Source organism: Astatotilapia calliptera, chromosome 18 (genome assembly GCF_900246225.1).
Source record: "Astatotilapia calliptera chromosome 18, fAstCal1.2, whole genome shotgun sequence".
NCBI lineage: Eukaryota > Metazoa > Chordata > Actinopteri > Cichliformes > Cichlidae > Astatotilapia > Astatotilapia calliptera.
The window spans coordinates 1,513,355-1,726,542 of NC_039319.1; the positions used below are offsets into that span (position 1 = coordinate 1,513,355).

Below are 213,188 nucleotides of genomic sequence, written 5' to 3' on the forward strand. Positions count from 1 at the left end.
CCACTGACACACCTGCACCAGGGTAAACCTCCGCCTACCCCACTCCTGCTTTACAGGTGAAAATAGAGCAACAGGACCGCTGAGTCTTTGACTTTATTTATTTTCTGCTGTGTTTTACTTGCATCTATTTGAAAGACTGAGTGTAAACACAACAAATATTTTATTTTATGAGCTGGAATGTGCAGAAAATAGGTTTAAATGTTAAACTAATTTATTCAACTAAGAGAATGTTGCATATAATTAAATCTTTGCTTGAATTCATAAAGTTAAAAGATTAAAACTAATAAAACAAGTTTTAAAAAAAGAGACTTTTCCATTTGATTACATTTTGTATGATGGATTATGTAGAAAAAGTAGAATTGGGCTGAAAGATCTATCGCTTTATCACCTCTTCAGGTTGTAAATCGTGTTTTTAAAAAGTAACTAAGTAATTAATTACTTTTGAAAATAAGTAATCAGTAAAGTAACGGGATTACTTTTTTGAGGAAGTAATCAGTAATTAGTTACTGATTACTTTTTTCAAGTAACTTGACCAACACTGCTCATAATACAAGTCAGAGCTTTATATATATATAAAAGAAAGTTGTGTTTTAAAAATTGGAGTTCAAGTTATTTTTCCTTCCAATAGTGTTAACATGCTACACAGGTCATGAACAAGATTTTTTTTAAATTTTCATTGTAAGTGTGATAAAGCAGTTAATTAAAAGTAGTCTAACATAAATGCTGTAATCTGATTATTTTAATAAACATGTAACTTGGATGGATTCGATGCTGGCGTGACCACACACGTCTGCTGTTGCTCACAGTGGTGCAAGGGACGCTCAGGGAGTTTGTGTGTTCGCTCAGACACGTGAAACATTAGAGGGAGCATTGGTCAGAAGTTTATATAATCTCATCATGAGCATGAAAGTCATGGTAATTCTGGGTTTTAATGATTTGTTTGAAGTGTTCCAGGGTGGAATGACTGTTCAACATTCACCTTTAACATCTTTAAAAAACAATAATTGGCTTCACAAGTTTGACTTTATTTTGGATTTTCTCTAATTCACATAGATTCTAAAGTATACAGACAGGCTTAAATAAATAGATACACATAATAAAGGTCCTGAATGTTCTACAGTGTCTTTCACTTTCACTTTTGACAAGGTCACAGTTCTCATGACTGAAACTGGTAGTTTCTCTTTGCAGCATAAGAAGGATTTGTCAGACAGACCTCATTGGATCCAGAGCTTGAACTTTAAACCTCTTAAACAAGACTGAGACCCTCCTGTGTGCTAACAAACCAGAGGCTTAACAGTGTTTGGCTCCCTCTAGTGGATGTTGTGGAGTATTCTGTTGTCTTTGCTCTGTTGTTAAGACTAAACACTGAGTAATGAATCCTTCAAGCATAAAATGCTCCTAACTCAACACATAATAATGGATTGGATTTATATAGCGCTTTTCAAGGCACCCAAAGCGCTTTACAATACCACTATTCATTCACTCTCACATTCACACACTGGTGGAGGCAGCTACGGTTGTAGCCACAGCTGCCCTGGGGCAGACTGACAGAAGCGAGGCTGCCATATCGCGCCATCGGCCCCTCTGGCCATCACCAGTAGGCAAGTAGGGTAAAGTGTCTTGCCCAAGGACACAACGACCAGGACAGAGAGCCCAGGGATCGAACCGGCGACCTTCCGGTTACAGATGCGATTCCCAACCCCTTGAGCCACGGTCGCCCACATGAACCAGTGTTTTCTACACAGAAAAGAAAACTAGCAAATAACCAGTTTTATGTTGTATATTCGGAATCTTATTTATTCGACTGTGTTACAAAAAAGACAAATATTCACATTTTGTTGGTTGAATCTCTAAAAAATGCAAAAGATAACAGTTTGACATAATAAAATATTTCTACATCAGTAAGGTGATTCTCAAACAGCTGTTAGCTTGAAATTTGAATTTTATTTAAATATGAGAACAAAGAGTTTTCACTGTTTTTATTTTATACAACATAAATTCTGCAAAAGAATAAAAACTGAGCTGAAGACTTTTAGCTTCATGTGAGAGATTTTACCTTAAAGAGATAAACCTCTGTTACTCTGTTTATTTAGCTTCTGCTGCATTTCTGCATGTCCTCATCCACTAAATATAAAATAGTGTAAATGAGCAGCTTTTGATGTTTGACAGTTTTTATTGTGTCTGAACGTTCCTGCAGTTGGTTTGTGGTTGATGTGGATTTGCTGCTCATGTGAATCCTCCCACAGTGTTTCATTAGCAGCTGTAACCACAGTGACTCTGATAAAACAGGAATTAGCAGAATCCATCTGATATGAAGCTGTGCTTTGAATACCACTTCCCTCCTCTTTGAAGAGTAGTCAGATATCTGTGTTCAGGTTTTTGTACAGCCTCTTCTACACTTTGTATCACTGTGTTTCTAGAGCACAGTAGTAGAGAGCTGTGTCTGCCAGGGTTAGGGCTGCTATGGTCAGATTAGTTGTTGTAGGTGATGTTTTTGATTCATATCGATTATCAGGAATATATTCATCACTCCATGATCTTGCTTCTTTCCACAATATAAACTGAGGAGCCTGAAGGTCAGAATCATGTCTGTACCAGTGAAGGCGTACATACTCTGATGTTGTCTCATAGCTACATGTGAGTTTGACAGATTCTCCTTCTGTTTCAGTGACTTCAGGTTGTTGAGGAGTGATTGAGTCTCCAGCTGTTAGTCCTGGAAAAAGAAAGAAGAAAAGTAGTGAAATGCAGTCTGTATATCTGCTTAATGCAGCAGCTTCAACTAAACTTTAATCCCTGTTCTTAAACTCACCTATAATGTGAGATAGAAGCAAAAAGAGGTGCAGCAACATGTCTTTGGAGTTATTAAAGCCAGACAGACAGCACATGAACAATGTTCTTCCACTGCAGCACAATGACCAACAAATAATGTCATTGGATGAGCTCAACTTCAGTGGGCGGGGCCAGTTTAATAGCTCAGCCAATCAAATAGTTTTGTGCTTCCACAGCAGCTCTGTCTCTGTCTCTGATCTTTACTGCTTCATTTCTCTGTTGTCTTTGTCATCAGTCCAATGACACAAGAATCAGAGGTTTAACAGTGTGTGGCTCCCTCTAGTGGATGTTGTGGAGTATTCTGTTGTCTTTGCTCCAAAGGTTTTTGTACAGAGTTTTGCTGTTTCCTGTCACTGTGGGCTGCAGAGCACAGTAGTACACAGCAGAGTCAGACACTGCAGCAGAGGAGATCTCCAGATGAAACTGCTGTTTTTCTTTGTCATGTATAAACTTCAGCTTTTCTGTTTGCTCTGAATGTTCTGCCATAACAAGCTGTGGATGTGAACCAGACTTCTGATGGTACCAGAAAAGGTTCTGAACATAACCTGAATAGTTGCAGGAGAGAGTCACAGTGCCTCCTTCCAAACTCGTCACTACATTTTTAGATGGTGTCAGTAAATCCTCAGAGGATCCTGAAAACAACAAAGACATATTTCACCATCATGTTTCTGCATCTTTAAACTTAGTTTATAAAAAGTGAATCAATTCAAACAACATCCAGATATTTTCATGTCCATCATCTCCTTTTACATCTCACTCCATCTTTTGATGACTCACCAGTCTGAAAGGAGACTATCATCATCCAAATGAAAAGCAGCAACATGATTTCCTCTTGGACTGAATGAACAATAGAGAGAACACAGCAGCTCTTCAGCTCCTAAATGAAGCCGTTCATGTTCACTGCTGTAGCTCCTCCTCCAAAGGCTGCTTCTTCTGGATAGGCTTGGCCCTGGTTTCTGTGGAGCCTGTAAATAAAGAGCTTTGAATATTTGAAATATTTAGCAGAATGTAGAATAATCTCACTCATGTATTAAACAGCAGAAGTACACGTGTAAACCAGCCAGCATCAACACTGGACTTTAAAGAAATCCATTACTGACCTGTGATGGACCGAACAGTGAAGGAAACTCAGGCACAGGTTAAAGTCCAAAAAAGGTTTTTTGTTTGTTTGTTTGTTTTTTCATTTAACCCAAAATCAAAGTTGGTTAAATTTATACAAAAGATCATCAAAATCTTAGGCCCATAAAACAGGTCAAAGTAACAGAACTCTACTCAATGTGTAAAACAAACATTATGACTCAAACAGACCTGCCCGCATCACCGTCTTCTTCTACATTTTAATGGCGGTTGGCAAAACAACTTTAGGTGCATTACTGCCACCTTCTGGACTGGAGTGTGGGTTGGCGCGGTTTCTCCACCTACAAATCCATTTATACGTCCTCCCTTTAATACCGATCTGATGCAACCTGATCAGGAGTCCTTCTTTCCACATCACATCGTACGCCTTCTCGACATCTACAATCACGGCTGCTACACTCTCACTGTTCACTTGGGCACGCCTTATTTCATGCTCTAGACGCACAGCTGGATCTATCGTGCTTCTTCCTTTTCTAAACTTTGGTAATACTTGATCTTACTATTAGTTTCCAAAAAGTCAATTAATCTTTCATTCACCATTTTTTCCATTACTTTCCCCAAATGTGATGTCAAAGCTATCGGTCTATAACTTTCCGCCAAGGCTGGATCCTTTCCTGGCTTACATACGGGAACAATGATCGTTTCTACCTTCTTCCCATACTTTGAACATTTTACTAATATAGTCTTACGAGGGTTGCTTAAGTTTTTAATCATACAATAACTATCTGATCTCTACCTGGAGTCGTATTTCTTACTTCCATTAATGAATTATTTAACTCTGCTACTGAAAACATGATATTTATCAGACCTTCGTGTTTCTTCTCTTCCGCTGATTTCTGCAGTAATTTTCTGTGCTGTGAACTTTTGCAAATGCTCTTTCCAATAATTCAGCTTTACTCCTATTATCTACTAATAATCTGTCATTATCTTTCATTACTGGATAACCATACTCGTTCCTCTTCCCAGACATTTTCTTTATAGTTGTCCAGACTCTCCAAAGGGGTCGATCTCCCCAAAGTATTACAGTACTTCCTCCAATATTCCCTCTCAGCTGATTTAACTACCGTTCTTACTTCTGCCCGTTTCCTTTTGTAGCATATGAGATTTTTAAACACACAGTGCTCTTTTCAGCATTTTAAATGCTTTGTTCTTGGCTTTGATTATGGCTGTACGTTCTTGCGTCCACCATGGCACTACCTTTATCCTTTTACTGCCACCTTTCTTTGGGATGGATGCTGTTGCTGCATAAGTCATAATCTGACTAACTGTAGAATTTAACTGATGCTTAATGTTTTACACAAACACCAGTTTGCTTCGTCAAACCTCCATTTCCTCTTTTTCTGTTGCATCAGCGTCTACACAAATATCAATAACTATCGGATAATGATCACTACCAATCGTACTCTCTTTTAACACTTTCCATGTGCTCCTACCTGACAAACATTGTGAAACCATTGTGACATCAGGACACGACTCTGTACCTCTTACCAAATCCACCCTTGTGCCAGAGCCATCATTTAGAACCACTAAATCCTTCTCCTCAACTACATCCTCTACCACCTTCCCACTGGTGTCATTACACTGCCCTTATAAAGTGCTTGGTGTAGTTTCCCTCTCCAATCCCTAAGAAGCATTTGCATTTCTTTCCTCTCCAACTTTTTAAACGGACTCTAAAAATTAATTATTTTGATATTTCCTTTCTGAGACCATACTTCTACAACTATCACCTCTAACTCTGCTGTAGCCGACTATACTTAATTTCATTCTTAACAAACGTTGCACATCCTCCACTTTTACCCACCTGAATGCTCGAGTATCCTTGAATAACAAAGTCTAGACTTGGTTTAAATCTGTTTCTTGTACACATATAATACCCGGCTTCAAATTTAATGCACAAATAGCTCCCTTCAGTTCCTGGCCAATTTGCAATACGCTCCTAGCTTTCCATTGAAGAATTAGCATTAAGTTATAGCTTGTGGGTCTGATGTACATTCTCCATGACTAAGATCTCAATGTATTTTTCCCCAAGACAAATCTTCACTTTGAAAAACTTTGCTGCTGCTTTTACTACTATCTTGATCTTTTCTGTTTTGACTTGCGCCAAGAACAAGACACGTTTATCCATTTGGACTTCAGGCTGATTCCTGCCCTTCTCCTCCATCCCTCTCCCATCACCTATTCCTTGTTCCTCATCAGGTTTTCTGCCCTTGTTATTTACTCTCCTCAAAGCTTCTGCATAAGATATCCTCTCCTCTGTTCCAACTTGTTGAATCTCTGCTGCCTGCTTCCTTACTGTGCACCTGTCATGCGCTGCTGCATGTGGCCACCCACAGTTGCAACACTTAACCTGACTCCTGCCACAGTCACCATACATATGTTCTCCCCCGCATCTTCCACACCTCACTCTTCCTTTACACACTATGGGACCAAAGCTCTGACATTTGTAGCACCTGAGTGGAGGAAGCACATAAACACGGACACTAAAACTCATGTACTCCACCATGACTTTCTCTGGCAGCTATTCCCTTGGAACTCAAGCAGTACTGACGGACTATTTTTCTCCATTTCTAACAGCTTGCAGTCTTTTTATTCCAGTGATTTCTCCTCCGTTGATCACTTTCCTCATCTCCTCCAGATTTTCCCCACTGGGAATACCTGAAATCACTCCTCTACACCCTCTCCTCTCACTAACCACCTTCCTGTCCATAATCTCCTTTTTTACAAAGCATTTTCAACTTGAGCGCTGTGAAATGCACTTCACACACAGGCACAGTTCTTTGTCGCCAGATGCCACGTTTATTTTTAGTTTTCATTTGTTATGACTGTGCACAGTCTGACAGCTCCGGTCTCAGCTGATTCCCAGCTTCCTCTCCGCTCCTCTCCCATCTCACTAAAAAAGGGGAAGGAAACCATCATCAGTCCGAATGCCATCAGCTGTTCTCACCTGCGTCTCCAGCACCGCCCCGTTGAGCTCACTGCACCACTCCTCCCCTGCAGCCGTGCCCGGTGTTCCGACAAACCATCCTACTTTGGCAATTTTAGCTGTTAAAGTACGTTTCTAGCTCATGTTGACAAAGGTAGGATGGTTCGCCACTGAATTTTAGCAGTTTAAGTATGCTTGCAGGTGACATTAACAAAGGTAGGATGGTTTGGCAGTTAATTTCATGTTGTGCGCATGCGCAGAAACAACGGGTAGGATGGTTTGCCAAGTAGGATGGATTCCCAGAACACCTGGACCACACCTCCGCCACAAGCGCTTTAGACTTTTGTTCTGCATTTTTACATTTCACAAACAATCACCCGTCTCGGAGCACCTTAGCCAGCTCAGAGCTCAGTCAGAGCAATTGGACTCAGTCCCATTATTTCATTCCCAGGTTTGAATTTCAATATCACTTTAAATTCTTCCATCATTACTTCATGCCTACCATCTTCCTCTTCAAGTGCTCGCTTCCGTGTTGGCGCAGATTTCAACCTGTCCTTCCTAACCCCCACGTTTCTACTATGTCCAATTTATTTCAATCAATGTCCATTTCCTCATCGTCAGAAAGCCCTCCACTACTACTTGCCATTCTGACCCAGTCACAGTCCAGATTATGCCAATCCACCGGCGATCGAGTGTTATTCCAAACAGCAAGCCTCTAACCGAACAACTCCTGCCCGAGCCAGCTGTCAAAGCGGCGGCGCGTCGAGCTCCCTCTGTCAGGTAAGTGAGACAAAGGAGAAACTTAATAGTGGCTGATCATCCCACAAAAACACATAAAAGGGGTAAAATACACAAAAAAACTAACTAAAAAAAATCCAATTCCCCCCATGATCCAGAGTTATGGTATGAGCCAGTTTGCAGTTCTCCATACAGACTTGCTCCGCCCCTTTTCCACCTCTTGGCTCATCAATCAAGAGACTGGAGCAGCTGCAGCTGAGGTAACTCAGAAAACAAAAAGATTAAATCATACATAACAGTGTCAACTAAAATGTGCGCACTTATTTTAGAATACAGTGTTATATGAGTATTTAAATTAATTCTAAACCAAACCCAGTTATTTATTATCCTGTAAATGAAATTCTATGTTCAAAGAAAGAAAAGTGTGAATGTTGTTGGATTGTGTGTCCACAGGTGTTTGTATTTTGCGCCGTAATAAAATGACGGTAAAAGGCTCCGCCCACTTCCCATCCAGGTCTTACCATGCAACGACTCTGTGAATGCACTGGAGAAGTGTAGTGGTAGAGTCCTCCGTCAGGAATGAGATATGTGTGTCGACTTTTTATTCTCCCTTAAGATTATCGTGCCATAACGCTGCACAGAGCAGCTCTGCTAACAGGTTATGGGCCCAGAGCAGCAGTAAAGAGATCCTGTAACTGCCAAAGGAAGGGCAGCGTTTCCTGGAAAGCCGCAGGTTACCGGCAGGTGTTAAAAGTTTGGCACGATTGAGTGAGTAAGCGTTTTTGTGCATCATGAGCAGACGCACGGCAGAGTCGGGCAGTCGATATTCCCGTTTGCAGTTTGATGGAGATGAAAGGAAATATGAGATATGGGAAACGAAGTTCCTTGGTCATCTCAGACTACAAGGTTTGAAAGATGTCATCTTAAAGGCTGAGGGTGATGAAGAAGCCGATGGTGAAGATGATGACAAAAATGCAGAAGCATATGCAGAGTTGATACAATTTCTGGATGACAAAAGTTTATCGTTAGTTATGAGAGATGCAGTTGATGACGGACGGAAAGCCCTAAATATTTTGAGAGGTCATTATGCAGGAGTGGGCAAGCCAAGGATCATAAGTCTGTACACCGAACTTACTTCTCTCACAAATGAAAAGAATGAAAGTGTGACGGACTATATTATCCGAGCAGAAGCAATTATCACAGCGTTAAAAAATGCGGGTGAGTCATTAACTGATGGACTTCTGATCGCAATGATAATGAAAGGTCTACCAGAGACGTTTAAACCCCTGATTGTGCACGTTACACAGAGCGAAGCAAAAATCACATTTTCAGAGTTTAAAGTAAAACTCAGAAGTTATGAAGAAACCGAGAGAATGCGTGCGGCTGTAACTGATGACAACGTAATGAGGACAAAAGTGCAATTAGACCAGGATTCTACTTCATGGCGAGCAGATGACCGAAGATCAAAGAATAATGAGATTGTGTGTTTTAAATGTGGACTAAAGGGACACACTGCAAGAACGTGCCGATCCAGAGTATGGTGCAGTTTTTGCCGGAGTAGTACACACAAAGATGCGACCTGTAGAAGGAAGCTAAGACGGGATGAAGCGAGAGGGGTTGTGGAGAAGGACTACGCGTTCAGGACGGGCTCCGAACCCCAGAGGGTCCCGGACGGCGGCCAAGAGATGCTGAATAACCAGCTACTGGTGGATACGGGAGCGACGTCACATATCTTTACGAAGATCGAGAGTTTTAAGACTTTTGATGACACATTTCGACCCGAGGCTCATTGTGTAGAGTTGGCTGACGGAAGGCGGAGCAGAGGAGCTGCAAAGCGGCGAGGAGATGCTGAGATAAGTATGATTGACAGTAAAGGACGCAGTCACAAGGTAACATTGAAACAAGCACTCTACATTCCATCGTTTCCACAGGACATTTTGTCAGTAAAAGCAGCTACTAGTAACGGAGCCACTGTGGTTTTCAAACACGGGGACAGTTTTCTTAAACATGTTGATGGAACAAAATTCCCTATATATGAACACGAGAGACTGTTCTTTATAAACACTGTGCAAGAGTTTGAAGAGAAATGTAATGGATGTTTTGATATGCAAACGTGGCATGAAATTCTAGGACACTGTAATTATGAGGATGTTCAAAATCTGCAAAATGTCGTTGATGGAATGGAAATTAAGGGTAAAATCAACAAAAACATGCAATGTGAAGCCTGTATACAAGGGAAGTTTATCCAAACTAGGAACCGAGAACCGGATGAAAAGGCCAGGGCAGCATTAGAGTTGGTACATACGGATTTAGCTGGTCCGATTACGCCAAACTCTAAAGAAGGGTTTAAGTATGTTTTGTCGTTTGTTGATGATTATTCAGGTGCAACATTTGTATATAATCTGAAACACAAAAGTGATACAACTCAAGCAACTGAAAGATTTATTGCAGAGGTGGCGTCATATGGGAAAATCAAGTGCATTCGTTCTGATAATGGAACTGAATTTACAAGCAGACAGTTCAGAGATTTATTAAGTAGACACGGCATTAGGCAGGAAACTTCGGCGCCATATTCGCCTCATCAAAACGGAACAGCAGAGAGGAACTGGCGTACACTTTTTGACATGGCGAGATGCATGTTAGTTGAGAGCGAATTGCCAAAGTCTTTATGGCCATATGCAGTACAAACCGCGGGAGTGATTCGGAACCGATGTTTTAACAAACGCACAGGTCAGACAGCGTATAAGATGTTAACTGGAAAAAGACCTGATCTTTCTAGAATGAAAAAATTCGGATCATTGTGCTATGCTTAGTAACAAAATAGGGGAAAGCTGGATCCAAGATGCGACAAAGGTGTTTTCTTGGGATATGACAAAAATAGTCCAGCATATTTGATCTATTTCCCAAAAACCGGGAAAGTTGAAAAGCACAGATTGATAAAAATACTAAATCCCGCGACAATGGATCAACAAACACAGAGTGATCAGATGTATGAAGATGAGGTTTATGAATCCAGAAAAGATGGTGAACCCAAACAGACGAAGGATGAGGATATTCCAGATGGTAGTGAAAGCAGTCAAACTGAGTCCGAGGTTAAAACTGAGGATAAAGTAGATGCTGGAGCTACACGTTATCCATCCAGAATCAGAAAGAGACCTGATTATTTGAGTGATTATATCACGGATGTGAAAGAGTGTGAAAATGAACAGATGCAAACCAGTGTTGATTATTGCTACAGATTGTTGTGTGAAATACCCACATCATTTAGCGAAGCTATTGTGTCAAGTGAGTCAAAAGAATGGGAAAAAGCGATGAATGAAGAAATCCAATCCCTTAAGGAGAATGACACATTTACTTTAACCACTTTACCAGAGGGTAAGAAAGCAGTGGGGGGTAAATGGGTTTATGCCGTTAAAAAGAACTCAGACGGATCAGACAGATATAAAGCTCGATTTGTGGCTAAAGGTTTTAGTCAAACAAAAGGAGTTGATTATGAGGAGACTTTTTCACCGACTGCTAACTTATCGTGTGTGAGAGTTTTGATGCAGAAAGTGGTTCAGGATGATATGTTGGTTCACCAGATGGATGTAAAAACCGCCTATCTACACGCACCAATAAATGAAGAAATATATATACAACAACCAGAAGGTTTTGAGACAGAATCAAGTGAGACTAATAAACTGGTGTATAGACTAAAGAAATCACTTTATGGGCTGAAGCAATCGGGTCGTAACTGGAACCAAACCTTACATGACTATTTAAGCAGTTGTGGATTTAGACAAAATATTGCTGATCATTGTGTGTATTCAAAAGAAACTGAAAGTGAAAAAGTAATCATCATAGTGTGGGTGGATGATTTACTCATTGCAGCTAACAATGAAAATGTGCTTTCAGGCGTGAAAGAAATGCTCTCTTCTAAATTCCAAATGAAAGATCTGGTGAAACTTAACCATTTTCTAGGAATAGATTTTCTTCAAGAAAAAGAATGTGTCAGAATGTCACAGAAAATATATATTGAGAACATTTTAAAGAGATTTAACATGCAAAACTGTAAGCCAAGGTTAACACCCTGTGAACAGAAATGGACTCATTCTGATAAATCCGAGACATTACCAGATGTGAGGAGATATCGTGAAGCGGTAGGATGTCTTATTTATCTGAGCTATTGTACGCGACCTGATTTAAGCTATGTTGTCAGCAAACTGTCACAACATTTCAATGCGCCAACTGTTGATGATTGGACAGCAGTGAAACATGTTCTGAGGTATCTAAAAGGTAGTCGAGGAAAAGAACTGTGTTTTAGGAAACGTTCAAGTGGAAAACTAGGTCTACAAGCATACAGTGATGCAGACTGGGCATCCGATGTTTCTGATAGACGCAGTATGACAGGTTATTGTGTAAGCCTAAATGAAAATGGTCCTTTGATATCATGGAAAACCAAAAAGCAAACAACTACAGCACTATCAACATGTGAAGCCGAATACATGGCATTAGCAGCAACAGTTCAGGAATGTATGTATTTGACTTATTTGATTCAAGATCTTGATGAGTTTGAGTATGAAATACCTATGATATTGGAGGACAATCAGGGAACAATCGCTTTGTCAAAAGATCCAGTGAACAGACAAAGATGTAAACACATTGATGTGAAATATCATTTTATAAGGTCAGCTGTACATGAAAGGAAAGTGCTCATTGATTACTGTCCAACTGAGTCAATGGTAGCAGATATGATGACGAAACCAGTTTCAAAGTCTAAGTTAGAAAAATTCTCTGTATTTGTGTTTGGAATGTAAGATGTTTTTTCCGGAGGATTGTTTTTCCCCAACCTGTGTACAAGTGGGGGTCTTGGATTGTGTGTCCACAGGTGTTTGTACTTTGCGCCGTAATAAAATGACGGTAAAAGGCTCCGCCCACTTCCCATCCAGGTCTTACCATGCAACGACTCTGTGAATGCACTGGAGAAGTGTAGTGGTAGAGTCCTCCGTCAGGAATGAGATATGTGTGTCGACTTTTTATTCTCCCTTAAGATTATCGTGCCATAACGCTGCACAGAGCAGCTCTGCTAGTTAGCAGTGTTACATATAAGCCTCTACACTAATATTTGGTGGATATTACCACTGTGTGGCTGTAACTGCAGCCATCACGTCCTCAGATCAGAGGATACTGACCTAAGGCTGATCTCCAAAAGTTGATTCTGTTCATCTGGACGTCTTCAGCTGGAGAAACGTTTCGTCACTCATCCAGGTGACTTCTTCAGTCTCAGCTGACTGCAGGTTTCCCCAACCTTATAAACAGCACATTTGCATTGAAATTAGCTACTGAAGGGGAGGTCAGCTCCATCATGATTATGCAAATTCTCCAACTTTTGGAGATTTACTTAGGTGGATGAGAATGCATCAAGACTAAGACCCTGTACACCATGAGAAATGACAGCTGGACAAGAGAAAACACAAAGGAGCTTCTTCATTAGTTAAACCTGACAGTAAATATAATGATTTCCTGGTTCTTTGTGTGGTTATATTTGCTACTTCCAAGTGAGAGATGAAGAACTCTGGTTGTTTTCTTGGATATTGTTAAAACGAGAAGAATTGTTGCTCTCAGCTTGTCTGGAGAGTAACAGTGCTGCCTCTAAACTGGACTCTTCTTTGTTTCGTCACAGCTGACAAACTCTGTAACTTCATGATCTAGGATGATCATGAAGGTACAGCGCAGTCAGAAACACACTGACAGCATCTCTCAAACAAAGAGAACCTGATCAAAGATCACTCACAGCTCGAGTTTCATTCATTCATTATTGTTTGTATAGTTTTTTGTTTGTTTATCAAATCTTACTGGGCATCCTTACCCTTAATCTCACCTCTCTTCTTCCTCTGCTATCCTTCTTACATCTTTCTCTCAGTCACATCACACAGCAGCTGGACCTTTATCTGGCAGACACAAACATGAGTGTTTGCTGACATTCGTTGAGCAGAAACGTTAGAAAATGTTCTTCCCTTCATGCTCATTCCTCGTCAAGATGCTGAAGTCCTGACTCAAACTTTATATCAAATTTATGCTGTAAATAACACACATTTTTAACATATAATTTAATATTTACCTGTTTCATGTTTTTGTGTGATAAGCAATCTTGGTCAAGTTACTTGAAAAAAGTAATCAGTAACTAATTACTGATTACTTCCCCAAAAAGGTAATCCTGTTACTTTACAGATTACTTATTTTCAAAAGTAATTAATTACTTAGTTACTTTTTAAAAACACGATTTACAGCCTGAAGAGGTGATAAAGTGATAGATCTTTCACACAGTGAACAGCAGACGCTAATGTTTTTGTCACTTTTTACAGAATCTAACTCAAAGTAAGGTCAGTACTTCCACGCTTTAAACGCTTTTACTAGTCCCTAACGACCCCAAAGCGCTTTACACATCCACCTTACTTAAAAAAAGTAATCGGATTACAGTAACGCATTACTGCCCATCTTTGATGATAAGTGATTACACCAATAGGATTTTCATTATCTGTTATTGTTTCCTTTATTTGGGTTCAGATCAGTGTGAAGTTTGAAGACACACTCTTTATTTTCTTGTTTGTTTTGTTTTTGAGTCATAAAGAAATAACAAAAAAGCTGTATAACAATGACCCCAGGAAGTGTTTCAGTGGGAGAAAAGTTTTGTCACTAATTCAGGTAACTCGTTCAGTCTTAGCTGACTGCAGGCTTCCAGCCAATAAACTGTACCTTTGCACAGTGACTGACACCAGCAGCGTCAGGAAAGCGATTCCGCTCCCTGAAGACCAACACAGAGAGACTGAGGAGGAGCTTCTTCCTGCAGGCGATACGGTCTCTCAATCACACCACCACACAGTACTGACCCACACATATGGTTCTTACACACACACTGGACATTCTGGACATTGTTTTCACTTCATCACTTAAATCACTTTAAGCATATTTGCACTGCACAAGACATAATGTGGATTGCACAACACTGGTCACTATATTCTTCATTTCCAGTTAATACTTGTACAGCTGCTGTTATTGTGTATATATTTATTTATATTTCTTCATACATTCTTATATAGTTCTATATTGTGTATTTTGTTGTACAGTTATTTTATTTAACTTTAATTTATATATTTTATCTTATTCTTTCCCAGTTAAATTTACCCTTCATTCTAATTTGTGTTGTACAGTTATTTCATTTTTAACCTTAATTTATATTTTATTCCTTCCTAGTTAAATTTACCCTTTAATTTTTCATATTTATTTCCTATCTTATTCATAGCCTTTTCCTTTTTTTTTCTTTAGGTCACGATCAGTTGTCTAAGCATTTCACTGCATATCGTACTGTGTATGACTGTGTACGTGACAAATAAAATTTGAATTTAAATTTAAATTTGAATTTGACCAGCAACGAGCTGTGAGGTCAGTTTCATGATCATTAATATGCAAACAGTCTTCACCATTGATCAGTGGTGATGGCAGGGAGAATGCATCAAGACATGTACAATAATGTCATTATTATTATTATTATTATTATTATTATTATTATTATTATTATTATTATTATTATTATTACTACTACTACTACTAAGCAAAGAAAGCAAGCAGACAGATGTATTTATATGTGAGTGTTGTCACTGATTGGAGTCGTGCAAAAACCAGTATTAGTGAATTATAACATTATTTCAGCCAAACAGACCCAAAAATAATTTAATGCCAAACTTTAAAATAGAGGGCTGGACATCTATTCATGGTAGTCATGGTAACGGTTTGTGTTGTGGGTAAAACGGTCACTGAACCCGGAGGAACCACGAAGGCAGACCTGCTGGTGAGATTTGTGGGTCCGTCTGCTGTGTCGTCACTTTGTGATTGAAATCACTGTTCAGATCAAACATGAAGTTTTCTGTGAGAGCGATGTGACAACAGCGGAACGAAAGTTAGCCGCCCTCCACCGCCGGAACTTCCCTATGTGACACCAGGCGGAAGTAAACAGGAAAAAGCTGAAGTAGCCTTAACTTTCCACAGGTGTCGGGGTCAGTAAAGTTCGAAGGTAGCAGAGTGTATAGTTGTGTGTGAGCTGCGGCAGCAACGATGCCTTCAGTTCAGTATCTGAGAGAGTTCATCAACGAGCGACTAACTGCTGCTGCTGAACAAATATTCTTGGAGTTTGAAAAAACGATCGTCCAGTACGAGGAAGAGATCGACCGTCAGCGCAGACTGCTGGATATCACCTGGAAACCCCAAATCAAGCTGCACAGGACAGGTGAGTGTCCCTCTGGTGGGCTGGATTCAGTCACACAAACCGATGTTCTTCCGTGGACCACAAACAGCGCACTTTGACCTTCAGTGGGCCGGTGTTCCAGATCTACTGGCGTTTAGATCAACTGGCGTTGGTCGAACAGATGTGTGGCAGTCTTGCGTTTCAGGAGCTGCTACCGACAAACCAGCAAAAAAACACCAAATGTGTCACCTGTGACACTTGTGAGGTTGTCTCAAACACACTCCGTCAGTCTTGATGCTGTTGAACAACAAAATGTTTAAAAATGTGGCGAGTTTAACTGGTGATGTCCTCACGCGCGACGCGATCGCGAAAACAGCAAACAAGTAACACCACGCCGATGTTGTTCACAGGACAGCAAGAGTAAACGATCGGGAGACTCTTGTCGTCGTTATCGTTCCCCTCGCACGGTTTGTTTCTCCGGTTTCAGCGTTTTTGCTTCACAACTACAGCGAGCAGTTTACTTTGTGCACTAACATGGACTCGAGTCAACCAGCGTGGCGCTGTAGTGCCACAGCCTACAGCCAGATCAGCCTGTGACACACATCTGCACCACGTTTGAATTCGTGTCATGCACATTTGTACCTTTCAATTGTGTCTGTTTGTGCGTCATGCAAATAAACCTTTGAAAAGAATGAAATGATATCATATATTCCTTATTGGCCTACATTTGTACAAAATTCCAAATTATATACACAAAGTCATAGAAATCACCACTCCAATTGGTCATCATGATTTTAATATTCTCTTTTTCCATAACAATGAAATACGCCTTGGACAAATATGACACATCAATATTTCATTAGTGTTGTCACATCACATCCTGTAAGCATCGTCTGCCTGTGTCTTTTACCTGGAAATGAATATTTCCAGCCAATATAGGCAACCCATCGACATGGCTGGAGTTATATACAGTCTGTATAAGTGTGGTCAAGCTAATGAAGATTTGTAAGGAGACGGCAGTTACTGTGAATTCACAGCAGTTACACAGTGGTTAGTAATAAACAGCCAGTGAGAGTGAGTGGATTTAAGAAAGTCAGTGACTCAGGTGTGTCGCTTGGTTTGTCATCTGTTTGTGAGACTGGAGGAGACGTAGAAATCTTTTGTTTTAAATCTTAGTTAGGAAGATTCCTGTTTTAAAACAAGCACGTATTGTGAGAAATGCAAGAAGCACATCTGCAGAAAGCACACAGTTACATTCTGTCCATCATGTGGACAAAACTGAAAATGTTGAGCATTGAAAAACTGAGAACGTCGGGCAAGTTCAACAGAAATGTGTTTGTAAGAACGAAGAACCAAATTGTTCCTAAAATAGTTATGGAAAGTCTAACTGTTGTATGTCTGTGTTCTACATGTTTATCTGATGGGAAATAAAGTTGCTATTGTTTTATTGCAGTTTTTGGATAATTCTGAGTGGATTTACACAGTACGGATCTAAATGACCCGCAACAAAATCAATGTCATTTTTTTGTTCTTCAACATAATTCAAGGGTTAATTTCCAAAACTTGCTTATGATCTTCAATTTGTAGCAGATCCACTATCACACAGCAGCTGGAGCAGTTTCAAATGGAGGTCAGTCCACTGCTACCATAGCCTACTACTAGATTAACTTGTGACACATCTGCACCTGCTGCTATGATGAGTAGAGGCTGAGTGGCTGCACTTACCCCTGGTACATCCAGATCTACCCACAAACATGTTGAAAGATGCAATGGCAGCAATGTGGATTGTCAACACTGAAAACAATCAGTAAGCAAAGACAACAGGGATCATTTGTTTCTGTTTATTTAGCACCCACAACATTTGTAGTCGCCTTCTGCACAGGGGACGTCCACACACACTGTGTGGTACCACTTTCCACAGAAGGTGCATTCAGTCTGCAAGATTGAATGAGATTGTCAGAGTCATTGTCTGACTGTTTATTACTAATCACCTGCTGTACATTCACAGTAACTGCCATCTCCTTACACATGATCATTAGATTGACCACACTTATACAGACTGTATATAACAACCAACTCTAACATGTTTGTTCGCAGAGAAAAGACGCAGACAGACTACGCTAACGACATGTGATGTTACAACACTAGTGAAATATTAGTGTCATTTCATTCATTTCAAAGGTTTATTTGCATGACGCACAAACAGACACAATTGAAAGGTACAAATGTGCATGACACGAATTCAAACGTGGTGCAGATGTGTGTCACAGGCTGATCTGGCTGTAGGCTGTGGCACTACAGCGCCACGCTGGTTGACTCGAGTCCATGTTAGTGCACAAAGTAAACTGCTCGCTGTAGTTGTGAAGCAAAAACGCTGAAACCGGAGAAATAAACCGTGCGAGGGGAACGATGACGACGACTAGAGTCTCCCGATCGTTTACTCTTGCTGTCCTGTGAACAACATCGGCGTGGTGTTACTTGTTTGCTGTTTTCGTGATCGCGTCGCGCGTGAGGATATCACCAGGTAAACTCGCCACATTTTTATACATTTTGTTGTTCAACAGTATCAAGACTGACGGAGTGTGTGTGAGGTTGTCTCAAACACACTCACAAGTGTCACAGGTGACACATTTGGTGTTTTTTTGCTGGTTTGTCGGTAGCAGCTCCTGAAACGCAAGACTGCCACACATCTGTTCGACCAACGCCAGTTGATCTAAACGCCAGTAGATCTGGAACACCGGACCTGTGAGCGTCCTCCTGCCCCTGGAAAGTTTAACTACGCATTTAATCCGCATATGAGAGAAAAAACAAAGAAGCCCAGTTTTAACCGCGTGTCTGCTTTTCTGCTGAGGTCTGTCCGCTCAACTCTTTGTCGTGTAAAGTTGTAGAAAAGCTTCTGGTTGCTCTTTGTCCGGACTGTGTCGTCATTATGAAGCAGGAGAGTTTCATTCATTTCATTCGTATCCCAGCTACCACAGGAGAGGTACACCCTGGGCAGGCCGTTTAGCATCACCAGTTAACCTAACCCCACTAAGTGCACGTGTTTGGACTGGGAGGGATCCAGAGAACCCACTCAAACACGGGGAGAACATGCTAACTCCACACAGGGCCGTGAGCAGGGGGTGGATTCAAACTCAGGAGCGTCTTGCTGTGAGGCAACAGTGCTACCCACCACAGCACCGTGCTGCCCTGGATCACAGTCAGTGTGTTTCTGCTGTGGATTGTTGGATGCACTCAAAGTGTCCAATCACAGTTTGTGTCTGTGACGTAAATGCTGACCAATCAGAAGGAGTTTCTCTGTTCTGTGTTGTACATCAGTGGCTGTGTTTTGGGGTTTGTTTTAAAGACATTGGTGCTTAAGTTTTAATCGTATGTACTGACACACTCACTCATTTAGCTGAGACAACAACAGCGCCTCCTTCCTGCTCCGTCCACACAGGAGAACACATGACCTTTTCGCTCTCTTTTCCAAAACACTTTCTGGTATGACGGAATATTTGCTCCAGGAGAAATTTTCCCTCTTTCCAGCAAACCTCCTCCTTCTCTCTCCTCTGTACAGATACACAATATGTACTATACACAAACCCTTCCTGAGAGTTTCCCTCAGCATGTCAGCTGTGCTTTCCAGTCGTCTGGGAACTCTTCCCTGCCACTCGGAGTCCGTCTCAGCTCCTCCTGAGCTCGGAGCAGCTTCCACCATTTATTCCCTTCCTCTGTCTTCTCTCACTTCCTCTTATTGATTTCCAAAGTTATCTTGCAGACCTCCATCTGATGCCCCCAGCTATGTCTCCTTCAGATTTCACCTTCTGTATAAGATGGAGTTCACCTGTGTGCACCTTCCTGCAGTCTCATACATCCCTCTGTGTTCCTCCCTCTTGTTAAAGTTCAACACAACCTTTTCTATCCTTTCTTTAAAGGCACTCCTACCCAGCGCCTCCTCATCACCTCTCCTCCCTTCACTTACATGTTTGTTGAACTCTCTCTCCCCCTGCAGACACTCAGTACTGCTTCATCCAACTTACTCCAGAATTCCTCTTCTTCTTCTACATAACCGACCCGTGTTATCAACATGTGTACATTGTGCAGTATAGACACACTATAAGCGACTCAGAGGCCTTTTTTCAGCACGCGTGTATTCTCTGTTTTGGCTTTTCTCCGTGTAGTAACTTTGAAAGCTTGTGTGTGTGTGTCGGAGTATTTGCCTTTTTATAATATTATTTATTTCTTTTTTGTGTCCTTTTCTACTTCCAGACCTCCCACTGCGACTCCTCTGCAGAGAGGAGGAGGTTCTCCCTGAGCAGCAGCTCTGGGACCAGGAGAGGAGCTCCAGTGTGGAGCAGGAGGAACCAGAACCTCCACAGATTAAAGAGCAACAGGAGGAACTGTGCAGCAGTCAGGAGGGAGAGCAGCTGGGACTGGAGGAGGAGACGGATACCTTTACGGTGACTGCTACTTACGAGGAAAGCGACCTCAGTAACGCCACTCACTCTGACTCCAGTGTGTTTGTTGGGACTGAATCCAGAGAAGCATTCAAAGTTTTAAATAATTCTACCCAGATCGAGAAAGACATCAACCATCAGCCCAGAGAGCTGGACGTCACCACCAGTGCTGAGACAGATGTGCACAGAACAGGTGAGTCTCACTCTGATGGTCTGGTCCTAATCAGAGCCCTGTTACACAATTTATGATGCAGCTGCAGTTATTTTTCAGAGAGAAATACCATGAAGTATTGTTATAATTAAAGAGTTTCAGCATTAGACTCAAAGTATGTATAAAACGAGTGGATCCATGTCAGCTGCAAACTAGAGCTGGGCGATATGAGATTTTTTCATATCACGATATGTTTTTTTCATTTCAGGCGATAACGATATCTATCACGATATAAGCCAAATAACTATATTTGTAAGATTTAAATGTGCCGTTGCTCACAAGTAAAATGTGAAATAATCAGCAGCTTGTTTTTATTTAAATATTTATTTCCCATAATAAGTTCAACAGGGTAGATGTACTTAAGGAACATGAGACTTTTTCAGATAAATAAAGGCAAATATTGCAAACTACACAAAAGGCAGCCGCTAAAGCGTTTAAGTTTCAAAAGAGAACAAACGAAACAGACTAAACTGTCAATTCCACTTAGAAACAAAATATTAATTCTAAAAATAATCTTAGTTTGTTTTACAGAAGAACAGACAAAACTGACTAACTTTTGTCAATATCAAATAAACTGAGAACTAAAAGGAAATTCTCAATCTCTCCTTGTTGTATAGCTTAGCTTTTCAAACAGTTTTAACAGTTACTTTAGTCTGACAAAAGCCGAATGACGAATTAGCGCTTCCAGTCAGAGACTGAGGCTACGTCCACACGTACACGGGTATTTTTGAAAACGGAGATTTTCCGTTTTCGTTTTAAAAAATAATCCCGTCCACACATAAAGGCAGAAATGAAGGAAAACGCTGCTATGAACATGCCAAAGCAGCAGGTGGCGCTAGATTCCTAACCGTGCAGAAATGTTGGCCAATCAGAAGTCTAGAAGCCTCGGTGGGAAAAAGTAAACAAAGCTGGGGCATAGAAGCAGAACCGAGTCGTATGTGTGGAGGGACAGTAACTGTGTGTATATGTAAGCATTTAAACACTGCAGAGAGTAGAATTAACAGTATTGTAGAAATTCATTTCACCGAAACAATAACGTGGCGCACAGTGTGACGCATGCACCAGTTTATTGTATTTCCAGACTTGTTTTCGGCACAATTTACAGTGCACGCTACTCTGTTTTTTGTCAGACTTGAAATAGCCGAAATACCTTCAAACTACGGAACTTCTATGGCTCTTCCGTTCGACAATCTCTCCGGCGTTGGAACCATCATCTGTTTTCTCTTCGGTCACGCTCGGTTGATTTTTCTAGTCGGCACACTCATTTCCTCCATTACGCGCTGGCTGCTTCCCAAACAAACACATGCGGCTTGGCACTTGTGCTGTACGTAACAAGTCACGTGACGTGACGCTGCGGCTGTGATTGGTTCGGCTCTGCGCTACTTAGTTTGGATTGGCTGACCTTTTTTTTTTTTTTTTTTTTTTTTTTTTTTTTAAAGAGGACAAGAGCGGCGAGGTCTATCGCGATAGCTTAATTTCTCTATCGAGTAAAAGTTATATCGCGATACATATCGTTATCGTTCTATCGCCCAGCTCTACTGCAAACCTACGAGTGTTGTTTGGTTAATGTTGTTGGCTTGGTGCTTAAAGACATGCTTTTGTTGTCATTCAGTGTACAGCAAGTGTACAAGGCACACAGTTTCATTACAGTTGGCGCGACACAGGATGAAAATATAGAAAAGCTCTAGTACATATAGTAAGATGTGTATATATGACGTCAGTGAGAGTTACAATCGGTCTAAAGACTTTAGACCGTTTGTAACTCTCAGTGATCGTTTGATTTATGGACCTGCAGCGCAGTTTGAGCGCAGACACGGCTGGTGACGTCAGACTTAAAGACCGGATTACATTTGCACTCAGTAACCTTCCTGTTCTTTCAGAATATAAACAGAATAAATCCACCAACAAAGCCTCATTTAAACTGGTGGAGACGTGTTAGCTGTTAGTCTGCATTGATAAAATAGACAGCAGTTATTTGAGACCTTCAACAATCTCTTGTAGAGTGATTCCAGTCAGACTGTAGCTGTCTTCCGGGTCAAACGATCACTGCGGCGTCACAGAGTTACAAACTGTCTAAATCCTTTAATCTTTAATAAAATAATCAGTGTGGCTGCTCTATCAGCTGTAACAGTTAAGTTTAACATTCAGGCATCCACGAAAACAGAATTTATGAAGTTTAACCAAGTTCGAAGTTAGCAGGGAGTTAGCTCGCTAGTTTCCACCTAAAGATGATACAGCATGTTCATTACCCCGAACATGATTAAAGGAACAATGTATTTCACTGCTTTTCTTTTTCTGGGCTCCTATTGTCCCTGCAGACCTCCCACAGCAGCAGCTCAGGAACCAGGACAGGAGCTCCAGATTGGACCAGGGGGAACCAGAACCTCCACAGATTAAAGAGCAACAGGAGGAACTGTGCAGCAGTCAGGAGGGAGAGCAGCTGGGACTGGAGGAGGAGACGGATACCTTTACGGTGACTGCTACTTACGAGGAAAGCGACCTCAGTAACGCCACTCACTCTGACTCCAGTGTGTTTGTTGGGACTGAATCCAGAGAAGCATTCAAAGTTTTAAATAATTCTACCCAGATCGAGAAAGACATCAACCATCAGCCCAGAGAGCTGGACGTCACCACCAGTGCTGAGACAGATGTGCACAGAACAGGTGAGTCTCACTCTGATGGTCTGGTCCTAATCAGAGCCCTGTTACACAATTTATGATGCAGCTGCAGTTATTTTTCAGAGAGAAATACCATGAAGTATTGTTATAATTAAAGAGTTTCAGCATTAGACTCAAAGTATGTATAAAACGAGTGGATCCATGTCAGCTGCAAACCTACGAGTGTTGTTTGGTTAATGTTGTTGGCTTGGTGCTTAAAGACATGCTTTTGTTGTCATTCAGTGTACAGCAAGTGTACAAGGCACACAGTTTCATTACAGTTGGCTCGACACAGGATGAATATATAGAAAATCTCTAGTACATTTTAGTTGAGTGCGCATGCGCCATTAGCGTGCTGCCTGCTGTAACCCCTAATTTCCCTCGGGATGAATAAAGTATTCTGATTCTGATTCTGATACATATAGTAAGATGTGTATATATGACGTCAGTGAGAGTTACAAACGGTCTAAAGACTTTAGACCGTTTGTAACTCTCAGTGATCGTTTGATTTATGGACCTGCAGCGCAGTTTGAGCGCAGACACGGCTGGTGACGTCAGACTTAAAGACCGGATTACATTTGCACTCAGTAACCTTCCTGTTCTTTCAGAATATAAACAGAATAAATCCACCAACAAAGCCTCATTTAAACTGGTGGAGACGTGTTAGCTGTTAGTCTGCATTGATAAAATAGACAGCAGTTATTTGAGACCTTCAACAATCTCTTGTAGAGTGATTCCAGTCAGACTGTAGCTGTCTTCCGGGTCAAACGATCACTGCGGCGTCACAGAGTTACAAACTGTCTAAATCCTTTAATCTTTAATAAAACTGTTACAGCTGCTCTATCAGCTGTAACAGTTAAGTTTAACATTCAGGCATCCACGAAAACAGAATTTATGAAGTTTAACCAAGTTCGAAGTTAGCAGGGAGTTAGCTCGCTAGTTTCCACCTAAAGATGATACAGCATGTTCATTACCCCGAACATGATTAAAGGAACAATGTATTTCACTGCTTTTCTTTTTCTGGGCTCCTATTGTCCCTGCAGACCTCCCACAGCAGCAGCTCAGGAACCAGGACAGGAGCTCCAGATTGGACCAGGGGGAACCAGAACCTCCACAGCGCACAGAGGAACAGAACAAACTCTGCAGCAGTCAGGAGGGAGAGCAGTCCGTAGTGACAGAGACGAAAACTTCTACGGTGACTCCTGCTCACAGCAAAAGTGACCACAGTGAATCAGAAGCAAACCGTGACCAGCTCCTCACTCACGGCTCTGCTGCAGCTGAGAGCCGAGATCAGGAAGGAGGGAAGAAGGGCGATTCAGACTCTGGAAATCCAGAGTCAAAACTTCATGTAAACAGAAGTCAGAGCAACAATTCTGAAGAATTCCCACCATCAGCGAGTCGGTGTAACACTGACACGGGTCGAAAATCTCTCCAGTGTGACATTTGTGGAAAGTCTTTTAAGAAAAAGTGCCAAATGAAGGAGCATTACAAAATCCACACAGGTGAGAAACCATTCACCTGTAATACATGTGAGAAAAGTTTTGCTCAGAAGAGCACTTTGCTGCGCCACATGACTGTCCACACAGAAGAGAGGTTGTTTTCCTGCCACATATGTGGCAAAACTTTTAGGCAACGCGGGAATCTGATGATCCACCTGAGAATCCACACCGGTGAGAGGCCGTATTCCTGCACAATGTGTGAAAAGACTTTCAGTCAGAGTAGTCATTTGTTGGGCCACATGCGAAGCCACAGAGGAGAGAAGCCGCACCAGTGCGATCACTGTGGGAAATGTTTTTCCGAATCATCGTCACTTAAATTACACAAAGTGATCCACACAGGAGAGAGGCCTCATTCTTGCCAGTTATGTGGGAAAACGTTCATTAAACGCAGTAACCTGCTGCGCCACATGAGAACGCACACAGGAGAGAAACCGTATGTTTGCGAGACCTGCGGGGAAAGATTTACTCTGTCAACATCGCTAAAAAGCCACAACGCGATCCACACGGGAGAGAAGCCGTATCACTGTAAAACCTGTGGGAAAATGTTCCGCCAGAGTCATCATTTGTTGTTTCACATGAAAACACACAACCAGCAGAAGCTGCAGTGCTGAAAGTTTTGTGGAGAAAACAAGTATCTACCAACAACTATTTTGATGTTGTCACGTGTAAAACTGTGTTCTTCATTTGATTTTGATTTTCCGTTCTGCGATGAAGCTTTGTTTCTCTAATGCAGGGTTTCTTTTCACAGTGAGTACCACCACATAAAATATATGGCTCTTAAATTACCAGCCTTTGACCAACATTAGAGTACAGTAGTATACACCTATTAAACACCACATGCAGTTTCTTATATGAATGTTATTTATTAGAACTGTCATAAACAGGATGTGACAGGTGACAATAACAACTGTACTGCATTAAAACATTCTCAGCAGGTGGGATATCCAACCTTTAAGTGATGACGTATGAACAAACTACTCTGCATTTATTAAGGCTGTTGTGTTTTTAACATGTGTCACCAGTGGTACGCATACCACATTTTAAGAACCACTGCCCTAATGAAAACATAACGCGTCTTTTAGAATATATTACATGTTAGATTCCTTTTCCTTTTGGAGAAAGCCATGTTTAAAGTCTTCTTGCTGTGGTTGGTTGGATGCACTGAGAACCTGTCTGACTGACCAGCAGGACTGAGTTCATCCATCTTCTGCTGCTGGGTTTGGGACAGTAGCCTGAGCAGAGAAGCTCAGACCTCCTTCGGGGGAACACTCAGGTATTCCCAAGTCAGGCGAGAGGTGTAATTGTTCTGGATCTGCCTCGGTGCGCATCCTGTGATTTTGTTCTTTCATTTTTTTTATCCTAATTTCTTGTTTTGGGAGATTTCTTTGACACTCTGGAAAAGGACTTTAACTTTTCTAATAGCATTATATCGACCTCTCAGAGATTCCAGTTATTTGTACGTTCAACACGTTTTCAGTGATTTTCTCCAGCAGCTTTTGGATCATTTTCTGACATTTTAAATTTATAATGGTGGTGTAAATATTGAAGTGGAGAAGTAGTTTTTCACCTGGTGTCATCCATCTGCAGTTTTCGAACAGCAGCTGTAACAGTCACACAAACCTTTTCATCGTTACTTTGGTTTCTGTGTGCGTCTGAGTGTCATTTAAACCAGCAGGTATGAGACAATCTCTCACTGATAGAAATGTGTGTTCTTGTTTTTCCGTCTCGTGGTTATTTGTGAATTGTGGGTTCAGATTTTGGAGCGTTGAAAGTGTCAAAGAATTTAATTTCTTTAAAACAGCTTTAATTTTTCCTTTTTCTTCTTTTTTTTTTTAACTGTTTGAGTTTTAAAGGAGACATGAACAAACTGTAGATGTTCAAAGCTGTTAGAAACATTTTGTTATAAATAAAGGGTTTTTTATTCGAATAGTTTTGTGCTTCCACAGCAGCTCTGTCTCTGTCTCTGATCTTTACTGCTTCATTTCTCTGTTGTCTTTGTCATCAGTCCAATGACACAAGAATCAGAGGTTTAACAGTGTGTGGCTCCCTCTAGTGGATGTTGTGGAGTATTCTGTTGTCTTTGCTCCAAAGGTTTTTGTACAGAGTTTTGCTGTTTCCTGTCACTGTGGGCTGCAGAGCACAGTAGTACACAGCAGAGTCAGACAGCTGAAGCTTCTGGATCTTCAGAGAAACTGATGTCTTGTTGAGTTCAGCATCAAATCTGTCCTTCGGGAACTCTTGAGCGTTTTCAGTTCCAGAAGCATCTCGCCGTAAAACATATTTCGGATAGTCGTTCACGTCCTGTTTGTACCAGAACAAATATGGAAATGTAGAAGTTGTTTCGTATTTGCAGTAAAGTGTAACTGTGTCTCCTTCAGCAGCAATGACATCTCCTTGTTCCTGGATCACTTTGTCTTCTCCTTTACACTCTGAGGAAGAACAGAACATGCAGAGGAAGAGATGGATCAATAAACATGATTAAAAACTCACCATTAATCAGACTCACACATTTATTTAAGCAGAGGAAACATGTTGATGTTTGTATCTCACCAAAGAAAAGAGCAGCAAGAATAATCCACAGCCAATGTTCCATCTGTACAACAAGGTTTAAATCAACAGGAGAAACTAGCTGATGTTCAACATTCAGTCTGAGAATTGTTCTCTTCACAGCAGCACTTATTATTGACACAATGGTTGAACACAGTGCAGAAGGAGAGCACCGCCTACTGGATGATGTCGCCCTCTGTCTCCTCTTTGAGTCTCACTTCTCTCACTTCCTCTTCCTCCTGGTTCACAGACTGTTAGCAGCATTTGAATCACTGTGAGGAGGGAGGATGGAGCACTTTGCACTGTGTGCAAGGACAACGAGCCAAATGTTCTCCATCACTCAGCTAAAAGTGAGACTCAGAGTCAGATATGTTTCCAGATTAGATGAGCTATAAATGTGGAGACACCAGAAGAATTTCCAGAACCTGACTCCTGGTGTTTATATATATATATATGTATGTGTGTGTGTGTGTGTGTGTGTGTGTGTATATATACACACACACACACACACACACACACACACACACACACACACATATATATGGTTTATTGTTTAGCATGCCTTTAACATTATGAATCCATGTTTCACAAAGCCAGTACACAGGAATTACAACACAATACATGAAGAGAGACTTAAAAACTAGCAATAAAAAGTAAAATAAGTTATTTGTGTGTGTGGAGCAGCAGATTTGCAAACAAGCTGGTAGATTTGAATTGACTGAAGGATTAAACTCTGTGGTGAAACAGCGTGTGACGCCTGTCGGTTCAAATGTCCATCAAAGAAATTTTTTAAAAAAAATCTTCCTAATTTGTCTTTTTAATCATAAAAGAAAAATAGAAAATGGAACCAGCTGGGCCAAATGGACAATGACTTCTAATATGCACTTAAATATTGTAACCAAGTTACCAAGTCTGATCACCAAACCAAGCAATGATACAAAACAGTAAAACAGATTCAATCAAACCTTTATTTAAAAAAAGGTTCATCATTTCACATGAAACATTAAAAACTTTCAATCTCCTTAAAACGTGCAGCTGTTGTTGGATCTTTTTCACTGTAGCATCAAGATGTGACTCAAAGGACAGAGCATGATCGAGAACAAACTTACTTCCAACTGTCCACCAGTTCAATGGCTGCACTGTTTACTACTGTTAGTGCAGGATGGGGGGATGTCCTCCTGGAGTCAGTTACCAGGTCCTCAGTTTTCAAGGTGTTGATCTTTAAGAATGACCGATCGCACCAAGAAACAAACTCATCCACAACAGGCCTATGGGAATATTCTTCACCATGACTGTGTCATCCACATATTTAATGAAATGCCTGTTAGGCTGTGTACTCCGACAGTCATTGGTGTACAAAATATACAGTAGGGGAGAGAGACAACATCCCTGTGGTGAACCAGAAGAATTCAGCTGATTGGAAAAACAGCCGTTTACTCTCACACGCTGACATCTGTTAGTTAAAAAGTCTGAACCTACACAATGGGATGTTTCTGCCTCGCGCCATACCTGGTTCCATAACATTCTTTGTGTTTCATTTTCATTCATGTTTCATTTACTGAAGCTCAGCTCTTCTATGTTGTTTGTTTTATTAAATGTGAAGGACTTTAACCTCCTAAGACCCGAACTCTTCCACAGCAGCGTTTTTAATTTCTCTTTGATATTTGGGCTGATTGGGACCTGATGAATGTAAAAACAAAGAATTACCAGATTTTTTTAAACCTGATTTTTGTTTCTAAGAAAAATCAGAGCCACATATGAGGATATTTGTTTAAAATGTCGATAGAACAGTGGCAGTATAACGTCCTCGTAAGTGGATATCAGGCCCTTGTAGAGCAAAATTGAGTATTTTGGTTTAAATAACCCAAAATGTGATGTCCACATATGTGGACGCCAGGTCCTAGGACTTTAAAGATGTGGTCATCACAAACTTATCATTTTCATTTTTCAAAGGCTAAAAATCACATCATCAGCTCCTTTAATCAGCAGCTCACTGATAAGGTTTTTAGAAACCTGGATGGAAACAATAGTACCATCTGTGACCCACTTAATGAACAAATATAATGAACAACTGGATAATTAATTCAGGCAGAGTTTATTTCAAAACTTTAATTTCCAACAAATGAAAACAGCAAGGTGATGGAGATCATCTGGGACCCTCAGAAAACCTCAGTCCACCCAGTCAGAGAAGCACAGCAGTCATAGATCCTGCTGCTGCCTCTGAAGTAAAAAACACAGATAAAAGCAAAATACAATAAACAGGCTGACTTTTATTTTTTTTACTTTTCTCCTTTATAATGAGCAGAAATAACTCGTTCAGTACCAGTGGAATTTTAGCTAATTTGATTGTGGTCTCTAACTCTCTGCTGGTTTATTTATTTATTTCTGATTTTGGTGGAAATTTGACCGGATACACTCTGCATGGACCCTCACAGCAACGGAGAAAAACAGAAACTGAAAACTTATGGTGGTTATAAAAGTGTTTGGGGATCAAGAGAAACAGACACGTTCGAGCATTACGAAGCGGAACGAAAAGGCAACTCTCCTCTTCTGCCGGAACTTCACCGTGTGGCACCAGGCGGAAGTAAACGGGGGAGAGACGCTAATCTTTTTTTCAGCAGGAGGTCGGTTGTGTTGTGTGTGAGCTGAGTGTGTGAGCTGCGGCAGCAACGATGCCTTCAGTTCAGTATCTGAGAGAGTTCATCAACGAGCGACTAACTGCTGCTGCTGAACAAATATTCTTGGAGTTTGAAAAAACGATCGTCCAGTACGAGGAAGAGATCGACCGTCAGCGCAGACTGCTGGATATCACCTGGAAACCCCAAATCAAGCTGCACAGGACAGGTGAGTCTGTGACGTTTGTTCTGTAGCGATTTTTCGGGCAAAATAAATCCACAGTGTGAGTTACAGTGGTATCAATATAATCAACCAGCGCCAAAATGGACACATAAGACGATCAAAAGAGCAATTTTTAATTTCAGTTCAATGTATATGGCGCTAAATAACAGCAACCGCATCAAGACACTTTATACTGTAAGGCAAAGACTCTACACTAGTGCAGAAAAAACTCCAGCAATCAGATGACGCCCTGTGACCATGCTGGTGAATGAATGTTAGGGGCCTCCAAGTTCTTAAATCTTTTTAGAGCCCTTCTTCAATTCAATTTAATTCCCTTTTATTTATATAGCGCCAAATCACAACAAAAGTTGCCTCAAGGCGCTTTATATTGTACAGTAGATACAGAGAAAAACCCAACAATCATATGACCCCCTGAGCAAGCACTTTGGCGACAGTGGGAAGGAAAAACTCCCTTTTAACAGGAAGAAAGCTCCAGCAGAACCAGGCTCAGGGAGGGGCGGGGCCATCTGCAGACCAGTGAGGAGTGAGGAGAGAAAGACAGGACAAAGACATGCTGTGGAAGAGAGGCAGAGATTAATAACTAATGATTCAATGCAGAGAGGTCTGTTAACACACAGTGAGTGAAGAAGAAACACCCAGTGCATCATGGGAATCCCCCGGCAGCCTACGTCTATTGCAGCATAACTAAGGGAGGATTCAGGGTCACCTGGTCCAGCCCTAACTATATGCTTTAGCAAAAAGGAAAGTTTGAAGCCTAATCTTGAAAGTAGAGATAGTGTCTGTCTCCTGAATCCAAACTGGAAGCTGGTTCCACAGAAGAGGGGCCTGAAAACTGAAGGCTCTGCCTCCCATTCTACTTTTAAATACTCTAGGAACAACAAGTAGGCCTGCAGAGCGAGAGCGAAGTGCTCTAATAGGGTGATATGGTACTACAAGGTCATTAAGATAAGATGGGGCCTGATTATTTAAGACCTTGGATGTGAGGAGCAGGATTTTGAATTCAATTCTGGACTTAACAGGAAGCCAATGAAGGGAAGCCAAAACAGGAGAAATATGCTCTCTCTTTCTAGTCCCTGTCAGGACTCTTGCTGCAGCATTTTGGATTAGCTGAAGGCTTTTCAGTGAGATTGTTGGACATCCTGATAATAATGAATTGCAGTCGTCCAGCCTGAATTAAGAAGCAGAAAGTTAGCGGCCATCCAGGTCTTTATGTCTTTAAGACATTCCTGCAGTTTAACTCATTGGTGTGTGTTATCTGGCTTCATGGACAGATAGAGCTGGGTGTCATCAGCATAGCAGTGTAAATGTATGCTATGTCTTCTAATGATGCTGCCTAAGGGAAGCATGTATAATGTAAACAGAATTGGTCCTAGCACTGAACCCTGTGGAACTCCATAATTAACCTCAGTGTGTGAAGAGGACTCTCCATTTACATGCACAAACTGGAGTCTATTAGATAGATATGATACAAACCACTGCAGCACAGTACCTGTAATGGGTACAGACATACATACCTTTGCTTTGATGCTTCGTTTAATGCACGGCTCTGTTGCACGCCGATGTGTTAAATGATGTAAACACGAGCATTTCATCCACTTTAGCAACTAAACACAGACCTGCAATACAAACAGATTCAGGAGCAGCGTGTGAATAAACAACATTAAGTCCTCACAGCCTCCAGATTTAAGTCTGCAGGGGGGCGTGGGGTGTAATCCACCGTATTCATTTCTAGGCTTTCATAACATTTTTCAAATTAAAAGTGAAATAATATAAAATATTGTATCAATTAAATTGCATTAATATTTTTAAAATATGCAAATAAAAGCTTTTTTGACAAGTCAGTAAAATTGTACATGAACCAATAAACTCTGAGCCACGGGCCCGAGGGTTGTTAGTTTGACACTGAATTATTATTAATATTAATTCATGTTTGTGCTCTTCTCAGCAGCACAAAAACTTAATGTCAGAAACTTTTCCAAGAAAACAGAGTAAAGGTACATTTTTTGCCTTAATTTAGATTCCATATAAATCTTAATTTTATTTGACTTTGACCTTCGACTGTACTCAAAAAAGTTTGATATTTTTTGTGTTTAAGAATTTTTTTTCTTTAAAAGTTACATTTTGATTAGATCAAGACAAAACACAAAGATTACATGAAGAGGAGATGCTTACATAAGGCCAGTGACTCAAGAGTGGAGGCAGAAAGCTGTTCCAAAGTTTTGCAGTTCAGCATTTGGAAGGTTTACAACGGTGCGGAAATCCTTTAAGACTTTGAAGTCGGACTGGGATTTTCCGTCAGGGCTTTCTGGTCGTCACCCAGAAGCAAAGCAGCCCCACAGCATCACACTGCCACCACCATGTTTGACTGTTGCTATGACGTTCTTTTTTGAAATGTTGTGTTAGTTTTACATCACTTAAAACGGGACTCAAACCTTCCAGAAAGTTCAACTTTAGTCTCGTCTGGTCTCCCAGATTCTGTCTTGCTGTTGAATATTGAGCTAAGTTCTTTATGTGTTCTGTTTTTCTGTGACATCCTGGATGAGTTGTTGCTGTGCTCTTGAAGAGATTTTGGTAGGCCGGCTCCTCTGAGGAAGGTTCACGTTGGCTCTTGCTGTGGTTCGCTGGAATCACTTTGTCAGATGGCTTCTTCTTTTTTTTTCATTCAGCAGGTCTGGCAGTAACGAGGCCTGCATGTTGGCAGTGGAAAAAAACCTGGTTAATCACAGTGCATTTATTTCACAGCACTGCACTGGTGGTTTGTAATGAACCAGGAAAATAATTTACATTTGAGTACTACTAAACGAGTCGGTGGTCAGTTAGTTTCATCATTGGGAGGGGGGCATCTTGGTTTTGTTAGTCCAAAATACTGAATTAGTGTAGACATCCATTAATTTGGAGCCATTTTTACAAAGTGAAAGAAACCTTGCTTCTCAGTACTCTGCACTGCCACAACAGCTGGGATTGAAACCCTAACTTGCTACAATGAACGGTGATTGACACGCTGACTAAGTAATAGGAATATATGGTGATGTCCTATTGTCATAACCGTGTTTGTTTATTTTTCTTGTCTCTTTCTGTCCTTCCAGACCTTGCACAGCAGCATATCTGTAAGGAGGAGGTTCTTCCTGAGCAGCAGCTTTGTAACCAGGAGAGGAGCTCCAGACTGGACCGGGAGGAACCAGAACCTCCTCAGAGTACAGAGGAACAGCAGGAACTGTGCAGCAGTCAGGAGGACGAGCAGGTTGTAGTGAAGGAAGAGAATGATACCATTTTTAAGGTGACTGTTACTTGGGGGGAAAGCAACCAGAGTGAAGCAGAACCAGACAGTGACCAGCTCGCTGCTCACAGCTCTGCTGTAGCTGAGAGCCAAGATCGGGAAGGAAGCAGGAATGTCAATTCAGGTTCGACTGGAAATAGAAGCAGAAGTCAGAGCAATGATACAGAAAGCTCTCCCATGCCAGCTGATAAGTGTAACACTGATACAGGTAAACAGCCTTTGAAAGGAGATGGTTTTCCCTTAAGAAAATGTAAAAAAGCCTTCAAGAAAAAGTCTCAAAAGAGGACACGTCACAGAATGCAAACAAGCGAGAAGCATCATACCTGCAAAACGTGTGAGAAAACCTTTAGTGAAAAGAGCGTTTTGTTGCGTCACACAAAAACTCACACGGGAGAGAAGATTCATTCTTGCAAAACGTGTGAGAAAACCTTTATTCAACGCAGTGATTTGATGAACCACATGAGAATCCACACCGGCGAGAGGCCATACTCTTGTAAAACATGCGGGAAGTCTTTCAATCAAAGTGGTAATTTGATGGCCCACCAGCGAATCCACACCGGTGAGAGGCCATATTCTTGCACAACGTGTGGAAAAACCTTTAGTCAAGGTAGTAATTTGTTGAGCCACATGCGATGCCATACAGGAGAAAAGCCTCACGTTTGTGAGACCTGCGGGGAAAGATTTACAACGTCAGGGTCGCTTAAAATCCACACCACGAGCCACACAGGAGAGAGGCCTCATCCTTGCCAAGCATGTGGGAAAACCTTCACTACACGCTGTAACCTTCTGCGCCACATGAGAATGCACACAGGAGAGAAGCCATATGTTTGTGAGACCTGCGGGGAAAGATTTACTCTGTCAACGTCACTTAAAAGCCACAAAACTATCCACACGGGAGAGAAACCGTATCACTGTAAAACCTGTGGGAAAATGTTCCGCCAGAGTCATCATTTGTCGTTGCACATGAAGACCCACAAACAGCAGAAGTCGTAGTGCTGAAAGTTTTGTGGGGAAAACCGTATTTCAAACACCTTTACACTACTCCAACAACTATTCTGATTGGCAGCATTTGTTCTGATAATATCTGTTCATTTTTCTTTTTTTTGTAAGAAGTCCCTCATGAACAGTTGACCTCCTCACCCGATCACTAAGGAAGGCCAGCACCACCCTTCAGAGGATGCTCATTTCTGCTGCTATATCTGTGATAACGTTCTTTTGACCTTTTGAATTTCAGGGAGTTTCTAGTTTTGGGAGATTGCTTTGCGATTCTGGAAGAAGGGTTTTGTAACTTTTCTAATAACGCTATAATCAACCTTTTGAGTTCAGCATGTTTTCAGTGATTTTCTACAGCAGTTTCTTTGTCATATTATTACAACTGTGTAAATTTATAACAATACATTCAAATATTAAAAAATTGGAGGAGCATTTTGTCAGCTGATGGTCTTCATCTGCAGCCTTTGAGATTTTCTCCTGTGACGGAGTCGCACAAACTTTACCTCCATCACTTTGGATTCTGAGTGTTGTTGAAAACCAGAGGATACAAGACGATATCTGACTCTGATTGAAATATCTGTTATTCTTTTTTACTGTGTCTCAGTTGTTTGTGGGTTATGAGCTCAGATGTCGGAGTGGTGATATCTGACAGCTGAAGCAGTTTTGTTTCTGTTTCTTCAGAAGACAAACAAACTGTAAATGTTCGACATTGTTAGAAAATGTTCTTTATAAATAAAGTTATTTTTCTTCTAATAGTTTTGTGCTTCCACAGCAGCTCTGTCTCTGTCTCTGATCTTTACTGCTTCATTTCTCTGTTGTCTTTGTCATCAGTCCAATGACACAAGAATCAGAGGTTTAACAGTGTGTGGCTCCCTCTAGTGGATGTTGTGGAGTATTCTGTTGTCTTTGCTCCAAAGGTTTTTGTACAGAGTTTCGCTGTTTCCTGTCACTGTGGGCTGCAGAGCACAGTAGTACACAGCAGAGTCAGACAGCTGAAGCTTCTGGATCTTCAGAGGAACTGATGTCTTGTTGATTTCAGCATCAAATCTGTCCTCCTGGAACTCTGGGGCTTTATCTGTTGCTCCAGAGAGAAATTTCCGCAAGATATATTTTGGGTAAGCGTTTACTTCTTGTTTGTACCAGAACAAGGTGGGTGTTGTTTGACTTGCAAAAGTACATCCAAGTGTAACTGTGTCTCCTTCAGCAGCAATGACATCTCCTTGTTCCTGGATCACTTTGTCTTCTCCTTTACACTCTGAGGAAGAACAGAACATGCAGAGGAAGAGATGGATCAATAAACATGATTAAAAACTCACCATTAATCAGACTCACACATTTATTTAAGCAGAGGAAACATGTTGATGTTTGTATCTCACCAAAGAAAAGAGCAGCAAGAATAATCCACAGCCAATGTTCCATCTGTACAACAAGGTTTAAATCAACAGGAGAAACTAGCTGATGTTCAACATTCAGTCTGAGAATTGTTCTCTTCACAGCAGCACTTATTATTGACACAATGGTTGAACACAGTGCAGAAGGAGAGCCCCGCCTACTGGATGATGTCGCCCTCTAGTGGAGCTGAGCCATGTGGAAAAATCTTCCAGTACCTTGTGTTTTTGTACATCCTGTGTTAACCTGCTGAGGCCTGCAGAGTCTGAGCTGTAGCTCTTGGGTTTGTTGCAGTTTCACTGAACATCACATGATCAGACCTTGGGATGAATTTGCTGGGACTTCCTCACCTGGGATGATTGGCAGCTTAAATGGTTTCCACTTGTGAATAATAATCTCACTGCAGACAAAGGGAATTAAAACAGTTTGAATACGGCCTCATAATCTCTCCACTATGTCTTTTTGAAACTGACCCACATCTTGTATGGACGGCACGCTCCAAGGTTCAGGTGGTTTGTGCTGCATGTTTCCCTCAGACGCTGCAGGACGTTACAGTGGAATGTGCTGACAGTCTGACCCCGAGGGATAAATGCATAGCGAACAACCCTTTGAGTTCTTTAGGAACCAAAGATTTGCATGCTCACTGTGGAGATGATCTAATGCCTCCTCTTCAAACTCTGACACTGTGGACTCTCCACTGAAAACTGCTATTTGGTGTTTATCAGAGTGGGAACCCAAGAGAGCCCCAAAGTTTCTGTTTGGCAAAGAAGAAAATGTCTTAAACTAAACTGCATCAAAATATGTCATCAGCATATTTTTGTGATTTTATGTCAGGTTATAATTTGTATTTGATTCAGAACTTTCTAATTCATGTTTTCACTCTGACTCAGTTCAGGGTTGATTGTGTGCGCTCTGCCAGCTCGAGTCTCCAGTAGATTTTTTTTTTTCATTTGCTGTGTTTTGTGTTTGTTTGGTGCTTTAGACGTGACATTAATTCAATAAGGAGAGATCACTTGGAAGAACTGAACGTGATTTTCTGAGATGGAGAAGTTAATCAGTGTATTTGGAGATTGGACTCTGATGGAGTCCCAGCAGTGACAGAATCTAGGACGGGACTCCCGGCGTTTTAGATGCTGCTGGTGGTGAAGATGAATATTTAGGCTCGGATGGTGCTCTGACTGATTTGGGTGAGGTGGAGATGTGGAGGAGATGGGTTCAATGAATGAGTGGCTGAACGGGAGAATAATGGAGAGCATAGACATAAACCACACAGAGTGGGGGCTGAGTACAGTGAGCACATTTAGAGTTGGGTGAATTGGTTATTTGTAAGCTTTTATCACATCTTTGTTGGCATTCACTCTTCTAGCATGAGCTCTTAAATCTCCGTGCAGCTTTAACTCTGCCATATCGAGCGCAAAGTATAAGACGCGTTTCTTGTCTTTGTAAAATATCTGCACAAAGAGACTGTGTGTTGAAAATAATAGTAAATCAGTTTGTGTGCTTGACTTAAATATTCCCCTCCCAGTGTAGTGCGCTTAGAGAAAGCAACTCCCAGAAATGCACAGGTAAGAACTGAGGGTCAGGTCAGGAGTTTCCACCTCTTACATCAATCTTCTCACTGAGCTCCCTTTATAAATGTCAACAGTACATTTTTTATGTCAAATCCATAAAGGATACCATCTCATTGGCTGAGTAAATCAGGGGGTGGAGCCACAGAAAATAACTTTCAGGGTCTGTTGGAGCAGTGAACCATCTGTTGGTGTTAAACAATCCAGCGAGCTGCAGCGACACGTTAGAGAAATCCACACGGTGATTTTTACAGCTGGTCTCGTTGCACAAGCGTCTGCACAAGTTTCCATATCAGACTGTAAAGTTTAAGGAGGAGAGGATTTGATTGTGTTCGTCTATTTTTAATCCCAGCAGAAGATCAGATCAGAACACACTGAGAGTGTCGATTATTCCCACTTTGCTGGAGGAACTCAAAGATAATCTGCAACCTCCAATCCTCTAATACCTGAATCAACATTTCCTGCAGTATGTTGACAAAAATTAAAGACTTTTAATACATTTTTATTTTTCATCAGGCTTCATTTCAACTCTGGAACAAACACTGAGAAAAGAAATACTGAATTAATGTTATCCTTTATTTAACCAGGAAGTGAATCTCTTTCCTTCAGCTTCACAACATTTACACTTCAGAGGCTTTGAATTTCAGGACCACAGACAGCGACGATGTTTCCTCCTGACTGTTGATGCTGATATAAAGTGTTGGTTTGTGGTTGATGTGGATTTGCTGCTCATGTGAATCCTCCCACAGTGTTTCATTAGCAGCTGTAACCACAGTGACTCTGATAAAACAGGAATTAGCAGAATCCATCTGATATGAAGCTGTGCTTTGAATACCACTTCCCTCCTCTTTGAAGAGTAGTCAGATATCTGTGTTCAGGTTTTTGTACAGCCTCTTCTACACTTTGTATCACTGTGTTTCTAGAGCACAGTAGTAGAGAGCTGTGTCTGCCAGGGTTAGGGCTGTTATGGTCAGAGTAGTTGATGTAGAAGATGTTTCTGATTTATATCGTTTATCAGGAATATACTGAGTTGTGGATCCTCTTGCTCTTTTCCAGAGTATAAACTGAGGAGCTTGAAGGTCAGAATGATGTTTGTACCAGTAAACATCAGGGGTGCCACTTATCTGATAGTCACATGTGAGTTTGACAGATTCTCCTTCTGTTTCAGTGACTTCAGGTTGTTGAGGAGTGATTGAGTCTCCAGCTGTTAGTCCTGGAAAAAGAAAGAAGAAAAGTAGTGAAATGCAGTCTGTATATCTGCTTAATGCAGCAGCTTCAACTAAACTTTAATCCCTGTTCTTAAACTCACCTATAATGTGAGATAGAAGCAAAAAGAGGTGCAGCAACATGTCTTTGGAGTTATTAAAGCCAGACAGACAGCACATGAACAATGTTCTTCCACTGCAGCACAATGACCAACAAATAATGTCATTGGATGAGCTCAGGTTCAGTGGGCGGGGCCAGTTTAATAGCTCAGCCAATCAAATAGTTTTGTGCTTCCACAGCAGCTCTGTCTCTGTCTCTGATCTTTACTGCTTCATTTCTCTGTTGTCTTTGTCATCAGTCCAATGACACAAGAATCAGAGGTTTAACAGTGTGTGGCTCCCTCTAGTGGATGTTGTGGAGTATTCTGTTGTCTTTGCTCCAAAGGTTTTTGTACAGAGTTTTGCTGTTTCCTGTCACTGTGGGCCTCACAGCACAGTAGTACACAGCAGAGTCAGACAGCTGAAGCTTCTGGATCTTCAGAGAAACTGATGTCTGGTTGAGCTCAGCATCAAATCTGTCCTTCGGGAACTCTCGAGCATTCTCTTCAGCTCCCGTACTGTCTCGCCTTAAAACATACTTTGGAAAGTTGTTCACATCTTGTTTGTACCAGAACAAATATGTCGCATATGTAGAAGTTGTTTCGTATTTGCAGTCAAGTGTAACTGTGTCTCCTTCAGCAGCAATGACATCTCCTTGTTCCTGGATCACTTTGTCTTCTCCTTTACACTCTGAGGAAGAACAGAACATGCAGAGGAAGAGATGGATCAATAAACATGATTGAAGTTATTGAAAAGTTCCACAGTGTAAAATGATTAAATCTCCTCTTTCTGTCCTTGTTGTGAGTCGTGTGCAGAGGAAACATGTTGATGTTTGTATCTCACCAAAGAAAAGAGCAGCAAGAATAATCCACAGCCAATGTTCCATCTGTACAACAAGGTTTAAATCAACAGGAGAAACTAGCTGATGTTCAACATTCAGTCTGAGAATTGTTCTCTTCACAGCAGCACTTATTATTGACACAATGGTTGAACACAGTGCAGAAGGAGAGCCCCGCCTACTGGATGATGTCGCCCCCAGTGGAGCTGAGCAGTGTGCAGAAGTGTGTTTTTGTACACAGTTTTGGTGTTTCCTGTCACTGTGGGCGTCGCAGCAGACTCTCACTGCAGCAGATCAGATCTGAAGAGCTATTCATCTTTGGTCGTCAGCATCTTCTGGCTGTTCTTTTGTTCTACTTCATGTTCCCGGGCGTAAGATGAGGAACTCACATAGTTTTCATGGATATTTCAAGCCGTACTGACATTAGCAGCTTCCACAACAGTCATTTGTATTTCGTGTATGCTGTGTTGTGAAAACCTCTAAAGAGTAAATAAAGATACCAGTCTCTTCAGGTGAACAGAAAGCTTCATCTGCATTACTCAGGAGGGTTTGTCTTTTCTCCAACACTGTGAACAAGATTTTCTCTTAATGAATTACCTGGTTAAATAGTCACTGCACCATCTTGTGGTAGAAAAGTGGTATTGCATAGTAAAGTGTTGCCTGATGTCAGTTAATCTCTTTTTAAGTGACAGCATGAAATTGTTTTGCGTTCTGTTGATAGCTCACTTTATCTTTTTTAAAAACACTGAAATCTTAAAACAGGTACATTTGAATGTTTTTGCCAATTTTTTTCAATATTTTATTTTAATTTTTCCAGCATAGAAACCCATCAACAAACAAATACAGCTCAAGTGCTGAGATAATAGGACAAGAAATAGCACAATAATAATCAATAGAGAAGGACAAAAAAAAAGAGAGATTAGAAACTACAAGTATCCATAATCTGGAACGTGCACAGCCAAAAACTGCAATTTCTGGATTGGGTGAGATGGAGATCCCGTAAGCTTTAGAGTACCAATCAAATATTTAGGACCAGAAGTTGGTCAATGCCTGGAAGCGTGAGCCAATGTGCTCTCTGATACTTTACATCTGTCACATATGGGGAAGTTGAAGGATAAATTTTGTGTAGAACCTTGGAGTAATGTAGCCGATGGACAATTTTAAATTGTATTAACTGATGTCTGCTGTTAACAGAGCAGGAATGAATCTTTGATAAGCATTTGTCCCACATTGATTCTGATATTTCTATAACCAATTCCTCCCTCCAAGCGTCTCTTATCCTCGTAGTCTGCACTTCAATGCTGTCATCAAACAAATGTACAATAGTGTAAATCAAACGATTGGAGTAAGGAGGGCTCAGGAGCACATTAAAAAATGTTCATGTGGAACATCTTGGTAATTCTTCATATTGGATTGCATAAAATGCCTGATTTGTAGGTAACGGTAAAAATGTGAAGGCGGTAAATTGAACTTTTGCTTAAGCTGATTAAATGATGCAAATTTTCCATCTATATAAAGATCTTTGAATTTGATTCAGCCCTTCTCCTTCTAAACATAGCAGGATTCATCATCCCAAGGAGGAAATGAAAACATACCCCAGCCCTTCCCCCCAAAACGCGTCCCCCAGAACCTGACGCATAACATCCCCTCTTCACTTCAAAGGGAGCTGCCGGGCAACTGGCAAGATATCTTCACACCCACCACTCAGAATAAAAACATAAAAGTGCTGTGTATTACCACCACCATGTAACGGGAAAAGCAAACATTCGCTGAGAAAATGTTACACCAGTAAGGATGTCTCATCTGAAGTTGTTGGTATAATGTTGTACTTGAAAGTCCAAAGCCAGTTCTCAGCATGGTGTCTTTTAAGGCTGCAGGCCCTGAATTGGGATACAGCCCACACTTCAAATTTGGGGAAATGAACTGCACATTTGTCGACCGCATTTGGAGTACACTTCGAATTGGGACACCCTTCGTCGCGTCGCTGTGACGTAATCGGTCTACAAATGCGTACTACAAAGCGTGCGGTCGCTGAATTGGGACACAGCCAATGTCTCGAAGCAGACAGTCCAACAGACACTGCACACTGCTGGGTTCCAAGGATGCAGATCAAGGAGGACGCCACTTCTTCAGATACGACACACGATTCAGATAAGGCGTCTGGACAAAGAAAGGAGAAGCTTTCATCCCAAAGAACACCATCCCCACTGTCAAACATGGTGGTGGGAACCTGATGCTATGGAGGTGCTATTCAGAAAATGGACCAGGGAACCTAATCACAGTAAACGGCACCATGAAAAAAAAAGAGCAATACATGAAGATTCTCAACAACATCAGGCAGTCTGCAGAGAAACAGCACAACACTGACCCAAAACACACAGCAAACGTGGTGAAGAAATGGTTAGCAGACAAAAACATTAATGCTTTGGAGTGGCCCAGCCAGAGTCCTGACTTGAATCCAGCTGAGAATCTGTGGAGGGAGCTAAAGATCAGGGTGATGGCAACAAGACGCTCCAGCCTGAAAGATTTGGAGCTCATTGCTAAAGATGAACGGGCAAAAACACCTGTGGAGACAAGCTGGTCGGCAATTATAGGAAGCGTTTGATTGCTGTAATAGCCAATAAAGGCTTTTCTATAGAATAGTGAGAAGGGTATGAATAATTCTGGACATGACACTTTTTGCTCAAATGTAAATAAAAGCTGAGAAATATTTTTTCCCACAGTGATGCCTCTTGTACGTCATCTTATCTTTTGGGAGATGCCTGTGTCACGAAAAACAAAACAAAACTTGCAGGTTGAATAAAAGTAACTAAGTCAAAATTTGCCAGGAGTATGAATAATTACACTGTTTGAAGGGGCAGCATCTCCTAAAGCCACCCGATTCTCGTCCACTGCGACGTTTTTGATATAGGCTCCAAACCTCTCTGATCACTGCCAGCTTACCTTGTTGTCGACAGCCTGGTCTTTACCTCCGACTTTACTCTGTATCCCGTAAACTGTTGGTGAATGACTTTCTGTGCACAACACCAAAAATCAAAAGACTCACATGTGCTTTGGTTTCTTTCAGGCTTATCTCGTTGCAGTTGTCTCTGTAAATCTGCTTTCCCTTCAAGCTGGTTTTTACGTGTCCCACATCCTTGATACTTTTGTCTGTGGTCATTCTGATGAGACTTTCAGCTGAAAGCTTAACTTTTAAGTGGGGAGAAGTTCCCACTCTGTGACAGCACCATCACCGTGGTCGTTCTCTTCTCACTGAATTTCTCCTCATCATTTCTTGGTCTGGATGATATTTCGTGCCATTTTCAGCTTCTAACACTTCCTCACTTTGTATTTCCTGGCCTCTCGCCTCCTCACCACTCACTCGACCAGCCACGGTGCTGCCACACAGTGATCTGTGAGCAAGGCCTCAAAAACATCTGTCACAGCTGTCTGTGAGAACGACCAACACAGTTGTTCCCAAGCAAAAGAGGCTCTATTGCCAAATGTTCCTATGGTGGTTGCCAGGAAACCCAAACGATGTGTGTTGCTATGTCCATCTGAGAAACGGGGATGTACCTGAACTCATTTACACCAACTGGTGTCTGCTCCATTCATTTGTAATGACCGGTCATCTTTGACTAGGAACACCAAGAGTGTACGAATGTTGGATAAAAACACACAAAATTGTATGTAGACTAAAACATTTTGTGTGTTGAAGTCCTCTTTGTGGACAAAGACATGGAAGCTCAGATCAATTTAAACAGACATTCTTTAGACGTCTTGATGCTCATGCGACATTTCTTTTAGAGATAAAATGTTTAAATCTGTCAAATTTGAACACGAGGGTTGACCCCGTCTCCACACCCAGCTCCTGAACCGATTCTGGACTGAAACGACGCTAACGGCCTGATTTAAAGGTTGGTGGTCAACACACAGAAAACTGGACCCAGCATTAAAGGAGAACATAGTTGGTTTTTATTTAAAGTCTGATTCAATCTTTTCTGAAAGTCTACAGAGAGACAGAAACACAAAAAGCCTTAAAGTAAAGCTCAGATCTCAAACGTGACTACAAATCTGCTGTCAGAGCACAAACCGACGAGGACCCGCCGCCCTGAAGCCTCCCAAACATCTCCGAGTGGAATGTCATCGACGATCCAAGTACATCAAGTAACTCATATGAGAGTCAGCAGAGATCTACGTGGTGAGCTTCTGACACGAAAACAAAGAGGATCTTCTCCTTGACACTTCTGGTCGAATTCGCCCTCACGTTCAGGAATATTTTATCTTTATTATTGTTCAAATACACTTTGTAAATGCAACATGAAAAGCACAATCACACAGAGAACAGACACGTCTCTCTGAAGTCCGCTTTCGTAAAATGCCCCACCAGGAAAATAAAAACAGGCTTTCATTTCTTCCTCCTCAGAACTTTATTTTCTAAACATGGAAAACTGTTTCCTGTCGGTTCAAACTGTCAAATCCTGCTCAAGCCTGGCATCCTGATTAGCCAGCTGTCGCTCTAAAATAATGACAGCGTGACGCCACAGATGCCCCCAGATCCAGCATCAGCCGTTCCCACCGCATGAACCTTCCCGGGAACTCGTTTAGACCTAAAAATCTACTTAAAGATGGACGAGGATCGAGTTTGGCTTGTTGTTTTAAAGCGGTTAAATACGACGGCAAAAATATAAAAACAAGACACCTGCAGTCTAACCTCTGCCTGCGTCATTTAATGAAGGGCGAGCCACAGTAACGAAGCGAATAACATCCAGCAGGTCATCATTACCCGGGCCGGGGGAAGGGTTTGAGTTCAGTGCCTCAGTTTGGAAATTAGTATTTATCTTTTTAAACGGCATATATAGAAACACAAGTGTGCTGATGATACCACACTGAACACTTTATTGTTAGTGGCTGATAAAAACTGAGCCGTGAACTTTGTTCAGCTCCTAACGTGATGCGTTTACATCAGATCCTGAGTTTTCCCACAACGTGATCACAAAGTCGAAGCAAACACAGGCCAGCCGATTCTTGAGGGCAGCTTGAGCTCAATGGTTCAACTTCACTGTAGCTCAGAGGTCACAGGACAGAAAAACGTTTCAGTATTCATGAGGAGAAACTGTTTGGTGTCATGGCAACGTTAAATCTGTTTAGGATCCTGCTGCTCACACATAAACATTCCCGTCGTCCGAGCACAGAAAACCGTGACGTCAAAGGTGGCGTACGAGACTTCATTTGAAAGAACATTTTCACGTTTACGCGCAGCCCTGAAACCTGGTCACTGGCGGCCTGAACGATGTTTCAGAGGACAGTTAATGAGCTATCCTGTTTTCCCCGTCAGTTTGGAACCTCGTGACTTTTTGGATAAACTAAACAAAACGGTGAAACCTATTTGGGGCTAAATCCTTAGGTTATGAAACAAAGCACACAGACTGCAGATCCAAAGTTTCACGCGGACTCTGTGATGGGTTTTTCTTTTCCACAGGTCCGACCCGCCCCCCCGCACTCCTCTGAAAAGTGAAACCTGCAGTAAAGACCTTAATAATTACATGTTTTCAATAAACTGCACTGCTGATTAATAGACAAGTGAAATACTGACGTTGGTGTTTGGAGCTAAAGTGTTTAAAGCAGACTTTGTTTCCCTGCAGAGCTGCTCGTGATCTGCTCTCAATTATTCAAAGATTTGCTTTCGCAAGGTTTCAGTACTTCTTTCCACTGAAGCGAAAACTATTTTAAAAAGATATCTGCTCTGGTTTTACTGGCGTGAGATCAAACTGGGCTGCAGGTGAACCTTCTTCTTTCAAATGAAGCGAAAGCAACAAGAAGTCCGTTCATCAGCGAGTTAGACGTTTTACATTTTTTCTGAACGACGTTGCAGGTTTGTTAGAAAAAAATCAAATGAATCTTTAAACCCTTAAAGAACGAAAGGAGAGCAGCAACGGCGAAGGACCATGAGAGCGCCGCCCTTTTTCTGTCAGTCACAGGAAGCTGAGCCGCTCTTACAGGATTGGTTAGAAGCAGCAGGAAACGAAACACTGAAGGAATTTTTAGTCGTCACAAATGATTCACTGATTAAATAAAGAAAATAGATTCTTCATTAAAATAATTTCTTAATTGCTTCATATTTCACTCTGCCTGTGCTGAGCGAGTTACTCAGCGTGTCCTCACCTCCTCACCACCTTCTGCATGTTTTTACTTTTATGTCATTAAACTAAATATTTCTGTATTTTACAGCAAACCGGGAAATATTTTTGGCCTACTGGAACCTGCAGATTAACCAGTAATCAAATACACTTTTTTAGCTGTTATTTCTTGGTAGCTTTTGAGTCTGGTTAGGGTGGCTTTACACTGAAGGGGGCGGGGCTTCACTCACAGGTTCAATAAAAGCAGAGCTACAGGGTCTCCAGACGCTCCGTTCCATAATAATAATAAAAAAAACAAATTTGCTGCACAGCCTCGAGCTGCAGTCGTGCTTCTCCAAGAAAGGATAATAGAAAACGTTCTGGGCGAGCTGCATAAAACCAGTGAAGAAGAACGGCAACAAAAACAAACAGTAAATGCAGGTAAGCAAGCAGGGTTACATATTTCCATTTTTTCTTCATTACGTAAAGAAATAACAGGAAGAAGAGGTCAGAGAGGAAGAGAACCCCGAAAATATCCAAGCAGGAAGCTAATAGACATACCTGTATCACCCGGAGGGCGCAAAGCTAAAACGGCTACGAACAAATCACAAAGTACATTTTCTATTTTTTGTGTTTTTTTGTTAATAACTGCAATCTCTTGAAGCTAACAGTGACACTATCCCTACGGTCGACAGGGTGTTTATGATCTTTCCTCAGTCTTTCCTGCGATGTTCATCGTGAAGCCACCCCGTCGTCGGGCACCGACACAAGCGGGCGCTCAGCCCGGGAGGCGTTACACCTGGCTTCACAACGTCCAGTCCTGATTCTCACGGCTAAGACACAAGTCCAACTATGGCAATATATATTCACGTATATATTTATATAGCTGAAAACTTTCCTTCCTTCCTTTCTTCCTTCCTCCCTCCTCAGTAATGAAAATGAATGGAGATCAGAAAGTCCAGTCTTGTTTTGACCCCCCCGTGCATCACCTGGCCTCCCCCCAAACCCGACAACCACATCATTCTGGCTCTCGAACGGCCCCGCTTCAGTCTACAGCGGCGGCGGAGATGCTAAAAACCGGCTCTCCATCGGGACCGAGCAGACGTCCAGGAGGTCGTTCTTTTTTCCGTTTTAATTTTTTTTTTAATCTTTTTCCAAAGAAAGAAGAAGAAGTTCTTCCAGATGACGAGTTCGTGGAGATGTGGCGTCTGTCCATAACGGGGGGGCAGTGATGTGAAGGGGGGGTGGTTCCTCAATGTTCAGATTTCCACCGGTTGAATGAAACCCGGCGGTGGCGTGGTGCGTGGCACCGCGGTCGAAGAGATCCCGCGCCCTCCGATCCAGGAGGGGCGTCACCGCTCCTTGACAGCCGAGGGGGGTGGGGGTGGTGATTCAGCCTCGTCGGGGGGTCGTGTTGCCTCCCCAGCCTCCACCGTTTCTCGCCGGTTTAATTTGAGTTGGAGCTTGTTTTCGTCAAACATCTGTGGTTTTTTTCCCCTCCGTTTCTCCTGGTGGTGGTTTGTTGACGTCCGGACACAAAGCGCCGCCTCGCGCTGCCGTTCAGTGAGGCGGGTTCATGGCACCGTGACCTCGCTGCTGCTTCTGCTTCTGCTGCAGGAGGAGCTGCTCCAGCGCCGAAGGGCCCGGCTGCATCATGGAGCTCGACCAGATGGACTGTGGGGGAAGGCAGAGGGTTAGCGTGAGGCTAAATCCAGCAGAGGTCGCACAAGGGAGAAAACATCAGCGAGTCAGACGATAAACACGACTCATTTCTTCTCAGGCGTCTGAACTTGTGGGCCTGGTGTTACCTTGAGGCTGTCAAGCAGCACGGTGGAGGACGACTCCTCCATTGGAGAGTCCTGATTGGTCCAGGAGCTGCCCGTCGATCCAGCCTGGTGCCAGCTGCTGTCTGATGCAGAGGAGGCCGTGGTTGGCAGGTAGTCCAGACCGAATCCGCCGACTGCTCCTGAAACACAATGAGCACACGTGAGGCCCTTCTGTCACGTGACCTTTACTGGCTGTTTATTGGCCCACAGTGTTCGCTTCTTGATCAGCTGCTCCTCTGATAAAAATGTTAAACCGTAGACTTTTGTTTTGAAAAAGTTAAACTAAACCAAACATGGTCAAAATCTAAAGGATCACAGACATCAAACGGCTCCGTTAGCAAGAGCATTTTCCAGGCTCACCACTCTTGCTGGCCTTCCAGCAGTCCATTCCCCTGCGGTCCCGGTTGTCCGGAGTCCCGATGGGCCCAAAGTTGGAGAAAGGCATGGCTCCGTGGTTGTGGGTTGGAGGGGAAGACGGCAGGCTGCTGGGATTGGACGAGTGAGGAGACTGGCTGGCTGGCGTAGAGTGATCTGCCAATCAGAGCACAGTTTCCATTAGCCGCACGTTCCGCCCAGCACGAATGAATATTAATCACATCTCTGTGACGTACCTGAGCTGGCGGGGAGAGAAGGGGACCACGGGGTGCCCTCAAACAGCGTGTAGAGGGACGTCTCCTGGTGCACCATGGGAGCGTCGGGCTTGGAGCTGGGCGGCAGGTTTTTACCGTAGGCCTGACTGAAAATGCTGTTCTGGTTGTACTCCTGCACACAAACACAAGCTGCCGTCAGCCTCGTATTTATCATTATTATGAAGGAAGACTTCAGTGACATCATCTATTGCTAACAAGCTGAGCAAACCACGAGTATTCAAATGTTCACATTTACCATCCGTGAACCGATGCTGTCATTTATTGCCTGCAAACTCTTTGTGTTTGTTCCTCACTGTGGTCGTACCTGCCACTCTCACTTATTTCATTTGACTATTAATCCATCCTATTCACTAAAGCAAAGTCACGCAGTCAACATCATCATTCTTCTCAGGCTGATGGTCTTAAAAACTAAACTCTGCGCAAATATCGAGTCTCACAAGAATGTGTGATGGTGTGTGTTTGCATTAAGTAGAGCTGGAGAGGTCAGCAGGACCGAGGCCAAGGCTCTGACCTGCATGGGGAAGCCGGGTATGGGCAGCAGAGAGGACGACTGGCTGATGACCTCGGGGCCGCTGTCCACTCGGGTCTGGTTTGGCAGCTGGAGAGAGAGAAGATGATGACTGACCTCAGATCAGTGCAGGAGTGAGTCATGAAGCTGTTCCACAGTAAAAGCCCCGGGGAGGAGTTTTATTGTGAAGCAGCTGCATCACACATCAAGTAAATCTTTGTGATGTGCAGCTGGTGGTTTCTGAGGTTTCCAAACTGGATCCTTGAAAGTCATTGCAGGAATTTAAATGCGTCGGTAATCAATCACTCAAATCTTAAACACAGCTCTCCTAACTCAAGCCTCACATTTGGAAACCCAAATCAGTTTCAATTGATTTGTTTCCGAAAAAAGGATCCATAATATTTCAGTCTCCAGCTGTTTCCCCGTGTTTCTCTTAAAGTTTGAAAACATACAGCATGCGATTACTGAAGCCGCCTCATCCCAGAAAAATCCCCTCCACTGTTAGCTCTCTACTTCTGTCACAAACAAGGCCAGGTCAGCGTAACAAAGACTGAGAATACTTTTAATTAATAAATTCAAGCTGTGCTTCAAAACATTGAACATCTTAGAAGTAAATCAATGAGACTATGAGGCATGTTTCAGTTTGACCTCTAAAGTCCAATCCCAACATAAACTTGGCTGATCTCTCGTTGTAGATCACCGTCGTGCACCTCAGAGCAGTTTTCAGCTTGGATGAGTTTTACGGCTTTGGGAGGAAGTTCTGTCCTGGTGTATCTGAGCTTCAGTGAGGAGCGCTACAGCTCCGACAACACCATCCTTAAACTTGATTTTCATTTTGAGAAGGGCGGAGTTAACCCTGCACTCTGAGCCGCAGGCGTCAGTTTGACCCTTGGTTCCCTCAGATAGCTCTGACATTAAACTACAAGTAAAAACTGGCACCGTGGAAGACGACTTCAAGGTGCACAACCCCATAAAAGTCAAAGGATGAACACGGCTGGACTTTGCGGCTAAAAACAGTTCGGCTGTAGTTTTTTTTAGTTGAAGCTTTTATAAGCAAGAAGAGGGTGAGTCTGTGATTAAAACACGACTTCCTGGGAGCGATCTAAACATAGCAGCTGAGCTGGAAGGTGTCTAGATACACCTGAGAGGGTGACCTCTGCTGGGAGATCAGCCAAATTCATATCAGGTAAGGTCTATCAAAGGATGATGCTTGCATGCTGGGATGAACTCCTTTGTCCCTCTAAATGTGAGGATTCTGCAGATTGTGACAATAACTCTAACATCTGGAAATGTGAGCAGCTCTGGTGAGCAGAGGGTGGCTTCAGACTAGATGCAGGGAAGTCAGGGTTTAAGGATGGGGAAGAGTGCTGGGTGAGGAAGACAGGGCTACATACAAATATATTTGGTCCAGGAGCAGTGCTAAGAGGGCCAGCCAAGGCCTGGAAGAAATCAGGAGGCTTAGTAAAGACGAGCTCCTCCTCCTCCTCAAAATCTGCTAGAGTTTTTAACAGGTCAGGAGGTAGAAGAGGCGAGCTCTTGTTGTCCTAGTGAGAGATGAAGCAAGAAGAGGAAGAACAGAAAGAAGAAAGAAAATGAGAGGGGGAAATGTAAAGAACAGAAAACGAAAGAAGGCAAGCCAGTAAGACCGAGGTGGAGAAAAGGGAAGTTACGCTGAAGGCTACCAAAGCTTGCAAGCTGACAGAGAAAAAAGAAAAATCATCACTAAACAAGTCCGAGCGTCTGCTCATGACCAGGTTTCTTTACACATGCGGAAAACTACCACAGAGTTTCTGATATCAGTATAGAGTGAGCTTCAAATTCATCAACCTTCTGTGAGAGGCAGAGGAAAAGAAGAAGTGTGGGTCCATTAAACTTTTCTAAAAACATTTTTATACTGGCAGGAAATTCTTTAAAAATCTAATTTAATCTCATTTAAACCCAGATTACCTGGAAAATGACTGATGTACATAGGGCAGGGCGATATGGCCAAAAATATATATCACGATATATATTTGAAAATTTGTGATAACGATATAACGATATAATGTCTGCGAGACAAAATGCAACTCCACAACTTTACTAGTGCAAAAAAAACCATCCATTCCTTTTACTTAAACAAGCAGCTGGTTTTTATGTGCATTAAGGCTTTATAAACATTTAACAGAGCAAATGCAAATTCCTTGCTGAAAGTTTAACCAAAAGGCATTTCCAGTAGAAATGGGCTGACATATCCTGAGCATAACCATGTATAATATCCACTGAAGTTAAAAAGAGGTGCTTTGCAACATTAAACTGCAGTGTGCAGTACGTATTTTTCGGACCATAAGGTGCACAGGATTATAAGGCACATTAAAGGAAACAAAGCAGTCAGATAAATCAAACTTTATCAAACTCATTCTTCTTGTTTCCTCCACTTCTGTACCATTGATTCATTAATGCTGTATTCTATCACAGCTGCTCTATTCCCATGTTGTTGCAGTATATTAATGACTAACCTGGTATTATGGATGGATTATCTCAGTTGTTCTCCTGACTGAAGTTTGGTCCGTTTACAGCATCCTGCCATGCGATTGCATTTGTCTCTAACCATGAGGAACCTTCACGTTAACTTTTATAAGTGGGAAAGTGTTAGTGTTCATCCTCCAGCTTCACTGTTTATGTTATGCTAACATAGCTGTGTCGCTAGCCACCACGTAGCACATCATTATATACCAGCTAGCCCAACTTCAGTAACCCTACAAACGTCACTGCTGTTTAGTTTCCTGTCTTCATTTATGTTGGAAGTGATAGCAGAGCTGTACGTTTGAATGTTTTCAGAAATCTCTCAGTCAGAACGTGCTATATCATGCTTAGGTAACTAGCGAAACTAGCGAGCTAACTTCCGCTAGCTTCCTGCTAACTTCTAACTCCGTTAAATGTAATAAATTTTGTTTTCATGGATGCCTGGAAGTTAAACGTCATAGTTACACCTGGTAAAGCAGCAATGCTGATCGTTTTATTAAAGATGAAAGAATTTAGACAATTTTAAACTCTCAGTGATGTTCGTTTGACTTCGGGACTTTAAAGGATGGAGTTTAGGACCCAGATTACTCCCAGATTTACAAGCACCTTGGTCCAACAAATACGGCAATAACAACGGCCGCTTGCATGTTGTACAAAGAAAAAAAGTGCTTTGTTGTGTATCTGACGGACAAACACCAAACCAGTTAAGTTGCACCATTTTTACAAAACAATCCTGGCTCATCCGTTTCACTCAACAATCTACTTTCCCCGTTCACATTCTCCGTTACCGTGCGTTCTCCGTGCTTTTTCGGCACTGCGCATGCGCGTTTTACCCATATTCTATCTCGATATGTCATTTTCTTATCGTTGCCTAGCGTTGTACCAGTATTACCGTGAACGGTATAATATGGCCCAGCCCTAGATGTACATATAAGCCAATCAAATTTCTCCATTTACTTTGTAATGTGTAGCTATGGAGAAGGCATGTTTTATTGAAACATACCGACACAAGTAATCACGCCTCTCTTTTCCTTCTTGAGGAATTAATGCGATACTTAAATATTATGTGCGATATATAAATAATATTTAAATAGTACAAACGTGACTTTTGGCAAATTTTAACAGCCTGAATCAGGAGAAACGATTACTGCAACAACAGTTACACCCAAGTTTAGATTTAGATTTTAGTTCATCTAAAAAATAAATAAATAAAAAACCAAAGTTAAAAGAAAGAAAAAAAAAAAAAAAAAAAAAAAAAAGCAGGAAAATAAAGAAAAAGAAGCAGAAAAAGCAAAAAGCAGCAAAACAAACTCCTCCCTCTGCGTCTGCTGACAGCAGCTCACCTCAAACGGGGGTCCCCGGGGCCCATCCTGCTCTGAGCAGATACCCCCCGGCGATGGCCTCTTCATTCTGTCGGCCAGCACAGCCAGGCTGTCCCCGATCCTGTAAGACGAGTCCCAGTAGAAGTCCTGTAACTTCACGTCGGGGTACTTCATCTTCTTGTCCATGCTGGAGACCTGAGCCGACGACTGCAGCTGGTGCTCGTACATCTTCAGAGGATCCTGAGCTGCCATGTAGAAGGCCTGCTGCTGCTGCTTCTGCTGCTGCGGCTGCTTGATGGGCATCTGCATGGGAGACACCTTCTGCAGGGCCGCCTGGGCCTGGTTCCACATGTGACTCGACTGCTCCTGGACCTGCATGTACTGCTCAGGGCGGGAACACAACGAGAAGGAAACATCAGTGGACAGTTCAAATCTGAGGTGCTCACACTCAGATTTCCATGTTTTTGATATTTTGAGACCTGAAACCAAGTTACATTTAATGGATGTAAAGAGAGTAAAACACGCTGAGGTAAACAATGAGCTGCCTCAGTGTGAGAGCCTGGGAGGGGTCAGCACAGAGACAGAGGAGAAACGAGGCACGCTGGTTGTGCTCAAGTTCATTAGCGATGCTCACTATAAAAGCTGTGAGCAGGAAAGAGGCACTCTGAGCATAAACATCACATTTCACTAAAAAAATGGAAAAAGAAGTGTTTCAGCCGCGAGTCTTTCAAACAGGAATCAGTTTAGGAGCCGAGTTAATCGCTCTTTCAGCTGATGACTGTATGAAGGTAGTGACAGTCATGTGACCTGACCTGCTGCAGTCCTGGGTGGTGAGGTGGACTCTTTCCCATCCCAACCTGCTGGACTGGTTTGGTGGGTGACTGCTGCTGACTCATCGTCAGCTGGACTGACTGCTGCAAGGCCTGCTGGGAGGGAGTCTGAGTCTGGCCCTGCTGAGCCTGGGACGGGCCGTGTCCCGAGGATCCCGGCCCCTGACCGGGCCCCGGGCCCGAGGGCCTCTGCTGACTGTAGGGAATGTGAGACTGCTTCCCAGCTTGGACCTGGGTGCCCGCCTGGGTGTGGACAGGCTGCTGGAGGAAAGGCCCTGGGACGGACACACCGGTGGAGAAGGTGAAGCCCGGATTCACCTGGAGTCCAGGGAAGGCCACGGGAGAAGGGATCACATAGGCTGAGGGAGGGAAACCTGCAGAGGAAGCGATCGGGATCAGAGTTTGGAGCCACAGAGACAACAGAGATGAAGCTCACGGAGAGGCATATTCGTTTAAGATGAGGTCAGCAGACCCAGTTTGGTCTGAAGTTCAACAACAAAAAAAGTTTGGACGAGCTCAGTGGTTCAAACCCAGGCTGAGCCCCTCTGTGTGAAGTCTGCAGATTCTGCATGTGGCTGTGCACGTTTTAGACAGAAGCTCTGGTCTTTCCCACCATTGAACATGCAAAAATCGCCCTAATGGTGCCTCTGGGACCAGTTCAAATTTAAAGTTTAAATTTAAAGAAAAAGGTCCAAACGTACCGGGTCTGCTGGGCAGAGGCGGGAAGGCTCCTGGATGATGGATTGGGATGAACTGGGATGAGCAGGTGGTTTGAGTCTGAGTGACAGGAGTCTTCTTAGCCTCAGACACCGGAGTCTTCCTCAGCTCTGTCTGTGCCTTCACCTGAGCGAAAGGAAACGCATCATCACGCCGGCTCAAACCTGCAGCTTCGTCAGTGAAAATATTTCAGCGTCTCTACCTGTTTTCCAGCATCGGCCGTTTTCTCATGGACGCTCTTCTTCAGCTCGCTCTTCCTCTTACCATCCCTCTTCAGCTCTGTTTTCCCAGCGGCCCCGTTGCCTTTGGAGAAGTCTCGGCGCTCCTTGCCACCATCTTTCTGATGGTGGTTCCTTGTGGGGTCACGGCTCTGCTCTCTGGGTTTGATGTTCTCTTTGAAGGTGACCACTGGACGGTCGCTGCTGTCGGGCCACGAGCTCTGAGTCTTCCCCACCGAAAGCACGGACTTCAGGCCGGAATTCCCGCCGTCGTTGGCCGTCTGCTCGCCATTCAACGACTCCTGCAGCACGGGTACCTCCTTTTCCTGCGGCTCCTCAATGGCCTCTTCTGGAATGTCAGTCATGAAGATGAGGAGGCCATCCTCGCTCACTCTGCACTGGATCAGTCTGCAAAGGGGAAACAGCCATGACACACCAGTCCGTACACAGCACGACGTCACAGAGCGGAGTAACACTCACCCCGGCTGGCTGTCAGCCACCCATTTGCCCAGGCTGATGAGTCGCTGGTGTCGGGCATGCACCGGCAGGCCGTCCCGGTCCACCAGGATGCCCTGATGTCCTTTGGTGAAGTCCAGACACCTGAAACACAAACACACATCAGAACATCTGCGCTGACCAAACACTTTAAACAATCACCAAGAGAGGGAGGCGAGTCGTCACCTCAGAGCAGGACGGAGAGCCAAGAAACCCTGCAGCTCAAACTCCTCAGGCAGGGGTGTGACTGTGGAGAAAACAAACATCCTAGAATCAAGAATGAACTTTGTAAAAAAATTAACCAACGAGTTCGATTAAAAGTTAAAAAACAAATGTTTTGGTTTATTCAGACAGGATTTAAACTGTGAGGGTCGCAGGTTAAACTGCTGCAGTGCTAACAGTGACCGAAGGGACTTCACTTCCTGTGAACCTCTTTGTATCAAAACTGGCTGAAAATGCAGCAGATGCACAACAGGGGGCGCCTGTGAACTAGCTCACTGTTCACAAGCAAAGGACACCCCCCCCCCCCATTCGCCCATAAAACGCCAGCATTCTGCTAATGCACGCCGACTAAAGATTTAGAACAGGACGCCGTCCCATGATGGCGCCCGTTTGCTGGTTTTGATGGCTGAAGGTGATGCCGTCTGGAAGCAGCACATCTGGAGGATGCTGTAAAGCGGCTTGTGGATCTTTGATGTTTCCTAATACTTCCCTAAAATTTGAGGAAAGATTCCAGATTCAAAATAATTACTCCAAGAAACGTACAGAGTAGCAGTCATGGAGTCATTATAAGAGGATTTATTCTGTGAACACAGCCTTTTGTTTTATTGTCAACTTTAACCTGGAGAATGAAACTGTAGTGAGATGAAAGCACGCTAGCAGCAGTTTTCCTGCTTTCTCAGTGATCTGTCACTTACTAAGGCGACGTTTGCGTATTTTACAGCGGTCGTTGTGAACAGGAATAACAGAACAGTCTGAGCTCGTCTGCTGTGTGTAAGAATCAAAACGTAACCTAAAGTTACAAAGTAGTTTCCAGGAAATTAGGAGCAATGTCCCACCTGAGGAGCAGGACAGGTCGTCCTCTTTGGGCTGGAAACTGTTGAGAATGGACACGAGCCAGGGCCAAACACTGAGAGAGAGGAAGAGGATGCAGAGTTACAGCTTCAGTACAAAACTCTGCTGATTAAGAGAGAGAAAGTGGGCAGGACTTACTACTGCCGTTTAACAAGAGCGGCCTCGTGGAAGACGCTGGGCCTCAGTTTGAGCCAGTCCAGCGACACCTTGATGGCCGGCAGCGGGCACTCGCCCATGATCTCCTCCCCGCGGTTCTTGTTGAGCAGCACGCGGCTGCACATGACGCCCAGGAAGGACACTGAGGAGACAGTTTTGAGTTGTTGCAGGTTACACGTATGAGTCGCTGTACTTCTAATAAATGTAAAAGCCACCATATAAATCTGACATGAGTATCATTCAAACAAAGCAGGAGCCGTCCACGACTCCATCCATGTAATCGGCCATTAACAGTTTTCAGTTCTTACTGAAAAGGCCGAGGAGCTGGAACCAGCTGATCTGCTGCTCGCTGCTGTAGCTCTGCTCGCTGCCGTCAGCCGTCAGGTCTCTGAGGTGGTGCAGCTCAAACAGGTTAATGACGGTGATGTGGACGAGCTGCTGAGAGCTGAAGGCTTTCTGCAGGATCAGCCTCTGCACACGCAAACACACAGCAACACCCGTGTCATACAAACGGACTCGCACAGATTTGCACGTCGCGGTGCATCAAACAGCGTTTAGTTGTACCTGAAACTGCTCCTCCAGTTTCTCTCTCAGGCCGTCCAGCTTGTCCAGACTCTTACTCAGGTAGACGTGACCGTGAAACTTGATGAAGGCCTTGATGAAATCGGACACGCTCCACTTGGTTTTCACTTCATCGCGACTGCAGGACCACAGAAGGAGGATTTAACAGAGCGGAAATGAGACATCGTCACACTTCGAGACAGTTTAAAGAGTTTGGTTTTCCCTTTTCAGATGAAATCTTAGATCATTTCCTTTGACTCTACAGCGGGTGAAATAGTGTTTGTGCTGTGAGCTAGTACCTCTCCAGAGCCTTGGACAGCGCCTTCTGCAGGTTGGTGGAGGCTGCTGGGAAGGGGAACTTGACTGCAATGCTGCGGCAGTAATAGAAGATGGTGGTGAGGTGGTCTCCTTTAGAGGAGGCCAGGATGGCCAGCTGGTTGTAGGGCTGACCTGCAGGAGACACGGAGAGGCAGCACATGAGCAGGGAAGAACTACAAACATGGCTGCTTCTCGTCATTATGAATACCAAACACCAGAACACACATATCATTTCTTTAGATTATATTATTCAGTATCAGTGTTTTACAGCAGAGCTTTTAAATGTCAGTAATTCATCTTTAACATCAGCTGTCCCTCACATGTGACACTATTTACAAGAGGCAGAGTGGTAACTATAGCAACCCCAGCATAATTCAACCACATTTCTTTCTCAGTACTTGAAAGCTGCAAGAATTACGCGCGTATGACATTCAGATGAAACGACTCAGTGTTTGAATGTGTTTAGAGCTCAGCTGATAAAGGGACAGATTTCCAAAAACAGCAAAATCTAAAAGCCAGTTAAAGAAAACGTGCGGGGACTCACCGTTAGATGGAACCAGCTGAGCTGCGTGCCGGTAGTAGGACTCGGCCTGGCTGGTCTGGTTACGATATCGAGCTGAAAGACAAAGACAAAGAAAATAAGCTCTGAAAAACCAACATCAGGGCTGGTTTTTCAAATGAGCTTCCCGTTCGCCGCTCACGAACGGGAAGCTTTTCTCACCGATGTCTCCGAGATGGACGAGGCAGTGCTGGCAGATGTAGGAGCAGGAGCTGGGCTGAGGGGTGACGATGGCGCTGGTGTTGCTCTGCTTATTGCTGATGATGCCGAGCTGAGACGACTTCACGCGGCAGGGCAGGTCCACGTTGAACACGGTGCACAGCTCCTGCAGTAACTGGAACACGGCAGACACAGTGAGACGTCGTTTGAATGGTTTCTATCAGTGGTGATGTGGGGCTTTAACTCCATTCACTTTGTCTGTGTGTTAGCAGGATTACTCCAAACAAAAATCCTCCCAGAGGCGGAGCCTAGACCAGCTTAGAAATGACTGCAGGGATTATTTCTTTAGAGCAAAACTGGACATTTTTTCATAACTTCACAAACACAAGGTGAGCCTACCTGTGTGTAGAAGCCACTGGCAGCTTCCAGAAACAGCGACAGGTTGGCCTGGACCTCGCTGCGGTTGGGGTTGGCTCGGTTCTTGGCCTGGCTCTGAAGCGTGGTGATCTGGTTCTTGAAAGCATGATTCCACCTGCAGGCAGAGAGAAACCCACATCAGGACCCAGATGATTGGTAAAGGGATCCTGACTGGCCAATCAGCAGCACGTAGTCGGTTGACGTCACATTTTCGGATCAGCTCACAGCGCTTCGAACAAATACATCCTAAAAAGTACCAGCTCCTTCTGCCTGATGGAAAAGCCCACAAACTGAGTCGAGGGCTATATTACTGCCTTTTTATGTGAAACTGATCTTTGGTGTCAACACATCAAAAATTCTAAATATTCCGACAAACTTTTGGCTTCGTGAGAATTTCTGCAGTAACCAACAAGGAGCGACAGGCTTTCAACAACTTACTTCACAGACCCCAAATATTAAAAACAGTCTCCAGGTTCTCATATATCAGACATCTGTGTGTGTCTGGAAGCTGTGACGATGTGTTTTATTGGTGGAGCTGAACTGGGGGCAGGAAATGACAGTTTAGCACGAAACACAATCGACACATCTGTCCATTATTACGACTGATGATCCACCCACAGCTGCAGGCGGAGACGTGACCTGTAGCTGCGATACATGAGTCAAAGCTTCACACACTGACTGCGCGCTGAATACATCAACACAGAGGGAACAAAGTGGACTCTGCAGATTCATGGATGTCGGACCTCCTCTGTCATCATGCTGTAACCATGGTGACACCATGCGGTCCAAAAGCTGAGCTCAGTTTGTCTTCAGTCACACATTTATTATCACCATTTAGCCACCAAATGTTGCATTAATGTTAAAGGATGTTAGAAACTGAGCACTGCAGCTGATTTGGTCTCCATCAGCTCCATCAGCTCCACCAGCGACTCTGAACCTGCCTGCTACGAAACACTAATAGTGAGCGACTCCCGTTCACACTTTTTGAACCAGGTTATTCTAGAAAGACTTTCTTGTAGTTTTTTTACTGATACCTGTAGATTATTGCTCGTTATTTCCCTTCACTCGTGTCCTTTTTCTCTGCAGTTACAGCAACACAGAAAAAATCCAAACTGGTCTAAATTAATTGAACTGAAATTGTTGGAGAAAATTATGTTGTGTGATGCAGAGCGGAGGAGGGGTGGCTTACAGATCCTGCTCCACCTTCTTGTCCAGAGCATACTCCAGGTCTGTCACCAGCATCTTCTGGTAAAGGTCCTGCAGGGCCTGCCGGGACGTCCACACCTCTGCTGCCCCCAGCTTTGAATCTACACACACACACACACACACACACACACACACACGGTTTAAGGACAGCACCAAAGCAAAGTGGTTCTGATGGAAATGTAAAAGACTAATCTGAGACTTTAACAGTGAAAACACAGGAAATTGCTTCAGTTCAAATGTGGTGGTTTATACGTTTGCTTGGGGAGAAAGGGGTGCTGGTTTGATTCCAGTCAGAGACACGAATCCACTTTACGTTGGGTCAGGAAGGGCATGCGACCTCACACTGCCAAATCAAACACAAGCTACCCCCTGGGAGAGCCCCTGTGACAAGGGAGCAGCTGAAAGTCCCTATAAATACTTGATACACTGTCTCTGAGACACAGGAGCTTATTTTCGAAACCGAGCAGAACCTTCTTGCGAGTGCTGATGACATTTGTGCAACTTTAAACTTCCTGTCACGGGCAGACGGGGGAGCCGTGCTGCGGTTGGGGCCGCAGCCCGGTTAGTCGATAACATCTCAGAAACAACAACTAGCAGCACGTGCTTTTGTACGTGACCACACAAAGGAGATGCTACAAGCACGAGAGGGCGAGCTGTCAAACATATGGCCTTGGGACCAGAACCATCCCACCAAACGGTCCAATCGGGACAAACCACTTTGGAAAGACTGTGACCAACTGGAAGCCAAGAATCCAAAAATACAACAAAGAAGATGTGTGGAGCAGTTCAGATCCTCTATGAGGCAACAATGGGACAACATTCCTTTCCCAAACATCCAGCAGCTGCTCTCCTCGGTTTCCAGCCGTTTATAGACTGTAGTTAAAAGCAGAGGGATGCTACGCAGTGGAAACATGGCCCTGTCCCAACTTTAATTACACCTGCTGCTGCCCTCAAATTCAAAATGAGCTCATTTAAAGTTTTCTCACTTTAGAATTTGACAGCGTCACGTTTTTGGGATTTTATGCACCTGCAGGAGAGCAAAGCATCATATGTCACCTGATTTACACACAGTGAACGTCTGCCTGATTCTTCATTGTTTTTCTTCTTCACATTTTTATTTATTTGAATTCTTCTGTTTAATTTTTGTCATGCATGACATATGCATCTCTGTTGGACACGCCCCTCCCTGTAGCTGCCCGGTGGAGGACGTGTACATGGATGTATATGATTGGTGGAGTAGAAAACACAACACAACCAATCTGATCTAAAGTGTAACAGAGATGAGTATTAATGACTATTTACATTATCTGCACCCAAGAGCTAATTGTTTATACTAAATTCTGGCAAAAGTCACCTTGATGACAGCAGACACACAGTTTGAAGCCTTTATGACAAAAACAGCATCAATCCAAGAGTCTGAAATGTTAATAAACTCCAACCGTGATGGCGTCCAGCATCTCCGTGTTCCTGCGCCGACTGACAACAAAGAGATACCGACATGCCTCCAGATAAAAACATGCAAATGAACCATCATAACCGAGCTCGGGCTCACTGGAGGCAGCTCAGCTAGACAAACTGGAAGGTTTCCAGTCATCGTGAGAAGCTGCTGCTCTGCTTTAAAATCAGGCTGAGGCAGCAGGTCTAATGGATTCACTGGTCTGCTGTAAGACCAAACAATGACTTCAGCTTCAACCAAACTGGAAGTAACACGTCGTCTGTGTTGATTACAGCTGTGGTCTGGTAACAGATGATTTTCCTGGTGTCTGAGCCAAGACCTTCTCCTCCTTCCTTCTGATGATCGTTTTTTACAATTACAGATGACTCTCTGAAAGCTAATGTCGGATTTGTGTTTGTGTAGCTCTGTGGTTACACACTCACAGAGGGAACTGAAGCTACAGAGGCGTAGTTATGTGCAATCATTCAAAAAGCCAGCTTCAAGCCCGGCTGTGATGACCTGTGCTATGAAGGGAGAATACTAATTGGTTGACTGGTTTTGTCGGATAATGTCCTGACCACACGGACTGTGTACCTGCCGGCAACCAAAGCCTGCTCAACCCTGACTGAACCACAAACTAGAAATCACCTGGTGCCAAAAAACAGCACATTCTAGACATTTTTCTGTTTTACTTGTGGATCAAATGCTTATTAACCAGGAGCTGCATCTGTATTTGTCTGTTTTCTCTAACTCGTAATATTTAGCTGAGCTACAGCTTTACGTTGCTAAAACACTGATTTAGTTCTTTTTAGCATGAAGCCTGCAAGTGAGCCCCAGACCTCCAAGTCCCCCCAATAACAGCAGATTCCCAATGTGTGTGCAGGCTCCGCGTAATAATAACTGCAGAGCGACAGGAGCTCAGTCACACCATCAGCTGAGCTGGTCCAAAGAACTGAAACATTTCATCACATCAGCAAAATAAGGAACCAGCAGGGTTTGTTCTCCCTGAGGCTCTTCAAAGAAACGTTCACCTGCGCTCACGCTTTCATTTAAAGCTCGCGTCTCTGTTTCAGCTTACATACCTCACAGCTTTGTGATGCACATAAGTCTCTTAAACAGAAATCATCACTTTGAATCAATCTTTGAGTTTTAACTATCGTTCATCTAAAGTAAACTAAATAAGTGTGAATTAAATAAACCCTGGCGTCGTCGTTTACAGAGAAGTGAAAGGAAAGAAGTGACGAAGGGCTATCTGTCAGCGTCCACGTCGACCCGCTCGATACAGGCCGGTGAGTCAAAACTGCTGGAAGTCCGTCTGCTTCCCTTCACCTTGGTTTTAAAGCAGGTGCCTCACACACATCAGCAGCACTTTAACCAACAATTTTCATCCAATTTGCATTTTTCCATTTCATTGATGACAAAAAGAAAGTGCAGAGCCGCTCGTCTCAGCAAGCTACACACCACAGCGGGACGCTTTCAAAGTTAATGTCAGATATAAAAAAATATATATATAGTTCAATAAAAAAAACCTGAATAAGCAACATTTTTTGTAGTTTCTGGAGGTTTCTGCTATAACAGGAATTTACCAACTTTTTTAATTCTGCTTTCCAACTTTTAGTATTTTTCAAAGATGATTTAAGAAAACTTCTATTTATTTATTTATTAGCCCACACAAATGCCAAGAAAAACAAATAAATAACAAAGACTTGACATAACTGGAGAGAGCACAAATTACTGAGAGAAAAGCTGAAGGCTGAAGTTTCAGCTTGTTACATCTTCTCTTTTCACAGTGTACGGTCTAAATACCTTCATAACTCACCTTCTAAAACAAAGATTCACATCAAGACTTCTGCATAAATGACCTTTTAATTGTGTTGCCTTCCAGCTGTTTATGCACACTGAGTGTCTTAAAAAGCATCTATAAATAAAATGTATCATCAACATTATTATTCTTACTACACTTAATGCCTTTTAAACACACGAGTTACCCAGTGGGTGTCTGACCTGATGCCTGTATTGCGAGGCGGGTTTGGAGCTTACTGAGGTACCTGCAGGTTTAACCCTGAGTTTTGTTATGAAGGAGGTTCACATCTTACCAGGATACATCACCATGGCAACTTATGCTGCAGACCTGACCTGCTCTGGAGTAGATCATGTCTGAGATAAGAAACCAAGTGGTTTAAAATCCTTGCATACTGACCATTCAGATCCATGAAAACAACTTTACCATTCCTCAGAGCTCAGTGTGCAAACAGGAGGAGGAGCGGAAACTTTAAGGAAGTCTAAAGTTCAAATTCTCAGAAGAAGCTTGTTGACATTTATTATTAAAAAAAAAAAAAAAAAACTGGCTATAAACGGGGAACCATTTACACGTTATTACCTCGTATCAGATTTGTAAGCAGACTGAGTCTATGTTTGAATTCTGTTTCATTTTCCTCTCAGAGCATTAAACACAACCAGCACTGCAAAGGAAACAATAAACCTGTCTCACACACATCTAAACATTCACTTTGTGGAGCAGCTGTAATCCGATCCTCCCGTGTCTTCATGTCTGTTAACTTGCACAGTCGACACTTTTGCAGGTTCTCTTTCCTGGCTTCAAATAAACTAAACTTTATTAACATCTTAAAAGCCAAGTCCACAAAACTTACAATCCTACAGAGGTTTCCTTTCACACATATGCTCATTCTGATGCCTTCAGAGTGAAATGTGTTTAATATCGTATGTGCATCTCATAGTTTCGTTTTCCCTTTCCATCGCTCTGCTCCCAGCAGATCTCTCCATGTTTCTGATTGGTCAGATGCTCTGACTCGTTTGTCTGAACGATGAAGGACTGACCCAGGCTGACTTATCAAGCTTTTAACCACCTCTCAACCTAACTGATGATCTCAGGTTCAATGAAGCCACATTAAGAAAAGTTATCCTCAGACTGCTGAACCTGCCTGAACTGCAGGCCTCCAGAGATGAGCAGGTGAAGGATGAACAGGTGTGTGAGTAAGCAGCGGTGGGGACTTACCTGTCATGTCAGCTTTCAGGGCCTCTGCCTGTCTGCTCGGATGTAAACAGAGAACAGGAGGTTAGAGGCGCGAACACACACAAACACACACAGAGCATGACAACCTGACAGCACCTGTCTCCAGTCATAACAAAGCCTCATACAGCACTTCCTTATTACTGACGATCCACAGATACTACGGAGGCTGCTCCGCCCGTTATCGCTTCATTAAAGCACTAACAGCTCAGATTAAACGTCGTCAGCACGGCACGGAACAGATATCGGGCTCAGCCTACTTCCTGGATACAAAAACTTAGCAATACAAATAGATTTTCGTTACAAACCCGCCCGCTGATTAACGACCACGCGCTGTTTATTAACACCTGTGCACGTAAACCATCGGCACAAACACTTAAACATGCTGATGAAGTAAAGCTGAAGGAGGCGGGTGTGTGAATAGATGCCCAGAGTTCATATGTGACAACCTCAGAAAGGAAATGCTAACATGACATACGCAGGTGGAAGCTAGCTAGCGGGCTAAAGCTAGCAACAACACAGTGGGAAACGTATGGCGGGTAAACGCTCATCTGGCCTTAAATTAGCACACCAAACATCACACCTGTGCGCAGCTGAATGTGATTTAAATAAATAATCCACATCTCAGACTAAAGGAGCGTGAGGCGGCGACATGCAGAGGCGCCGATTGTTTGTTGATGTATGAAGCTAACAGCTAACATTAGCTAAGGGGGTGGTCCCTGGAGCAGCTAGCTCCTGACATACTAAAAGCTGAGCCAAACAAGCCTCCTGTCGGGTCAAAACGTCCGGTTCTGACCGCTCCTGGGCCACCGAGCGACGGACAGAGCGCTCCGCGGTGAACTTACCGGAGGTACTGGGCGCAGAGGTTCATCCTGCCGGATCACCAGTCTCTCAGACAACGACTGGTCCCGATGCTAACGTTCCTCCCGGCGCCATATTGTTCCTGTCTGACCCACACAGGGCCGCTGAGGTGGAGGAGGGGGGGCTGCTGTTAATAATTAACCAATAATTAAAAATATATATAAATGTGTGATAATGTTATATCAAACCAGGCGAAGCATTTTAGTAATACGCATAACAAAATATATTTAATAAAAAAATCATAAATAAAAACCTGAAGTCAGCTGCAGATGTTGTCGTTGTCAGGTTAGAGTCTGGGTAAACAATACTGTACACAAACTGAAGTTCTTCATTTTTCTGCGACACCAGAAGTGGAAAAGCCCCGCAGCCGGTTATGATTTCAAACTGAAAGAAGTTTCCTACAGATGAAAACACCGGGGGCAGAAGATGAGGACAGGAAGTGATCATCAGCAGACAGAGCAACATGAAGGAGAGACACTCTGGGTGTGAATGACATCTATGGATAATATAAGAATATTACCCTCATTCCTCGCAGCTGCTGTTTAACCTCTGCCTAAAGAGCTAAATAGATGTTCAATCTTTACCTCTAATTTTAACTCTGAAAACTATTTTTCAGGGTTCAGACTCAAACCTGCATCACAACCGAACATTATGTCAACAGAAAGCTTTGGTTTTTTGCACGATTCCATCACTTTTGATGTTTCATAATTATGTAGTTTGTAAGTTATCTGGAAAACTCAGAGTCGACATGTAGATGCAACATTTTCACTTTGATCCTGATGAAAAATGGTGACATTCATCAGTTTGTCCTTGAATGTGAGCTTCATGCTTGAACCTAAACAAAGACGCCACCCTTTTATTTTTATGCCACAGCTCGACTCTTTGAAGTTAAATAAATGTGAGTGACCAAACACTGGAAACGTCTTATTTAAAGTCTTTTTATTCAGCGTACACATACAGATTTCTTTTTACTGGCATATCAGACACTTTAAACCCGTTTGACATTCAGCTCCAACGTGAAACGACAGGAAAATGATAGCAGATGATGACGACACGATAAAGGCATGTTTTTATTTGCTGAAACCTGCTGCAGTAAATGTTCATCACATTGCCTTGTGCCTCGACCTCTCAGCAGCACATATATTTATTTACTTTGACCTGTTAGGTTTAGGATTCATGTGTCAACCTCACAGCCTGAGGACCAAATCTGGCCCAGCACACAGCTGAGAATGATCCCCCAAACAGTACACATCATCTAACTGCAGCTGTGGCCTGCAGAGCACGTGGAAGAAAGCTGAGATCGCCCCACTGTGCCCCGATACCGACCCAGCTTCATGAGTGGGACCCAGATATGTTCCATCTCTGCTTTCAGCATGAAAACGTCTTGAAAATGGAGACTTGATTGCACAACAACCCAAAACAGAAAACGTTAACCTCGGTAACTTTCTCAGGTATGCCTGAAACAGCTGGCGTTACCATGGAAACTCAACTCAGTCAGTCAGTAAAATCACAGCAGTGATAAAGTCACCTGATGACAAACAGCACACATGTATCGAATACTGAAGCTGTTTACCTGCAACACAAAGTGCCTCGAGGTGACGGTTGTTGTGATGAACTGAATTACATATAAAACATGCAGATACATAAATAATCTTTACACATCATTTAGAAAAGCAAAGAAGCAAATCTGTGACTTTGATGTTAGAAATGTGTTGTATCAGTGAAACATACATTTTTTTTAGGACTCATCGAAGACCAGCACCCGTCCATCGAGGTGGACGACCTCACCAACGGCCCAAAGGTTAAATCGAATAAAAATAATCTCAGTTTAAAAATAGTCAAACCTCAGATTTGAAAATCACCTTGATACCTGAAGCCCCTCCCCCTCCCTCAGGCGTTTCAGGCCGGCTTGGTCTTTCGCGTGTGGATCTTCATGCGGCGCAACAAGTGGCTCTTCTGACTGAAACATCTGCCGCAGGTTTTGCAGTCCAGCGTCTCACCTGTGTGACTTCTCATGTGAGTTTTTAACATCGCGGACTGAATGAACCGTTCCCCGCAGGTGTCACAGGTGTACGCGCTCTCTCCCGTGTGCGTCCTCATGTGGAGCGCCAGCTTATCGCTCCTCACGAAGCCTTTTCCGCAGGTGTCGCAGGCGTACAGCTTCACGCCCGTGTGGATCCTGCGATGTATCATCCGGGACCTGTGCTGAAAGGCTTTTCCACAAACATCACATTTCACCCTCTTCTTCCCGCGTCTGTCACACAGTGGCGCTCTAACATGTGAGAGTCGTTCACACAGTTTATGCGTGCTGTGTAAGTATAGTGACCATGAAGGGATCGCTCTGCTGCCCGACTACCAGCTGCTCCTCCTGCTTCCCTTCGATCTGTGGAGCTCCTGGTTCCTCCTGGTCCACACTGGAGCTCCTCTCCTCCTCACAGACCTGCTGCTCAGGGAGCTCCTCTCCTCCTCACAGACCTGCTGCTGTGGGACGTCTGGAGGGATAAAGGGTTGATAATGTCACAAAAAGAAAAAAAGATCACAGCTGATCTACATGCTTGAAATCAGGGCTGCTGAGTCAATATTAAGATGATTATCATGGAAAACATAATGGACAAGAAGGAACTGATCTTTTAAAATGTAGCGGCTCTGCAACTTTAACAGTTCATAAAACTTCAAAGCTGGAAGTAACGTCTGATCTATCCTGAAATGAACCAAGCCAGCACAGGGAAGTGAAACTTAAAGTCTGCATCTGCGGCTCTTTGTGGCTGCTTCCACGAGAGGTTTCACTCATGTAGGGAACATTTGGTCACCACTCAGGAAGCAGCTTCCTGCTTTCAGCCCATGTTTGCGTTATGACGAGCTGCAGACGGGAGCTCCTCGACCTAAACAGGTTAGAGGAACTGAGAAACGGGGCCGCCCGGCAGGAGTGTCGGAGCAGGCTTTTGTTTTTCCATCAGGTTAAACTGGTGAAGGTTTGAGGCCAGCACAGAGTGAATCCACAGTTCCAAACGATTTCAGGAAAACTGGGAAAAACTAAAAGGTCTAAAATGTACACCGGTTGTCTTGAGTTCTCCTGTTTTCACACATGCACCTCTGCTCTCTTTGGCAGTGCGTCGCAGCTGATAACCCTCCATCTCCTCCTACCCCAGCATCCTCCTCTGTCCTCCTTCATTACACCCATGAACCTCCTCTGAGGTCTTCCTCTTTCCCTCCTGCCTGGCAGCTCCATCTTCATCCTCCTTTGTCTGATATATCCACGCTCCCTCCTCTGCACGTGTCCAAACCCTCTCAGCCTCTCCTCTCTGATGGACTCATCTCTGATCCATGCTGCTCGCTGAACATGTGATCATCTTCAGCTCGGCCTCATGTCTTCGTGTCAGAGCCACCGTCTCCAAACATCCATCCCAGCAGGTCTCACTGCCAGCTTTAAACTTTCCCTTTCACTCCTTTCACTCACGCTGCTGTCCTTTTGTCACAGATCACCCGTGACACTCTCCACCCTGCCTGCCTGTTTCGATGATTGACCCGAGTTATTTAAACTCATCTACTGCTGCCCCCTTCAGCTTCCCCTGTCTCCCTCTTTTTTTTACTGCACTAAGATGTTGACTTTTGACATGTTTTCTGTGTTTGCAGTTGTAAACGTGAGCGCTAATTTCGTGGCTGACCTCAAAAACACCTTCTACGTCCATCAGTGCGTCAAACCTGAGACCCTGTGATCCACACTAGCTCACACTCAGGCTGTGCAGGAAACCCACGGCCTGTTCGCTCGCAGCTGAATAAACGTCCCGCAGAGCTGTGATCAGGATCCTCCCTCAGAGGGACACTCACCTGTCCTGTGCAGCTTGATTTGGGGTTTCCAGGTGATATCCAGCAGTCTGCGCTGACGGTCGATCTCTTCCTCGTACTGGACGATCGTTTTTTCAAACTCCAAGAATATTTGTTCAGCAGCAGCAGTTAGTCGCTCGTTGATGAACTCTCTCAGATACTGAACTGAAGGCATCATTGCTGCCGCACAGTCTCCGCTCAACAGAAATAAAACTACTATCTGTTTACTTCCTCTGTGTGTCACAGTGAGAGGTTCCGACAGCGCATCGGCGTCTAACTTTCGTTCCGCCTACACAAACGAAGCGTCCACGTGATAAAAGGTAAACACTGAAAACTAACGGGTGTGAAGAAGGAAAGTCAAATATAAAATCATCTTCGTGGAGATTTGAATTTTATTTTTAACCCATCAGAACATTTTTGATGCTTAAAAGTTACAAACTCTAGAACATTCCTGTTGTCCGTTTTTCAGATCTAATAATGGGAGTCTGTTACTTCCCGATCGTTGTCTCTTGAGTCACCACAAAGCCTGGATGCAGTGTAGATGAAACTGCTTTCAGCTGCTCCTTTATTCACACCGGGTAGCTCCACATGTTAGCTTTGGTACTTTTTACTCCAGATGTCCTTCCTGATGTGTCCCTGAAGGATTTGTGTCTGCTCTTGGGGTCAAACCAGGGATTTTTCACTTGTTAAATGTAAACCCCCACACTATCTGCTACCCTGGAGCCACATCTGTACAACAGATCCTGGAGGAACAGGAAGTATGTGCAATAACAATGTTAAAGACTGTTTGTTGTTAAATGGCTCATGATGTGAGGATATATTAAATTACATCTGGATTAAATTCAAAGGATTTTGATCAACTAAGCATGTCTAGAATGAGTCATCTTTCAGACAGACAGGGCTGCGTGACATCGGCTGGGATTGGAAAGCGTACGATATCAGGCAGATTTTCAGGAAAACATTCATGAGTCCATACATTGTTCCCTCATTATCCACCTTTTCAGGACACAGACACTGACTCGTTCACAGTGTTGGGAAGGTTACTTTTAAAATGTATTCCGTTACAGAATACATGCCCCAAAATGTATTCTGTAACGTATTCCGTTACGTTACTCTCACGGTGTACAGTCGAGTCTTAATAGCTTACTTACAACTGGGCTCGTCAGGCTCTCTTCTTGGCTGAAGTGGTTATTATTATATTTACATGTTTCCAGCTCCCGTTTTTCCTCGACGACAACTCGTACCTTTCCACTCCCCTTTTTCTCCCTCCTCGCGCTCACAGACACATAACGTGTATGGCAGTCCATTCTCCCTGCAGCACGGACTACACTGCCCATGATGCTACATTCTTTAGAGCTATGCTTGTAGCATTCAGCCTGTTAGCTTAGCACAACAACAACAACGAAAAGGCGCTCTCTCACCCAGGAAACACACAGTCGCAGAGAGAGAGAGAGAGCGTCGCCCTGTAACCATGGCAACCGTAACGCTGCCGCCTGGAACAACAGAACGTAGCTGTCAAACAAACCCAAACAGTCCTGACCCGCGACAACATGAAACAGGAAAGTACCGCAGTGTAATCCATTTATTTCAACAAAGTAACTGTATTCTGAATACCACCTTTTTAAACGGTAACTGTAACGGAATACAGTTACTCATATTTTGTATTCTAAATACGTAACGGCGGTACATGTATTCCGTTACTCCCCAACACTGCTTGTTCATCACAAGCAGCGTCTTCCGCAGCTGGAGGTTACATCCTGGCCTCCAGCAGATTTGCACACCATTAGTTTAGTCACGGAGAAAAGGGGCCAGAGAACAGATCAGGGACTCAACTCAGAGTTTAAGCTGGCTCACATTTTTTAACAGTGCACCATCTGAGTATTATCGCTCTGTTCACCCAGATCATTAATAAATAATGCACTAAGCTGCATCCCTGGCCTGCATGGGATCACACACCATGTGATCACACAACATCACACAAATACTTGATAATCAGTGCTCACTAACATCCACATAAAATCCTAGAATGTCATTCAGCAGGACTACCTGGATGCTCTGTTATTACTAGTTAACTGCAGCTTTTGGTGCTTCAAGAGTGGAGGGAGGGAAGTGAAAGCAGGTTCTCAGTGGGCCGGTTCAGTGGAAACTAGACTAAGACTGGGTGACAGGAGAAACTGGCCTAATGCAGTTTTCACTCAGGCCAAACGTAACTGAGCCAGAAGTGCAACAAGTCGCCCAAATGCGTCTGTGATGCGGGGTGACACACGCAGTGTATGTCTACAAATGACCTGCAGGGGGCAGCGGTGCGCCTGCGCTGAGTTTAGTCTGCCAGGAGAAGAAGAAAACCCACTCAAGGTTTATTGTTAGCTTAACTCCTCTGAGGGCTGGAGTGGAAGGCGGTGGGGTTTTCTTTCTTACCCTGTTTCAGGCCCGTGTTTCCGCAGGTGCAGTAATGATGACCTTACATCGGGACCTGAGACGGTTTATTAACGGCCGACTAACTGCTGCCGCCGAAGAAATATTCCTGGAGTTTGAAAAAACGATCGTCCAGTACGAGGAAGTGATCGACCGTCAGCGCAGACTGCTGGAGATCACCTGGAAGCCTCAGATAAAGCTGCACAGAATAGGTGAGTCCACGCTCAGCGAGAAAAACACTTCACGGAGGATCCTAACCGGAGCTCCACGGCACATTTACTCAGCCAGGAGCTGAACACGAGCTGCGGGACAGTAGGCCGTGTATTTCCTGCGGGGTTTGGATTGTTGCGGGAAGAAACGAGTGAGGCCGAACTAACATGGCTGTGATCGGCACACAGTCCGTGGGCCCAGCAGCACGCAGAGCTGGGCCGGGCTAGAGCCGCTGTCAGCGGACAGCGAGGTGGCGATCCGCGTTCAGCTCTGCTTTTACGCGCGGGGTGATTGATGAAGCAGGAGTGCTGGGGCCAGAGTGGGCAGAGGGTCACGTCATTAAATACCTCTCACCTGAAAACAATTCCCGGTGAAAGTTCGACCTCTGACTGTCTGCAAAGTGTCAGGGCCCTGCTGCCATTGGTGCTCTCAAACATCCTTGAAGGGTTGGAGGGAGGCTGTGTAAGATTCCAGCATCTATAACGGCCCTGAGCTCGGTCCTTCACAGGGTTCAGGGTACATAGCTGCTTCTATGAATGAACCCCTCCAGTTTTTGTTCTACAGCAAACGGTGGAGGCATGTAACCCTTAGTGGGGGTTGTCCCCTGTGAGACAGTCCTGAGGGACGTTACATGAGTCGTGTGTGAAAATGTGCTTCACAATGACCCGGATGGCACAGACATGTACACGTCCTCCCAGGCATGACACCCGAATCCCTTCAGGGTTGCACCAAGAATCAGTGTAAAGTCTGTAAATCAGACCTGTGGAGCTTCCTGCTGTGCAAAGCAATAAGAGAGAAGCAAAAAAAAGTAACTTTTATACACAAGGCGCAAAATATTCTTTTAAACAGTCGGCCGCATGTCTTCTTTATTAAAGCCTGAATATGGAAACTCTTTCATCCAGCCTGTGTGATATTCCCCAGTTATGACACCGTGTACCAAAACCAGCTGTTTTAGAAAGACCACGTTTCTGTTCATAACGTATCCAAAATCTGTGACGGTCTTTGCTCTCATTTTTCAAATATACATCTATGAAACACTCCTATGTCTTTCTCAATAGAGCCTCACCTGTGGGATTGTCACAGGGGACTGTGGGAGGTCTCATGTGACCAACGTGCTGTCAGTAATGGAAGGAAACACTAAGCACGTAGGAGGCGCATCTGTAACAGATGGAACGGATGGTTTTGTACAGATGTCCATGAAAATGCAAACAAACACATGATCAAAGCGTTAGTCCAAGAATCCCTCTGTTTGAAGAGTCGCTCGTGTTGTTGGTTCCTGCAGCTGCGACGGGGGTTTGATGTCATTTGATGTCGTGCATGATTAATAGTGCGAGCCACCCGCTGTAGCGCTGATTGCTGATTGTTTGGTGGCTCAGAGAGGAGAGTGCAGCTGCAGCTCAGGAAAGAGGAAGGAGACAAAAAGAGACACCAGGGAGTTTGTTTATTTTCCACTTCCTGCTTGAAGACAGAGCAGCGCCTATAAATAGCAGCAAGAGAGGAAAGAATCACATTTGAAGGCACCGGATGAAGGCATTACTCTGCGACCTGTGACAAACACGTCGTCGTTAATGTGTCGTGAATGAAAGCGTTGAATGGAGAGGCCGGAGAATCAGTGTCTGGAGATTAATGAGAAGCCGAATGAGGAAACGGGCTTGACACTGTTAGCAGCAGCAGCTCTGCTCGTGGTCACCTTCCTGTTTTTATTATTGAGCAGCTCTGTGAGCCCAGATAAGAGGAAGTAAAGCTAAATGAAGAATCAAAGCGGTACCAGTTTCTTTAAAAACACCAGTCAGTCAGTACATCCGACTGACACGTGTGATTCAGCTGAGGAAGAACATCCGTGACATGCAGACCACACTCATACCTGGTTTTTCTGTTCCAGTATTTACTTTCCTTTTACTGACAGCAGACGCTGAGCCACGTCAACCAAACAAGCAGTCTGTGGTTGAAAAGCCTGAGATCCCTGAAATTTGAACCCTGCTGATGGTTTCGCCCTCAGCTCAGTCACGGTTGGATCTCACAGAGACACACGTCCATCTTTATTGGTACATGAATCCTATAATTACTCCTTATCAGAACTGTAATCGCTGCCTTTTTGCTGACCCAGTAATTTGAAATATCTTTGAGCCTTTCCGGCTCAGATCTGCACTCCTCTACGGTCTGCTGGTGATGCGTTCAAGGACTCGTTTAAATGCAGAAAACTACATGTGCTGCATACAGCAGCCTGCAGTTACTAATGCCTGGGATTTTGACTTGATCACAGACTTGCATTCAGAGCTGAAGTTGGTGCATGAAACGTTAATGCTGTCTGACTCTTTCCAGTCATGAACTACATTCAGCCATCGATGTGCACACACTCTGCTGCTGTGTGGTCGTTGTGCTCCTGGGACTCTCTCAGAAAAGACTGATCTCAAACAGAATTATTGATCAATAAAGTTTAAAAGGATAAAACACACCTGACAGGAGGTAAAGTTTGTGGGTCAAAAACGGGGACATGCAGCTAAAAGTATTTTGTACTCTGAGCTTTGCAAATGACACACATGAAGCCGATTATCTGTTGATTATCGTTAAATTCCAGTTGTGTGTATGAGCAGATGTTTCTCTGTCATCGCACCGGTGACCTTCCTTTTCTCTCTCTGTCCCTCCAGGCCTCCCACAGCACCATGACTCCAACAGGGAGAAACTTCCTACAGAGCAGGAGAAGCTCTCCAGCCTGGAGCAGGAGAAGCTCTCCAGCCTGGAGCAGGAGTCACAACATGATCGTAATAAGGACGAGGCTCCTTCTGAACAGGAGACCTCCAGCCTGAAGCTGGATCCTCCTCAGCAACATGACTGTAATAAGGAACGGGTTCTTCCTGAGCAGGAGGGGAACTCCAGGCTGGAGCAGGAACCTCTGCAGGTTAAAGAGGAACTGGAAGAACTCCACACCAGCCGGGTGGAAGCAGCGCCTCTGCAGATTAAAGAGGAGCAGGAGGAGCTCTGCACCGCCTACCAGGCAGAGCACCTTATAGTGAAGGAGGAGGACGATACCTTAATGGTGACTCTTACTTACGGGGAAAGTGACAGTGAAACAGAGCCAATCAGCGAGCAGCTCCTGTCTCACAGCCCGCCTGCAGCCGAGAGCCGAGATCAGGAAGGGAGCACGAACGCAGCCTCGGGATCGGGCGCAGACGCAGAGCCAAAGCCAACGAAGAGACTCGCTAAAAGCAGAAGTGACAGTGCAGAGCGCGCTCCCATGTCAGAGAGTCAGGGTAATACGGACGCAGGTAAAAAGCCTTTGAAATGTTACGTTTGTGAGAAAGTTTTTAAGGATAAGTCCCAAATAAAAAGACACGTCAGGATCCACACGGGCGAGAAGCCGTTCGCGTGCAGCACCTGCGGGAAGAAGTTCTATCAGATATACTTACTGAAATATCACGAAAGGACTCACACGGGCGAGAAGCCGTACTCCTGCAAAATATGTGCGAAAAAGTTCAGGTGTAGCGACAGTCTGTTGGTCCACATGAGAATCCACACGGGCGAGAAGCCGTACGGGTGTAAAACGTGCGGGAAGAGATTCATCTGCACGTCAAACCTGAAGAGCCACACGAGGATCCACACGGGCGAGAGGCCGCATTCCTGCAAAACCTGCGGGAAGAGCTTCACTCAGAGGGGCAGCCTGACCGTCCACATGAGGACGCACACGGGCGAGAAGCTGTACTCCTGCAAAGCGTGCGGGAAGCGTTTCTGTCAGAGCGGGACGCTGCTGATCCACATGAGGACGCACACGGGCGAGAAGCGCTACTCTTGTAAAATTTGTGAGAAGAACTTTACTCAGAGCAGTCACTTGTTGCGCCACACGAGGACTCACACAGACGAGAAGTCGTCCTGAAATCTCAGCAGGGGGCCGGGGTGAAAACGCCCCCTCCCGGGCAATAAGCAGAGCGTTCGGACCAGCTCCGGCACCGTGCAGGGCGGAGTCATAAAAGCTGGCTCTGGCCCGAACAGCACTGCATTTGTAGCTTTCACAGTATCGCTTTTGTTCTAGTATTTGGTAAAGTGTCCGACGCTGACCCGGGTCGCCGCCTCTGAAATCTTAAACATTCAGCGACGGTGCACCGACGGCCGAGTGCGTTCCCTGTGTGACGCTGTTACAGTGGCTTTGCATGATTCTCTGCTCAAAGCGATCTTCACCTGACAGCGAGCTGTGATGCAGCGTCCGAGATCGTCCTGCCTCCCTTTAAGCTGACTTTTTTTTGATTGGCTGCCCGTTATTGTTGTACGGAGGGTGTCAGAGGCAAGACTGAACATCAGTACAGGTATTAGAAAGAATAACCTTTTAAAAGCGGCGATTCTCAGGCTACGTCCACACGTACACAAGTATTTTTCTAAATGGAGATTTTCCATTTTCAATAACAAAAACAAAAAAGTATAAAATCCACACGTGCATGTTTGAGATCTCCGTCCACATGTAAACGGAAAAAATGAAGTCAAACGCTGTCGAGAACATGCCAAATCCTAACCATGCAGAAATGTTGGCCAATCAGAAGTCTTGCAGGCCGGGAGGGAAAGAGTAAACAAAGAAACGAGTCGTACGTGTGGACAGACATTATTCCTCAACATCACACTGGAAACAGCAAAAAACAAGAAAGTGTGTAAGCGTGTAAATACTGCAGGCAGCACGACTAACACCAACAGTTTGTCTGCACCACTGTAGAAATCCATCATGTAAACAAAAGGCGCTGCAAGACTGAATCTCTCGTCCACACGTAAACACAAAAACTGAGTTTTTGAAAATCTCCACCCTGGGAGGAGTTTAAGTCTCAGTCTTCAGTGCTCCAAACGGCGTTTGGAGGGTGGATGAAAGGCCAAACGCAGAGAAAGAGCTGCATCTTCAAAACTACGTGTGGACGTAGCCTCAGTGCTGCAGATCTCCAGACTTTCATCGGCGCCTCATCAGACACGCGCCGATACGTTTTTACCAAACAAACTGAAACTGAGGATATTTAGGATCTTTTTTAATAAGCAGCTCGTTAAGATCGTCGCACAGACGAGCTGGTTCTGTTCGTAGCGTCAGATTAGCTGTCGCTCTCTCTCCTTTGGCTCATCTGAAACTTTAATGTTCACATCTGTATTTTAAACTGCGTAAAAACAGAGCGCGGGCTCGTTACTGACGCGTGTCTGGGTCTAACGTGGTTGTGAAATCAGAGCGAGCCGGGCTGTGTGTCTGTTCTCTCTTCTGCTGCTCTCACGGTTGTCGTGTTGCGTTGTCGTCTTCTCTGTACTTTTGTGGAGGATTGTGTAAGGGCGCTGAGTCCCACATGCTCTGCCAGTGTTCTGTTACTGTGTGTGCCACTCTTCCACAGAATAAACATGCAGATCCAATCCCTGCGGTCACTGGTGTTTTTTAACCCACGAGCAGCCAGTTTGGAGCAGACGCTGTCTTTGAGGTTTGATTTCTGTCGGCGATCATGCAAACAGGTTCATTTCAGAGTCCCTGCAGCTGCTCCTGAGGAGTGGAAGAAAAACTAGAAAGTGGGATTCAGGAGATCATCCAAGCATTCCTTCCTCTCCAGCTGACGTCAGGAGTGTGGGCTGAGAACCGCTTCCCCCGCCTGAGTGGCCTCAAAGTCGGCTGGTAGTCCTGCTCCAGCAGCCGCAGTGGAAGATTTTCCCCAGGCTGATCTCCCAGCTCCACTCCCACCTTGTGTGCTTGTTATGTCTGCAGTCATAGCAAAGTTAATCCTAACAGATCTTTAGACGTCAGCTGGCTAAATAAACTTTGAAAAGCCTCCTCGCGGATGCCTGGATGTTACACGTCACTGGTTTTACAGTCACTTTGTTTCCTGGTGGAAGCTGAAGGCGGATTTCTGAAGCAGCTTCTGGTCATCAGGCTGAACAAGCTGGCAGAGACGTGATGTCAGTCTTGTTGTGCAAACACAAAGCTGAGTGCAGACGGCGGCGTCGCCCTAAAGCTCGTTTCTCCACCGAATTATGGAGACAGAAGCTGCTCTCTGAGTCCTGAGCTATTATCTTATTTGATCATTTGCACATACGTTACCCCGCAGAGCTCTAATAATTATAAGTGAAATATTTCTCCGGTGTTTTTCTGTCATCACATTCGTGTCATTCTGTCCCTCCAGACCTCCGACCGCGACACCTCTCCGAGGATGAGGAGGTTCTCGTGAACCAGGAGAGGGACTCCAGCCTGAACCAGGAGGAACCAGCAGCTCGACGGATCAAAGAGGAGGAGGAGGAGCTCAGCATCAGTCAGGAGGGAGAGCTGCTCGTTCTGGACGAGGACGGCGACACCATCATGGTGACCGTTACGTACGGGGAAAGTGACGACAGCGACCCAGAACCGGAGCGGGAGCAGCTCCCCTCTCACAGCTCTCCCGTGGCCGAGAGCCGACGTCAGGACAGAGGCAACCACGTGGACTCGGGATCGGCTGTGCAAGCGATGTACAACAACGTGGACAACGGCCTGATATTTAGCGGCCCTGTTTACATGCAAGGCTTTAGGAATGAACCTCTGATGATGCAACAAGACATAAGCGACCCGGACGAGAAGCCGTATCCCTGCAAAATATGCGGGAAACACTTTCGTAAACGCTTTAATCTGGAGATCCACATGAGGGCTCACACGGGCGAGAAGCCGTTCTCGTGTAACGTGTGCGGGAAAGGTTTCACTCGGAAGGACAGCGTGATCCTGCACATGAGGACCCACACGGGCGAGAGGCCGTTTATCTGCGGCTTCTGCGGGAGGCGGTTCGGTCGGAAGGATAATTTGGCGTCCCACATGAGGATCCACACCGGCGAGAGACCTCATTCCTGTAAAATTTGCGGCAAAAGTTTCTGCCAAAGTAACGACTTGTTGCGCCACACGAGGACTCACGCCGCCGAGAAGCCCGTTCCCTGCGACATATGCGGGAAAAGATTTCGGGACGCCTCGACGATGAATTTTCACAAAAAGAGGCACAAGTGAGAAGTCCCGAAGTGTTCAGGACTGAAAGGGAAAACGGTTTCATCTTTGTACAAGTAAAACACATCACGTGTGTCACGTCATAGCTCTCTACCTCTGCTACATGTGGGCTGTTTGGACACATTTTGTCTTCCTGGGTGTTCTGTGACTGCGTCAACTTTGAATCGTTTTAGAATTACGAGGCGTTGCTGACCGTAGGTACAAACTTTATCTTCCTCTGTCCGGATTATGTTTGCTTTCGTCTACAGCCGCATGAGGATATCTGAGCTGTAAGCAAAAGGTCAGAGTCTGCGTGAAGGTGTGGTCAGAATATCTGAAGTATCAAAGTGCTCCCAGTGCAAGGACGGCCCCAGAAATGGCGTGGTGATACAGACCTGTTGCGCATTAAGTGCCATTGAAGTTTCTGCAGCATCAGCGGAGGTGGCTGAATTCTCCGGATACTAAGGAAAGGTCATACAGTGCTTCCTTCACTACATCCTTCAGCAGAGGATCCTTCAGGGCACAGGTGTCGAACTCCAGGCCTCGAGAGCCGCTGTCCTGCAGGTTTTAGACGTGTCCTTGATCCAACACAGCTGATTTAAATGGCTGAATTATCTCATTAACATGAGGGCTGGTAATTAACTAATCAACCTCTAGCCCTAACTAACCCTGACCCAGGGTGAGATCTAAAACCTGCAGGACACCGGCCCGCGAGGCCTGGAGGTCGACACCCCTGCTTTAGGAAAACGAGACGATGCCGTCCCGTTTCGGGAACCGAGCGATCGAACCAAGCGACGCGGCTCAGATCATGAAAATGTTAATCCTGTGTTTTCCATTTTATTCTGATTCATTTGACCCTTACAGGCTGTGATGAACCCTCAGCTGAAGTATGATCATCATATTGTGATACAAATAAAATCTGCTTCTTGTAAAGTTGTGTTGTGCGATTTAATTTAATCTTAATTTGTTAAGATTGAGCTGTATAAAAGTATCTGTGGGTTTAGGGTTCACCGGCATTCAGGCTCATCATGGCTGAAGTCCTTCCTGAGGTTGTGCTGGGTCTCTGCAGCAGGAGATGAGCGGACAGGAAGTGCAATTAACCAGAATGTGAGAAACATCTGATTTCCCTTTATGGGCTGTTTTTGACATCAAGTAAATCTGAATAATCTTGATGTGTTAATACAGCCTGCATGAAGACACGCCCAGAAACACGCCCTGCATGGCTGAGCTGCCAGCAGTAAACTGATAAAGCCTGTAACAGCACACAGGTGAGCTCGGAGGATCTCATCTGGTCCTCAGGATGTTGTAGTTTCATTACAATGGACCCACATCAACAACATCCACCGACACAGCATTAGGCACGCTGCATCAGAACAGTCGCATCTTTCCTTCACCGTAATGTTTTCCATCGAGGACAAGAAACAGGAGGGAATTTGTTTTTTGGGAACCATTCATCCAGATTCCTCTAACACTGTCAAAGACAGAATATGCTGCGCTAAAACCATCACGAGTCACAAAACAGTTTCAGCCTTGTAATAAAGTCTGGACAGTGATCAGATTTTCAAACAAATCCATTAAAATAAAACAATCAAGATCCAAACTAAATGCTAATTTTGAGTAGTTAATACATTTGTTAAGGGAGCAGGAGACTGAAACCCAGAGAAAGATGGAGCAGAGAGGAATGCACAAACAAGCACACGGAGCAAAAACATCTCTCCACAAAGGGAAAGACGAGACCACACGGGACCGATTACACAACGAGACGCAGCTGGGAACCGAGCACAGCTGCAGACAATCAAGGCGGGGCGGCAATCACACAGGAGGGAAGACAAAGAGGGGAAGGGAAGACAGGGCAGGCATGTGAGGAGAAGCAATCGCTCAAATAAAACAGGAAGAGGGACCCAGGACGGCAACGAGAAGCACAACAAACCCAGAACCATCAGAGTTTAACAGCAACACTGCAGTAACCATGAGGAGGAGTTTCATCTGTGTGTTTCCAAGAAGCTTTTGTTTACTAATCAGCAGGAAGCAGAACAAAGGGAGATGATCACAGGATCATTTCTTCCCACAGTTTTCGATGTCTTTGATTATTTCACTGCAGGGGGAAGAAACGAGCACAGATACAGAAGTAAAGTCAGTTACAGTAAAGGTAAAACATCCCCACGGTGCAGACTTCAGAGTCTAATCTGCAACATTTTACTTACTGTCCAGTTACAGATCGCATGTATCACATGACCTCAAATGATTTGTTTGTGAACAACATGACATGAAAGCAAATTAATTCACATTAAGTTCACTCCAGAGCACATCTGCTTATTCAAAGGGCTTAAAGTTGACCTCAAAAGGGCCTCAGCTGCCTGAGTCCAGTAAAAATACCTGTTAAAGCTTCACAAGGTTTTCCTTATTCTTCAGCTGCAGTCACATAAATCTCCTGTTCAAACAAACTGCCCTTTATAATTGAAATGTGTGTTTATATTGCAGACATTTTATAACTGCAGACATGATCATCTAAAACATGAGCACCACACGTGGAGCTTAACTGGCAGCACAGAGGCCAACTGAAGACTGAGCTGTTCAAACACAGCTTATTAAACTACAGGTGGAAACAATCAGGAAAATCACAGGGCAGGAAGTCAAACCAGCACACTGCATGAAAGAAAATCAAACTTCAAAGTCAAACAGGAAATAATCAGAGGAGACTAAACCTAACATGAACGCAGAGCGACCGAGACATAAAAACAGCCCGAGACAGAAGGAGGACGATCAGCAGCACAAAGACAAAGACCTGAACCAACAACCAGGCAGACCTGAAGCAGCTGAAGCTCACAACCACTAAAAGAAGAAGCACGGTTACATTCAGATAATGCAGGCTGCACAAGAAAGTGTGTGTGTGTCTGCATGCCAAGTATCCTTGGGCAAGATACTAACCCCAAGTTGCTCTCTGGTGCATCCATCGGAGTGTGAATGTGTGCGAACGTCGTTAGAAAAGCACTCAGTTTAGAGTCAGTGCTTGTGTGATTGGGTGAATGTGCCATGTTGTAACAGCACTCTGAGCACGCCGGGAGAGTAGAAAAGCTCTATATAAGAATCAGTCCATTTACACAGAACCAAAAACACTGAGATAATCATGGAAACAGTGTAAAAATCAACAAACTCAACATTAACTCAAAATTAAAATTAGAAACAAATTTGGAAAACGTTTTGTTTTTTGGGGTTTTTTCCTAAATACGCCCACTCGACGCCATTTTTCTTGTACATGTACAAACATTTTCTCATAATTTTTCCAAATATTTAAAATTTGCCTTCTTGTTATTTTGCAATTTTCTCCAAAACCTTTATACTGTTAAACTACCAGAAATGTACCATTAGTGGTCATTTTTAAATTAAAATGTATTATTATTATTGTTATTGTTGTTATTTTGTTTGTTTTTGCAGTTTGTTGTTGTGCTTCTTGCCCTTTTTTGTTAATTTTTCTTGCTTCTTAGTTTGTTTTGTTGTAAACTGGTGAAAGTTTTCTTTGAATTTCTTCATTTTTACTTATTATTTATTTTAATCTTCAGTCTCAAACGTCTAAGCAGATCGCAGATCGGCTGTGATCGAGTCCGGCTGTCCAACAGACTCCTGTCTGTAGAGGGCAGCACGACATTTCACAGTCCGCAAGCTGCTGGAAATTCATCAGACGAAGAAGAAAGTCGGCGGAAGTAATCAATGAAAACTGTTGTTGTTGTGTGAGCTGAGTGTGTGAGCTGAGTGTGTGAGCTGCGGCAGCAATGATGCCTTCAGTTCAGTATCTGAGAGAGTTCATCAACGAGCGACTAACTGCTGCTGCTGAACAAATATTCTTGGAGTTTGAAAAAACGATCGTCCAGTACGAGGAAGAGATCGACCGTCAGCGCAGACTGCTGGATATCACCTGGAAACCCCAAATCAAGCTGCACAGGACAGGTGAGTCTGTGACGTGGAGCTCTGTGGGAAAGCTAGAATCATTTCCACGGGCTTCGTGACAGAAACACTGAGGGTAAAAGAACCAGCAGAAGAAACGCGTCACGCTACACAGCAGCGAACGCAAACGGCGTTAACAGATTACTGACGTCACGTTTTTGATCAGTGGTTGTTGATCGATGGTCGTGATAATTTGCATATTAGTGATCATAAAGTGACGTCACGGTTTCAGTCATCGTGCACACGTGCTGTTTGTTTGGAAACCTGCAGTCAGCTGAGACTGAGGAAGTCACCTGATGATGATGAGAAGTTTGTCCCGGTGAACAGAATCAGCCTGTGGGGAGGTCACGGTGGACAGGGCACGCGCACATTTTTTCTCTGATTTCATGAGAACGTTTTTTACTTTTAATGTTCATTCAGTACTTCCGGTGTTTCTGTCACGTGTCCGTCCTGGTAGTTGCAGTAGAGACTGGATGCTGTGTGAAATACAGACACATGAAAATGAATCCAGTGATGCGCTGATCTCATAAATCTGGACTGTATTCACAAAAGAACAGAAAACAAATCGTTTAAAGTGAGAAAAAATGAGCATTTCTTTGTCAGCTTATTTTAAATGTTCACGTTTTAAATGTTCACGTTTAAAGAGTCAAGTCGGATCCACGGTTTCTTCATGGATCTCTGAAGCTTTGGCCAAATAAAAATAATCAGCAGTAGTCGTATGTTTTAATGTGGTGTTTTCAATAAAGCACTCGACCTTTGCTCGCCTTGTGCTTTAAACATGTGCAGACGACCCACAGCAACATGTCAGCAGGGAGGAGGAGGTTCTCCCCGAGCAGCAGCTCTGTGGCCAAGAGGATCCAGAACCTCCACAGATTAAAGAGGAACAGGAGGGAGAGCAGCATGTAGTGAAGGAGGAGAGTGTAGACGTCATCATCTGGAACGAGAGCAGTCCTCAGCAGGAACACGAGGACGTCACCTGCAGCCCACAGATGAAGACACAAAGGACAGGTGTGTAGCATGAAACCATTTCAGTGAACCACAGCCGAGTGTGACTCCTGTGGATCTGAGTCAGGATTCAGTCTCAGCAGAAGAGTCCACGTTTTCATTCAGTGACATGTTACCAGCTGTTCCTCCTGATGCTGCCCGCACATTTATCCAGGCTTGGGATCATTGGGAAGCACAGACAGGCCTGTGTCTCCTCCTGGTCTCAAACCTGTGATCTCTGTCAGTGGAGCCACCGGGCACAAGTCATCCCATTAATGTTCTGAGCCTAATTTATCCCCCGGTGTTTGTACCAGACTTAATAGGACTAAATGCAAACATACCAACAGAATATTAGTTTACCTTCATCTCCTTCTCAGCTTCACTAATCGGTCATTTTTATTTCTTCTATGCAAAAGTGGAAATAATAACTTATTTCTTGTGCACCTTTGTTTAGACGTCCCACAGCAGCATGTCTGTGAGGAGGAGGAGGAGGAGGAGGAGGAGGTTCTCACTGAGCAGCAGCTCTGGAACCAGGAGAGGAGCTCCAGTGTGGACCAGGAGGAACCAGAAGCTCCACAGATTAAAGAGGAAGAGGAGGAGTTCTGTCAGGAGGTGAGCCAGGAGACTGAGACCTTCATGGTGGAAGAAAGTGAGAAAGGAAGCAAGAATGCTGACTCAGGATTAACTGTGAGTTTCGGTTTAAAGCCAAAAATGAGAAATCGCAGACGTCTCGGTGCAGACGACGCTCCGAGCCAGCGTCGCTCTGACACGGCCAGCAAATCTGTAACATGTGACGTTTGTGGAAAAGGCTTCAAGTACAGATCCCGGATGCAAAGACATCAGAGAATCCACACAGGCGAGAAGCCGTATCCCTGTGAGATGTGTGGGAAAGGTTTTTCTCAGAAGGATGCTCTGACTGTGCACATGAGAACACACACAGGTGATAAGCCCTATGTTTGTAACACCTGTGGGAAAAGATGCTTGACCTCATCGACCCTTACCCGGCACGCCGCGGTCCACACGTGCCAGAAGCCCTATTCCTGCAAAACGTGTGGGAAAGGTTTTGCTCAAAAGTCCATTTTGCTGGTCCACACGAGAGTGCACACCGGCGAGAAGCCCTATCTGTGCAACATCTGTGGGAAGAGATTTTTTAAATTGTCAACGTTTAACATGCACATGTTTATCCACGCAGATGAAAAGCCGTATTCTTGCCAAACATGTGGGAAAGGTTTTAATCGAAGAACTGATTTGTACGTCCACAGCAGAATTCACAGAGGTGAGAAACCGTTTTGTTGCCCAACGTGTGGCAAGTCTTTCAATCGGCGCAGTAATTTATTATCCCACACAAAAATCCACACGAGTGAGAAGCCCTATTCCTGCGAAACGTGCGGGAAGTCTTTCAATCGAGGCAGTAATCTGTTACGCCACATGAGGTCTCACACAGGGGAGAAGCCTTATGTTTGTAAGAGCTGTGGGACCAGGTTCGCTGACTCGTCGTCACTTAAAAGGCACAGAGGAGGAGCTGCTGAATGTGGAAGAAAAGCTTCTTTAAAATCCTCCTGAGAAACCACACAGCTGAGAGGCCGTGACTGTATCAGCGTTACTGCACCACGCAGCGGAGACGTCCTCTTGCTGTGCACCATGACATCCGCCACTGAATTAATCGAGTGGCACTAGCAGTGGGAGTGGGCGTGTGTTTTTGAGTCTAAAGATATGTTTTGAGAAAATCTTGGTTATTCAGTCTGTATACCTGTATGTGCTTCCTGTGGTAATGTCAATTTCCACAACAGCCTCTGTGGAATTTTGTCACAACAGTGGGGAAGTGGAGGGGAAGCCACTGGGAGTCTGAAGTTTTCAACAAGCAGCTTCTATAAGTTCTCTTTCCTTCCAGAGTCCGACGAACCTTTTCACCTTTACATTCGTCGCTGTGGCTCACGTGCTCCTGAACTTTAGTGTGGCTGTGCCACGAGCTCATTTGTAGCCCATCAGTTTTCTCCCACTTACAGACCTCTCTCTCTCTATCCACCTGCTCGTCCGTGGAGCGGATATGCAAGTGTTCTCAGCTGAATCATGGGGCGGATGCTGTGTTATTGGACTCGACAGCTCCAGACCACACAGGGTTTAAACCAGACGGCAGAAAGATTAAACGCATTTTCATCAGGTGTATAAATATCAGGTGTTTTTCAGCATGGTACCCTACAGATGAAGAGAATAAAGAACAAATATGAAAATGTGTCTTTGTTGTTTTTACTGCTACTTTGTGCAATAATGCATTTTTCAAATAATTTCTTTGCTTCGTGGATGGATGTACTTTATAAAAACAAAGCTTATCTGATGAGTAAAGTGTGAAGTGTAAAGCTTTTATTAAATAACTCGGAAAAACAAAAATGATTTCTTCTGCGGGTTTATTTGGTTTAGCTTTAAAACTTTGGATGATTCTGACTCATGAAGCAAGTTTTTCATCTTAATCCTGCAACCTGCCACAAATCTCTCCATTTTAGACATTTTACATTTGCTTTTCGTCTGTACAGGGCTTTTATTATGAAACTCTGGAACACGAGTAAGCCCTTTGGGCGCATGCGTAGAAGAAGCAGGTTTGCAGCAGCGGCTCTCCTGAGGCGCGGACCGAGCCGGAGCACGGTGTAGTATTCCCCCGCTCAGTACTCGGGTTACTGCAGTAGTCATGTGTACTCTTGAGTATCTGAAGGACTTTATCCAGCGGAGGCTGACGGCAGCCGCGGAGGAAATCTTCAGCGAGGTGGAGAAAACCTTCGTGCAGTACGAGGAGGAGCTCGACCGTCACCGGCAGCTGCAGCGGAAGCTGCTCCTCACAGGTGTGTAAAACCTGCACGTGCCGGAAATCCAGCCAGCGGTGCTGCGTTCGAGGTCAAACTGGGAGTCGGAATTTTATTATGAAACGTAGCCCACGAGCCCACATCCAAGATGGCGGCAGTGAACGTAAACTGTGGTAAAACTTGGAATGTGTGCAGCACAGCTGTGTACCCGTGACTCACTGGCTGTGTCCCAATTCAGGGTCTGCAGCCTCAACGATCCTCAAGGGCCGCGTGCTCAAAGGCCGCTAAGGCCGGAAGTGCGAGGCTTGTGAAGTGGGACGGTCTAGCCTCCGTTGCGCTGCCCAGGTTGCCTAGCAACCATGATACTAACAGCTGGAAACGTGTCATACAGCTGTGTTTGACAGAAATGAAGGAGAAAATCTTTTGTGCATTTGTTTGTTTCTACATGAGCTTTGATCATTCTCTGTGAGATTAAGCTCAGCTATTGGACGGCGTATATTTCAAAGTAAAGGCTTTAAAACCAAGTTAGTACAAACGTCACTAATGTCACATGACTTTGCCGACATGTGGCCAACAGCAATGTTTAATGTTCTTCGTTATTAAATATTTGCACATAAATAAGTGACATAATATTCACTACTTAAAGTTTACTCTTCTTTTTTTTCGGCAAAATTATCCACCCCCACCGCCGCGCTATGCATTCTGGGATATGTTGGGCCACGAAGTCTACACCGCCACATCCTTAAAATTCAGGGAAATGAAGGACGCATTTGAGGGCCGCATTTCGAGCAGCCTTTGAATTGGGACAGCCTTCGGCGCGCCGCTGTGACGTAATCGGCCTTAAAATGCGGCCTTTAAGGCTGCAGACCCTGGATTGGGATACAGCCACTGACCTGCTCCACCCATGAATGTGCTGCACAGGTGCCAGAAACTGTCTGATGAGCTGAGCTCAGCAACAACAGGGAGGCTGCGCATCAGCTCACCTGAACACACCTGGCTGATGCACGAGCTCTGGAGCCGATCGGTGGTTGGCTGGATCCGCTTTATTCCAAACATGTAAACAATATACCGAAGTTCATTTAGCAAAGACAAACAAACAGCTTTACAAAATAACATACAAGGAAAGGAGTGGGAAGAAGTGCGCATGTCCCGCCCCTTCACCACAGTTATCGGTCAATATTCAATCAGCGTCCTTGTTGATATAATCTGCAGTCATAATGATAACGAACATATTTCTAACATAATATACACACCACATAACATCACTTTGTTTTTGCCTCCACACAACAAAACCGACTCCTCCAGTTATGAGAAGTTAGTTGTAGAATCCAATAAGCAGGAATGAAACTCTGTCCACGGCCTGCTGGGAGACAGAGCTGTCAGATCATCAGCCTTTGTTTCCTCCTCACCTTCTGCAGGGAGGGCACGTCTGCTGAGACCCCTCTGACCCAGGCTTGGATGAGTCAGAGGAACTTAATGGATGGCTGGATTTGTTATACACCTATAAAGCTGAAACTTCTCCCCAACAGGAAATCTTTGTTTTTAGTTATGAACCTCTTGAAGCCATTCTTTCTTTTTTTATGTCTCATATTTAAAAACTGGAAGTTAAATCTGATGCTCCTGACCTTTGCGTGTGTGTGAGTGAACCACAGAGTTCACTAACCCTCACCAGGATCTCTGTGGGTTTTACTATCATCATACTGTTAACTTATTTCTTGTGCAACTTTGTTTAGATGTCCCACAGCAGCCTGTAGGTAAGGAGGAGGAGGTTCTCCCTGAGCAGCAGCTCTGGAACCAGGAGAGGAGCTCCAGTGTGGAGCAGGAGGAACCAGAAGCTCCACAGATTAAAGAGGAAGAGGAGGAACTGTGCAGCAGTCAGGAGGGAGAGCAGCTGGGACTGAAGGAGGAGACGGATACCTTCATGGTGACTGTTGCTGAGGAAGGAGAGCACAGTGAACCAGACATGGAGCAGCTCTTCTCTCGGGGGCCTGATGCCTTCATGGTGACTGCCACATATGAGGAAAGTGAGGAAGGAAGGAAGCAGTTTTGTTGCCCAACGTGCGGCAAGTCTTTCAATCGGCGCAGTAATTTATTATCCCACACAAAAATCCACACGAGTGAGAAGCCCTATTCCTGCGAAACGTGCGGGAAGTCTTTCAATCGAGGCAGTAATCTGTTACGCCACATGAGGTCTCACACAGGGGAGAAGCCTTATGTTTGCAAGAGCTGTGGGACCAGGTTCTCTGAGTTCTCATCACTTAAAAGGCACAAAGCACATTTTGCACAGAGCTGCAATATGTGGAAGAAAAGTTACAGCATGTCCTTAAAATCCACGTGAGAACCACGCAGCTGAGACGTGGTCGTCCTGAAGCACCGATGGGCAGAAAACGTGTGGACACATCGACTGGACCGCGCTGCAGCAGCAGCCTCGTGTGAAACGAGTCTGTTACTATCTGTTTTCAGTCTGAGGGAAACAGCACCAACAGTTCAAGGCAGAAAAACGTGAATCTTTCATGTTTTCATGAAGTCTCGGTGGCTCGGTGTGAGCCCCGTCTTTTAGCCTGTTTGTTTCTCTTTAGTTCTCCGAGCGGGATCACCGACATCTGTCACTGAGTTAGAGTTAGTGTTCTGGGAAATAAATGAGTGTAAAGACTGAGCAGTGCGAGCGGCTCATGTGTTTGGACGTTTTCTTGGTCTGTGTGTAAATAACAACATTAGAATCCAGCAGAAACACTGAGGTGTTTTTAAAAAGCTCAAGTTTCTCTTCCCTTAACCTAAAGGAGCCCACCTCTCCCCCAGACCTCCCTCTCTCACCCAGACCTCCCTCTCTCACTTCGACCTCCCTCTCTCACCCCGACCTCCCTCTCTCACCCAGTCCTTCTCTGCTGGAGAATCCCAGCAGATTCAATCCATCCAGCTCTCAGAGAAACTGGAACAAAAGCTCCATCTCAGTCTCTACAGGCTTCAGTTAGCATGTCAAAGGTTAAAGTTCATGACATCACAATTGCAGGAGAAAGCCTCCTCTCTATAGAAAGAGCACGCAGCACAACTCAGGTCTGCGACGGCACAGGCCGAGTCCACAGCTGAACCCAGCAGAAGAGCTGTGGTGGAAGTGGAACGAGTGACACGACGCTGTGAAGAAGAGCGAGCTCCAGACAACTTTACACATCTGTAACTTTATACTCCTGTAAGTGTCCTTTACAGTCACATTTTTACTGAGGTGACATACTTTAATACATATTCTGAATTTTGATATTTGAGAATAATTTATTTGTGATTATTTCATGAAATTTATTGTGAAGGTTTGTGTGGAAAATAAAGGAGTGAACAAAGTGGTTTGACTCTTGTGTCCTGGGTGCGCTCCTTTTAAATATAAATAACATGAGAACTGTAAGGAGTTCAAATGGACACTACACTTATATTAAACTTTTATGTATTTAATGTGTGTTGAGACTCCAGTCGGGTACATCCTTCCTCTTTCTTGTGGTGACCTACAAATAAAAGAAATACACAAGAACAAACATGAAAATATGGTTCTTTATTTATTATTATTTTGTGCAGAAATCCTCATTTTTCCTTTTTTCGATTTTCTTCTGTGTCTCTGTGACATTTCACTAAGTTGCTTTTCGTCTGTACAGGGCTTTTATTGTGAAACTCCGGGAGAGGAAGAACCCTTTGGGCGCATGCGTAGAAGAAGCAGGTTTGCAGCAGCGGCTCTCCTGAGGCGCGGACCGAGCCGGAGCACGGTGTAGTATTCCCCCGCTCAGTACTCGGGTTACTGCAGTAGTCATGTGTACTCTTGAGTATCTGAAGGACTTTATCCAGCGGAGGCTGACGGCAGCCGCGGAGGAAATCTTCAGCGAGGTGGAGAAAACCTTCGTGCAGTACGAGGAGGAGCTCGACCGTCACCGGCGGCTGCAGCGGAAGCTGCTCCTCACAGGTGTGTAAAACCTGCACGTGCCGAAAAGCTAGCGAGGAGTTGTGCCACAGCGGTCTTGCACGCGGGTGTCCGCGCGGACAGCCTGAGCCAACATGGCCGAGAGTCACGGGGTCACTTCCGGCGTCATCCTCAGCTTTCGCCCCCCTTTGGTGTCAAACCTGCGCCTCTGGGCTATGCGTTGGCTGTACTGATGTAAGTTTGCCTGCTGTCAGTGGTTTACTTTAAGGGTCCACGAAGCTGTGAAATGTAAACGGCTTCACTGAGCTCGATTCTTCAGTTTGAGGGTAAATCTCTGAACACGGAGCTCGTGAAGGATGTCGCGAGTCTGACAGCAGGTTGGGAGGTCAGTAGAAACCAGACCTGTCCTGGTGTAACAGCGTCTCAGACACGAGGCACATCCGGCTCTTTAAGAATCTAAAAGCTGGATGATGTCACACATTAAAGCTGAAAGTTGTTCCTGTTACTATTATATCCAAACTGTGTGACGCTGTTCTCGCTCATTGTCGCTCTGATATCATATCAGTGTAATGCAGTGACTGTTACAGAGGAGAAAACCATCTTCCACGTCGAACAAGATAAACCAGATTAGAACATGCTGCTGTTTTATTCTGATAAGTATGCTGACAGCACGCTGCACTCCTCCCTGCCTGAACCTGAAATGTGTTACTTAAAATATAAAACTAATAAACTACCAGTTAAAGTATTTACTGTTGGCCAATCAAAAGTCAAAGGAATCATTCTGTTTCCTTATCTGCGTTTCATGGATCGATATCGGTGCTGCATCATGTCTGTGCCATCACATGTTTGTATTAAAGCAGTGTGAGAATGGTACTAATGGAAGATGACGGTGATGTGGTATCTGAACAGCTGGTGGAGCCTCCACTTGTCTAAAATTGTGGCTTTAAAGTCAGAAAGCGATTTGAGGTCACATGTTTGCTCCTGATTCGTGTCAGCGAATGTTTCTATTCGTCCTCTCACTGACACAGAGATGCAGAACAGTAATAGTCACCTGAGACGATTTCCCAGCAGCGTTACACCAGCGGCAGGCTGAGCTGCCGATGCCGGCAGGATGGATCCATGTTTCCATGGTTGCTCTGACCTCGAGACTGATCATACCCGGAAACGTTTTTCCTTCTTGTGTTTTAGTTTTAGTGAGACTGAAAACTGTAGCCTCGGTGTCTTGTCCGTTCTGACAGCGGTGGTACCCGCTGTGGTCTTCTGCTTCAGGCTTTAGCATGCCGCCCATTCAGAGATGCTCTTCTGATCACTTTGGATGTGACGAGCAGCGATTTTAGTTACTGCTGTCGTCCTGTCTCAGAGTTCTGCCGTTCTCCTCTGACACAAAGAAGGTACTTCCTCTCAGAGAACTGCTGCTCTCCGGATAGTTTCTCTTTTTCAGACCTCCTTTGTAGGGCTGGGCCGTATCATACCATTCACGGTAACACCGGTATAATGTTAGGCAATGATAAGAAAATGAAATATTGTGATAGAATATGAGGAAAAGGCGCATGTGCAGTGTTTTCATAAACACATGGCAGAAAAAGCATGGCGGTGACGGAGAATGAGAAGAGTGAAAGCAGATCGCTGAATGAAACGGATGAACCAGAACTGGTTTGTAAAAATGCTGCAACTTCAGTGGTGGAGCTGGTTTAGCTTTCGTCCGGCACTCAAAAGTCTGTCAAAAAATGTTTCAGTACGACTTTGCTAAGCTGCGAAGCTGCACCGCTTGATGGACTGTCGGAGCATTACGGCTATCGTAGGCTGAGCCTCGCGGAGTGATGCGTACCGTGCTTCAACATGACGTTACCGTATTGTTTGTGTATAAGGACCCAAAATGGCAGCTGTTAAGAGACGTGCGCATGAAGCGGATTTTAAACTCAAGGCTATCGGTCATGCAGTAGAACATGGGAACAGAGCAGCTGTGAGAGAAGTCAGCATTATGAGTCAATGGTACAAAAGTGAAGAATGAGTTGAGTCAAGTTAGACGTATCTGACTGTTTTTTACTGCAGTTCCATGTTTCAAAGCTCCTCTTTTTACCTTTGGTGGTTATTATACATGGTTATGCTCAGCATATGTCAGCCCATTTGCCTTTTGGTTAAACTGTCAGCAAGGAATTTGCATTTGCACTGTTAAAATGTTATATATACACATAAAAACAGCTGCTTGTTTACGTGAAAATACATTCATGGGGTTTTTTTGCACTAGTAAAGTTGTGGAGTTGTACAGTATTTTGTCTCGCATCAATTATATCGTCCGTTATATCGTTATCGCAAATTTTCAAATGTACATCGTTGTAAGTATTTTTGGTCATATCGCCCTGCTCTACTTCTTTGTAAACTCTGAGATGTCTGTGTGGGAAAAACCAGCCAATCAGCAGTTTCTGAAATAGGACACTAAAAGTTTCTTAAATCACTTTTCTTCCTCAATTTTCTGATGCTCAGTTTGACCCCCGGCTGATTGTCGTCACCATCTCTACATGCATAAATACACTGAGCTGCTGCCATGTCATTGGCTGATTAGAGATTAGTGTTAATGAGTGAGTGTAGACCACAGCTTGGTACATCTCTTATTGTTTGATATTCATGAGCTGTGGGCAGAAACTGAGTGAGTGAGATCACAGATGAAGGCGGAGAAAACAAGCGTCGTCCAAACGGTGTCTGGACTCTGCGTCAGAGGGAGGGTGAGGAGCTTGGTTATTCAGGAGCGTCTCAGAGCTCCTCAAGGAGCAAGTTGAGATATTCGGGCATCTGGCCAGGATGGCTCCTGGGTGAGGTGTTCCAGGCATGTCCTACCAGGAGAAGCCTCCAGGGCAGACTTGGGGCACACTGGAGAGATTACGTCTCAGATGGCTTGGAATGAGTTGGAGAAGCTGGCTGGGAAGAGGGAGGCCCCCGTGATCCGGAGCCTGGTCAGGAAATAGGTGGAACCAGTAATAGGTGTTTGAGTTTCAGTAGAGATCTGTAAGCAGTGACTAGGGCTGAACGATATATCGCATTTGCGATAATATCGCGACATGATCAAGTGCAATTTTCTAACCGCAAAGGCTGCGATTATACTGCGATTATATTATACAATTCATGGGCTGCATCCTCCTGAGGCCGCATTTGTAGACCGATTACGTCACAGCGACGCGCCGAAGGCTGTCCAAATTACTACCATATCCCAGAATTCATAGCGCGGCCCAGCCAAACTCCAGTTTCCAGCAATGGCGGCCGCTACTAAGTTTTAAAATTACTCATACTAATCTTTCTGGGTCACAAAATAAACTTTTAACATATTTTCAGGCGAGAAAGTAGTTGTGTAAACATCAAATATCTGCTCGGTTTATCAAGATATCCCATATTTGCAAAAGTGCTTCGACGTTTTCAGAGGCGTCTGCTACCCACCAGCTCGACAGCTAGCCGGGAGCTCGAGGGTTACTGATGCGGCCGAGAACGGCACAACTCCCGGCACATCATTTTCAGATCACCGCGGAGTTTCGCTGCTCGGGTTAAACGTAATATATAAGTCACTTAGACAACCTAAAAATGTTATTGTTGGGCTTTTTTCAGTGTTTTGTTTGTTCGTGAGTAAATCGGTTTGGCTGAGATTAAAGTTATTAGATTAGATAAAATAAAACTTTATTAATCCCCCGGGTGGGTTCCTCCTTGGTTTTCACACAGCTGACTAAACGTCAAACAGAAAACTTATTAAACAGAAGTATGAGACAGTCGAGAATTTACACCAGTGTCTGGTTATATTTTAGATAGCAAGAAGCAGACGGCCGAGTTTATTAAACTCCACCGAGACAGCGGTGACGCTAATCAGAACTAGACCGTCCAATTTCACGCCTTTAAACTTTAAAGGCGTGTTTGTGTGTGTGTTTATATAATTGCTATTATGTTTGCACTTTATGTGTAATGTTACTGACTGCAGAGATCAGTAAGATGTGTGTATTTTTTATTTATTAGTTTTATTTATTTAATATTATTTTTTAATTGAATGACTGTCTAGTAGTTCACAGATGTCGAAAAACTGAGTGTGGTAAAGCCACTGATTTTGTTTATGTATATTTCTGCAATCTGCACATTGTACTGACTTTCATTTTAATGTTTACACCAGGGTTCCTTGTCAGCACTTTATGCTCAGATGTTTGTAAGCTAAAAATAAACTATTGTGTATGTTCAAATATACTGTTGTGATTGAAGAAGTTAAATAAAAATGTCAGTCATCAATTCATGCATCACCTCATGTCATCATAACAGAGGTCTGTCTTCCAGGAAAGAACAGTTTAAAATTAATGTAATATAGTATTGGCCATACTATATGATGTATTGCTTGTCTTTGTTTAATAATACAGAAAACAAAGACCTTAAAAAATAATCGCATATCGCATCGCAATCGCAATATTGGGGCAAAAAATCGCAATTAGATTATTTTCCATAATCGTTCAGCCCTAGCAGTGACAGGAAAAATTCCCCCAGGTATTAAAATGCTAATTTCCAGGTTAATATTTGTTATTCTGAGGGCCTGAAGGGCTTTAAAAGTAAAAGGAATTTTGCATCACTGCCCCCTTGTGGCGAGAGTAGTTATTTAAAACCAAAAACCTCCAGTGGTGATTGTAGAGTCTGTTGGGCCCCCAGGCAAAAATTCGTATTTATTCATTATTTATAAAAACAAACAAAACATAAATAATCATTTAAATAATAAGCAAGTTCAATTTTAATTTTCCTAAGAAGTTTCCTGTCTTGGTTGATGGCAAACGGATCCTCTGAACATCTGTAATTAACACAAAGTCTCTTTATATGTAGCTACTTAAAAACATCAAAGGTGCTGATATTGATATGAGTTATATGACTAAACCTAGAACATAAGACACACACAGCTGTACCTCAGCGTCAGACCTAGAATGAGCCTGGCAAACAGAAATGTGGCTCTGCAACAAATTTTATTGGAAAAATATTTTCACTGTGAGCAGCAGCAACTTCCCATCTCAATGAGAATGACTTGAAAGAGGAATACAGTGGCTATCCTGTGATGTACAGGTCCTTCTCAAAAAATTAGCATATTGTGATAAAGTTCCTTATTTTCTGTAATGTACTGATAAACATTAGACTTTCATATATTTTAGATTCATTACACACAACTGAAGTAGTTCAAGCCTTTCATTGTTTTAATATTGATGGTTTTGGCATACAGCTCATGAAAACCCAAAAGTCCTATCTCAAAAAATTAGCATATTTCACCCGACCAATAAAAGAAAAGTGTTTTTAATACAAAAAAAGTCAACCTTCAAATAATTATGTTCAGTTATACACTCAATACTTGGTCGGGAATCCTTTTGCAGAGATGACTGCTTCAATGCGGCGCGGCGTGGCATGGAGGCAACCAGCCTGTGGCACTGCTGAGGTGTTATGGAGGCCCAGGATGCTTCGATAGCGGCCTTAAGCTCATCCAGAGTGTCGGGACTTGCTGGAATCGGTCCTTCTCCACAATCTTCCTCAGGGTCACCTCTTCTCGTTGTGCAGCCTTTTCTGCCACACTTTTTCCTTCCCACAGACTTCCCACTGAGGTGCCTTGATACAGCACTCTAGGAACAGCAATTTCTTTCTGTGTCTTACCCTCTTGCTTGAGGGTGTCAATGATGGCCTTCTGGACAGCAGTCAGGTCGGCAGTCTTACCCATGATTGCGGTTTTGAGTAATGAACCAGGCTGGGAGTTTTTAAAAGCCTCAGGGATCTTTTGCAGGTGTTTAGAGTTTGTTTGTTGATTCAGGTGATTAGGTTAATAGCTCGTTTAGAGAACCTTTTCATGATATGCTCATTTTTTGAGATAGGAATTTTGGGTTTTCATGAGCTGTATACCAGAATCATCAATATTAAAATGATGAAAGGCTTGAACTACTTCAGTTGTGTGTAATGAATCTAAAATATATGAAAGTCTAATGTTTATCAGTACATTACAAAAAATAATGAACTTTATCACAATATGCTAATTTTTTGAGAAGGACCTGCACATATGGTCCGTGTAGGGCAAAAGTTTTGGGCGTGAAATAAAGAGAAAGACATTTCTTCCACTTTGTTCTCCAGACTCAGTTTTTAGAGCAGGTGATGACATCATCCAGTGGCAACAAAATTCCTTGAAAAGTCAAATTCTAGATAAAAATTGGTGCCCCTTTTTTTTTTTCAGACACTCTCAAATTCAAATGAATCGGGAAAAATTCTGTTTTTTGGATTTTGTGAAAATCATGTGACGAATCACCACCGAAAGTCATAGCACACTATTCCCCATCAAGCCTCACACAATAATATAACAGGCTGCGAGGCGTTTTGCTTCAAAATTTAGAAGTGAGCTGTTGCATCAGCACAATTAATTAACTTGGAGATTCGGATCTGGAATTGATATGTCACTGTGAGATGATGGTTTTATTAGAGAGGACGTCTCACTGTAAGGGAGAACTTCAGAAATGCTGGTTTTGGCCTTCCACCGAAGAAAACTCACCAGATTTCTGATAAAAACATTGTTGCACAGTTTGGTAAAATAAGGTGTGGTGGGACGTGGTCTGCGGTGCCGTGCAGGGAGGGCAGACGCACCTGCACGGCACCCGTAATCACGCCCGCCGGGTTAAAACACGGGGACTCAGGTGTGTGTGGTTGTTGTTGTGGTGAGTGTGAATAAAAATGGCTCAAAATGATATTCCGTGGTCCCGCCGTTCCTTATTCTCACCACCACAAAGGTTTCGCTTACTGATGCTTAAAATACATTGTTGTTTGTCCTATGGACAAAAATGACAGGAAACAAACGGGCATCTATGAGTAAAGTGACAGAGTGTTTGCCTGTAAGCAATAGTGATGACTAACTGCACGTTGAATTTATGGCAGTGTAACAGACTCATGCTGCTTCAGCCTTTTTCTCTCCAAAAGATCAGCGAGATAAAACACTCCTCTCTGATGGTTTATGCTCTGTAATGAAGTTAGGAAGTGAGCTAACGTTTGATCTGCCGTTAGCCGCTTTGAGGTCTGCTCTGACTGAAAATGTGTCGCCCAAATTATTTGGCACACTTCAGATTTCATTTGTGTAGTAACGTATTGCCTTTGTTCCTCCAGACCTCCCACAGCAACGTGAAAATGGAGAGGAGGAGATTCTTACTGACCAGGAGAGACCCTCAGGTGTGGACCAGGATGAACCACAGCAACCACGGATTAAAGAGGAACAGGAGGAACTCTGCACCAGTCAGGAGAACCCCCAACCTCCACAGATAAAAGAGGAGGAGGAAGAAGTTAGCACCAGTCCAGAGGACCCAGAATCTTCACAGATTAAAGAAGAAGGGAAGGAACCCTGCACCAGTCAGGATGGAGAGCAGGTCGTGCTGAAGGAGGAGACTGATACCTTTACGGTGACTCCTGTTCACGAGGAAGATGGCTGCAGTGAAGCAGGACCAAACAATGTTCTGCTCTCTCCTCTGAGCCCTCCTGACACTGAGAATGGGAAGAAGTACTATCGTATTTACACAATGAAATATCTTGAAAGAATTCAGACAGTTGACAAAAGATACTGTTGCAAAATATGTGGGAAAGGTTTCGCTCACAGGTGTAATTTGGTGGACCACATGAGAATTCACACTGGTGAAAAGCCATACACATGTGAAACATGCGGGAAAAGTTTCAACAGAGTTGGTAATTTTAATGCCCACATGAGAAACCACACGGGTAAGAAGCCCTATGCTTGTGAAACGTGTGGGAAAGGTTTTAATCATCGATGCAATTTGGTGGACCACGTGAGAATTCACACAGGAGAGAAACCATACACATGTGAAACATGTGGGAAAAGTTTCAATCGAGTTGGTAATTTTAATGCCCACATGAGAACTCATGCAAGTAAGAAGATGTTTTCTTGTGAAACCTGCGGGAAAGGTTTCAATAGAAGGGGCCACTTTAATGCCCACCTGAAAACGCACACAGGTGAGAAACCTTATCCCTGTTACACGTGTGGGAAAACATTTATAAATGCATCAAGGCTCAAATTTCACATGATAATTCACACCGGTAAGAAACCCTATTCTTGTGAAACATGTGGGAAGCGTTTCATTCGAAAAGTGCACTTAACCACCCACGTGAGAATTCACACAGGTGAGAAACCTTATCCCTGCGAGGTATGTGAGAAAAGATTTATTGACGCGTCAACGTTGAAGTGTCACATGAGAACTCACACAGGTGAAAAACCGTATGTTTGTAACATCTGTGGGAAAGCATTTTCTGTCTTATCGACCTTTAAAAGTCACACCTCGGTTCATACAGGTGAGAAACCGTATTCCTGTGAAATATGTGGGAAAACATTCAGTCGCAGTGGTCACTTGACTGTACACGTAAGAACTCACACGGGTGAGAAGCCATACTCGTGTAAAACATGTGACAAAACTTTCAGTCAAAGGCATCATTTGACTTCCCACATGAGATCTCACACAGGTGAGAAGCGGTATTCTTGCCAAATGTGTGAGAAAAGCTTTGTTCAAAGCAGTCATTTGTGGCGCCACATGCGAACTCACACAGGCGAGACATCGTCGTCCTGAAACATCTCTGTGGGATTATCTTCAAGTGACGCTTAGGAAAATAAGAGGTTAACAGAGGAACTTTCAGATCTCAGAGCTCTGTAGTTTATTGCATGTGACAAAGTACTCGATGGATCAAATGAATCATGATTTGATCTTTCAGAGCCGACAGTGAGGCTGTCAGATTTGTCCGGTCTGTAAGTTTTGATTTTTACAGAAACACGTTGCATATTTTGAAAAATGCTGCCTTTCGTCTCCTGTTTTGTTCACTTTTGTGCTGTTCTCATGATGTAAACATGAGAAAAAAAAGTTAATGTTACAACATGTTAAGGCTTTTACTTTTTCTTATCTCTCTTCTTTTTCTCGTCACCCCCCCATGGCAGTTGTGCAGGCTACCCCTCGCTGGGCCTGGTCCTGTTGGAGGTTTCTTCCTGTTAGAAGGGAGTTCTTCCTCCCCACAGTGCTCCATGTGTCTGATTGGTTCTCTTCAAGAGTGTAGTTAAGGCTACTGTTATAGAGATAATCATAGTCACAATTACTTAGATCATTATTGGCCAGTTATTGAACTTAAAATGTCTTTTTACTGACTGTATACACACACACACACACACACACACAACCCTTATAGTTAAAATAAAAAGTGGTTTAATCCTAATAATTTTTTTCATCATTGAAAGCAAAAATCTGCAGACCTCATTCTGGGATGTGAACCTTACCCATAAAGCTCTTTGAGATGACTGTTCTTGTGAACTTGGCAGTGTTGGAAGGTTACTTTTAGAATGTATTCCACTACAGATTACATAATACATGCCCCAAAATGTAGTTTGTAACATATTTCATTAAATTACTTAATGTCAGTAACATGTTCTGAATACTTTAGATTACTTGATATATTGTCATGGTTTTTACAACTACATGGATGTACTGTGTGATTTGTTACTATTACTGAAGGCTACTTGCCACTGAGCTAATATTGTTAGCTGGCGTTAGCTGAGGTTAGTTCATAGACTGCTTTAGGAACTGCACATGATTATTTGCACCTAGCAGGCTGTTAATGCTTTCCACCAAGTTTAGCAGTCTGCACTCTAATAGTAATAAATCACACAGCAGTAGTAAAATCGAAGATACTGAAGTGGCACATAACCCAGGTAGCTACCACAACTAAAACAAGGTAGCTGCAGTCGGCTAATGTTAGTTTTAAAAAAGAGCTTACTTCCAGATGTTTCTTTACGTTGGAGTCTTTTGACGCTGAGAGCAGCTTGGTTGCTGACAAACAGTTTTCATCCCTTTCTTCTTTAAATATGAAGTATTGTTGGAAATTCCAAGTAATAAATGTATTCCTACCTGTGCACTGTTGGTTCTGTTGTGCTGGCTCCAGGTCCATTGTGTAACTGATGCCACCAACATTAACAGGACGCTTGCTTCAGAGCCTTTATTGTGTGTTTGTTTGGGTTTCTGACAATGCGTTTAAAAATTAGAGAGGGGACAGCCGAACATATGAAACATATGTATGTATCGTATGTAATTATCACCTTTTTAAACGGTAACTGTAACAGAATACAGTTACTCACATTTTTGTATTTTAAATGTCTTCCATTACTCCCCAACACTGGAACTTGCTCTATTGATAAAACTGGCTTGAGCTGAGCAGAGGTTCCATCTTACTTTGTCTTTGTTTGCATGTTTATGCGTCACGTTTCTCTTTCTTTGTGCGGCTGGATTTACAGGAAGTGTTCCAGCTCCCGCACCATTAGTGTAGTGTCTAATATTACAATAGTTTTCTCATTATTTTAAGTATATGTTTCCAAAGAGTCTTTTTTTTTTTTTTTTACATCAGTGTTTCTCCATGAAAACACTTCCTGAGTTTGGTCAGTTTTAGTAGAATTTTCTTTTGCTTAGTTTATATTTTCGTCTATTTTATGATTACAGTCTTTTCACTGTTTCACTCACGGCTGTAAATGAACCTGTAGAAATAAAATTCCTTTTGTCAAAGAAACCTGATAACATTTCTTTCACTGCTCCTTAGAGTGTGTGTGTGTGTGTGTGTGTGTGTGTGGGGGGGGGTAATATGGGTGTCATCAGACCAGCTAAACTTCCTGCAGTGGCTCATCCAGCGATGAGAGCTGATGATGGTCGGGTCTCGGGCTACCACCCAGTTTTCAGATGAAGAGTTTCCAAAGGGAGCGCATCAGGTGAGAAGTGCGAGGACCATGAGGCATCCATCAGTCATCCCAGAGCTGCGATCTGAAGCCACGCAACGACTACAGACCGTTGGTCAAATTCATGACTGAAGCAGCAGCAGGTGTACGAGTGCAGAGTTAAACCGCTCTCAAGTCTCAGGTGAGTAAAGCAAATAACTACCAATGGAAGTGAAGGATATCGCCTGCTGACCTATCAGGGAGTCGTAAATGCATTTTAGCTGAGGTCACCAATAGGCGGGCTGCGGCCCGGATGATTACTAGATTCTAGACTAATTTTAATCTGCCTCACCGGCGTGAAAGTGCTGCGAGCGCACCAACGTGTTTATGAAGATGTCTCTGAAGGTGAGGCTTCTCCACCTCACAGCTCTACCCAGGCCGTACGCCGCCACCTCGTGAGCTCAGAGATCTCGGGTCCCTGTTGCTGCTTCCACATGGGAAACTGGAAAAACCTGACGTCATTTCCCTGGGGGTCCCCTTCTGGTCAAGTGTGCGGTTGTGACAGTTTATAATGCAGCAGGCCACCATGGCGACCACTTTATGTCCCATAATGCACTATGTTATGACAGTCCAAGAAAAACCAGGAGTGGAAGGAGGAGCAAACACCTGATGAGTCCGTGGGTGGATTTTCTCTCAGATGTGGACACAGTTCCACAAACAGGTTTGGCCTCAGCCCACACACACACACACACACACACAGACACACAGGCTTCTCATCCAGAGAACATGTCACCTGAGGGGCTTAAAATAAAGAGCTGCCTCACAGACACTTCCTCCCAGCACAGATGTTCTGGTCCTCTCCTGATGGGAAGCATTTCTGGGATTTCCAGCTGAGGTATTCAGAATTTTCTGGACTGCTGTGGAAAAACTTTTGTTTCAGCCCATTCAGGTCTGAACTCTGACAAATCTGAGTGTTAAAAACAATGTTTTTAATATTTGGAACTGAACGTGTTGATAAATAAATGTTTGAGGCTGAAGTTTAAAAACATCAAAGCGCTGCTTCAGAAACATGGCCGAGGCGTGGTTCATCTGAACAGAGTCACGTGATCAGTGACATTCAGCACGTGGCTGCTTCAGTGCCTGATTTAATGGTTTGTAAGGAAGTGAGTCATTGGTGGGGTTTTGCTGTGTTTTGGTGATTCTGTGCGAGAGATAGTGAATCAGTGATCAGAGACATGGAGCCAGACGCTCTGCCTGTTCCTAAATAAAAACCAGTTCATCAGCAATTCTGCTCCCAGGTGTAAAATGCACAAAAGAAATGCACAGTTATAGAAGTTTTAGTGTATTTTATATAAACATATGTGTCCGCTGGTTAATTGCATAATGACGTGGAAGCAGGGACCTCACAGCACAGACATACTCCCAGCCTGGTGTTAGTAGTAACAAGAAGTCACCAGCGAAAGGAGAACCATGACACACGTTTAACGAAGGAAGGTTTAATCATCAAAATGATTTATTACAAAAATAGACATAACAGTGGGCAGAGAGAACAGAGTCACACTGAGGCAGATTCAAGCTGCTCTTCATATGTTTGTCCACCAGGTGTCACCAGAGGCCTGTGTTTAAAATAGCAATGAACTGTTTTTAATTACGATTCAAAGCTTCGTTTGTCCGTCGCTGGTTTGGACCAAAGATCCTGAACGTGGGACGATAACAAGGACAAAGGAATTTGACCCTTCCTGAGCATGCGCAGTAGACGGTCAGGGCTCCGGTCAGACTGATGCGCTGCTGGTCGTTAAGGGAACGACTGAGCCCGCGCGCCGCGCGCGTGCCCTGAACGCGGTGCGGTGTCTGTAACGCACTGACGCTGCCGCAGCCCCCCCCCCCCCCCCGCCCCGTCTCTCTCTCTCTCCCTCCCTCCCTCCCTCCCTCCCTTTTCTCCCCCTCCCTCCCTCTCTCTATCTCCCCATCCCTCCCTCCCCCTCTCTCCTCCTCTCCCCCTCCCTCTCTCTCTCTGCTGCGGCTGCTCCTCTATAGGCGAGCTCCACAGAACCGACAGGACCGGGACCAAGACCGGGACCGGGACTAAAGAAGAGCGAGGAGAACCATGACGGAGAGCACGAAGACCCACGTCATCCTGCTGTCCTGCGGCAGCTTCAACCCCATCACCAAAGGACACATCCATATGTTCGGTAAGGAGGTGGGGGATGGGGTGGTGGCAGGTCTGGGTGTGTTTGGTGTGTTTGGGGATAAAGATCACCGGAACCCCGGTGCTGAATATCCGCGCTAAAGCTCCGAGCCGGACTCCGGCCGCTGTCCGGGAGGGTGGTGCTGAAACGGGCGACGGCTCCGGTAAAATCCCGACGACTCAAACAAACGCAGTACGGAGCAGCCCGGGCCCACGTTCAGGAAAAACACGGAGCTGCCCCTCAACCCTCCGAGCCAAACCGTGACAAAAACACGCACACTGGTGTAAGGAGGCCGTCAGCGTGCGGGGAGCAGACCGGGGGTGTTAGTGCCTTGCTCGGCCGCCTTTCCCTGCGCGTTAGCGGAGGTTACAGGTCGGAGTGTGGTCAGAACATGTTTTCATCATAGAATCAAAACGACTGCAGGATCAATGATGCGACTGTTAGTGTGACTGTTCTGCTGGACGTTCAGAGGCCTTTCATCGCGTCACAGCGGAAAACACGACGGTCAGCGATCAGTCTCCCACGAAGAACCGCGTCACGAATACAGTCAAATTAATAAACAGGTTTACTGTAATATCAGGAGGCACAAACAGAAACGGTCTGTTCTCAGCTGGAGACATTCTCGTGATTCATTTCTGGAAGATGAATAATTCACAGAGATGGAAAAACGTAACAGAGTTTAACGTTCAGCTGATGTCATTCACTGGGCTGTGTCACGTGACCTTTCAACGAGCAACGATCTCTTTGAAGTGCAAAGATCGATAAGAGTCATCGCTGTTTGTCCTTTAAATCCTTCTGAACTGCAATTTATCCATTAAAACAAACATCAAGTCATTGTGAACTCAGCTCTTCTCCAAACGCAGTTCCCTGCTGGTGAACTTGTGTCCCTGTGTATGTAGGTCACCTAAAACCAGGTTTGTGGCACCGAATTAAAACTAAATGTGGAAAAAACCTGAAACGATGTCCTGCAAATGTGATGCGAACGTTTCTGTATCACTGTGAACCGAAGAGATCTTTAAATATGACACCCACCATTTACACACAACTACGTCCCACAAAATGACATTTAAAATATAAATCTATAAGAAGGCTGTTAGTTTGTGTTACTGCACACTGAGTTTGAGGCATATTCACGATCACACTGTTAAAATGTTCAAACTTTAAACAATAAAACATTAAAATGAGAAAAGATTTTCTTCTGTTCCTGTTGCTTCTGTTTCCTGTTTCCTGTTCTTCAGCGCCTGGCTTTGCTTCTCTCTCCTTGTTTCGTGGACTTCCTGTTTTCTTGCTGAACTCTTCTCCACGTCCTGCTTGTTGTTCTTCCTCCCGCTGAATGTCTGAACTCTGAAACTCTTTAATCTGAAGTTTTCTGCCTTCATGTGGTCAGAGCTTCTTTTTCATCCGCTCACAGTTTGCTTGTTGAGGCTGATTCTTCATTAACAGCTGTCACCCCCTGATGGGACAGGCGACGAGTTCTGGATCAGAGGGTCACATAAACTCTAACGTGGTTCCCACGCCTTTGTTTTAATCAGATACAAATACAAATGTAAGCTTTTGACAGTGTGGAGCAAATACAGCCGGATAGAAAGCGATGAGTCTTTACTGTTGAGCTTTCTAAAGGTTTTATCCTCATTGATTAAACAAAAGGAAGTTAATGATCTTTGATCCTGAAGACGCTTCAAGTAAATAAAAGTTAAAGGCTTCACGACTGGGCTGAGAAACGTCGTGCCATCGTCTCTGCTCTCGGCCTGCGACTCCACATCTTTCTTGATGTGTGGGTTCAAACATGGAAGCAGCTCTCTGTGAATAAATGATGTTCTTAGATAACAGAAACAGTCTGCGAGGATAAACGAGGCTCCTTCTACACTCGGTGAAGATGTAGGCTCTTCTGTCCTCCATCTCTCATTATATTATCCACCTTTTTCTTTTGTTAGCTTGGAGCTCCAGTGGAGACGCCTGTGTGTTCAGTTTGATACGGCCGTGAGTCGCTGCAGAGACCACAGCCAAAATATTTCAAGAACCTAAAGTGGGACAGAAAAACAGGAAAAAATGATTTGGACTTGGGGCTTGAATGTAACAAGCAAAGGAACTAAACCCAGCTGTGCCCCCGCTGACCGTCGTTAAAGAGTTTTTCTAGTTTTTGTGTTTTATTTTAGTTTGTTTGTTTATTCGATTCATTTTTGTTTTCTTGTTTTCATTTCAGTTTAGTCTCAGGTGTTTTCCAGAGTGACTTCTTTTGTTTCACTTTCATTTTTATTGCTTTGACTGTGACTCAAACTGGCAACAGACAAACTGAATCCAGTCCCTCTGTTTATGTAGCGAAGCGTGTAGCAGTGTGAAAGTGTCAGTGATGGATGCTGTTTAATGTATGCAGTGTGTTAAAAAGTGTGCAAAAACCTAAATAACCCAACAGACCAGTGGAAGCTGCCCAGAGAGGCTGAACGGCCTGAGAGAGCCGGCTTTATACTCTTCACCACATCCACCCTTCAGGTGCAGCCACTCACTGCTTCACCCAGGTAGAAGCAGGAGGCACAGAGGGCGCTAGGCTAGGCTAGGTTCAATTAGATTAAGCTAGGTTTAGTGTTTTATAACTTTGGAGCTAATTATGATGAAGGGATTCAGCGCTGGTATTACAGCACGGACACTGAACTCACGTCATGTAAAGATCTCATCAAACCACCAACTTCAATTCACTTCATTTTTTGTAGTTTTTATTTAACTTGAATGTTTCTCCATCCCTGTTTTTAGGCTTAGCTCAGCGTAACTTTGCCATAGATTTGGTATTTGTTTGTAAGTAAACCAACCTGCTGCAAACATTGAACCATGGCTGACAAAATCTTGGACAATAAAACATTAAAAAAAATCTTTTTATGTTTGTTCCTTTGTTTGCAGAAAAAGCCAGAGAATATCTGCACAAAACGGGACGCTTCATTGTGATCGGAGGGATCATCTCACCGGTGCACGACTCCTACGGGAAAGCTGTGAGTGAGCCTTGAATCGTTTCATGGGGTCGGTGGCAGTTCGTTCTGTTTTTCTAAACTTTCCTTCATGAAGATGATAAAGGATCATTTTGTAATTCTCAGTTTGACCTCATGCCTCATTGTTTCTATGCATAAACCAGATACAATGATGCAGGAGCTTGTCTGTTCACGTTGTTGTTGCAGTGTTGTGTGGTAGCTTCAGTGCAGAGCTGTGTTTTCCTTATAGGCTGGCGTTATTAGTTGATGAAGGTCGCTGATGATGAGGAGGAGTTTTTCTGAAAAGTGACAAAAATGATTCAAGTCAACATCGTGAGAGTTCAGCCCTGTTCAGGATAAAACCCGTATAGATCCTTCAGCTAGAATTAACCAAAAACACATGTTTGCATTGTTAGGGGCGTGGCCTCTTTGACTAACAGGTGGATGGTGACACGGGCGGCTGTAGCTGCTGCTAGGCTATGCTAGGCTTCATCTGAGCCAACTGTAGCCTCTGAAATGGCGCTCTGGACGGCGTTTGTGCCGTTGGCTGCTGTGAGGTTGTTGTACTCACAGACCTATCAAGACGGCTAAGCTGCAGTTTGGGTGCACAGTGAAATCCTGTGCTTGGATGTAGCTTGCTAACTAGCATTAGCTAATAACCCGTCACTGCTGGCACCATAAAAACAACATAAATGGCCAAAATGTTGACGTGAAGCTTAAAAACCAACAAACAAGAAAATGTCCTTGTGACGTGGCTACTTCCATCATTTATATACAGTTTGTGATCATTGGACTTTTCTGCAATAAATAATTTAAATCTTGAAATCTAGGTACAGTTTTTCCCAGAAGTGCAACCAACCTCAGTAAATAAAACTGCACGTTGAAAATGACGGTAACACGTACGCAGTGCTGTGAAACAGAACGCCAGGAGGACCAGATTGGAATGAGGCCAGCCAGGCATGCGCAGAAATATAAATCATCCAGTTAGAACCAAACAATTTCTGCTCCGCACGAATGGTAATAAGGTTGAAAAACAGATGTTACATCTTGGTTATTGTTAGTATTGCGGACAGATGCCTTTAACATGCGGCTTCATCCTCCTGCAGAGTGCAGACTGTGTTTCGTATGTTAGAGTCGAGCACAGATCGCGCTGTCTGCAGCTGCAGCTTTCCACTCTGCTTCCTGCAGGAATTAATGAAGGTCTCGTCCTACTTTTGCTCTGCCTCTACAGAAACACACAACATGAATAATAGATGCTACAGAAATCCAGTTTCATCCACTTTGCTGTTCGTTCCAGTTATGTTTGTTTTCCAGCATCGTCACCTGCAGCTGAACGATCCCAATGATGGATTGTTAACGATGGAGATTATTCACATCGCTCATCTTATTAGTGTGTCAGGCCCGATGACTCACAAACCTCTCTGTCCTCAGAAAGCAGTGCGTCAGGCTTTATTCACAGGTGGAAAACGCGACGTGGCCGGCTTTAGAGCCACCGTGAAAGCAGAACATTTCCCACCTGCTCTCCGTCTGTTTTATCCAAACGACTCCTGCTTTCATATTTCATTGATCTGGATTTCCCACCATCCCCTCTGAACGGCACACATTTTCTTTAATGAGCTACCAGAAAGACTCTTAATTACTTTGAAGTTTTTTAATCCTTTTGGTGGGAGGAGGACCTCGCAGGGGTGAAACACATGAGACGACACAGAAAACTGTGGCTTAAGAAAAGATAAGAGCCTGATCGATGGATGAATCTCAAATCTAACGAGGATAATCAGTCAGAGCTGAAGATTTGTTTTGATCTAGATCTTATTTTGGTTGGAAAACTCATCTTTCTGTTACCTGGATATTAGTTCTGAGTTTAATTAAACACCTGAGCTGAACCGTCCGAGGCAGGGTGGAGTGGGTGGAGGACGAGTGTCAGGGGTGAAAGGGAATGTTTACAAGATGGCAGTGAGACCTGCTGTGATGGTTTGGAGACTGTGGAGGCCGAGCTGAATGGTTCAGATGTTCACTGGGAGTCAGCAGCATGGGCGGGATCAGAGTCACAGAGCCTGGTTTGCACACGTGCAGGAGGGAGGGTGGATATATCAGACAAAGCTGCCAGGCAGCAGGAAAAGAGGAAGACCGCAGAGGAGCTTCATGGATGTAGTGAAGGAGGACATGAAGAAGAAGAGAAGGACTTAAATTCAACCTAATTTGCTGGTTAAAGATGTGAATAGTGCACATGAACTACAGGACTCTGTTTAATTCAATTTAGTTTGATTTATACAGCGCCAAATCACAACAGTTTACACTGTCAGGTAAAGATCCCACAGTAACACAGAGGAATCTCAGAAAAGCCCAACAAGCAGATGGGCCACTGTGAGCAGGAGCTTTGGCAACAGGAAGGAAAAGCTCACTTTTAACATCTTCTCAGTGAGTTTAGGATGAGTTTCCTTTCATGCTTGTTTTTCATGTTTTTTTAAACGTGGCTGACGGCGCTGCTCTGTGTCTGCAGGGTCTCGTGTCCAGCAGACATCGCCTCACCATGTGTCAGCTGGCCGTGCAGAGCTCTGACTGGATCAGGTGAGACTCTACCCCCTTTAGAGGCTTTTACTCTGGAAATAAACACGTTTGAGCCATGTTAGAGACAGGACTTCCTGCAAGGAGTTTCACATTAAAAGCTCTGAAATGCCAGTATGTGGCTCGTTGTTTATTTGTTTATTTTGGGGCCGTAAATCATAAAAGCAGCAAAACTTTTGGTAGATAAGTTGCAGAGTTGTGGACGTCATGCAGGTAGAAACATGAGAGTTATTATTATTATTTAATAGAAATAACCCTGATATCAACACTTTGTGTTTATTGTTTATTATATGCTGTCATCAGCTCGGTGGTTTTCACGTTTTTGTTGAAAAAACAGCCAACGTCAAATAAAACCACAGAAGAAGTGAACAAATGTCCCCTCAGAGAGACAAAGCAGCTGTGCTGGTGCTCAGTGGCCAGAGCCGGAACATGAAGTGCTCCTGTAATGTCCACATAACCGTGTTTGTGCTGTTGGAGCCTTTTTAATGCATTTATCTGAACGATAATATGGCTGCTGTGAGGTCACTGTAACAACAAGTAACGCCCACGAGGTTTGGGGTTTGGGTGGCTGAAACTGAGAACAGGACACTAGGTTCAGGTTGCTGAATTTGAGTGAAGCCACAGGTGATTCGTGTCCAGAGAGAAGCCGTGAAACACTGGTCAAAACCAGACGATTGTAAAGAACCCCGTCGTTCCCCGCAGGCTCTTAATGTGAAACATCTGCAGGACGTTTTATTGGCAGCTGAGACTGAAACTATCATTTGTGTCCTCATCATTCTTTACCTGTTTGTTTGGTGAAGGGTGGACCCCTGGGAGTGTTACCAGGACACCTGGCAGACCACCTGCAGCGTGCTGGAGCATCACCGCGACCTGATGAAGGTGGGCGTTTCTGACTCTGTGTATCTGCAACGCCCCTCAGTCTTTTCATTTCCATTAGAATCGGTCATTGTAGTAACAGCGGCTGGAAAGACATCGTCGAGCCCTTTGTTGACTCATTTCCATGACTCTTCTTTGGTCTCACTTTAACTGGTTGAGCTGCTAAAGGTCTCAGGATCAATTCAAAGTTTAAAGACGCGTATTTTAAATTTCTGTATTCAATATTATTTCAAACCTTCCAAAATGAAAAAGCATCATCAGAAGGTGACAAAAAAACTGCTCTAAACTGCTCTACACCCGTCACTGAAATGAGGCTCAACAGCAACAAACATTCCCACTAGTGAAATGCTGCCCCCTGCTGGGGAAAGAGTTACAGAAAGCACCTGTAACAACTCCGAGATGAAGCTACAGAAGAGTTTCTAACGATGTTTGCGTCCTCAGAGAGTCACCGGCTGCATTCTATCCAACGTCAACACGCCGTCAACCACTCCTGTGATTGGTCAGCCACAGAACCAGACCACGCCCATCTACCAGAACAACAACAACATGAACCACACGCCCACAGCCAGTGAGTCATATTTCAGGTTCTTAATGAGTGTTAATGAGCTGATGTGTGGTGCTGGGCTCTAAACGTCCTCTCTGCCTCTCAGTCAAGCTGTGGGGGAAGATCAGCGAGAGTTTGGGCAAAATCTGCTGCGCGCGCCCGCACATCGAACGCTTCACCTTCGTTGGTAAGAATTTACAAATAAGAACATTACAAAATAAAAGCTGAAGTTACAAAATAAAAGCTCGATCCCTTATAAATGCCAGTTCGGATCGAGGACGAGATGGAGAAGCAATCAGAATTTGATGTCTTGACTTTACACACACGACCACAACATTCACACATAATGAAAATAACCAATAAACAAGTGTTTTTATGTGGATACATGAATATGTTCTTCTGTGCTGTTCATTCTTTCTTTCTTTCTCATTACTGTCTAACATAAAGTTTTGATATTTCTCTATAAAAGCAACAAAAACACAGCTGATCTGGACGATCCGCCCTTCCCTCCTCGTGCTGCTCTGGACTTCCTCCAGCACAGCTGCTGTTTTTAGTGTTTGAACCTCAGTTGGGGGATTTTTTTGGAAATGGTGATGTGAACTTTGTGCTAATTACTTAACAAAGCGATTTTCAAATTGAGGAAGCCTTGGAGTTTGTGCTCGGGTGTAGATAAGCTCACAGCACAGGTGCCACCCTCACCTCTTCAAGCGTGCCGCGGCGCAGTCTGCTCATGTGACTGCATTAAGCCTGCACGTTTTCTAGTGGGGGGAGAAACCAAACATTGACATGTGCAGAGCGGGGACATAGATGGAGCTGCCAGGCTGGAGGAAAAAGAGGAAGACCTCAAATAAGATTGATGAAGGTAGAGAAGGTCTGTGTGACCGAGGAGGATGTGAGGAGATCCACTGTAGTGAGCCCTGGAGGGAGCGCCTGAAAGAAGAAGAAGAAGTAAAGGATGAAACATGCTCCTCCTGATGCTCCTGACCTGATACCTGATGAGCGTGCTGCATGGTCAGATCTGCAGACTCAGCTCTTCTCACCTGTGATGATCAGTGGAACAGAAGGTGATGCCTGATTGGTCAGAACTAGCAGGTGTGGCAGAAGTCCAGAGGTGCAGAACGAGAGGCCCTTAAAGTTTCAATCAGCTAAATTCAAATTGGGGTTTTTGTATGAGCGGCGTCACAAAACATTTGGTTCCACTTCACAGCTCAGTGTGTCAGTAAGAGCTGTCTGAAGACAAGGCGGCACTATCACGAGGAGCCTGCGTGTGCCCGTGTTTTGCTTCACCGCCGTGTAATCACATGTGTTTGTCTCTCTGTGTCAGATGAAAACGCCAACCTGGGGACTGCGATGAGATACGAGGAGATCGGTGAGTGGGGTCTTCAGTGTGTGGACCTGAGCGGACTCGTGTGTCGTGTCCTCCGGTTTTCCTTCCTGCTGTGTTTGTTTGTTTGGATCCGGTAAACATGATGTTTACTGAGGGCGTGTCTCTTTCCTCCTGCCTGTTTGCCGTCTGTAGAGTTGCGCATCTTGCTCCTGTGTGGCAGTGATCTCCTGGAGTCCTTCTGCATCCCTGGCCTGTGGAAGGACAGTGATGTAAGCATACCATAGCCCCTCCCACTTACATGTAGCCCCGCCCCACTCACATGTAGCCCAGCTCCTCAGCTCTTTTCCCAAACTGTAGGCTGGATATAAAAGATGGACGTAGCTTTTGGGTGTGCGAAGTGAAGCCGGTGCCTCGAAAACTATTTGATGTTCATTTTGGAAATAATGTCTCCATCAAAGTAACGCAGGCAGTAACCCGGAGAGCAGCTTTCACAGCTAAAGCTCTCAGAAGCTTAACTCAAGGCTTCAAAAGTGGACTTCAGGGGCTATGTCCATTTTCAATATACAGTTTAATCCCAGGACTCGGCTGTAACGATGAATGTTGTTGACAAGGGAAAATTTTCCAGCATTATTCTCTCCAAAGCGGCACTGCACGCAGAGCAGACGATCCATAAATGAGATTTATGCAGTGAAATTCACCAGAAACGCAGCGAGGTGTTTTTAGAGGCCGGCTGGAAGTGTCCGCGTTGTCTCTTCAGCCTTCGGCTGCATTAGAAGATGTAAAGTTACTAAACAGCCTGAGCAATAACAAGAAATCCAGATTTCTCACTTCCTGTCGAATGTTTATTTGGAGAAACAGAAAGACTTTAAGAAACGTTTCTATGGAAGATAAACGGGGACACCTCGTGTCGGTCTGTTTGTACGACTTCAGTGAAACCGTAACACTTCACACATGAGGCTAGTTACTTTTATTTTGAAGTCTTTCGAACTGGAGGACACAGAATGGTCCCGTTCTGATTGGCTGCAGTTTTCCTGATAGCAGCGTTTCAAGGCGTGACGGGCCTGAGCTGCACAGACGGCTGATTTACGATGCCGGTGGGGTGAGAGTGCTGCTGCTGACATCACTAAAGGCAGCTTCAGGTTTTGCAGAAACGTCACTTTCTGTGTTTTCATGGAGAAATGAGTCTCACTAAATGAAGACTCATAAACGCTGTGATCCAGTTTTAACGTTCGTTATAAACTCGCGAGGACTGAAAAGTTGCAGCAAACTTTCCTGCGTCAACAACCGAGGTGAAGTGAACAGGAGGCGATCGATCGACCGCTTGTCAAAGAAAGCGTCAGTGGTTCACTCACCTGGTGTGTGTGTCAGAGCTAGGAGGAATTTATTTGACTGCAGGTGTGTTTCCATCCACCTGTTTTTACTCACATTTTCAGTCTGAGATAAAAACGCGATGGAAACGCCAAAAATCAAATAAATCTGAAGTAATGTGACTTGATCGTCCACCGGAGAGACCAGAACTGCTGAAGCGAAGTCATCAGCTGTGATTGAAGCGGCGAGGAAACGGTAACCTTCCTCATGTGAACGCTTAAACTGACAGAAATGTCTTATTTTATCAGATCATTCAGGTGATTCCATCACATTAACGTGTTATTCTTGGATTCTTCTAGAGCAGCTTTGCATGATTTACAGTTTAAAATAATCCTACTGTGTCTTATACTGGGCCTCAACGCAGCCCCTCAGTTCATGCTCTGTCTGAAATGTGCTTTTTAAGTTCCTCCCCCTTTGAGCCATCCTTCTTCTGGTTGGCTAATCCCTCACAAACATAAGGTTTCAAGTCTGTGTGCCTGAGGTGACCATGTAAGGACAAACCCTCTCTGTGACATCATACGTAGCCAACAGTGGAACAAAACGGAGAGTTTAGAGCAGCTCACAGGATTTAGATTCATGTTAACTGGAGATGAGCATCAGCCATCAGAACAGGACATAAAGAGAGCAGCTCAGTCAGCTTTTCTTTTGCTCTGATGAAGCTGAAGTCGTCGTCCTGTCGTTCAAACCGATCTCAGCCTGAAGCTCGTCTTCCTCTGCTTTCAGATGGAGGTGATTGTGGGAGATTTTGGGATCGTGGTGGTTCCTCGTGATGGCGCCGACACAGAGAGGATCATTAATCACTCCTCCGTTCTGCGCAAGTTCAAGGTCAGAGCTCACCTCCAGATCACATGACCTTTGACCCAGAGAAACATCCTCCAGCGTCTCAGCTCATTTCTGTTCTGTTTCAGGACAACATCATCGTGGTGAAGGACGCGATAAGCCACCCGATGGCCATCGTCAGCTCCACCAAGAGCAGGTGGGAACTCAGATATTTAGAAAACGCTTTCGCACCAGCGTCCACGTTTCAGTTTCATGGTTTTCAGAGTTTTAACATTCAAAGAGGTTCATTAAAATGAATTCACTCTGGATCCAAACTGTTGAAAGCGTGACCTTTACGCCGTCTGTTTCTCCGCCCACAGACTGGCGCTGCAGCATGGCGACGGCCATGTTGTGGACTACCTGAGTCAGCCCGTCATCGACTACATCCTGCAGAGTCAGCTGTACATCAACGCCTCGGGATAGAGACGACAACAACCTGCCCGCATGAAAACAGGGAGACTGGAGGAGGAGGGGGAGGGGGGGTCCTACCTACTACCATCATCTATTTAAAACACGAGCCCTCCTCCTCCTCAATCGAAAACTTGTCTGTCTTCTGTGTCAAACATATACTCTTCTTTGAGCTGTTGCTTTCCAACAGGAGCGTTAGTGCTCCTCCTTCTGTCTGTGTCATGTGACTTTACATCAGGGGAGGGGGAGGGGGGTATTTTGGGAGGTCTTGGGGACGATGCACAGAGGTAACTCCTCAGGGCTGTGGCGGCGACGGCGGTGTTTTCTCTTTCTCGTTCTTTATTAAGGTCTGCGAATGCATGACACAGTCGGGCATGCTCAGTGTGCGCAGGATCGTGCTGGGCGGGGCTTCATGCAAGAACCATTCATGAGCTCAGGATGCCGGCCCGGCTTACACATCCACAGATGCTTAGTCCCAATCTGAAATATGGTCCACTGAAAGAGACAGACAGCTGCAGCAGAGCAGGATGATCCCCATGAATTTGTTTGAGCTGTTAAAGATTTCGGCACAATTAACCCCGTCACCAAACACCTGATGTTCCACCAGGTTCCACCTTTAACCACACTTCAACCAAGAAGCGCCTCCGGCTGACTGAAGATGACGGAGAGCTGCAGCGGTAAGATCAGAGCCTCCCTGAATCGACACTCCTTATTTCCTTAGACCACGTGGACCAGTCAAAACCTCTAGGCTGGATCAGTGCGTGGGTCACTCAGGTTGCAGTACCATGTAACGGCCACTAGTTGCTGACTCCAGTTCAAAACCTTCTTGTTGGATGACCTAAATGTGTAATGATGGCGTGCAGGAAGTCTCGCCACCACCTCCGGCTCTAAACTGCTTTTCTCCACACACACCAGAAATACTTTAAGGACCCAGAGCACCAGGCTCAGTCTGTGCACGGTGCAGCTACAGTAGCTAACACTGACCCGTGTTTCCAGTAAGCTGTGAAACACCAACCCCAAATCCTTCCCAGGCTTTTCCCAGGCGTCACACTCGCACGGTGTCCGAGGAAGGAGCTCCAGGGTCGGAGCAGCGCAGGGCGAAAGGGTCTAGAAGCTTCAGTCGTCATTCAAAACTAAAGTTAGAAAGAGCTCACACCAAGTGTCCGAGCGTGATGACTCAGCAGCACCAGCAGGTGGCGTTATGCTTCATTGTGTCCATCTTTATTTACAGTCTGTGGCGTTCTTGCATGAGGCCCGTCGTTTCCTGCAGCTCTTCTGCAAAAATGTAACACCGCGACGCTGCTGCCACATAATCCGGCTCTCAAATCTTCCACACGTAGATGCGCCAGGAACCAGAGCTCGGCACATACTGCAGGTAACCATCAGGCTGTAGCCAAGCTTAAGCTCTGCAGTGATGAAGATGATGTCCTCGGCGGCAGCAGTGTTCAGCATCCTTCCTCCTCGTTTGCTCCCGTTCTTAGACTGCATGCTTAGACAGTTTGGTTCTGGCATGAGTGTTTATCACTTGGTAGATTATAATCTGTTGTGAACGTGTTTGCAAAAAAAGAAAAACAAAAGAAAGAAGTTAAAAAAAGATCAAATATCTATATGAAAAAAATAAAACATCGCTGCAGCGGGGATCATCGTCTCCCACGTCCGGCCATTTCTATTCGCTCTGTACAGAAGGCATCCCCGGGACACGTACGATTTCTACACGCGGTCAGGCGTGTGTGTGTGTGTGTGTGTGTGTGTGTGTGTGTGTGTGTGTGTGTGTGTGTGTGTGTGTGTGTGTGTGTGTGTGTGTGTGTGTGTGTGTTTAAAGGATTGGTTGCTTTCAGTCACTTTTTTTGTATCATGTAGCTGAAAATTCGTATTTTTTTAATTAATCTGCCTTTTCTGTTGCACTCACTTCTTCTACATGTAATCTGTGATGGCATTTTAGGTGTGTGTGTGTGTGTGTGTGAGATTTATGAGCACAAATGTGTGTTTACAGATCAGGACAGAGGTTTAATTACAGTCATCAGTGTCACTCTCCAAAGAGGATGTAAGGAAACGTGAGTTTGACCGTTTTCAGCTGTTTGTTTGTTTCGCTGTGTTCGTGTCCACGTCACCGCTCTGCTTCTGAACTCATTTGAAGCTGTGGTTACATTCACACCTCGCTGCTGCCAAAATAAAATATTTCTTTGACTAAAGCACCTCAGCCTCTCTGACTCAGATGGGCTCATTTCATCCTGCTCGTCTTCAGCGTCCGGTCTGTTGCGTCGGATGTTTGACCCACACACAGAAATACCAGTTACATGAATCTAAGAAGTGATGAATAATGAAGTGAAACATGGTTTAAATGTCAGAACTTTTATCTTTTATTTTCATATAAATATTCTTGGTGGTCAGACTCGGTAGAACAAAAACACTGAATGCATGAAGGTTTAAAAACGATGGTGTATGTACAGTTATAAATACTCTAACATATATTCACAGAATGCAAACACACAGAATATATTTTTATAAAAACAGCAGATACTCCCCGCTGAGCGTAGAAGGAAACAGCAGTGCATTAATCTGCTCCAAAAGATCCTTTTACTAAAAACTGAATGATTTAGACAAAATCATTCAATAGAGAAAAATAATGTGTAAGGAGCACATGTCTTATGCCTACGTGATGAGTTTAAGGTGTCGTACAGTTTAGATTTAGGGACAAATGAATGAAAACATCGGAGGTGATTTGTCTTTAAATTTTAAAAAGCAAGATTCAAACTCAGAGGTTTAGAAACGAGTTAGCACGTTAGATACGGATTCTAAATAATTCAATATTTTTATGTATTACAGACAAAAAGAAGGTTGTCAGTAGTTGAAAAGTGCAAAAACACAAAGTGATGGCAGTAAGTCAGGTCACGCTTTAGGCCTCCTCGATGGGTGGGCTGTTGTAGCAGCCGTTGGGGATGGATGCCAGGATCTCCCTGAGGTTAGCGATGTCTGCCAGGATGGTGTCGATGTCGCGGTTGATCGAGTTGAGCTGGCGCATGTGCGCGGCCTCCTGCTCCTCCATGTTTCTGAGTCGGGGGCTCAGATTGCCCTCCACAGCCTTCTTAGCACCAGCCAATGAGTCCTCCAGCTGCTTCACCTTCTTTAAATCCACAGCACTGGACTGGTCTGAGAAAAGAGAGTAGACGCGGTGAGGAAGCAGCTCGTGCTGCCTCAGAAGGGCACTCAGGCCTTTCTGGAGATTGTGAAGCTGACCCCGTTAAAAAGCAACGTCTCCAGGAAAAGAAATCTCCAACAGTTGATTCTGTTTCCCACAAACGCTACGTCCAGATGAACAGAATCAACTTTTGGAGATAAAAAGCAACGCGTTGCAACTTCATAAATAAAACAGGACTTCAGGTTAAACTCCCAAAGTGTGAGTCAGATAAAAGTGTACGTACTGGTTTTAGCCAGCAGACCCTGGACCTCTCGCAGAGTTTTCTGCACTTCCTCGCTGACCAGCCTGGCGTTGTTGTAAGCTCCACCCGCTCCCAAAGACGCCTGCAGGGGAAACATTTACATCTTTAACCCCGTGTCCATCGTTTTATACGAGTGCGTCTGTGCGTCTGTGACAGGTTACTTCAGTGTGGTCAGTTTACCTCCTGGGCGTCAGCATGCAGGTTTTCAGCTTTCTCCAGCTCGGAGGCCAGATCTCCAACAACGCCTCCCGCCGTTGTTTTCAGGTTAGTCGCCTCTCTGTTCAGTTTGGTAGCTTCTTCCAGTATATTGTCATGAGCCGGCAAAGATGCAAATTCTCCCTGAAGGGTAAAGACAAAAGTCTCCGTTCAACTTAAAAAATAACCAATCAAACACATTTGTTTAAAGAAATTTCACAGAGTCAATTCTACAGCTGCTTTCTTCAACAAACGTAAACTTGTCCCTGACGTCTCGCCTGTTTTATCATTTCCAACATAAAGAATGCGTCATAAAGTAACGCCACAGTATTCATGCTACCTCCAGACCAGTGACCACGTCCCCGAGCTTGTTGATGTTTTCCAGGGCGTTATCATAACTGTCCTGAACATCTCCCAGGATGGACAGCGTTGCATTATTATTGCCAGCAGCCTGCTGGATGGTGGTCTTGATGTCAGGCAGATGCTTGATGGCAGCGTCTGCCTTTGTTTTGCTGCCTGCGATCTGCTGGTCGAAGCCTGAGAAGAAAGAAGAGTGGCATCAGCCTGCCGCTAGAGTTATGGTGGTGAGTGCCGCCCCATCGCTCGGTGAGTGCCGCCCCATCGCTCGGTGAGTGCCGCCCCATCGCTCGGTGAGCCTACCTTTCAGGGTTTTCAGGGCATCTTCTAGCTCATCACTTTTGCTGTTGATGAGTTTGATGGCTCCTTCGGTGTCAGCTTTGGCAACATTGACTCTGTCCACGAGGCCGTTGTACTCCTGCAGCGAGGGATTGAGAACAGAGGTGTTGATTGTTAAAACGTCCAACGTTACAGCAGAAATAAACATGTTTACTGATACTCAAACGATTTTGGTCATTTAGCCATTTCCTCCTTTAACTGGACATCTCCTGCTCACCAGAGGTGAATCTGTGACACTTTCGTACCTGCTGGGCAGCTTTGCCGTTGGCCAGCAGGTCCTCGGCGACAGCCTTGTCTCTCAGTATGTCTTGCTGCAGCGCATCAATGCCTGCGAGGTTCTCATCCATCGCCTCTGTCACTCCATCCACCCTGGAACGCATCGCATCAGTCGCCCCCTGTGCATCATGGGAGAACAAAGGAGGTTAGAGACACTGAACAAGTAGATGATAATAAAAAGAAGAATCTGTCCTCTCCAGCCATTACCTGCAGAGATGGGGGGAGGTTTTGCTCCATGTTGGCGATGTCTTTCAACATGCCGTCCGCCATTTTGCTCTCCTCTATGGCATCGCTGCTTAGACGTTTGGCTTGGTTCTCAAAACCCTTCACCTGAGCTGAAGTCTGTTCATACCTGGACACACACAGGTGGCTCCAGTTTAGTCTTTAGGCACCGGGTTTAGATTCTGCTGTCATTAACAAATCTGAAGCGTTTACATGCAAAGTGCACGTAAATCAACAAAGTGGTTGATTCAGAGTCTAAAAGAGTCTTTGTCTCTGAAGCTCAGAGGAGATACTTACATGGTTTTCAGGTCTCCAATCAGCTCTTTCACTTTGTTCTCTCTGTTCATGAGGTTTCTGACCAGAGTCAGACTCTGCTGCGAGTCACTCAGAGCCTTGTTAGCGTTTCTTTCCACAGCGTCTGCGAACATCTGATGACTGGAAGGCAAAGGCGTCGGCGTTAGAGACGTTGGGTAACGTGGACCGGTCTGCGTGGTAGCCAAAAAACGTCTTACTGATTTGTGAAATCAGCACTTACTTGTTAGCCAGGTTGGTAGCCGTCGTCACCAGCGAAGACAGGTCGTTTGAACCCAGCGGAGAGTCGCTCTGAGGTACATCCTGAAAAATAAACAGAGGTTAGACAAGAAAACATCGTTGCCAATTTGTCAGCTTCTGTTTTCCCAAAATTTCTTGTCTTCTCTAAACCTTTGCCTGTTGCCTCTAAATACACGCACACCCAAATACAACACAACCCCTCTAAAATAAAATAATGATTCTGTCAAACACGACGTGTTCATCTCTGCGTCTGTCAGCGTGGAGCCTTACAGCGAACTCGAGGTCAGATTTGGCCTTCTCCAGCTGGACTTTCATCTCCTCGATCAGCTTCTGGACCTCCCCCACCTTCGTCTTGTACGTCTGTTGCTGCAGTTTGATGTCAGCGGCTGCGTCCTTGATGTTTAGGAGATTCTCCTCCTCGTCCAGCTGCTGCTTGCTGATGAACGACAGGCGGTCCTGCAGCCTCTTCTCCACTTCTGTTACAGACAAACAATAAGAAATCGACTTTATTTTAACCAATGAAACCTTCTCCAGTACATCTGCTATGGAAACCTGAGCGAAACCATTCGGCTGCAGGTCTACTAAGTTCTTCTAAAAACTGCAAGTTCACTTAACCAAGTTATTGAGTAAAAATTTCTTATTAAAGCTTCTACAATGTGGATTTTTATTTTTACCAACTGTAACTGTAACAAACAGCAGCTGACTGATCACTTATAAACATAGGAATTAGTACATTTTCCCATTATACTCACATATTTTACTTTTAACATACAAGAAGTCACAACATGTTCAGCAGTCACAGGTTTAGTTTAGTGTTTGGCAAATTGGTACTGGGTCCTTAAAGCCTTCCGGTGATGGCACAGATAAGGTGCTGTCTTACTTGTGAGTTGCTTGGCGTCTTCCATCATGTCGTCCACCTGCTCCATAGCATCTGTCAGAGCGGCCTCTATCTCCTTGTTATTAGCTGGTTTCAATCCTCCGTCCGTGTCAGAGAACAAAGACTCCAGGTCCCTCAGTTTGGCAGCATAAGCAGCCATCTGAGCCAAAAGGAATACGTTTAGATGCCACAGTGTCTTAATAAGCAGATGAAACTTCAGAGTTTCTATAGGGTGATATTGTGATAATATTGTTTTATTATGATGATCATAAACTGCAAATGTAATATCTCAAAGCCTCAGGTGGTATGATATGGAAAATATAGCATCCACACAGCAGGGGGCGCTCTGTAAAATAAACGTAACACTTTCTGTGTATGACAGCAGGCGCCTGTTACAGGTACCCCACCTTTGCTTTGATGGGGGTGAAACAGGCGGGGCAGCTGGATCGTTGGCACCTCAGACCCTCGAAGCCCGGTCTGCACCGACACTGCCCGGAAGCATCGCATTGATTGGACTCCGAGCGCTGGACGTCACAGTTACACGCTGACGGGAAAACAGGAAAAGATGTTACTGCTGGATCACATCTGGGAAAACCGTCACAGCACAAAAAGTGTAATTAAAAGGTGCACCAGCAGGGGGCAGCATTCCACCTGTGGGGGTGTTGAGAAGTTTCCAGATGTGGGCCAATGTTTTGTGCTTTAAAGGTCTTTGAAACTTTAATATAAACTAGCTTTGCTCAAATTAATGATCATGTTGTTTTTTAAACTTGGTTCAAATTTAAATTCAATTTTCACTTCACTGTTTTCTGTAACTGATGCTTATTCTGCATATTCATTAAGTAAATGATCAATACAGCACCAAAGAAAAACAAGATTGAGCTTAGCGTTGATCAGCTGATACACTTTAACACATCGAGGTAACCGCAGCCATGTTTAAGCTGTTTTAGCTGCACACAGTTGCTGGGCAGCTGCATGCTGCTTTGCAACCCAACACCACCATCAAAAACCACAATTCTGATGATTTTCTTTGCTGTGAGCTTAAAAGATTATTAAACAGCTTCTCTCTGAGCAGCTCATGAAACTGAAACATGTCAGTTCTGTTTGTAAAAAACTGTTTTACTGCTTTCTGACATCTAAGATTCAATTTTACAGTAAAGAACACAAAGATTTCCCTGCAGATGAAACCCAGAGGTCTACATCAGAAACTCCTCTGACTGTGCGTCGTTCTTACGTTTGCAGGCGTCGGTGGGCTGCCTGTGGTAGAAACCTCTCACACAGTCCTCACAGTGCCGTCCCTTCGTGTTGTTCACGCACTTCAGGCATTCGCCGCTGTTGCGGTCGCAGCTTCCCAGCACTCTGACGTCGATGTGACCATTACAGTGGCAGGGTATGCAGGGACGCTGCACCCCTCCGGTACCCAGGGGGTCGCCATAATAACCTTCCTGACAAACGTCACAGCGAGGACCTGAGGACAGAGACACACAGTCAGGTTAGAATATTCTAGAATTATTCAAATTCAACTAAAGACGTTTAAGAGCTGAAACAAAACATCAACTAAACATCATGTTGTTGATGTCGTCTCACCAGAGGTTCCTGATGGGCACCTCTCACAGCGAGGCTCCAGAGAACCAGGACCCAGTGAGCAGGACACGCCGTCCGCGCAGGGACACCTCACGCAGGTCTCCGGCCGCCTCGGGTCTCTGTAGAAGCCCTGGGAACAGCTCTGATCCGCGGGCGTCTCATCGGCAGAGTAACAGTCTCCAGTTTGCGGGTCGCAGCTGCCTCCTCTGCAGCTGCAGGGCTCACAGGGGCTGAAGGCTCCATCTGCGGGGTCTCTGCGTTTGAAACCGGGCGCACACCGCTGACAGAACTCGCCCTCATGACCCGGCGGGCAGCTGCAGGTGTGCACCCAGCGGGCCGGGATGCCGTCTCCACGCTGCGCAGTCACCAGCTGCACGCTATCGAGGTAGCCACGTCCTGAAAAAAGAAACAACAGCTCATGAAACTGTGTGCGAGAGCCGCTCATCCTTCACTCTTTGTTGTTCTTTTCTTGGATTTTATCTCTTTCTTCTCTGTGGAAGAGAAGGAAAAGGGCTCACCGGTGTCTCCAAACGTGGCTCGGATCTTGATGGCTGTGAGGTTCTGCAGGAGCGTCTGGAACTGCAGGGCGGAGAGCTGAGGCCTCCACTTGCTGCCGGGCCGCTCGTCCAGTCTGTTCAGAAAAAGACAGAAGTTCAAACAATGTTTCAGGAAGACGACGTCTTCTCCCTGCACTGTCCTTCAACATGGAACCTCATGAACCTCCGAGAAAACAGGAATCATTTTGATGTGTTTCTTCTTATTGCTTTGCTAATATTTGGACTGCAAGTGACTTCTTGACTAAATCAATCCAGATGTGTAGCCAGATGTGCAAACAAGAAAGAATTTGGTATCACGATGACATTAAATCTCATTAAATGTATCAGAGTCTGAGAGAAATTCTGATTCGGCTCATTGCATTCAGCTCCGAAGGTCCATCATAGTTTCACCCACGTGTGCATGAGAAGAGAGGCATGAAGAACATCTGCAGGTCAGACTCCACGTTTATTGGAGCAGTGTTGTTCCACCCACTTTCTCCACATCGCTCATGCAGTAAATCCCTCGTAAACACAGCCAGGTACTAACGGAGTGCCTGAGATTCTTGCTGCGTCTCTACTTGTTGTGATTAACAGCCTCGCCTCAGGAATGTTCACGCCTCAGAGAAGCCTGGCTGTCTGAACCTTTGATAGCTGGGCTGGAAACGTTTTCACATTCCTGCTGGACAAATGATGTCACACAGAGATGCCAGTCACAGTGTAAGTGGGAGCTATTCTGCCTCATCAAAACACGACACCTGATATTTCAGGCCAGTGTTCTCAAACTGCAGAGCTGCTGCAGGCGGCTGGAACAATGCATTAAAGTTCAATGACTTTCACTAACATTCATTTATAGCAGAAACTGAGGAGAAAGCAGCAGTGACAGTCCCACTAATGCCCACCAGGGGCTCCAGCAGTGAGTCCCCACAGACTCCCATCCATCCATTCGCTTCCGCTGATCCTTTTCAGGGTCGCTGGGGGTGCTGGAGCCTATCCCAGCTGTCATAGGGCGAGAGGCGGGGTACACCCTGGACAGGTCGCAGGGCTCCCACAGACTCCCGTGGGAGTTAAGACTTAAGTTTTAAAGTTTGCATTATTGTGGGCGTGGCCTCTTTGACTGACAGGTGGATGGTGACACAGGTGGCTGTAGCTGCTAGCTGGACCTCTGAGCCTTTTTACTCCAATTATCTGACCAATAATAACACCCGACCAATCAAATCTGTTCTCCACGTCATGTTTAGCACTTCAGACAAAACCATCAAACTTTCAGCGACTTCACACCGTGGATTTTCTGACCTGAAGCTGTAGGTGATCTTCTGACCACAGGGGACCACAGATCGCAGGTCACCCAGAGAGGCAGCGACTCTTAAGCCGCCACCTTCCAGGATCACGTCGTTGACGGACGGGTATCGGACGCCGCGGTCCAAACGCAGCGAGAAGGAGAGGTTCTGGCCGTAACTCAGCAGCTGGTTCCCGAGGTAAGAGTCTGTGAGAAAGGAGAACATCAGTCATGACAGGAATGAAAAGAAAGACAAAGAAGTGTGGGTGGGGCTATGCTGTTAGAAGAGGTGGGGCTTGACTCACCTGGGGCATACAGGTAAACCGGCAGGCTGTTTTTGGAGATCACCTCCACGTCCTGGTGTTTCGGTGACCAGCGGAAGTGAGTATCGGCTGGAGTCTCACCTTGCATCGTCCCCACCTTCCAGTCCTCCACACCTGAAGCACACCAGAGTCTGTCACCTCACTTATTGTGCACTTTTACTTTGAAATGTAGGAAATGTTAGGGTTCTTTTATTATGAAGGTAACGAAGGAGAAAGGTTTACCGGTGGTGAAGGTGGAGGTGATTTTGTGGACCGAGTAACCGGATCGTGCTGAACATCGGCTGCTGTGGCCGTAACAGAAACACGGCAGAGTCAGACTCTCAGATTCCTGCCTGGGCTGACGGCTGAAAACGCAAGAAACAACAGGAAGTGAGCCATGTACTATCAAAATAAGACAGGAGAATATTTCTGTGAACTAAAAACTGAAAAATAATGCAAAGAAGGCTGTGGAAGAAGTGGGCTGTTTAAAACTGCTCAGATGTGTTTGTATTCATCTGAAGCACATAAAGTACTTAAAGCTACTTAAAAACCTGTAATGGAAAGATGGAAGCCAAGCACTGAAATCAATAGAAAAGAGCTGTGGGCTGAAGTTAAGGACTGAAAACTGTAAAGTGACTGAAGACAGAATTCAATGTAAACATTTTTTAACTGCAGTTACAAAACCATTCATCAAATAAAAGACACCAAATGTAAGCAATGACATGCATTAAAGTGCACTGAAGGTGTTGAGAATTGAAGCATATGAGGTAACATTTGTCTCTCACCTTTGGGGGCAGCCGTCAGCTCCGATTGGTCCGTTGGGGCAGCGGTCACATTTGTCTCCTGTGACGCCTTCTTTACAGCTGCAGCGCCCCGTGCTGTCACATGACTTGCTGACAGAACCTGAGGAAAAACAAGCCCGGGCAGAACAACTCAAGTAAACGATGACATCGGTTCGTCGTCAGCCCCAAGTGGCTATTAAAGGAACTGCAGCTTCATTTTTCCACAGCAATGAGTTAACACATTGAAGCAAAAACGTTCAGCCTCTCATGTTTGGAAACTGTGTTTTATGAGACCGGGAAAGTAAATGTGTCGTCTCTAAAGACGTGCCAGGAACACAGAAAGGTTCAGACAGTTTTGATGAGGCATGTTTGAGGTGTAGTTTTCGTTTCCAATAAAAACATAATGAACTTACAGGATATGTGGAGGATTGTATCGATCTGATCTGGTGCCAGCGTTGGTACTGATACTATGGATATTTGAATTGATCCTCCCACCTCTGCTCTCTGGTTTGTACGTCTAACATTTTCCACACATAAGGGTTTTGTGAGACTTGCACTCACCTGTAGGGTTGCAGCGGCAGGGCGAGCAGCTCTGTCCCGCCCCCTGCAGGTAGAAGCCATCCTTGCAGCGCTCGCAGTTGCGGCCTTCCGTGTTTCCCTGACAGTCGACGCAGTGCAAACCCAACGCGTCGTGCAGGCAGTACTGAGATCTCCCATTGCACTCACAACGCATTATCGCTGCATGAGAAAGTAAGAGGTCAAAGGTCAAGTTTATTTTGATTTCTTTTAAATGATTTTTTGTACAATAACTGTTTGTAGATGCACTTCCATGTATTTTTGTGGCTTCACAGGTGTTGGACTGGTGCTTTTCCAGTCTGACCACAGGAAGTGCTTGCATTATTGTGAGGACTGTGGGAGGAAGCTGGCTGTTTACATTTCAGTTGTGCACTTTCTTCTGTTCTCCACTTTCCCTCCAGCTTGCATGTGAATTACTTGTTTTGTTCGTATTGTGATGGTGAAAGAAAAGAAGGCACATCCACAAGCTTCCTGAGCTTTAATCTAACAAACAGCAGCATTAGAGATGTTTACAGAGTGTGAAGCGTTTCATATGGTTTGTGGTTTGTTCTGAAATCCCAGCAAGAGCCTGCACACAAATCATCACAATCTGACCAGCCCCGCCCAAAAAGCCAGCACCTCAGCCCCTTCTGTGTGCAGCGAGCTCACCGGGATCACGGCTCAGAAAAGCAGCCCTGAAAAGACTTGCACCCGCTCCTTTAAAGCTTTGATTGAAACTGAGGGAGAGTTTCAACAGGCTGCTGCTTGTTCCTGCTGTTGGCAGAGAGGGCCGATCTCCCCCGCAGTGAATGCAGCAACAGCAGTTTGTGGTAAACCAGAGCAATGATGAAAAAAGTGAATCACAAGGCAGCCTGCAGCCTGCAGGGGCAGCCTGGTACAGAGAAACATTTCATGATTTTATTATTGCACCCTTTGCAGTGACCATCCTGGCAATGCAGCAGAAAGGGGACGACCACCAAACTGTTCTCATCCAGGAGGATATGATGTCACTGCAGCCACAGGATATGATGTCACTGCAGCTAATAAGCTGCCGCAGATCTTTTTCTGTGTGTTTTGGGTCTGTTTGGTGTTTGTGTGTTAAGCTGTGCCACTGAAGCATTATTGCATCAATATTTGCACAACACACGTGCGAACGTTCGCCCCTGACCGACATCAGGGCGATCGGGAGTCTGACCGACAGCTGGGATCAAGTTACAGAAACCAGGTTTACCAAGTGACCATGAAGGCCAGAGATTTCCCTCAAACTTCAACTCGGACTCGCAGACTATCTCCCGTGTGTCAGCGTCAATAAGCCACGCTTCTCTCTGTTGTTCTGCCAGGAGAATCCGAGCTGATGCAACTGTGGCACCAGCTGTTTACTCAGGTGAGGTGACCTCAGTCACAAACATCTCGAGCCGCTGGACTTAATCAGCATGAAGTTTGGAGGCAGAGGAAATGCTTCATGTCCCTGTGTTACTGTCCTGAGCTCAACGTGAACCTCACACAGTTGATGAGGAAAAACTCATTTTAAACAGGGTTTTGGGGTTTTTTGAAAGTGTGTTGAGAAAATATCCCCCAGTGATCGGTGGCAGAGGGCTGCCCCCTCCCAGGTTCTGTTGGACGTCTCCTCTTGTTCCTTCCCAGCGTCACCAAGTGCTGCTCATAGGGTGTGTCTGACTTTGGGGGTTTTCTTGAACACGTCCTGTCCTGGCAGGAACATTTTAACCTCACTGTGATGTTTTTTCTCCCCGTATGAATCTGAATACCTCGACAGTGACTGTAATCAATTTCTTCTTTGATGTAAGCGCTCAGAGGGAGGCTGAGGTGTGTTTGTCTGACCGTCAGATTCAGCAGACGTGAACTGCTCGTTCTCTACAGTTCAGAGTGCATCACACTGACTCACTCTCTTATAACACTTATTGTTCACCTGATTGCCTCCGGCAGCGGTGAGCTTAGGTGTTGTGTCTCTCATCGGACAGTTTCCAACTTGTGCGCCTCTAAATATTCAGCCTAAAGAAACATTTTCTCTCCAAAGGGAACGTGTTCACTGTTTCATAACTCTGCTTTCTTTTCCCCGGAGGAATGAAAAACAACAAAGACACACCTAGAGACGGTTCTTCTTACATCACAGTGTCAACTCCGAATCTGGTTTCATCTTTAATCTGAGGTTAATGCTTTAACAAATAAAAGACTAAAGCACCGTCTGTGCTGTGAGCACTGACTCATGTCATGATTCAGCTGATAAAACACTGCACATGTCAAACGTCTGCACTTGGTGATGCTTTTTTAAGCTTTGAACCAGTTTGTAGAAAAGTGCACTGCCTCCCACCTTTAAGTTGTTTTTTGGGGAATAATTTAACTGCGTTTTTGCTCCTGCGGGTGATGACGTGGTTTTCATCACCTTCATGATTTGACAGTCACTCGCAGTCTGTCCTGTATTGAGCACTGACTCAGCAGCAGTAAAGGCCAAACAGCCCAATATAATAAAAATAATCACTGCTTATCAATAAATCAGAAAATAAAGAGCTGCATGTATCTTGATGAACAATGCAGGTTTTACATTTCTCTCATTTTGGGTAAATAAAACGCCACAAAACGCAGTATTTTTACAGCAAAGCCGGTAAAACTGAGATATTTCCATGTTTCCTTAACCCGGCTACTTACTATCTATCTATCTATCTATCTATCTATCTATCTATCTATCTATCTATCTATCTATCTATCTATCTATCTATCTATCTATCTATCTATCTATCTATCTATCTATCTATCTATCTATCTATCTATCTATCTATCTATCGTCTCAGCGTATGAGGCTGGATTCTTTTCTTCAGCACATCAGTAAAAGTTCAGCAGATAATAATTTCTCTCCCTGAGGGGCAGGCGGTTCTCCTCTGACAGCTCAGGTTCTCGTGAGCCTCACCCATGGGTGTCTCCCTTTTTCCACCAGCTAGTCTTTGTTATCTTTTAAGACAAATTTGAAAAATGAAATGATCCTAATGAAAAGTTATAGAAAGCCTTCCTGTTCTGACTCGTCTGTGTGAACGGGTTTGTTAAGCTGCATGTTGTTGTTCTTTTACTTTCTTTAAACGTTTTATTTTGTCCTGAAGTCACAGCTTTATAGTCACAGCTTTATAGTCACAGCTTTCTCGTAATTTAAGGATCAGCCTTCGTGTCTATTTAAACTTCTTTAGTGAGATTTCTTAATTCAGCTGTTTGTGTCTTATTGTTAATCAAATCTGAGGAGCAGTTTACTTAAAATGATTCAGGAATCGTACTTCTGGGCTCTGCTGTGTTTCCTCTGACTCATCGATGAAGCTTTATCTGATCTGCAGCTGTCCCAGCAGCTTCGTGTCTGCACCGGCAGACTTTCAGACACGAGTGACATGAATATGAATAACTCACAGTCTTATCTCATATTATCTTCACACACTTCATTAATATCACAGCTGCCTCCCCTCTGTGATTTTCTTTGATTCCTTTGTTTGTGCGCTGAACACATTTTTCAATAATTAACAAAATCACCAGACTGAGCCTTTAAAACAAACATATTAAATCCACAGCAATAAATACTGTACTACCTCTGAAATCAGTATTTAATGATTATTGTTATTATAAAATGAGGATCAATACGTCGTTTTTTAACGTCCCATCTTACCGACCTATGTTTGTCGTCTTGATTTCATGACGTTGTTGTTGCCTCTCCTAAACATTACCACAGCTATTAGCAGGCTGAGCTCAGGTATGTTGGTTAGAGTTTAAAGAAGAGAGTTAAAGGATCTTAATGTCTTTCAGCATCTTGCTGATAGCAGTAACAGAAGAAGCCGAGCCACTTACAGTAGTATCTGTAGGTCGCCCGGACGGCGCAGACAGCAAACAGAAGCCCGCAGAGTGAAATCCATCCATTCCTCATGTTGTGTGAATCCTGAAATCAGATCCGAAAGCTGCAGCTGATGGAAAAACTCCTGCACAGCTCCTCAGAGTGACGCTTTTTAACTCCTCTCCTGCTGCAGGTCCGTACACGCTGCACGTACAGGCCACACTTATTCACGTGTGATTCACAAAACACACACCGTCAGTCAGAGGATATGACGGCTCCAGTGTGTGTGTGTGTGTGTGTGTGTGTGTGTGTGTGTGTGTGTGTGTGTGTGTGTTGTAACAGTGTGAGCCGTTGTCCTGGAGCTTCACATTTGCATTTGTACAACACAAAGACGTCTCACAGGACGGAGAATTAAAAATCAGATTTCTGTGAATGAAGTGAATCTGCGCTCTGTTCCAGATGTGGAAAACATGACAGATGTTTCCTGAACGTGAACTCTGCATGCAGCTGCTGAGAGTTCAGATTAAACCAGCAACAGTGCAGAGGCTGACCATTCACAGCAGCAGTCATGTCAGAGGGTTTTACAATCTAATGTGTGGACCTTAGAGAAAACACAAAGCCCTGTGACTGACCTGTCCAGGTGTGCCCCACCTCGGCCTACTGCGGCTGGGATGGACCCTGACTGGCAGAAGCAGAAGAAAATAGACAGGTGGCGTCCCCCACGGCTCAGTTTTAGGCCCGGTTTATGTTTTTGATTTCACCAGTCAGCAATATTCCTGTTATCATTACATTTAACACTGCATTATTACATCGATCCTATAATTATTATTATTAACTTTTAAATAACCAGGGAGTGAAACGCAGACACCAGCTTTGACCAGTGTTTCTTATTTTGGTTGATTCCTCTCTGGACTTTCTTTTATTTATTTCAAGGATCATTTATTGAATTTTGACCTTTAGTTTCTGAACTTAAAATAAATCGTTCCATTGTGCTTGGATTAATGCGCGTTTTACGGTATGTAGCGGAGGTGGCTGATATCCAGAAATCCTACCAGTGGCTGGACAAAGCTGGACTGAAAGACAGCACAGAGGCACTAATCATGGCAGCACAAGAACAAGCTCTGAGCACAGATCCATAGAGGCTGGGGTCTATCACACCAGGCAAGACCCCAGGTGCAGGCTGTGTAAAGATGCCCCAGAGACAATCCAGCACATAACAGCAGGGTGCAAGATGCTAGCAGGCAAGGCATACATGGAACGCCATAACCAAGTGGCCGGCATAGTGTACAGGAACATCTGTGCCGAGTATAACCTGGAAGTCCCGAGGTCAAAATGGGAGACGCCCCCAAGGGTGGTGGAGAATGACCGAGCTAAGATCCTGTGGGACTTCCAGATACAGACGGACAAATGGTGGTGGCTAACCAACCGGACATAGTGGTGGTAGACAAACAGAAGAAGACGGCCGTAGTGATCGATGTAGCGGTTCCGAATGACAGCAATATCAGGAAGAAGGAACACGAGAAGCTGGAGAAATACCAAGGGCTCAGAGAAGAGCTCGAGAGGATGTGGAGGGTGAAGGTAACGGTGGTCCCCGTGGTAATCGGAGCACTAGGTGCAGTCGAGTGGATCCAGCAGATCCAGTTTGTAACATCTCTTTATTACTATAATCATTGTGATCAGTTAGTTAAAAGACTAGTTGGGATTATATAAGGAATTTGAATATTTTTAATACAACTTAACAAAGTTTATGTTAAAGCTTAGCATAACTTAAATGTGATAATTCATGTTAAACCATGTGGGAAGCTTACATAAAGCACATACAAATATGTATGAAATTAATTCTATATAATATATGAAAGATATCACATTAAAGAAAATCTGAGTACTAATATTAAATATTTACTGTTTAAAGTATGTTTGAAACAGTAAATATGAGGTCATCTATCAAAGTTGTGGAATAGTTCTGATGAGGAATCGAGATTTTTCCAAGAGGAAAAATGTTTTTTGTTCTTTCCTTTTAATTAAACTGTTTACTGTAGTTATTATCGCCGTGGTGCGTTCAGGGAGATATAAAAGGTTCAGGATGTGCTCGGGGTTAGAGTTTTATTCAAAAACCAAAGACAGCCACAGACGTTTATTTGCAGTCGCCACAGATGAAAGCACATTTCACCTCCTGCTGAGTTTGGAGCAAACACAGTGTTTGTGTTTTGTGTTGTAGAGCCCTGACTCTCGCCTGCAGGCACGTTTTCTCCTCCTCCTGCTGCTCAGGTAGTTTCCATGTGTAAGATGTGTCCTGAGGCTGCAGGTGAGCCAGCAGACACACCCTGAGCCTCAGACACACACTTACTCACACACACACATTATGATCCATCACACACACCCTGCCTGCTTACACACAGAGTCGCACCCAGTTTGACTGTGTTGCCGTACCAACACACCTTAACACACACACACATTTAGTTTATTGAGTCATAATAAATCTTCAGTGCAGATTTTATCGCCAAGTTTGTGAAGAAATTGCAAAACTTTCTGGTTTGATTTCAGCGCTGGTTAAAAAATCTAAACAAGAAGCTGAACTCAGTTAAAGAATCTCCTGGTTTAAAGCAAATACTCTAAATATTATTATTATAAACTGTGAAGTCTCTTCTGTTGGAACAAATTAATCATCAGATGTGATCACGCAGTTTGTTGCTTTGCTGTTAATGTTTGAACAGCTACAATTTCTGTAGTTAAATGCAGAAAGTTTCAATGTCCTGAACCAAATGACTCAGTTTTGTCTTTACGATGTGAAAATACTATTTTAGTTTCCTCTTTTTCTGCCTCAGATGCCCTAAATTAAATCAAGTTCCCACTGAAAATCCATTTGTTTCCTCAAAAAAAGAACATAAAACACTCTAAGAGATGCAGGTAGGGCTGTTAGATCATTTTCTACTATTGTTTTCAGGTGATCTATAAATCTTATTGAGCTCGGTCCTTCAGGTGCTTCAGGTTAAATATCTGGTGCCTTCAGGAGAGGAGCTCAGGTTAACACAGACTGATGGGTGACAGAAGTTTTATTTAAAGTCTGTCATGTACAAGAAACATCATCTTTAAAACACTCCAGATCAGCTGGTTTCACGGGAGTTAATGCCTGAATACAAAAAAATATCAATTCGGTATATTTTATCTATTCTGTTCTATTTTTTATTCTATTCTGTTCTTTTATACTTTTCTAATACTTATACTAAATATAAACTAAAGGTTTATAATGGCCTGGCTTTAAAACTTTCACTGTTTTGATCATTTATACTTAACAGGCATTTATAACTATGGAGCTCAAATCTGTTTTGCTGGTGTAAAGATGACTGACCAAAGTGTTCATGAAAAGAGGAACATGGAGCACAGCTTTCATGTATTCTCTCCACTGTGTTAGAACAATAAAGGCAAAAAAAGATAGTAAAAAAAGAAGAAGAAGAAACAGAACTTGATGGAGGCCGATTCTCCCTCCGGCCTGAGGGGGCGCTGAAGCACCGGGAGTTACGTTTATTTTTAACCGAAAGTGAAGCGTAACCGGAGGAAGCCAACGCTGATAGTCTGCCGGCGCTTAGCTGCTGAAGTGTGGAGCAGCTTTTGCAATTTTCTGCCCTGGCTGTAAGTACAAATACTTCGGATTATTTCCCCCCGCATTTCTTCTTAATTTAATCATATTTTTTTGCGACGCGATGTGAGTTGAACTTCCGGTGATAAGTAGCTAGCAGGGGCCTAACGTTAGCCTGCAGTCACGCATTTATCAGAAACAATTTTTTATATAAATTGTACTGAAAGTTTAAAGATAAGTGACTTAAATTCGTGATTATAAGTCATCAATTTAATTTTACACTTTGAGGCTAATGTTAAATGCTAGCCAAACATTACAGAGTTGAATCTAATGAATGCTAACAGTGTTTTATGAAATCCAGCCCACAGTAAAAACAACCCGCTGTGCTAATGACGCTGTTATCGTTTGTATCCAGAATCACCGCAGACAGCGGGATTTATCCTAGCGGTGGGCAGTAAATGCATCCATCAAGACTGGGTTTGAGTTACTTCATTTAATTTGCATATTTATGTTGAGTAAAGTGATCCGTACAGCCATGTTTACATAAGTGAGTCACTATCAAAGATCCGTTTGTGTTCAGGCAAGACCAAAGTTCATCTTAAAAGGTGGTAAGCAGACAGCAGCAAGGCTTCTACCAGAGTTTGGCCAGTTAGTTATTGCAGTAATTTCTTAGATGTGATATTATCCGTCCTCAGTTCAGCAACATTTACTGACTTTCATCCCTCTGTGACTCCAAACCAAATGATTCACAGTAAGTGCCAGATCTAAGCTAAATATCAAGGAGTTTGACAGCAGTTTGTTTCTCAGATTAACTGGTCCACGGAAGAGAAGGACCCTCCTGTCAGTCCACCATGGCAGACATCAAGAACTTCCTGTACGCCTGGTGTGGGAAAAAGAAGCTGACTCCAAACTACGACATCCGAGCAGCGGGCAACAAAAACAGGCAGAAGTTTATGTGTGAGGTGAGCGTTCATTCTGACATCAGGGGGTTTCACTCGGTGAGGTTTTTGTTAACCTTACACCGTACTCCCTGCAGGTCCGAGTCGATAGCTTCAACTACATTGGGATGGGAAACTCCACCAATAAGAAGGACGCGCAGACCAACGCCGCCCGCGATTTTGTCAACTATCTGGTCCGAATCGGAGAGATGAACGCAGCAGAGGTCCCTGCCCTCGGGGTCAGGAAGCCGTTCCTGTTTTTCCTTCTGTTTTTTTTCTGTAGAGATAAAAACTGATTGTTTCTCTCACTTTGTCTTTTTTAAATGAGTAAGTACGTTTTCTGCCATCAGGCGAGCGCTCCCATCGCAGATCAACCTGATGCAGCTGCAGATGCTGGCTTTGGAAACCTCCCTTCTAGCGGTCCTCTACCACCTCACCTGGTAGTGAAAGCTGAGCAAGGTACCGGCAGCATGGTGGCTTTAACGACTCCAAACATCACAAGTTCTTACTTTAATGTGGTGAGGCGGGTCGGATTAAACGGGTTCAGATATTCAGCCGGCTTCTTTCTGCTTCTCCTTCTTTATTGTTCTCAGGGGACAGCAGCGTCAGTGGGCCGGTTCCAGGAGTGACCGGACTGGGTTACGCAGGAGCAGGAAACTCGGGTTGGGGCAGAGGAGGAAGTGACGGAGGAGCTCAGTGGGACCGAGGAGCCAACCTGAAGGAGTATTACGCCAAGAGAGACGAACAGGAAGCGCAGGCGGTACAAGATAATTCCAAATTACAGTGCAGTGAAAAGCATTGGTGATGTTAACATTAAGCTCCTTAACAGGAAGTAAGCTGCTCCTAAGTTACAGTCGTCCCCCTAAAGCTCAAATCTGAACCAGAACCTTGGACAGATTTACTAAACTTGGAACAACCAGCCAAGTTTACACTCCGAGGACTCTGCTTTCATGAAGAAAACTGGCACTCGGGGAATACGTTTCTACTTTTATTTTTAAACTTTGGCCATTAATAATATGCAGATGCATCATTAGAACCAGAATGAGTTCCCTTATTTGTTCTTCAGGTTTGATTTCTCTCCCTCGCTAAACAAACTCCCGCCTGTGTTTTTGTTTGCAGACTCTGGAGTCGGAGGAAGTGGATCTGAACGCTAACCTTCACGGAAACTGGACTCTGGAGAACGCCAAGGCCCGTCTGAACCAGTTCTTCCAGAAGGAGAAAACCAGTGCTGAGTATAAATACAGCCAAGTGGGACCGGACCACAACAGGTCTGGAATCTCAGAGCTTTTTAGACCGGCTGGAAATTCTAAACCAGATCCAGTCTGAGGGGTCACAGCTGGAGCCGAAACAAACGCTGATGGTGTGTCTGTGATTTTAATGAGCTTCAGCTGCTTAATAATTCTCTTTAGCTGAAGAAAAATCAGAAGTATTTCCTAAAAGCAACTGTGATTTTGACCAAAGGACTTGATTTCTCCATTTGAAGAGAATTGATTGAATCTCTGCTGGAAGTGTTTGTCTTTTGTTTCCCTTCAGTTTGGATTTGGTTTGGAGTTCACAGCCGACCTTCAGCCACACACCTGTTTTATCTTGCATGTTCAGACATTCAGTTTCTGATTGCACTGATACGTTCTGATAAACGCTGCTTATTTTAGTCATTCAGCTCACAGATTCTACATAAATGTATCAAATCCATTGGAAAATACAATAATGGCAAAGATTGGCCCCGCCCCCAAAGAGCCGCTCGGCAACCAGACTGGGAAACGCGAACTAATCATATTTTTGGCCTGAGCTACAGCAAAGCTTTACAACAGCTTTAGTTGTTTTCTCAGTAAAGATGGCGACGAATGAACTTAACATGGCGTTTCTTCAGTGTTGTGGGAGGAGTCAGAGATGGTGGCATCTCTAGACTGAGCTGTTGTGGAACTTTGTGCATGTGCAGGAGACGTGTGAGGGTCTAAGCTGAAAGTGTTGATCAACAGGGTGGGGGCGGGGCTTCGGCACAAATAATCGAAGCTCCGCCCGGAGAGCGAGCGCTGTCCTTGAAGTGACGGGTGGTAACGCTCAGAAGCGCCTTGAGCCGACTGTTGTTGTCATTTGGCGCTTTATAAATAAAATTTAATTGAATCTTCTTTGTAAAAAAATAAAAAAATTGCCAGTTTATGTAAAACGAGACTTGGAATTTCTGATTATTCTAAAATAATTTCCTCCAAAGAGCAGCGCGAGGGTTTTACAGGACGTGTTGATTTTATGTCCTCCCCTTCTTCTCCTGCTGTTTCTTTCTGTTTCCTCTTGTTTTCATCTCCTGCTTCCTTTTGATCTTTTTACATCTTTCTCTTTATTCCTGCTGCCGTCTCAGTTCTCCTGTTATTTTCCTCGTTGAATGAAATTCTTAAAGGTTATATTCTCTTTCAGCACGCACCAGCTGGGTCTCAGCTCAGCCGTCATCGTATTCCCAGACACCTGTAAACACGTCTTCTTTGTCTTCGTGCACATAAATGTGTGACAGTAGCCTGAATACGACCCAGCTGGTGTGTGTCGCGCTGCAGAGCTGACGTGTGTTGGTTGGTGGTTGATGTTCAGGACGTTCCTGTGTGTTTTTCTGCTGGACTTGCTGTAAACCCAGAGACCTCCAGAGTGTGTCGGCTACACCAGAGAGCTCTCACTGTTCGAACTGAGCACAGACACCAGCTAACTCGCACTGAAACAAGAACAACTAGAATAACTAGAACCTGAGCCCGACAAACCCAGACTGGTTTGAGTTGATGAATTGTTGTAATGTGAGAAATGAGCTGTGATAAATGTCAGCTGGTGAATTGGGCAGGAGGTTACTTTCAGAGGCTGGAGTGAGTTTCCTGCTCCATCAAAGAACACCGAGGTGATGCCAGAACTCACAACCACACCAAAGGAAGACATGGGACAGTGTTTAGGTGCACTAAAGCTGTCCCATGGGTGCAGCTCAGGGCTTGGTGGAGTCTGGTTGTGATTTCTGGTGTCGCTGTTCACCGCAGGGCAGAGCGCAGCCAGGAGAATCAAAGCTGTTGATTGGTCTTTAAAAATCCCAAAGTCTGGCAGAAAAACATGCAGGCTTCCTCCTGAGAGTGCTGCAGGTGAGTTCAGCTCCTAAGTCTACGTGCAGTTTGATGCTTTTGTTCTAGAAACAAGGAGTGAAGCCGTGACGTTTGTCTTTGTGTCTGCAGGAGCTTCATAGCAGAGATGCAACTTTTTGTGAAGCAGCTCGGCAGAAGTAAGACTCCAGAACATTTCCTATTAAATGCTGAAGTTGTTTTAGATGATCAGCAGTGAAAGAGGTCAGAACAGGACGCAGAGAGAGCGCTACAAACCAAAATGGCAACCACACCGGACTCTGTGCGAGCGTGCCCGAGAAGAATTCGATTTTTAGTAACCTGTTCTCGGATTAACACTGGATGGAAAAGTTACAGAAATTGTGATAAATGTGATCAGAAACCATGAAACACCAGTTGCTTTCTGTTGTTCGTGTGAGTCAAACGTTGCCGGGTTTGCTCTGCAGGGATCACGGCTCGAGAGCACGGCTCCAACAAGAAGCTGGCGGCTCAATCGTGCGCTCTGTCTCTGGTGCGACAGCTGTATCACCTGGGAGTCATCGAGGCGTACTCCGGGGTCACCAAGAAGAAGGAGGGAGAAACTGTACGTTTAAAAACAGGCAGAGACTGAACGACACATCACGCAGCTCGTTTTTAAAACAGGATTTTGTTATTTTGGCACAGTTGGAGGCGTTTGAGGTCAACGTGTCCCCAGACCTACAGCAGCAGCTGGCCTGTGTGGTCCAGGAGCTCGGAGTCAGCGTCCCCCCACCGGTGAGTCGCATGAAAGCGTTCGCACTTGCTGTTCAGTGTCTGTCAATCGAACCCACCCTTCAAAGGCAGCACGTAGCAAATAAAGCAGTGTGCTGTGACGAATCTGAAGTCTGTCGCGCTGATGTTCGTGGACGTACGCATGAAACCAGTGAAACACTCTTCAGTGCACCGGACTGCAGATGTGATGTGGTGATGCTCTTCAAAGCAAACTGTCATCGTCAGAATAAACGGAGCGTTTACATTCGATTCAGTAACATGAAGGTTTTTATGTTCCAGCCTGCAGACCCCAGCAGCCCGGTGTCTCTGGTTCAGGGGAAGCTGGCGTACTTCGAGCCGTCACAGAGGCAGACCGGAGCCGGAGTCGTCCCCTGGTCGCCGCCTCAGGTCAACTGGAACCCCTGGACCAGCAGCAACATCGACGAGGGGCCGCTGGCCTACGTGAGTCTCACAAACCCTGAAACCCTAAAGTAGGATCAGTTTGTGGCTCGTTGATCTTTATTAGCAGGTATTCAGAAATCATGTTATTAATTCGAGTCCCACAGGCTGTGCAGACACTCGGTGTCTTACAGTCATCAGAGTCGTGCAGCTCTTCCCTCTGTGCTTTGTTTTCCTGACAAAACTCTGATTTCTAAATCGGAGCGAGTCGTGGTGAAAGCCTTCCGTAAAGACCCCGTTCTAACCCCTTCAGTGCCCTCCGGAGCAGATCAGCGGCGACCTGCACGACGAGCTGCAGTACCAGCTGGAGCATGATGAAAACCTGCAGAAGGTCAGTCTCCTTTACCTTTACGTCTGCGTTGATGAAAGCGTGCCGTGAGACTTAACGATGCTGTCGTTCAGATCCTGATGGAGCGCGAGCAGCTGCCCGTCAAACAGTTTGAGGAAGAGATCATGGCGGCCATCGACAAAAGCCCTGTGGTGATCATCAGAGGAGCGACGGGCTGCGGTAAAACCACTCAGGTCCCTCAGTACATCCTGGACCGCTTCATCAAGGGGGGCCGAGCATCGGACTGCAACATCGTGGTCACGCAGGTAACGCCGAGGCGTCCTTTCACCCGCCTCGTTTACCTGAGAGCTTACAGCCTGTCTTCTGTATTGTTGATCAAGCAAACATTAAGCGGCTTTAAGCTCACTTCATTGCAGTTTGAGGTCTGATCCGTGTTTGAGCTCCGTGTGCTCCGTAAACCTCCGCACAGCAGCCCTGACCTTCTTCTTCTCTGCAGCCCAGAAGGATCAGCGCCGTGTCCGTGGCTGAGAGGGTCGCCTTTGAGAGAGCAGAGGATCTTGGGAAAAGCTGTGGCTACAGTGTCCGATTTGAGTCCGTCCTGCCTCGACCCCACGCCAGCATCCTCTTCTGCACCGTCGGTATGGAAGCCACTGTGCTGCTGCCTCAGCAACTAAGCAGCGAAGCCGTGGTTACTTCGCTGGGCGGGGGAAGCGATTTGGCGGTCCGGCCGTGTAGATCTGAGTGTTTTCTGTGTTTCAGGTGTTCTTCTGCGGAAGCTGGAAGCAGGAATCAGAGGCATCAGTCACGTCATCGTCGATGAGATCCACGAGAGAGACATCAACGTGAGTTTGTTTGTTCGCTGATTTTTAGGGACTCACTGAGCCAAAAACACCCCGGGGGCTTCTGTCCATGTGTCTGACCCTCTGTGTGTCCGTGCAGACGGACTTCCTCATGGTGGTCCTCAGAGACGTGGTCCAGGCATACCCGGACGTGCGCATCATCCTCATGTCGGCCACCATCGACACCACCATGTTCAGAGAGTACTTCTTCAGCTGCCCCGTCATTGAGGTGTTTGGACGCACCTTCCCTGTCCAAGGTACCTCCGACTCACCGGCCTCACCTGTGTGTGGAAACATTAAAATGATGATTGTCTGTGGACTTTCCTGTAATATAAACTGAGGATAAGCACTCATACAAGTGTTTGGTGACCCGTTAGCCGGGAGGTTTGGGTGTAATGGTGAGCGTGGTGCGTCCTGCAGGTTTTAGATCTCACCCTGGGTCAACACACCTGAATCAAATGATGAGTTGATGACCAGGCCTCTAGAGAACTTCAGGACATGTTGAGGAGGTCATTTAGCCATTTAAATCAGCTGTGTTGGATGAAGGACATCTTAAACCTGCAGGACACCGGCCCTCGAGGCCTGGAGGTCCCCTGCCCTAAACTGTTTAAGCCAATAATCAGTGTAGTAAACAGTTATTGTTATATCAGCGGGTTTGAAAAAACCTCTTCCTTGTTTTCAGAGTATTTCCTGGAGGACTCCATCCAGATGACAAAGTTTGTGCCTCCACCGATGGACCGAAAGAAGAAAGACAAAGACGAGGAGGGAGGAGACGACGACGTGAGAAACGTTTTTAAAATTCTTCTGCACTGTGACGAACGTCAGAATTACATGTGATTGTAAAACGTTTCTCCCCAGACTAACTGTAATGTGATCTGCGGGCCGGAGTATACGCCGGAGACGAAGCATTCGATGTCTCAGATCAATGAGAAGGAAACGTCCTTCGAGCTGGTGGAGGCGCTTCTGAAGTACATCGAGACGCTGCAGGTGGCCGGCGCCGTGCTCGTCTTCCTGCCCGGCTGGAACCTCATCTACTCCATGCAGAGACACCTGGAGAGCAACCCACACTTCGGTACGCGTCACACCACACAACACCAATAACGCCTTAAGTGGAGAGTCACTGCTGTGGGGACTGTTGACCGAAACACTCCCCCTGACACTGCAGTGGAAAGCAAGAGACTTCTTGGATCTTGGTTTTTAGCTGGTGTTGTGTAGCGTTGTTGCTCATCGTGCGAGAGCACTGTGAAAAATCTGGTATGCTGTGCTTTTCAGGAAGCAACCGGTACCGAATCCTGCCGCTGCACTCTCAGATACCTCGAGAGGAGCAGAGGAGGGTGTTTGAACCGGTTCCTGATGACATCAGAAAGGTCAGTGACAGGAAAACATAAAAGCTTCATCCTAAATTTAACTTGTGGAATTCAAACCGTTTCAACGATGACCGACGTGGATGAGATGAAGTGTGTCTGATATGTGCTACATGCACTGAGCATGTCTGAACCACACGCTGACGTTTCAGGTCATCCTGTCCACCAACATCGCCGAGACGAGCATCACCATCAACGATGTCGTCTACGTCATCGACTCCTGCAAGTAAGTGTCGCTGCGCTCACAGGTGTAGTTTCTCTTCCTGAGGTCAGCGTCTGAGCGGGTTAGGGGTTAAAGGTCGCACTGTTTGCTGTGCTAACAGGCAGAAAGTGAAGCTGTTCACCTCCCACAACAATATGACCAACTACGCCACCGTCTGGGCCTCCAAGACCAACCTGGAGCAGAGGAAAGGTCGAGCCGGCAGAGTCCGACCGGGGTTCTGCTTCCACCTCTGCAGCCGCGCTCGATTCGACAAGTAAGGCGCGTTGATCCTCCGGCACGCCGCGGGCTGCAGCGTTTGGGTGTTAACATCTGTCTCTGTGTGGCTGTGCAGGTTGGAGACTCACATGACTCCAGAGATCTTCAGAACTCCGCTGCATGAAATCGCCCTGAGCATCAAACTGCTGAGACTCGGAGGCATCGGCCACTTCCTGTCTAAGGCTATCGAGCCACCGCCACTGGACGCCGTCATTGAGGCCGAACACACCTTGAAAGGTACGAAAGGCCTGGTCTGAAGGGAAACGGACTATCGGGGCTGCTGGGAACTTAGTTCTGTGTGTCTTGGTTTGTCCTCTCACAGATCTGACGCTCTGATTTATAGATTTTAAATGATCAGCCCTGCTGTGGCCTGTTTTTATGCCTGTGTTGGGGTTCTATGCCCTTTGGTCTGATTCTTGTCTGTACTTCATAAAGTTGACATGTTATGTTTTGTTTTTGAAGATCCTTTTTTTGCCGTCAGTTTCCACGTGAATTATTTTCACTGTAATCTCCGTGTTTGTTGCAGAGCTGGACGCTCTGGACTCCAACGACGAGCTGACCCCTCTGGGGCGGATTCTGGCTCGGCTGCCGATCGAACCTCGGCTGGGGAAGATGATGATCATGGGCTGCATCTTCCAGTCAGTTTTCCGTCTCTCTGCTGATTTTCTGATTCTCTCAGCGTCCCGTCTTTAAATGAAATTCTCATTTTCGTGTTTCCCTCCAGCGTCGGCGATGCGATGTGCACCATCTCGGCCGCCTCCTGTTTCCCAGAGCCTTTCATCAACGAGGGGAAGCGTCTCGGCTTCGTGCACAGAAACTTTGCTGGCAGTCGTTTCTCGGATCACGTGGCGCTGCTGTCCGTGTTCCAGGCCTGGGACGACGTCAGGTCTGTGCCGCGTGCTCTTACAAATGAATAGCTAAATCAGAAAAATGGTAAACTTCACATGTAGAGCGGTAAAGTTACAAAAGACCTCTGCAACACGAGTGACAGGAGGTGTCGTTTTCTCCCTGAAACGTCTCGTTTGTGAACACTTGTTGTTCTGCTCAGGATTAACGGAGAGGAGGCGGAGAGTCGCTTCTGTGACCACAAACGTCTCAACATGTCGACTCTGAGGATGACCTGGGAGGCCAAAGTCCAGCTGAAGGAGATCCTGGTGAACTCTGGATTTCCTGAAGGTACCCGAACGCACCATCCTGACACACAAAGCTGATTGAACCGGCCGGGAGCTCACCTGCACTTTCGTTTCCCTCAGAGTGTCTCATGACGCAGATGTTCAACACGGTGGGGCCGGACAACAACCTGGACGTGGTGGTCTCTCTGCTGACCTTCGGCTCGTACCCCAACGTCTGCTACCACAAAGAGAAGAGGAAGATCCTGACCACCGAGGGGCGCAACGCCCTCATCCACAAATCCTCCGTCAACTGTCCCTTCAGCAGCCACGACATGATCTACCCGTCGCCGTTCTTCGTCTTCGGCGAGAAGGTGAAACCCAAAACTGCCGCGTTCACCTTTTAACATGAATATTATTGCTTTTGTGTAAATTAACAACAGCAGGTGGTTTTTTCTGTAGGTTTTCTCACTAAATAAATTTTTAGATGAATTTACGGCCCTCGCAGCATCACAGCCAACATTTCTCTCGGGTGGGGACGTTTCTGTTTTCAGATCCGAACCAGAGCGATCTCGGCTAAAGGGATGACTCTGGTCAGTCCTCTGCAGCTGCTGCTGTTCGCCTGCAAGAAGGTGACCTCTAACGGAGAGATCGTGGAGCTCGACGACTGGTGAGTGACCGACCGACCTGCAGCTCGTCAGCACTCTCACTCACTTCCTGTTTCCTCTGAGGCACTGCGATTCGCTCTCCTCTCAGTGACCTTTCACTTTAATGATGGCAGGATCAAACTGACGATTGCTCACGAGGTGGCGGGGAACATCCTGGCTCTGCGGGCCGCCCTGGAGGCGGTGGTGGTGGAGGTGACCAAAGACCCGGAGTACATCAGACAGATGGACCAAACCAACGAGCGGCTCCTGAACGTCATCAGACACGTCTCCAAACCGTCGGCGGCCGGGCTCAACATGATGGCCACCAACCAGAGGTAACGGACGTCCTCAGACAGGAAACGCAGCCTGCCTGTTTCCTTTTTCCACATGAATGAAGGAACGTTTTAGTTCATCCTTTCAAATCGCAGATTTTTCTCCCTCTATGATGAAACTTTGATGTTTTGATCTTCTTTGGGTCTCTGCTTCATCCTGTTATTACTCACATCGCCTCTGAAAACAAACTTTAGACCTTCAAACATCTCATCTCCTCTGTTTGTGTGTCTGTGCAGGATGGGAGACGGTCCACGACCTCCGAAGATGCCGCGTTTTGATGGAGGAGGCGGCGGCAGAGGTTACCAAGGAGGAGGAGGCTACAGGGGAGGATATGGAGGAGGAGGAGGGGGATACAGAGGAGGTGGAGGATATGGAGGAGGAGGAGGATACAGGGGTGGTGGAGGATATGGAGGATACAGAGGAGGCGGTGGTTATGGTGGAGGAGGAGGTGGTTATAGGGGAGGCGGAGGTGGAGGAGGAGGTGGTTACAGAGGAGGAGGTGGAGGATACAGAGGCGGCGGCGGGTACAGAGGAGGATACTAACCTTTAAAATCAGTCGCCTCGTCTTCTTCTTTCGTTTATTTTGTAAAAGATTAATGTGAAATCGAGCGCCGCAGTTAAAATGATGTTTGACTGGAACCTGCTGATGTTGGTTTTTAACGTCTGTGAATGAAAACGTCTCAATAAATCTGTCCTGTTCCTTCATCGCGTTGGTTCATTCTTCCTCTTCACACATTGAAAGTCTGAAGATCCAACTCATCAGGATTAGTTTGAGTTTAAACTTAAAATTAAAAATCCCACAAGTTTGGACTCGTGTCAAACAGAAGTTATTGCTTAAAGAGTGTCCACAAAATAAAAGCAGAAACTATTTTAAATAATGCAGGTTAACTTAAAAAGGTTCTGGCTGTGAGGGCCCAGCAGGAGGCGCTGTCTCACGCTTTCTTTTTTCTAAATACTTCTGTTTTTTTAAATACATGAAGGTACAAAAGTAAAATACAGATTTTAAAAATACTTTTTTGTTAAATAAACATGAGGATAGATTAAAATTGACCACAATTAAATCACCCCACCACAGACCCATCCACCTGCAGGAGGACTGACCTGGATGGGGTGGCATCACCTCCCCGTGGGCAGGGACCCTCAGCTCCCCGTGGGCAGGGACCCTCGGCTGTTGATATGTGCTAGACATCTTCATACTCATCTCAGTCTCCTGAGAGGAGCTGGGCAGGGGTGGGTGTATGTTGGGTTTTTCTCTGATGGATAAGACCCGTCCTTTTCTTTGGCCACCTCTCGTAGCTTCTCAGTACAGTCATGGCCAAAAGTTTTGAGAATGACACAAATATTTGATATATTGAAGTAGAGCTGCACAGGGGCGGATCTAGAAGGGTGGCATGGGGTGGCAAGTGCCACCCTAAAATGATCCCTTGCCACCCCAGTTTTGCATATGACAGTGTTGTTTATTAAAGTAAGACAGCATTAACATTTTGAGCGTAGTTACAGTCAGCAGTGAATATAAATGCTAAAACTGAATATATTGCATAGTGTTACCCCTGCACCAGTAACAAATGGTTCAGCCCATAGCAGGACCGGCTTTTTTCTTGTTTTCAGTAGCAAGCGATGCTTATGATCGTGCCAGAGCACATTCTGAACAACACCATGGGAATTTCGCTTTTTACACAGGTGGGTGGATGTTACACTCTGGAAATGGAAGGAAGGTGAGTGTTATTAACCCTCTGTGGTCCACGGACACGCTGCACCTCCAGATCACATGACTGATGTAAGCTGACACAGCAACAAGCTGCAGCCACGCTGAGTCTCTGTTTCAGCCACATTGAAAGTTCGGACTTCAAAGTTTTTAAATTTTAATTACAGGCCAGTAAATCCAGAGTTATGATCATATATAGAAGCCACGCTTCGTTCTAAATACTGTCGTCACGTTTGTGTGTGTGTTTGTGTTTTAAGCGTTTTCTAAGGACAGCGCGAAAACCCTCTTTCCTATCGCTGGAAAAATGCACCGTGTCGCCCAATTTAAAAAACAAAAGTCAACATGTGGGATTTGGTTGTTTAGGAAGAGGGAAAACTTTTGGGGGTGACGGTAACGGCAGCGAGACAGAGCGAGCGAGAGAGAGAGTTTAGATGTGGCAGATTTGTGACGTTTAGTGTGGAGTGTATACTTAGTGTGTTGTGTTGTGTAGTCGTTGTTTTGTTTTGTGTCACAAAGGCACATTTGCAATATAAACACTGTCACTGAGTAGAAAACCAGCGGAGTGATACAGCTGCTGTTGTCAGGCCTGCAGGTTTATCCCTGTGCTGTTCTGTCTTTTGGTGGACAAGCTTGTTTTACAGGCACACATCATTTGTGGGGCATCTTATTGCGAAACCTGATTGTTCTCTCACTTTAGTTTTAGTAATATTTTTAAATTCTTATACAAAATGAAAAAAAAAATGGCAGGTGTATTGGCTGCATTTTTAGATAAATAGCTGTATATGTTTACAAAATGTACATTTTATATTTGCATTTCAAGTTATAAACATTTGCTCAACATGTCTGTGGGTTTTTGTTTAGAGTAAAAAAAAAATACTACTAGGATTTTAAGTTCTTTGTGTGATTTCAGATCAGTAATACTAATGCAGTATGTCAGTCAAAACAACTAAATTCAGTTGAGCTGAAAAGATACCAAACAAGGCAACGGGGGGGAAAAATTTAACAATTTGAGGGTGAAATACAAACGTAAACTCAAAAGGAGTCAAAAATGGCCGGTTGTATTTCAGACCTCAGTGGGTTGATCCAACAAATCAAGAAAAAATTAGGTTTAAATTTTTGTTCATGACAGTGCAGATTTCTGACATTTTGTGTAATTTAAGCTGTAACAATGTGACTGTTTTCTGACAAAAAACAGACTTGCATTTGTAAATGAACCGCCCCATGTTGTGTAGCTTTCTGGATTTTATACTTATTGGGCTACATATTTATTTATTATACAGGCTGTACAGTACGTAGCATCAAAACTCACATGTTTTATGTAACTAAAGTGTTTAATTATGTGGGCTACAGACAATAATTAAGTTATATGACGTGTATGCTTACTGTATTTGGATTATTTTAACCATATATAACCACCTGCATATGTGTAAGAAAAAAAGGGCTTTGATTTTGCCACCCCATTTGATTTCTTTGCCACCCTGATGCCACCAGAAAATTTCTCTAGATCCACCCCTGCGGTGATTGTCCTTTGTCTTCGTCCGGGAGGGCAGGCAGTACCACCAGCCTCGCCACAGGTCGGGTGAAGGTCCAGTCCTTCACCTTGATGTCAGCAGACCTGATGTGCCCTTCGGGACTGGGGTGGACTTTGGAGATGCGACCCACGAGCCAGGAAGCGCGAGGCAGCTGAGGATCTACGATCATCACCACCAAACCTTCTGTGACATCTGCGGGGGATGACCGCCATTTCTGCTGAAGCTGCAGGTTTGGAAGGTACAGCCGGATGAATCGAGACCAGAAGTGGTCAGCCAGCACCTGGGAGTGCTTCCACCTCCGGCGACTCAGGAGCTCTTCTTTGGGGCAAGCCACTTGAGGAAGTGCTCCATCAGGCCGCCCCATCAGAAAGCAGTTGGGGGTCACTGGATCAGGATCACTGATGTCAGACGGGACATAACCTAGTGGTTTGGAGTTCAAGATGCCCTCCACCTCCACAAGGACCGTGCGGAGGACCTCTTCCAGAAGGGGTTGGGATCCTACTGTAGTGTAGAGTGCCGTCTTGACAGACCTAATCTCCCGCTCCCACACTCCCCCGAAATGAGGAGCCGCTGGTGGATTGAAGTGGAAGACAATCTTATGGGGAGCCAGGAGCTTCTGCAGGTCAGAGGTCATGGCTGCAAAAGCTGCTTGGAGTTCTCTGGCCCTGGATGACGCAGGCGACTGTCGACGTCCTGGATGAACAGGCGGGTGACTGGATGTGTTGGATCCCAAACTAAAGGATGGGAGCTGGTAAAGGCGAGATCTTCAGAGCGGCGAAGACGTCCACCTACACGGATGACCTCATTCTCGTGGTCGAACTCAGGGGATAGTGCAAGGAAACGACTGCTGCGACTGATAGATTTCCCCTGCTTAAGGAGTCGATAATTCTCAGGGAAGCTCTCCTGTTGAGCTTCTCTCAGGACGTGCATCTCTGCTCGAATATAGTCATAAGCCGATGAAGTTCCACCGCCTTTGGCCGCCCCATGCAACTGCGTAATAGCAGCTTCCAGCAGCTGTGTCCAGGTGTCATATTTGCTGAAGTTCGAGGTGGTGGGGTCAAAGGTGGTAGAAACTCCACGAAAGGTCTCTTTACGGAGCTCAGATGGGCCTGGAGGCTCAGCCAGGGTGCCACTTGGCTCTGGAGGCCACTGTTCTGGACCTAGGAGCAGGAAAGGAGGCCCTTGACTCCATCTGTTGGGTCTGGTCAGCTCGGGAAGGGACTTCCCACGGGTTATATCATCCGCAGGGTTCTGGGCTGAATCCACATAACACCAGGTGTGCGAGTGAGTTACTTCGTGGATCTCAGCCACGTGGGTACCGACGAAGACCTTGAAGTCGACCAACTTCTCTATCTCCGCCCGGTAGATCTTAACTCGTTCTGGATCTTTCTGGAGCCTTCTCTCCACACTTGTCAAACTGGGAACGACAGTGTTAGGGCTAGCTTTAAGGTGTGGCATGTTCTGGCGGCGAAGGAGGGGGGTGGCATAACGTTGGATGTCCTCGACTTCTACACGAACTGTCTTCTGCTCTAGCAGGCTAACTGCATAGTTGTCTTCTCTTGAAAGGGTAACCACCTTGCCTTCTGGCACCGGGACAACATCTACCTGCCATAACTTCTCTACATGTTTGAGTAGCTCACTCACCTGGGGAGGAATGGCGGTCGTGAAGAGGCACTGTTGTGGCAGCGAAGAGGAACCTACAGTGGGGCAAAAAAGTATTTAGCCAGCCACCGATTGTGCAAGTTCCCCCACCTAAAATGATGACAGAGGTCAGTAATTTGCACCAGAGGTACACTTCAACTGTGAGAGACAGAATGTGAAAAAAAAATCCATGAATCCACATGGTAGGATTTGTCAAGAATTTATTGGTAAATCAGGGTGGAAAATAAGTATTTGGTCAATAACAAAAATACAACTCAATGCTTTGTAACATAACCTTTGGTGGCAATAACAGAGGTCAAACGTTTACTATAGGTCTTTACCAGGTTTGCACACACAGTAGCTGGTATTTTGGCCCATTCCTCCATGCAGATCTTCTCGAGAGCAGTGATGTTTTGGGGCTGTCGCCGAGCAACACGGACTTTCAACTCCCACCACAGATTTTCTATGGGGTTGAGGTCTGGAGACTGGCTAGGCCACTCCAGGACTTTCAAATGCTTCTTACGGAGCCACTCCTTTGTTGCCCGGGCGGTGTGTTTTGGATCATTGTCATGTTGGAAGACCCAGCCTCGTTTCATCTTCAAAGTTCTCACTGATGGAAGGAGGTTTTGGCTCAAAATCTCACGATACATGGCCCCATTCATTCTGTCCTTAACACGGATCAGTCGTCCTGTCCCCTTGGCAGAAAAACAGCCCCATAGCATGATGTTTCCACCCCCATGCTTCACAGTAGGTATGGTGTTCTTGGGATGCAACTCAGTATTCTTCTTCCTCCAAACACGACGAGTTGAGTTTATACCAAAAAGTTCTACTTTGGTTTCATCTGACCACATGACATTCTCCCAATCCTCTGCTGTATCATCCATGTGCTCTCTGGCAAACTTCAGACGGGCCTGGACATGCACTGGCTTCAGCAGCGGAACACGTCTGGCACTGCGGGATTTGATTCCCTGCCGTTGTAGTGTGTTACTGATGGTGACCTTTGTTACTTTGGTCCCAGCTCTCTGCAGGTCATTCACCAGGTCCCCCCGTGTGGTTCTGGGATCTTTGCTCACCGTTCTCATGATCATTTTGACCCCACGGGATGAGATCTTGCGTGGAGCCCCAGATCGAGGGAGATTATCAGTGGTCTTGTATGTCTTCCATTTTCTGATGATTGCTCCCACAGTTGATTTTTTCACACCAAGCTGCTTGCCTATTGTAGATTCACTCTTCCCAGTCTGGTGCAGGTCTACAATACTTTTCCTGGTGTCCTTTGAAAGCTCTTTGGTCTTGGCCATGGCGGAGTTTGGAGTCTGACTGTTTGAGGCTGTGGACAGGTGTCTTTTATACAGATGATGAGTTCAAACAGGTGCCATTCATACAGGTAACGAGTGGGGGACAGAAAAGCTTCTTACAGAAGACGTTACAGGTCTGTGAGAGCCAGAGATTTTCCTTGTTTGAGGTGACCAAATACTTATTTTCCACCCTGGTTTACCAATAAATTCTTTACAAATCCTACCATGTGGATTCATGGATTTTTTTTTCACATTCTGTCTCTCACAGTTGAAGTGTACCTCTGGTGCAAATTACTGACCTCTGTCATCATTTTAAGTGGGGGAACTTGCACAATCGGTGGCTGACTAAATACTTTTTTGCCCCACTGTACTGACCTTACTTTGAGTTTGATTCCATAAAAAGTGACAAAAACATTAGTGTCCGCTGTGCGTGGGAAGAAAACTTCTTTTTACAGCGAAAAAAACCCCTAAACTTCCAACAAGCACCGAGTAGCTACGACGTAATGGGAAACTCACAGAGAAACTCGCGGATTCTTCCACTGACCGCGGCAACCTGCACCAGGGTAAACCTCCGCCTACCCCACTCCTGCTTTACAGGTGAAAATAGAGCAACAGGACCGCTAGTGTTTGACTTTATTTATTTTCTGCTGTGTTTTACTTGCATCTATTTGAAAGACTGAGTGTAAACACAAAATATTTTATTTTATGTGCTGGAATGTGCAGAAAATAGGTTTCAATGTTAAACTAATTTCTTCCAGTCAGAGAATGTTGCATATAATTAAATGTTTACTTGATGCATAAAGTTAAAAGATTAAAACTAATAAACAAGTTTTAAAAAGAGACTTTTCCATTTGATTACATTTTGTATGATGATTATGTAGAAAAAGTAGAATTGGGCTGAAAGATCTATCGCTTTATCACCTGTTCAGGTTGTAAATCGTGTTTTTAAAAAGTAACTAAGTAATTAATTACTTTTGAAAATAAGTAATCAGTAAAGTAACGGGATTACTTTGTTGGGGAAGTAATCAGTAATTAGTTAGTGATTACTTTTTTCAAGTAACTTGACCAATACTGGAAATCACGCAGCGTGTTGGTGCCTTGAAAGCTAAGCACAAATGAATAGTTTGAAAAGGTAACTTCACAGCTTAATACAGAAAACTGACAGGTTCAGCAGATTTGGACAAGTGAGAAAAATGTTGGAAATGTTTGAACGGAGTGTTTTTTAATCTGTTGAGTCGCATGAATCACCAGCAGAGGGCGCTGTCTCACTTACATCGTCTGGGTTTTTATATACTTGGACCAAAAAAAGAGAGTTTTAAAAAAGAGCAAGAGGCATGGGGACAGATGTTGAGGTAAAATAAATGCTGATTAAAATTAAATGTATAAATAAATTCGTTCACTCACGGGCGGTTTACTAACGCCACCCTGCTGTTGCCTGATTGGACCTCGTTTACCTTCAGAGTCTTCACGGCTCTGACTCAACGTGGAGCTGCAAACATTCCTCTGATTCTGGTCTGATATGACGTAATCATGACATCATCACGCAGCTGCTGCAGCTTTGTCTTCCCATCCAGATGCTCGGTTTGTGCTTCAGAAGGTCTCTACGTGCCTAAATGCACTGAGCTGCCACGTGATTGGCTGATTAGATATCTGCAGGTGTGCCTAATAAAGTGGCCAGCGACTTTATTTTTGGCAAATAATTTATATATTTGTCTTTAGTCAGTTTATTTCACCTGTATATATATTTTCATTTTTTCTGCTTTATTTATGAATTTACTGGCACTATGACGTCATATCAGGACCACCAATAAAAATGTTCATTAGAAAATATTCATCCCAGGATAGTTTAAAAAATCCAGGATTAAACTTTCAGAAAATTCCACATTTTTTATGTAGAATAATCCACAAATGATTATGACACCACAGACTGCAGTAAACACAGCGCTGTTTGAACAACACACAAGTGTTGTGTGTTGTACGACTTATGGTCTCTGCAGCTGAACTGGAAAAACTCATTCATGCATTTAGATTCCTGTAATTCCCTGTTCACCAGCTTGGATCAGTCATCTCTGTCTCGCCTCCAGGTGATACAAAACGCAGCAGCCAGCCCACGAACTCGTTCTAGCTCCCGTCTTATATTCTTTACTTTGGCTCCCAATAGATTCTAGAATTCGTTTTAAAATTCTTGTTTTAACATGCAGAGCACTAAACGGCCCCAGATTATTCATCCGAGCTTCTTACAAAATACGCTGCTCGTCGTCCACGCGCACAGACGCAGAGTCTGTTGGTTGTTCCTCGAACACGAGCGAAGCGGGCAGAGCCTTTCAGTCTGTGCACCACGGCTGTGGAACAGTTTACCATCACTCTACGTTTGGTTGACTCCGTGGATTCTTTGAAAAAGCAGTTAAAACGTTTCTGTTTAAACAAGCCTTTTGCTGATCTACGTGTTTTATATTCTTCACATTTTTAATTTACATCTAAACCTTTTACATTGTGTATAATGTCCATTGATTGTACTGTTTATTTTAATCTTTGTGACTGTCTGTGAAAAGCGCTAAATGAACTTTACTTACTTTCTTACTTATTCATTTTTTTTTAAAATATATTAATTTAACATGTTTTTCTTTATCTTATTTTCTGGGCTGGTGTTTATCTGTGTCCTCTGTGTTTTACTCAGTTAACGATCATTTTGAATGTGCTGTGAGTGAAAACAGCCGAGTCCTGCAGAGCTGCTGTCGTGGATTCTCTGCAGGAGAAGCTCAAGAAAAAAATTTACATTTTCAAGTCAAGAGAGTCTGAAGGCGCCTCAGAGAAAACCCCACAAACCAGACTCTGTATTTTTCTGAGGATTTAACGCAAATCTCAAAGTTCCTCTAATCTCAGAGTGCCAGTCATGCTGCACCAACTCCACTGATACAAGTCGCAGTTTAAGGTTCGGTGGTTTTCCTTTAGACGTGGCTCTGTGCTGAACACGTGAACTAAATGTGCAAAAGGTCCTGTCTGAGACAAGGACGGGGCGCAGGTCCCTGAGAGGGTCTGCTGTGGAAATGTGCCACAGCAGCTGGGAGAAGCTCTCTGTGTTTCTGTTTCTGTGGTGATGACTGTGACTGCGTTAGACATCACCTCAAACATCCAGAAACATGCAGAAGAGTCAAAAACGACCTTTTATTGGAGCTCGCTCAGAGCCTGAAGCAGGAAGTCTGGATTAACTTCTCTGAGTGGGGTTTAGGCTTTGTTGTTAAAGCTTACACAAAGTCTGGATCTGGATTGTTAACACAAACCTCTGGTGTCTGACGTCTGTGTTCTTGTCTTTAAATAAGTGAAGATGTTCCTTCTATTAAAAATAATAAAATCTCACCTTCACCGGAAAACACCTGGGAATGTTTAGAGAAGGCCCACTCCCCCTCACCCACCCACCCCAGGACACACAGACTTAATGTCCGCCCGTGTTGATGAATAAGTGAAATTGTTAAGATGAAGAAGAGAGGTCAGGTGATCTGCTGTTCGTCAGACTCGTGTTTGACCTGAATATAAGACTTCACGCCCCAAGGACCTCAACAGCTACAGGCCGGTGGCTCTGACATCCCACCTGATGAAGACCCTGGAGCGGTTGGTCCTGGCTCAGCTTCGGCGCCTAATAAGCTCATCACTGGACCCACTTCAGTTTGCCTACCAGCCTGGCATTGGAGCGGATGATGCCGTCATTCACCTCCTACATCGTTCCCTCGCTCACCTGGAGACCGCTGGAAGCACTGTGAGAATCATGTTCTTTGATTTCTCCAGTGCCTTCAACACCATTCTTCCCTCGGTTCTAAAGGACAAGCTGGTGAACTCTGGAGTGGACCATCACCTCACTACCTGGATCCTGGACTACCTCACCGACCGACCACAGTATGTGAGGACTCAGGGCTGTGTGTCGGACAGGGTCGTCTGCAGTACGGGGGCCCCACAGGGAACGGTTCTGGCTCCGTTCCTCTTCACCATCTACACTGCAGACTTCTCCCACAATTCCACCCAGTGCTTCCTGCAGAAGTTCTCTGATGACTCTGCAATAGTCGGCCTCATCACTGATGGGGACGACAAGGAGTACAGAGGTCTGACCCAAGACTTTGTGGACTGGTGCCAGCTGAACTACCTCCAGATCAACGCCAGTAAAACCAAGGAGCTGGTGGTAGACTTCCGCAGGCACAAGCATTCTCCACTGCAACCACTGAACATCCAGGGTATGGACATTGAGGCTGTGGACAGCTACAGGTACCTTGGTGTTCATCTGAACAACAGACTGGACTGGACTCATAACTCAGACGCCCTCTACAGGAAAGGGCAGAGCAGGCTGTACCTGCTGCGGAGACTCAGGTCGTTTGGAGTGGAGGGCCCACTCCTGAAGACCTTCTATGACTCTGTGGTGGCTTCTGCTATCTTTTATGGCGTGGTCTGCTGGGGCGGCAGCATCTCTACTGGGGACAGGAAGAGACTGAACAGGGTGATCCGAAGGGCCAGCTCTGTTCTAGGATGCCCTCTGGACCCAGTGGAGGTGGTGAGTGACAGGAGAACGGCGGCTAAGCTGTCATCCCTGATGGACAACATCTCCCACCCCATGCAGCAGACTGTGACAGCACTGAGCAGCTCCTTCAGTGGGAGACTGCGGCACCCACGGTGTGGGACGGAGAGATTTCGCAGGTCTTTCCTCCCCACTGCTGTCAGACTCCATAATAAAGACTTTAACTGATCAAGCACACACATCCATACATGTGCAATAACACTAAGTGCAATAATCCTTTCTGTCATCGTTGTATTTTTACTCAGTTGTATATAGCATTTGTATTTGTATTCTATTTTTATCTTATTGTATATTTATTTTATTTTATTCTACTGTATATAGTATATTATTTTATTCTATTCTGTACAGTTGTGTACTGTATTTATTCTTATTGTATTCTAATTTTTGCCTCATAACTTTTGCACTGTCCACTTCCTGCTGTGACAAAACAAAATTCCCACGTGTGGGACTAATAAAGGTTATAAAGGGCGATCGTGGCTCAAGAGTTGGGAGTTCGCCTTGTAATCGGAAGGTTGCCGGTTCGAGCCCCGGCTTGGACAGTCTCGGTCGTTGTGTCCTTGGGCAAGACACTTCACCCGTTGCCTACTGGTGGTGGTCAGAGGGCCCGGTGGCGCCAGTGTCTGGCAGCCTCACCTCTGTCAGTGCGCCCCAGGGTGGCTGTGGCTACAATGTAGCTGCCATCACCAGTGTGTGAATGTGTGCGTGAATGGGTGGATGACTGGATATGTAAAGCGCTTTGGGGTCCTTAGGGACTAGTAAGGCGCTATATAAATACAGGCCATTTATCTTATCTTATTTAACTCTTTACTCTGTTCTTAGCGCTTCAAAGTTGCTCTTTGGGTCAGATAAGCGCGTTTTTATTGTAAATGCTGAAATGATTTCATGTCCACCGCTTTTTCTGGGTCTTTTTCACCTGCGGGACGTGTGCAGGTGAAAAAGTGGCTCGCGCTGTGATTTCCGAGGATTTTTCTGCAGATTTGTGACGGAAGTGGCGGAGGGTCCTCTGCGCCTCGGAGCTGCGCAGTAGCGCACTGGGTGTAGTCTGGACTCTCGTCTTTTCCTGCTGGAGTTTGTTGCATGGCGGCGGCGGACACAAAGAGCTGAGGCCGAGCGCAGACCCGCACACCCCCACACAGTACACAGCACAGCCGGACACGAGCTGCGGAGGCGGCCGGGACGGAGACACCCGCCCTACGCTTCAGTCGCTGCCCGGAGACGGTTCATGTCGGTAACCGGGGAGTTTCTGCAAACTCTGAAAAGTTGAAGGAGAGTTCGCGAGGGAGCCGCGCGCAGTCTTCTGATCGTGAGGGAGGACGGAGGGGGCAGGAAAAATGCCGAGTGTGATCCGGGCTCTGGTGGCTCTGAGCTGGGCGGCGGCGCTGTGCGTGCGCGCTGCCATGGACGAGTGCTCGGACGAGCGGGACCGGCCGCAGCGCTGCATGCCCGAGTTCGTCAACGCTGCCTTCAACGTGACGGTGGTGGCCACCAATACCTGCGGCTCTCCGCCCGAGGAGTACTGCGTGCAGACCGGCGCCACCGGGGTCACCAAGTCGTGCCACATCTGCGACGCCCGGGACCCGCGGAACCACCACGGCGCCGCGTACCTGACCGACTACAACAACCAGCAGGACACTACCTGGTGGCAGAGCCAGACCATGCTGGCGGGGATTCAGTACCCGAACTCCATCAACCTCACCCTGCACCTCGGTAAGACCCCGAACACCTCTCGCGCTCACCTCCGCTCCGAACCTCCTTTAAGAAACTCCACATTTAAGCTTTTCTTTCCTCCCCGCTGAAAACAGCTGCACAAACCAACACAGACACAAATGTTTACGCATCTGGATAAGTCAGTCTTTCATTCGGCTTACAGTCAAAACACTCAAACCACACAGTCTTACACGGAATCCCATATTTAGTGTTGCGAGTTTCTGCGCTTTAGGTCCGAGGGCAGCTCAGTGAGCTCTGTGTGTGTGTTTGGAGAAGTGTTTGTTTCACGAATTGAATGCACGTCCTCACATTCCAAAGCAGATGGAAAATCTGCGGTGGAAGCAAACTGGATGGAAAAGTTAAAGTAGTGTAATTTTCTATGGAGTCTGGCTGGGAAATAAAGAAGTTGCGAAACTCTGGAGGAGATTGATTACCTGATATGGCTTCAAACAGTCAGAAACAAGAGAGGCATACGTGACCACCGTGTACTCAAACTTTCTACTCAGTCTGACCCCCTGCACGCTCCTCTCCGCTGAGCCGAACCCCCCTAAAAATGTAAATTTCGTGTTTCTTTCTTTTCTGTTAAAACTGCCACACGAAACGACACAAACACACATCTGCGGGTCCCTCTCTTTTATTCGGCCTCAGTCAGCACATCAAAGCACTCTCTGTTTAATAGAATTACACTATAAACTTGGCGCTTCTGCTCTAAGTGCAGCGCGCTGAACAGCTGTGAGAGGTGGAAAGGCTCCGGGAACATTTAAATCTGTGGAATTTTCTACGGAGTCTGGTGAGACTTTCTTCAACAGGAGAGAAGACTGTTTTCTGGCAGTATGACGTCAAACAGGGTCAGAGATGACATTCTACTTGTATTTACTTGAGTTCTATTTTTTAAGATGGCGCTGGAATCAGAGGTGTGTGTGTGTGTGTGTGTGTGTGTGTGTGTGTGTGTGTGTGTGTGTGTGTGTGTGTGTGTGTGTGTGTTTGGGGGGGGTCGCAGCTATTTTCTGACCTGACTGAAAGCAGGTGGAGCTCGTGCTGGGTCTCCATCACGTCTGTGCCATTTGCTCGCTCATGGTTTGAGTTGGCAGCTCGGTGTCCCAGCCGCCTCTGAACGCACCACCAGCACTGGCTTCAGTTGTTGGTGTTTATGATTCTCAGACATGCTCAGGGTCTATTTTGACCTCTTTCAGCCGCATCTCCTGCTTCCCCCGGGAATATTCATCCTCCCTGTTTAAACAGGATGACGTAAATAAACTGCAGCTGAGCTCTTGCAGCTCATGAGCTCAGTCATTTATGCATCGCTGCGTTTCTTCTGCATCAGCCCTCCTTCAGTCTGCGTGCGCTTCATGTTGGCATATTTTCAAGCTAGATGAAAAAGTTTAACCCTGAAGAGCATTTTTTTCTGATTTGACAGGAAGTATGCACCAACTGTGAGGTGCAGGAGAACGCTCCCAGCTGCCTCCTGTCGCTGCTGTGCGTCTGAATGTGAAGTGAAAGGTTTGGGTTGAGCTGTTGTAAGATCTGTCAGGATGATCTGTGTCTGCTGGAAGTCGTCTCAGTCTTCCTGACTCGGCCTTTTAAAAATACCTGTCTATTTCTGCCGCCTGAGGCCTCCTCTGTTTTTAACAGTGCTCCACATTCCTGAGGCCTTCGGTCATGCCGTTGCTTGGAGCTGAGCTGGGCTCTTTGTGGCCTCAGGTGCTGCTGCCTTAATTACACGCCGCCTTCTCTCGGCCCGCGGCGCTGCGTGATCGGAGCTCTGCTGCTTTCAGGTGTGTGAAGTCATTGTGGCACAGATCGGTGCAGTCCAGGGATCCATGTAAAGAAAGCAGGCAGTGAGCACCTGAGCGCCCCCAGCTGAGCCTCCAGGGTGTTACTGAGGAGTCTCGAAGAAGTTGTGAAGGTCGGCGTGCTGCTGGTTGACGGACACATGAGTCCACGAGCGCACCGGCGTGCACGTCTGTTAACCAGGGGTGTCCAACTCCAGGCCTCGGGGGCCGGTGTCCTGCAGGTTTTAGATCTCACCCTGGGTCAACACACCTGAATCACATCCGGCCCTCGAGGCCTGGAGTTCGACACACATCTGCTTCCAGCACCTTCCACAGAGAGTCCCGTCTCCACCTACACCATCAGCAGCTGGTGGTGCTGGTCACTCCTCTGCTCGAGACGCCCTCAGCAGTCGGAGATCCGGTTCACGTGGCGCTGCATCGAGGACCAGTCAGTCAGTCAGTGCTCGCGCTCTGCCGCGGTCCCGCCCGAACCTCAGGACGCGCTGACGGTTCTCAGGTTTTAATCTCTCAGGAAGTCATCGCGTGGCTGTTTGTTGATGGTTGAACAGCTCGTTGAGTTTCCTGAACGCAGAGTGAAGAGGTCATTTCCTGCTGATCCGATCTCCTAAATACAATCGTTTCTCACAGGAAGCTCAGACGGAGCAGAGGAACTGTCCGAGTCATCTCTGCTCAACGTTACGAGTGCGAGTCTTCACTTCAGCTTTGGCTGTAACACAGAATCAGGTCCTTCATGTTCATGCTGAGAGCAGGTTTGATGCTTCACTTTATGGAGCGTGATATTAAAGGTTCAGGAAGAGTCAGCTGAATGTCTGCAGTAACATCACTCCTAATCTTCTTACCGAAGCCTGTAAAGAGCGCGTGAACGACGTCAGGTGCTGCTTCGTTGAGCTGTTTCACAGGTGGAGCAAATTTAAGTGAATGAGCTTCAATTTGTGCAAAAGTGAAATCTGAGCAGAGGATTAGAAATCAGCTCGTGCTGTAACGCAGGCGGTGAAGACGCAGGCGAGTGCTCGCAGCGCGCTCGTGTTTCATCTCTAAACCTGCGAATGAGTTTAAAGTGTGCGGATGATAAAGCTGCAGCTTAATCTCAGGAAACCCGTGTGTGTGTGTGTGTGTGTGTGTGTGTGTGTGTGTGTGTGTGTGTGTGTGTGTGTGTGTGTGTGTGTGTGTGTGTGTGTGTGCGTGTGTGCGTGAGTGTGTGTGGGGACTCTTTGATGTGCTGCAGTGCGTCTGCAGCGGGAAAGCGACATGTCCCGACTCGATGAGGGTGACATGAAAGACCCACAAAGAGGAACACCCCGTGCAGATGGATGCAGAGGGGCCCCTCATTTATCTGGATTCACCAGCACGAGGACTTCACAGGACAGGCTGACGGCAAATGTTTGATGTAGAATTAACCAAAAATTGAATGAAGTCTGGTCAAAGAAGAGCTTTGTGGGTTTCTGTAACAGACTGAGGGAGAAACGTTTCGGTTCTTCACGTTTTGATTAAACGAACTTTATCACGTCTGTCTGAGTTTGTTCAGTACACGATGACCTAACGTACACGAAGGCTCCTCCTCCAAACCCTCCACATTCCTCTGCTGTGAAGAGCTGAATATTAATGTGACCCTCCCCCTCCCCCGCCTCCACCGCCACATCGGAAACTTCCTTCTAGCTGAAACCAAACCGGCTTCCAGCTATTATTGAAACAACATTTACTGAATGTCTGAGGTTTCAAGTGTCGGTTGGCTTTTGGTGTCACTCGCTGTCGCTTCTTCTTCTGTGGTTATTGTGGTGGCAGAGATTGGTGGTTACCATGGCGAGATGAGCAGCGCTGTTTTAGAAAAGCTTTTCTGAGCCTGGAGTGAAAGTTTCAGTGTAGGTCTCATTTATCACAGACCCTCTGAAACCGCGTGCCGTCACCTGTCGGGCGCTTCAGGAGAAAAATGGGCGACGCGGTCCACGATGGCTGTGATTGGCCTGTTCAGTACCGCTGTTTCCTCCTGGGCGCTCCCTGTGTGTACCCGGCATAAGTGTGGAAGGTGCGTCGCGGTGCCCAGAGCAGGTGAGGGGGCCAGGAAGTCAGACACAGGAAGGGTGTAAAGAATCCTGTCAAAATAAAAGCACGTGTGCGACTAAATTCTGTGGCTGTGATTTGGAGCCAGGTGATGGGTGCATCAGAGAATCTGAGACACCAGCTCTGGTGTCCCACCTCCACTTCTTCCCACCATTGATCCCCCCCCCCCCCCAAAAAAAAAAAAACAACTGTTAGTTCTGTAAATGCAGTTTGTTACATTCATAATGACTCATCTGTTCTGACGTTTTCGGGGTTGTGGGAGCAGCAGATATGCAGACCTCCCCGGCCACCTCCTCCAGCTGCTCTGAGGGGACGCTGAGGCGGTCCTAACCAGCCGAGAAATAAAATCTGTCTCCCGGGTCCGATTCCTGGACGTGAGACGCCTCACCCAGGATGCCGAACCACCCCAGCTCTTTCACACTGCAGACCAAACATCCAGATGTTGGGAGTTGGCTGCGTTTTGGATCTGATGATCCTCGGCTGAACATGACGATGATGATGATCGCTCCACAGCAGCTGATGTGTGAGGCGTCTGTTCTCTGTGAGTCAGAGAGCAGTGCACTGTGGGAAAACCCACAGTGCCATCAAAAGACGTTTTTCTTCCTCTGGAGTGTCCAGCTGTTGCAAATCATACCAGGCTGGGGCTGAGTGAGGGGGAGGGGGGCATTGTTTGGCGTCTCAGGAATGAGCGCAGCGTGGGAAACTGGGATGTGGAGCAATTACGAGAGCTGCACAGCTGGACGATGGCTGCTGGCTCATTGCAGCTGATGAGAGAGACCTCCAGCCCAAAGCCACCCTTAACCCTCCACTACCTTTAAATTTCCCCTCTGGTCCCTCTGGTCTGACGGCCTCGTGGCAGACGTCGGCCTGAGGCGTTTAAACCCCCGTCAGGTGTTTCTTCAGAGTCACAGGTTAAGTTTAAATCTTCCTCCTGCTTCTGAAGATTCCCGAGTTTTTCATCTTTTGATGAATTCACTGATGTTCGGCGTCCATGTTCAGACTTCAAAGAGACGCTCGGGTACTGAAGCGAGTAACGGACCCCTCCCCAGACGGTCGGAGCGAGGCCAGCTGTTTGCATGTGACGCTCAGGCCGCTGGTCTTAAAGGAAACTCGCTTTCTTTAACTTAATCCCAAAGAGTTTGGATCTTTGAAGCGAAGCTTGATCTGCTTCTGTGGACGAGGTCAGCGGTGAAGCGCAGTTCAGCCGTCTGGTGTTTTTACCTCTTCCTGTTTGAATAACAGCCTTTACACACTGAAGCCTTCGCGTCGCTCTGCGTGGAAGCTGCAGGTGCCTCTATTGGGTTGATGTTTGTGCTGCGAGCCTCTCAGGCTCAACTGTTTCAGCTAAAATGAGTGTTTTTCTCCCTGGAGTCTGGTTGGACTGCAGAGATGGTCATCTGAAGACCTTATGACCTCCAACAGCAGAACTTTACCATCCTTTGTGTTAAACATGTTCTTGAAGTTTAGTTTTCACAGTTAAATGAGATGTTGAATCATTTGTGAGCTTTGGGTGGTGAAGTTGCAGAGCTCAGACAATAAAAAAACTCATTAAAAATGCTCCAACAGCACAAACACGCTGCAGAGGTCCAGTTCTGGTGAAGCTAGCAGACAGCTAGCAGCTACAGCCGCCTGTGTCGCCATTTACCTGTCAGTCAAACAGGCCACGCCCCTAAGAATCCAAACTTTAAGCCCTGATCCTGTTTAAACAGATGGGTTTCATAGAGTTGTCACATCTACAGCTGAGTCTGTGGCCACCGACGCGCTGCTGGAGCCTCTGGTGGACGGCACAGGAACTGCAGTTTCTGTCAGCTGGATTAAAACCAACGCTGGCTGTAATCCAGGTGAGTTTGAAACTTTAGAGGATAAATAATCGGCAGAGACGGCGGTCAAAAAGGAAGCGAGTCTGCGAGGTTGAAAGGCGAGGCGTTTAGGGCCCATCTGATATCTCGTAACCTTGGAGCTTAAAGCCGAAGCGCCGACGTCTCGGGCTGAAAGTCAAGGTGACTCGTCTGCTGCAGATAAGACGGGAAAACATTTCCCCTCAGAGGGAAGCGGCAGCTGAGAGGCTTCCACACTGAAAGTGTCTTTAATCAGGTTTTTATGGGACGTGGTTTCAAACCTCGGGGCTGTAATCACGTGATCGCCTCCTCGCACCGTTTCTGTTTGGGGGAGTGATTGACTTTTATTATTCTGGAAAGCAACAGTTGTCAGCTGTGTTTATTATTCTGGATGTGATTTCCAGCCGGGCGGTGTAGCGACACAGTTGGTGCTCTCAGTCAAACGGCTTCTCTTCCCATTGGCCGGGCCGCCTGCTCGACTGGCGTTTGTCCAGATTCACGTTGCTCGTACGAGACAAAAGAAAAGCTTCAGTGTGAGAAGCAGGAAGAAAAATCAATGTGAGCATCCACAGGATTATCGAATCTGGCCACCTCTGACCTCTGACCTCTCAGAGGTGGGTCAGCTTTGTCTGTCCATAGTTTGAAACAAATACCTGAATATTTGAATTCTGCTGCCGTCCTTCTATAACAGAACAACACGAGTTTCTGCTCCGTGATGTTCGGACGTGGTGTGATGTCATATCCACGTGCGTGACCCCCGCACATTCACCTGCAGCGTTTCATTGGTCGGGACAAACATGGAGGAGCAGCTTTACCCACCGTGTGTCTGAAAGCCTCATTCACACCGTTTCTACGTCTCCACAGTTTAAAGGTCAAAGTGGGCTGGCTGTGTGACAGGAAGCACTGGCTGACATTCGGGTCCGTGACGCCGTCCTTCGCCGTGTGTTTTCTTCTGCATTCATTAACAGAAAGTCTTTTAGCTGCTCTTAAATCGCCTGCCGAGCAGCTGCTCTGACGACTCCGGACGGATTAATCAAAGTCTGGAGCCCGAGGCGCCGTCTCGCGCTGCCTGATATGAGTCACCTCGAGCCGGCTGCTGCCTCAGATCGCATTAAGAAACCGCACTTCCTCCTCTTCCTCGGCAGCGTCACCCTCAGCTCTGAACCGTCAGTCATCTCAGGAATTCAGACTTTTCCTCAGACCTAAACAGTCTGGGATGAGCTCCCATCCCCCTCCATCAAAGACAGGATGAATCCTATCAGGAGATCAGAGGCAGGAGGCCTCGGCTCCTCCAAACCCACAAACCTCCGCTCTGCTTTCTAACGTGGAGGAGGCGGCGGTGTTGGGGGAGGGGCCGGCGTCTCAGCCGCCTGTGACAGAAACTTGGTTTATGCTGCGTTTATGCCCAAATATCAATATTTTAATAGAAACCTGCGGCCGCTCGATCGGACTCACCTCAGCTGAGGTCGGGCGTCCTGAGGACGTTTTGGTGTCACAGATATGATGATGATGATGTTTGGATGTTTAGCCCTCTGTGATTCCCGCTCTTTTCTCAGAGACGGTGGGACGGACTCTGAGCCCGTGGGCTCTCCTGATTGGCTCATTCGTCTGTAACTTTTCTCTGAAACAGTTTCTGTGAATACCTAAAATCCATCTGCTTGCATGTAACACGCCGCAGAGGGCGACCTGGCCGCAGAGGGCGACCTGGCCGCAGAGGGCGACCTGGCCGCAGAGGGCGACCTGGCCGCAGAGGGCGACCTGGCCGCAGAGGGCGACCTGGCCGCAGAGGGCGACTTGGCCGCTGAGCCCAGCGAGCTGTGAAACTGTCGTGTAAATGGTTAAAAGGAAATGTTGGTGCAGAACAAGAAACTGGGCCCTGTGGGTGGGTGTGTGTGTGGGTGTGGGGGGGGGGGGGTTGGTCTAATGAAGGTGAAGCAGCCGACACAAACAAACAGACTGAACTATTTGTTCATCCAGCTTTCAGCTCCAGGGCCTGAAATTCAGATATTCCAAAGTTGGGGGAATTCCCCTTATTGCTTCCCACAGAGGGAGTTTGTATATGATCCAGCCTGCAGGTTTGCATCACCCTCTTCCTCCCTCGGGGTGTTTTGCTGTGATTTCTGCTCTGTCTGCGTTTTCTCTCGTCTCCGCGGTCGATCTGCTCCTGCCGTCACCTCAGGTTGTCGTTGGCCGTCAGAGGATCCTGAGGATTCTCGCTCACCGGCACTGCTGATCAGTATCCTGCAGTCCTGCAGGCCGTGACTGTGAGCAGCAACTTCAGCGTGCAAACTGTTAAATTGAGTGCGACGTGTGGGTGAACGGCGTCTTACACCAGAAGCTGCGCTCGCTCTCTGGATCTGTTTCATTCATTTTATTTGCGTATAAACGTCCACAGGTCTCCCTGATCTCTGAGAATCAGCCGCGTTTGCTTTGACGTGCTCGTGGACTTTGAGAATTCACTCATTACTTCACCACAGTGAGTCTGGATGTCTTAATCCTGAAAATTGGAAATTTCCAGGCTTGTTTCCAGCTGCTGAAGCGTCTTTATTTACCCCCCCCCCCCCTTCACTCCCTCCATCCTCCCCCCACAACAAACGCCGTCCTTTTCTTCTCCTGCTGTTTGTTCACTCATCGCGCTTCACTTTAGAGTACAAACTCCACATTCTTGTTGCTGTGCGCTAATTAAAAGGCCTGCGGTGCGTTCAGGGTCAATGCGGGACTTCTGTACCAGCGCGAGTCCAGTCCTGTCCCAAACACTGAGGCGGCCGTGCGTCGCAAACGAATTCTTTTTCCTTTTTATTCTTAGTTTGTTCGATTGATGTGCTTTGAGTTGCAGACTGTGGGGGTTTGTTTTGATTCATCACATGTCTCTCTATAGTTAAATAAGTGTATGAGAAGCTGAAGCAAAGGGAACATTTCTCTGTTCAGCCCACAATTCTGCCGACCAATCAGGTTTGAGCTGGCTGCAGGAAGTTCTCCCTTGATGTCGATTGTTTTGACCCTCTGCATGAATTGAAAGGGATCTGTTCAGGAGGCGGGGCCTTAATAGCGCGTAGCTGCCATCGTCGTGTACAGTCTGTGACCTGAACGATGGTCGGTGTGCGACGTCGTCTGCGGCGTGTACGAGCTCGTCGGTGCATTTATTTTTCCTGTCACCTCCTAAACTGTGGAAGCTGCGACAGGCTGTTATTAAACTCACATCTGGATCAAACCTCCGCCGTGACGCCAGGCGCGCACAGGAAGTTAGAGCTGTAATTACAGCTTCACGTCGGATACTTTCCACCGGAGACGAGCTGATGAGAGTTTATAGGAGCTGCAGATTTACCTGTTTCACTGCACGTGAACATAACAACGAGCAGCAGCTGATTTATTGCTGCAGCTCGGTGGTCGTTCCTGCGTCTGAAGCAGCTTTAATCTCCGATTGTTTCTCTCGTCCTAGATCCAGGAATGAAGCGCGTTTGTTATTTCATGGAGTCGTCGTTTTCCCGGCAGGTTTTCCGCTGCATGACTTGATTTTAGCAGCTGGTGATTCCAGACGTGTCATTGAATGCACCGTGACTTTGTGAAACTTGGATTTTTGTTGCGTTTAGTTTCATCTGCTCACCTGAAACCTCAGGATGTCCTTAAAACTCAACGTCACAGATCACCTCTTTGGTCCTTTAACTTCCGTTATCTCCCATCACGTGAAGTTTCCGCCTTTCTTCCCGCCGTCAGATTAGAAATGGGAATAAATGCGCTCATGTTGGCTCAGACTAAACAAACCGAGATCAGATAAAGCGAGCGGGTTCAGAGTGGAGGCTGAAAGAAGGGAAGATGTCTGTTCTCTTATCGTGTTTCTTTAAAGGATTAGACAGGAAGCGCAGACACACGAGGGGAATCGGGACAGACGCATCTTCTCTCCTCTTTTCTTCCATCTTCTTCTTTTATCTTTGTCATCACGCTTTGACCTGAGCTTGAATGCCTCCAATCTGGGGGAAAATCTGCTGGTCCTAAAATGCAAAGTATGCCAGAAGCTGGTGAGTTTCAGATATTTTGTGCTGAAATCTCTTGTCATCAAAAAAGGTGAGAAATGTGAAAAGACGTTTGTGTCTCGGTGATAGAAAGCTTTGCTGCTGATGACCCGGTTTGTGTTGAGCTTCAGCTCTGAGTCTGTGGACAGAGGAGGTCCTCTCAGATGGAGATGGCTCCTGCACCGCGCTGACAGATGGTCTCAGCTGTTCGTGCTGAGTTTGCTTCTTGTGCCTGATGGATAAGCATCTCTCCTTTGGCTTCGTCTGCCTGAAGCACACTGCTGCTTAAACTTTATGCACATCAGTGAATCAATGCATTAGCTTAGCAGCACCGAGCTGCTCCGTAACCCTTCGTTCCTGTAGAAGAAATAAAAATGTGCAGATTTTCTCAGAGTGCATGTTTTCCTCGTTTTCACTGATTCTGGCAGGTTCATCAAACCGTTCATCGTCGGTGGCCCTTAACTTTCTGGTTCCCCTCAGCCGCATCATAACGTCTCTTTTCAACACACACACACACACACACACTCACTCACACACTCACACACACACTCTCTCTCTCTCTCTCTCTCTCACATGTACCTGGTTGGTCAGAGGGCCCGGTGGCACCAGTGTCCAGTGTGTGGATGACTGGATGTGTAGAGCGCTATATAAATACAGGCAATTTACCTGAGTGAACACGCAGGTGCACCAAACCTCTGAAAAGCCTTCAGACGTTATTCGATTATTTCAGTCGTCATTTTGATGCTGATGTGAAACTTTGCGTAGCCGACCTCTTTAAATCGTGTTTTTCTTGCATGGACTCTGGTCTGGTTACAGTTATAACTTCCAGTCCTGTCAGAAAACTTTGACCTTTGACCTGACTGTAAACTGACTTAAAGTGCTTCCTCCTGTGGGAAGACGAGCTGCTGTGGGAATTCAGCAGGATGGGAAAAGGCTCTGAGGGAAGCGGCTTGTGACCTCGGAGGAAACTGAGCCGGAGTTTGTTAAAGCAGCGGGGGGAGGCTGGGCAGGGGGCCCGGTGGGCCCGGTCCTGCTCAGACTCTGAGGCTGTGTCCACACTAGCGTTTTCAGAGTCGTGCGTGCACATTGCAACGGCCCAAACGCTTACGTTCCAGTCCTGCAAAAGCAAGTGAGAGTTGAAGAATCTGCAGGAAAGCTCTCTGGAGCATGTGCAGACTGATTCATCTTTTTTAGGGCTGTCAAAATTGAGAGTAATCAAAACGACTGTAATGCCTCTGCTGTCTTTGTTTAACTGGTTTTAATCGTTTTAGAAAGTCTGCGCTTTCGAGCGTCCACACTGCGACAGGACAGCTCCGTTTTGAAATGTATGCGTTCTTGTGAGCGTTTGTCCTTGAGGAAAACGCCGTCTCAGCGTGGACGGGAGGCCAGAACGATGCGTTTTCTAATGAAACCACATTAGTGTGGACTTAGCCTGAGATTTGCTTTGCAGGAAGTGATTCAGCGCCCCAGGGAGAGCAGGGAGCCCGGGGGAGGGGGGGTTTCTCTTATTATAGACGGCGTGGAGTCTGTGAACAAGTAGAGATGCATTACAGGGACAAGCAGATGCATGCAGGGTAATTTTAGCCCTGCTGCCTGGGAGGAGGGGGCAGATAGCGAGGGAGAGTAAAACGTTATCAAAGCAGGTTGAGGGTAAACACGCGAGCTGACTGTGTCCCGGGAAACGCGATCGTCGGCTGTTTGTTCGTGTTTCTTCCACTCGAGTGGCGTAATTACACGGCTGATGGAGAGGCGGTCCCTCGCCCCTCCAGCTCGAACCCCGGCTGTGGAAACGTCAGGTCTGTGGAACTCCGGGTCACAGGGAAAGAGCTGCAGCTGATGGGAAACCTCTGTCGCCAGTGGGCGTGGCCAAAAGTGAAAAGTGGATGGAAATTATTCCAACACAAAAAACAATCAGTGTAATTTAATATGGCAGGATGTTGAGCTGTGCACGCAGTCGGTCATCTTCTCCTCAGCGTCCTCGGTGTGACCACGCGGACCCGTAATCTCCTGGGATTAGATTACAGCGTCTCGTCTTCACTCACAGCTGAAGATAACATTCCTAACATCACAAAGTCAAACATTAAAACTAATGTAAGCTGTTTAAGTTCTGCGTTTGCTCCATGTGAACGTTTTGCACAGTTTACTGATGGCGGCTGATTATCGCTGCGTCACAAACTCTTCTTTAAATTACATTTATTCTTATTTTCAATGAACCTGTGTCGTCACAGCAGCACGTGTATTTGTGAGTAACGAGGCGGACGGTTCAGACGTGGCGCGTTCACGCCCTGGTTGTGACGCCGCTGCTCGGCCGGCGCTCTGGCTCGCCGTGCAGCTGCTGGGCGTTTGAGGACCCGCGGGTGGTGTTGTTGTCCTGACGCGTCCCCGCTGAGGCCTGGGCCGTCGTCTTCTGTAAACAGCGGCCCGGCTTTTGTTTCCAGGCTCCGTGTTTGCGCAGGCAGAGCTGAAGCTTAATTTAATCTTTGATCAGCTCTCAGAGACGATCTCAGCAGGATATGAGTTTTTTTTAATAATCCCCTCCTTTGTTCAGATGAGCAGATAGTAGCTGAGCGTCCTCGGGCGCTCTGAGCTCATTCGCTCATTGTTCTGCTTGTTTACATCTCGACTGATGTGGTTTTTATTTGAAGGCGAGCTGCAGCAGATTTCCAGATGTTTTCTCTCCCCTGTGCTCTCCTGACAGAACACGATGTTCTCGATTAATCCCGCCGACGTGCGTTGGAGTGTTTGAGCTTCGTGTCCAGCTGCTCTCCTCTGACACCAGTAAACCTGACAGGAGCCAGGCGGCGTTTGGCGAAGCGAGACTGGCGCATCAATAAAAACAAAATGAAAAGGCTTCGGTGAAGAAGCGGCAGCTGTGTGGAGACTGAAATCTCCCTCACATCTAGTTTTATTTTCTTTGGTTCAAAGTGAAGCTCACTCGGTGACATCATGTCTCCGGGTCCTCTCGTCTTCAGAGGATTATTAAAGCGAGATTAAACACTCGATGGCCTTCATGATGGCGTCTCGCTCTTTCTGTTTATTACACCTGAATTAACAGAAGAATCTTCGATGCTTCGTTTTCCTTTCCAGTCACAGCCGATCTGATCTGCTCATTTCCAGCTCTGTGGTTTTTGCTCCCGAGCTCTCCTGAAGCCGCTTTGCATGAGCAAAGTTCAAAATAATCCTTCTTTATCTTAATCCGGACATCAGCACAGTCTCTCTCCGCCCCTGGGAAGCAGTGGTTGTGTGGGTGTGGCTTGTTTCTGCAGGCTCTCTGTTCTCAGGTCACGGTTGAGTTTTGGTTCTTCTCATCTGAAAGGCTTCCTCAGAGTCAGCCCTTTCCACCTTGACCACTCGTGACGGTGGGATTGGACGACTCGCAAACATGTCCTGATGTGTCAGGATCACCTGCAAGGCGATGACCTCACGAAGGTTAAATACCCGGGACCCCGTCAGGTCTTCACAACCTGTGCACAGGTTTTAATCCTCTCCCCGTGTTTGGCACCAAACTCTGTGACGTCAGGTTCGGCTCCCTGCAGCTGTGAACTCTTTGTCGGGGTTGTTGGTGGTGCTGTAGGTGGGGGTGGTGTCGGGGGTGGGACGCCCTGCTGGGACTCTTAGTCTGTGGTAACGAGGGCCGCTGCTGTTTGTTCCTGACGTCCCGGTGTGGTGACACCTCCGGGCGGGGCGCCCGCTTCTTTGGTGGTCCTGCTGCTAAATCCTCACCAAACACCCTCCTGTTAGGAGGTGGAGGTGGTGGAGGAGGGGGAGGGGCGCCCTCTGATTAGATCGCAGCTTCTTCACTGATGGGAATCTGCTGGTTATTTCTGGCTCTCGGGGAGGGGGGGCTGCCGAGCTCGTGAAGAAGAAAAGGCTGCATTTTGTCATGACGTCCTGAGGAGGAGCCGATTGTTCCTGTTCTGCAAACATCGTGAGCGGAATCGTTTTGGTTTTTACGCATTTAAAGAAGAAATAGGAGACAAACGAGTGAGAAAAGAAACGAGTTCCAGCTCGTCTGTTTGCTGCTGAACTTTTAACTTTTAAGGATTAAATTCAGATTTTTTTCTTCCAGCTTTTGGGGAAAAAACTCACTTTTTACTTTAAGATATCTGAAGGTGGAAACTGATCTGCTCTTCAGACAAGCTGAACTCGCAGCTTCACACTCATAAAGGAAACTGGATCAAACTCTTTATCAGTCATTTCGGGTCTTTTCACATTAAGAGCGCGTTGCAGCGCTCACTGAATGATGACAGGGCTTCTTCTCAGCCATTAAAAACAATCATTGCCTCCCACCTTCACTCCCTTCCTGCTGCCCTCCCCCTCAAACACTTAATTGGAAATCCCCCCTCTGAGAGACACACACACTCACACACTCTCTCTCGTTTTGATACCTTAGTGAGGACATCCATCCATGCTTCTCCCAGCCGCCCAGCCTAACCCTTAGGAGGTGGTTGTGTTTAGGGTAACTGTAACACTAAACCACAGTCTGTCTCTTTTGTCCTCACAAGTGACGGTTGGTCCCCACAAAGATGTATAAACAGGTGCACACACACACAGGAGTCCGTCCTTCCATCCTGACCTTTGCAGACTTTGTTCGTGTCGTTCTGCAGCTGCGTCTCACAGAAGGACGCACAGCTAGAAGGTCAGCCTGCTTTCCAAATGTAGGCTCAAAGGACACTTTTCATCTGCTCTAAGTCTACGCCGACATGAGCTTTCACAGTTTACCCACAATGCACTTGATGTGTTCTCCATTAGAGTCAGAAACGTCCAGGCCTCTGCTCCTCTGTGTCAGGCTGAAGCTCAAAGCTGAGCGATGAGGAGAGTGTGGGTGTAAAACTGATGTGACTGCAGTTTCCAGCTTCAGTGTTTTTCAGCCCTGAAAATATAAAAGGTCCAGGATGACCCTGATTTACTTTGCAGGCTCATAAAAATCTGTTTCTCTTCACAATGGGCTGATTCAGAGGAGAGCAGGAGGAACTTTTCCTGGGTTTGATTATTGGATCAGAGGCCCCCGCGCTTCACAGCGCCTCACTGTTACAGACAAATGTTCCAGTCATTCTCTTACTCGTGTTAAGAAGAGTGAAACATCTCTTTCCCCAACACACGCTATGGAACGTCGGGGTAGCGTGTGAGCGTCGCCGTGCTGCTTGTGCTCAGAGACTTTCATTTTTATTTTAAAGAACGGCTTTAATTTCACTGCTCGGTCACATGATCAGCGAGCTGTGAAACGCCCACAGGCAGGTCACAGTTTCTCTGCCGGCTCGTGACCATCGTGACCTGTGCTGATGTCACGGCGGCGGAGACGCTCGGCTCAGTTTATGTTGGAGCTGCTGACGAGCGTTCAGCTCCGCCTGCAGCCTCGTTATCACTCACACACACACACACACACACACACACACACACACACACACACCTCATTCTCACCTCGACATCCAGCCTGCCTCTTTAATCTCCTCACAGCCAATCGGAGCGCTCGCTCAGCCAGCGGTTGTTTATGAAACAGATGGAGCTGATAGCGGCTTGGACTCGTCTTCGGCTCCCCTCTGACTCTCTGCATGTTTAGAGATAACACCTGGTCGTTATCACACATCTGTACAGCGTTCTGCATTCTTCAGTCTTCTTCATTTTCAGGAAACTTTTAAAGCGTCGGCTGTTTCTACTTGGACGTATGAGCGTGTGCACGGAGGCAGGAGGAGGTCACAGCTTCTCACACAAAGCAAACGAATCTACGAATAAAGATAAATTCAGCAACTAGTGAATGAAGTCTGGAACTGTGTGAGGTTTGTTCCTTTAAGGTAGCAGCAGGTTGGAGATTAACCGGGACATTAATGTGTAACTGCACTGCACATGTCGCGGCCGCAGTCAGTGACCCGATTCTCGTATCTGTCACGTATCCTTGGAGACGAGGACGCAGCGTGGAACGCCGCGGGGCGTAAAGGGTTAAACTCCGCTGCATTCCTGGCGTTGCTCCTCCTGCGTCATCCCCAGCAGCCTTTCACAGAAGCCCAATCCAATTTGATGGTGCTTTTTATCTGTGAGCGGCTTCAGCCCGCTGACCTCTGACCCCGGCACCTGCTGGGAGACGAGCACGCTTGGTGGAGGATCCTCGCAGCTCTCGACAGGGTTTAGTCTTTAATGAAAGTTCGTTTAGTTCCATTGTTCAGTCAGAGACTGGGTCAAAGTTCATCTTTGTACGTAAATGTGAAACACGCTTCACTTGAAACACTCGCACGTTTCCGGCAGCGATCGCCGATCGATCAGCTGATTTTGGTCATTGATTAATCGTCTGGTTCGTAACAAAGTTTGGTCCTCTTTGTTTCCTGTTGCCTCATCTTGTTTGTCATCACTTTAAATCCTTTTTTACAACCCTGCAGCCCTGGAATAGCAGCTTTATCCAAACTCCCTTTTAAAATCAGCTGATTTGGTGATGCTTCCCCCGCAGCGAGAGCAGCTGCGTTTAAACCCACTCATGATGATCTGACTTCATGTTTTAGGCTCTTCGGCTGAATTCGGCATTCAAAACATTTTCACGTGTTTGTTTCCAAACACTGAAAGTCTGCAGTGGTCCTCAGCCCGCTGCGTTCACGCCTGAGCTGACAATAATCGGATTACTGGAGTGGATGTAAATAGAGAGAGCGCGCTCAGTGCGACCTTTGACCTTTCTCCTGCGCGGTACCTGCTGCCCGGACTCGTCAGCGTGAGTTCGAAGCTCGGCGGTGCCCACACATCCAAAAGTCAAAGCGGCCATTGTTCGTTTCCCTGGAGAAGAATGCGGTGATGTCATGGGAGGAAATTTAATTGGACCGTGCTGTGAGCTGAGGCGTGCCCCCCCCCCCCCCCACACCTTCACAACAACTGTAACCCCCCTCCCAGCCCTCAGGACGAGCCCGGGAAGTTTCCAGAGCTCCCAAACATCCAAGAAATGTGTTAAAGGAGCTCAGCCCCCAGTTTCGTGGAGTTTACACTATAAAACACGGAGTTTGAAGACCTGACAGAAGCTACGAACGGCCATGTTTGCACGTTTATTTTCATTTCTTCTAAGGAAATATGTGTTTATAATGGCAGGACGCGAGCGACACAGTGAAGCTGTGAAGCTTCATCAGAGTCACGGATGCTCTGAGATTTGTCACCTTTTCCTTTTCTGTCATTTCGTTACCTCGGAGTACTTGAACAACCCAAGTGCAGTGTGCTGGTTTCTCTCAAAACGTGATTTAATGCCAAACTGCCAGAAATGAATGTTCTCAAAGTGAAGAGCAGCTATGAAATGTGACAGCAGAATTCATTTCAAGAATTTATTTTTTTACTGTGAGGAAAATGTCACAGCTCTGAGAAAAATGCGATGATGTCACCGGGCCGCACAGCGTGCTGGGGCGTGCCCCTCCCACCCCCACCACCCCTCAGGCCGACCCCGAGGCTCGGATACGTTCGGAGCAGCGATGTCAGGAATCCACGAGAGAAAAAAACGTCTCCTGATCCTGGTTTTGTTTTTCAGCCGGGCTGACGTGTGACGGCTGCTCGCAGTGAGGCCTGCGTCTGGTTATTTGTCCGTGATTCTTTACAGTCTTTGCTTGTTTCCATGTGGGTTCATCAGGTTTGAGTGTGTCAGAGGAAACAGCTGCATCTCGAACACGTTGAAGGACAGCTCGTGATTTTCAGGTCTGGCCTGAGCGAGCCGACTGCATCGGCTTCCTCCCCCTGCCTCATCTGTCCTCCAGAAGGACGTCTTCCTCGTTAAACGCCGTCCTCTGTGGACGAAGAACATCTGCCTCTGAAATAAAGCCTCCTTTATAAGAGACTATCTGAGGTTTGTGACCAAACGCACCTGACTGTGTCCACAGTTGCCAAAATAAAAGCTCAGATGGCGACGGCGCTGATTCATCTCTCCGGTTTATTCAGACGCTGGTTACGGGCAGTTTGCGTCACCCTTCTCATATTTTTGGAAGCATTTCCCAAACAAATTCCTCTTTGCCATCCCGTTGCCGACCTGATCCTCCGCTTGCAGAGTGGCGTGACGCAGACGTGCCGCGGGGAGCCGAACACGCGCACATGCTCAGTTGATCAGAGCTGCAGAGAGCGAGGCTACAATAAGAATCATCACGCAGCTCAAAGTAAGACAGAGTACCAGATCAGTGAGTCACAGCAGCGGCCTTCATATCGACTCCTTTGAGACTGTTTGCTGTAATCGTGGCCTCTCTGGGCCTCCGTACATTTGAGTTTTTCCAGCTAAAGTTCTGATAAGTTTGTTGCTTCTGATCCAAACTTGGACTCCAGGCTTAGACTGGGAGATTCAGGCCAGAGGTCAGAGGTCACGTGCAGCTACGGAAGCTGTCGGTCTCGTTACGTTGCTCGCTGGCACTTAAGCAGAGCTCGTCCTCCCTCGTGCTCGTTTGCATTTCTGCTCACTGAGTCGTCGTGTCTTCCATATCAGGGCAGGAAAAACTCCCAGCAGCCCCCTCTGCCCCCTCTCCGTCTTTGAGTTTCTGTGGTCTCTTTCTTCCTCCGTCCGTCCCTCCGTCCGGCGTCACTATGCCCAGCGGAAACACATTCCTGCCGTGTCACCCCCGTCACCCCCACCGGTCCCTCGGAAAGAAAAGCTGCTTCTCCAGAACGACTGGAGGCTCTTTTCATGTTCGGGCGTGACTCCGAGGCCCCCCGAGGAGACTCTGGCAGGGTCAGCGTGCCACAAAAGGCGGGTTAGCGCCGCTTAAAGCAAAACCAGCTAATTGACGATGTCTGCGTTTGTTTCTCAGCGGCGGCTTTGCTGCAGGAGCGTCTTAACGGCAGCTTAAATCCTCAGAGGCTCCAAGGAGGGGCAGACAAAAAGCTTCTATAGTGAATTTGGCTTAAAGGTTGAGTTCACTGTTTTTTAATCCGGCCTTTATTAAAGCGCCGTTTCCTGTTTACAATATGAGAGGACAAAAGCTCCTCTTTTACTCACTTCTTACACTTTTAGGAGGCTTAACGTGTAAAAAATGATCTCAACTGGTTTATTCCAGGTCACCGTGTTAGATAATAGAATACTTGGCTTTGCTGATGAGAAATAAATCAGAAAAATAAAGCTGTACAAAAACCAAATCTCACATTTTCAAATCGAGGAAAAACGTTCACTTTAATCTGTGCGAGTCAGAAACTGCAGTTCCACTAATGTCCACCGGGGCTCCGGTGAGTCAGTCCCCATGAACTCCCATGTTAACGTGTTTGCAGCTCTGGTTGTAGTTGCTATCCGGTTGTTCAGTGATGACGCGACGAATCCTACTTCCGGGCCTAAAGTAGTCTGCGTTTAATATGGCTTTTGTGTTGTTAACATGTTTAATGTTTTGTATTTTCTTCTATTTGATCTCAAAAAGCTCCTAAAACAGTCAGTGATCACTGTTGACCTCCCTCGGCTTTTATTACCGCTAATCATTTATTTAAGCTCAGTTTTTAAAACCTTAGGATGTAACTACAGCCCAGCCCATGCAGCAGTATATGAATGACTAACCTCGTATTGTGGATGGATTATCTCAGTTGTTCTCCTGGCTGAAGTTTGGTCCTTTTACAGCATCCTGCCATGCGATTACATTTGTTCCTGACCACCGAGAACACTCACATTAACTTTTATCGAGTGTAAAAAAAGTTAGCTTGTTTATATTATGCTAACATAGCTGTGTCGCTAGCGGTCACGTAGCACATCATTATATACCAGCTAGCCCAACTTCAGTAACCCTACAAACGTCACTGCTGTTTAGTTTTCTGTCTTCATTTATGCTGGAAGTGATAACAGAGCTGTACGTTTGAATTTGTTTCCAAAACCCCGCAGTCAGGACATGCTATATTGTATTTAGATAGAAGCTAGCGAGCTAACTCCCTGCTAACTTCTAACTCCGTTAAATGTCATAAATTCCGTTTTCATGGATGACTGGATGTTAAACTCAGTTGTTACACCTGGTAGAGCAGAACGCTGATCATTTTATTAAAGATGAAAGACTTTAGACAGTTTTTCAACTCTCAGTAATGCCATAGTGATCGTTTGATATATGGACCTGCAGCGGAGTTTAGGTCCAGACACGGCTAGTGACGTCAGACTGAACAACCGGATACATCGTTAGGGGCGTGGCCTCTTTGACCGACAGGTGGATGGCGACACAGGCGGCTAGCTGTCTGCTAGCTTCACTGCAGCTAACTGGAGCTGTTGGAGGTTTTTGGGGCCTTTTTAATGACACCATGTGACCTGCTGTGAGGTTACTGTGGTAACAGACCGAGAAGACTTAAACCAGTGTGTGACGTCACAGCCTGCAGCTTAAATCCAGCGTCTGGAGGCCTGTGACTGTGCAGAGGACAATAATCTGATTTACTTGATGTATGTTTATTTTTCTTTTAATTAAAATACTTTTTTAAACTCTGACAATAAAGCGATCCCTGGGGTGAAGGAGCTTTGGTGCACCCGGCTCTCCTGGGTGAGGGGTATGTTTGCTTCGCTCCACCAGCGTGCTCAGTCGCTGTAGCTAAGCGCTCGTAGTCATTTTAAGGATGGCTGACCTGTTCTGTGATTTAGGTAAAAAGACGAGAATGAAACAAATGTCAAATATGTGAAACGGACACGTCGTCCAGCTGCAGGCGAGGCTGTTAACCCTTCACCTCTATAGCTCTTGTTAACTCCCTGTAATTCATCTCCATAAAACCTGAATCATCTCAGATTTATGAGGGTTTATTCTGCTGGAAGGCTCCACCTGCTCTCATAGAGCCACGTCTGCCAGAGTTTTAAGTTTCATCAACTTTCCTCTGTGCATGCTGGGAAACGGATGAAAGATGGTGGCAGCATGAAGATGGCTCCTCGTCAGCAGGAGCTCGGTTCATCCTCGGTTTGTTTTTCCAGTCTGTGTGGCTTCCTCTTTGTGTTCTCAGGACGGCGCTTTGTCGTCTGTCTGCAGCGTCACTTCCTGCGGGCCCCTCCGGCCTCCTGTCCCAGCAGCCACCTGGACTTTGTTTGCCTCCCGATTGCTGCGACAACAGACGCTTTTGTCCCGTCCGTGAGGATGCGGAGGCGTGTTTCTGTGCGGTTTCTGAAGAGACGTCACCGACGGGTTTGTGTTCCTGTCAGTGGCGTTCGTCTCCTCTGACGCCTCTTCATAAACCTTTGATCCGAGGCCGGCGAGGCTCCACGGGACGTTTGCAGGTCCCACGTGTTCGCCGTCAGATCTGAATGAAACGGCCTTTTATTCTGAAACTGGTGAACTTCACTCAGCCCAGTTTGTTCCAGGAACTGAACCGGCTGTGGAGGAATGTGTGGGAAACCATGACGGAGCGCTTCCTTTTCATGCTGTGATCTCTGCGAGCACACAGACCTGTGAGGGGACGTTCTGGGGAGGCTACATAAAAGCAGCACGGTTGGTGTTCAGACCTCCGTCCACCCGAGGCCCGTTCTGCTCCCCTCACAAACGTCACCTCAGCGTCTTCCTTTTGTTTGATCTTGTTGCTCCATCTCTGCGTTTGAGCCGTTTCCCACCTGTGATGGGAACAGCTTTTGTTTTATGACTCTGTAAATATGTAATCATGAATGTTTGAAGGATATTTCAAACTCGATTACTGTAAACAGCCTCACAAGGCCGACACTTTGGGAACGCAGTGACACACATTTAATCCGTTCTGAACATTTTCTTCACGTCTGGTTTTCATTCTTCTAAGAAAACACCTCCACCCATGTTTGACTTACCAATGGCCAGTGTCCATGCTTTTATTTTGACAGTCTACAGTGTTGTGGCCCCTGATTATAACTCGGCGGCTCTGCGTGACGGTTGGTCCTGGATCTGCTGTGGAGAGCAGGTTCACGGCGGCTGGTTTCAATCGTCTGTCACATCAGGAAATAAAAACATCTGCTTCTGTTTGTTTCACGCCGAGTTTGGTTTGCGGTGAAAAGACGAAGCGAGCGTGTTTGTGAAGATGAAAGCAGCACAGTAGCAGTTTGGTCTTCATGAGATGTGCTGATGCGTCCCTGATCCAGCGCTCCAGGGTCGGTGCTGTTTGTTAAACCGCTGCGTGAAATTTAAAACCTTCAGCCTGACCTCTGATTGGCCGCCTGTGTTTGCAGCGCTGTGTGAACGGAGCGGCCGGTAATTCAGAAAATGAAACCTCAGCGGTGACGTCGCATCCACCGAGGCTTTGATTGTGAGCAGTAAATGGGCTCATAAACTCAGTGTGGTCCTCAGAGCGTCACGCACACACGGGGAGGACGCCGGCGGCGTGTTTGCTGTTGCTTCATTGTTTCCTGTAATAAACTGCAGCTCTTTGTGCGCTTCAGTCCTATCAGCAGCTTCACCTTTATTTGCCGTTGACACAGAGGGGCCCCTCCAGACCGGGGCCCTGTCAGCGCACTGTTTACAGAGCAGATTCTTTGGCTGAGCAAACAGCCGTACCCCCCGCCGCCCGGCTCAAACGCGGCGGCCTCCCTTTGCTCGCTGACTGACGGCTGCTGGAGCGCTCAGGCCGACCTGCTCAGACTCGCCAAATATGCGGAGACCGTCCGCAGCCCCGAGTGTCGCAGTCAGAGGAAGAACTGCACTTCACATTCCTGCTCAGCATTTCCCAAATCGCCCGAGATCATCCCCCCGACAGCGCCCGAGCGGGCGTCAGGAAACAGTCCTGCAGAGACACGATGCTCCGCAGAGATCCTCAGGTTACAGTCAGGGCGGAGGTACAGCTGCATCCAGCTGTGCTGTGCATGGTTTAACCTCCGCCCTGGAGCATCAGTATTTTTGATCCTGCAGCTCGTCCGACTCTCAGCTTCTTTCGGTCTGCAGGTTTTTAGTCTCCTTCCATCTGTTACACAAACTAAACCTAACCTAACGCTCCTCCCTCTCTCTGCAGGTAAGGCCTTCGACATCACCTACGTCCGCCTCAAGTTCCACACCAGCCGGCCGGAGAGCTTCGCCATCTACAAGCGGACCAGCGAGGGCAGCCCCTGGGTGCCGTACCAGTACTACAGCAGCTCCTGCGAGAAGACCTACCAGAAAGCGAACCGCGGCTTCATCCGCACCGGCCAGGACGAGCAGCAGGCGCTCTGCACCGACGAGTTCAGCGACATCTCGCCGCTCACGGGAGGAAACGTGGCCTTCTCCACGCTGGAGGGACGGCCCAGCGCCTACAACTTCGACAACAGCCCCGTCCTCCAGGTGAGCGCGTTTTTACTTCTGATTTTACCTCATGAATCACTTTTAAAGGCTCTGAGAGCAGAAACAACATCAGCTCCACAGAAAAGTGATGTTAGAAAATCTGAAAACAGAAATGTGACGAGAATCATGTTGAGGCACAAATTTGACCTTTAATCCTTTTAAAAGTGTCTTCTGTTCTTCATAAAGTTCTTATTTAGAAATAAAATAAGGACACCGTTTGAGCCTCAGTAACTACGGATGAAGGCATGCGTGTGACGCCACCTGAGACATCGTGACTCCTCCCCTCACAGAACGAGAAGCCGGAGGTTACGCCGCACATCTGGGCACAGGGAGGTTTAGTTTGATAAAGAGCAGCAGCTCCGTGAAATCGGAGTTCGGTGGGAGTCGTTCACACAGTCGGAAAAGCTCACGTGAACCAGATCGCTGCTTTCCCCTAAACAAACTCTCCGTAACCATCAAAGATTCTTTGTCTTTTGAATATTCGATTTGTTCCCTTGGAGCCTGAAACTGATGAAATATTCCCAGAATGAAGGGAAAGTTTCAGACATCAGCATCTGCAATGCTTTTGTAAGCGAGTGTTCCCTCGTTCTGCAGACAGAAGTTCTTGAGCAGCACCGCCTGCGCTGCGACCCGCTTCCAGGCGACGCCCCCGGATTTCCCAGCTCGGTTTGGCCCGAGCGCCCGGCAGCTGGAGCGCGCTCCTCGTTGTCCCCTCCTCTTCCTGTCGCCCGTCAGCGTGTTTGTGATTGCTTCATGAGCAGGAAGCAGAGTCTGTGTTCATTCCTCTCGCCTCAGTTTTTGTTTTGTAAGGTCACTCTGAGACACACACACACACACACACACACACACACACACACACACACACACACACACACACACACACACAGAGACACACACACACAGACACACACAGACACACACACACACACACACACACACACACACAGACACACACAGACACACACACACACACAGACACACACACACACACACAGAGACACACACACACACAGAGACACACACACACACACACACACAGACACACACAGACACACACACACACAGACACACACAGACACACACACACACACACAGACACACACACACACAGAGAGACACACACAGACACACACACAGACACACACACACACACACACACAGACACACACACACACACACACACACACACACACACACACACACACACAGACACACACACACAGAGACACACACACACACACACACACACACAGAGACACACACACACAGAGACACACACAGACACACACAGACACACAGACACACACACAGACACACACAGACACACACAGACACACACAGACACACACACACACACACACACACACACACAGTGCACTAAATACAGTTTATAGGTTTTATCAGTAACAAGAGGAACACTGAGTTTCCCACAGTCATCACACTGGAGGTGAAGAAACACGAATGATGCAGTGGGAGAGACTCTCATGATGAATGTTCCTCTGTCAGACTCTGCGGGAGAGTTTGTGGCATCAGTGACTCACATTATTCATTTAGAGCTGATGTGTTTTAATCAGGACGGTCCTGAAAGGAGGCTGTGTGTAAGTATTTATTCTGAAAACAGCGAGTGACAGAAGGTCCTGATGGATGGACGGAGCTGCCCGTCCATCAGCGTTTCGTCTACTTTGCTGGTTCGGTTTTTATCAGATGAATTTATTCGTGCACTGTCTGCAGACGGTGTTCCTCATAGCTGCTGCAGGTCTCCGGGACATGCTGGAGATCAGATCTTCATGCATGGAGATCCTTTTTAAGGACGGATCATATTTCAGTCAGGATCTGACGCAGCTCGTTGTTTCTGAACCGTCGTCAGTTTTCAGTAAGGTCGGTCCTTAAAAAGCCGAAGCCCACGAACTCTGAAAGTCTTTCGTGTTATTTTTCAGTCTTTTCCTATTTTAGAACATTTGATTTATTTAAGTTTGGCTTGATTTTAAAGACGATATTAAAACAAAGACTAAACGTTGAGAAGAGTCAGCTGATGATAAACCACCAGCCATGACCTGACGTGACCTGTGTGCTGGTGATTAACTCAGGAAGTATATGATCCGAGGAACTCAAAATACAAATCTGCTGTTGCGCTCTCCGCCTTAACCTCAGATAACTAAACCCCGACGGAGGTTCAGGTGTCGATTGGCTCAGATGAAGGCTTGTTAAAAAGTGCAGCTGGTCCGGTTATCTGCTGACCGTTTTAAAGGCCGGTTCTTCTCCCATCTCCGACATTCATGCGGCATAAACGCATCCGGCCCGTCCAGCAGCTGCAGATCCTCACGCTGTCCCATCCAGGAAGCCGGAGCAGCCTCGTCTCCAAATCGCCGCTGTCTAAACTGTAGCGAACATTTGTTTGCCATCAATCAACTGCAGCTCCGTGCCAGTGTGGAGGCCTCGCCCGGGATGTGTTTTCTTGAAGGAAGAATGCTGCTTGGTTTTAGGAAGTCCTCCGGGAATCACAAACATTCAGCCTGGAAACAAACAGCCTGTCAGGAGGCGAACGAGAGCGAGCAGAGACGCAGCCAGTGATTATTTTAGAGGTGGAATAAACGTCCAGCTTCAGCTGTTTAGTCTGCAGCGTGTCAAGTCTTCCACATTAAAACTGCTCCACGGATTGAAATCTTAATCCGTTCTTCCTCGAGTCCAAGAGGGGGAAATTCCCAGAGATGTCCTGAAAGTGCTGCTGGGATTTTGTCCAGATGCGCTGTGAGCGTCCGGGACGAAAGATCCGACTCGTCTCCGTTAGCCGACCGACGTCAGCTGCAGATAGGGCTGCTCAATTAATCGAATTTTAATCACGATTACGATCTGGGCTTTCAACGATCATTAAAAATGACGGAGCCGATTATTAGCCCCTCCCTCATTTATCCGCGACACCTTAAAGGCCGGTCCGTGAAAATATTGTCGGGCATAAACCGTCCGTGGCGCAAAAAAGGTTGGAGACCGGATGATTAAGAGGAAGCTCGGAAAGCTAAGCAGAAGTTATTTGGAGAGGAGAGTGACTGCTGTTGGTTGAAAAGAGAGGTAAAAAAAAAACTTCAGTGGTGTTGCACACTATGTTATATTATTTTTTAAAGTCATTGTTAACCCTTTAAAGCCGGTCAGAGCAGCACGCTCCGTTTTGCGTAACTATTTTTAAATCCCGGTAGCTCTGCAACCACGTGAGCTAGCGCAATAATTTGTTTTGCATATGAAACCGGAGGAGTTGTACTTACATCTGATGCCATCAGCTTGTCCTCGGTCACGGTTTCCTTCCACATAAAGCTTTGCAAAAACTGCATAAAAAGCGCTTGCAGGAACAAAAACATAATATTTCAGAAACACGCTTTGCCGATCCGATCAGCTGTTCGTAACATTTCCCACATTGAAACAGACGTCAGCGCGAACTATCACATGTCCGCCATTTCCTGCTCGAAACCGGAAGCGACGTCATTTTCGCGGGAAATGTAGTTTTTTACTTGTAGGCCTTAAAAGCCTATACTGGTGTTTTTATAAGTCATGTTTGACTCTATACTTTTCTGAATAGTTGCTGGGATGCTTAGAACTCGAATTGCACAGCTGGAAATAGTTTATTTTGATGCACCTGCTGTTTTCTTTGCAAATTTGCATCATAGGATTGTTTTTTGTTTTTCCTGCAGTATATAAAAATAAAACTATGAAGACACTCAAAATAAATTTCCTGTTGTTGTAAACTATTTTTTGCAACTTTTTTGTATTTAAAGTTTTGAGGGATAAACCTCTTAAATTTCTCCAAGTAGAAATATATGTAAAAAACAAAACAAAAACGACTTTCAATTTTTTTTTGTAGTTTATTGCACTTTTTTGCAATTAATGTAGTTACTATGGACTTAATGCATACATATTATTAAAATATGGGCTATAACAGTTGTATTGATGTATAGCAACTTGAAATGCTCCCACAAATGGCACTACAACATGTAAAAAAAATAATATAAGCTCTGGCGGACTTGGTTCTATGGTAGGTCTTAAGGGTTAAATAAATATCGTCAAATAATCGTGATTATCATTTTTGCCATAATCGAGCAGCCCTAGCTGCAGACGTACCTGTGTCTTCCCGGGTGTTTCCAGAATGTGTAACTCAGGAACAGTGAGCCTGCTGGGGCCACGTTACGCAACATTAACGGTTGTAGCTCCGGTTGTAGCGCACACCTAAAAGCGTGGGAACAGACTGTCACTGCGCCTGTAACTGGAGGTGGCGCCCTCTGCTGGCTCGTTTCAGCCAAACATCGGTTAAAAACCCAAAGACGTCGATTCCAACACGATGCCGTAAACGAGCAGAGCGCTCAGACCCTTTGAGCTCAGTCTGTTTGAAACGAAGGACACAGCTCAGACAGGAAATGACATCAGCAAGCTAACAGGAAGTCTGGTTCACTTCATTTCAAAAATAAAAAACTGTTCCTGTCCTTTTCCTGCATCTGCCATGTCTCGTTATCTTTTCCAAAACGTTGTGTTTTCTGTTTTTTGAAGGGGTTTCCCACCTCGGGGCCACCGTAGGAAAAGAAACCCGGAGCGTGACATCTCCATCAGCCACTTTAACATGTTAGCTAACTTTCATGTAACGGTCGCGACATTTAAGGCTGATTTTTGTCGTGGAAGCACAAAGTGGAGTAAATGTGGTGTCGTTGGTCAGCAGATGGGTTATAGTTCAGCAGCTGCAGACGTGAGTCTGACAGGAAAGAATAAAATGATCGATCTAAATGTAATAAAGATCCTGTGGATGTCTAAGGCCACAGTCCTCGGTGAGGATGGTCCAGCAGGGGTGAATCAGGGATGTTGCATTTCTCTGCGGCTCACTCAGAAACAGTTAGAGGTGAAAAGTCGGGCCTGTAAACACTTGTGCCAGCAGCTCTCGGCTGTATTTAACGGCGTGATGGTTGATCGTCTGCCCGTTGAGGTGGACGCTCTCAGCTGCTGGTTATTTCCCGCTCAGAGATGACAGACAGCAGGAATGTCACAGAGCGACAAACAGCCGTCTGACGCCTCCGGCAGGCCGCCGCCTCCAAAAAGATCCTGGCTTTGGTATAAATAGCTCGATGCCAGCGAGACAAATAAGGAAGTTTAGAGCTGAGCTGCAGAGCTAAATCTGTTCATTTACACGGAGAGGAAGTACGAGGCTCGAAGGAAGCAAGGGAGGAAATGACGAGCCGTGAAAATGCTTTTCCAGAAGGCTTCGGCTGATCGCTTTTCCAAACTGGGATGGGTCATGTGATGGGGCAGACTGCCTGAACTGAAACATAGTCAAAGGTTACACTGAAAATATTACCAATAAAAAAATGAACTGGTTGTTTTATCAGCGTTTAAATGAGTTTACAGCTTCCTAATCGGCTGATATCGCTCCACCGATCACATCAGAGTGTAACAGAGTTACGTGGCAGCTAATTCTGCATAAATGCCGTCTTTCTCTGAGCATCTTAGAAGTTTTGTGTCTGGATAAAGGTGGACTGTGGGACCAACTTAGTAATGCACATGTGGAGGGTTTGAAAGGAGGAAACACAGTATAGCTGTGACTTCATTGGCCAGCATTTCCTCAAAGAGCAGCCTTTGGTCTCAGGACGCCATCATGGAAGTGAGAAACCTGCAGTTCCTGTAGCGTCCACTGGAGGCTCCAGCATTCCTTTATAACTCGCCTAGATTAGTTTGCATTAGGGGCGTGGCCTCTATTCAATTTATTTAGATTCAGTTTTATTTATACAGCGCAAAATCACAACAACCGTCCTCAATGTGCTTTATATTATAAGGTCGACCCTACAATAATACATACAGAGAAAATGATATGATATGAATCATATGACCCCCTGTGAGCAGGATTTTGGTGACAGTGGGAAGGAAAAACTCCCTTTTAACAGGAAGAAACCTCCAACAGAACCAGGCTCAGGGAGGGGCGGGGCCATCTGCTGTGATTGGTTGGGGTGAGAGAAGGAAGACAGGATAAAGACATGCTGTGGAAGAGAGACAGAGGTTAATAACAGATATGATTCAATGCAGAGAGGTCTGTTAATACATAGTGAGTGAAGAAGAAACACCCAGTGCATCATGGGAATCCTCCAGCAGCCTACGTCTATTGCAGCATAACTAAGGGAGGATTCAGGGTCACCTGGTCCACAGAAGAGCGGCCTGATTATTTAAGACCTTGTAGATGAGGAGCAGGATTTCTGGATTTAACAGGCAGCCAGTGAAGGAGAAATCTGGCTCTAAAAACCAAGAGTGGTGGAGGCCGGCACGCTGAGTCTGTGGAGCTCCTGGTCATGGAGTAGCCTCTATAACAAGAAAGCACAGCTTCATGTTTCAGGAACCGGCTGTCGTGTTCAGAGCAGATTATTTGTGTTGCTCATGTTGGGAATGAACCCAGGAAGTTGTTTCAGTGCCGGTCGGCTGTGTTACCAGGCTACATGTGTGACACGGTTACATCAACATTTAACCGTCGTGCTCGGTGCTTTCAAGGCTTTATGCTCTGCTTGTTTCCTGTGAGGGTCTTCACAGGATTACCTCAGGACAGGTAAACTTCCTGTTTCCGAGCCTGTGAGTCGCAGGCTGTTCCACATTCCCAGCACTTGTCCGAGGATTTAACAGGCATGCGCGAAGTCACAGTTTTTCTGAGTGGGCGGACAAACATGGAGCAGGTCTGACAGCGGGCCAGCTCGCTTATATTCAGCTCCACTTTCCCCTCGAGCCGTCGCTTCGTCTTCAGCTTCTCCGAAGCTTCAGGCCTGAAGAGCTTCCTGCTGAACGGAGCTATCGCTGGCTTTCCCACGAGGCGGGATGTTGAGTAACTTTCTTTATCCTCTGAAACACAACAGGTGTCCTGAGTAATTCCCTCCATCTGGATCTTGTATCGTAAGGCCAAGAAAATAAATTCATTTCTGTGGAAATGTCACAGTGTGAGGGCCTGCTGGTGTCTGCGTCACTGTTTTTCCCACAGCTGGAACTGAAACCACTTCTCTGTTTGCAGAGTACAAAAACCAGGATGTTTCACACGCCTGCGTTTGCTTTGAGTTTAATTAAAGTAATCAGATTACTGGGTGAGGTAGTCATGCTCTCTTCAGTGTGATCTTAAATCACTCTTGGGGCAGAATCGGCACAAACATGCTGAGGCTCATCCAGCAGTGACATCGTTCCAGCTGTTTGGATAAACGGGAGAAAAACCAAATAGTTTTAAATATTTCTTTAGTAGTTGGATCATAAAGACATAAATTATTTCCAGCCAATCAGGACATCAGAGCATGGTCAGGTGTATGAGCATGCTCCGTTGGCAGGTGATGCTCCTCTGTTTGCCCTCGTGTGTCTAACGCAGCATCCATGTTGTGTCTGTTGCAGGACTGGGTGACGGCCACCGACATCAGAGTGACCCTGAACCGGCTCAACACATTCGGAGACGAGGTCTTCAATGACCCCAAGGTCCTCAAGTCCTACTACTACGCCATCTCTGACTTCGCGGTGGGAGGAAGGTAAAGCCTCAGATTCACTGCAGGTCCTGTTTTTCAGTCGAGTCCTCCGGCGGAGCTCTGCTCTGCGGTCAGGTCCCGCCGTGTCACTGTGTGGTCCGCTTCCTTGTGACCGGCGCAGGATCCACACTAGAATTCGTTTTCGACAGGCATTACTCGAGTGTTGCACGGAGCACGACTCTGCAGCCATAATCTGTTTGAATGTGGAGCACATTTCCCTTACACCGCCAGCATTCCTGAAATTCCTAGCCGGCAGGGCCAGATTATAGGGAAACCGGAATGAGGCGGTCCGACAGCCGTGACGGATGGAAGAAAAGGGGCGATTCCCGAGCCGAGCACCTGGAGGATTTAACCTTTACTTGTCCCAGGAGGAGATTTTCCTTCTGCACCTTCACCTGGATCTACCTGAGCGTGCTCAGCTGGCAGCTCTGTGGGCAGATTTATCTGCACTTTATTATATCAACACTTTTCATTGTGCAATTCTGCCAGTGACTCATTCATGCAAACACACAGCTCATGAACGCTCCTTTGAACTCCTTGAACTCGTGCAGCAGCTTGAAGCAGGTAGAGACTTTCTGAAAGCAGCAGCTCGCTGCTCATTGGACAGAAGATCACCTGGAGTTTTTCCCGTTTGCTCACGTTTTGGCCGGGAGGGAGCAAAGGGTTTAAATCCAGCTTAACATGTGTGATGTTCAGGATTTCTTTCATGCTTCTCCCTCCGTGCCTGCTCGGGTTCGACTGAACCTCCAACAATCTTTCTGTTTTTGAGGTCTTGTGAATTATGTGTAACCAGGAAGGTTTCTGATCCTGTGTAAACCCAGGACACAGCCACGGAGACGATGATCTTTATAGTTTGCTGTGAAGCGGGCGCAGCGATTTATTGAATTGTGTGCAAACGTGAAAATACAGCTTTTAATCCAAAAACGGAGTTTAACGGGCTCGTGAGTGAATCTTTGGTGTGACCTCCTTCAGCACAGCGTGAGCTCTGCTTTCTTTACGTATCGTTCGGAGCTCTTCTCCGTCAGGCTGATCCCACCAGCTGAAATCTGCTCCAACCACGATGGAGCCTCCACCTTGTTGCACAGAAGGACCTCTGTCCCGACCTCCTCCCTGAACCAAATCTAGATTTATCAGATTTCCCATCAGAACGGTTCCACTGATCAGTCCAGGTCTTCTATAGTGTGCATGCTGGGGCTGGGCCATATCAAACCGTTCACGGTGATACTGGTATAATGTTGGGCAACGATAAGAAAATGAAATATGGCGATAGAATATGGGTAAAACACGCATGTGCAGTGTTTTCATACGCACATGGCGGTGACGGAGAATGAGAAGGGCGAAAGCAGATCGTTGAATGAAACGGATGAATGAAATGAAACGGCAGCTACATTTAGCCACAGCCACCCTGGGGCGCACTGACAGAGGCGAGGCTGCCGGACACTGGCGTCACCGGGCCCTCTGACCACCACCAGCAGGCTACGGGTGAAGCGTCTCGCCCAAGGACACAACGACCGAGACTGTCCAAGCCGGGGCTCGAACCGGCAACCTTCCGATTACAAGGCGAACTCCCAACTCTTGAACCACGATTGAACCAGAACTGGTTTGTAAAAATGCTGCAGCTTCAGTGGTGTGGAACTGGTTTGGCTTTCGTCCCTCAGATACACAACAAAGCACTATTTTTGGTAGCGCATGCGAGCGGGCCGTCGTTATTACCGTGTTTCTTGGAAAATACGGCGCACTTACAATCAATCGGAGCATTACGGCTATCGTAGGCAGGAGCCTCGCGGAGTGATGCGTACAGGTGTCCTTTCTCTGCGCCGAGGTGAGCCAGGCTTTCAGCTCTGAGAATCACCTCGTTGGTGTAAAAATACTTGGTTGTCAAACTGTTATCTCTAACATTTTTCATTTGAACTAAAGAAATGGGAGCAGACGATGTTTTTGCGACGGGCCGATGGAAACAAAGAGCTTAAAACTGGTTCTTTGCTCGGTGGTCCAAAGAAAAACTTTGAAAGAGCTTCAGAAATCCCGAACTCGAGAGCACCTCAGTAAAGTTTGGCTCCTTTGAAGCAGCACATAAAGAAAGGACTCGAGACTTTTGCACAAAAGTGTGTGGCTCTGTCCCGCTAACGGCCACAGACTGCCTCCTTCTGCTCTTGAGGAGTGATTGTGGGGACATCTCACTGAAGCCTTCGCACTCACCGCAGGAGAATAAAGGACGTGTTGTCCCACGGAGGATCTGTGCGTCACTAGATGGCGGCGTATCTCCGACACATTCCTCAGCGCTGCTCGTGAGTCGCGCTGACTGTTTATCTGTGCGCTGCTTTATCGCTCCTTCGTTCTGTGCCGTGAGCTCCAGAAGGGCTCAGGCTGCATGCTGAAGTCTGCACGTTTACAGTATTAAACCCGCTGCACACTGACTCAGTGCTGTAAGCCCGAGGCGGTGCAGCTTTAACAGCTCGGAGCACGAACCCAGGCCTCTCTTCCTTCCCACTGTCAGTTTTTCCAACAGCTCGCTGCCAAGAGACACCTGAGACCATAGCCAAAGGTGGCTGCTGAGCAAGTCCCGTCCTGCTGAGGCGGGTGGCTGCGCTCCCTCGGGAGGTTTGAGAAAACCTTTGCTCGGAGCTGAGAGCGGAAAAACCTCATCGGGAGCGAAAACAATGACGACAGTAAACTGAACAAAGAGTTGAGCTTTAATGACGGTGTGTGAGCGTTAGCAGCAACCTGGTCCAGGTGTGACAGGTGTGCTTCTCTACTTCCAGGTGTAAGTGTAACGGCCACGCCAGCGAGTGCGCGAGGAACGATGGAGGACGGCTGGTGTGTAACTGTAAACACAACACCGCCGGCGACGACTGCCAAGAGTGCCAACCGTTCTTCAACGACCGGCCCTGGAGGAGAGCGACGGCCGACAGCCCCAACGAGTGTCTGCGTAAGTCTGCCGCCGCACGTTTGCCCCGTCACCGATGATTTCACTGCGTCACGAGAGATTTTGGTGCATCTTCAACTTTTTCACTGTTACCTGTTTCGGGTCTTTTATTGTGAAACTCTCCATCTCTCAGCCTGCGAGTGTAGCGGGAAGAGTGCCGAGTGTTTCTTCGACGCCGAGCTGTACCGGGCCACCGGTCACGGCGGCCACTGCAGGAACTGCGCCGACAACACGGACGGCCCCAACTGCGAGCGTTGCCTCGACAACTACTACAGAGACCCGGGCGCCAGCCGCTGCCTGCCCTGCCTCTGCAACCCCGTCGGTGAGTGGTGCACACTGGTGTGTGTGTGTGTGTGTGTGTGTGAGTGTGTGTGTGTGTGTGTGTGTGTGTGTGTGTGTGTGTGAGTGTGTGTGTGTGTGTGTGTGTGTGTGTGTGTGTGTGTGTGTGTGTGTGTGTGTGTGTGTGAGTGTGATCGTTTGTTCTCGCGTTGTTTCGAGTGTTTGCTGATTATTTTCTCTATTTGATCTTTTTTTGGCCTTTGTTTGTGTTTATGTGGTAAATGTTTGTGTTCGTGATGCTTCTGGATGTTTTTGCAGCACGTTGAAATCACTTGTTTGCTCTTTGTTACCCGTCTTGACATTCTGTCGACTCCTTGCAGCAGTTTTTCTCTCTGGTGTCAGTTTGTCGGACGTCTCTGTTGTGATTTTTCAGGAAATCTGTCGAGTCGTTTGCAGAGAATCGAAACACAAATTGCAGAAAAGGTTTAAAGATCAGTTTTGGTGATTTTGTAAATGTTTGAGTGAAAACATGTGAAACCGCAGGCATGGACTTTGTGGTTTTCAGCAGTTTTTAACGGAGCGCAGCAGGAAACCACCGCCTAATGTGAGCCAGCTGCTCCACCCGCTCTGCACTGCGACGGCTCATTAATGCAGCTGATTGTTTGCATGTGGTTGGAGGTTAACGTGTGTGTGTGTGTGTGTGTGTGTGTGTGTGTGCGTGTGTGTGTGCAGGCTCTGTGTCCCCTCAGTGTGATGACCGCGGCATGTGTGCGTGTAAACCCGGAGTGACCGGAGAGAAGTGCGACCGCTGCCAGCCGGGACACCACAGCCTGACGGAGGCCGGCTGCAGGTACGCCGCTAACCCCAAACATCAGCTGAGCTCAGACACGCGAGCGTGGCCCGGCAGAGGTCATCAGCTCAGGTTGACCTCCTGCTGGGTGCACGGCTCTCTCACAGCAAACACTTTGAGTATCTCTGTCACTCGCTGGTTTTCCAGCTTGTTTGGTGACTGACGTCAGCCGTCAGCCGGTCAGGAAGTCACGTTTCCTTCTGCAGCAGGTTTGAAAGAGCAGGAGGTTTCCCAGTTCAGGCGCATTTACATTCCAGGTCTCCAGAAACAGCAGAAAACACATCAGCAGCACGACTCGACTGAAAAACAGCAGAAATCACAATGATGTGAAAAATCCGTCCATGCTCTTCCACTCATCCTCTTCAGGGTCGCGACACCGAGCTGCCCCACGTGAGAAACATTTAAAAAATGAAATCATGTATAAAAAATTGGAACAATAAAGTCGGAGCAGAAGAAAACTGGACATAAATCAGGACTGAAGACAGATTTAAATTGTCCTGTGTTTGGTTTTATGTGGGGGGCAGTAACAGAGAGCCCGGCCACCTTTGGGTTTCAGGTGAGAGGCCGAGCTGATCCGTCCTCTGAGCTGACACGCTTTTTCTCTGAAGTCCAGCAGCCGGGCGTCCACAGAGCTCCGGCAGTCCAGCCGGAGGTGACGGAGCCGTGGCGTTCCTGTGTGGGTCAGATACGACTCTGCTGAGCGGAGCTGTCAGCTGCACGGCGCCAGCTTGTTAGAGAGAAGCCGGACGTCTCAGAGACAAACTGAACCGTCCAAAGAGGAGACGTTCTCCCACGTCAGGAGTATTAAACCCCGTTTCAGTGAAGAAGAACTTGAACTTTGACCCAGGAGGAAACAGGGTCAGGTCAAGGGTCACGATTACATGAGCTGAAGTGTTGTTGGCTGCTGGAGAATGACCACTGAGCTGTGAGCGCCCCCTGCTGACTGAACTGTTTCAAACATCTTTTATTAGGAAGTATCATGGTTGTTACAGATTGATAGAACTTATGCCCCTTTTTTCTCCAAGCTAACAAAACAGACAAATAAACAACAACAAAAGAAAGAGAAAACAAACAAACAAAAAACCTGATGAGTCTGACTCTCTCTCTCCCCCATCAGGCAGTGCTCTTGCTCGCCCTCAGGCAGCACGCAGGAGTGTGACGTGAACACGGGTCAGTGTCGCTGCAAAGACAACGTGGAGGGCTTCAGCTGCGACAGGTGACGCACAGTCCCGCCCACACAGGGCGGGGCCCGCCCACAGCCCCGCCCACACACGTTCCGTTAACATGCAGCGAGTGAAAGTGCAGTTCGTGCAGCAGCACGTCACAGGTGTGTTCTTGCTGCTTGTGCCCCTCAGGTGTAAGCTGGGTTACTTTAACCTGGATGAGAACAACCCTCAGGGCTGCACGCCATGCTTCTGCTTCCAGCACTCGTCCGTGTGCGACAGCGCCGACGGCTTCAGCGTCCACACCATCAAATCTGACTTTAGCAGAGGTAACACTGCCTGCAAGCCCCACTCAGGACAGAGATGACCCCACTCTAACTCCACTGTACATGCGCTAATATGTGTGTGTGTGTGTGTGTGTGTGTGTGTGTGTGTGTGTTAGATGATGAGCAGTGGACTGGTCAGGAGCGTGATGGAGCCAGGGGCCAGGTGCAGTGGTCATCCAGCGGACAGGAAATCTTCCTCATCTCAGAGGACTACTTCCCCATTTACTTTGTGGCACCAGGTACACACACACACACACACACACACACACACACACACACACACCAGCAGAGGAGGAGGGGGGTGGCCTATTTTGGCGGTTTGGTCGTTTCTGACTCTGTAGAAGTCGTCTGTGGATTATCCGGTGGGCGTTCTGGGTGCAGACCCAGGAGTCCACACACAGGTGGAGGCCCCACCTCAGAGGCAAGAAACAAAACATGGATTTGTTTTTGTCCCTGTGTGACGCTGCTGCTGATTGGTCGGTGACTCTGACTCGTTTCTGTGTCACAGAGAAGTTTTTGGGGAACCAGGTTTTGAGTTATGGGCAGAACCTGACCCTGAACTTCCGAGTGGACCGGCGGGACAGCCGTCTGTCGGCCGAGGATCTGGTGCTAGAGGGGGCGAACCTGCGGGTGGCCGTCCCCCTCATCGCCCAGGGCAACTCCTACCCCAATGAGAACACGCAGACATATGTGTTCAGGTGAGGCGCCGTGTGTTGTTTTCCCAGTGAAAACCAGTATTTAATCCAGCAAACTGGAGCAGATAATCTGCACCAGTACGTTTGCTCTCAGCGTTAATCTGGAGTTTTGGGTGTAAATTAAACTCATAATCTGAACATAATCATGCAGTTTTTATTTACAACCTGTTCACATAGATTGATTTAATCTGGACTGTCTGGTTGCAGTCCCTGACATGTTTTGCTGACACAGATTATTTGCTGTTAATTTCTTCATAGTCATTTAATCTGGATTAAATTGAAAATATTTTGGTCATAAGATTTAAAATGATTAGTTGAATTGTGAACGCGGGGTGATTACTATTAAACTCCACTAATACTCTCTTAATCTGGATTAAGTTAGTGGTTTGGTGGTAATCTGTTTTGTCCTCCTTGTTTTGCAAATAATCTGGATGAAGCTGTGATATTTGTATGATTCTCAGGATTTGTTTCAGAATCTGCTGATGATGTCAGCTGATTTAAACCCTGTAGATTATTTGATAATCTGATTTTCCTTTTCAATGCTTTTGTCTTTGGTCTGGATTAAATTTGGTTCAGGCTCCACGACAGCACAGATTACCCCTGGAGGCCGACCATCAGCCACGCCGAATTCTACAAACTTCTCCACAACCTGACGGCCATCAAGATCCGCGGCACCTACAGCGACAGGAGTATGCAGCGTGCACGCACGCACACACACACACACACACACACACACACACACACGCACACACACGCACGCACACACACACACACACACACACACACACACACACACGCACGCACGCACGCACGCACACGCACACACACACACACGCGCGCACACGCGCACACACACACTCTTATCGTCTACTATTGTTCACTAATCACTCACACCCTCCAGGTGCTGGTTACCTGGATGATGTCTCCTTGGTGACAGCAAGGCGGGGACCAGGTGTCCCGGCCCGCTGGGTGGAGCAGTGCACGTGTCCTCAAGGTTACCAGGGTCAGCACTGTGAGCAGTGCACGGTTGGATACCGCCGCGCCCAGCCGGAGCTCGGACCCTTCAGCTCCTGCGAGCCGTGCAACTGTAACGGCCACAGCGAGACCTGCAACACCAACACAGGTGAGGGTGGTGTCAGCGCGTCACAGAGGGCTGAGTGATGGGTTCATTAATACTCAGGGCTGCTTTTTCTGTCCTCCACCCAGGAGCGTGCGACTGTCAGGACAACACGGCCGGTCTGAGCTGCGAGCGCTGCCAGGACAGTTTTTATGGCGACGCCACCCAGGGAACGCCAGGTGACTGTCAGCCATGTCCCTGCCCGCCCGGAGCCACCTGCGCTGTCGTTCCCAGAACCAGAGAGGTGGTGTGCACCAACTGCCCCACTGGGACTACAGGTACCAGATGCTAAACTGTCAGCTAATGGTTCCCAGACTGTACTGTTCTTTATTTCCAAACTGCATAGCAGTACCTCGTACCTCAGCTTTCAGAGTAGCCATTAGTCCAGTGTGAGGTGTGTTGTTCTTCCATGCTGTGCCGGTGTCGGGCGTGTCCCCGGTGCCCTGTAGGTTTCATGAAGTGATTAAAAATAGGTTTCCTTGATTAACTGTTACGTGTGCCAATCACGTGACCTCACCTGTGTGCAGGTAAGCGCTGCGAGCTGTGCGATGATGGATTCTTCGGCGACCCTCTGGGTCAGAACGGCGGCGTAGTCCGAACGTGTCGGAGCTGCAAGTGCAGCGGCAACATCGACCCCAACGCCGTCGGAAACTGCAACCGCGAGAACGGAGAGTGCCTCAAATGCATCTACAACACCGACGGCTTCTTCTGCGACCGCTGCAAAGAGGGTTTCTATGGCAACGCGCTGGCCCCCGAGCCTGCCGACAAGTGCAAACGTAAGAGGAGTCCAAAACCGAAATCCTTCCCGTGATGTTTGAATTGCGAGCGCAGCGAGGAAACAGTGTGATCTCTGATTTGTCCCCAGCCTGCGCCTGCTCGCCGCTCGGCACCAGGAACCAGCAGACCAGCTGCTCTCAGGGCACGGGTCAGTGCGAGTGCCTCCCCAACGTGGCCGAACGCGACTGCAGCGCCTGCATGCCCGGCTTCTTCAACCTGCGGAGCGGGAATGGCTGCGAGCGGTGCGTCCAACACGCCCACACATCTGTAGCTGTGCTTCGGTTCTGAGCGCCTTCACGGGCTCACGGCACGAAACCTCAGTCTTAGTCACGCTTACAGCGATAAACTTTAAATTCTCTTTCATTTCCAGCTGACTGGAAACCTGTGATTAGTCGATTCTGAGCAATTCTTCCAGGAAAACGCAAACATGCACGTGTTTCATTGTGTTGTTTACTCATAGATGATGTTCTTCTACTTCCCCCCCACAGGTGCAACTGCAATCCCATTGGCTCCACCAACGGCCAGTGTGACATCGTTACGGGACAGTGCGAGTGTCAGCCGGGCGTCACCGGCCTTCGGTGCGAGCGCTGCGAGACCAACTTCTTCGGCTTCAGCGTGTCTGGATGCAAACGTGAGGAAACTCGATAATGTCACAGCGAGTCCATCGCTGTGACGTTTTAGCGTTACGTGAACAGAACAGGACCCAGAATAGATCCTGGTGGATCTCCTCCGGTCGGAGGTCAGCAGGCACCGGCTCAGGTCTGTTAGAACCAGAAACATGAAGCCATGATCAGCTTTTCAGGGCTTTGCATCAACTGCGTGCACGAGGTGCACCGTGCACCAGGAAGTGTTTAAATCTAGTTTCTGCACCTGCACAGATCCAACCTGCCAACACGCTGTTTTTGATATCATATTGTACGGCTCCAGAATAGATCCTCTGAGAACTTCCTTAACCCTGATACCTGTTTAAGGTAAACACAGCAGTTTGTAATGTCACAGCGCGCCGTCTGTTAGTGTGGAGTAAACTGGGACTGAAAGGCAGGATCCCAGTTTGCATTCCTGCACACTTGGACGCTGCAGCACCTGCTTCAGTGAAGACTCAGACCTTCTCTGCTCTAACAAACTGTAAAGTTCAACTTTATTCAGCCTGCAGTTTGCAGGTCTGAGCCGCGTCGTCTTCCATCACATCAGGCAGAGTTCGAGTCTGTGTGTTAGACAAAACCGAGTCCTGTAACTTTAAGAATCCTTTGAGCGTTCAGGGTGACGAGCTGTGCTGTGTGTATGAGAGCTGTTATTAATGGACTGACGTCCTCGTCTTTGTTCCTGCAGCCTGCGATTGCGACCCCGAGGGCTCCGTGTCGGGTCAGTGTAAGGAGGACGGTCGCTGCGAGTGTCGGCCCGGCTTCGTCGGAGCTCGGTGCGACATGTGTGAGGAGAATTACTTCTACAACCGCTCGGTGCCGGGCTGCCAGCAGTGTCCTTCCTGCTACAGTCTGGTCAGAGACAAGGTGAGCCCGACTCCGAGGCAACGCCTTCGCTCTCCTCGCACAGAGGAGCTAACGTTTCTGTCTGCGCGTCCAGGTGAACCAGCAGAGGCAGAAGCTTCACGAACTGCAGACGCTGATCGATAACCTCGGCTCGGGTCAGGACACCGTCAGCGATCAGGCCTTCGAGGATCGTCTGAAGGAGGCAGAGAGGGCCATCATGGACCTGCTGGAGGAGGCCAAGGCCAGCAAAGGTGAGACCTGAACTGAGATCTGACGTTTGCAGTTTATTTCCTGTTGCTGAGCAGAAAGCCAGACTGAATGTCTGTGACCTTTGACCCCGCAGAAGCGGACCAAGGCCTGCTGGACCGCCTAAACGGCATCAACAACACTCTGACCACTCAGTGGAACCGTCTGAAGAGCATCCGAAACACAGTGGACGACACCGGCACTCAGGCCGACCTCGCCCGGGGCCGAGTACGTGACGCCGAGAACCTGATCGACCGCGCCCGCCAGGAGCTGGACAAAGCCAAGGACGCCATCAGCAAAGTGGTGAGTGAGGGTGCTGTTTCCATGGCGACTAACCGAGCTCTAAGGCATTTGGGGTTTTTTATAAAACACGACTGATGTCATCGACAGGACATCAAACCGCCCGGCGGCACCGGAGCGCCCAACAACCTGACGCTGCTGGCCGAGGAGGCGCGGAAGCTCGCCGACAAGTAAGACCCCACGACACGTGTCATCAACACGCGCTGACGGCCTGACCTTAACCTGAATACTCGTCAAAGACACAAACCGTTTGGACTTTTCTCCCTGCAGACACAAGATGGACGCTGACCAGATTGAGAGGATCGCCAAAGACGCCAACGATACGTCCAACAAAGCATACAACCTGCTGCAGAAGACTCTGGAGAAAGAGAGGAAAACGAGCGAGGAGATCGAGGAGCTCAACACGAAGTACGTCCCACCGCCTGACGAAACCTCACTTTAGTTAGTTTTTCCCTGCCGTCATGGTTACAGGTGGTTTTTGCCTTTTTGTTTTTGATTTGTGAGGTTTTTGTTGCTTTGTGTGAGAAATCCTCCTCGGTTTGGCCCTGTGGAGGTTTTTTGGAGGTTTCGTCTCCCCTTCATTTGTTTTTCATCCTTCACGGTTGCTCTGCTTCGGTTTTGTCCACGTTGTGGTTTTTTGAATCTTCGGTCACATCTGTTCAGTTATTCCATCCCTTTTTTTGAGTCTCTATTTTTTTCTTGTTCTTGTGGTTAATTTGCTTTATTTCGACTCATTCTTGGGACCTTTGTAGTGATTATACGCGGCTCTGTGGTCATTTTGCATCTCTTTGTGGTCATATTGTGTCTCCTGGTCATTATAGCTGTGAGGAATTTTTTTTTTTTTCATTTTTAACTATTTTTATAGTAACTTTCTGAACTCCTTGGTGGTTTCTTTGCATCCCATTTTGTTGGCCAGTTTGTCTCCCCCCAGGGCTCTGGAGTGCAAATGTGACCAAATTTTTCAATGGTGCAACTAAAAAAATCTTAGGTCGCACCGCATCGACCAACTGTTTGAGTAAAAAAAGAAAAAGTGTCTGCAACTCTGAAAGTCTCCGTGTGGTCAACAACAGACGCACGTTATCGTTGTCTAAACCAATCAGAGATAGTCAGGGGCGGGACCTCTCTGATTGGCCGTGGTCCAGTTGAAAGTGCAGGCAGAGAGGGAGGTGAGTAGCTTGAATAAAGCGATATCGATTCATTTAATCCTGAATCGACTTTTAAGTATAACCGTGTTTGGCCAGAAACGCCAGAATCTCAGGTTAAATATTTCCACAAACAGTAAATGAGAGCAGGCACACGGACTCCACACAAAGACGGAAACACAGACCCGAAGCATCAGAATCAGTTTTCTGTTTCGGCTTTCTGACCCGACGGCCCGTACACGGACACGCCGTCGGGGCTGGAAGCCGACAGCTCGCTGATGCGTCGGGTCCGCGCTGTGTTTACGTCTTTTTTGTGTTGATTCTGAGCTGCAGGTTTTGTCTCTCGCCAACCAAAATTCACTGAACCATCTGATAAACATCGTCATGAATTCCCTCTGAGCGTCGCTGTTTTGCTTCCACCACAATAAAACTCACACACGCTGTGTGTGTGTGTGTGTGTGTGTGTGTGTGTGTACTCCAAGAACAGTTTCTCATCTCAAATCTGTTTTCTGTATTATTCATTCTCTTATTATAACACTGCGGTGTTCAGCAATGCGGTTGAAAAACTTGGGTGCGCCTAACTTTTCTGCTGGTGCGGCACCAGTGCAACCGTGGCGACCCGTTAGTCTAGAGCTCCGCCCCTTCAGTCATTTTCCTTTTGTCGTTACTTTGCTTCTTAAAGTCATTTTTCATCCCTTTATAATACCATAATAATGCCAATCGCTGGAATTAATACTGAAGTTTTTGGGATTCTTTTAATGTTATTTGATGCTCTGCAGCTCGTCCACACGGGCTCTCGTGCATCCAGCAAGCTGTTCATCAGATCGTTTTGGAAAGGACAGAAACGTACAGCTCGTTCTTTGGTCTCACAGCTGGCTTCAGATCCAGAGTGATTTTTGTTGTCAGACATTTCCTTCAAAGATGGAAGAGGAAGAGTCGTTGAGCAGACTTCCTGATCGTCTGTGTTTTGTGTCCTGTCCAGGTACAACGAGGCGAAGGAACTGGCCAAGAGGCTGGAGAAACAGGCCACCAAGGTTCAGACCGAGGCCGAGGAGGCCGGAAACAAAGCTTTGAAGCTCTTCGCTAACCTGACCAGCCTCCCGCAGATCGACACCAAGGCCCTGGAGGTGAGAGATGGACGCCGCAGTTTAATGTGAAACAGCGGAGGAAAAGTGTCGTAACTCACGTTTCTGTTTTCAGGAGGATGCCAATAAGATCAAGAAGGAGGCGGCAGACGTCGACAAGCTGATCGATAAGACGGAGAAGGAGTACAACGACCTCCGAGAAGACCTGAAGCCCAAAGAGCAGGAAGTGCGCAAACTGCTGGATAAAGGCAAAAGTGAACAGCAGGTGAGTTCAGGGCCTCTGGGAGCTTCTCAAGAGAAAAAAACGCAACACACAAAACTGTTTCCTCTTCCTGTGCAACAGACGGCCGATCAGCTGCTCGCTCGAGCCGACGCCGCCAAAGCTCTGGCCGAGGAGGCGGCGAAGAAGGGCCAGGCGACGTTTAAGGAGGCTCAGGACATCCTGGACAACCTCAGAGGTACCCGAGTGTCCGCCGTTCACCGGTTTCTGTCCGTGCTGCGTTATTGGTCCGTTCAAAACAAGATAATTAATAAAAAAATCCTGTAAAACTGTCCATCGAGGCTTTGAGTTGACTTTAACAACAAAAAAACCTCTTGAAGGTGCTAATAGTTTGTAATGCGTCCCCTTTTCCATTTTCCTGAAATGCACCATTTCTGCTTCAGGCTCCGGGTGAGATGGTAAAAATCTGCACGGAGATTTAAAATAAAGCCGTTTTCGTCACGTAACTCTGATCCTCGTCCACCTGCGGGGTTTTTCTCTCTGACTTCCTGCAGATTTTGATAAGAGGGTCAACGACAACAAGACCGCCGCAGAGGAAGCCTTGAAGAAGATCCCCATCATCAACGCCACTATCATGGCCGCCAACGAGAAGACCAGGCAGGCGGAGGAGGCGCTGGGCAACGCTGCCGTCGATGCTCGAGAGGCAAAGAGCAAGGCGGAGGACGCCGAGAGGATAGCCAGTAATGTGCAGAAGGTAAAGCGGCGGCTCGTCATTGGCCTGTGTCAGCTCGCCGGTTTCTCTCCTCTCACTGTGATTAAACTCGTGTCCTCGCAGGGCTCCGCCAAGACCAAAGAGGAGGCGGAAAAAGCCTTCCAGGACACCACCAATCTCGACAACGAGGTCAACGACTTGATGGCACAGCTGACCGACGCAGAGAAGGAGCTCAAGGAGAAGAAGGCCCAGGCCGACCAGGACATGATGATGGCGGGGATGGTACGACTCGCTCGTCACTGAACTCTCAGACTCTTTCTCCGGACATTATAAAAAGTTTAACATCCGTGTTCCTGTCCTCAGGCTTCAAACAGTGCAAAGGACGCCGAGGATAACGCCCGCAAAGCGAAGAGTACAGTGAAGACGGTCCTGAAGGTCATCACGGACCTGATGAACCAGCTCGGTAAGAACACCAGTCGAGCTGCAGCACCTGAACTTCTGAGAATGACTCGTTTCTTCGGGAGAAACCATAACGCTGCCTTTTTAATTAAAGAACTGAGCGATTGACGGGGAAACTAACTGTGGTTTTGTTTCGTGTGCAGGAAACATCGATAAGATCGACCTGAGCAAACTGAATGAGATCGACGAGTCGCTGAAGAAGGCCAAGGGCGAGATGGACAAAAGCGACCTGGAGAAGAAGCTTAAGGAGCTGAACAACGTGGCGCAGACTCAGGAGGCGATGATCAACGACTATGACCGGCAGATCCGCGAGATCCGCGCCGACATCGCCAACCTCAACGACATCAAGAACACATTACCCGAAGGCTGCTTCAACACGCAGTCCCTGGAGAATCCTTAACCCTAACCCCGCCCTTCTCTTCCTCTAGCCCCGCCCCTTGCCCCACACTCACATCTAACACTCCGGCGAGCACGCCGCCTTTTACCAAAAACACTTTTTGTTTCAGATTTTTTTTTCTTTGACGAGACAGAAGCCAACGTGTGAAACCATGATCACGTTTTCAGCCGCCGAGAAGCAGCTGATTTTTTTTTTCCCGAGACGCAGGGGCGTGGTTACGCTCGAACGAACTAAACGGCGTCGAGAAGCCGTGCGGAGGAACCAGAACCACAAACCCGACGTGACTGCAGCCGTCTGCTCCACAGCAGGAAGTTTGAGCGACGCAGGAAGCTCTGCCCACATTTCTGTTTTCTGTGTCCCACCAGCCATTTCCCATCGTGCCCAGGGGCGCTTTCGCAGCGTCCGCTCACTGAACGCCACTGCCTCCTCTAACCGGCAAACACAGTGAAGGAACCCTCGCTTTTCCTCTGAAGCTACGTGCCCATGCAAACAGCAGGAGACCTCCTCATCCTGCACCTCCTCCGACAGTGTTTTCTCCTCCAAACAGGTTAAAGATGCAAACTCGGCCGCTCCGCGACGAACCGCAGAAATCCAAAAACATTTCAAAACTAAACTCGTTTCTAGACGACGCATCGCGATGATATCAAGATTTCTCGTCAAGCTTGCAAAAAATTAAAAATGTAAAACTTGGAATATTGAGCCTGAAGATGTAAACCTGGGAGATTCTCTCGAGTTACGAAGGTAAAATGAAAGCGCCGTCATGACTGTGAGAGATGTGAGATTCAGGATGTTGTTAAAAAGATAAAATGCCGAGTGAGCGTTTTTACCCAGAATGGCTCTAAAACGCTGATTTCTTTCTTGCAATGAGATGAAATCTCGATGTTATTTCGATGTTCTTGACGATTTCCTGTCGCAAGACGATCTGGGAGAGCGACGCGAGCATTGCTGCTCCTCGGTGTCGATAAGCTGTCGCAGGTGTTTGGCAGGAAGTCTTTTCAGTTTTGTGTTTTCGGGGCTTTTCCTGCTTCGTCTTCGGCGCGCTCTCCACGCTTCAACGCTCCCGTCTGGACTGTCACGCGTTAACGCTTCGCTCCAGGCTCGATCCAACACTATGCAACTTTGTACATTTTGCGTAGCGAGAGTTTTATCTGATACACTGGTGCTAATAATAATTATTTCAAATGTTCTATTTTTGTGTGAATGTTTTTTTATTATTCTGACACAGAGTGAGGAACTTTTGTCGTGTGTAAATATCTGATGATTCAGGACGGGCTGATTTTCTCCACCCTGCAAACAGCCTCCATCACAATCAATCAACGGGAACCTCCAGCATAAATATCTATAAATATCTATAAATATGAATATCTCATCACATGTGCCTAGTTATTATTATTATTATTATTATTATTATGCTTGCTTGTATACAAGGCTCAGTGTTGCTGCCTCATAGCGACACCATTACGTTTGTGTTTTGATTCTCGTGTTTGTTTTCACCCTCTCACCAATCAGGTTGTTTTTTGAGTGGGCGTGGCCTGCCTCACCAGTCATTTCACTGAATGGAGTTAACAAGTCACATGTGGCTAAAGTAGCTTTTGATTAGTGTTTTTGTGCCTTAATATTAAAGTTCCTGCGAGGGCGTCCATGCTTTCATTTTGTCCTCGTGTCGGTACTGAAGCAGGTTTTTCTTTTTGTTGTTTAAAAATCAGGTCCCAAACAGAATTTAAAATGCCACTAGACTATTGTGCTTTTATTTTGAAACCCCCTCCCCTGACCAGTGCTGGGGAGGCTTTTGTCTGTTTTTATTTCCCTCCTCCATCCATTCGGCCGCTCTGCAGGTGGTGCAGCTCACGTGATGTATAAACAGTATTTTAAGTTATAATGAACCGCTTATTCGTTTTGCACCGCCCCCCACGTCGCCTCAGACAGTGATGTGCGAGCTGCGCGGCGTGCAGGGCCGCACGTCTGCAGCCCTGTGAGGACCTGAACCACCCGAGTGTTTGTTCTTGTTTGTGCCCACGTGCCTGTAAATCCAAACGTAACATTTGAATAATAAATAAATTCCTACAGTTTGTTCGCGTGTGCTCCTGTTTTCTCAGCAGACTGTAACACAAAGATGGACGTAAACGCCACAGAGCCTTAGCGCTAGTGTTACAACGGCTGCCATGCTGGTTTCCTGGAGGCATGACGGAGACACATTTGGAGGATCGGGTCCCAACACCACAAAGACGGTCCAGGGGTCGGGTTAGCTTAAGTGAAGCCCAGCAGACAGCTAGCGGCTCCACCCACCTCTGTCACCATCCACCTGCTGGTCAAAGAGGCCACGCCTCTAATAATGCAAACCTTAAGCCTTAATAAATGTAAACAGGTGAGCTGTAAGAACATCCTCCCCCTGTACAGGTGTTAACTGTAAACATTTTAACATGGAGCCTCCAGTGGACGTTAGAGGAACTGCAGGGTTAGCTTTTACTTTTGTTTTTATAAGACTGAAAATTGGAAAACTCTGGAAAACTCCGGGAACTAAAGAGGGAATAACTACATGCATGTTTCCATCCGTGGGCTTTTCCTCCTAAACAGAGTGTTTGAGTCCTTGCGCACACCGAATGTTTGACGTGTTTTCTGTTGCCAACTCTCGTCATCCAGACCAACCACGCAAAAGTTAACCGCCGACGTCCTGAGGTCATGAAACCGAACACGGAGGGCCGAGCAGGTGAACTCATCAAGCGACACCTGAAAACATCTGGGCTGCTGCTGTGTGAAAGCTCCTGTATCAACTTTATTTAAACCTTTTTTGTGCATCAAAAGATTCCTGAATATAAAATATACAAAGTGATGTCTTATTTGTTGAAAAGGTCAGAGGTCACTGCATTCATTTTTTATATTTCACACAAAATCCCAACATTTAAATAAAACAAAATATTAATATCAGTTCTGATCAGACTGACACCATATTTACTCTGGTTCCCTTTGAACACAGATCAAAGCAAATCACATGAAAAGAAAATTTTATTGGGTCTCAAACTTCTGCATCGCCTTTAATAAAAACTAAAATGAGAGGAAACTGACACGTGACCTGTGTGTCTGTGCTGTTTTTGAATCTTGTCTTTTGAGAAATGTTTAAAACGATCACTTAGGAACAGCAGCGAGGAACTTGTTTACGTCCCGTGGATGTTTCATTCTTTCAGTGTAAATTTTAAAGGAATTTTTAAGCTAAAATGTAAAACCTGAGTCAAAAAGTTCTTCTGGCATTCAAAAGAAAACTTTCATGGAAAAATCTGATGTCATCAACCAAATCCTGTCAGAATTAACAGGAGTACAAAACTGAATCTTCTTCTTGTCTAAAGGTTTAGAAAGTGTGAATGTTAAAGATTTTAAACTCTTTTGAGCTGAGATTTTTATTGCGCATGAGCTCTCAGTCCGGCCTGCAGTACCTTCAGGGCCCACCAGAGGGCCATGACACACAGTCTGGGCCTCACTGATCCAGAGGGCGTGAAGAAGTGTTTCTGCAGGTGAACCGTGAGCCGCGGTCTGCAGACACCACGCAGGTTTTTATCATCGTGAGACTGCGTGGAGGTTTAAAAGTGCACCAGGTGTGAATGCGGCCTCCAGAACTTTAACAGGAAATAAGTCACGGCCGTGGCGTCTGCGGCGTCCTCGAGCCCACGTGACCTCGTTCCACTTTTGGGCTCTCATTGGTCCGTAACTGACAGCAAATGGCAGTCGACCCCGCAGCGCCTGATAAATAATCCAGATTATAAAAGGAAAAAAAAAAGTCCTGATTCACGGAGTGGCACCACCCAATCTGTGGTTAAAACAGGAAGTGTGATTTCCGCCCACAGTCCTCGCCACCCGTCAGGACGCCGCACTCTCACCGTGGTTTTTCATGTGGCGCCGCAGCGTGTACACGTCGCTGAAGCAGCGGTTGCAGTGGCTGCAGCAGTACGGCCGCTCCTCCGTGTGGTGCTTCATATGGTGTTTAAGTGGCGTGCTGAGAGCGAAGCCCCTCCCGCACACGGGGCAGGTGTAGGGCTTCTCGCCCGTGTGCGTCCTCATGTGGATCTTCATGTCCGAGCTGGCCGTGAAGCCCCTCCCACACATGCGGCAGCTGTAGGGTTTCTCCCCGGTGTGCGTGCGGGCGTGGCGGATCATGGAGGAGGTGATGTTGAAGCCCTTCCCACAGATGGTGCAGTGGTACGGCTTCTCGCCAGTGTGCGTCCTCATGTGAATCTCCATGTTGTTCTTGCGGGTGAATCGCTTCCCGCACAGCCGGCAGCTGAAAGGCTTCTCGCCCGTGTGGCTGCGTGTGTGCACCTTCAGCTCCACCCGCCGCTGGAAGCTTTTCCCACATAACTTGCAGACGTGGCTCTTCAGGTGTGTCCGTAGGTGCTCCAGCAGGCGTTGCCGGTCAGCCTGCGGCTCGCCGCACACGCTGCAGAGGCAGCACTCGGTGGCGGCGTGAGTCTCGGCGTGGTTCAGCAGAGAGCCCCGGTAGCTGAACTTCATCCCGCAAACTTTACAGCTGCAGGAAGTCCCACCTCCTCCACTGCCTTCACCAACAGCAGGAGCACCATGCGGAGGAGGAGCAACGGGCTCCTCACAGGAAGTGCTCGGCTGGGCTTCGTCTTTCATTATCTCCACCATCTGAGCCTCCTCCTCCTCAGGCAGCTCATGCTTGAATGGTTTAACATCCTCCTCTGCTGCCTGAGGAGCGACCCACACCTCCTCCTGCTGCTCCTGCTGCTCCTGCTTGATGGTCGGCGGCTCAGACTCCTGGAGGTGCTGAGTGTCTGCAGAGGACGAGAGCGTGTTTTTTTTAATTTCTGGAGAATATTTGAAACAAGATTCTTGAGCTTAAAGAAAACAAACAGAACCACAAACTGCAGAAAACAAATCGACGAGCAGCTCATTAGTGAATGAACATGGTGCAATAAATGTATTGTCAGAAGGACATTTTTCCAAACACTTGAATTTTCTTGCATTTACTTGAGTGGGGTTAGGGGTCGCCACTTCAGCATGCAGTCAAGTTCTGTACTCTTGTTAATGACCTACTAGTTGCATTCAGGTGTGCTGCAGCAGGGACACATGGAAACGTCTCAGGCCCTCGAGGACTGGAGGTCGAGACCCCTGCCGTGAATAAAAGAATCAGGAAGAACGTGACAGTTTTAAGCTGACACTGAAGATAACCTGCTCGCCACCGGGTGTGATCAGTGTAGGTTGCCATGGCGACTTAACCACGCTAGCTAACCCATTCATCTCCCCATAGACGAGCCCAGGACAGGTCTCCCTGCCTGCTGACCAATCAGATCTCTGGAGGACCCCTCAGTGCAGGTGGGAGGGTCTGAAGTCTACCTGAAGAGCCTCAGTGAGAAACTTTGACTGTTGTCTGAAAGCAACTTTACAATCCTTTTACGATGATTAAATCAGAACACCTGCGTTTGTCTTTATTCGTTTTTATACTCAGAGTGTGAAAGCCTCGCACATTAAACACTCATTTATTATAATCCATCAGGTCAGCCTGTGTTGATCTGCTCACTGAAGCTGGGGGGGAGGGGCTAAAACTAGCCCTGATAACGAACCAAAGCAGAAATAACAGAACGTTTGTTTATTTGTTCAAAGAGCTTGGAGCCGGCTCGAGTCAAACATCACCCGATTAATGAAAGAGTTTATTCAGCGTGTTTCCTTCACCCTCAGAGGAGCTCAAACCTGTGACGTCAGGGGGCGGAACCAGGTGAGGAAGTTTGACGTTAGCGGGTCTGTCAGTTTTCGTTCCGCTGAAGCTTTTATTGTGAAAAATAAACAACAGAACCAGAAGCTCGCTCACGTTGGACCGGACCTGTGTGCGCGTCCCCGCCGACAGTCGCGGGCTTCGTAGGTGCGTACAGGCGGATGAGCTCGTCCTCGCGCTCCACCATCACTCTCTCCACCAGCACGAGGATCTCCTCCGCCGCCGCCGCGAGCCGCTCCGTTACCGCCGCGCGGAGGAGCCGCAGGTGCGCCATGCTGACCGGAAGAGCCCGAAAACAGCCGAAAACAGGCAGCAGCCGCCGGATTTTAGTCCCTGCAGCGCACTGCGGCTGCGTCAACAGCAGGAGACGGAAGTTCCACTTACACTTCACAATAAGAGCTTATATTTGTATATTTCTGTTATCCTGCAGCCTTGAATATTTTTTTAAGTTATTTTATATGTTTTGTGGATTTGAAATGTTTTTCTAGCAGTCTCAAGTCTCTCTGTGTATGTGTGTGAGAGAGATCTTTTTTTTTGTTTTCTCGTTCTTTTCGGTCCTGAGTTTTTGGTTCAAAGGTTAATGAAGGTAAAGTAAAACCAGATAAGAGCTGCACATGAAGTGTGACTGCGACTTTCCGTCATCGGTGAGTTCAGATCCTTTACAGGACTCTAAACCTGAGCGCTCCCAAAAATAACTACAGTAATATTGGAAATAAAGCATTTTCTTATTCTGACATTTCACCTGAATATTCTGCAGGCGGTGCCGTTGAATGGGAGCAGGTTTAAACGTCGGTGTCAGTGATGTGCGCGCTCACACAGAGGCGCTGTGTGCTTTAATAAATCCAACTCGTCCTGCAGCAGGAAGAGGACGAAGACTTCATTTCATGAAATCAAACAGACTAGCTGAAATGTTGACGAGCAAAAGTCCAAACTCTTGTGACGATGCAGGGCGATTTAAAGGTAGGTTTTAAAGGTAGAAAAGCCAACTGGCTGCTCTCGGGGGCTCTAAGTAGAGCCCCAGACTTTTCTAACCCTCTGTCAGCCAAATGGAAGCGAACTTGGCTCGTCTTTAGTAGTGATGGCCAAATGAAGCTTTCTGAAGCTTGTATTGAAAAACGGTTCATTACTCGAAGCTTTTCAACACAGTCCTCTCTGGTGACATCTGGTGGCCAAAAATATGAAGAGCCGCTTGAATCCACAAAATAAAACCAACTGCTTCATTAAGATTGCCCACTACAGAGCGGAGTTCTGTCTGATATTGGGCCGCCGTTGTGTTGCGTTGAACGTGTATTCTTTGGTGGTTAAAAATGTGGTTTATTTGGTTAATAAATAATTTTGACCAGTAAACTTTCCTTGTTTAAACACGAATCATGGTGTGGTCTTTCTTTGTTTCTGACTTCTTGATGTTGGTAAATACAATAATTGAAAAATACCACATCACATATAATATACATATGATAATGTACAACACATTCTGGAGTATGCTTCTGCTGTGAGGTCCTGCCTCCATGCACTTATGCAGTTAATCGCTAGACAGGTGTATTTATAAATAATATTATATTAGGGAAATTTTCCTAGACATATTTTTGACCTGGGGGTAGAACTGATTGTGAACTGGAAAGGGAAAATGCTTATGAACTTGCAAATGAAAAACATGATGCATTTAAGGTAACCCTTTTTTATTTGTATTTAAGAAGAGAATTTGTTCCACTGTGCGATGGCCGAAACTGTTCCTTTTCGTGGCGATAATTTCTCCTGCCTTAAGGCAAATCCCTTCACATGGCACAGAGGAGGCTGGAGTGCAGAGAAACTGGTAGAGATGCAGGTATACAGTCTACCTGGGCCCCACAAACTATCAGCTAAAGAGAATAGATAAATTCAATTGCTGCACATTTGGCAGACTAACATTTTCAGATTAATTAAACAATAAAATATATAGTTTTACAACATTACATGTAAAGAGTCAAGTGGAAGTTTTTCTAAAGTTATTTAATGATATTTATATTATGGAAGCAGATTTTTGACATTTTACCTTTTTCCCGTTTTCAGATATAATAAACACGCACAAAACAAAAGCAAACGGCCAGAACACAGAGCTGGAAAACCCACCCGATCGACCAAAATCAACTCAAAATCCTCCCACACAACAGAACCTCCTTTATTCCTCGCTGGCTCCAAATCTCTCAGTGGAATGATCACTGGTTCGCTGTCACCATCAAAACGCTCCACAAATCCCGCGAATGATTCATTTCCTTTTAAACCATTGAATCAGACACCGAAGCAGTTAGGCTCTAAATGAAGCTTCGGACGTCACTGATCACGTGACTCTGGCCAAACGAATCAAGCTTCGACACAGTGCTTCTGAAGCAGTGTGTTGATTTTTTTGACACACACCGGAGCGTCAGCTTCAAGCGGGCCATCACTAGTCTTTAGCATCAATTCATATGTAAATTAGGTCGTTACCTGAGAATTCTGGAGGGGAGTGGGTGTGTGTGAATGATTGCTGATGTGTAACTGCCAACTGCCTCTTTGTGTGTGCGTGTGTGTGTGTGTGTGTGTGGGGGGGACTTCCTTTTGTGTTGAGGTGGATACAATCTCACTGCATTTAGCCTAATCCTTCATTGCCCTGAAGAATTCTGTGGTGTACGAACCTCTTCTCCAAGGAAAGAAAATGCAGCAGGCCTTGGAAATGATCCTGAGCGAAGTCAACCCTTGTGACTCGGATGGAGAAGACCTAGAACTTCAGCCGGATTCGGACTCGGAGCTGTCTGATCAGTCTTCAGGTTAGGTTTCATTTCATATTATTTCCTATTTCATTTCAAACAAGTAAGTGAGAAATACTAAAAAAGCAGAGCAGGATTAGGGTTAGCTAGTAACCCTAACTCTAGTTGTATCTTTTTATTTAGGAAGACATTTCATATCATTTCCTATTTCATTTCAAACAAGTAAGTGGATGTAGTAAGTAAGATATTTCAGACATTATTCTGATACAGAGGAGGAGATACTGGAATTATAATTAGTATCTATGCATGCATTTGTGATTTTGTTTGACCTTCCCATTGCTCACAATTTGAATTTGTTCACACTGCAGATGAGGAGACTGCTTCTGCACCTAAAAAGAGAGCTTGTTTGGGGACTGAGACAGCGAAAGATGGCACAGTGTGGCGTGAAGAACAGGTGGGGACCCGTCTCCCTTTCACCCCAATAGAAGCGTACGCTGCAGATGGAGAGCCAACGGCTGAGGCCAGGAAAAGTATCTCAAGTCGCCTTCAGAGCTTCCTGTGTTTCATCACTCTTGACATGCTTCATAGCATTCAAGAATGGACTATTCAACATGCACAGGAAACGGAGCATGTTCATTGGTTCATGGACCTCCCTGAACTAATGGCATTTATTGCAATTGTCATCTTGCGGGGAGTTAACAGGGTTCCATCTCTACGTGACTGCTGGTCAGCAAACCTGGGAAACCCACAGATAATTGGAACTATGGCACGAAACCGCTTCCAAGACATCATGCAACACCTACGCTTTGATGACAAGTCCACCCGCAGTGATCGAGCAAAGACTGATAAGTTCGCTGCAATTTCCAGTGTGTGGGGATCATTTGTCACCAACTGCATCACGTGCTACAACCCTGGTCTACATATCACCGTTGATGAACAGCTTTTCCCATCAAAGACTCGTTGCTGTTTCCTGCAGTATATTGCAAGTAAACCTGACAAGTTTGGGATCAAGTTTTGGGTGGCTTGCGACCTAAAATCCAAGTACATTTGCAATGTCCTCCCATATCTTGGCAAGGACCCCAATCGTCCCAGTGAGGAGAGACTTTCTGAAGATGTAGTGATGAGGCTGATGGAACCATTCCTAGACAAGGGCAGAAATGTTACCACGGACAATTTCTTCACATCGCTTTCACTTGCGCAAAAACTTCTTGGACGGAAAACCACCATCCTCGGCACAGTCAACAAGATTCGCAGGGAAATTCCTCAATCCACTAGACAGACAGATTGCAATGAATTCACCACTCAGGTATGTTGCAGGTCTTTTGTGGTTCTATGTTTATGTGTTTCATTGTGTGTAAAAGGGCTATGAAAATAACAATTTATCTTATTTCTTAGGTGTTTTCAACCTCTGCTGCCACGCTGACGGTGTATGCGGCCAAACGGAAGAAGACAGTCTATATTCTTAGCAGCATGCACGGCGTGGTTCAGACTGATAACACCACCAAAAGGAAGCCAAACACTGTCACCCTTTACAACAAAACAAAGTGTGGCGTGGATGTGATGGACCAGATGGTTCGGGAGTACACTGTCCGCAAAGGAACACGGCGACTGGCCAGTCGCCGTGTTTTATAACATGATTGACATGGCAGCACTGAATGCACATGTGCTGTATCAAGCATGCACCGGGACGAAGGAAAGACGGGTGGACTTCCTGGTGGAGCTTGCAACAGAGTTGGCTCACTCTCATGTAGCTGCGAAGAAGGCAAGAAAAGAACAGTTGCTTTGGACACAACCCTCCACACCGAGCCCTGGAAAAAGAGCCATGTGTCAGGTCAAACACAAATGCAAGAACAATCATGCCACTGAGCAATGTGTTCGCTGCAACAGATACACATGTGGTAAATGCAGACTACAGACACCATGGCAGTGCCAGGATTGTGAGTGATTGCTGAAAATGTTGAAATGTACTCACTCACTTTTTATAATTATTTGTAAAAATGTGTACAAATGGTTGGTTTTTTGTACTGTTTTTATCAATAAATCTCAGCAACAAAGGACCTACACCCATGTGTGTTGATTTCTCCCTAAGACGGCAAACTGAAACACTCCAAGTTGGTGACTTTTGGAGATTTATTTCCCTGGATGATTGAGAATGCATCAGACGAACACAAAAGGAAAGTTCACGGCTTTTAGCAGCTCCCCCACCCCCTCATCCACACACCCCCACTCCCCTCCAGAATTCCCAGATAACAACCTAATTTACATATGAATGACTAGACAATTTAGCTTCCACTTGGCTGAAGCTAAAGCCTAGCTAAAAGCCTACCAGCCATTTGGAAGGCGGGTTTTAAAGGTAGAAAGGTGGAAGCCTGGGCACTGCTGCTCTCGGGGGACTCTAAGTGTTAAACCTGGCTGCAGGTTACGGCCTCCTGTTTGTTTCAGAGCAGGTTTTAAGACTGAATAAAGTTTGATTTAAAAGCTGGTCATGCTTTCATCTCCTGGTAAACAATCAGGGAGCTCCAGAGTCTCTGAAAAAGCTGTTAAACAAGGGTGTTTTACCGCAGGAGGCTTTCACACGTCAGACCAGCCACAGTCCAGCCAATCAGAAAGCAGCACCACACCTCCATGCTGGACATGGTGGCGTAAAAAAGAGGAACAGGAGGAAAGAGCAAAGTAACCTGATACGACACTGATGTGTCAGCAAACAGAGACTGGTGTCTGCGCGCTGACTCAGCAGGACACATTAATAAAACAAGAAGACTTAATGACTTTCAGCAGCTTTATGCTACAAATATTTTTAAGTAAATGAATGCTGGGACATGCTGCTGGCAAATATATTCAGGCCTTCATAACTCTGCACAGCTTCAATCACTCATGTGATTACACATCACGTTACAGTGTGAGCTTCCAAAGCAGCTCAGGGGACGACGTGTCAAAGAATAATTCAGAGAGAATCATCACAGGGCTGTTTACCCTGTTTCAGGTAAACCTGCCAGTTTTCAGAAATGAAACATGGGGCTAAGGCTCAACCATGTTTATCAGATTTATCCACAGAAACTAGAGCAGGGCCCTGTGCTTCGTACGTCGCTTACTACATCCAAGATCAAATGAAACATCCAAGACCAAACCATCGCGCTAACCGTGAGCTCGCTAATCCGGTTCCCCGAACACACCTGCTGTTGACGATTAGTACAGCTGGACGCAGTAATGTGACATCACTGGGTGTCGTAAAAGGGGCTACGCATCGATAGTAGAAACATTGATCGGCAACCCTCTGATTGGTCGGCGAAAATGTCGACGGAGCGCGCTCGGCTCGGTATTTTCCGGCAGCAGAGCAAGAACTCTTGAGTGAGGGATTTCAGGAGTTTCAGAGTTTAATCAGAACGCAAGGGAACACTGCAAAGGCTGCAAAAACAAGGAGAGAGGGCTGGCAGGAAGTTGCTGACAAATCAAACTCGTAAGTAATTTAATAATAACAATAATAATGGAGTGGATTGATATAGCGCTTTTCAAGGCACCCAAAGCACTTTACAATGCCACTATTCATTCACTCTCACATTCACACACTGGTGGAGGCAGCTACGGTTGTAGCCACAGCTGCCCTGGGGCAGACTGACAGAAGCCAGGCTGCCATATCGCGCCATCGGCCCCTCTGGCCAACACCAGTAGGCGGTAGGGTAGATTTATCATATCACACTATATTATCCAATATCATATGGCATTATATTATAATATGTTATATTTTATCCTCTTTCACATTAGAGCCACAACAGGACCCACTAGAACATGGGAACAAGTAAAAGTGAAATATAAGAATATTCTACAGAATGGTAATATTTATCACTTATATTGCTTGTCGTCTCTTGGAAAGAGACCCTGAAATAATCTGTTTGTTTATAACAGCAACCAAGAAAAGGGCAGAGGAAAAAAAGACAGGTGGTGGTCCTGCACCCCCTCGTCAACAAGTTGGTTAAGTAAATAATACCCTCACGGGAATATCGATATCTCTCTATGAGCACACTGTCGCGCTGAGCTAAAGGATCCTGTCTGTCCCGCAATATACGCTGAATTCTGAGGACTCTCCTTATCAATCTTGCACCTTCCACAATGGGTGGCTCGCGTATACGGACAGGACATGGCTGCGACAGACTTCCCAAATCCACCTTCGCTTTTATAGCCGTGGTCTCTCATCTTGATTACACAAAGTAATTTACTATTACTACTCTGAAATATGAATTACATCTGTAATAATCACATACATGTGATAGAATGTTAATAGTACATTTCCCTTTTTTTAGGAAATGACCTGTATGTATCTGTGTGACATCAATGAAAGGATCAAGTGCTGCATTATCTTTAGTTACATTGATGTTATTTATTTATGGTGAAACAGTGGTGGAATATTGCTGTTGCTTTCGTATGAATGACGCGGACATACCTGCGTGGCCGCGATCTAATCCTGTTTACATAAAGTAAACCTGCTCGCGAGCAGGTTTACGCTTACGGCTCTGTTGCTATGACAGCAAGTCCCGGATGAGCTTCGGGGAACCGAACGATCCAGGATCACGCGAAATCGTCAACAATCTCATCCAGCTAACTCACTTAGCGCGGTACGAAGAACAGGCCCCAGCTGTTTAAATCAGAGCAGATGTGAAGAGGGATGTGCACGGTGTTGTTTCAGCCTCCTAACCACACAGAGAGACAGTCCACCAACTGAAGCAGCATCATTCAGCACGGACAGGAAAACCAGGCTGCTGCTCCACACACCGAGACAAGAAGCAAACAGAGAGACAGAGAGCTGTTTTACATAAAACTCTTTATTATAAAGACTCAACACTGACACCAGCACACTCACCTGCTTCTGTCTGCCGTCGTCAGTCAGCTCTCACAGTGAAACTCTCCACCATTTGACCTTAGAACTGAAGAAGCTTCTCGGATGAGAGGTGAAACGTCTTCAAGTAACTTAAAGAAGTCCAGACACTTTTCTTTGCAAGCTCCTTTGACCTCACAGTGAAACTGAGTTTACAACCCAATAAAAACTATGAAATGATCCATATTTAAAACCGATGTCTATGAGTCATGGTTGCTGTCAGCACCTCAGTTCACCGTCAATAAAAGTACTGCAGACAAACGTCTTGATGCATGCTCAGTCATCCAGGTGAGAGATACTGCAGACAAACAATGAAGCCCCAACTTTAACTTTACTAAAATACAATGAAAAAGTACATCAGCGCCTTCATTGGTTGATATATCAGAGGACTGATGGCTCACAAATCTAAAAGCAGCTCATAAAAGCAGACATGATGCTATTTAGAGAACAATCACACATAAGCAACACTTTAACACTTAGAGTCCCCCGAGAGCAGCAGTGCCCAGCCTTCCACCTTTCTATCTTTAAAACCCGCCTTCCAAATGGCTGGTAGGCTTTTAGCTAGGCTTTAGCTTCAGCCAAGTGGAAGCTAAATTGTCTAGTCATTCATATGTAAATTAGGTTGTTACCTGGGAATTCTGGAGGGGAGTGGGGGTGTGTGAATGAGGGGGTGGGGGGGCTGCTAAAAGCTGTGAACTTCCTTTTGTGTTCGTCTTGATGCATTCTCAATCATCCAGGGAAATAAATCTCCAAAAGTCACCAACTTGGAGTGTTTCAGTTTGCCATCTTAGGGAGAAATCAACAC

At 45.9% G+C, this 213,188-nt stretch overlaps 10 protein-coding genes, 2 long non-coding RNA genes and 1 gene segment (V, D, J or C); 7 read left to right on the forward strand and 6 right to left on the reverse strand.

Annotated features, from left to right (window-relative positions):
* Positions 1 to 3,159: 3,159 nt before the first annotated feature.
* On the reverse strand, positions 3,160 to 7,745 carry LOC113010380 (uncharacterized). The gene is made up of 5 exons (XR_003270321.1): positions 7,392 to 7,745; positions 3,930 to 6,856; positions 3,607 to 3,794; positions 3,375 to 3,461; positions 3,160 to 3,189 (listed from the first exon to the last, which is right to left on the reverse strand). It is a non-coding gene; the product is annotated as an uncharacterized LOC113010380 (long non-coding RNA).
* A 7,653-nt stretch (positions 7,746 to 15,398) lies between these two features.
* Positions 15,399 to 26,585, forward strand: LOC113010224 (zinc finger protein 260-like). Of its 3 annotated transcripts, none has more exons than XM_026149202.1 (5): positions 15,399 to 15,890; positions 20,100 to 20,480; positions 22,817 to 22,971; positions 23,086 to 23,161; positions 24,199 to 26,585. In XM_026149202.1, exons 1-5 carry the CDS (start codon positions 15,719 to 15,721, stop codon positions 25,263 to 25,265), a joined length of 1,851 nt encoding a protein of 616 aa, XP_026004987.1. In that variant the 5' UTR covers positions 15,399 to 15,718; the 3' UTR covers positions 25,266 to 26,585. The 3 variants fall into 3 exon arrangements, with proteins under 3 accessions (XP_026004987.1, XP_026004988.1, XP_026004986.1); XM_026149203.1 differs by having other exon boundaries at positions 20,100 to 20,290; positions 20,405 to 20,480; positions 22,817 to 23,161; XM_026149201.1 differs by having other exon boundaries at positions 15,400 to 15,890; positions 22,817 to 23,161.
* A 181-nt stretch (positions 26,586 to 26,766) lies between these two features.
* LOC113010368 (T cell receptor alpha variable 38-1-like) lies at positions 26,767 to 27,366 on the reverse strand (the record flags this gene model as incomplete). The annotated part of the segment is given in 2 exon segments: positions 26,767 to 27,083; positions 27,205 to 27,366. Coding segments are annotated over 2 exon segments (360 nt in total), but the record flags the coding sequence as incomplete, so codon positions are not given.
* Positions 27,367 to 29,732: 2,366 nt separating this feature from the next.
* Positions 29,733 to 35,085, forward strand: LOC113010274 (zinc finger protein OZF-like). Its single transcript, XM_026149283.1, has 2 exons — positions 29,733 to 30,045; positions 33,147 to 35,085. The coding sequence occupies exons 1-2, from the start codon at positions 29,874 to 29,876 to the stop codon at positions 34,328 to 34,330; spliced, it is 1,356 nt and encodes a 451-aa protein (XP_026005068.1). The 5' UTR covers positions 29,733 to 29,873; the 3' UTR covers positions 34,331 to 35,085.
* An 8,275-nt stretch (positions 35,086 to 43,360) lies between these two features.
* smg7 (SMG7 nonsense mediated mRNA decay factor) lies at positions 43,361 to 64,844 on the reverse strand. Of its 4 annotated transcripts, XM_026149147.1 has the most exons (24): positions 64,626 to 64,844; positions 64,357 to 64,476; positions 63,497 to 63,528; positions 59,029 to 59,146; positions 57,822 to 57,954; positions 57,426 to 57,597; positions 57,249 to 57,320; positions 56,686 to 56,836; positions 56,390 to 56,525; positions 56,134 to 56,296; positions 55,808 to 55,967; positions 55,654 to 55,724; positions 54,782 to 54,842; positions 54,581 to 54,700; positions 54,085 to 54,508; positions 53,867 to 54,008; positions 53,148 to 53,539; positions 52,357 to 52,716; positions 49,906 to 50,055; positions 48,515 to 48,601; positions 47,965 to 48,115; positions 47,714 to 47,884; positions 47,336 to 47,493; positions 43,361 to 47,201 (listed from the first exon to the last, which is right to left on the reverse strand). In XM_026149147.1, the coding sequence occupies exons 2-24, from the start codon at positions 64,380 to 64,382 to the stop codon at positions 47,088 to 47,090; spliced, it is 3,564 nt and encodes a 1,187-aa protein (XP_026004932.1). In that variant the 5' UTR covers positions 64,383 to 64,476; positions 64,626 to 64,844; the 3' UTR covers positions 43,361 to 47,087. The 4 variants fall into 4 exon arrangements, with proteins under 4 accessions (XP_026004932.1, XP_026004935.1, XP_026004934.1 ...); XM_026149150.1 differs by lacking the exon at positions 49,906 to 50,055 and having other exon boundaries at positions 64,626 to 64,842; XM_026149149.1 differs by lacking the exons at positions 64,357 to 64,476; positions 64,626 to 64,844 and adding an exon at positions 63,990 to 64,321.
* A 5,026-nt stretch (positions 64,845 to 69,870) lies between these two features.
* Positions 69,871 to 78,695, forward strand: LOC113010257 (zinc finger protein with KRAB and SCAN domains 8-like). The gene is made up of 3 exons (XM_026149253.1): positions 69,871 to 70,824; positions 73,471 to 74,088; positions 76,945 to 78,695. The coding sequence occupies exons 1-3, from the start codon at positions 70,650 to 70,652 to the stop codon at positions 77,784 to 77,786; spliced, it is 1,635 nt and encodes a 544-aa protein (XP_026005038.1). The 5' UTR covers positions 69,871 to 70,649; the 3' UTR covers positions 77,787 to 78,695.
* A 2,735-nt stretch (positions 78,696 to 81,430) lies between these two features.
* On the forward strand, positions 81,431 to 99,817 carry LOC113010735 (zinc finger protein 184-like). The gene is made up of 8 exons (XM_026149937.1): positions 81,431 to 81,707; positions 82,491 to 82,712; positions 83,143 to 84,243; positions 85,307 to 85,522; positions 87,217 to 87,817; positions 89,122 to 89,162; positions 89,208 to 89,423; positions 96,510 to 99,817. Exons 1-8 carry the CDS (start codon positions 81,533 to 81,535, stop codon positions 97,970 to 97,972), a joined length of 4,035 nt encoding a protein of 1,344 aa, XP_026005722.1. The 5' UTR covers positions 81,431 to 81,532; the 3' UTR covers positions 97,973 to 99,817.
* Positions 99,818 to 102,067: 2,250 nt separating this feature from the next.
* Positions 102,068 to 114,915, forward strand: nmnat2 (nicotinamide nucleotide adenylyltransferase 2). The gene is made up of 11 exons (XM_026149343.1): positions 102,068 to 102,281; positions 105,171 to 105,259; positions 107,736 to 107,803; positions 108,601 to 108,679; positions 109,118 to 109,244; positions 109,327 to 109,407; positions 110,545 to 110,589; positions 110,740 to 110,816; positions 112,639 to 112,740; positions 112,824 to 112,891; positions 113,055 to 114,915. Exons 1-11 carry the CDS (start codon positions 102,197 to 102,199, stop codon positions 113,155 to 113,157), a joined length of 924 nt encoding a protein of 307 aa, XP_026005128.1. The 5' UTR covers positions 102,068 to 102,196; the 3' UTR covers positions 113,158 to 114,915.
* On the reverse strand, positions 105,266 to 106,646 carry LOC113010387 (uncharacterized). Its single transcript, XR_003270327.1, has 3 exons — positions 106,559 to 106,646; positions 106,095 to 106,460; positions 105,266 to 105,534 (listed from the first exon to the last, which is right to left on the reverse strand). It is a non-coding gene; the product is annotated as an uncharacterized LOC113010387 (long non-coding RNA).
* Positions 114,916 to 115,478: 563 nt separating the features above from the next.
* On the reverse strand, positions 115,479 to 128,453 carry lamc2 (laminin, gamma 2). Its single transcript, XM_026149152.1, has 21 exons — positions 128,270 to 128,453; positions 124,439 to 124,615; positions 123,881 to 123,998; positions 123,339 to 123,460; positions 123,099 to 123,230; positions 122,811 to 123,000; positions 121,500 to 121,612; positions 120,985 to 121,377; positions 120,632 to 120,865; positions 119,808 to 119,944; positions 119,404 to 119,560; positions 118,794 to 118,999; positions 118,507 to 118,586; positions 118,269 to 118,406; positions 117,957 to 118,101; positions 117,719 to 117,868; positions 117,438 to 117,552; positions 117,118 to 117,314; positions 116,763 to 116,921; positions 116,565 to 116,664; positions 115,479 to 116,292 (listed from the first exon to the last, which is right to left on the reverse strand). Exons 1-21 carry the CDS (start codon positions 128,343 to 128,345, stop codon positions 116,039 to 116,041), a joined length of 3,393 nt encoding a protein of 1,130 aa, XP_026004937.1. The 5' UTR covers positions 128,346 to 128,453; the 3' UTR covers positions 115,479 to 116,038.
* A 3,221-nt stretch (positions 128,454 to 131,674) lies between these two features.
* Positions 131,675 to 142,802, forward strand: dhx9 (DEAH (Asp-Glu-Ala-His) box helicase 9). Of its 2 annotated transcripts, XM_026149139.1 has the most exons (29): positions 131,675 to 131,882; positions 132,245 to 132,306; positions 132,637 to 132,791; positions 132,866 to 133,006; positions 133,118 to 133,226; positions 133,361 to 133,527; positions 133,887 to 134,035; positions 135,965 to 136,011; positions 136,297 to 136,433; positions 136,514 to 136,603; positions 136,880 to 137,041; positions 137,292 to 137,369; positions 137,441 to 137,632; positions 137,824 to 137,965; positions 138,087 to 138,169; positions 138,267 to 138,423; positions 138,849 to 138,946; positions 139,025 to 139,238; positions 139,439 to 139,533; positions 139,683 to 139,756; positions 139,854 to 140,006; positions 140,085 to 140,245; positions 140,535 to 140,646; positions 140,733 to 140,894; positions 141,057 to 141,184; positions 141,262 to 141,491; positions 141,672 to 141,787; positions 141,899 to 142,099; positions 142,334 to 142,802. In XM_026149139.1, exons 3-29 carry the CDS (start codon positions 132,681 to 132,683, stop codon positions 142,638 to 142,640), a joined length of 3,816 nt encoding a protein of 1,271 aa, XP_026004924.1. In that variant the 5' UTR covers positions 131,675 to 131,882; positions 132,245 to 132,306; positions 132,637 to 132,680; the 3' UTR covers positions 142,641 to 142,802. The 2 variants fall into 2 exon arrangements, with proteins under 2 accessions (XP_026004924.1, XP_026004923.1); XM_026149138.1 differs by lacking the exon at positions 132,245 to 132,306.
* An 11,004-nt stretch (positions 142,803 to 153,806) lies between these two features.
* lamc1 (laminin, gamma 1) lies at positions 153,807 to 201,137 on the forward strand. Its single transcript, XM_026149130.1, has 28 exons — positions 153,807 to 154,538; positions 177,078 to 177,382; positions 184,760 to 184,890; positions 187,650 to 187,816; positions 187,947 to 188,135; positions 188,825 to 188,942; positions 190,060 to 190,158; positions 190,298 to 190,434; positions 190,548 to 190,670; positions 190,940 to 191,129; positions 191,703 to 191,815; positions 192,028 to 192,249; positions 192,333 to 192,521; positions 192,771 to 193,019; positions 193,109 to 193,262; positions 193,509 to 193,651; positions 194,350 to 194,528; positions 194,602 to 194,758; positions 194,851 to 195,056; positions 195,144 to 195,223; positions 195,324 to 195,461; positions 197,178 to 197,322; positions 197,396 to 197,545; positions 197,624 to 197,738; positions 198,055 to 198,254; positions 198,336 to 198,494; positions 198,576 to 198,675; positions 198,815 to 201,137. Exons 1-28 carry the CDS (start codon positions 154,163 to 154,165, stop codon positions 199,069 to 199,071), a joined length of 4,791 nt encoding a protein of 1,596 aa, XP_026004915.1. The 5' UTR covers positions 153,807 to 154,162; the 3' UTR covers positions 199,072 to 201,137.
* An 807-nt stretch (positions 201,138 to 201,944) lies between these two features.
* Positions 201,945 to 205,174, reverse strand: LOC113010293 (zinc finger protein 239-like). Of its 4 annotated transcripts, none has more exons than XM_026149310.1 (2): positions 204,899 to 205,174; positions 201,945 to 203,852 (listed from the first exon to the last, which is right to left on the reverse strand). In XM_026149310.1, exons 1-2 carry the CDS (start codon positions 205,062 to 205,064, stop codon positions 202,918 to 202,920), a joined length of 1,101 nt encoding a protein of 366 aa, XP_026005095.1. In that variant the 5' UTR covers positions 205,065 to 205,174; the 3' UTR covers positions 201,945 to 202,917. The 4 variants fall into 4 exon arrangements, 3 of the variants coding, with proteins under 3 accessions (XP_026005095.1, XP_026005093.1, XP_026005094.1); XM_026149308.1 differs by having other exon boundaries at positions 204,887 to 205,174; XM_026149309.1 differs by having other exon boundaries at positions 204,115 to 204,954.
* Between the last annotated feature and the right edge of the window lie 8,014 nt (positions 205,175 to 213,188).

Excerpts from the sequence above, each read along its gene's own strand:
- lamc1 (XM_026149130.1), top strand. The coding sequence starts at position 154,163 with ATGCCGAGTGTGATCCGGGCTCTGGTGGCTCTGAGCTGGGCGGCGGCG. Across the intron at positions 177,383-184,759 it reads ACAACAGCCCCGTCCTCCAG|GACTGGGTGACGGCCACCGA; the intron begins GTGAGCGCGTTT and ends TGTCTGTTGCAG. Across the intron at positions 197,323-197,395 it reads TCGACACCAAGGCCCTGGAG|GAGGATGCCAATAAGATCAA; the intron begins GTGAGAGATGGA and ends TTCTGTTTTCAG.
- LOC113010735 (XM_026149937.1), top strand. The coding sequence starts at position 81,533 with ATGATGCCTTCAGTTCAGTATCTGAGAGAGTTCATCAACGAGCGACTA. Across the intron at positions 82,713-83,142 it reads GATGAAGACACAAAGGACAG|ACGTCCCACAGCAGCATGTC; the intron begins GTGTGTAGCATG and ends ACCTTTGTTTAG. Across the intron at positions 84,244-85,306 it reads AAGAAAAGCTTCTTTAAAAT|GCGCGGACCGAGCCGGAGCA; the intron begins CCTCCTGAGAAA and ends GGCTCTCCTGAG.
- lamc2 (XM_026149152.1), bottom strand. The coding sequence starts at position 128,345 with ATGAGGAATGGATGGATTTCACTCTGCGGGCTTCTGTTTGCTGTCTGC. Across the intron at positions 119,945-120,631 it reads GCCCACCGACGCCTGCAAAC|CGTGTAACTGTGACGTCCAG; the intron begins GTAAGAACGACG and ends TTTTCCCGTCAG. Across the intron at positions 118,102-118,268 it reads ATTGGAGACCTGAAAACCAT|GTATGAACAGACTTCAGCTC; the intron begins GTAAGTATCTCC and ends GTGTGTGTCCAG.
- LOC113010293 (XM_026149308.1), bottom strand. The coding sequence starts at position 205,064 with ATGGCGCACCTGCGGCTCCTCCGCGCGGCGGTAACGGAGCGGCTCGCG. Across the intron at positions 203,853-204,886 it reads GCACACAGGTCCGGTCCAAC|ACACTCAGCACCTCCAGGAG; the intron begins GTGAGCGAGCTT and ends CGTCCTCTGCAG.
- nmnat2 (XM_026149343.1), top strand. The coding sequence starts at position 102,197 with ATGACGGAGAGCACGAAGACCCACGTCATCCTGCTGTCCTGCGGCAGC. Across the intron at positions 109,245-109,326 it reads GAACCACACGCCCACAGCCA|TCAAGCTGTGGGGGAAGATC; the intron begins GTGAGTCATATT and ends TCTGCCTCTCAG. Across the intron at positions 110,590-110,739 it reads GATGAGATACGAGGAGATCG|AGTTGCGCATCTTGCTCCTG; the intron begins GTGAGTGGGGTC and ends TGCCGTCTGTAG.
- LOC113010224 (XM_026149201.1), top strand. The coding sequence starts at position 15,719 with ATGCCTTCAGTTCAGTATCTGAGAGAGTTCATCAACGAGCGACTAACT. Across the intron at positions 15,891-20,099 it reads AATCAAGCTGCACAGGACAG|ACCTCCCACTGCGACTCCTC; the intron begins GTGAGTGTCCCT and ends TTCTACTTCCAG. Across the intron at positions 23,162-24,198 it reads GACAGATGTGCACAGAACAG|ACCTCCCACAGCAGCAGCTC; the intron begins GTGAGTCTCACT and ends TTGTCCCTGCAG.
- smg7 (XM_026149147.1), bottom strand. The coding sequence starts at position 64,382 with ATGAACCTCTGCGCCCAGTACCTCCG. Across the intron at positions 57,955-59,028 it reads AAGAAGGTGGAGCAGGATCT|GTGGAATCATGCTTTCAAGA; the intron begins GTAAGCCACCCC and ends CTCTGCCTGCAG. Across the intron at positions 52,717-53,147 it reads ACCACCCAGGACTGCAGCAG|TACATGCAGGTCCAGGAGCA; the intron begins GTCAGGTCACAT and ends CGCCCTGAGCAG.
- LOC113010257 (XM_026149253.1), top strand. The coding sequence starts at position 70,650 with ATGATGACCTTACATCGGGACCTGAGACGGTTTATTAACGGCCGACTA. Across the intron at positions 70,825-73,470 it reads GATAAAGCTGCACAGAATAG|GCCTCCCACAGCACCATGAC; the intron begins GTGAGTCCACGC and ends CTGTCCCTCCAG. Across the intron at positions 74,089-76,944 it reads TCAGGGTAATACGGACGCAG|ACCTCCGACCGCGACACCTC; the intron begins GTAAAAAGCCTT and ends CTGTCCCTCCAG.
- dhx9 (XM_026149139.1), top strand. The coding sequence starts at position 132,681 with ATGGCAGACATCAAGAACTTCCTGTACGCCTGGTGTGGGAAAAAGAAG. Across the intron at positions 133,528-133,886 it reads ACGAACAGGAAGCGCAGGCG|ACTCTGGAGTCGGAGGAAGT; the intron begins GTACAAGATAAT and ends TTTTGTTTGCAG. Across the intron at positions 139,239-139,438 it reads GGAGAGCAACCCACACTTCG|GAAGCAACCGGTACCGAATC; the intron begins GTACGCGTCACA and ends TGTGCTTTTCAG.
- LOC113010274 (XM_026149283.1), top strand. The coding sequence starts at position 29,874 with ATGCCTTCAGTTCAGTATCTGAGAGAGTTCATCAACGAGCGACTAACT. Across the intron at positions 30,046-33,146 it reads AATCAAGCTGCACAGGACAG|ACCTTGCACAGCAGCATATC; the intron begins GTGAGTCTGTGA and ends CTGTCCTTCCAG.